General features: G+C 45.9%; 6 protein-coding genes and 2 non-coding genes across 25 annotated transcripts; 4 read left to right on the top strand and 4 right to left on the bottom strand.

Annotated features, from left to right (window-relative positions):
• Nucleotides 1–11,995: 11,995 nt before the first annotated feature.
• On the top strand, nucleotides 11,996–38,434 carry RGMA (repulsive guidance molecule BMP co-receptor a). The gene is made up of 3 exons (XM_035131374.2): nucleotides 11,996–12,404; nucleotides 31,414–31,925; nucleotides 33,347–38,434. The coding sequence occupies exons 1-3, from the start codon at nucleotides 12,323–12,325 to the stop codon at nucleotides 34,055–34,057; spliced, it is 1,305 nt and encodes a 434-aa protein (XP_034987265.2). The 5' UTR covers nucleotides 11,996–12,322; the 3' UTR covers nucleotides 34,058–38,434.
• Nucleotides 38,435–43,148: 4,714 nt separating this feature from the next.
• Nucleotides 43,149–130,619, bottom strand: CHD2 (chromodomain helicase DNA binding protein 2). 18 transcript variants are annotated; one of them, XM_035132028.2, is made up of 44 exons: nucleotides 129,777–130,216; nucleotides 126,950–127,019; nucleotides 126,223–126,291; nucleotides 122,308–122,358; nucleotides 116,034–116,104; nucleotides 110,535–113,538; nucleotides 110,055–110,193; nucleotides 94,703–94,910; nucleotides 93,502–93,588; nucleotides 86,980–87,041; nucleotides 84,456–84,581; nucleotides 83,437–83,586; nucleotides 81,391–81,524; nucleotides 80,462–80,687; nucleotides 79,290–79,390; nucleotides 78,980–79,024; nucleotides 78,668–78,843; nucleotides 77,684–77,808; nucleotides 74,547–74,763; nucleotides 73,461–73,550; nucleotides 71,703–71,893; nucleotides 70,631–70,819; nucleotides 69,339–69,501; nucleotides 67,835–67,987; nucleotides 66,142–66,213; nucleotides 65,255–65,404; nucleotides 63,886–64,034; nucleotides 63,641–63,737; nucleotides 60,488–60,580; nucleotides 58,794–58,967; nucleotides 57,128–57,303; nucleotides 56,701–56,742; nucleotides 55,500–55,639; nucleotides 55,204–55,342; nucleotides 53,848–53,998; nucleotides 52,376–52,498; nucleotides 51,768–51,896; nucleotides 50,731–50,871; nucleotides 50,395–50,529; nucleotides 49,341–49,519; nucleotides 47,426–47,525; nucleotides 46,365–46,578; nucleotides 45,110–45,359; nucleotides 43,150–43,871 (listed from the first exon to the last, which is right to left on the bottom strand). In XM_035132028.2, the coding sequence occupies exons 7-44, from the start codon at nucleotides 110,114–110,116 to the stop codon at nucleotides 43,538–43,540; spliced, it is 5,493 nt and encodes a 1,830-aa protein (XP_034987919.1). In that variant the 5' UTR covers nucleotides 110,117–110,193; nucleotides 110,535–113,538; nucleotides 116,034–116,104; nucleotides 122,308–122,358; nucleotides 126,223–126,291; nucleotides 126,950–127,019; nucleotides 129,777–130,216; the 3' UTR covers nucleotides 43,150–43,537. The 18 variants fall into 18 exon arrangements, with proteins under 18 accessions (XP_034987923.1, XP_060138569.1, XP_034987922.1 ...); XM_035132027.2 differs by lacking the exons at nucleotides 116,034–116,104; nucleotides 129,777–130,216 and adding an exon at nucleotides 130,541–130,619; XM_035132023.2 differs by lacking the exon at nucleotides 116,034–116,104.
• TRNAK-UUU (transfer RNA lysine (anticodon UUU)) lies at nucleotides 96,964–97,037 on the bottom strand. Its single transcript has one exon. It is a non-coding gene; the product is annotated as a tRNA-Lys (tRNA).
• A 20,604-nt stretch (nucleotides 130,620–151,223) lies between the features above and the next one.
• On the bottom strand, nucleotides 151,224–152,961 carry LOC132593169 (uncharacterized protein K02A2.6-like). Its single transcript, XM_060282535.1, has one exon. The coding sequence runs from the start codon at nucleotides 152,825–152,827 to the stop codon at nucleotides 151,568–151,570; it is 1,260 nt and encodes a 419-aa protein (XP_060138518.1). The 5' UTR covers nucleotides 152,828–152,961; the 3' UTR covers nucleotides 151,224–151,567.
• A 16,963-nt stretch (nucleotides 152,962–169,924) lies between these two features.
• Nucleotides 169,925–185,128, top strand: FAM174B (family with sequence similarity 174 member B). Its single transcript, XM_035131744.2, has 3 exons — nucleotides 169,925–170,489; nucleotides 180,566–180,697; nucleotides 184,070–185,128. Exons 1-3 carry the CDS (start codon nucleotides 170,167–170,169, stop codon nucleotides 184,071–184,073), a joined length of 459 nt encoding a protein of 152 aa, XP_034987635.1. The 5' UTR covers nucleotides 169,925–170,166; the 3' UTR covers nucleotides 184,074–185,128.
• Nucleotides 185,129–202,051: 16,923 nt separating this feature from the next.
• LOC118092999 (F-actin-capping protein subunit alpha-1-like) lies at nucleotides 202,052–202,927 on the top strand. Its single transcript, XM_035131704.2, has one exon. The coding sequence runs from the start codon at nucleotides 202,052–202,054 to the stop codon at nucleotides 202,925–202,927; it is 876 nt and encodes a 291-aa protein (XP_034987595.2).
• A 5,862-nt stretch (nucleotides 202,928–208,789) lies between these two features.
• On the bottom strand, nucleotides 208,790–233,626 carry ST8SIA2 (ST8 alpha-N-acetyl-neuraminide alpha-2,8-sialyltransferase 2). The gene is made up of 6 exons (XM_060282500.1): nucleotides 233,250–233,626; nucleotides 219,053–219,115; nucleotides 218,303–218,425; nucleotides 215,998–216,255; nucleotides 214,198–214,491; nucleotides 208,790–209,075 (listed from the first exon to the last, which is right to left on the bottom strand). Exons 1-6 carry the CDS (start codon nucleotides 233,357–233,359, stop codon nucleotides 208,790–208,792), a joined length of 1,134 nt encoding a protein of 377 aa, XP_060138483.1. The 5' UTR covers nucleotides 233,360–233,626.
• Nucleotides 233,627–235,695: 2,069 nt separating this feature from the next.
• On the top strand, nucleotides 235,696–235,769 carry TRNAK-CUU (transfer RNA lysine (anticodon CUU)). The gene has a single exon. It is a non-coding gene; the product is annotated as a tRNA-Lys (tRNA).
• The last annotated feature ends 33,992 nt before the right edge of the window (nucleotides 235,770–269,761 follow it).

The raw sequence follows: 269,761 nt of genomic DNA on the forward strand, positions 1-269,761 counted from the left end.
CAGTTTTGTTTGTCTCAGTCCACAGGAAGTATCATCAGGGGAAATCTTTAATGATCGTATACCAGCCATACATGATCCCGCTTTCAATACCCTTTGTGCCTGCAAAGATTTCAGGGTGGACATTGTGTTTCATTTCCAATCAGTTCCTGTAACTTCCTGCCGAAACATTTTATACCACAAATGTGTTGCTTTATTATTATTTTTATCCCACTTTTGTTGCACTATAAAGGTAAACAGAGTGAGCTCCCGTTGCTCTGTCCCAGCTCCTGCCAACCTAGCAGTTCGAAAGCATGCCAGTGTTGCACTATAGCACAAGAGTGCCCCTCCATATCATGTTGATATGCAATCATGTTGGGGAAAGCACTACTAATCAAGTGGAATGATGGTTGGGAATAAACCCACAACTAATGTACAATGACACGTGAGAGGCTGCATAGATGCAGCAGTTTATTCCATTTCCTGTTAATTTCTGCATTCTATTTGAGCTTTCACGTGACGTAAAAGCCAGTTTGGCATTCTAGCAGAGTATCGGAGAAATTTAGTGCTCGTATCCATGTGAATCAGTTCCATAAATAATCCGCTTGCAATCCCATTAACCCAGAAAATCACGGGAGTAAAGTAATGAAATCTGGGGTGGCATACCAGAACACGGTGCTTCCCGTGCCTTTTTGATGCCTGACTCATGAGGAAACAAAAGCATGCATTTGCAGAAAAGGTGGGGGAAGAGGGGTGTTTGTTGTTGAGTCACACCTTGCCCCACTGGTGTGAATGAAATTTAGCATAACATGATGGTATCTCAGTCAAAAAGCTGTTCAGAACAGGTACCGCAGTGTGAAAAGAACATTGGAAAATGTGACAAAAGCGCTAGCATTATAATCAGAAAAACTAATCAAGATTTGCCAAATCTGAATACACCCAGAGAAAACACCCACAATAGAAACACCAGTCTGAAGAGACCAGAAAGCTCTCTCTCTTTTCTCTTTTAAGGATCGAATCAACTAGGAAAAAAATCTTATGTGAGAAAACAGGCACTCCCAGTATCTTCTCCCTCCCACCCCGCCTCCCCCAAAATAATTCAGTTGTGTGGCTTGGCTTGCTTAAGGTTTTAGTTTCCTGCACTGAGAAAGACAGAAAGACTGCGTGTCTGAACATGCTCAATCTATGTGCTTTAACTAGTGAGCTGTTTGCAGTACAGTATGTGCATACCTAATCACAATGAGAGCATGCGGGATCATTCATAGCGCTTGCCAAAAAGAACCCTGTTGGGTGTCTATAGATAAGGGTGTGTACTGACTGCCTTTATGTGGCCCTGCCAGGGGGAAAGGCAAGATATAAATAAATATAGCAATAGTACTAATGCGTGTTTGCCTCCACGCATTCAGAATATTAGCACAGGTTAAGTAAACTATCTGTTGTTAGAAACAGATTGGCTTTTATTGATTTGAAAGTGAAGCAAAACCCTTGCAATCTTGGTCTCTCTCTCTCTCTGGGCATGTCCCAGTGGCGTCTTACAATTGTGAATGGGTTGTTAAGATATCAAAAATGGGTCGCTGGACTTTTGTTTTCCTTCGTCTAATTCCTGCCCCACCCCACCCCCAAAAAACCCAGTAAATTAAGATTAAATTTGGGGAGGGTGGTTGATGCCAAGAATGCTAAATGGCTTGGGTCCAAGTTATCTGAAAGATCGTATCTCCCTAGATGAATCTGTCCAGGTGCTAGAATCCTCTGGTGAACCAATTCTCTCATTCCCATCAACATCAGAAGCAAGGCAAGAAGGAGCCTCTTCTGTGGTTGGTCCCATGTGGTTGAATTCCCTCCCCAAAAAAGGTCAGACTGCCTCCCTCTCTGGTATCCTTCTGCTGGCAGGTTAAGACCTTCCTCTTCAGAAAGGCCTTTGAAAACTAAGATGCGGATGATGCCGGTCACTGGATTACTGTCAGGGCCAGGACCAGCCCACCCATGCAGCAAGGTGAGGGGACTGCCTCAGACAGCAGAATCCACAGGTCCCAATGCAGATCTTCATAAGGGCTGGCCCACGCATGAGGCAATGTGAGGCAGCAGATCTCAGTGGTGATCTTTCTCTCCCCCCCCCCTTGTTCCTGATGTAGATCTTCCCTCACCTCACCCCTTCTACTCTGGCAGGGAGGGGGATATTATTTTGGGGTCCAGCTCAGGTGCCAAAATGTTTTGGGCAGAGCAGACTATATTTTAATTGCTGGCGCTAAATGTGTTCTAAATGTTTTTAAGATTATTGTTGCTAACCAGTTTGTTGGCATTACTTTGTAATGCTGTTTTTCAATGTTGTAAATTGCCAAGGTAAGAGAAAAGTGGGATATAAATAAGCAGGCCAATAGGGCAGAGTCCTCCATGGCACCCTAAGGGAGGTATGGTAGCTTGGGGGAGGGGGCATAGTGGGCCAGCCATGTGGCACTTTGAGCTCTGTCCTCCTACGTCTTGCTGCTACTCCCTGCCTGGCAAGAGTGCTTAGATCCAGAGCTAGAAAGCATAGACAAACAGAAAACTGCTTGGACCTGAGCTTTCTAGATGCGGGACAAGTGGAATTGTGCACGAGACTTAAGTGGGGAGAGCTTGCAGTCAAAGGAGCTAACTCCTAGGGGCCGAGGTCCCTTCAGCCCCCTCCTAAATGGGCATTGCCATTCAAATGGTGTGCATGCACTTGCATCCTGTGATTGATTATGCAGGGTGGGGCTTACCTGCCCCCGCCCCAATATTCCTGTTGGCACCTCAGCTTGCAGGCTTCCTAGCAGGGCATTTGGTCAGCCGTTGAAAAGGGATGCTCATCTAAATGGACCATTGGCCAGATCTTTCCTACGTTCTTATGCGCGCAGGGGTGAGAGGGACCTCCATTTTCAGCCTGTGAAATGTGGAGGTTGGACGTTCTCTCCTAAGAGCGCAATAAAGGCCCCCTGCATCTGGGTCAGGCCAGGGGGGTGACAAGTTCAACCAACCAGGCACCCCAACCAGAAACAGGACCTGAGCACAACAACAGCACTCTGCCCGCCTGCGATTCCCAGAATACTGATCCTACATCCATTCGTGGATGTGGAACACAGCCGCGGTGGCTAGTACCGTAAGAGCCTTATCCCCCAATGGAGTCGCCACATCTTCTTTTAAAGCCATCTAAGTTGGTGGGTGGCCGTGACCCCCTCCCTCTCTGCCTTTCTCTCCCTTGCCTGCCTGCAGCCCCCCCCCCTGCCCTCCCCAACCTCCCCTCTGCTGCCTGTTCTGCCAATAGCTCACCCTAACCCACGGAACGCCACAAGAGAGACGCATCTTCCTCGCTTGCCTGCCTGCCTAATCTGGGCTCCCAGCCTCAGCGAGTGATCTGCATTGAGAATCGCTCTGCGATTCCCTCTCTCCTCTCCTCGGCTCTCTCTTTTTTTTTTTTTTTTGCAGAGAGATGCAGCTGGTGCAACAACAGAAGATGCCAGACCTCCTTGCTCGCTCCTGCGGTTGCTAAAGGGGTGGGGTGGGGTGAAGAGGGGCATCGCGTAGCAATCCCTACAGGGAAGAGAGGGGCGCACTAGGTTCTGCAGAGGAGGAGGGGCTCGCTCTCTTGTGGACCATCCTGCACATCTGCCCCCTCCCTCTCCAGGTCTCGTGCATCCGAGGGGCGTTTGCAGCTGGCTCCAGCCCTCTCCTCCCTTCCAGGTGCAAGGCTCATGCAGCGGCTAAGGTAAGCGGCGGCGGGTGGGTGATAGTGATGGACGTGCGGGACTGGGGAATCTCCGGCATGCAAGGTCTAATGGGGGGTATGAAGGGAAAACCAAAAAAAGAGGGGGGAGAAGTAAGGTCCTCTTTGCACCTTTTCTAATTGCATCTCTCTCCACCCCCCAAGGAAAATTCCCTTTTTCATTGCTTCCTGCTTCTCATGCTGAATTGCATACTTTCCGTTTTTCCAACTCCCTTTTCGACACTTGATCTCTCCGATGCAAAGCCTCCTCCTTCTCCCCTAATCCGATTTGCACGCGGAACCTGTTGAGGATCACTCTGGTGTTTGCATTCCTCTGGAATCGAGTTTCACATATAGTCAGTTTCTGCAGTGATACGAACAGATGTGTCTGGGAATAGGTCCCGTTGAATGCAATAGGACCTGACTTCTTAGTAGACATAGGATTGCGCAGTTAGCTGGACATCTTCCTTGTTGGAGCTGATCCACACTTACCTTTTGCCCCGCTCTCTCCAGGCACAGATCCGAGCTTTAAAACTCCGTATCCCAACCCCAACCCCCACTTTTTTTCTTTCTTTTTTTTGCTCCCATTGATTTCTGCGGAGCTTGCTCCTAAGCAAATGTCAGCACAGTAATTCTTGTTGAAACGTTATTCTTGTTGAAAATATCTTTTCCCCTATTTCCGCCTGCCCTCTGCCATTTCCAAATTTAGTCATGCTGGAGCCTGCATGCAAACTGCAAACTATACAACTCTCTTTTCCTAAGAAAAGAGAAGAAAAAGACATGTATTCCTCCCTCTCCCCCACCCCCACCCGCTCAGATATCTTCCTTGATCTTCCACTCTCTATTCCCCCCACCTAAATTGACGCTGCCTGTGTTCCTATACTAAATGCATCTCTCTCACCCACACCTCTCAAATCTTCCATCCTTCTCCTATTTCCAAGCAAACCTGCCCCATTGACATTGATGACATTTTACTGCAGGCATGTCTTTTAGGAAACGCTAGGCATGCATTGCTCCACTGCCGTTTTCCATGCGCCGGGTTCCAAATGAGTCCTGAGTGACTGTGCAATCACCGATTTGGAATTTAAAACAGATTCCCCTCTGGATTTGCCCTTTGGGGGCGGGAAGGGGGATCTCACAAGTGGTATTTTAAAACAACATGTTGCCATTGATTCATCTGCAATAACATAATACCTATTTGTACAATATTAAGTCAGGAGGAAGTATTATTCCCCATTCCCTCTTTAATACTTGCTTGCTATGCTGAAAGTGTGAGGTTTAGCAGCATTAGGGGAGAATTGCTCTCAGCTTCCAAACCGGAAGTATTCCAGAGGTTGTTGAAGTCCCGCTCCAGCCAGCATGGCCATGGTCAGGGCTGATGGGAGTTGTAGTCCAACCACATCTGGAGGGCCCCAAATTGGGGGTGGTGGACATCCTAAAACTTGCTGGTCTGTGCAACTTACTCATCAAACTCAATAGTATAGGGCAGTATATGGTATAATTCAATAAATAATAATACAGTAATAGGATTGACTTGCAATTCAACATGCCCATGGCTGCAGTTGCAAAGGTTGGTCCATAGGAGTCAACTCCGAGGGGTCTTCAGCCCCTCAAATAAAATATTTGAGGGGGCCTACCCGCCCACCCCACCCCAAATTGATGGCCATTGTCATTGAAATGGTGTCTGTGCACCACATCATGTTACTGATTATGTGGGACTGGGCTTACCTGCCCCCCCCCCCCACTTTTTCAGGTTGGCACCCCTTGAGTGGAACAGCTACTCCAGCAGGAAAGATTCCCCCCCCCAACAAATCCACAGTGGGCGGCCCTTAGCAGCGGTGGGGTATCTTCTGGCCCTCCAGGTGTGGTAGGACTCCAACTCCCATCAGCCCCACCAAGCATAGCCACTGGTCAAGGATGATGGGAGTTGTAGTCCAGCGAGATCTGGTGAGCCACTCCTGCTCCATTGGGACAAACCACAATGTCACAGCAGTGGGGCAAGCATTTGAATTCTCTGGGCGTCTAAACCAGACAAGATGTTGCACAAAGCAGGGGGAGATTGGAATGAAAATGAGGGGGGCAAATCCAGAAATTAGGTTGGTGTTGTAGCCTTGAGGTTAGCTTGGATACTTGAGGGAGGGGGGGGAGTGCAGGCTGGAAAAGGCATTCCCAGGTGCAACAGAATTGTAGATTTGGAAGGGACCCCAAGGGTCATCTAATCCAGCCCCCTGCAATGCAGGAATCTCAGCTGAAGTATCCATGACAGGTGGCCATCTAATGCCTGCTTTAAAATTTCCAAGGAAGGACCGTCCACAACCTCACAAGGAAGACCTTACCACTGTTGAACGGTTCTTACTGTCAGAAAGTTTTTCTGTATGCTTACTCAGAATCTCCTTTCTTGTAACTTGAAGCCATTGGTCAGGGCCAGTGGTCAGGGATGATGGGAGTTGTAGTCCAAAACAGCTAGCAACCCAAGTTTTGGAAATCCCGACTACAGTCTTAACAACATTTGGAGAGCCACAGGTTAGCTGCCCCTGCAGGAAAGACTTTTAATGTGAAAGCACAAATGGTTGTGCTTTCACATTAAAAGAAGCAGCAACATATAAAAATATATAGAAATATATCCATTTACAAAAGGCACTGGGCAGGAGGCAGAATACAGTTACTGTCAGGTACTGTACATTGTTCCTGATTTATATGACTAATTGTAAGGGGGGGGTGCAAAGTTAAATAGCATGATAGACAGTCCCAGGTGGTGGAAGGGTGGAAGTCAGATGAGTAAAGCTCAATTTTCCAGACAGCTATTAACTGATAAATGCATGCTAGCTGCCTGCTGGCTGCAGGAAATCCAGATGTTAAATAGGGTTGCCAACTTTTGCAGAACAGGCAGGCAGCCTGACATGCTTTTCTGCCATTAATGGCAACCTGATGTGCAGAAGCTAGCAGCTCTTTACAAATATGTGCAGATCAAGAGGCTTGTAAGAGCAAAGCATTAAAGATAGTATAGGATGGATAGCTCAGTTGATTAGAGCATGGTGCTGATAATGCCAAGGTTGCAGGTTTTATCCCTGTATGGGACAACTGCATATTCCTGCATTGCAAGGGGGTTGGACTTGAATAGATGATCGTCAGGCTCCCTTCCAACTCTTCAATTCTATGGGCCACTTGAAAAAGTTCCAAGTTCTTGGCCAAAGATCCACCTCGAGCAGCTTTCCAATCTGTTGTCCTCCATTCAAAACATTTGTAGGGCACAGGTTGGTGAACATTATGGTTCCAGCGATGATCTGCTGAATCTCACAAACAGCACATGGAGGTGAAGAATGGACACATTAACTACCTCCTGCACCTGCTACTTAAAGATATATTGCACCTATCTATGGAGGTTCAGTGGAGCTGCCACACATAATTGGAGCTGATACAACCATCACACGTCAGATGTTAGTGGCATTTAATAAGAATTCACAGGGAGACATTTAATAAGGAGTCACAGTGGCAGTGATCTCCCCCCCCTCCTTTTATAGCAGATGGCAATATTTATTAGTTTCTTAAATAAATCTGCATTGTTTTGTGCTTGCAAAGGCATGTGTCTGGGAGAGTATGATGTTCTTGCTTGTGTTACTCAGGCAAGGGATGAAAGTTTGGTGTTGTTTAGATGTGATTCTTGATTGCTGCCTGTAGGAGTAATTGCATTGCAATTGCTTCGAGGTGGAATCAATTTCCCCAAATTGAGATTTTAATGGGAAGCTCACAAACGGCTGTTATGTCATGTGGTTTAAGGAGGCTTAGGGTTGCATTTATTCAAGGCACAGGTCTTTTTCTTGCCCCCAACCCCCACCCCCACAAGCAGACCAGGGAGAGCAGTGCCATCTACTGGGAACCGATGAACCTCAAACTGTATTTAAGCATAGGAAGAAAGCAACCACTTGTAATTTTAAAACAGCGCACAAGCCACATAATTGATTTGACTTCTCTTCAAATGTAGTCAACATGCTGGTGCTTTTTTTGTGGGGTGATGACTGTGTTTGACCAGAAGTCACATCAACTCTTTGTTCGGAAAAAAATACAAACCAGACAAAATCTAACCATTAGAGCAGTGTTTCCCAACCAGTGTGCCTCCAGATGTTTTGGGACTACAACTCCCATCATTCCTGACCACTGGTCTTGCTAGCTAGGGATGATGGGAGTTGTAGTCCCAAAACATCTGGAGGCACACTGGTTGGGAAACACTGCATTAGAGTGTCTGATGGGGACCTGGGAAGCACGGGTTCAAATCCCCAGCCAGCCATGAAACTCACTGGGTGACCTTTGGCCAATCGCTGCTTCTTAGCCTAACCTACCTCACAGCATAGCTGCCAAGTCTCCTGTTTTTCGCGGGAAACCCCCTGATTTTATTCCATTTCCCGCTGGTCTCCCGAATTGAAAAAAATCCCGGAAATCCCCTGGATTTCCTACCTACCAGGGAGGCTCCATTTTGGGTGCTGGCGCTGCCCGATTTCCAGTGCCCAGACATGGGTAGTGTGGCACCAGAAGTCGCTTCTATGCATGTCCAGAAATGCATAGAAGCGACTTCTGGTGCCACTTTGCCCGGTTTTCGGTGCCCAGGCATGGGTGGAGCAGCATTGGAAGTCACTTCTACGCATGTCCGGTGCTGCGCCGCTGCTGATCCCACATTTTTCAGCGGGAGACTTGGCAGGTATGCCTCACAGGGGTGTTGTAAGGATAAAATTGAAGACCCTGTATGTTTCCTTAAGCTCCTTGGAAGGAACATGGGGTATCAATGTACTGTAATGATGAATGCGACTAGCTTTTTGTTAGACCGTGGCTAACTCAATAATCTTTGGCATTCATTTAAAGAAGGGATGGTGAACTGTGGCCTTCCAGATGTTGTTCTGCTCTAAATTTCCTCAGCCCCAACCAGCATGGCAAATGGTGAGGGATGGGGGCAGCTGGAGTCCAAGAGCTTAGGGAATGAAGCAGGTTCCCCACCTCTGAGTTAAAGCAGCTTTGCATTAGATTGCCAGCTTCTTACTGGACCCGGGTTCCTGTGTTGTTACCAGCAGCTAAGCATGAATGAATTAGCCAGTGGCAATGCTTATCTCTATGCCATGAAAAGGTTTGCTGGTAGATTTCAGCAAATCAAAGCTGATGCTAAAGGCACGGGAGCAGGCCAGGCTGCATTTTTTCTAGTCAGTTGAGAACCATAAATTTTATCTTGTGAACCTCCCTGAGATTTTTTGATGAAGATTGAATAAGTAAATAAGAATTTTGAACGAGAGTTCCTACTTCCAGACCTTGTTGCCTCAACACCCAGAGATCCTAAATAAAGTTTGGTTTTAGTGTCAAGCTCTGCGTGTCTTAATGGAGCATGCAGATCTTTGAGTTGCCATTTTAAAATCCTTGGAGAATGTTTGTCCCATGAAATTATCCTGCCTTTCCTCTTTGTGAGAGAGCCTTTGCCATTTTACTTTTCTGGGAGAGTTTTGGGAAACCATTTGGCCCTTTGGCCCTGGAGAGCAGCGTTCATTTCTCATCATTCCACCCATATGATCAATTCTGTAAGAAGAGGCTTTTTCAACTGCCACCTTTTAAACCTTTGGGTTTTCTGCGTTGTTTTACAGCTCAAAAATCCTCCAGGTTTGTAACACAGTGGGGTACATTTTCTTCATAGCCTCCCCTTCCGGTTCCACGCATCAATGATGCCCAGTTGTTTATTAGAGGTTTGCTGAGATGTGAAATGTGTGCAAATGGGAGGGTATTGTTTAGGACTGGCTCTGAGGGGAGAATGGTAGAGTGGGGGGGGTGCATGGCAGACTGCTCCCTACAGAGAACAAAATATACAGAGGGAGAATCCCAGCCAACCCTCTGATGAACAGTTTAGAATAAAGCCTGCGATGTGTGAAGTTTATATCTCGTTTTGCAACGGCGGGTCTCCCGCAGGAGGCAAGTGCAGTGCCCTCCGCCAAGCTGCGTTGACAACGAGGGCTTTGTTCTGTTGCAAATATCTCTCTGCCCTGTCAGGGAGGAGGTTGGTGAAGGGGCCACTGTCCTTCTGCTACTGGCCAGGACGGCATGCTCAGCATAACATTTGCCTGGGAGTAGCAGGAGGGGAGAGTCGCTGTTGCTGTCTGCTTGCTGTTGACCTGCTTGCTGGCTTCCCAAAGGCATTGCTGGACTAAATAGGCCTTTGGGCTGATCCAGCAGGCTCTCCTCGTGCCCTTTTATGTGTGGTTGGGTCTTGCTGAGGAGGTGTGGGCAAGGAAAGGCATAAGATCCTAAAATGAGCCCTAATGGACCAGGTACAATGGTCCATCTAACCCAGGCATCCCCAAACTGCGGCCCAGCCCTCCAGATGTTTTGGCCTACAACTCCCATGATCCCTAGCTAACAGGACCAGTGGTCAGGGAATATGGGAATTGTAGTCCAAAACATCTGGAGGGCCGAAGTTTGGGGATGCCTGATCTAACCCAAAGTTGGGTTTCCAGCTGATTTTGGACTACAGTTCCCTTCATCCCTGACCACTAGTCCTGCTAGCTAGGGATGATGGGAGTTGTAGTCCAACAACAGCTGGAGACCCAAGTTTCATGTAGCAAAACATGGTGTCCTTGCAATGGCCAGTCAGATAGATGCCTATGGGAAGCCTCCAAGCAGAACCTGAGAGCAGCAACAAGTCTCCCCCCCCCAGTGGACTGATATTCAGAGGCATACTGCCTTCAACCACAGGGATAGGGCCTAGCCATCGTGGCTAGTAGCCACTGGCAGCCTTATCGTCCATGAGTTTGTCTCATGGCATTGTTGCCCCAAGGGTTGCCAGTCTGTATCTTGTGCCACATTAATACCACTCAATTACTGTGATTTTAAAAAGCATGGCAACACACCACAGTAGGGAAGGCTATGGTTGGGTGACCTGGATCCGCCAGCTTGGCTTGCTATCCAGACACAGGCTGTTGATGGACAACTGCACAGCCCCTGTTTGCTCCCCCTTCATTCTTCATTATTCCTTATCTATAAACTGGATTTGGACAGACAATGCCTTCAGATAGAGGACTGTCCTCTGACGGCCTTTCAAATGGAGGATTTCCCTCTGTAAAACAGGCCACACGGCCCCCCTGGCTGTTGATGACACCTTGACCCTTGCATTTGTTTTCCAACCCAAGGATGATAAAAAGTAAGGCGTCGGTGTCAAAACTTTCTTCTGCCCCATTTTTAATGCCATTAGGCTGTTAGGCAATGCACCCTCCTGAATATCCAATGCTGAGAATAAACTCCCGGAGATGACTGACACTTCTGTGGCCTGCCTCAGAGGCACACAGCTGTCCTCTGTTGGAAGCAGAGGGCTGGATGGACATTTAGTCTGATCCCCCAATATCTCTTTTCCCCTTGTTGACATGTCCCTTCTCAGCAACTAGTTTGACTGAAGCAGACTTCTAGGGAAAGCAGACTTCTGGCAAATCTTGCAGCCATCTCTTCCCTCTCGGCCCTGGGTGTGTGTGCTGGCGATGCTGATTAAACCAAACAGTCAGAGCCAGATTTGGCTCGGAGGCCTCTGCATAGGAACCTAGGACGCTGCCTTCTACTCAGCCCAACTCTGGGGGAAACCTTTGACCCTCCAGATGTCATCGAACTACAACCCCCCATCACCCCTGACCATTAGCCCTGCTTGCTAGAGCTGATGGGAGTTGTAGTTTAGCAATATATGTAGGGCCAAAGGTTTCCCCACTGGTGACTTAGTCCAGCTAGGTCAATGCCATCTATTCTACACTGACTGGTAGCTGCTGTCGAGGGCTTCAGGCTGGGGGCATTCCTAGGTCTACCTGGAGATGCCAAGGATGGAATCTGGGACCTTCTGCATGCAAAGCAGATGCTCTCCCTATCTGCTGCAACTCCTTGCCAATTAATCTGCCTCGGACTGAATCAGACCATTGGTCTATCTAGCTCAGTACTGTCTGCACCGACTGGCAGCAGATCTCGCAGCCCTACCCAGAGAGACGCTGGGGATCCAACCTGAGACTTTCTGCATGCAAAGCAGATGCTCTACCCCTGCTGCGCCACAGCCCTTCCCCAGAGCTGACCTCCTTCTCCTCTTGCTTCCTTTGGAAGGGGTGTTGGAGAGGGGGGGGAGCTTTCTCTGTCTCTAGATGGAGTGCTGGAATCCAGCTGTAACACATCTCTCCTCTCTCCCAACCCCCCTTCTTCACGCTGGCTCTGTAACCGGATACGTGCCTTGACTACGCGGGCGGGACCAGGCCTCTGAGTGGCCAGGCCCTGCCAGCAAGGAGCAAGGCTTTACGCATTGGAAGGGAGCGCGCGGTGATTGATGGTTGGGGCTGTTTTCCAGAGAGAACGAGGCGGGTGGAATTCGGTGCGCGCTGCTCACTTCTTGCCCGGGCGCTTGGAGTTCCCCGCTCAGAGCCAGGCTCCGGTTTCCCCCTCCCCTCTGTGTCCTGCTGGTGCTGGTGCTTGCGTTTTATTTTTTATTTCCCCCCTCCATGCCTCCTCTCCTGTTCAGTTGAGTTCTTTCCCCGCTCCTCCCCCCCTTCTTACCTTTCTCTTTCTTTTTCCCTCTCTCCTTTTGCAAACCAAAACTCTTCTTCTAGGGAGAGGCTAGTGGTTAGAGCTGAAGCTGGATGGATGGGTATGGGGAAAGGGGCAAGCGGCCAAGCCCTTGGACTGATCCAGACCCTCTTTCTCTCTCTCTGCGTCTTCCCAACAGGTAAGGAGCACCAGCTCCCCCGATTTTTTCTTTTTTTGCTTAAAAAAATATTTTTGGGGTGGGGGGGGGACCAGCCTTCCAAGAACTGCCTTTTCGGTTTCTCTCCCACCCTCTCTCAAGCCCCCGATCTGTGGGCCTCCCATTTGCTCTCATTTCACAGCACTTAGCCACATGTTGGAAAACCTGGCGGTGTTCAGGCACCCAGCCTGAATCGATCAGAGTCACACCAGACCCACCTCTTTGCAAATTTCTCTTGCTTCGCATCGGTTAGCCTAGAGACTTTTGTCCGCCACACCAAGATGCCTTTTTTGCTCAGCGTAACTGAGAGGACAGATGGATCAGGGTGGTTTGCAGCTGGGCTTCAGAGCTAACAAAAGGCACCAAGAAAGTTTCCCCGTCCCGTAGGTTCTCCGTCCCCAGAACATTTTGCTTGTGTGCCCATGTGAGAATTGCGCGTCTCTGCGACAGGGAAACAGGAGGGGATCTCTGTCTTCTACCTTATTCGTCCGTTAAAGGCTTTAGAGATGGCAGTGAGATCGAGAGAAAGTATTTGTACTACTCCTCATTAGTGAAAGATTTAAAAAAACACAATTTGACACCTTGTTTCTTGGCTAGGAAGGGAAATAGTTTTATTTCGTTGCTTTTTGTTGTTGTTGCAAATGTTGCCTTCTAGACTTTTAAGAGCCAGGGGGATGGTGAGAAGGCTATTTTCAGGTGATTTTTGTTGGGAAAGTTATTGAACCAAATGTTTACGTGTGCATGCCATGTCTGGAATATATGCGTGTACCTAAATTTGGGTTTGATTGTGTTGCTCAGCTGTGTTATACCTGTGATGTAGAATAAACCAGATCCAAGACTGGGGTCCCAGATAGGCAAGGAATGAACCTCTTGACACATTTTTCTTCCTTTCTTACTGGGACATGTTGGCAGATGCATTTATCTTGCTCAAACCTGCCACTTGTTGCTAAGTTGGAAACCTTAGCTGAATGCAAATATCTACTCAATATTTCAAAGCAAGAAAAAAGAGGGGGGTGCCTGCTGTGAGGGGGATACACTGGCAAGTTTTTTTATCGCCTCTTCAATATTATTATTGACCTGTAGCCTGCCTTATTTATTTGCTGTTGCAAATTTGCTTGTTTTCTCTAGTAGCCAGAGTTAAGCTTTTCTCTGCTAACATTTGGGTGTACCTCCTTCGCTCCCCTCCTCTCCATCGTCCCCCCCTTTAATCCCATGGTTTGTTTTTACGGTGTCAGAAAAAGGAGCGGGTTTTCAGAATCACAGCTGAAAACGCCATCTGTTTCCAATGAATCCCCCCATTGGCTTTTCCACCGTGTTTCTGCCGGATTCTTGCTTGCAAATTCCTTCAAGCTATGAGGGCTTGTTTTTGTTGGGTGAGGGGAAAGTAACTTCACACAGGGAGAGTTGTTCCCTTCCAAAAAACTCTCCAGTTTCTTTACCTCGAAGGTTTCCCCCCCCCCTTTCTGCAGAGAGCAGAAGGAATTATTAATTGCTCTAGGGCTTGGAACTGCTGATATAACTACCATTGGTGCGTTTATTGATTTATTGCAAAACTCTTCTTTGCAAAGTGTGAAATGGTTGGATTTTGGGGAGGGGGGGGAAGTATCCTTTAAAACACACACACAAGCAACATCCTGACTATTTTGTGTTTGTCTTGGTTGATCGTGTAGCAAAAAAAACCTCTCCTCTCTCTGCCCCCACCCCACTTCAAATCCATTCCAAGCCTTCACACATTGAAGCAATTCCGATGAAATGCTTTGGAAAAACTCGATCCCGCAGCCTTGGAATTGCCTTTCCAAGTGTGTGCACAAGCCAACCCCCCACCCCACCCCACCCTTCATGCAGATTTGCTGGGAAGGTGCTATCTGATCTGAGATATTATTGAATTCTTTTCCTGAGAAACGTGCTGGAGCCGGAGATCGCCTTGCAAGAAGGAACTTGATCTTCGATCTGGGATGTGCAGCAGATTGTGTGTGATTCGTTATTATTCACCCCTGCGGCAATTAAGCTATATTAATCACGATTGGCTCTGGGGCCTCCCTTTGTCGGTAGTCTGTGTTGGGTTGGGAGTTGGGGTGGGAATGACGACTCTTGTGTTACCCTACAAGAGTGGGGTAGGATTTAGTTGTTTTGCTCCTAGTGACTGACACAAACACACAGCTTCTTAATAGTTCTGAGATAATACACTGCAAAATTGCACTGCATTTCGGTTGCGGCAGGCTTCCAAAGAGAATTGGCCAAATTCATGGAGGAAAAGGCTTCTAGCCATCATGGCTATGTTCTAACCATGGAATTGTAAGTGGGGAGTGTTGCTGTTGCACACGTAGTCTTGCTTGCTGTCTCCCCTTTGGGGTGTTTGGCTGGCCACTGTAAGAACAGGATGCTGGACTAGATGGGCTGCCCATCTGATCCAATAGCCAGACTCTCCTTATATTCCTAGCTGACAGAGTCTTGGGCTCGGCAGTGGCTGGTCTGGGTTCAAATCCTGCTCAGTTAGAAGCTCACTTAAGTGGCTAGGCTCCATTCCCAGCATGGGCACGGCTGTTTAGTGGGGAGGGGGAGTTTTATGCAGGCCTTTTGGTAAAAAAAACGGCCTCTGCTGTGCCTCTCTTCTCAGGAGATATAAAAGGAGAAAGGAAAGTGGGGAGTGTTGTTGGCCCAGTTCTGTCACATCTCTAAATGGATGACAGTGGAGTCCTGCTTTGAGAGCACATCAGAAAGAAGAAAGCTTTTAAACACACAAACAGAGAGAGATTTTCTTGGTGACCCTAAAATCATTTCTCAAAGGAGTCTGTTGGGCACAACAAAAAACTGTAAAGCACTGTTGTGGGCCATTCATGCCATATATTTAAAGAGCTATGATAACACTTCATGGCTTCCACCCCACCCCCAAGAATTATGGGAGTTGTAGTTTGCTAAGGGTGCTGAGAATTGTTAGAAAGTCGCTATTCCTCTCTCAGAGCTACAATTCCTAGAGCAGTTTTAACAGTTAGTCCCTTTTCACAGGGAACTCTAGGAATGGAAGTTCTGTGAGGGGGAATGGGGACCTCCTGACAACTCTCGGCACTCTTAAGCTACAGCTCCCAGAATTCTTTGGGGGAAGCCACGGTTGTTTAAAGTAGCACCACAATGTTTATAATGTATGTTGTGAACGTGGGCATACTTTTCTTTTAAAAAATTGTAAATTATAGCAAAAAGGGGAAACCTTTATATAAAAGAAATAACAAAAAGCACCAAAATCATATGTAATAGAAGATCCGGCAGAAGACAAGACAATTACAATGTTTTCCGTGCAAGTTGGCACTTCTTTAAACTAAGGAGTTCACATACAGACTTGCCAAATAGAAAAAAAGAAGGAACCAAGAGTTAACATTAACATATAAGCAGGAGAGGCCATATGGTTACGGACTGCTTTATTGGTAGATAAAATAAAAAGTCATGTCCTATGACCAAAAAAACCCCACCAGTCTCTTACAGCATATCCTCTGGCTACTCTCAACTTTTGGGTAGAAGTTTTCTAGAAGAGCAGTTTGCCAGACTTTTGAATACAGTACTGGTAATTGTAAGTTATCCGAATCAAATGTCTTCCAGGATTTTGCCACAGTTCCTCTTGCTGATGTTAACAAGTGTGAAATGGGATCTTCATTCTTTAGGTTCCTGTCCACGTCTACCGGTATATGTGTGGTGCATAGCTGCCAAGTTTTCCCTTTTCTCGCGAGGAAGCCTATTCAGCATAAGGGAAAAATCCCTTTTAAAAAGGGATAACTTGGCAGCTATGGTGTGGTGTGAATGTGGCCATACTGAGCTCTTCTGCCACCACATACTCTCATGATTTGACATCATTTGAGGCTGGTCCATAGCGTGTCTGTGGTGGCCTTGGTGGATCTGCAATCTGACTTGGCCAGCGCATGACGCTTATTTGTTGATTGATTTTTTGTTAATTTATTTAAACATTTACAAATCATGCTTTCCTGTACAATACCACAAGGTATTTCAATAAAAACGTCAGACGCTTCTGTGAGACCTGGTTGGCGCAGACTCTCCAATTTGAAAGGCCTGTTTGAATAATACAAATGACTCGCATGGGGGTTATATTCCGGGTACTGTGCATAAAAGCCGAAATCACGTATAGCCAGAACAACACCAGAACTGTTATCCCCCCTGCCGCCCCGCCCCCATCCCTAACTTTCCCATGCAAAGTGAAGAGCTTTTAAGCTCTCCGCTGTGTGTGTGTTTAATTTGTGTGATTTCAGCTCACCGCCCACCAAATGCGTAAACCTGAAATTGTGCTTGTTAAATGCATGTAAGTTGCGAGTTACCTGTCTTTAGAAGATGTCTAAAAGCAAGCAGGGATGGCTCCTTCCAAACTTGTATTGATAAGGAGTTCCACTAGGCAGTACTTGCCACACTATAAACTGCAGGTAAACTATTGGGCCCAGTTCAATGTGTTAGTGGTGTCATAGAAAGTCCTGTATAGTTTGGGATCCAAGTACCCAAAAGAGCACCTTCTTCTATATCAACCCTGTGATTGGCAGGTTATGTTGGTGATGCTACCACTAGGGGCTGTTAAGTTGGCGCGCTGACCTGTGGCAGGGCCTTTTTGGTGGTGGTTCCCTGGTTGCGGAATGCCCTCCCTTCTGAGTTGCACCTGTCTCCATCATTAGTAACTTTCAGAAGGAATTTGAAAACATTCCTGTTTACCCAGGTGGCTGAAGAATACCGTTCTTGGCAACCCTAAGATTGGACGAAATAATGTATTTAACTGGCTATGGAATGTTTTGAATCGGAACTGCTCTTAGATTTTTTTTTTTAGTGGTCATTGTTCTTGGAAGGTTTCAGCTGTTATTGATGGGTTTTGTTTGTAAATCGTGTAGCCATTTGCCATCCAGGGCTCCTTTGGGAGGAAGGGCAAGATATAAATCCAATGAATTAAGAAATAAAGATTTTACCACTGGAAGTGCCCCATCAGAAAACCTTAGTGATGGAGGTGAAGGATAAGAAACCAGGCAATCATTAGGGTACTTTGAGCCTGTGCTGCTTAGAGCTTTGTGAATTAACAAAAGAATATTGAGCCTGGCCTGGCAGCAAAACTGCAACCCATGCAGTGTAAAGCTTTTCGCCGTGACATGATCCTGGGGAGACCTTCATCCTTGAGTATGAGGGTGTGTGTGTGTGTGTGTGTGCATAAATATGTCACTGAGACTGGAATTACTGGCCTGGAGGACGGACAGGTTGTGGAGGAGAGGTGGCAGGGGCCGGGAGAGCATCTGTTGCTTTGGATGAGCTGCGTGGGCAGGGTTTTGGGAGGGGAGACGTAGGAGCCAAAAGCCACAGGAGGGTGCTGCAAAATTGGGGTTGTGGTACATGAAGGTGAGAGGCTGGAAGTGGGACCAAGGCCCTGGCGCAGTTTGCTTGGCTCGGAGGAGCTGGATTTGCTCTCACTCGTCAGCTTAATGAGCAGGGACTCAGATTTGCTTGTAAAATAGTTTTAAAGGCTCTGCAACCTGCAATTGTCAAATATCGTAATTAAGAATGGAAATCCCGTAACAGTGCCATATTTTTTTATTTAAAAAATGATAATAAAAAAGAACAACCCAGCCTAGAGTAAATGTTAGCACTGCTTTGCATCCATTTCGAACAGAAAAGGACAGATGAGAACTATAGATGGTCCTTGGCATCTCCGGGTAGGACTGGAAGAGATCCCCTGCATGAATCCTTGGCATGCTGCTGCCAGTCAGTGTAGACAGTACTGAGCTAGATGGACCGATGATCTGACTTGGTAGAAGCCAGCTTCCTATGATCGCATCCAGGAAGGTACTGTCTGTTTAACCAGCGCTTCCACAGGGCATGTTGGTGTCATTGCGCTGAAATAGAATTCCAAGGCAGATGTGTTTTCTTGGGTGACGTCACAGGGTTGTTAGCACAGAAAATGCTAGATGGCTATTCTTCTAGAGCGGGGGCAACCGACCTTTATGTCCCTGAGGGCCACATGCAGCAATGGTTGGGAAGTCAGGGGCCGCATGCCAGAGGGCTACATAACTACACAGGCTCAATCGCATGTATACATCCACATATACACGCGTGTGTGATTGCAATGGGGAGGAAGTTGTGTGTGGGACTGACTCTCTCATCACAACCACAAGCATGGGAGCTATACAGTGGTGCCTCGCTTAACGAATGCCCCGCTTAACAAAATTTCCGCTTAACGAAAGGATTTTTCGAGCAGAGGTTGCCTCGCTAGACGAATTCGTTTTATGAAAAATTCATCTAGCGAATCGCCGTTTTCCAAAGGAATGCATTGAAATTTAATTAATGCGTTCCTATGGGCAAAAAATAAAATAAAAAAAATTCAATGCATTCCTATGGGATCCACTAGACGAATTTTTCATTATAAGAAAAGACCCGTGGAATGAATTAAATTCGTCCAGCAAGGCAGCACTGTATGATGTAGGGAGTCAAACAATTGGTCCTTCTAGCTCAGCAGCTCTGCAGGGTTTCAAACTGGGTTGTCTCCCAGCCCTCCCTGGGGATTAAACTGGGGACCTTCCACTGAGCTAAATGGTCCTTCCATACAGCCAGGCAGTAAAATTTGATGGGGGTGATTTGGCAGTGGGGAGTGAACCTCAGGATTGCATCGGTGGAATATGCCAAAGGACCTCCCTACCTGTTCTGTCTCCTAGCCTTTTTGAAAGCTTGCAAGCCAGAGCAGGTAGCCAAGGGCTAGTGCCTTGAGTAACTGAGCTTCCATTTAACAATCGCTGCTAGTAATAGTAGCGATAAGGGCTGCCATGCTGAATGAGATCAAAGGAAAAGGGACAGCTTTATATTCCTGCCTTGCAGGGGGGTTGGACTGGATGATCCTCAGGGTCCCTTCCAACTCTACAATTCTATGATCCTATCATACCTGACGCCCACTGTGGCTTCCAACAAAAAAACCTGGCAGATGACGGCGACAAAGTTGTGCATAAAGACAGCCACAATAGCCTCCCTTGTCCCTTGTTAACCTCTAGTTCACACACTTATTTTATGTGTTTACTTGAATAATTTATACCCCAACCTTCAAGCTACAGTTATGCTCCCAGAGCACCTAACAGAGCAGTAAGAAATAATAATAATAATTTATTGTTATTTAACAACAGCAACAAATAAATAAATAACATACTATGGTGATGGTGATTTATTCACTTTGTTATCCACCCTTTGTCGTAAGGTCCCAATGTGGGTTACAGCAATTTAAGGTGCAATACTGAAGCAGTCTAAAACAAAGGTCTAAAACCAGTTGTGGTTCACAATTAGTTCTTTATTCTTGTGGTCCACGGTGTGTGTGTGTGTGTGTGTGTGTGTGTGTGTGTGTGTAACAAACAATTAAAAAGTGTACAGTATCTAACGCAGCACATAACAATTGCTGCAACAGGCAGGCAAATTATAAAGTGGTGCACCAAGACCCTCAGTGATTTTCGAGTGGTCCGTAGCTTGAGAGCCACTGAGCTAAAACCAACCATCGAAATGAACACTGCAATACAGCAATGCTGATACAGTTGGATGCATTCAGACTTAACACAATGAAGAAAACTAAACTAAAGCAACAACAGCCCATTCAAATAGATGGCAAAATCAAATTGCTCTTAAGAGTTAAAAAACAAATAAATGCTTGCGTTAGCTGTTCTTATAAGCCTGGGAAAACGGAAGTGTTTTTTGCCTGGCTCCTCAGTTAGGTGTGGAGGAACTTTCATTTCTCAGCCTGAGGGCTGTATTGTCCTCTGGAGCAATTTTTGTGGGGGGGGGCGCCAAGGGCAGAAGTGGGTGGAGCCACAAACACGAATCTTACCTTCGTACAGTAGGGCTATTTTCCACACATGCTCACACACCCCTCGTCCGGGCAAGTGAGGGGCATTATCAGAGTTCAAGGGCGTATTCCAGTTCCTCACCACTGACCTAATGTGATAGCAAGGAAGTCTCCTTGGGGAGAGCACTTCCAAGGCATGGGAGTCACCACGAAAAAGGTTCTGCTTCCGTCCCAGAGAAATGGCTCCTTCTGGGCAGTGTGCTGTCTGATGTGGCATAAGGGTGCAAGGATATAGTGTAAGAAACCCAGGGCTGCCAGCAAAATGGGGGTCCTGGGTCAGGGTCCTCCACCCCAACAGATTATGTGTGGTGAGGGCAGAGGGAAGTGTATAAATAAATGGAGAAAAGGAAGGATTTCATTACACTACTTATGGAAGTCACTGCCAGAGGTTTTGATTATGGCCACTGGCTGAGATGGCTTTGGTAGGGGATTCTCAAATGCAGGGAGAAGTGACTATTAGTCAAACCTCCAGTTTCAGACGCAGTATACCCCTGGAAACCAGACAGAAGAGGATCTTTGCCTTCATCTGTTTTTAAGCTTCATAGACGCACCCAAGCCCTCTTCAAGGCATGCTGCTGGTGTGTGTTTATATTTATAATCCACATTTTCATAAAGGCGCAGCAAGGTGGTAAACAACATGCAGGATTATAATAAAATCAGTAGAACATCAATAGAACACCAGTAAACACCAGTTAGTTGAAAAGAAAAGAAAAGCACTGTGAAGGCCTATCTAAACAAGACAGTTTTCAGAAGACATCTAAAAGAAGGCAGGGAGAAGCTGCTGAGGGCCTGTTGGCAGGGAGTTCCACAGGGCAGAACTTGCCACAATAAAAACTCACTCCCAAGGTCAACCAAACCTCAGGGGCCTCATGGGGATCTCCAGAAGTTATCATAGATAGCCTACAATCATAGAGTCCAAAGTGGCCCCGAGGATCAAGTCCAATGCCCTGCAATGCAGGAATATGCAGTTGTCCCATATGGGGATCAAACCTGCAACCGTGGCGTTATCAGCACCATGCTCTGTCCAAGTGAGCTATCCAGTGCCCCGTTGAAGAGTCTCGGTGATCAAGGTGGAGCTTTAGGGATCAGGTGGTCTTTAAGGTACTTTGGGCCCAAGTTGTTCAGGGCTTTGCGAATGAACGCAAGAACCGGCCTGGTAGCAAATACGCAAGCAATGCAGCAGAGGAGTTACGTGACTGCCAGTAACCGGCTCCTGTGAGCAGCCTGGCCGCTGCATTCTGCCCTAGCTGCAGCTTCCTGGCCAGATACAAGATCATCTGGATGGAGAAGCTCCCTTGCTGTGCCTCGGCAACCCCAGTTGCCATTCTCATTGTTCTCTGCCAATTGGAGAGCGGCAGTCTGAAGGATGGAGCCTTCTCTGCCAGGGGAACTTGAACCTCCACAGGTACAGGAGGCAAGCAGGCAGAGCTAGGGCGCTTGTTCCCAGAACTACTACCCATGGGTTTACTTTGCGCACCAACGGCATGCCTGAGGAGTGAGGATGGCCCTGGGTGGCTGGGTAGATAGGTTGGCATTCAACTGCCAAATCAAAACCCGAGTCAACATAAAACTGAAACGCAGCTATCCTTGGAAATTTCTGCCTCTCTAAATGTTGCAATGGCACTTTCAAGCGAAAAGGGGGGTGCGAAAAAAGCACATGTTATGTGCACGGGACAATATGCATGTTTGTGAAAATAGCGTGCATTATATTAGAGAATCGTAGAGTCTTAAAATCGTAGGATTGTAGAGTTGGAAGGGATCGCGTCTAGTCCAATTCCCTGCGATGCAGGAATCTTTTGCCCAATGAATGCACTATAAAGTGCATGATATTAGGGGTGAAAAAAAATGTGTGCATTGGGAATGCAGAGGGAAACATATGCCTTTTCATTTTTTAAAAAAAGTTACAAACTGATGGAGAAGAGGTGAACAGGAAAGATGAGAAAGTGAGAGAAACCAACATGGACAGATTTCCCCCTCCCTACTAAGGAGGGCTTTGTGTGAGAACAGGGCGCTGGGCGATGCTGGGTGATCTGATCTGATGTAGTAACAGCTGCCTGCTGGCTGTCATCCTACTCATGGTTCCCTGTCATGTTCCCTTATCTTATCCACAGATAAGAACACGAGACAAGCCTTGCAGGATTAGGCCAATGACCCATCTAGCTCAGCATCCTGTTCTCCTGGTGGCTGACTTGATGCCTGTGGTTAAACCCACGGGCATCCGCCCTCTGCCCAGCAACTAGAACAGTGGAGGTAGAACATAGCGACCTTGACTAAGGAGGAGAGGAGGAGAAGGGGAGGGCTATGAGAGGAACAGGGGGACAGAGGGGGAACCCAGGCATGGTCCTAGCCGCAAGCTTTGGATGTGCACTTGAAAAGAAAACCATCTTTAAATCAAGGTTGTAAATCGCCAATTGCTGTGGCTATTTAAGAATCAGCTTTGAAGGGGTACAGGTCTCCTCCTTTCTCAGTCGCAGCATCTGGGCAGGTGTGATGAACTGTGACCTAGTAACTTGCGTAGGTTATTGGCGAGGATATTTGGCTGATGAATGCTGCTGACAAACCCATGAAGCCCTCCTTAAAACTGCACTTTTTCCCACCCCAACCTCTCTGCTTCCAGATGAGCTCCTGCTTAGACAGCTAGATCTCGCAATAATACTTCAGCACTTCTGAAAGATGTTCCAGTGAGTTTCTAAAGGAGCGGGGACAGGAAGGGAGTTTTGCAGAGCGGGGACATCAGCCGAAACCATTTCCCGCAAACAATTTGCCTCTTGATTTTGCTGAGAAGCCCAAGTTGTTGGGCTCTGCCAGACACTCATTTTTATTCCTCTTTTTGTAATCTTCGGCTGTTGATCCTCTATACCCCACCCTTCGCTGGAATCAACACCTCCGCCTGAGAATGCTGCAATGTTTTGGCAGGGATCTGTTGAATGCATTTGTTTTTGTTGAGAGTTATGTGCCCGGGGCTCTTTTCCTGTATTCCTTTGGGATTGCATGTGTGCAAGACAGAACAAACGTGTGTGTGTGTGTGCGCGCGTGCACACACACACATTGAGTTAAGCTGAACAATCCAAAAGCATGAGTTCCCACAATGAAGCATCTTCCTGCCAATAATTTCATGGTGGAGGCAAGCTGAAGCCTCTTGAAGTCCTTGGAGCTGGAGTGAAATATGCAGGTGTTATTTACTGTATATGCAAAATCCCTGCTATACTGCAAGATTGTTTACTGCAAGAATCCAATAGAATCTGCACATGGAGGCGCCCAGAGTGTTTTTTTTCATAAAAAATTGTTTTATTTTAACTTGCATCCCACCTGATTTTCAGAAGAAACTCAAGGCATCTAACAAATCCAGACATCATAACAATATTAAAATATATATTGTAATCCCTGCTTCCAAACCCTGTCATAACATCAAAGAATCAACTTTAAAAAAAAAACAAAGGCAAAACGACAGTAGCAATTCCAAAAAGGGCAATCAGGATTAAAACACAGGAACAGGAAAATGAAAAACCCTTGCCTTTACTAGTTGCCTACAATACTGTATTGGTGGGTCCTCCTGGTATACCTGGGTTGGCACAGGGTGGGCATCGCTGTGAGAAAAAGGGGGCCTTACTGTGAAAGGTTTTGCCATCACAGCAGCTATTTCCTCAGGTTTTGCCAACCTGGTGCCCTCTAGATGTTTTGGACTAGAGCTCCGATCAGCCCCAGGCATAAACATAAACCAATCTTTGCCAGGCCTGGGGCATTTCTAGGTGACCTTTTTATCTGCTCTGATTTGTTTTCAGGGAGAATAGAAAACAATGGCTATTTAGCAAGCACGCCTCCTGATTTGTTTGCGCAGAGGTTAGATGGCATTGCATCAATGAAGGTGTTGCCCCACACTTTCCGGTAACTTTCAGTCTTTGGAGGGAAGCAAATTCATTGTGCAAGACCTCCCATTCAGCTGTAATTGTGCAACCTGAAGTTGCTGGTATGTGATTGAATCTTGCCTGAAAATTGGGACTGTCTTGAAGTGGCCCTTGTTGCTTTCTAGCTGCTAAGGGAAGATTTTGTGTGTGAGAGAGGGAGGGAGGGACCCTCTCTTAAAATGTTTTACTATATCAGCCATGGGTATGGTGGTGCCATTCAGGTCTGTAATGTAAAAAAGGGAAATATCGTTTTTCAAGCCCAGGTTTATGATTTCACTTCCTATAAACACTCCTTTTCCAATGGCTTTGAAGTTTACCTTTTGCAGTTTTTTGGGGGGAGGGGTATTCCTCCTTGCCTACGAGGGTGCCTGGCTTTGATTGTTGGCTCTCTGTTTGTTTGCCAAGGTTTCACAAACTTGGATCTTCAGACTTAGGACTGCAACTCCCATCATCCCTAGCAAGCAGGGCCAGTGGTCAGGGATGATAGGAATTGTAGTCCAAAAACAGAGTGAGGAAAAGGCAGGCCTCCTCAATCAAAGACCAGGAACATAGGAAGCTGCCTTACACCGAGTTGGGCCAATCGTCCATCTAGCTCAGTATTGTCTACACCAGTGTTTCCCAACCAGTGTGCCTCCAGATGTTTTGGGACTACAACTCCCATCATTCCTGACCACTGGTCTTGCTAGCTAGGGATGATGGGAGTTGTAGTCCCAAAACATCTGGAGGCACACTGGTTGGGAAACACTGGTCTACACTGACTGGCAGCAGCTCTTCAGGGTTTCAGGCAAGGGACATTCCCAGCCCTAGCCAGAGATGCCAGAGATGAACTTCTGCATGCAGTGCAAATGCTCTGGCACTGGAACATAGCAAACTGCCTTACACTGAACCAGGCCATTGGTCCATCTGACTGCACTGCACTGACTGCACTGGCCAGCAGTAGCTTTCCAGGGGTTTTCTGGGAAGTCTCCCCTAGGCTTACCATGATGGACCCACGCCCTGATTCAGTGTGAGGCAACTTCCTGTGTAGGTTCAGGATTTTTTCACCCTTTAAAGCACATTCCCTGGCGCCTTAAAGAATTCCAGACACTGCAGTTTACCCCTCACGGAGTTGCAGGTCTCAGCAACCCTTTATAAACTGCAGTGCCCAGAATTCTTTGAGGCAAAGAATGTGCATGCACTGACTGGATTCACTGCTGAGGGTCTATATCTTAAGGGGATTGGGCCAGTTATATGGCAGAGAATTCTGTTCATTGGCTTAAAGACAATCCTCCAGCTCCAGAGGCAGTGTACCTCTGCATGCCAAGATTCTTGGGATAAAGTTGAAGCGACTCCTATTTTCCTCCTGGTCTTCCCAGATGCACCAACCTAGCCTAAGTTGGAAATGAGATGCTATGTTCTAGAGGAACCATGTTCTGGTCCTTAGGAGCCCAACTCCTAGAAGAGAAGAAGAAGAGTTTGGATTTGATATCCCGCTTTATCACTACCCGAAGGAGTCTCAAAGCGGCTAACACTCTCCTTTCCCTTCCTCCCCCACAACAAACACTCTGTGAGGAGAGTGGGGCTGAGAGACTTCAGAGAAGTGTGACTAGCCCAAGGTCACCCAGCAGCTGCATGTGGAGGAGCAGAGACTCGAACCCGGTTCCCCAGATTACGAGTCTACCGCTCTTAACCACTACACCACACTGGCTTTGGCACCCACAATAAAGTGGGGGCTAGGCCTTTGGGGGCAAAGTCAGACTGTTCGAAGTTTACAGCGCCTGCTGTGGCTGTGGGGGCCGATGCAGGAGAGGCATGTTTTGTTGCAGCTGGGCAGACAAAGGCATCTGGTTGTGCTGCTACAGATGCACCCACAGCATTTCTTCTCTCTGCGCTTCACCCAACCGTCATTCCTTCTCTGGTCACTGCTATGGATGCGCAACTTGACTGTCTGTCTCGTCTGCAACCACAGAGCGAGGTTGATGTTGCCAACCTTTCTGTCACATTTGTAGACTGTGGGTCTGTTAACGGGCCTGGTCCCCGAAGCTTGCTCCCTGTAGAAAACATCCTTGTGGAACATCTCTTTAGTTTTTAAATGATTTTTTTTATTAAAAAAAATCGATAACTTGGGTTAAAGTGGAGAATTGAGCCCCTGGAGGAGGGATATTCAGCTCCTTAGAGCACAGGTGAGGCACTGCAGGCCCAGGCCTCTCTGTATCCAGGTCTTGGATACAGACCATATTCCTTACCAGCCCTCTGCCCACTTTTGCTTCTGGTCCATGATGCTCAGTTGTCCACATGGGAATGTGCCACTCGGGCTCGGAAAACCAGCCCAGCAGGAAGGATGCAAATGTCAAGCACGTTCTGTATCTAAAGAAGTGTGCATGCACGCGAAAGCTCACACCAATGACAAACTTAGTTGGTCTCTAAGGTGCTACTGGAAGTAATTTTTTATTTTGTTTTGCAAATGTCGAAGAACATCGTGGAATCCCAGCCGTAAAATCTTCCAGGTGCGCCCCCCCCCCCCCCGCCTCTGAAAAAGATTCTTTCCTCTCTGCACCCTGCAACCTCTGCTCCATTACACAATAAAAATCGCCATGTAAGGAATGTTGGCTCTGTTTTCACCCCCTCCTCTCCTTTCACGCCTCTCCCTCTGCTCATGAAATCTGACTCGATTCCTTTGCACTGGTGGTAAATTTATTGGCCTGTATTGGAGTCCTCCTTTTCTTTTTCACCCAAAAGATTTCACAGATTTCATTGTCTCTCTTCCTTCTGCCAACCCCTTAGCTGGGGTCTCTGGGGGTCTTCCCACCCTTCCCCCAGTCCCTCCCCCCCCCTCAAATCGGTTTTATGGGACCCTTTTACCCTGCTCCCTGATTTTTTTTGTCATGCAAACAAGCCTGTGATAATCACCCTATTCTTTGGCAAAGGTCTTCAGCTCAATGATTAGCAGTTCAAAGGCTCAGAAGTTTAATGGCCTGTCAGGGCCCTGCCCACAAACCCCTTTCATTGCTGCTCTGGTCATTGGCAGGACCGTCCTCCCTCCTGTGGGTCCCTTTCAGCCCTGCCAGGCCTATGGAGGGGCACTGTTGAAAGCAGGCATCAATCACGCCTCCACCAGGGCAGGAGGGCTGGGGCAAGGGAGGCTCCGGGCAACAGTGGATAAAGTGCTTAGAGAAGAGGTTGTCTCCCTCTCTCATAATGTGCAGCGGTTGGAACAGCTCAGTCAGTAGAGCATGAGGCTCTTAACCGCAGGGTTGTGAGTTTGAGCCCCATCCTGGGCAAAAGGTTCCTGCATTGCAGGGGGTTGGACTAGATCAGGCATCCCCAACCGTCGGCCCTCCAGATGTTTTGGACTACAATTCCCATCATCCCTGACCACTGGTCCTGTTGGCTAGGGATCATGGGAGTTGTAGGCCAAAACATCTGGAGGGCCACAGTTTGGAGGTGCCTGGACTAGATGATTCTTGAGCTCCCTTCCTATTAATTCTTTAGGGGAAGCCAGGCTGCTTAAAAGTGGTCGTGTTTTAAATGTATGGTGTGGATGGCCTTATGTTCTCTGCCTTTTGTATGCCTTGCATCCTGTTCTCACAGCCTCTGGGATGACCTGGGTGCAACAGCCCCTCTCCCCACTTGTGATTCTCAGCAACTGGTATGCACACCCCCAAACTTGGAAAAAAATATATGCCAACCTTGGAGCTGATGTATTTATTTTGGACCAACTAATGCATTATGGCAGATACTGTCATAGACTAAAGTGCACTTTATTGACAGATTAGCACATGGGTTTATTTTATGCAGGGCAAGCAGTGGGGTTAGAGCAGTGTTGGCCAAACTTGGCCCTCCAGCTGTTTTGGGACTACAACTCCCATCATCCCTGACCGCTGGTCCTGTTAGCTAGGGATGGTGGGAGTTGTAGTCCCAAAACAGCTGGAGGGCCAAGTTTGGCCATCACTGGGTTAGAAGGAAATGAAAAGCAAGAAAAATGTGCAGGCTACCATGCTAAAGCTTAGAGCTGCCTTCCCCAACCTGCTGCATGTCAGATGTTTTGTTCTACAACTCCCCCAAGCATCAGGTAGCATCGGCAGAGCATGAGACCCTTAATCTCAGGGTCATGGGTTCAAGCCCCGCGGGTGAAAGATTCCTGCATTGCAGGGGGTTGGAGTAGATGATCCTTATGGTCCCCTCCAACTCTACAATTATATGATTCTATCTGTGGGGCACCAGATTGGGGAAGCCTATCTTCGATGTATTGTAATGGTTACGTGACCATTTGAAAAGCAAACACAAACATCCCGGGATTAAAGCCTGCAGCAACATCCTGCATTTATTTATCCTCTGTGCCCATGCGGACTCAAACCGTACACACAGCCAGATAATACTGGATTTGCTTTTGCGCAGACTGTGGCACAGGGCAGCCTCTCGTTTTGCTCACCCGCCGCCCTCCCCTGCCCCCACGGCACCCCCAGGTCCTGTGGTTCAGTTTTTCCTTCTCTCTGAGCATTTGGAGCCAGCGAGGCCCGCTCCTGTGCTAAGTCATCTGCGGCCGAAACGCAGATGTATTGTGAGTCGATGGAAAATGGATTATGTGAAATTGAACAAACAGGGGTTTCTTGGCTTCAGATCAAATCCGTTTGTCCAGATCTGCACCAAAGCTGCTGGCTGTACAGAACGTGTTGCCCTGAGGGTGGGTGGGGAGGAGGGGAGGAGATGGAGTTACGGCAAGCAGGCATTGTCTCTGCCCAGATTCCAGATGGGAGACTGGGGGAGCGGTGGGAAGACAAGGAAGACAGGATCCCCACAATCTAGGCTACACCGATTCACTAGCCATGATGGCTAGGCTCTGCCTCCACAGCCAGAGACAGTAAATGCTTCTGAATACCAGTTGCTGGAAGCCACAGGCAGGGAGGGTGCTCTGGTCCTGCTTGTGTGGTTCCCATAGACAACTGGTTGGCCACAGTGAGAACAGGATGCTACACTAGATAGGCTATTGGCCTGATCCAGCAGGGTTCTTGACTCAGAGCAATTGGGGGCAGCTGCAGTGGCCAGTGTTAGAAACTCAGATATTTAAGCCAGGCGCCAAATACGGTAGCTCCTTCAACCAAGGTTACAATTGCCCAAACTGAATGTCTAGTTGCCATTTGGGGGCAAGGCTGGCCGAAAGTCTTGTTTTTCAAACAATGGACTGACTTTGATTCATTCTGTTCAGATGACAGCATTGAGCTAGGTTAAGAACGTAAAAGAAGAAAAGTCACTTGATCCAAGGACAGTCCACATCTATATAGCCCTATTCCTACCTCTTTCTTAATGGTGACATGGACCATTCATAAAATCTAATAATATTTTTCACAACTATGAGCAGGGCAAGTGGGTTAGCGAAGACATTTGACAACAATTCACTATAACATTGTTCACTGCTCCTGCTCAGGCTGCACAGAAAAAGCATTTGGGTTCCTGAAATTCATTATGATTGTGGAGATAAAATAAACTGATAGAATTCTACAGGATGTGGTATTTATGATCTCCAGGCATTCACCGCTCGATGGTGGAGATGTCAGGCATTGAGAGGATAAGGGAATGGTTTGTGGAGACTCCCAAGGGTTGGCCTGGGAGGAGGTAGTTACATCATAAGGCTGAGGTTCCTCACTCCAATCCTTACAACAATCCCTGGACTGTAAGCTGGTTGGGGCAGGGACCTCCCCTCTTATACTATGTATGTCCTACACAGGTCCTTAAATTCTGCTGCAAGGATGATTGAGATAATGTGAGCTGTGTGCTTTGTACACCTACAATCCTGCCCAGCTGGGGATTTCAGAGCAGAGATTTCTGGATTTGCACCTCAGGCTCTCGGCTAAGATAAATATCACCACCACCTCTCACACCACTATCCAGCCTGGATTTCCCTTGTGGTCTTGTGGGATGTCAGCATAGTTGCTGTAATAGATTTCTCCTCTGCTGTTTTGTGCTACTCGTACCACATGTCTCCCTCCCTCTGCACGCACGCTCACACACACAGAGCAAACTGGGAGATCTTGGCTCCTCTGCACCAGTGGGCCAAGGGGGTTGAGTCACGCTGGTGTTTTGCAATCTGAAGGCATTGGCACTGAGCAGAGGTGCTGAAGGCTGCCCTTTGTCAACCAATTAGGGTGGCCAACCAGCTGCAGCAGAGCTTAAATGGCCCAGCAATGCTCAGCTCTCGGTAAAAGCCTTTATCTCCTTCAAGCAGGAGGGAGGAGATGAGTGAAGAGGGGCTGGTTCCGGCTCTCAGATCAGGTGCATTAATGAGGGTTTGTTCAGATTTGTGGGGGCGGGGGCGGGTTTGATGACACAGACCCGTCCAATATCCTGGAGAGCCACTGCTGATCAGTGGAGCCACTGCTGGTCAATGTAGACACAGAACTGAACTAGCTGGACCAATGACCTGATTCAGTATTTTAGAGAGCTCCTGATGCTCCAGGGAGAAGGTTCTCTGGACAAGGAAAGAGCACACGGGACTGACTCCTGGAATTTATACCAGGCTTGGCCAATCAGGCAGCTTCATGCTGCCTGTCAGTCACAGGAGAAGATGCCGCTATTCCCTTCTACAGCTGAAGGGGGTGCTTCTAAGATGACCTGCTTATTGAGTCTTCATCCTGGTTCGTAGGGAGATTAGATGACAGTGGCTGTTCAGTGAGCACACATTCTAATCTGCTTGTGGAGAGGTTAGACAACTTTGCATCAAAGCAAGGGTCACCCGCACTTTCCCAATGCATTGTCCCGTTGCTTTTTCTTATTCCACACTTTTCGGAGCATTCCCCTGTCACTGTCCAATTTGCAAAAAGTATGTGTGTGTGCATCTGCGTGTGTTTAAAGTGGATTTGTTGTGTTAGGTTGACACAAGTGCTTCAGTTCACTTTAAAAGCACAAACCCAAAGTTCTAGTCTGTGTTTGAATCTGTCCTGCAGAATAGTGATGGTCTGAGAGGTTGGGGGGAAAGTATGGCTTTTGCATTTGTTCTTTTTCCTCTCTCTCTCTCTGTCTGCCTCTCTCTCAAACACACACACACATCTTATCGAAAGTTTATGTATGACACCTGGCTTTGGAAATTTAGCCTTATATGGAGACGTGTGTTGTAAGCTGTTTCCCCCAGAACTTAAAACTGCATAAAACCTTTAGGAAAACATCTCCCCCTACCGGCCTTGAACAGTTTCTCTTTCCCCCACATAATACTTCTCAAAATCTCTCCGTGTTTTAAGGTGTCTGCTTTGTTTCCTTTCCCCCACAGTGACGTCTCAGTGCAAAATCATGAAGTGCAATTCTGAGTTCTTGGCCGCCACTTCGGGGCCCCACCACGTGGGGGCAGAGGACACCCCCGAGTTCTGCACGGCCCTCCGGGCCTATGCTCACTGCACTCACCGCACGGCCCGCACCTGCCGCGGAGACCTGGCTTACCACTCCGCCGTCCACGGCATCGACGACCTGATGGCCCAGCACAACTGCTCCAAAGACGGCCCCACTTCCCAACCGCGGGTCCGCCCTCTGCCCCGAGGCGACAGCCAGGAGCGCTCAGACAGCCCGGAAATCTGCCATTATGAGAAGAGCTTCCACAAGCACTCTCCTCCTCCCAACTATACGCACTGTGGGCTGTTTGGAGACCCCCACCTGAGGACTTTTTCTGACAGTTTCCAGACTTGCATAGTCCAAGGGGCATGGCCGCTCATAAACAACAACTACCTGAATGTGCAGGTCACCAACACACCTGTCTTACCCAGTTCCACGGCAACAGCTACTAGCAAGGTAAAGGCATGACCTATTCAGTGCCTGTTATTTCAAGAGGACGGTGCCTCGCGGCAGCTTTGCTGACAATTCCCACTTCTGTGTCTCACATAGCTGAATAAAGTAGGCACATCTCTAGGTCCACATTCACACCCTGTGTTTGAAATTTCCCCAGGTGCATTTTGCAACTGGCATGGGTCCAATTGCGACCTCATGGAAATCTCTGGATACCAGGCTGGCGACTGACATCTCCGTCTGGTTGGCCTCTCCAGCTCTCTTAAGCAGAAGAGCTTATTTCTTGGCATTGATGCCCCACCTTTTTCTCAGAGGAGTACATGGTTCACACACCCCTCCCCAGTTAATCCCTACAACAGCCCTATGAGGTAGGTTAAGAGGCTGTGACTGGCCCAAAGTCACCCAGTAACCTTCCTTACTGAGTGGGGATTTGAACCTTGGTCTCCCAGGTCCTAGTCTAGCACACTAACCACTACACCACACTGGCTTCCTAGAGTACTTCTGCTATGCGGCAGCTATATAAATTAAGTAGGTAAAAAAATACAGAGAAAGCAAAATGTCACTTAGAGACGGATCTAAAATATTTCCCTTGAATTTGATTTATTCTGGATTGTTGTATTCAGTGTTTTAATATATTGTAAACCACTTGGAGATATTTTTTTCTTTAAAACATAAAGCCGTTTAGAAATGAAATGAATGAATAATAGTACTTTTAAAAAATTCCACAGGGCAAAAAATGATGCCTAGGCATTCCATTGTGCCACTGCAACCTAGATTTAAGGTGCCATTTGGCGATTAGTTTATGTATCTGAGTTTCTAATGCTGGTCACACCATGTATTTAAAGCTAGGGTTGCCAGACTCAATAGAGGACAGGACTTCTGTGTCTTTAATTGCCCTGCTCTCCTTTGAGTCTGGAAACCTTAAAGAGAAACCAGCAGACCCATTGTTTAATTTCCAAGCAAAGGGTCTGCTGGTTTCTCTTTAAGGTTTCCAGACTCAAAAGAGAGCAGGGCAATTACAGGCACAGAAGTCCTGTCCTCTATTGAGTCTGGCAACCCTATTTAAAGCACTAAGATATCACTTTATCCCTGCAAGCGATTCTGGGAGCTGTGGTTTGTTAAGAGTGCTGAGAGCTGTTCTCTCCCGTCCCCCGCCGAGCTACAATTCCTAGAGTGGATTTCAATCCCCTTTCCCCAGGGAGCTCTGAGACTACAGGTCCCGTCATCCCCAGCCATTGGCCATGCTGGCTGGGACTGGGAGGCAAATTAGCCACCCCTCCACTGAAGGGGCAGAAGTGAGAAGGCAAGGTATCACAGGTGTATGAGTGGCTATGGTTGGATCAATGAGCTCTTACCAATCTCAGTAACTCTCCCTTTTCATACCATCTCTCCCCCTCCCCACCCCCCAACCTCTCTTCCCTATTTAGCTCACCATAATTTTCAAGAGCTTCCAAGAATGCGTAGAGCAGAAAGTCTACCAGGCTGAAACAGATGAACTCCCAGCAGCCTTTGCCGATGGCTCCAAGAACGGTGGCGACAAGCATGGCGCCAACAGCCTGAAGATCACCGAGAAGGTGTCCGGCCAACACATTGAGATCCAGGCCAAGTACATTGGCACCACCATTGTGGTGAGGCAAGTCGGCCGCTACCTCACCTTTGCTGTGAGGATGCCCGAAGAGGTGGTGAAAGCGGTGGAAGACGGAGACAACCAGGGCCTCTACCTCTGTCTCTGGGGTTGCCCGCTCAACCAGCAGATAGACTTCCAGGCCTTCCGTTCGACCACGCAGACCACAGAGAACCGGGCTCGCCAGAAAGGTGCCAGCTCTCCGTCTTCGCCAGAGCATTTCACCTATGAAACAGCCACAGCAAAGTGCCGGGAGAAGCTTCCGGTGGAGGACTTATACTTCCAGTCCTGTGTCTTTGACCTCTTGACGACGGGCGACGTCAACTTTACACTTGCTGCTTACTATGCCTTTGAAGACGTCAAAATGCTGCACTCCAACAAAGACAAATTGCACCTCTACGAACGGACACGAGACTTGGAGACAGGCAATACGGCCCCCTTGGAGCCTCCCACACTTCTCCTTTTTCTGGGGGTGTTGGCATGCTTGAGCCAGTGGACAGCTGTTTTCCTATAGGCCGTCATCTGTGGCAGACCTCCTGAGTCGGTAAAAACAAGAGAACAATTGTACTGGGTAACTAAGAGGCTGAGCCAGCTGAGAGTGAACAGTTTTAGTGACTGCTTTTTCTCCAGGGGGAAAAACCCCAGAAAAAGCAATTGATCGAATAGGTTGAACCTTCTTTCCAAGTGAAGGCCTCCTTTTATGTTAAAGAGTTCTGAACTCGTGGTTGACCCCTGCTCTTGTTCCCTTCCTCCTCTGACTGGAAGGGATAACGGGAGGCTTCTCACTCTCCCCCCACCCCGGTCCCTCCATGTTTGATGTACTACAAATGGTTGTGGTGATTGTGACATTGGCGTTTGTGTAAAAGTCAAAATAGGCTTCTTCTTTTTTTTAGACAGGCAGTGGCAAGTTGCCAGTTCCAGAAATGAACTGCAGGATCATGACTGAACGGAGGTGAAAGAAAGAAAGAAAGAAAGAAAGAAAGAAAGAAAGAAAGAAAGAAAGAAAGAAAGAAAGAAAGATCCGCTCAAAGGGTTATGTGCGAGCAGAGCTTAGTCAGACATGGGCAGCAGAAGAGTCATGTTCTCTCCTCCACAACTGGCTTCTGGTTCATTGCACCTGCTTTTCCCGGGGTGTGCCGAACGCTCTTGGCAAACAGGCTCTTGTGTGCTCACACCCTCACACATGTGAGACTTGCCATTGCACGTGCAAACAGCTGTGGGTGCACACCCAGTTTCTGTGATCTTGTTTGTGTGCAGCTGCTGGCAGCTGCCTTTGCACAGGTGGGTGGGGGAAAGGATGAGCATCAGGCCTTCGCCTCCTCTGGCCCCAAAGGGACGGTGTACAGGAGACCCAGTCTCTAAGAATGTGCTTCTTCCCACCTTCTCAGTATCCAGCAGTGGGGAACCCTAAGGGGATGGTAGTCCCTTTTAACGGAAAGAACAGAATTCCAATAGGGAAGGCATTGTGGGACAATGCTGTGCTTTTTGACGTGGGTCCAGCGTTATCTTTGTAGAAGGCCTTCCCTACAGCTCGGATCTTTGTTTTTCTTCAAGGATTGCTGTCTCTTTGCAAATTCCTCTTTCCTCCTATCCTCCTCTGGTGTCTTCAGAGGGTTAAAACAAGGCCAGTATTTCGGTGGCCCAAAGTGCCACTTCTTCTTCTTTTTTGTACAACCAAGGCTACCGTGGTGTCCAAGAAATGGGCATCAAGAACTTGCTTCCTTTCAAAGTCCTTTGCTTAGGTGACCCAAAATCCTCCTTGGGGTTTTTTGTGCTGTAGAGAACAAATCACACCAAGCCATTGGGAGCCCCAGGGCAGAAGCTTCAGAGTTCCAAAAAGGATTGCTTGTTTTTCCTACACTCCAGTTTGATTCCCAAGCCTTTCTTTGCAAAGTTGCCCCCTGAAATCAGATGACTCATTCTTCCTGCTGAAGAGAAGCCCTCTGAGGAGGCTACCTGCTGAATCTCTGCATTCCTGCTCTGGGTTTGCAGAAATTCAGGAAGTAGATTCCTTAGAAAATGGGCAAAGTCTTACCGTTGCTCACTTTAAACCAGTGCTGTGCTGATATCAGTCCTCCAGTTTGCTTTCTTTGTTTTCTTCCCCTGCTAAAGATGCTTCAGTTTTTATACCTCATTCTCAGGGTGCTTCAGTAATGCCTGTGTGCAAGGTTTGGGGCTTATGGTTGCAAAGTGGCCAAGAGTAGTCTTTATGTTTTATTTCCAGTAATAATCTCCAGCCTTTCTGCAGTCTCCCCAGCTGCCTGGGCTTCCTGATCTGAAAAAAAGCCCAAGGGAGGATTTGCCTTGTGATGTCTTCCCCTGGGCTTTGATTGGCATGCAGGCACCCAGGAAGGCTGCAGAGCACAGAGCAGCGGTGAGATGATTTGTGGAATGAAAGAAAGGTCACTTACAAGCATAACCACCTCCAAAATAAGGGAAGCCCAACAAAACCCCCTGCACCCAACTCATGAGAATTTAATCAGAAGTATTTCTTCCCCGTGATAATTTTTGATTTTTTCCCCTTTCTCATTAATTGGTAGAAAAAGATCAAATAAAATGCAGGAATGTGGTTTTTTCCCCTGCACAGCACTATTCAAAATATTGACCTTTTCAGGTCTGAGAGCAAACCATACCTCTATTTTAATTTGGGAGGAGGGGCAGGGGAAGTAAGCCTCAGTATTTTGGGAAAGTCTTAAACAGTTTGGCATGCCTGTTCTGCTTTGCGTCTCATCACCTTGTCTTCCTCCATAGAAGCTTCCAAGCCAGGGAGTGTTTAGGAGAACTCTTACTGTCCCTGGATAGAGCTTCAGCTTGGATCCCCGGCCCCTCACTCTCTTTGGCCAACTCACGGTGTGACATTTCAAGCCTCCTCCACTTTTCCCATCCTCACTTAGGGCCAGCCACATTGTACGTGTCAAATGCAATCTGTGCACCAGCCGTGCCAGTTTTGTGGTGGAAGTTCCCAGATGTGCCCAGGCAGCAGGTCAACCATGGAGGACAAGCTTGAGGTGCTCCTTGGACCATCCCAAAGCCCAGAAGATGCACACCCCATAAAACACAGCCATCGACATTGCTCCACAGTGACTGCACACCTGTATACTTCATTATTTGTACACGCAGTGACTTGCATATATATGCAAAATGTCACATGTGGCAACCTTCGTGTGGGTGTTGTGCTGTTTCCTATACAGAAGCTCTCTCTGTGTGGGAAAGAGATGGAGCTCATATCCCCAAGTTCTTTCATCTGTTTGCTGCTGTATATTCCATCATCTCCTCTGCCCCAAGGAGACCCCTGTAGTGGACCAGAGGACTAAGCTATCAAAGAGCAGCATCTTTGAGGAACCAGCTCACATGGAAGGTGCTACCCCCATAATGCTCTGCGATCGATTGAAATTTGCCCGGTAGCCAAACTTCCACCCACCAGCATCTCTGCCACCCACACTGAAAAAGCAGCAGAGGAACACGATTTTGTAGTCACTTGATGTATAGGATTGTGTCTTATATACTTAATATATAGAGTGCCCTCACATTGGTGACTGTACAGGGGTGTAATTTTCTTTTCCTTCCTGAACAGTTTAAAGAAAAATACGTGTTGACTGTTTCATTCTATGCTTTGTTCACCAATGGCCCTTTCCTCCTCCTCTCATCATTGATCTTGAAATAGGGCGCTCTCAACTTGAGCTGTGAAGTGTGCGAACTCGGGAGGAACGAGGAGATTGGGAGATTCTTAGGCTGAAAACTGGGACTTGGCCTTCATGTTCTCTAGAAGCGCTCACAGTAGCCAGGGGGGCTACAAAGTATTGCCCCTCCAGATGTTGCTGGACTTCAAGTCCCATCAGCCTCCAAGCCAGTATGGTCAACTGTCAGGGCTGATGGGAGTTGGAGTCCCAACAATCTCTGGAGGGCCACAGCGTCTCTGTTTTCGATGTCCAAGTTGAGCTCACCACCTTGGTGGTTCATTCTAATCCACCGGCAACTTGCAACAGCTAATGCTGCTTGTGTTTCAAAATTGTGGATGCTACTCAGAGTAGACTGAATGAAATTCATAGACCAAAGTTAGCCATGTCCATTAATTTCAACAGGCATGCTCTGAGTAGGAGCAATATTGGAGACGAGGCTCATAAGCTTCATTTCACCATATTTAGTTCAATATTGTCTTCCTTGGAAAAATGTGGACCATGTTCACGCCATACATTTAAAGCACTGTGGCGACCGTGTTAAAACAATTGTGGCTTCCCCCAAAGAATCCGGGAAGCCATATTTTGTTAAGGGTTCTCAGAGTTGTTAGGAGACCTCAACACACATTCCCTTACAGAGCTACAATTCCCAGAGTTCCCTGGGAAGAGGGATTGATTGGTTTAAGAATCTGAGAATGGTAGCTCTGGTAGGGAATTAGGGTGTCTCTGCAGACCTCTCACCCCTCTTAACAGACCACAGCTCCCCAAATTCTTAGGGTTAAGCCATGACTGAGCAAAGTGGTACCATAGTGCTTTAAATGTATATGTCCTTTGTAAGGTCTTCAAATTGGGTAGTGATGGCCTTTCTTCATAGCCGCTCCTCCTCCTCCTCTCCAGCTGACCTCACAGTCCAAAAAGTCCGTCAAGGTTTTCCAACTATAGGAATATCTTTAATGTTAAAAAATATTTTTTAAAGCACTTTATTTTGGTTTACATTATAGGGCTCATTCTGGCTTGCAGGTGAAGTGAAGCCAATAAAAACCCAATGGATTTTTAAAAAACGAAACAAAACACAAAGGGCGGGGACGCAATTCCAGCCTCACTGACCCTTTTCCTTCCCAGCTTCTTTTGTGTTTGTGTGTAGAATTTTGTCTGTAAATACTGTAAATTATTTATTGATGAAAAGTGCAAGTAAAACATTTTCTTCCCAACCATGTGGACAGCGAATTTCTTGTGAATTTCTTCTTTAGTAGGAGTGAGAAATGTCACAAACCACGTTCCTTCCCTTCCATTTCGTTAACTGCCTAGCCTGCCTTCCCCCAGCCCAACAGTCTCTGGATGTTTTGGGCTACTGCTCCCATCAGCCCCAAGCAGTGTAGATGTGTGAGGTCTCTCAAAGAACTGAAACCTCTTCCCAATCTATCCTAACCCTAGGAATGCTCATATGTGTACTGTTTGTGTACCTGTGAACTTACTAGCTGGTCTGTGCAGATCAGCAAACCTACACCCTTTCCCACAAGCGTATATGTGTAGAGGCGGTTTGTACCTGTGTTTTGTGTTCTGTGTGAATCTGCTTACTGAAACTTCCAGCTAAATTATTAAGGAACTAACATTGATTCCTCCCCGCCCCCCTCGTACAAAACAAAATCACCCCATAGCCGTTCCTTTTGAGTAAAGTAAGTCAAATTTCTAGAACTTTTGCCCAAGTATGTTTCAGCTGAAGTGTGATCTTGGAACTGTAAGAATACAAGCGCCCCTGTTGGCCCAATCCAGCAACCTCTTCAGTCCATCATCTTCTCACAGTGACCAGCCCCAGATGTCTCTGGGAATCCCTGAAGGAAGACATGAATCCAACAGCACTCTGCCCACTTACAATTCCCGGCAACTGGTGTGCAGAGGCCTGACACCTCCGATAAACATCCACAAACTTCAGAATTCCAGAAAACTTAACGGGCCTTTACTTATGTATATGCTGGGTTTCTAGAGAAATGTGTCCATTGTATACCTTTGGAGATTCATCACAAGAATAAGATGACCAAACTTCTAGATAGAGCATTTATGGAACTAAAAGGGTGCGATCCAGACTAATAATAACTCCTGGGATGACAGGAGAACACGCAGGGGTTTAATGCCTCCCACAGACCCAACAGGTTTCAGATGAACTCTCCCTCCTTGAATAATACCCCCCCCCCTTCTCTTACAGTTCTGGGCCTCCTTGCGAAACCAGACTGCTCGCCCTTGCCAAGACTCTTGGAATAAATGGCTGAGTCAGTGCTTCCATTATAAAATCTGTCTCTATGGGGAACACGTCTCAGCTGTGAAATTTCACTCCTGGTTCCAGTGCTTACAGGTGTGGAAAATCCTTTGTTCGGCTCTCTCCTCCTGTCCTCTCGCCATGAAGGACCTGCTGCATGAAAATGCTTTTGTTTCTGCTCTTACTCAACTCTGAGGAATCCCAGGGTGTAAGGCAGAGCCCCAGCAGAGGAAGCTTCACGCAAGACGGGAAGCAGCCAGGCAAGTTAAGCACCTGTGTGAGTTGAGCAACAGGGCAAGGCCAGTAAATCCCTTTTGGTCTCAACAAAGCCAGGTTTCCAAGAAAACAAGCCCAACCAACAACCAAACAAAACTGTTTCTGAAGGCAGAAAGCCAGTTAGTTGGAGGTGGAGTTCCCCCATCTGTTGCGCAGAGTGCCCTATGTACAGCTGCCCAAGGGACAGAAGTCAGAGGTGTGTGTTCCGTAAAATGCACTGGCCTGGAGAGGCTAAGTAAGGCAGAAGATTAAAGACCAGGGCTGCCAGGATGTAATCGAGGCATCCTGCACCCCTGCTGAGCGCTGCTCCACTGTCACTTAAGAATGCGTCCTGTTGGATCAGGCCAAAGACCCATCTGGTCCAACATCCTGCCACTAAACCTTAAAGTCTCTGTTACCAAAAGTGATGGGGAAAGACAGTTCTAGCCAGAAAGAACCAACTCCTAAAGCATTCCCTTCCCCTCCAGGCCGTTAATGGCTGCCCCTCTCTAAACCTACATATACTTGTCAATGCAGGGTGACGTTCCATGTTATCTGAAGTAATGATTGATGCAGGAAAGCTAATGCCATAGAGTCACAGAATTGTAGAGTTGGAAAGGACCTCGAGGGTCATCGAGTTCAACCCCCTGCAATGCAGGAATCACAACTCTAGGATCCTTGACAGAAGGCTATCCAACCTCTGCTTGAAAACCTCCAGCGAAAGAGTGTCCACTAAATTCCAGCTTAATGGAAGCCTGGTAGCCAAAGCCCACAAATCTAAATCTAAAACTCTGGAATCTAAAACTCTGAACTGGGACAAGCCAAACAAGTTAAGATTCTAAAATATTGCCATAAGTAGACATACAACATGCCATCATATCATAACTGTCGTCTTCTATATCAACGGATTCATTTATCACATTTTTGGCTGACCCCATGCAGTCATCCAAGCTGTTTTTCAGCCTGAGGGCCGCAATTCTCTAGCCTCAATCCCGGCAGGCAAAAAGCAATGTTAGAATTCAAGCACACAGGCCAGCCAGGCAAAAAAAAAAAAAAAACCAGGAAAGCGCAAGGCAGGGCAATTTTGTGTGTGTGTGTGTGCTCACGCACGCACGCTTCAGAGTCCCGAGGGCCATATAGAGATGGACTTGGAGGCCACACTTGGGGCCTAAAGTCGCCCATTCTGACAAGGTTCTCCATCCTGATCTATTGAATTGCAGTGTACCGGTATTTATTTACAGGCCTCTTCAGCATCTGGGAATTGAGCCAGTTTGCTCAGATACTAGCCAGGAGACAACACCCATGCAAGGTCATTTGTCAGGCAAGCTTTATACAGATGTAGCGCTTGCAACACAGACAGTGAGTTGGTGCAGGATCTGATGAAAAGGTCAGATTCAAGAATATTCCGCAGCTTGGAGCTTGAGCACATACAAACAATTTAAGGACCACTTTTAAAGATTCTGGCAGGCAGAATACCCCTTGCTCATCACCCCGCTGTTACATGTGCACATAAAATGAGGGTTTTTAATGAAGTGGTGAGCCTCATTTTGGAAAACGTGTGCCTACATGGTGGGTTCATCCAGAAAAATGTTGTCCTGCGTTTTCTGCACAGGAAGTAGCAGGGAAGACCAAGATTTATATCCTGCCTTTCACGCAAGGAAACAGAGCATTCTCTCCCTCGCTGAGTGCTTCATGGGTGAGAGAATGTATGTGTGTGAGAACATGTGCGCGCGCATGCAGAACTGAATGTGAGAGTGAGTGTGTTTGGACATGTCTGCTGTAGCCTGGAATCAGTCCAGATAAGCCAAACCTCAAAACCGTCCAACAAACCGACACAAGGAACTCATCGCGCAGCAGTAGAATCCCTCTCTTCTTTTTCAAGGGCAGCAAACAGAAAACAAGTAGTCGGTCAGATTTCTGAAAATGTCCATGTCACATTTTAATATACAAGAATCCAAAGTACAGCCTACAATGTAGGAAAATTTTTTAATACATACTCTATAAACAAACATATTTACATCAGAAATCACTAGGACAGTGGCGATTCTTTTCCCCCACAAATATAAATTAATAATAACTGGTTGCTGTTGTTGTTGTTTTTCTTTTAGCCGGTGGGGTAATGTTCTGTTTCTCGCTCCCCCCTCAGAAATCCATAGCTTAGTCCTTCCAGCCTGTAGATATTGGAGAAAATGTGTGGGGGACAATACTGCCATGCAGATGTTGGGAATGGACCCCAGAAATAATATTCCTCCCCCATTCCCAAATCCATCAATAATTCATCCAAACTGGGATCCAAACCCAGCGCTACTTCCTTAATCCTGGCACACACCAGACAATACAGATTCTAACGTGTGCAGTTAATATTCTTTCCTGGGGAAACTAGAAATGAGAAGCGACCTGCAGTGGGGGTGTGTGTGTGAGGGAGTGCATTCCCCCCTGGGGTTTCAGTAACAGGACCTGAACATATGCAAGTCTCGGGCACCTACAGTTGGGGATGTTAAAGTCCTGCAAGTCTCGGGCACCTATGGGTTTGCCCCTGTTGAACGGTGGAGGTTTGATGGCTGCCTGAGGCACAGACAGAGGAAAAAGACTGTATGGCCTCACTGAGGAGATCAAAGTCGTTGGCTGGGATGGAGAATGGGAATGGAGGTGCTGGCCTGAGCGGGTTTGCCCCTGTTGAACGGTGGAGGTTTAGCATAGGGGTGAGGGAGGGGTGGGGGTGGGGAACAAGGGGTGGGGGTGGGGAACGTATGCATCAGTTGGTGATGCCAAAAAATAAACATTTGTCCTTGGGGAGATGCCCTTTGAATGGGCTCAGCGGAGGCTTAGTGAAATGAGGAAGAAACACGGAATTCAACACGCACACAGCCTCACAGCACAGTCACGCAGCCCAAACCCTTTCGAAAAACTGGGACACAATACTTGGAAGTTTCAGTTTCTCAAGATGGCTTTGCTGAGGGATGGTATTTCCAGGTGAGAAATCCTCAGCACTTCACGGCAGAGGAATGGAGAAGAAGCAGAGCAGAAACTATCCCTCAGCAAAGCTATCTTGAGAAACTGAAACTTCCAAGTATTGTGTCCCCGTTTTTGAAAGGGTTTGGGCTGCGTGTCTGTGTGTGAGGCTGTGTGTGTGTTGAATTCCATGTTTCCTCCTCATTTCACTAAGCTTCCCCTGAGTCCACTCAAAGGGCATCCCCCAAAGTACAAATGTTTATTTTTTGGCATCACTAACTGATGCATATGTTCCCCACCCCCCACCCCTTGTTACCCACCCCCACCCCTCCCTCACCCCTATGCTAAACCTCCACCGTTCAACAGGGGCAAACCCACTCAGGCCAGCGCTTCCATTCCCATTCTCCATCCCAGCCAACGACTTGGATCTCGACAGTGAGGCCATACAGGTCTCTTTCCTCCGTCTGTGCCTAACTGGACTCCCACGGACATTTCATGGAAATAGAATCGATTCAAGGTCCATGAAATGTCTGTGGGAGTCCAGTTAGGCCTTGAGACACAGAAAACAAAACAAAAACCCAGGGTGAGTGTGGCCTTTCCCCCGCAACAGGTCACTCAGGTGAAGGGAAGTCAACTCCCCAAACATTTGGCCAGCAGGATTATGGGGGGGGGGAGATTGGGGCAGAAATCCAGGCAACCCCCCCACGATTGGTCCAGCTCCTATGATCCTTCTGCAAATGTAGGACCCAACAGCAGCAGGTTCAGAGTCTCTGGTTATGAACCACAGCGGCTGCCATTTTAGCACAGGCCAAATTACCTCAGATGAGGTTCTCTCCTGACCTTCCAACCATGAATTCTAAGTTTTCCGGCTGCTCCAGTTATAATCTGGATTGTTCTTCTGTTCTAATGACCTGTCTAGGGGTGACCGGTGATCTAGAGGGGACTTGGTGTCGTGTGGGGATTTCTGTGAGGGTGGGGAGCGAGGGTCCGAGACTTGGGAGTGAGGAGGGGGGAGAAGCTGTTTGTAATCCGGCGATTTGTCCAGGTGGAAAGGCCGGTAATGGTCTGAGGGGCCCTGGCCATGGTAGCCCATGGAAGGCCTGTGGTCAGGCATCCTCCTGAAGTCCTGCTGGTGGTAATTCTGAGACCGGAACTCATCTGATCTCCGTCGCTTCGAATCGTGGTGATGCCTAGGCAGAAGCAAGCACAGAGAGCAGTCAGCTCAGAAGTGGGGACTGAGGAAACATCCCATTCCCAGGTGGCTGGGGCTGGTGGGAGCCATAGGCCAAGATACCTGCAGGGCACCAGGTTGGTTTCTCAACATGGTTTGTTTGGAGAGAAGCAAATCACAGGCCCACGTCCGCATGCAATGACCCACCTGCAGACCATAGGGACCTGGGGCAGTTTGTATGGGAGAAAGCAGTCCCCCTAGTCTCCAACTAGCTCTGCCCTCGCCTCTTTTGGGAAGTGTAGGGAGAAAAGGGGACACAGTCCAAAGGAGGGCTCCATGTCTCCCAAAACACGACTATGTCCAACCCATTCAAATAATCAAGAAAACATTTCGAGTTCCAGCCAATGTTAAGAGACAGTTGCCTTCCCCTGATCTTAGTTGGCCTCACTCTGTAATGGTGTTCAGACTGCCCCCCCCCCAGTTCCTCAAGACACAGTAATCGAAAGGAGAAAGCTGAGAGCAGGAGATAATCCTATTGCTGGTCTACACGCAGCACTGCTTCCAGTCCACTGCAGGTCGTCTTCTGCCCAGAACCATGTTATTTGTCTGATTGTGGTGAAATTACACGACTGACGTTATTCCACCCTTCTTGTTTCAATGCAAAGTAAATTCAGTGCATAAAGGGGGGGAAAGTAATCTAATGTTTGTCTTTAGTGACCGGGGGGGGGGAGGGATTGTTCCACCAAGTGAGTGCATGTGCTTTTTGCAGTCAGACAAAGAAAACGATGTTACCTTGTACGTTTCTCTACTGCACTGACTGACAGGAAATTAAGAGCCAAGCTTGTGTCTCAAGTCTGTCTTTTTTTCTCTGTTTTGGCTTACAGCTAAACAAAACTGTTCCTACTACTACTACTAATCAACTGCGTATGGTTTGTGAACTGAAAACCAAAACAACAGTGAATACAGATTGTATTTACTGGATTGATTTCTGTCCTGAACGTGGGATGAATAAGCAAACACTGGCCATCTCCACTCCCGTTTCTCCCATTTTTGTTGGAATAATGTGATGTCGCTGCTCAATGCTGGGGCCTGGCTAGAAATTAAGTTGTCACCTCATTCAACCAAGCCAGGCCTCCACCTAGTGGCGAGTCATGGGGGCGAGGAGGACATGAAACAGTTCAGGGCAGAGCTGAAGAGGCCTGGTTGCTGAGTGCAGGGAACTGGCTACCCGAGCAACTTCTGCTGCTGGTGGCTCACCTGTCGTAATAGTCTCTGTGGCCCCGGTGATCTCGGTCGCTGTTGTACTGCTCATAAGGCCGCTTGCGGCTTGGGTTGTTCAGCCTGTAGTTGCGAGGTTCGCCACGAGGCTCGCCACGCGGCCGGCGGTCTCCGTAGTGGTGCTCTTTGTACCAATGCGGTTCATATTGATGATGCCGTTCTCCGCCCCACACTTGGTTGCTGTTGCCGCCGTAGCTGAATTTGCGGTCTCTCTGCCAGTCGCCTCGATCTGCGCAAACGGAAGGGAGGGAAAGGCTCGACTCGGTTTCACGAAACGCCCTTGAATGGTTAGGACAGGATCCCTAGGGGTCCCTGGAAGCTGATGCGTGGTGAGGGTTCTCCACGATCATATCAGTCCTGGGGGGGAATGTCACAATGGACTGTACAAAGCCTGCCTGTCCCTCTGTACAATCCCTTAAGCCAAAATGTTTTATACTTCGTGAAGCACTTATAAGGCTTGTTTTGCATTTAGCGGTATAAGGTTACAGGTAAAGGACCCCTGGACAGTTAAGTCCAGTCAAAGGGGACTATGGGGTTGCGGCGCTCATCTTGCTTTTAGGCTAGCTGGCATTTGTCCACAGACACCTTTCCAGGTCATGTGGCCAACATGACTAAACCGCTTCTGGCACAACAGGACACAGTGACGGAAACCAGAGCGCATGGAAACGCTGTTTACCTTCCCTCCACAATGGTACCTACGGTATTTATCTACTTGTACTGGTGTGCTTTTGAACTGCTAGGTTGGCAGGAGCTGGGACAGAACAATGGGAGCTCAGCCTGTTGCGAGGATTTGAACCGCTGACCTTCTGATCAGCAAGCCCAAGAGGCTCAGTGGTTTAGACCACAGCGCCACCCACTCCCTTAAGCGGTAGACAGCTAAATAAACACAATTTCTGAACTTGAAGGCATCTTTAAAAAATTTAAGGACAATAATAAGCTCAGAGCCTCCTGCCCCTAACAGCATTCTTGCCACGCTATTTCACACTAGTTGCAATTTCCAGACTGCCTTCAAGGGCTGACCTACATAGATTGCATTATAGTAGTCCAGCCTGGAGGCTGATGGTTCCTCCCTGTTAAGTGGCCATACTGGCTGGGGCTGACAGGACTTAAGCAATATCTGGAAGAAGCCAGGTTGGGGAGCAATGGCCGTCCACTCAATCTGGAGGGAGGGAGAAGTTCTACCCAGAGGAGTAAGGAGAAGAGGCTCTTAGTGGGCTCCTGCTTGGCCTCTGACCTGCACTGCTGAAATGCCTCTTGTTTGGGTGGTTGTAGTTCTCCCGCTGGTGCCCGTGCATTTGGGAAGGATGCGGCGATGGAGGCTGGTGGAGCTTCTGAGCATGAGGTCCATGAGGTATCTGAGACATCACGGAATCTCGGCTGGACCCGGATGCCTCCGACCGGAACGGTTTCTTGCCTCCCAGGGCTTCCTCCCTTTTCCTCTGTTCTTGCTGAGGATGACAAAGGGAGCAGTTAATTCACAATAAAAGGCTCCTGGCATTGACTGAGTCACCTGAGGACAGCACAAATGGGCCTTTCCCACACAAATCTCGTCACGAGAACATAGGAAGAACCTGAACTGGATCAGGCCACGGGCCCTTCTAGTACAGGATCCAGTTCTCACAGCAGCCAACCAGAGGCCTCCACGGGAAGCCTCAAAGCTGGACTTCAGTGCCACAGTAGATCTCCCCTCCTGTGAGCCCCAGAGACTAGTATCCAGAGGCATACGGCCTGACTGCGGAGGCAGAGCATAACCATCATTGCTAGTAGCCATTGTCAACCCACAAATTTGCCCAATCCATCCAAGTTGGTGGCCAATCTGCCTCCTGTGGAAGTGAGTTCCACAGTTTAACTATGCTGTTGAAATTTAGCAGGGCAAATTTAGCAGGGGATCAAATACCCCCCCCCGTCACTGTACATCTGCAGACCAAATCAAGAAAGCTTTGTCCAGGCTCCTTCTGGTTTCTAAGGGTGTATCACAGATTCACAGAACTACAGAGGTGGAAGGGACCCCAAGGGCACTGCCTATTTTCTACAGCAGCATTCACCAACCTGGTGCCCCCTCCAGATGTTTTAGACCACAACTCCCATCAGCCCCAGCATCACAGAGCTAGCTGTCCGGAGTTGTACTCCAAAACATCTTGAAAACGCCAGGTTGGCGAAGCCTGTTCTACAGGACAAATATTCTATGCTTATTTTTTTTAATTAGATTTGTATTCTGCCTTTCAGTGACAAGAGCCAAGCGTGCACTCTCTCTCCCAACCACCAACCACCCCTCTCTCAGTTTTTCAGACTCACCTCCTCATCCTGCGACCGCTTCTTGTGAGCCATCTTGTACAACTTATGCAACTTTCTTGCGTCAAATTCTGTGAACTTGGACACAAATATCCACAGGTTCCTGGAAGGAGGCAAATGGAGTTCATTTTTTCATTTCTCCCCTTTAGTGAACTGACAGAACAGCAATTTGCTTACCCCTTTCCTCTATCAGTCTAGCCCGGATGAGGCCCTATCCCTTGATTCCACGTGAATGCAGTCTATTTGGAGATCACCAAGCTGAGACTGGAGAGGCACACTCTGCATATGCTCAGGAGGCATCTCTTCTCTTTGGGATTACTTTGCACATTCAAGGCCTGAACCATGCAGAACCTCAAAACAAATATAACCCAAGAAATCCAGCCTGCTGTGCTGTGCTGTGCGTGGCAGTAATGTTATAGTTTTTATTCTTATAAAACTAAATCTAAATCACCCCCATCATTTTTATTAAACCTCCAAAATATTCCAGAATGTTATACATTTTTAAAGCTGTTTCTTCTTGACTTCCTACCCTGCCCTTCCCTGATGTTTGTTTGTTTTTTACTCCATTTTATTAGCTGTTTACAACACATGTTTTTACTAACTAAACTCCGGTATCGTTACCACTTTCATTAAAAAAAAACCTAAATCTAAATTCTAAGCCAAAGCAACCGATATTTTGCAACATATTTTGCAATGTAAAAGCTCAGCGGGAGAGCATTTGTTTTGCATGCAGACGGTCCCAGATTCAATGCCCAGCATCTCTACGTAGGGGCATGATGCCCCCTGCCTGAAACCCTGGAGAGCTGCTGCCAATCAGAGAAGATGATGCTTAGCTAGATGGACCAATGGTCTTACTCAGTATAAGGCAACTTCCTACATTTTGCACTACCTATATTCATACCTGCCAAGTCTCTTGCTGAAAAATGCGGGATCAGCAGCGGTGTAGCAGCGGAAGTTGCGTGGAAGCAACTTCCGGGGCCGCTCTGACCATGTGTGGGCACCGGAAATAGGGCAGAGCGGCACCGGAAGTCACTTCTACGCATGCCTGGCGGCCATCTTGGTGGTTGCCGCATGGTGGCGGCCATGTTGGTGACGGCTGCCGCCATGCAGCCACCACCAAGATGGCCGTCGGGCATGCGTAGAAGCGACTTCTGGTCCTGCTCTGCCCTATTTCCGGTTCCCACACATGGTCAGAGCAGCCCCCAAAATGGAGGCTCCGTGGCAGGTAGGAAATCCGGGGGATTTCCGGGATTTTTCTCCATTTGGGAGAACAGCGGGAAACGGATTAAAATCTGGGGGTTTCCCGCGAAAAACGGGATATTTGGCAGCTAAGCCCATATTACGTTTCTGCCAGGGTAGCTTACAGCACAGGGTGCACTGTATATCTTTTCCTTGCTGTAAGTTGCTTGAAGACCTTCAGGTGACGAGCAACTAATAGGTCTAATAAATGAAATGAATAGGAAGATTCTTTATAAAAGCAGCAGACCACTGATCCTTCTACCTGAATATTGCCCACACTGACCGGCAGCAGCTCTCCAGGGCTTTAGAGAGGCAGTCTTTCCAAGCCCTACCAGGAATAGCTGGGGGTTGTACCTGGGGATTTCTGCACACAAATTGGATGCTCTTTCCCCCAAAGGTATAGGGACCGAAGAAACAACCTCATACCAAGTCAGATCTATGCTCCACCAAGGTCCATACGAACCGGCAGATCTCCTAGGGATCAAACCTGGGACCTTCTGCATGAGGGGAGCAGGTGTTCCTTGCAGTGCCGCTGCCAGTCAGGGTAGACAATACACAGCTAGGTGGGTCAAGGCTGTAAGCCAGCTTCCTTAAACCTGACCTCAGTAGCTTATTAGCGTGAGAGCGCAGTGGAATGCCTGACAGGCAGGAAGGCAGGCGGGTAGGCGGAGTTGGTTACCTTCTCCAGAGCTTGATGAGCTCCTGGTCTGAGTAGGCTTTCAGGCACTCCGAGATGCGGTCGCCGATCTTCAGCAGGCAGCTCCGCGTGTGCTCCAGCTGTTCCTGCACCGTCAGTCCCTTGTCTGGCTTGTCCAGCTGCTTCAAAGCCTTTTTGACAGGCCTCATCCGCTCTTTGCACTTAGAGGGGAGCAGCAGAGAGAGCAAAGCGACACGTTATTGAGGATTTTTTTACTTCCTTCCTACAGCCAGCCCGGGGGGGGGGGGTGCCCCAGCCATCTTTGGAAAATTGTGAATTCGGGATTATTCGTGCTCATGCCACCACATATGGGACGGAACTTCCAGCATTCATTCTGCCTTTTCAACATTTCCCACAGCTGGTGCTCTCCAGATGTTTCGAACTACAGCTCCCATCAGCCCTGGCCAATGCATGCTGGGAGTTGTAGTCCAAACCACCCGCCATAAACCCAACCTGCTCATACCATTGCCTACTGTGCCCGGCTTAAGGGTTTCTTGAAATACAAAGCAGTATATACAGGTGAAACTCAGAAAATTTGAATATCGTCGAAAAGCGCATTTATTTCAGTAATACAACTTAAACGGTAAAACCAATATATGAGATAGATGCATGACATGCAAAGCAAGATATGTCAAGCCTTTATTTGATGTAATTGTAATTATTTGTCGGTAGGCGGGTCAATTATAAATGCAATGTAATTAATGAAATGTAATAGCGATGTTTATTTTTGTATTTTTGTAACTATTTGTTTTATTACTGTGGAATTTCCAAAAGAAAGCATTTGTAAAAATAAAAATAAAAAATAAGTTGCATTACTGAAATAAATGCACTTTTTGACGATATTCTAATTTTCCGAGTTTCACCTGTAAAATGCTTCTAAATGAATGAATGAAAAGGTACATACTGCTGACTTGAATAAAGTAGCTTGCAAAAATTCTGAAGCCCAAAGATGCAAGAGATCAACTAGTCTAAACCACACGGGGCTGGAATGACGAATGGGACCCCTTCCTCTCTGACCCCATGAGGCAATACTTACTATGCTGAAGGTTTCCTGGTCCAAGTCATCCTCTTCCTCTTCTCCAATGGGGATGGGCTCACTCCCAGCTGTGATGTGGACGGGGCCCTGAGATCTCTTCCCTTTGCCTGCAGTTTTGGCATCGCTGCCTTTGGCCTGCAAAAAGACAAAAGGAGGCATGGCAAACATAAAAACAAAGCACGGCATTTGCAGCAATTTCACACAGGAGAGAGATGAGGCCAGGCTGAAGTTCCTGATACAGTTCTGCGTGCGAAATTATTACTCAGTATTTCACCCAGGGTTGCTAAACTGATTCCTATGTGACTTTTCCTTGTGCGGCAAGACAATCTCCGGTACCTTTTCTCTTTTGCCCTTTGTTTTCCTCCTATCTTTCTCCTCTTCCTTTTCTTTCCGGCTTGCCGTCTGCTTTATCTTGTTTTCTTTGTCCTCTTTCTTCTTCTGCTTCTTTCTCACAGGGCTGCTATCTAAGCCATCCTCCTGCAAGGAAAGGGGGGGGAAATCAAACCCATTTCATTTATTTCAGTGCTGAGGGCCCTCTGCGCCTCTGTATCAGGCCCTAGTGACTCAACCCAGGCCCCTCTTCTACTCCAACCCTCTCTTCCTCACCAGCCCTTAAGTGCAGGCATCCCCAAACTGCGGCCCTCCAGATGTTTTGGCCTACAACTCCCATGATCCCTTGCTAACAGGACCAGTGGTCAGGGATGATGGGAATTGTAGTCCAAAACTTCTGGAGGGCCGAAGTTTGGGGATGCCTGCCTTAAGTGCTTCTACCTAGCTGGAATGAATCCTTCAACTGTTATAACGCCTCTGGCTGTGGATGATGGAAGTTGTAGTCCAAAATATCTGAAGGGCCAATTTATAGTCTATACAAGCCATAATCTGAATGGAACAGCAATGGCATGGATCATCTACATGAGGCTAATGTGCACAGCTATTACGGGTTGGTTTGTTTGTTTTTAAAAAACAAACCTGATTTTCAAAGCTATCTATCATTGTGGGGAGCGGAGAAAGACTACAGAAGGGGCCCTGCTGGCTGTGCTTGAGGTGAGGCATCTGGGAAACATAATCTTAGCCACCGGCTCCTGATGGAATTTTTTTTGGGGGGGAGGGGATACATTTTTAAAGGAATACAAAAATTAGTATCAAATACCTTTTTATCAAAGCTAAATAGCTGATCTAAATAAAAACACAGACCAGAAAAGGAGAGAGAGAGGAAGAGAGAATTGGGGGGGGGGGGACAGAAAAAAGAGAACTTCTGATTCTTCATCTACCAGCTGTATATAAAAAAATTATTCAACACAACAGAATCTTCACATCAGATATTGCACAGGTGGGCATGTGGAATCACAGGAGACCTGCCAAACCGGGCTTACCTTGACCTCTCCTTCTTCTGAGGGGTTGTCTGAGTGTCGAGGAGAGGAGACCTCATTCCCATGCTCATCTCTCCCTTTGAGAGACTTGTTTTCTTTCTTTGCGCGGGGCTTCCTCTTTTTCGCCTTGGTCTAAGGCGAGAGGAGAAGAAGTCCGTCAAGAGCAGGAGAACTGCAACTTTTCAAGGAAAGCTTCACCCCCAGATGACACACAGACAGATATGTAGCGCACGGTGCGTTCTGCTAACCTGGTGCCCCCTTTGTGAGTGCTGGACCAGCTATTACTCACATCAGCCCTAGGCTGCATGATGCTGATGTTAACAGAAGCACAGTTGTGCTGGCTGGGGCTGATGACCTGTGGTCCAAACTAGAAGGCACCTGGTTGGCATATGCTGCCTTAAAACACCTGGGGGTCCTATTCAGCCCTCACTCTGGTTTGGGAGGTTTTGCAAAGCCCCCTCCATGTGTTTCCAAAGCATGCATTTGCCTCCACAGGGACTGGAAAGCTGACCTGTGCACTACTGCAGTGCCAAGTCAGATGTGTGAAATGCACACAGCCTGGTCTAGTGACTCTGCCTTTCCTGCTGCAATTCATCCATGGTGGAACTGACCTCTTCCACCTCTTTCGTTCCGTCCTTTTTCTCCATGTCCTTCTTGAGTAGTTTCAGCAAGTAGTCGGCTCGTGCCTGGAGCTGCTTCCCCTGAGGCTTCTTGTCTGTCTCAACAGGAAGGATCTTTGGGGGTGTGGGGTGGGGGACAGAAATGTTTTTAAGGACATGGGCATAAACGGAAGCAAAGGTCTAACACCAAGAGCCCACACGCATGTACTGCTTTCCAAATATAAGATACAGAAAGCTACAACTAAGAAAATGGGGAAGTGGACTAAGAATTCAAAGTGGGGGGAAATGGGACACCCATCAGTAATCCAAACACTAGAGCAGTGTTTTCTGCTCTAGGAGGCAGCATTCTTTAAGAGGATAAATAAATGGCCAGGTCTGGTGCAATATCTGCCTGCACAAAAGCTCACCCCATGTCATCATCAAAGCAATCAGAAACCCTCCCTCCGCTTCCTATTTCCTTGTTTCTTTTTCTTCTGCCCAGCTTTTCCATGAGCCTTGCAGGGTGTAAAAAAGGTAAAGGGACCCCTGACCATTAGGTCCAGTCGTGACCGACTCTGGGGTTGCGCGCTCATCTCGCATTATTGGCCGAGGGAGCCGGCGTATAGCTTCCAGGTCATGTGGCCAGCATGACAAAGCCACTTCTGGCAAACCAGAGCAGCACATGGAAACGCTGTTTACCTTCCCGCTGTAGCGGTTCCTATTTATCTACTTGCATTTTGATGTGCTTTCGAACTGCTAGGTTGGCAGGAGCTGGGACTGAGCAACGGGAGCTCACCCCGTCACAGGGATTCGAACCGCCGACCTTCTGATCAGCAAGCCCTAGGTTTAACCCACAGTGCCACCTGGGTTGCAGGGTGTAGTCAACAGCAAAATACATTGCCAGTTGAACCACAGAACTTATACCCAGTTTCCCTGAGTACAACAGACTTCCAGAGATGTTGTTTTGCACCATGATTGCCATTGCTTGTTTTGATTTAAGGCTGGTTGCTCAGTGGAGGGTTGGAATTGACTTTGGAGGAAGCCAAACACTTGGCTGCAGACACACACACACTGCCTGCGTTCACACATGGTGGTATGCCATGGTTTGTTCTAGCTGTGGCTCGTTCAACAAACCATGTTCACAGATCTGCAAACAAGGTGCATCTTGTTTCTCCAAAGCTTTCGTTTTCCAGCTAGCTTTGCCTTCACAGCTTAGTGAGCATCTAGTGCGGAGTGGCCTAACAAACCATGGTTAAGCAAGGCTATGGTTTCAAACATAACACTAAACCATAGCCATAACATGTCACAGTTTGTAAGCCAACAGCAAATTGTGGCGTCACGTTGTGGTTTGGCTGGGAGAAAACAAACCTCAGTTAGTCTGTTGGCTGAGTTTACACAGCCAAACGAACCACTCTTTGGCTAAACTAACTGTGGCTTAGTGCTATACATGCAAACCAGGCCTCTGCCTGTGAGGTTTCTTGTACCTTGTCGGTTAATTTCAGTTCTGGGTCCGATTTGATGAGCTCCCAGTTCCCGTAGCCATGTTCATATACTCCCACCAGCAAGCGAGAGTCATCTTCCACACTCCAGTCCACATCAAAATGGGCAGCTTTCACACGGCAAGTCAGGCAGAACCTGCAATTTCATGGGAGAACAGAAAAACAAATAAGAGATTTTGTTGTTTGTTTGTTGCATTTATATCCCACCTTCCTTCCCAAGGAGCTTAAGGTGGTATATATGGTTTTACTCCTTCCCCATTTTATCTTCATAACAACCCTGTGAGGTAGGCTAGGCTGAGGGTGGCTGGCCTATGGTCACTCATGGCTGAGCAGGGATTTGAACACTGGCCTGTCAGGTCTAAATCCAACACTATAACCACTAAACTGCACTGTCTCTCTTCACTTTTTACATCAGAGTTCTTTTTCTATGCCCCTAAAGACAGCAGAAGGGGGACAGGGAAAGAGAGAAAAGGCACAAATGTGTGTCTTTCTCATCTAAACTTTCCAGTGTTTTATGCTTCTTCACCCATCACATTGAGCTGCAAGCTTTCTCCACACATGTACAAGTGCTGGTGTGTGAAAGAGTGTACACTTGTTGAGTGCAGCTCCAATATGGTGCACACAGCTACATGCATTGAATGTTACATGCAAATAACCACGAGTCTACAGCTCAACTATTGTGCACTCCTACTAGCTTGTGTCCAGGGACGCGGGTGGCGCTGTGGGTTAAACCAATCAGAAGGTCAGTGGTTCGAATCCCCGTGACAGGGTGAGCTCATGTTGCTTGGTCCCTGCTCCTGCCAACCTAACAGTTCAAAAACACATCAAAAAGTGCAAGTAGATAAATAGGTACCGCTCCGGCGGGAAGGTAAAGAGTGTTTCCGTGTGCTGCTCTGGTTCGCCAGAAGGGGCTTTGTCATGCTGGCCACATGACCCGGAAGCTGTACGCCGGCTCCCTCGGCCAATAACACGAGATGAGCACCGCAACCCCAGAGTCGGTCACGACTGGACCTAATGGTCAGGGGTCCCTTTACCTTTACTAGCTGTTTCCAGAGATGGTACACTGGTTTGAATGTAACATGCAATGAACACCCCTTCTGAGAGGCAGGGCCTCATTCTGAACCCACCAAGGGCTCCCTTGTGAATATTCTCTTCTGCCTATCTCATTCAAGAAAGGAAAATGGGCTGGGAGCCTGAAGATGAAGGGTGAGCCAGAAGCTCAATGAGTCCCATTAATTTACAGGTAAACCGAAGCTGCAATCTGGAAAGCAGCTGAAAGTCACGCCACTCTCACCTCCTTGTGCTCTTCTTCCCTGTGTCCCCAGGAACCTTCAAACTCACCTTGCCCTCTCCTCCAGGTCCGTTGGGATGGTCTGGTGCAGCACTGCAAAATCCTCTTCGTGCTGAATGATGGCTTTCACGTTCACCTGGACGCCAGAAATCTTAATGGTGGGGCCTCTTCTCTTCCCTGGCCCTTTGTCTGGGGGGGGGGGGGAAGAACCACAGAGGCTTCAGCTACAAGCAATGGGGGGGAAGGGGTGAGTTGCTTATCTGAAAAGTATGAGAATCCAAGTGCTTTAACCAATCCTTTTTTCCTGGGTGGCATGGCCAAGGAGGCAAGGCTCTTCTCCACTTACTTTCTGCAGGGTTCTCTTTCAGGTGCTCTTCGTACTCCTGCATGGCCGAAACGCAGCTGTTGTGAAGAAGCTCCCCGAGGCGTTTCAAGTCGGCCACCGATTTGTCGACCAGCTCTGCATCTCGGGCAATGCACTCCAGCCTGGAGGAGGGAGAAGAGGACAATGAAATGAATGGAAACGCAGCTCCCTCGTAGCGGCAGATTGTTTTCATAACCCAGGGCCACACTGGAAATCATCAGAAGTTCCTCTGCCAGAGGCATCGTTTATCAATGTATGGGATGTGGCTTTAACTGAACATCTGGTCAGGCATAGACGTGTAGTCTGGGGCAAAGCCAAATCAGACAGTTTTGATGCAGACAGGTCTCCACTTTTTTAAAAAAATTATATAAATAGGGAGAGCCATAGCTGTACTCCTCCTATGACTCACTCCTGGGCTATCTTGACGCGTCTTAAAAAACTGGCTATATTTAACTGCATCTCTTTAATTTGACTTATATACTGAATATGCTCCATGTATCATTCTGTTATGGTTTGTATCATGTGTTAGTCTGTACCACATGTCTATTGATAAATCAATAAAAATAAAATAATGAAATGAAATGCCACATCCTACAGCTTTCCCCCAAAGAATCCTGGGAGCTGTAGTTTGTTAAGGGTGCGGAGAGTTGTGGGGAAACCCCCATTCTCATCACAGTGTGACAATTCCCAGAGGGGTTTAAATAATCAATCCTTATTCCCAGGGAACTTTGGGAATTACCCTCCTTAGTGTGGTATGTCTGCCTCCATCATTATCAACTCTCAGGCAGATTGGGAAAACATTCCAGTCTACCCAGAAATTTGGTGGCCCACAAATGTTGTGGCAACCTCAAGATCATTGGATGGAAGAATGTTTTTAAATTGCAATTGCTGTTGTTTATAATTTATAAAAAATATTTATATACTGCTATATCGTAAAAAAAATAGTAATCAAGGTGGCTTATAAAAAATAAAAAAGAATGTTTCTAATTGTTTTAACTTGTTTTTTAATTGTTTTTAGAATATTTTAATCTGTTTTGTAATGTTTTTGTTTTAAAAATGTATTGTTTGCTGCCCTGGGCTTCTTGGGGAGGAAAGCCATGATGAGAAATCCAATAAAATAAAAAATAATAACAGTACCCTCAGCGTAATCCCTTGCACCCCAACTAAATAGATCAGCACTTACCGTTCCAGGGGAACTCCAAACTTTTTGTAGGCCTTGATAAACCTGCAGGATTCGAAGAAAAAAATGGGGCAACAGCTGTCAAAAGAGTTCCAGCGAGTGCATTCCTACTTGAATAAACTTGTTCTGTGGAGCTGGTCACATAACTATGGCAAAAGGCAGTCAGGGATCCTGCTAACTCCAGCTCCCAAATCATGATTGTGCCACCATCCCAAGAGTACCACAGTCTCCCTGGAACTCCAAGGGTTATCACAAAACTTTGCTGGGCTGCCAAGTAAATAAGGTAATTCTGGATTGTAAAACAAAAAACAATGGGCTTTTTCGCTTAAATGAAAATGAGTATCGGAACCTGCTCAAGACTCCTGGGCAGGGGGAGGAATAAATGCCGATGAAACCCCACCAGGCAGCTGGAGCGGGGCTCAGTGCTGACCTCCTGATTTCTGTGTCTGTGAAGCCTTCCACCATGTCCTTCCGGACGCTGCGGGGTCGCCCTCTTCGTTTGGGCCTCTTATCATCATCCGAGTCCTCTGTCTCGCTCTCCGAGCCGGACGACCCCTGCAGCTTTTTCTTCATCTCAACATCCGAATCGCTGTCATTGGCCTGAGCCTATGGGGGCAGAAAGGACAACAGATCAGCCAGGCTGCTTGCTTGCAGCAGGAGGTATCTTAGTCCCTGAGCTCTCTTCACTTCAGGGTGCCCCATATATTTTGGCAGATGAGGAGGGTGAAAGGCTTCCAGTGTCCTGCTGGATCTTTGATATGCCAGCTATTGCCTATAAAAGCAGACCCACTTGTTCAGGAAGGGCCATTGTTTGGTGGTAAGCATCTGCTTGCATGCAGAAGGTCCCAGGTTTGAGACCAGCTAGGGCTGGGACTGCCCCCTGCCTGAAACCAGTGCTACCAATGGTCTGACTCAGTTTAAGGCAGCTTCCTTTGCTGCTATTCAAATCAGCCCTTTATTCCGAACCACGAGGAGCGGCACAGCTGCCAAGTCTCCCGTACTCCCCGGGAAACCCCCGTTTTTCCAGCTGTCCCCAGCCAAAAAAACAGATTTTTTTGTTTTTCCCCGGTTTGTTCTGGCGCGGCGGCCATCTTGAAACTGGGCGGAGCATGCTTAGAAGCGACTTTTGATGCTGCTTTGCCCAGTTCCAAAATGGCTGCAGCGTGACTTCTGGTGTGGCGGCCATTTTGGAACAGGGCAGAGCAGCATCAAAAGTAGCTTCTGAGCATGCTCTGCCCAGTTCCAAAATGGCTACAGCGTGACTTTTGGTGTGGTGGCCATTTTGGAACAAGGCAGAGCAACATCAAAAGTAGCTTCTGAGCATGCTCCGCCCAGTTCCAAAATGGCGGCAGCGCTACTTCCGGTCTGCTACTTCCAGTCCAGTCCCTTATTTCTCAGGCCGGAACTTGGCAGCTATGAGGAGCGGAAACTTAATCCTTAAAGGGACGGGACCACAGCTCAGTGGTAAAGCATCTGCTTTGCAGGCAGAAAGTCCCAGGTTCAATCCCAAGGCTCGGAGAGATCAGTCTGAATCCCTGGAGAGCAGCTACCAGCCAGGGTAAGTGATACTGAGCTCGATGGTCTGGCTCAATATGTCAGCCTCCTATGTTCCTTCCCAACGAGGGGCCCTGCTTTGCATTTCAAAAAGCAAGAGTTTGCAAGAGGGAAACTGAAATCTGCAAGGGAACCTATTTAACCCACTCTGCAGTCTCCAATCCTGCATCGCCCTCTCTCACACCTCGTAGTCCAGCCTCCGATGTACCCAACTTCCTAAATTTAGAATGTAAACCCTTTGGGGGAAAGCACCTGCCTTTGCTTATGACCCTCCATCAAGCACCCCACACTGCAAAGAGAGCACAAAGGAAATAATAAATGCCATATGTCCCTCACTGAAGCAGCAGGCTCTGTGTGAATGCCTTAAATGAAGAAAGGATGAGCATTGCTGCACTCAGCTCCAGCATGCAGGCTTCTCCCAAAGGTACCCGAGTGGCTGCAGGGGGACTAGAGGGACTTTTGGCCTGAATGAGTTGGCTCTTCTTACGGCAGTGGTTGGTCTGGGTTCAAATCAAGGAGGACACACCCTGCCCTTGCCATACCTTTTTAGCCGAGCTGCGGATTCTGGGAAGCATGTAGATCTCCTCTAGTTCCTTCTGCCGCTCCTCCTCCTCCGCCTTCTTTCTCTGCTCCTCCGGGATGATATCGTCCCAGTCCTTCTGAGACTTCTCCTCGAGCGGGGCTTCCTCCTCCTCCATCGTTGTAAAGTTGGCTACCTACAAAGGATAAAACACCCACCAGGTTTCATTCCTCATTAGCAGGTTAAAAAATATTTCGAGCCAATCCCATGGACTGTGTGTTTGTGTGTCCTCACAATGACACCGTGTGAGTAGAACCCGCTAAGACAAAGGGAAACTGAGGCTGCGAGTGCATGCCTTCTCCAAGGCCACCGGGACCGTGCAGGAATTTGAACCCGGGTCACAATCATGAGTGTCTGCATAAATTTTTCCGGAGTGAGGTGGGGACGAAGTAAAACACTGAAGTGGGGGAAGGCTAATTTCACATGCACAAAATGGGAAGACTACTGCCTGCATGCTTTGCCCCATATCTCAGGTTCTACAAATGCTAAATTGTTTCTGGGGCCAATCAGCCAATCAGAAACCGTGCCTTGGTTTGCAAATGTTTTGGAAGTCGAACGGACTTCCGGAACGGCTTCCATTCGACAACCAAGGTACAGCTGTAGTGTGCAAATTCTGTTATGTACAATGGACCTTTAAGGAAAACGCAACTCAAGTCCATCCAAAATAAGATGCTGGAGCACTCCAAATAATTTGCTCATGTACATATATGCACATAAGTAAATTAATCTAGCTAAAAGGTGACACATGGAGATATACACCGGTACCTTGGTTTAAGAACAGCTTAGTTTATGAACAACTTGGATTAAGAATGTTGCAAACCCAGAAGTAGGTGTTTTGGTTTGTGAACTTTGCCTTGGAAGCAGAACATGTTCCGCTTCCTATTGGGTGTGTTCCATTTGTAAACTGAGTCCCCTGCTGCTATGGGAAAGCACACCTTGGTTTAAGAACGCTTTGGTTTAAGAACAGACTTCCGGAACGGATCAAGTTCATAAACCAAGGTAACACTGTACACTGGTCCTTTCAATGCACCCCTAATTATTATCACTGCATAACTGTACAATTCTTATTTAAACTAAGGTTGTATAATCTCAGAAAAGGTGTAAAGTGTGACTGTCACAAAGGGACTTCTGAATCTGCCACCACACTAGTGCTTGTTTAATGGATTTGAATGCCAAGGGGCGTGTTTTTTCTGGGGGTGGGGAGAGCATTCTTACAAGGTGGGTGAAGGAGGACTCCAAACCAGCTGAAGTCATTTGGAAATCAAGCCTGAAAACCTGGAGAGACGCTTCCAGTTGATGTGTAGACTGGGGACGGGGACCCTGCAGGAGATGCTCAACTGCAGCTCCCACCTTCCCTGACTATTGCCTATGCTAGCTGGGACAGATGGAAGCTGGAGCCCAACCATTCCAGGTGGGGATGGGGCACAGGTTCCCCACCCATTGGGTAGGCAGCCTTCAGCTAGGTGGACCAATGCTCTCATTCTGCACAAGGTTGTTCCCTACACTGCTAGCCTCTGGCAATAATGCAAACCTCTATAGCCACTGTTTTATCCTCTGCCCCTGGGTTCCTTGGGGAGGAAGGCTGCGATAGAAATTCAATAAATAACTGAAAACATGCTAACTTTTGCTTTCTGCTCCACCCGCACAGGTCCATACCTTGAACTGAGACAGAAGTTCATCTGTGGCGCTCGTGGACGCTTCGTTCTCTCGGGTTTCGGCCAAGCGCAAAATTTCCTCGATGTCCATTTCCTGGAAGGGGTGGGGGAGACAGGAGGGAATCACAGCCCATAAGAAACGAGAGAGAGTCTGCAATAACCGAATGCTGAGTAAGAATGAACTCAGTGGGGTGGGATGTGGGAGAAGTGTGCTCAGTGCTTTAGAGAGATGGAAGGAGATGGGATAGCGTCCAGCATTTCCCAAACTTTCTAAAACCAAAGACACCCAGTTTTTTGCTTCTTTCAAAAAGTACAGTCGTACCTTGGTTCTCGAACAGAATGTGTTCGAGACTCCCGTAACTGTTCAAAAACCAAGGCACAGCTTCCGATTGGCTGCAGGAACGTCCTGCAGCCAATTGGAAGCCACACCGGACGTTCCGTTTCTGAAAATTGTTCAAAAACCAGAACACTCGCTTCCGGTTTTCGGTCGTTCGGGAGCCAAAACGTACAAGTTCCAAGGCGTTTGGCAAGCAAGGTACGACTGTACAGGAATGTGCCCCTTTCAACACCGCATGAGATTCACAACAAATAATTTTTTGCATTGCTCACAGAGCAACTACTACTAAGGCCCCAAATATCTGAAAGATTGTCTCCATCCCTGCCTACAGGCCGTCTCAGGCTACCGGCAGAGGAGTACCTCAGTGTCGCTGCCTCATCTTCAGAAGTGTTGGCAGTTGTAGCCCGGGAGAGGGATTTCTCTGTGATGGCCCCTCAGTTCTAGAACACCCTCCACCCACAGTGCCTGACATCATCGTTCCACAGCCTCCACCCAATGCTGAAGACACACCTCTTTTACCCTGCCCCTTGGGAGTTAAGGTATTTTGTTTTGGGGGATACACTTCTTTTTGTTGAATTTAAAGTCCCCTGTTCCATTTAGAATGGTCTTGGTAGTTTTAAGATCATAAAATGATTCATTTGATTTTATAACTGTATTATTATATCGTCGTAACCTGTCCTGGGACCTTGCGGTGAAAGGGGTAGGTAAGGTAAAGGTAAAGGGACCCCTGACCATTAGGTCCAGTCGTGACCGACTCTGGGGTTGCGCGCTCATCTCGCATTATTGGCCGAGGGAGCCGGTATACAGCTTCCAGGTCATGTGGTCAGCATGACAAAGCTGCTTCTGGAGAACCAGAGCAGCACACGGAAACGCCATTTACCTTCCCGCTGTAGCGGTACCTATTTATCTACTTGCACTTTGACGTGCTTTCAAACTGCTAGGTTAGCAGGAGCTGGGACTGAGCAACGGGAGCTCACCCCGTCGCAGGAATTCGAACTGCCGACCTTCTCATCGGCAAGCTCTAGGCTCTGTGGTTTAACCCACAGCGCCACCTGTGGAATAGAGTAAAGGAATAAAGAATGAAATCAATTTATTCCTTGTGGGACACCAGCTTGGGAACTGGTATGGGGAAGTATGGGGTTGTTCACCTCTGTTGATATCACAGGAACATACAAGCTTGTATCAAAAATTAATCCTGCTCAAAGTAAACCCACTGAAATTAATGAACACAACTATCTTAGTTCTAATAATTTGAGTACTGGTCATTGACTGTAACAATAAAGATTTGATTTGGGTGCAGTGGGAAATGAAGAACCAGTTCCTGCGGATAAAGTAAAAGAATCCAAAGAAGAGGAAGAAGAAAGAGCCCAACAAGGAGAGAAGACCCACCAAGAAGTACCATGGAACTTTATTATTTTAGAGATGGAAGAACAAGAACTACCTTTGGGATTGATCTTAAGGGAAACCAGGGAAAATGTAATGATTTGGGTCTGGCAAGGGAGAGAACTTTTGCAGTTTGGGGGGGCAGGGGAAGTAGAGGACAAAAATTTGGGTTGCAAAACATGAGAGATTGGGAGTGGGATGAAAAAGGAAATTGTGGTTCTTATAGGGCTGGATAAAAATGGGATTTGAATTCGGGCTACATTATGGAATTTGTTGTATCGACTGGGGGAAAGAAACCGGGGGGGGGGGGGGAGGCAGAGAATAAATGGTAAAAATTAAAAAGGTAAAAGTTATATGTGATTTAAGGAATGAGTAATTGTATGAAGTTTTTCTTGGAGGAAATATTAGGCTAGGGAAGGAAAAGTATGATATATGTGGGGGAAAATAGGTAGAAATATGAGGAATTGAGAAATATGTTTAGGATAGCTATATAGAAATTGTATGTTTAGGTAGATGGTTGGGCGGCCCGCTGCCTTTGTCCCCCCTCTTCATCTTGGAGCCTCTTGGTGGCAGGGGGAGGTTCTGGGGGGGAGGTGGGGGGGAGAAGCCTAATCATAAAATGGACCACCTTTGACTGTCTGTTCACCCTGGGGCCTTCTAGTAGCAGGAGGCGGCCTGGGGAGGGGGGATAGGAGGAGGAGGATAGTAAGATAAAGAGAGAGAGAGAGAGAGAGAGAGAGAGAGAGAGAGAGAGAGAGAGAGAGAGAGAGAGAGAGAGAGAGAGAGATGAATGTTTTGGCAATATGAATGGCTGAGAAAATATTGGTTGATTTCGATGATAATGGAATTTAGATACAGTATATGAAAATTGCTAAGGAGCAAAATGATCTCAAAAAATGAAAATCAGAAGGGAGGGATCTGAGGAAGTCCGTAAGACAATGTTAAGCAAAGTATGATAAGTGTTTATTTTTTGTTATTTTTATTTTTGTTTAGTGATGTATATGTTTTGTTGTGTTTTTGTTGTATGATGTCTTATTATAAAATGAATAAAAACTATTGGGGGGGAACAATAAAGATTTGATTTGAATTGATTTATGGGCCTGGTCTGGGTAGGAATACAGTGGCACCTCGGTTTTCGAACGTAATCCGTTCCGGAAGACCATTCGAGTTCCAAAACGTTCAAAAACCGAAAACTCAGTATGGAAGCCTCAAAACAGAAAACTCAATATGGAAGCAGCATTTCCAGTTCAAATTCTGAGGCATGTTTGAAAACCGAAGCATTTACTTCTAGGTTTACGGTGTTCGAAAACCGAAATGTTCGTCAACGGAGATGTTTGAAAACCAAGGTACCACTGTAGCTTTGAATACAACTTTCAGAGGGGGAACCATCTCTAACCAAGTGTGCCAACCAAAAACCCTTCCGGTTGGGCTCACCTGTGGCTCAGATTCTTCCCCTTCCTGCTCTTTGAACAGGTCTTCCGCACCGAACTTCAAGATGGCCGTCAGCTCCTCTTTGTTGAAAGGGTTTGTGCTGCAAGGGAACAAGAAGGAAGTAGACGTTGGACCTACTGGAGGGCAGCATCTCACGGAAGGCTGATATACACCCAAGAGATACTAGTTGGTTTGGACCAAGTTAGTCCTCAAGAGAACCTGTCCCCATCCTCCCTCATCCCCCTTACTTGGATCTGCCAGAGTTGTTGTCCAGAACAGTTCGGCCTGTGGTGTCCATGCGCTGTATCACTAGATGGTCTAAAACCATCTTCTTCTTGGCTCTTTCGATAATCTCTTCTTCCACCGTCCCCTTGGTAACCAATCGATAAATATTCACCTGCCGGTGGGGTGGAGGGGAAGGGTACAGATAAAAGCTCCATTTTCCAGAGATTCAGATCACGGTTCCTCTCTTACCCCAGAGCATCTAAGCCAGAAGCTTTTCTTTCTCCCTTAAATGCAACATCTTTTTAATTGGAGAGAGGTCCTTCTGCCTGATAAGCTACTACTTTGCCCAACTCCTGCCCTGCAAGCCAGAGGAGCTCGAAGGAGGTGCCACATGTAAAAAAAGGTTAGAGGTTTTGTTTCCCCTTAATGCCTTAAGAGCTCTATACGACTGTGGCTGCTTCTAAAGTAGAGGTCCGAGCCAACTGTGGAATTACCTCTCTACAAAGGCTCCCGTCTGCACCATACATTTAAACCACTATGATACCATTTTAAATGGTCATGGCTTCCCTCAAAGTATCCTGGGAAGTGTAGTTTGGTAAGGGTGCTGAGAGTAGATGGGAGACCCCCCCCTATTCCAGGCATGGCCAAACTTGGCCCTCCAGCTGTTTTGGGACTACAACTCCCATCATCCCTAGCCAACAGGACCAGTGGTCAGGGGTGATGGGAACTGTAGTCCTCAAACAGCTAGAGGGCAAAGTTTGGCCATGCCTGCCCTATTCCCTTTACAGAGCTACATTCCAGGGAGCTTTAACAATCAATCATCCCTCTTCCCAGAAAACTCTGGGAATATAGCTCTGGGAGAGAAATAGGGGGTCTCCTAGCAAACTGCAGCTCCCAGAATTCTTTTGGGAGAGCCACGACTGTTATTAGATGATTTTCAAATGGTTTTTTTTAAATTGGTCTTCATATTGTTTTTAAAAACCAATTAAAAACTTCTCCTCCATGAATCTGTCCGATCCTCTTTTAAACTTTTAGGTGTTTGCCACCCTGTGCACCCTTGGGAGAAAGGACGGGATAGAAATTAAATAATAACAATGAATAACAGCATCTTATTAAACCTCTAAGAAAAATAGTGAATAGGATTCCATGATTGAAATAGGGCAGAAAAATATCCCTTCTCCCTGGTGTTACCTCAAGTGCTATCTTTCCATCTCCCTCTCCACCTACGGAATGAAGAAAGCAACCGGCATAGAACTAAGAGGTAACTGTCATGTCTGAAGAAAAACAACACAGGAAAACGGCCTGCAGGAACTCTGTGGGCATTCCAGAATCTTAGGGGCTGCTGCCCCCCATCCATGGCTGCAACATGAGAGCTTCGGCTCTTTCTCTGACCTGCTTCTTCTGCCCTATCCGGTGAGCCCGGGCCTGAGCCTGCAAGTCATTCTGAGGGTTCCAGTCCGAGTCGAAAATGACCACCGTGTCGGCAGAGGCCAAGTTAATCCCAAGGCCACCAGCTCGTGTGGACAGGAGGAAACAGAAGTCCTAAGGAGGAGACAAAAGGGCTTCAGTGCTAAGCACAGGAATTGCTTCCCTGAGGCATTCCAATGTGATTTGCAATAAATAACCACACACATAGACACACATATTTTTTTGGAGGGAAGCCCTTTGGGGAACTAGAGGGCAGATTTCTGCACAGTGATGTTTCTGATAAGAGGCTGGAAAAAAGATCTGGCCGGCTTGGATAGAAAGGAAAAGTTTCAATCCCCCCCCAAAAAAACGCTTTGCAAAATGTTGGCAATGATATCCCCTTTCTTTTTTTCTTCCTATTAAATTTTTTTCTTCAGCTTTACAATATGCATTTGAATTTAAACATTAATCATAATCATAAACATATAGGATTCCCTGAACCTTTACAAGTTCCCTCCATGGTTTCCATTGTCAAACTTTTTTTACTGCATCTTACAGTTTCTCCCTTTATCTTAAAAATCCATTTTTGTTACTATAATCCCACCAAAGTTTTTAGTTGTTTACAGTGTTCTCTTAGATAACTTCTAAATTGTCCTCATTCCTTGTTTAAAGTTTCTGTCTTCCTGGTTTCTGATATTCCCGGTCATTTTCGCTGTTTTGGCCTAACCCATCATCTTTTATCAGAGACGAATGGCTGATAAAGATGAGGAATATGACACCCCCTTTCTTGTAGTACTCGCTGCGTCTCCTCAGAAGACCCCGCCAGCTGCTGCTGCCCTCCCTCTGAATGGGCAGGTCACAATGATCATTACCTCCGAGCCTTCGGCATTGAAGTGATCCAGCGCCTGCTTTCGGATCTCGCCTTTGATCGAGCCGTCCAGGCGCTGCAAAAAACAACAGTGATTAAATCAAAGGACACTGGTGGAATCAAAACACACACACACACACACACACACACACACACACACACTGGGTACTGCTGCAGCGGATGGTTCAGAAACTCAAATCCCTGTCCAGCTTCTACCAGCCTGGAGCAAGGCAACACTTTAAAAATAACAGTGATTAAAAATAACCTTGTTGCCACAGGGGACAGTGGCCGGGAAGCATTAACAGGCACCAGGTGACTCCGCAGCTCCCATTACAAGCCCTGAGCCAGGAACGGCTTGTAGAAGTGCTTACGGTATTTTAAAAAATACATGAGGGGGCATAAGACAGGATGCCACGTGGAAAGGGCAAAGCTCAGTGGCAGATTTCAGTGCAGAGCATGTAAGAAGAGCCTGCTGGATCAGGTCCGTGGCCCATCTAGTCCAGCATCCTGTTCACACAGAGGCCAACCAGAGGGCTGTGGGAAGCAGGACCCAAAGCCAAGAGCACTCTCCACCCTGTGGCTTCCAGCGACTGGCTGCTTCTGACCATGGAAGCAGAGCATAGCCCTTGCGGTTCGTAGTCATTGATAGCCTCATCCTCCATGCATTTGTCCAATCCTCTTTTAAGGCCATCTGATCACTGCCTCCAGCGGGTGGCGATCAATGCCTCCAGTGGGAGTGAGTTCCATAGTTTAATGATGTGCTGCATGAAGAACGACTTTCTTCTATCCACCCTGAATATTCCGACATTCAGCATCAGTGGGTGAAGTCCCAGGCCAAACCAGCAAATGTCTCCAGTTAAAAAGTACTTTTGCCAGGCTGAGATGTACCCCCTGAACAACGTAAGGACTAGAAACTTGCTTGCTTTGAAATAAATCCTCAGGAAACCAAACTACACTTTCTCCGTATGCCCGCAGTATCTTAACATGAGAGGGAAGTCCTCTGCAGACCTATGCTTGATGCATAAGGAGTACATGGGTTCTTCGGGGAGGAAGGGTGGGGTATAAATTCAACAACAAAAATACAAAATGCATCATCCCCTCCTTTTCTTTTCATGCACCTTTGATGTCAGGGGATTGTTGCGGCTACTCTTGAGTAAAGACGCTCCAGTCCGCTCTGTCTTTAAGAGCTTTATTGTGCATATTATTTACAGTGCAGAGATATCAGAAAACATGGCTGCCTAGTCCGATTCAGAACCCGGCAATGGCTTCCGTCACGTCTTGGACCAGCATAAAAGCCTGGGCACCCCAAAGCGCCGCCCCCTAGCCCTGCGTGTGGGCGCGCGCCTCAATTCGGGCGCAGGAAGGGGCTGCATTCCTTCTCCCGTCCTTTGGCTGGAGCGTTGCAGAGGCTCCGACACCTCGCTGCACTGTCCTTCCACCTCTGGCCAGCTGGGTCGGTGTCGAGGCTCTGACCCGTCTGAGAGCCCCCTCTCCACTCCGCTCCATTCCTCATTCCCTCCTCCTGACCCGCTGCTAGCACTATCACCGGGCGAACTGCTGGTCAGGATGACTGGGGGAGGGTCCCTGTAAGGAGTCCCCCCGACATCCGGTTTCCACATCTGAAGCTTATCTCAGACCGTCCCCTTTGAACCAACCACGCCAGCAGCTCGTGCCTGTTTCACCCCTGGCAGCCTCACCTGGAAAGGGTAGTGCTTGATGGCCAGATACTCTGCCAAGATGTCCAGCATTCTCACCATCTGGGAGAAGATGAGGACTCGGTTCCCCCTCTCACGCAGCCTGCTTAGCAGTTTGTCCAAGAGGATGAGCTTCCCGCTGCTCCTGATTAAAGACTGAAGGAGACATGGTGGTCATTCGCAAATGGCGCTTCCAACCTGGACTGAGCCCTACAAATCAGGAATATCCCTCGTTTGAATCTCGCTGAGTCAGCCGTGAACTGATATTGGGGGGGCGGATTCAGGCAAGCCGATCTGTCTTCACCTCAGTGTCTCCATCTCTAATATGGGTGACAATGCTGCTGGCTTAACTTACAGCAGGGGTGGAGAACTTAAGAGCCAGGAGCCAAGTATGACCCTCTAAGAAAATCTATCTGGCCCTTAGGACTCCTCCAGGCCACAGACCTCACATGGCTGGATATGTACGTCTGTATGGCTAGAAAGCATTCTTGCATTGTGATTCTGCTTGCTTGGATGAAGAAATCAGGTGTGCGGAAAACTCTGGGGTCATGTGGGGCTACTGGATTGTTGCCTAACAGAGCTCTCCTGTGGATTACAGCTAGACAATGCACGTGAAGGATTTCAAACACTTAAAACTGCTATACAAATGTTACACATCTTGCCTGTGGGAAACCATCAACCAGGATTCAAGCACAAGAGCACTCTCCCCGCCCCCTGTGGTAAGAAGCATGACTGCCGAGCATAGCCGCTAGTACCACTCATAAGTCTAAAGGTAAAGGTAAAGGGACCCCTGACCATCAGGCCCAGTCATGACCGACTCTGGGGTTGCGTGCTCATCTCGCATTATTGGCCGAGGGAGCCGGCGTATAGCTTCCAGGTCATGTGGCCAGCATGACAAAGCCGCTTCTGGCAAACCAGAGCAGCACATGGAAACACCGTTTACCTTCCCGCTGTAGCGGTTCCTATTTATCTACTTGAATTTTGACGTGCTTTCGAACTGCTAGGTTGGCAGGAGCTGGGACCAAGCAACGGGAGCTCACTCCGTCACAAGGATTCAAACCGCCGACCTTCTGATCAGCAAGCCCTAGGCTCAGTGGTTTAACCACAGCACCACCTGGGTCCCTCATAAGTCTACTCCTCCATGAATTTGCCCAGTCCTCTTTTAAAGCCATCCAAGTTGGTGACCATCAGTGCCTCCTGTGGGAAGGAGTTCCACAGTTTAACTATATTGTATAAACGTCTATCATGTTGCCTCTTACTTGTCTTTAAGCTTAAAAAAACATCCCAAATGCGGCAATCTTTCCTCATAGTGGAGTTGCTCCATGCCCTTGACTGTGTGGGTTTGCCCTTTTCTGACCCTTCTCCAACTCTGCAAGACCTTGCAGAAGTGAAGCGGCTGTGCAGCAAGCTTTCTGAATGCAGCCACACCACAGGCTTATGTAACCAGCACATGGGCCAAGGTGCTCCCTCCTTCCGCCCCCCCCCCCACTCCCTCTATGTTACCCACCAGCAGCAGCTCCTGCCTGTTCTCTCTCTCGTTCTCCTCGGGGGCCTTGATCAGATAGCAGTGGTTGCAACACTTCTTCAGCTCCATCACGATGTTCAGGAAGCCGGACGTGCTCCCGCGAGTGCCTTTAGAGAGCGCTCTGTAGTTGCGCGTTAAAATCCACCTGCAGAGCAAGCGGGGAACGGGGCGTCAGGCAGCCTGAACTCCCAACTGCGCTATTTCCAAGGGTGGATAGCAAGGGGACTTGGGGAGACGATCCTAACCAAGTGGGCATGCTGCGAGTTCAGAGACTGAGCACAAGGGAAGTAAGGAATTCATATGTGAGCACGAGTCCCAAATTCAGCCACAATTGTAGCAATCATGCTCAAAGCAAAGGTATCATCAGGAGGTTTACAAAAGTAAAAAAGATTATACTTAGGAGGAAAACCCTCAAGGTATTTGAGGTGGTGGGGGGAGGACCCTCCAAATGAGAACTATGAAAACAGAACAAGTGCCACAAGCGCAGAAATTTGATGAGCTGTTGGGACGATACAAAGGGGGCAGGGGAGAATGGAATGGAGTATCCTGGAAGAGGGTGTGGCTGACTGGGCACACTCCATGCTGCAACATTTTGCTGCAGATTTCACTTATAACTATGAAAGCCATTCCCTGCTTCCTAATGGTCCTGGAATTTAAAGACACCCACAATGCAGCTTTTTGCCACTTGCAATTTAAACACCCTGACGTTACACAAACCCAGTGTCTTCTAGAAAGCGGAGGGCCTCATTGGTTCTGAATTAAAACTCAAGAGGCCACTCGTAAAGCTGAAAGGGTGTTTGTGCTTCTGTCAACCTGCTGCTCTTCAGACAGTTTGGACCACAGGTGGCTGAAGCTGGTGGAACTTGTGGCCCAAACATCTGGAGGGTGACCAGGCTGGCAAAGAAGGATGCCAGGAGCAAAAACTACTACTATTGGAGGAAGCGGCCTCCTGTGCTCTTACACGAGTCACTGGCCTGGATAGGACTCTGGCAGTGACTCATGCAGAGATGCAACAGGGAACCTCCTGTGGGTAGCTAATGCTACTCTATCTTTGCATCAGGAGGGATACAAATGCTCCAAATCACAGGCAGAGATGGGGAAAGGATAAATCACACAGAGATACATCAGGCAAACTCTTCGGGCTGTGGGGTGATCTTGGGGCTCACAGGGGCCTTTATCTAATAACCATATTCCCCATGGTGCATTGAGGCGTACTGAGAATCTTTCTTGCAGCACAGCCTCTGAGAAGTCCTGCCGTGACACCAGGTACCTACTTGTAATACTGTTTCTGCAAGGCAGACATCTCCACCCGCAGGATCTGTTCCACTTTGGCAGGGAGGGACTTCTCCACATCCTTCTTCACCCTGCGCAGGAGAAATGGCTCCAAGACTTTGTGGAGGCTCTGGTAGCCGTTCTCGCGCCCTTTCCCATGGTCGTCTTCAAAATCTTCCCACAACTCAAACCTGGCAGCGAGAACAGGGCACAAAAAAAGGGGCGGTGGAAAGGAGCTGGCAGGAATCCCTCCTCTTCCTCCTCTTTCCGACCCACACACCCTCAAAAAAAGGCTACCCAAATTCTGCACTAGTTTGCAGGTTCAGAACAGAATTGCTTTCAAAACCATCTGCAGCAGATTCTCACTTTGTATTGGCAAGGAAGTGAAGAGGCTGCAGGGTGGAGATGAATGGGGAAGGTGCTGGGTATCCTCCCCAAGTCTGCACACTCACATATATGCACGCTCGTACTCACAGGCACACACACTTGGGTTCACACTCACTTGGGGACATGCTCTCTCTCACACACACCCATGTCCATGCATGCACTCACACTCAGCTACAAACCCCTATGCCATTTTCTGTGCTTGGAAGAACTGGAGTTCTGTTGAGTACATTTGCATCTTTAAAAAAAAAATCTTATTCTCTATTTTTCTTCTGCTGCTAATCATGGGGGTCAGGGGGCAAGGAGCTCTGTACAGAGCCCCCCTGGCTGGTACGGAGCTCCCTGCCCAGCCACGTTAAAGGCTGCACTGGCAATGTCCTTTCAAGCCAACCCTCGCTGCTTTAAGGACTAGAAGCATGGAAGTTCACTTTTGAAGTTAGGTTCTAGAAACCCTTTCCAAAAAAAGAATGAAGGAAGGCAGGCTTAAGAGACTGCTCAGAACACCCATGCCTGCACTTTTGGTGGCTCCCTCTGCAGGTGGGCGTAAGGCACCCCCACCCCCACAGCTTCTTCCAAACCCTCATGCTCCTACTGCTCTGCGCCCTTTGTGTATCTTGCCACTGGTCTAAAAGAGACAACATTTGCCCTGGAGGCAGGCATAACTTTCGATGCACAGTGAGGAGGGCTTACTTCTCTGGCATGATAAAATGCAGCAGGGACCAGAGCTCTTTGAGAGAATTCTGAAGGGGCGTCCCAGTGATGAGCAACCGGTGGTTCGACTTGAAGTCGATCAACGTCTTGTACAGCAAGGAGTCGTCGTTCTTCAAGCGATGAGCTTCGTCCACACCGAGGAAGGCCCAGTTAATGCTCCCCAGAACAGTCTAGAGCAACACATCAACAAGGACTTTTTCAAACCTGCTAGCTCTTCCGGCAAGCTCCTTTCTACCATCTGCCAAAGGAACTCTGTACACTGGCCCCATGGAAAATTGCAGGCCCCATCTCCATTTAAAGCACTATGATACCACTTTAAACAGTCTTCCCCAAAGAATCAGGGGAGCCGTAGTTTGTTATGGGTGCTGAGAATTGTGAGGCAACCCCTACTATCCTCACGGAGCTACAATTCCCAGAACGGTTTAACCATCAGTCACTCTTCCCAGGGAACTCTTGAGAACTGTAGCTCTGTGAGGGGACCAGGGGTCTCCTAACAACTCTCAGCACCCTTAAGAGACTGCAGTTCCCAGGGTGCTTTAGGGGGAAGTCCTGACTGTTTAAAGCAGGCATCCCCAAACTGCGGCCCTCCAGATGTTTTGGCCTCCAGCTCCCATGATCCCTAGCTAACAGGACCAGTGGTCAGGGATGATGGGGATTGTAGTCCAAAACATCTGGAGGGCTGAAGTTTGGGGGTGCCTGGTTTAAAGGGATAGGATACTGCTTTATAATGCAGGTGAGGCCACAGTGTGTTGCAGAGGATTCTGGGGGAAGTTCTAGGCTACACACTCTGACCACATACCAACAGCAGTTCTATCCTGCTCTGAATTTTCTACTCTGACTGGTAGCAGCTCCTTGTAGTCTTGGGCAGAAGGAGAACTTTCCCATCCCCTGCAACCAGCTTGTATTTTTAACTGCAAATACCAGGAAATTGAACTGGGGATTTTCTGTACGCAACTCATCTGCTCTGCCGCTGAGACCTGCTGGTCCCCTTCCCATTTCAAGAAAGCTGGAGACCCTCAAGCACATGAGCACTCTCTCCCCTTCCAGCATATTCAGAACTGACCTGCCTCTGACGGCAGCAGCAGAGTAGCCCTTGAGGCTAGTTGCCTTATCCTCCATGTCTGAATGGCAACTTCAGAGCAGGGCAAAACTTAAGTGCTGTGTCTTTGGGAGCAAGGAGGAGATCTATGGCTATCTCAAGGTGTCTTGAGGGACACAAAGCAAGCAAGCCGCTTTTTACGGAGGGTACTTGGGCCCCCAAGTATTGCAACCCAGGAAGGAGCTGCATGGAGAGAAGGAAGCTACGTTAACAAATCAGAGTCCCTTGAGGCCCAGAGGGCCGGAAGACCCAGGTTAAAATCCTTGCTCCACAATTCATTTAACATGCCCTGTTTTTAAGCTGAAGATGTACCATTGAACACAGACGTTTTGCAAGAGGAGAGCCAATAATAATAATAATAATTTATTATTTATACCCCGCCCATCTGGCCGGGTCCCCCCGCCACTCTGGGCGGCTTCCAACACACATTAAAATACATTAAAATGTCACAGATTAAAAACTTCCCTAAACAAGGCTGCCTTTAGGTATTTTCTAAATGTCAGGTCGTTGTTTATCTCTCTGACTGGTAGCAGCTCCAGCCCCAGAAAACAAGGAGGAGGTTCTTGTCACCAGTGGTACGAAGGAGTGCCCATTTCCAACGAGAAAGACAAGAGTCCTGCCCTCGCCTATGCAATCACCTTGTCCTTCAGGAGAATCTCGTATGTTGTGATGAGCACGTTGAACTTCAACCGCTTGGTCTGCGCGTGGATCCACTCATACTCACGGATCTGAGGAGGAAGCAAAAGTTCAGGCATGAGCTTCATCTGCAAGGCACGTTCTCAGGTGGGGGTCTTTCCTAGCTCTACCCAGAGAGGCCAAGGACTGGAACTGGGATTTTCTGCATGCAAAGCAGCTGTTCCATCAGTGCGAAAGGAAAGCAGTGCTAGCACGATACCGAATTGGCCTGAATATAAGCCACACTTTTCCCCCCGAAATTCCGACCATGGAAAGTTAAACTGCAGCTTAAACTTGCAACCTTACAAAAATGGGCTTTTATGATATAGCTGCTGAAACAGACATACAGTAAAATGGAATGTTTTATTGCCGGTTTGACAGCTTGAAACTGTTGTGTAATTAACCCATGATATTTTCTTCCACATTTGCCATTTATGGGTGCGAGTGCCTGCAGAATTGTAGCAATTGAATAGCGATTTGCGATTTTAGCGATCGTACGGTAACTTTTGCAGGCTTGCAAGATCAAAGGCTTAAATTGGCTTGGAGTTACAATTCTACCAACCACAGCAATTTTCAACCTGTAACCCAATTTTAAGGGAGTGGCTTATATTCAGGTTATTGCCCCCCCCCCTTGAATTATAAAGGTGCAGCTTATTTGCGGGTCCGGCTTATATTCGGGCCAATACAGTAATTAGGAAAACTAATGCAATATTCCCCACATTTGAATGCATGCCAAGATTTCTAGTGGGGCTTCAACACTTTCTTACAACTAAGGAGAAAAGAGAAATAATGATTGCACATCCAATATAGGCTTGCCTTGGGGGGAAGATTCAACATTCACTTTGCATTACTACTTCTTTAGAAAAGCCAAATACATGGACATGAAACAGTTTGTAGTTATTACAAATTTAATTATCTGTTCAATGCACTGGCAGCCCAGTCCTTCAGGAATGCTGAGGATTTTTTACCCTGTGTTTGCAAAACCCACCCCGAGATACGCTCCCATTTGCATGTTCTCTGTTAACCCAGCTTCTTGGGCTGTAGCTTACAGCGTTCCTGCTCATCTGATCTCCGATATAGACGACCACGTTGATCTCCGGCGCCCAGATCTCAAACTCCCTCTGCCACGAGGTCAGCGTCGACAAGGGCACCACGATCACAAAGGGGCCGTACAGCTGGTGCTGATGGAAAAGGTAGGAGAGGAAAGAGATGGTCTGGATTGTCTTCCCTAAGCCCATCTCATCTGCCAGGATGACGCTGTTGCTCCTGAAAGGACACAGCAGAGAGGAGGAAACGATCAATGCCCATTACTCACTGGTCAGCTCACACTTCCAACGCATTTCTGGGATAAGCCAGAAGGTTTATGCTGCTTCTTCATGCATGTCATCCTAATCAAAACATTGTCCTACTTGAGTCCATGAATAACCATAGTTTAGAGGGCCCTAAGGAAGTCACGACTATCCTCCACCAGGGCCAGGGCCTTTTCAGTGATGGCTCCGACTTGGTGGAATGCTCTGTCCCATGAGACTAGGGCCCTACAGGATTTAACCTCCTTCCACGGGGCCTGTAAGACAGAGCTATTCCACTTGGCCTTTAATTTGAACTCAGCCTGATCTTTTATTTCCCTTCTCTTCCCCTCCCCTCCCCTTTTTATGAAGATTACCTGCTCTGGGACCCCACAGCTAATTCTCCCCTGGCCTCCTTGCTGGCCCAAGTAGGACTAATTTAGCCCTGGTGACTACCTAATGTTTATTGGATGGATTTCCCCCAAATTGATTTTTGAACTTTGAATTTCATTGTTATTTATGCTTTTATACTGTATTTTATTGTGCTTTTATGCTGTATTACAATTAAGTGTTTTAAATTTGTTGTTAGTCACCCTGAGCCCGGGTTTCTGAACCGGGAAGGGCGGGGTATAAATAAAAAATTATTATTATTATTATTATTATTATTATTATTATTATTATTATTATTACTTATTTTCCTCTTTTAATTCAGATTTGCCGTTTTTGTGGAAAATACAGAACGGGTTTTTTGTTTCGTTTTAACACAACTCTGCAGAAACATTTTGATGAGGACAACATTGTGTGGATGCCACAAGAATCTTGCACACGTGAGTAGCAGCGTAAAAGAATCTGCAATAAATCCACCAACTGATTCCTATGGACCAAGCCAATAGCCCGAGGAGCCATTTCTTGCTTTCCAGGAAAGGGAAAGTGGGAGGGAAGAGATTTTAGCAGGGTCCTGGTGAGGCTTCAAGACCTCCGCAAAGTTATATTAAAGATTGCATTGCAAAAATGCAAAGTATGTTAAGAACATTCTTTTGGAGGATGGATGGCGGCTAACAGATTGAGGTTGAATCCTGACAAGACAGAACTACTGTTTTGGGGGGACAGGAGGCGGGCAGATGTGGAGGGCTCCCTGGTCCTGAATGGGGTAACTGTACCCCTGAAGGACCAGGTGTGCAGCCTTAGAGTCATTTTGGACTCACAGCTGTCCATGAAGGTGCAGGTCAATTCTGTGTCCAAGGCAGCTGTTCATCAGCTCCATCTGGTATGCAGGCTGAGACCCTACCTGCCCGCAGACTGTCTCGCCAGAGTGGTGCATGCTCTCGCTTGGACTACTGCAATGCACTCTATGTGGGGCTACCTTTGAAGGTGACCTGGAAACTACAACTTATCCAGAATGCGGCAGCTAGCCTGGTGACTGGGAGCGGCTGCCGAGACCACATAAAACTGGTCTTGAAAGACCTACATTGGCTCCCAGTAAGTTTCCGGGCACAATTCAAAGTGTTGGTGCTGACCTTTAAAGCCCTAAACGACCTCGGTTCAGCATACCTGAAGAAGCGTCTCCACCCCCATCGTTCTGTCCAGACACTGAGGTCCAGTGCCGAGGGCCTTCTGGCAGTTCCCTTGCTGCGAGAATCCAAGTTACAGGGAACCAGGCAGAGGGCCTTCTTGGTAGTGGCACTCACCCTGTGGAACGCCCTCCCACTAGATGTCAAAGAGAAAAACAACTACCAGAGTTTTAGAAGACATCTGAAGGCAGCCCTGTTTAGGGAAGCTTTTAATGTTTAATAGACTATTGTATTTTAATATTCTATTGGAAGCTGCCCAGAGTGGCTGGGGAAACCCAGCCAGATGGGTGGGGTATAATAATAAATTATTATTATTATTATTATTATTATTATTATTATTATTATTATTATTATTATTCGTTGCTGCTGCTGCTGCTGTTGTTATTTTAGAATAGCCTGAGTTTCTCATAAAATAGTAGAAACAGTACATTAGTATTACAGATTTGGGGGAAGAGGGTATCTTCCTTTAAGAGCATGTCTCATGCGTACTGTTAAAAAACCTTTTAACAACTATATAATGTTCTGAGCACAGGTCAAAGTCTCCTTTTCTTTTTTAAGAAAACAGATCTGCAGATTTAGTTCATTCATTAATTGCTTTTTTATCCAAACCATCCTGCAAAGAGCTCAGGAAATGGCAGACACTTCCCATCCACCTCCAACGATTATATCCAAAAAACAATTCTGTTCAGTAAGCAACTATTTAAAAAAATTAAATGGGCCCCAGTCACTGAAAATACAGAAGCAGTGGATTTTTCAGAAATGTAAGTGCTTCAGAAGGGTAATCACAAAGGAAGCTGACTCTACCTAGCTCAGCATTTGTCTACACCAGGGATGGGGGATCTTTTTTCAGCTGGAGGCCCACATTCCTTCATAGCTAACCTCCCAGAGGCTGCATGCCAGGGGCACAACAAAAGGTGAAGTTACAGTAAGTGGACCATAGGCATAGATAGGAACACATCCCAAATCTGGGCTTTGGGCTGTAGCTCCGTGACAAAGCATCTGCTCTGCATGCAGAAGGTCCCAAGTTCAATCCATGGCATTTTCAGATATGACTGGGAAAGACATACACACACTGTTCTGAAACCCCAGAGAGATACTGCCAGTCAGTGTAGACAACTCTGAGGTCTGACTTGGAATAAGGCAGCCCCCCTCTGTTCTGATGACAACAGAGGATGCCTGTGATTTGCAGGTGAACCACCTCCACCAGCCCAGGTTGAACAACACTGGGAAAAGCCAAGGAAAAGGGTCCCGAAAAGTTGGCTTCACTCTCAAGTTCAAACCCGATCACCCCTCCAGCCATCCTGGGCAGGCCGACCTCCTTTCACCTACTTGCACCATGAGTGAGCCAGCCAGTTGAGGCCTTCCAGCTGATAGTCTCGGAGCTCCAGGTTCTCATCACCAATGTAAGGTGGCTGTTTCTTCAAGGCAACAAATCGAGGCCTCTGCTTCAGCACCTAGGAAGGCAAGATCTTGGTCAACTGAATAAAACTGGAGGGTTTGAAAGTTGGAAAGGGCAATCAGGTTCTCCAAGTCTTGATGCTGACCTTTAAAGCCCTAAACGGCCTCGGTCCAGTATACCTGAAGGATCGTCTCCACCCCCATTGTTCTGCCTGGACAGTGAGGTCCAACGCCAAGGGCCTTCTGGCGGTTCCCTCACTGTGAGAAGCCTTCTGTGAGTGGCCTTCTCAGTAGTGGCACACGCCCTGTTGAACGCCCTCCCATACGATGTCAAAGAAATTAACAACTATATGACTTTTAGAAGACATCTGAAGGCCGCCCTGTTTAGGGAAGCTTTTAATATTCAATGAATTATTGTATTTTAATATTTTGTTGGAAGCCACCCAGAGTGGCTGGGGAAACCCAGCCAGATGGGCGGGGTATAAATAATAAAATTAGTAGTAGTAGTAAAATTTACGAAAGAAACCATGTGGTTTTTCCAGCTGGCGACTGTCCACTGGAGAGAAATCAAATCTATTTTGTGTGTGTGTGTGTGTGTGTATACACAGTGGTACCTCTACTTACGAATTTAATGCATTCTGAACACACATTTGTAAGTCGAAAAAAATGTAAGTCGAATCCCATAGGAATGCATTGAGAGAAAAAATTCGTAAGTAGAAGCAAGCCTATCTAAAAATTCGTAAGTAGAAAAAATCCTATCTGAACCACATCCAAGATGGCGGACGGAGCTCCATTCATAAGTAGAAACATTTGTAAGTAGAGTTATTCATAAGTAGAGGTACCACTGTATATATATATACACAGAGAGAGAGAGACAAAACAAAGACCAGAGAGGCAAAGGAAAAGCAGACGAACCTTGCAATCCCGGGTGGGCATCGTTTTGGAGTTGTTCCTACTGTTGAAGCTGTCAATGCAGTGCTGGAATTTTTTGCTTATCAAGGCCTCATCCTCCCAGCTACAATCTGCGTACGAAAGCCCCATCCACTTGCAAAGGTATTCAGGATCGGTGGAGGAGGATTTGCGGTTGTGAGCTACAGGTGTTGAAACAAAACAACAAACCAGGAAAGGCCTGGTGTCATCTTTGAGAGGTGCTACCCTACACGAGGCCCCTTCTGAAAAAACTGGCGTTGTTTTTTCAGTGAAGCCATTAAAAGCGTTAAAAGTTACCTGGAAATTCAGACCCAGGGATTGCCGATTTGCTCGTCTTCACAGCTGCGTATCAAGAACAGAACAGCACCAATAAATACAGCGATGTAGAACCGTGAAGACCATCAAAAGAATGTAATAAGAGCCCTGAAGAGGGATCAGGCCAAAGAGGGACCATCTAGTCCAGCATCCTGTCCTCACAGTGGCTAAAGGCATCCACTGGATGCTCAGAAGCAGGACTCTAGTGCAAGAGGACTCTCTCCCCACCTGCAACTCCTGGTAACTAGCATTCAGTGGCATACCTGGGGCAAACACAGAGCTCTGGACTCACCAATCACTCTCTCCACTATCTGGTACTGTTTGTTCAACTCGGAAGCCAGCTCTTGCTGGCAGTTATAGTATTCCACATCTTCGGGAGTCACCTTTGCCAGCCTGTGCAGGAAAGAGACAGATAAAGGCCCTTTGCAGAGTGCGTGCAGATAAAAGCTAGAACAGGGGGGTGCCAATGTGCTGCCATGAGGTGCCCACATAACTCCTCAGAAATTCACAATGTGAAAGACATTGTTTGCTCTTCCTGCTCAGTTCCTGTTTGCACTGGCTTAAGTCTCTCTTACACTGAACACACCACTCTTAAACATGACCATTTTCTACTGGGTGCCAGTACTGAACGCCCACCCTCTCTTCTATTCTAAACAGAGAAGAGGAGCTCCTTTCTGTAAGAGAAGTGGCTGGCAATAGGTGCCTTTCACCCTCACCAGTGAGTGTGTTTGATTTGGTGGGGGGGGTGTGTCTTGCACCATTTTGTATCCTTCTCTCCCTTTCTGCTCTTTCAGATGTGGCAGCCATCTTGTGTTATGCCACGATCCCAGAGAAGACATGTTGCGCTATGCCACACCCCTACGGAAGCCATCCTGCATTGTGCCATGCCCCCAACGACAGCCGTCTTGTGTTACGCCACGCACGCTGTGGCTGTCATCTTGTGACTGGCACCCATGGCACTTCAAAACTCCAAATGTGGACATTGGCCCCAAAAGGTTGGCGACCCTTGAGAGCCAGAGAATCCGAGCACTATCCTGCCCATACTATTCCATGAAGATTCTAAAGCCACTTTAAGAGCTGAAGCAGGTTTCAGAGCCTGAATTTCATATCTGGAAGCGGGGGGCAGTGTTACACCCACTTCAGGCATGATACTGATAGCTGATCCCACAATTCCTCCAAAGGGAGCTCACATTGACACACAGGCTCCCCGCCCAATCTCCATTTGATCCTCATTTAACACCCGTGTGAAGCTAAACTAAACTAAGGGTGCGTGACTGGGCCAAGGTCACTCAGAGAGCTCACAGACAAGTGGGGATTTGAACCCTGGTCTCCCAGGTCGTAGTCTAACCACTACACCAACATGGAAGTGGTGTGGGAGCTAGCTCCGTGTGGCTAGACCTGCATCCTGCTTCGTGCAGGTGTCCTTCCTAGGGAAGAGGACCCCTTTATACAGAGGAGACGTACCACTGCTTGATCTCATCCTCTTTCTTCTTGAAGTTCTCCAACTTCTTCAGCCCTTTGACCTTCTGCTGCTGCAGGGAATCTTCGCTCTCCCACGTGCTGTGGATGTACGACCAGCCTTTCCACTTAATCAGGTACTGGGGCTCCCCTTCCTCCTTCTCAGGATCAAAGTCGGCACAAGGGTCCCCGTTCACTTCTGTCGCATAGACAGTGGTGGAAGCACCAGTGGCTGTCAAAGAGACAGCAGAAGTTAATCAACGTAGAAGAGCCCGCCGGGTCAGGGCAATGGCCCATCTTTGTCTTGCATCCTATTTTCTCAGGAGTCAATTCAGATCCCTGTGGGAAACCAGCAAGCAGGATGCAGCACAAGACCACTCTTTCCCCACCAACCCCTTTGGTTTGCAGTATCTGGTATTCAGAAGCATTACTGGCTCCAACCACAGCATAGCCGTTGGCTAGTAGCCATAGACACCCTCGTCCTCCGTGCATTTTGCCCAATCCACTTTCAAGGCCATCCAAGTTGGTGGCCATCACTGCCTCCTGTGGAAGTGAGTTTTGCAGTGAGAAAACTTAAAACCTGCAAAAAATGCTTGGGAACTCCCTCCCGTTAAATACCAGACGGGCGCCTTCTCTGTTGTCTGTTTGGCCCCTTCTAAAATCTTTATCCCAGTTTGGTATCTGTGTTTTTTTGGCCAGACACCCCAGCACATTGAACAGTGGTTTTAAGTTCTTGTTTTATAATTCAGTTGCTTAAATAGCTGTGGCACTGTTTTTTGCGTTTATGTTGTTTTATTTCTGAACGCTATTGCATGGGGGGCTTTTTTTGCTATCTGTACCCGTGCATCACCCTGTCGGGAGTTGACCAAGCTTAGCTAAATATACCAAGTGAGACCACTGGCACAAGGCAGGTGCCCCTGCTTATAGACACTCACCTCCTTTCTTGCCCACCCTGCTGTCTATCACTTTCTCGATGGTCTCGCTGTTATCCTGCTGTTCCTCAATCCCTTCTCCTGTCATTTCAATCAGGTCGTCCGAGTCCGTCTCAAAGTCATCGTCTTCCTTGTAACTTCGGGCAGGACCAAAAAGGCAACAGCATAAGTCTCTTTCTTTCTTTATATATATATAAATAAATGTGTTTATATTCTGCTGTGCTGTGGGGCTCCAATCTGTCTTGGAGGGGCGAGGTCACAAGGCAGTGCTGGGTTCAACCCCCATGGCTGCTGACATGTTGGGTCCCCCATCTGACTTAGCATGAGAGCATGGCACCCCAAAATGTGCAAGATCGTGGCTGGACACACGGCCCAAGTGAGACTGTGGTAGCCAAAAACACTCATTTTGGGGGTGTCACGCTCTCGCATGGGAGTACGGCCCAGGTTTGCGCTGAGATGTGTTGGAGGTTATGGAGGCACCATTCACATAACAAAAACTACCAAAATTGTATAAACATCTTCAAAAGCAGGGGGCCCATGGCTTGGCTTTTGAAAAACGGGCTCTGCAGTACTTAGCTAATTGGGAACCACTGATGTAGACAGTACTGAGCTACATGGACTAGTGATTTGACACAGTGTAAGGCACCTTCCGACTTGATACACAAAATGTTCCTGCAAGAGGCCACTCATTTTTTCTTTCTTTTTTTGAAATTTCATTATGCTTTATTATACAACTGTACAACATAAACTTGAGTTCATTGTTACCAATAAACTGATACAAAAAGGAGGGGGAACCTAACATTTTAACATAATTTTTCTTCCAAAGCGTCAGACTTCCCGTCTTTTCCATGTTTTGTTTTGTTGAAACCTATTGCATAGATTTGTCCATTTGTTTAGTAATAAAGTACAGTGGTACCTCGACTTAACGAACAACTCAACAACCGAATTTTTCGACTTACGAATGGGGGTACTGGCCGCACGCTTACGAATGTCTTGACATCCGGAAAAAACCTGCAGTGGTTTTAGATAGGGATTTTTCGACTTATGAATTTTTAGATAGGATTGCTTTGACTTACGAATTTTTCCGTTCCAATACATTCCTATGGGAAATCGTGTTTCCAATGGTGTTTTTTGACTTACAAATTTTTCGACTTACCTTCGGTGACTTCGGAACGGATTAAATTTGTAAGTCGAGGCACCACTGTACAAATAATTATATCATTCTATTTTTGTAAGAATTTATTACAGAGGTTATTCAAAGGCTATTACAGAATTTAAGTCACAGCATCTGTTCTCAAGCTATTTCTTGAGAACTTCCCAATTTGAGATGAATTCCTGCTTTGGCTTATCTTTGATCCTTCCTGAAAGGTTATCTAAGCTCACCATATTCTACAAGTTTCAATAGCCACTCTGATTTGGAGGGGAATTTGTCGCTCTTCCAGTGTGTAGCAATAAGTATCCTTGCAGCTACTGAAGCATACAGTGGTACCTCCAATTGCGGACAGGATCCGTCCCGGAGCACCGGTTGGATCCCGAGGTTTCCGCAACTGGAGGGACCGCTTCTGCACATGCACGCACGGTGAAACACTTCCAGGTTTTCCGCTTTCACAACCCAAATTTTACTTTACCCTCCGAGGTATAGGAAAACCTTTCTTGCGTTCCGAAGAATGTCAGGGCCTGTTATACTGAGTAGAAATGATTCTGGGTTTTTTAAAGAAGGGGTAGCTTTAACATTTTTTTTTAGTTCCAAATAAATATCATTCCAAAATGTTTTAATCTTTTTACACACCCACCACATATGGGACATACTGGAACCTAGTTCCCCACATCTCCAACCATTATTTGGGACACTGTTGTACATTTTTTATAATTTCCAAGGTGTCAAATGCCATCAATATAACATTTTTTGGGAATTTTCTCAAGAGGCCACCCTTAGTAGAGGACTGAAGACAACACAGGGATTCACATGCAGAAACTGGTCTGCTTCTGCCCGTATACAAATCTAGAAATGGTCGCTCTCCGTGCACCAGGGCTCCTGCCCGCCGTTACCTGACGTTTTTGGCTGCTCTGCGCCGGGTCTGCCTTTTGGGTGCCTCGTCATCTTCGTCATCATCTTCGTCCTCAGATGACTCCGTTTTCCTCCGCCTCTTCCCACGCTGGGGCTTGTGGACCTTTTTCGCAACGGCTCTGCTCGGTGCTCTAAAAAACGAGCATGAAAACAGACCACGGTGTGTATTATACAGACCCTGGGATACAAAGGGAGCAGCCGAGCCAGGACAGCCTTTCCCAACCTTGGTGCCCTCTAGATCAGGGGTAGGCAAACTCTGGCCCTCCAGATGTTTGGGACTACAACTCCCATCATCCCTAGCTAAGAGGACCAGTGGTCAGGGATGATGGGAATTGTAGTCCTAAAACATCTGGAGGGCCGGAGTTTGCCTATGCCTGCTCTAGATGTTATTGGCACTATAACACTCATCACCCCTGGCTATTAACTGTGCTGTCTGGGGCTAATGGGAGTCCAACAATTGTTTCAACCATTTTAAATTTGTGTGGGGTTGTTGTTGTCGGTGGTGGTTTCTATTGAGGGGAGGTGTGTCGGGGAGGAGAGGAGCTGGGGAGAGGAAGGGGGCCCAACTGCGGTGGTTCAGGATAGGGGGAGGTAAGCCCAGTCTTCCCTGGGAGCCTCAAGCCCAGCCATGGAAGGACAGGAAAACTTTCATTTCCTGAAGATATGTAGCTCAGGCTGCTTGTTAAAAAGGGTGTGGACTTGATATCCCACCTTTCACTCCCCTTAAGGAGTCTCAAAGCGGCTAACAATCTCCTTTCCCTTCCTCCCCCACAACGAACACTCTGTGAAGTGAGTGAGGCTGAGAGACTTCAGAGAAGTGTGACTAGCCCAACGTCACCCAGCAGCTGCATGTGGAGGAGCAGGGAAGCGAACCCAGTTCACCAGATTACGAGTCCACCGCTCTTAACCACTACACCATGACCAGAAGCAAAGTCTAAGGGTAGGTGAGGGAAGCATGGCAAACCCAAGGAAGGCAGCACCCCCACGAATCCCTTCTTACCTCCTCAGGACAGGTCTCCGAGCTCTTATTTTCTTCTGCTCTGGTTCACTTTCTGCGCTGGTGCCTTGTTCCTGTCCGTCTTCCTCCTCGCCATCGTCCTCAGAGCCCTCCCCCTTCCATCGTTGCCTAGATTTATAAGCAAAACGCCAACAAAGGTTATCGTTATAATGTCCGGTTCTGGAGGGAACACACTTTTAAAACAACATACCAGGAGCACAAGCAGCTCTGGAGAGGCTCCTTTCTACTGTGATGCACAACAAAACATCCTCTTTCTCAAACCTGCCAGGATGATCAGATGCATTTCATGTCCTTTTGCTCCTCTCACATAAAAAGGCATCTATCACTCTCAGTGTGGCCAAGTACTAAGCTGCAGCAAGGAAAAACCCACCAGGAACTGACCCCAGACATTTTGCCATTTTGCCTCTTTGGAGTTTGTGATGTGAACAGAGCAAAATGTTGACACTCATTTCATTTCATTCTATGGGCGGGTGGGGGGCGGGGGGTGGTTAAACCACAGAGCCTAGGGCTTGCCGATCAGACAGTCGGCGGTTCGAATCCCCGCGACGGGGTGAGCTCCCGTTTCTCGGTCCCTGCTCCTGCCAACCTAGCAGTTCGAAAGCACGTCAAAGTGCAAGTAGATAAATAGGTACCGTGTTTCCGTGCGCTGCTCTGGTTCGCCAGAAGCGGCTTTGTCATGCTGGCCACATGACCTGGAAGCTGTACGCTGGCTCCCTCAGCCAATAACGCGAGATGAGCGCCGCAACCCCAGAGTCGGTCACGACTGGACCTAATGGTCAGGGGTCCCTTTACCTTTATGCTGTCTTTATCTACTTAATTTTACTCTTTACATGTGCTCTATGTACCTCTTGATATGATATCCTTACACTAAAAAAATATCACTGATACAGAGCTTCTGGTCTTCAGCCAGAGGCTCAGCACTCCAAAGCAGGTCACAGCTTGGCGTGGGTGGAAGACTGCACTGAAGAACATTACCTCCATTCCTTTGGCTAGAACCCCCCTGCCCTTCCCTCCTTTTAAAACAACAACAACAATGGCCCTTTGCTTTTAACAGTTGTGCAGAAGAGGGGGGTTAAGCAGATACAGCTTGCTCCAAAGGAGTGAGGAAAAGTTGCATCATCCAAAATTCTCTCTTCTGTGCAACTGTTACACAGATGTCCCCAGCATGAATGGCCTTCCAGATATTGTTAGACTCCAGCATGGCCAACGGTTGAAGGGATAGTGGGAACTGTAGCCTGAAAACATCTGGAGGGCTATTTTGACCCCCCCCCCTGCCCTAGAGAAGGAGAGAAAGGCATATAAGGCCGAAACATTAAAAACATTATAGCCCATGTTATAGGCTATCACACCTAAAAATGCTTGACTGGCTTCCCTGCAGAACAGGGGTGACTAATCTGTAGTTCCCCAGATGTTTCTGAATTCTAATTCCCATCAGCCACAGTCAGCACATCCAATGGCCACGGATGGTGGAAGCTGAACTCTAACATCTGGAACAGGGTTTCCCAAACTGGGGTTTCCAGCTGTTTTTGGACGACGATTCCCATCACCCCTGACCACTGGTCCTGCTAGCTAGGGATGATGGGATTTGTAGTCCCACAACAGCTGGAGAGGAGACCTAAGTTTGGGAAACACAGGCTAGCCACCTTTGCTCTAGAGCAGGAATAGCCAAAGTGGTGCCCTTCAGTTGTTGATGGGGTGCAACTCCCGCCAGCCTCAGCCTGCATGGCTATTGGTCAGGGATGATGGTAGCTGTAGTCTTACAACATCTGGAGGACCTGGCATTGGCTACCTCTGCTCTAGAATGCCCCAAATGTTGCTCTGAGTAGACACACAATTCATATGTGGGCTGCACAGAGGACACGAAGAATACGGCCATGTGCATTGCAATGCCCTCTGGATGTTGCTGGACTACAATGTCCATCATCCCTGACACTGGTCATGTTGGTTGGGAGTCCAGCAATATCTGGTGGGTAGCAGTTTGAGGGTGGCTGCATTAATCTCAGGGTTGTGGGTTTGAGCACCCTGTTGGGCAAAAGATCCCTGCATTGCAGGGGGCTGGACTAGATGATCCTTGTGGTCCCTCCCAACTCTACAATTCTATGATTCTACTATGTTCAAGAGGGATTCACATTTCAAGCATAAAAGGTTGGCAAGAGCCCTCCTAAAAAGGGAACTCAGCGAGCACAGTGTTTAGTGTGACCGCCCATGTTTTGTGGAACAGCATTCCTGTTGAGATATGACAGCCCACTCCCCGCCTAGCTGTATGGATGACATTTTTGTTCCAACAGGTTTTCTCAGCTGGACAAATGGGCCTTTGCAGTGAGGATCAATTTGTTAGGGTTTTAGCCTTGTTATAAATGCATTTGTTGTTTTTTGTGTTCTTAACTGTTTTTAATATTCTTATGCGTAAATAACCTTGAGGTGGTGGTTTAGAATGTGACTAATCAATCACTCAATCAGTCATAGTAATAAGGATGCAGAGTTTTACAGGGCCCTCAAAACTTACGTTCTCTTCATTTGCTTTTGGCCTCTTCTTTTGGGGCTTTCGCTCTCAGAGTCGCTATTTCCCTTAAACGAAAAAGGAGAGAGGAAGGGGAACCATGAACGAGGCCGGTCGCAGGAGGCCAACCTTGCTGCTGCTGAATGCTCACGGCCAGCTAACAGTGGTCGGACATGCAAGTCGTTCACACTCAAACTCCAAAAGCAGCAACACCAAACTACTTGGGACTAAATGCTAGTAAGATGGCTCTCCTTGCCTAAGCAAAAAAATAAAAAATCTGCCATTTGGGCAAGCACCTTAACGCCTGCAGCCCTGACCCAAAAAGAAGGTCCATTCTGCTACAGGTGCACAAATGGGTGAAAAAGGGAGTACATAACAAGGAATAAAAAACCCAAAAGGTAAGGAGACTAAAATGAGTAACAAAACAGAACCAAGTCCACAAGGCAATCTATCAATAACCTTCCTGAAATGCCTGCCGCTGCTATGGCAGTCAGAAAGGGATGGAGTGGGGACATACAAAGCTGTCTTGTACCAAGTCAGATCCCTTGGTCCATCTCATTCAGTATTGTCTGCAATGACTGGCAGCAGCTCTCCATGGTTTGAGGCAGCAAGCATTTCCAGACCTATCTGGAGATACCGGGGATTGAACTTGGGACCTTCTGCATACCAAGCAGATGATCCACCACTGAGCTATGGCCCTTCTCCATGCGTGACTCTGAAAACCTCTCTAAGGCGCATGGGTTTCCATGTCTAAAAAAGTTTGTGACAGGCTAGGCTCTAGATCAAAGCTGGCCCGATTCAGTCTCCCAATCTGTTTCCATTGCCTCTCTTCCCTTCTCCAGTAAGAACACACCAATTTTGTCAGTGGCAGAAAAAATAAAATTAAGTGCAAAAAGAGTACTACGGTAGGCAGAAATATCTCCACCCAGTGGAGCACCCTGATTATGCAACTTACCCCCTCCCCTGTCATGAGATGAATCATTTGATGAGCAAGTGTGAAAAGGAAAAACCCTCCTCAGTTGATCCACAAAGATGAGGAGGGCAGCTGTGTTTCTTGTGTGCTTGTGTGTGAGGTCACATCCATCACTAGCATGTAGCCCCCAAAGGCTTTTCCAAGGCTGAATTTTGTCCCTTGGGAAGAAGAGGGTTAGCCACCCCTCTCCAGAAAGTTCCAACCGTTGTTCTGCAGGACCCCAAAGAAGGGGGCATGTGTTACATACAAGTGCGAATTGCAATTAAAAGACAAAGAGAAGTAGCTTTTCAACAATGGGCAAACACACAGCACCATGGCAAGAAAACATCCCTAGTTGCCCCAGTACTGGCAAGATCCTTGAGAAAGCAATCAACAACTGGGGGGGGGATTGAAGAGGGGCAGAAGCAAGAGTCATAGGACAGGGGACGGGGAGACGGGGGTTGAGAAGGGGGGTTGAGAGCTCAGTGTTGTCTCCACGGGTAGGCAGCAGCTCTCTGGAATTTGAGGCAGGCTTATTCGCCGTCACTTACATCCTCGATTTCGGCGTTGAGCTGCTGGACCCTTGAAATCCTTTCCAACCCTACAGTTCTACGGCTCTGCGATGTGAACCATTTGCCTACTTTAAGCAACCTTCACCTCCCAAGAACCCCCTAATGCTTGACATGTCAGCCAACCCTAAGCAAGCCCCTTTTTGCAAACACCAACATGCAAAAACATACAGGCCAAGGCTTGTCAACTTCCATGCTCCCTGCCCCAAAACACGAGGCAGTCCCACCTGCCAGCCACCGATCACCACAAAGCTTCTGTGCTGTGCTGGTGGGCATGTCTCACCCTTCGTTGGGACTCTCTGCTGCAGATAAGAGCCTCATCAACAAAAGCCAGTCTGAGGCGAAGGTTTGCTTCAGGTCCTGGCTGTCTAAGGCAACTCCTATCAGGGAGTTGTCCTCCAAAATACAGTTTCTGGAGGCCAGAGGCTGAACTCAGAGCTTTGTCATCAGGCAAGAAGCCTAGTAAGGGCATCTCGTGCCCGATCTGTCCTAAGATGGCACTCGCAGAATCCTGCCAACCGCCAACACCCACACAAAAGTGGAGGGTCACGTCACTATGGGTTGGGCAGAAGAGGAGAGGAGAGGAGAATAAAGTGGCAGTCATGTGGCCAGTGTGGACCTGAATACTTTAGAGGTCCTCAGGTCTAATCCAAAACATACCAGCAAAATGAAACCACTGCTAGTGGACATGGAAGAGCTTAGTTTCATTCTGTGGCTTATTTTGGAGAGGGGCCCTGCCCCATTTCCCCCAACATTCGCCTACACACCTGTTGTGTCTATTTCAGACTTTCTCACGCCAAAACAAGAGGCCTCCTTTCCACCCGTACGACTCCTCACCTGCTTGTACGTGTTGTCTCCTTCATTTTTATTTTGTGTATATTACAATGAAGAAAAGAGCACCTTTTTAAAATGAAAGACAAACTAGGTAAGACAGAAAGGGATCTTCTTTCTAGGATTACATGGGCAAAACAGCAGCGGGAAATGGACTGGGGGGCAATTTCACTTAGAAAGTTGCCCAAGGGGGGGGAGGTTTAAGTGCCCCTTTTTGTCCTGCTCCAATCAGATAAGAAGACCATCCTGATAGTGAACCTGGGGGTGGGAGACAGCTAAGAGAAGACTGAATATGTATTCCCCAGCATCTCATCTATGTCCCAGTTAGAAAGAGGTTTCATGACTTTGGGGTTGTGTGCAAATTGATGCAGGTGAAGGTGTTCCTTCGCTGAGTGGTGTTGGTTTAAAAAACATAAAGTGAGACCGAATTCCCAGAACAGCCTAAGAAGAAATGCCTCTTGTTTAGCAACCACAGTGTCCACAGGCGGAAATTTTTGCATCAGCTCGGTTTAACTGATTTGAACTCCATCCGTGGCTGAAGGAGGCTGGTGTAATGTACTGGCCTGGTTCCCACACAGTGCTGGGGCAAACTATGGCTTAATGTAGGCGAGCAAGCATGCTGGCGCACAGTGACAAAACTGCAGACACATCACTACTTGCACAGGTTGGGCTTAGCGCTATGTCCCAACCCGGCACTGGGCTTTGTGTTGCTCCAAACAAACCGCAAGCTGCAACCAAGATTTGTTCTCGGCTTACTGCTTGCGTTTCCTTTGAAGTGTGACCAATCACGAAAACCCAGGTTGGGACACAACAGCAAGCCAAACCATCGCTTAGGCAGGAGCGAGGGAGCAGTGAATCTCCCACAGCTTTCTAACTGTGCGCCAGCACAACTTCCCCATTCCTTGTTCCATGGAAGGAAGCCTCTGTTCCATGTGGTGAGCTATGGACTTACTCTGCGTTTCCACCTCCATTTCAGAAGGGAAGAGGGGCGTTCTTTTTTGGGTTTTACAATATTGTGTGGTATAAGCAAAAGTTTCCTATTGAATGACACATATGTGTGTATTTTTTGTTTGTTTTTTTGTTTTTAACTCTTTATCTTACAGCATGGCCAATGGCAATGGAGGAAATGGGCCCAATAGTTACGAGACCACATAATATTGTAAAACAAAAAAAGGACAGGACTTACCTGAGCCCCTAGAGGGCGCTGCTTTCGTCTGCAGCGGAGATCTGAGGTGAGTGTGACATCACCAGCACAGTGCATGCTGGGCCATCGTTACAGAGAGAACCTAGTATTTGCAGAACTTGGGAAAAGGGAAAACAAAAACTGGCATAAATGGCATGCTAACAGCCCGCTGGATCTGACCTTTCTTGGGGGACGGGAAGGGAGGATCTGTGGATTTTTGTCCATAATGGGGAACCTGGCACCCTCCAGACTTTCTTGGAATCTCTGCCTCCCAGTAGCCCCCACCAATGTGGGTGATGGTCAGGGTTGATTAGAGTTAAGAAGGTAAGAACCACCCTGGTGGATAGGCCAAAGGCCAATCTAGACCAGCATGCTGTTCTTACTATCAGATGCCTTTGAGAAGCCCACAAGCAGGACCTGGATGGAACAGCCCTCTCCACACTTGAAATTCTCAGTAACTGGTATTCAGAGGCATACTGTGGCATCCTGGCCAGTAGCCACTGGTAGCCATTTCCTCAATTAATCCGCTTTTGAAGCCATCCAGGTTGGTGGCCCTCACTATCTCTTGGGCTAGCAAATCTCATTGTTCACTTATGTCCTGTGTGCATGGCTGGAAGCCTCTGAAGGGCCACAGGCAACCTGATCACCCCTAAAGCAAACAACTCCAGTGGTCTGCAAAGTATCTCCTGTCTTTCTCATTTCCCATCTCATAATGGAAACTAGGAAGTTTGGGAGATGGAGGAGTTGAAGTTGGGGGGAGGACACCATCTATGATAGTGGGATCACTAAGTATCATGGGACAGGAAGGGAGCAACAATCTGGCCACAGAGTACTGCAGAAAAATGGGTGCCATGGGTGAGTAGTATGGAAACGGGGTGCATCTCTTTGCCAGCATCTTGAGAGCTGGCTCAGTATGATGGTTAGGAGACCGAGATTCAAATTCTGCCTCCACCAAGTCTGTTTTCCCTCATCTGTAATATGGGAGATGACAATGGGGGCTTACCATTATTGTGAAAGTTATAAAACAAAACACAGAGGCAGCACTAAGGCTTTGGCACTCGGCAGGCAGCACCCATTGTAAAGGACGCTTGGTTGCTTAATTACTGTTGTGAGTCAGTAAGAGGGAGGGATGTCGGACCACCCACATCTGGGACTTGGGAGCAGCAGAAAAAAGGAGGGGAAGTTGGGTGGACAATAGAGGGGAGCATTTGCTTAAGCACTTTCCTTGCGTCCACACACAAACACACCCCATGCATACTGCTTTTACAGAGTAAAACACAACTGGTATTTGTGGAAAGTGTTGGGTAGTCAAGCGGGAGAAACATTGCAGAATGTTCATTTAAACATATTCTCTGTCTTTTACATATGATAAAACTTTATGTTTAGAGATCTGAACGAACTTTTGTTATAAGGAGAATTATTTTAAGAGGCTAGTTTGTGTGCGTCCAATTGACGCGCAACCGCCAAAACGAACCATGACCTGGAACGCAACTCCCACGCAAACAGGGAATTGCCTGTACTGTACTCCAACACCCATCAGCCCCAATTTGCATGGCCATAGTCAGGGTTGCTGGGAGTTGTAGTCCAGGAGTATATGGAGAGCCACACGCTCCCTATCCCTAACCTGAATAGGCAGATGTGTGTTTGACCACCTTGCGTGTTAGTATGTGAGTTTGTCTTGATGGACAGATCTTAAATCCAGAAGTGCTTATTATAAGAATGTAAACCGCCTGAAGGGTTTTGGCAGGTAGACTGTATAAAAAGGTAGGAAACTAACAAGACAATCTCTGGCCAACTCTGCACCACCTTTTTTATGACTGTAAGAACAGCCTGGCAGCTGGATCAGACCAACAGTCTATCTAGTCCTGCAACATGCTCTCAGAGCGGTCAACCAGATGCATCTGAGAAGCCTGCAAGCAGGATATGGATGCCACAGCACTTTCCCTTGCTTGTGCACCCCAGCAACTGGTCCTCAGATGCCTACCAGCTTTGACCCTGGAGATGCAACACAAGTCAGTGTGCTATCAAGTTGCACACTGAGGAAAACCAAAATCTTATCAAAACTCAGCTGCGAGTTGGCCGCAAGTGGCCAAGAACGATATTACGCATTTTGAGACAAAATGCTCAACCGTGGGTGCCTGATGCTAGGCACCTAAATCCATATATAGGCACCCAAGCATAAATGGACCCATTTTCAGAGGACTCCCGAATGGGAGATGCGGGTGCCGCTTATATTTTCAGGTGCTTGAATATAAATTTAGGTGCCTACCTTTGGATTTCCAACTTGGACATTTTCAGTGTGACTCTGAACTTTCCTGAGCCTCATTTTCTCCATCTGTAAAAAACAGAAGGCGAAACCACTGCTTACCCTCCTTAAAAATTGGTAGGTTGTGGGGGGAATATTGAAGGGGGGCAAGGAAAAAGCAACTCACAAAATGGACAGCAAATAAAAGGTCGCAAGTTCCAGAACGACATTGTTCTTAGCAGAATTTGATGGAAGGCAGGGAAGGAGAGAAATGTCTCAGCCAACAGATGATAAAAACCCCAAACTGAGTTCATTTCATGCACTGAATTCAAGAGATGACTAATTATCTACAGATGCAAAAGGGAGGGAAATGGCTTAGTGAAATGAAACATCATGCAAACAAACACCCCTACATACACACAAAATGAATTCATCTCAATGGTGTTCCCCTGAGGTTCCAAGCACAGCAGTTCCTGCCATCATTTTTCCAGCATTTACATCACAACCACATCAGACTTCCAATTCGGATTGTGCAACTGGAACTTTTTAACCATAAAATTGCAAGTTCAGGGGCATTCCATGGGTGCTGCTTGCTCAGCTCAGACTGCAGGAATGGCGCACGGCACAACCAATGGAAAAATGCAGCTGCCGTGGCGCCACCTCTGTGTTTCAAAGGCAACACTGAACAGAATGGCTTGGCCATTCCCAAGAATGTCTTTCCCCTCCTCTTTATCCTCCCTCCCCTTACCTCTTCATTTATATTAAAGCGTGAGGGCTCCTGCCTGCTTCGGTTCGACCTCCTCACCCCATAAACATCTGGATATTCTTCCCACATCTGCAAAATAAATCATAATCACATTTGTACTGCATCCTTCATCCATGGATTCAGGGCAGTCGACAGATGTTCCCTCTTTCTTATCCTCCCAAGAACTCTGCAAGGCTAGAAGCGAGAATGGCAAGACACCAAAGGCTTCCTCTTGTCACTTACAACCAGTGATCAGTACTCAAAAGAACTTTTTTTTAATTATCTATTGATTTTATATACCACCCTCTACCCACAGGTCTCAGAATATAAAATCGCAAAGTACATAAAATAAAAACAACCACATGGAGGTTCAACTTCACTATCACGGCCAGTAATGACTAACAGACCAAGGCTTTGTGATTTTATCCAATTTGCTTTTAAAGCCATGCAAACCGGTCGCCTGTCATCACTCATATGCTAAATAAATAATGAATAAACAAAATTATCTTGTGGCAGTGAGTTCCACAGACTGATTACAAACTCCTTGCCTCTGCCCCCTATATAGGTATCGTCTGATTCAATGCCGGCACTCAAGGATGGCTTGTGGGCTTCCAAAAGTGGCAAATGCTTGGCTGCTGTCAGAAGAGGACGCTGGATTAGAAAGGCTTTTAGCCTGATCCAGCAGAGAAACCCTTAAATTCCTATCTAACAAAAGTAGGAATAGCATGGAGTGTGTGGATTTTGCAAGACCACCTCTCCTTCAAGATAGAATTTCCTACAGATTATTTCAAATTATGTCTTTTCCCTGCCACTTTTTTATTTTATTTTAACGCATCCATCATGACTAGCTCTTTGCAAACCTTCCAATCAAACTGTCCCTTCTTTTCAAAATTTCCTTCAGCAGTTCAAAGTACCGAAGAGGCAACTCAGCCAAATTCCAACGACACACAAAAGAATCCAGAGGGGTACACAATTCAGGCTTTGCCAAGCCATTGCAGTCCAGATCTTTTGGACTACAACTCCCATCAGCCACTGTCAGCAGGTTGGCAAAGGCAGATGCATATCAGGATATCAAACCATAACCTGAAACCCCGGAAACACAAGACCTTGTAGTAGATGGCAAGAGGCCAGGCTGTGCTTTGCCACCTCCGCCAAAGGCCACTCAGCTGAGTTAGGCATACCCACCAGCAAGGGAACAACATACTTTTTTGACATCGGCTAGCCTTTCCTTCTTGGATGTTGGTTTCTCCTTGGCTTCCAGAGGCGTCTGCTGAGATTTTGAGCCCGTCGAGCCACTTTCGGATTCAGACTGGCTTTCGGAAGTCTCCGAGCTGCTGTTGGATTCGCTGCCATGGTCGCTGTCAGACTGGCTGGCAGAGTCAGACCCCGAGGCCTCTTCTGATGCTGAGTGACTTGTGGAGGAAGAAGAGAGGGTTTCATCATTGTCAACCATCTTGCAAGTTCACACACTTAAGACCTGTTGAAGCTGCCCAGAGCGGTTGGGGCAACCCGGTCAGATGGGCAGGGTACAAATAATAGAGTTATTGTTGTTATTATTCTTAAGCAGGTGTGAGTCACCTAGTGCGCTTCAGATGCTGTTGGACTACCATAAAATATCAATGATTTCCCTTCTTCTCTTTCCATGGTTCATTTCGTGTAACATAAATCCCTGCATATTTTATATAAACTAAACCATTCAGTATTCCATTATTACATCCATCAAAACCTATTTACACTGTTGAATTTATCTTAATGCTGCCAACGTTTTCGGGTGTACACAATTTCCCCCCCATGTATTCATTTTCCAATCTTCTTTAAACGTTATGTTCTTCTTGTTCTCTTATTCTATGAGTTAGGTCCGCAAGCTGCGCATATTTCATCAGTTTAAGTTGCCATTCTTCTTTGGTTGGAACCTCGCTCGTTTTCCATGGGAAAGGCTGTTTTAGATTGTAATCCTGAACTGCTCTAGGTGGCCTTGATTTTTGTTTTGCTAAAGTGGGTATGTGATAGCATAGCATCAAAATATAGTTTTTATTTTGAGAGTACAGATAGATATCTTTTCAAAATCTAACACTGCTATGAGTTGTTTCTTTCCAATGTATTTCTCATCAATAAAAATTTGTTGTGGTACGGTACAAGCAACTTTTTTCTCCTGAAAGTGTGACCCAAAGAGAAAGAACCACTGCTTTGTGCCAACTGCGTTCTTTTGTGTTTTTTTCTTAAGAAAGGGGGAGGGGAGGTTATAAACTAAGAAATACTTCAAATCCAAAATTTGTGGCTAAAATACGAAATGGCTTTAAACTGATATCTGGCACAGAGGTTGGAATGTTATTCCAGGAAGGTTTAATTCAATATTTAAAAAATAAAATACAAGTTGAATTCTTTTCATACGAGAGGGAAAAGGTCAAAAACACAAAATGCATTTCTTTGGGAAGCTGGCAGAGGGCAATATAGAGGTACTCAGGCAGAGAGGTGGCGGGGAGAACAGACACTTAAACAGCTCCAGAGGCAGAGAGCCAGAAGCCATTTTATAAGATTCTCTGTTCCTCTCTCCACCATCTTACAGATCTCCCTGCATTGTTTTCTTCGCCAATAACCCAAAGGGAAGAAGTGTGTTGTGAAAAGCACAATTAAGCAGAAGGGTGTCTAAAAAACACTTGAGAGGATAGAAAGCAAATTTAAGAAGATGATGGTCTCCAGAAAATGTGCAGAGGATTCAGACAACTGCCTGCATCACACTAGTTGCTGAACTGGACAGCAGCTACATATTCACTGCCTGTTTGGGAGCATGGAACAAGGAAGCTGCCTCATACTTTGTCCATCTAGCTCAGGGTTCTCTACACTGACCAACAGAGGCTCTTCAGGGTGCCAGAAGTCCTGACTCCCAGCTGTTTAAACAGAGTGCGTGTGTGTGTGTGTGTTTCCTAGTCTACCTGGAGATGCTGAGAATTGGACCTGCAACTTTCTGCACTCAGAGCAGATGCCCCACCAGTGAACTGCAGCCCCTTCCTAGACAAGAGGAAGCTGCCTTATACCAAGTCAGATCATTGGTCCATCAACTCAATATTGCCCACACAGACTGGCAGCATCTCTCCAGGGTTTCAGACAAGAGGGTGTGCCAGGCACCGAGCCTGGGCTTCGGCATGCAGAGCAGCTGCTCCACCAATGAACTATGGCCCTTCCCTCTGTTATCTCTTTGGGGGACTAGAGAAGGGGATATTCAAACTGCAACAAATATATGTTAATGAGCCCTCCTCCCAAACGGTAAAAGGAATAAAATCCCATTTCCTGGCTATATTGTGATCATCAAGTGTTCTGAACTAACCAGGAGAGTCGCCCCCATGTTTAGTTGCTTAATCCTCAGCCTCTTGACTGATTCAGTTGAGACACAGAATCATAGAATTGTAGAGTTGGAAGGGACCACGGGGGTCATCTAGTCCAACCCTCTGTAATGCAGGAATCTTTTGCCCAAGATGGGGCTTGCACCCATGACCCTGAGATTAAAAGTCTCATGCTCTTTCCACTGAGCTACCCCAGGTCCCTCAAACTCTCCATATGTAAGACTGCTGAGTTTGACATGAAGTCTCGGGGTCTTCGGAGGGAAAGAGTAAAAGAAGCAATGCAGTTGAGCAGTTGAGTGTTGGAACAAGGAGCAAAGCGAGCCGTGTTCAAACTCTCCATAAAGATCCCTGGGTAACATGTACGCCTAACCTACTTCACAGGGTTGCTGTGAGGATGAAACAGGAGCGGGAGTCATGGATACAGGCAGCAAGGCTAAAGGAAGTTACATATCAAAACTGGCAGCAAATAAAACTAGGTCAGGGGCAGCCCATGCAGTGAGCTCCACAATGTTAGCACTGAAATAGAGAAGAAATCCTGATAACTGAGAGAAATGAACAAAACAGTCCGAGGAGATTTTCTTCCTTAGCTCAGGTCTTTTGCATAGAAGGAAGATACTCAACCAAATGTACAGAGGTAAAACTTCCTCAGGACAATACAACCAATCAGGGCACATGCTACCACAGTGAATATCATGCAACTCTACCTGGTTGCTAAGCAACACCTCCGCTGCCACCCCTTGGCTAGTTGACAAATTAACAGAAGTGAATGATCCCTGCCTGCTATTGGACTTCCATGTCCAGATACTATAGGATTCCATCTTCCACCAACCCTGGGCATCATGGCCAGTTGCCAGGGATTATGAACACCTAAGTCCTGCAGCATCTGAAGGTGACATTAGCTATGCCACACCTTAAAAGCCCATCAAAACACAACTGTTCAGTTTCACAAGGGAGAACAGGCTAGGCCTAAATTTTGAAAAGTAGCATGTGCCCAGGCATTGTTTGTTTACCTACAACAGGAGTGGAACAACTGTTTTGAGCCCAAGGGCCGTATTACCTTCTGGGCAACCTTTCAGGGGCCACACGCCAGTGGTGGGTTGGGCAGAGGCTGGTTTCTACACAAAGACATCCCTCTTTGTCTTCCATCCAGACAAGCAAGAGACATTATCAGAGTTCAAACACATTTTCCAACCAGACAGAAGCAGTCACCAAGAGCGTGAAAAAATGGGCCTGTGCTGGGTGCCGCCTGGTGAGAGTTCTGAGGGCCACATAGAGCACCCTGGGGCATGAATTTCACCCTCAGGCCTTTCTTCCTAATCCTAGCTGCAATGCAGGAAGCTATTGATTGCTCAAGTGCGAGGGAAATGCACTCTGCATGTGCCTAGAGGCACTTTTCTGGTGATTATTTTTCTTCAGCACATTGGTGACGTTCCAAATTGGGACAGGGGAGGGCGCGCCAGAATCCCAGTGCCTGAACCACATTCCGCAACAGTGCCCTGCAGGCCTGCATCGCTTTTTTGAGCAGCGTGGAGCCTGCAGGGAGGCGGCGACATAAGCCCCACGCCACCCGAGCCACCGCATCACTCCCAGGAGAAACGTGCGGCTCAGGCACACTGCAGACCCTGTGGTAAGTGCCACCCCCCGCGGTGTGGCGCCCAGTGCCCCCTGCCTCCCCTAGCTATGCCTCTGCTGAAGAGGGTCTGGGAATGCTAGCTCAGAGATCAGTTGGTGCTGCCAACAAACAGTAGAGTAACCAAAGTTTCAGCTGGCACCCTCCTATGCCTTTAGCTGTGAACTGATCTGTAAGAATTACCAGTTTTTCATGGCACAGAGATTAATATCCCCATTTCCCAATTTCTACAAATCAATCTGATACCAAAGGCATAAGAGCAGACCAGAGTATGTGCTTCCTGGGTCAGTGGCAACCCGTGTTAGGGAGAAGTAGGGTAAACGTAAGTAGACTATACATGGGCTATTTTGTGGTAGATCAGTATCTCAATGGGCTACCTAAAATAAATAATCTAGGTCTGCCTAGGTCTGTATTTTCCCGTACATTACCAGGATTTCAAAGGCGGAATTGATGTCCGGGCGGGGGGATTTCCAAAAGGTGGTGCTACAAAATTTGGGGGGGTTTCCAAATTTTGGGGGTTTTTCAACAACTTTCAGGGTGCCTCGGTTTTTACTTTTTGAAATAGGGCAACCCTAAATAAGCCAAAATAGTTATTAGGGCAATACCTTTATTAGACCAACAAGAAACATCACAAAAATAGTGTGCGAATATTTTGAGTATTTTGTGACCATTTGGTTGATCTAATAAAGATCTTGCACTAATAAATGTTTCAGAATTTTTCTTACGGACCAACACGTTTTAAAAGTAAATACAGGAAAACAGACAGCATTTGAAAAGGCTCAACCTCTGCCAAACACAAGAGCCACAGGCAATGAAGCTACTTCTCCTCCCCAGAGAACTCTAAAGGGTTTCCAGCTTCCTAACACAAACCACATACCGAGCAGCCAAAGGACCTGCAAAATTAGCCACACACCCAGTTCTGTGATGCTTCTTTTGGTAGAAAATGAGATTTCCCCTTCAACTGCAGAGAGCTGCTATTAACAAACTTAAAAGCACATGCCTGATCTTTTGAGTGCATTTCATAAACACGTCTCTCAAGCAATTTCATCCACAATAAAGTTGCTCTGTTTATGTATTATTTAACGCAGGTGGCCCTGTGGGTTAAAAAACCACAGAGCCTAGGGCTTGCTGATCAGAAGGTCGGCGGTTCGAATCCCTGCGATGGGGTGAGCTCCCATTGCTCGGTCCCAGCTCCTGCCAACCTAGCAGTTCGAAAGCATGTCAAAATGCAAGTAGACAAATAGGAACCGCTACAGCGGGAAGGTAAACAGCGTTTCCGTGTGCTGCTCTGGTTCGCCAGAAGCGGCTTTGTCATGCTGGCCACATGACCTGGAAGCTGTACGCCGGCTCCCTCGGCCAATAACGCGAGATGAGCGCGCAACCCCCAGAGTTGGTTGAAAATGTAGTACAGTACTAAACTCAAACTTTGGTTGGTAGGGGTAGCCAAAGTGACTCCAACACTCATTGGCCTCAGCCTGCTTGAATGAGGATTATTAATTATTATTATTATTACTACTACTACTATAAAGGAGGTCAGATCCATAACTGACAAAACAAAAATATAAAATGTACTAATGATAATTCCAAAGCAGATGTAGACTGGGATAGACATCTCCACTTAAAAGGTTCGTCTTCAGAGGGTGCAGAAAAGGTAACAGCTACAGCTTCTGTTTGATAATTAACCTGAGGGAATTTCCAAAGGTCAGGTGCCACAAAGCTCAAGGCCTGGTTCCTATATTGTGTGAACAGAACTCCTGCAAAGCTGTTATCTGCAGAGGACAGTGATGATGGCCCTTCTCTCCTCCAAGGACACCTGAAGGCTCTCTCAAAATGGCCATCTTATTCCACAGGTTATTATCCTTTCCAGTGAGATGTGCTTCCAAAGATTTGAAGCCTGGTTTCTTCAAAAGACCCTTCCGTTGCCATATTGCCCCCACCTAGTCCAGTCCTATCGGCAGAGCAAGGGCACATTCACTCCATACATTTAAGGCACCACGACGCGCAGGGCCGTCTTAAGCGCCCCTGGCGCCGTGGAGTGACGGATCCCTCCGGCGCCCCCCCGCCCCGTTTCCCAGCACGGTGGGCGAGCGGGCGCAGCGCACAGCTGCCACAGGTGCTGCTGCGCGGCGGGCAGGCAGGCAGAGCACGGTTGCCGTGGGCACAGCTGCGCGGCGGACCGGCTGGCCAGCGGGCGGATGCAGCTCGCGGCGCCCTCCTGGCGGGCCGGCACCATGGTGCCCTGCACCACCCAGCCTGGCCGTAGGGCCGGCCCTGACGATGCGCCATGGGTTCCCCAAGGAATTCTGGGAACTGTGTATCATGAAGGGAGAGATCAGAGAGCTAGGACTCCCAGAATAACCCAGGAAAAGCAACTGGCTGCTCAAAGCGGTATCACGGTGCTTTAAATGTATTAATGTGGCCTTAGCGTCATGTAGCAAAAACAAGATATTTCTTGCGGAACCTTGAAGACTAAAAAACTTACTATGGCATAACCTTTCAGGAAGTTCCCTTTCTTCCCCATGCGACACACTGTCACAGCACTCTTTTTCTCATTGTTTGCATTGCTTTTAGGAAACTTTCTCATAACTGTTTTCCTCTTTGTGCCTGCCCCCCTACCCCCCCCCAAAAACCCCCTCAAATTCACCCTATTTTTCAGTTTCCTAATACATCACAGAGGCCCGTTCCCAGACAGCCACTGAATGCAAACTGGAGGGGCCCGATTCCCGAGCATACGCCCCCACAGGCTGCTTTTGCTGCAAGGCCACAAGATTTCCGTTGTTCTGGGACATCTGGAGTTACAACATCCAGAGGGGGAGTTGCTTGGATTTAACCCTGTGAATGTGGCCTCCATCAGGGAATAATAGGTTGCCAGGGATACGGATGTTTTACTGAGTGAACAAAAAGTGCAGCGAAGAAAGAGATCAAGCATAATGCGCCATCACCACCACCTATGATTAAAGAGCACCTCCGAGGATAATAGGAAGCCTCTTCCCAGTTCACACTCCCGAAAGAGAGAGGAAAAACCAAAGGCTACTTTAGACTCAAAAGATAAAGTAATTATCCCAGCAATGTGATGGGGGGGGCATCCCAACAGATGAGAGCTTACTTTCAAGTTACACAATACTTTTTTCAGGCATAAGCATGGGGAGGGGGAGATACAGGGTTGCATCCAATTGAAATTAACCGACATTATTAACTTAGGCCCATTAATTTCAGTGGGCCTACTTTTGAGTATAACTTAACTGAATACAACCGAATTTCTGCGTGTGACATAAATTGGATACACTACACTTTTAAAACACTCTCTTTTCCTCAGAGAATTCTGGGCACCTTGGAGATTGAGTGTAATTCAGAAACTCACTGCCAGAATCTTGAGCAACTATAATCCTAATTAAAGAAGTCACTTCTTCAAGTTTTTGGTCTGTGGTATCACTGGCCTTGTTAAGACCTTGACCCACCCGCAAACCGCAACTCTTCACAAGAATCTTGCAAACTCTTGTCTTCTTGAACAGGAAGGGAAACCAAATTGAGTAGGGTTAAACATAATCTCTGAAACATGAGCCATCTCTACACACACAGACACACACACACAAAAACACACCTCTCACCCCCTTTAGGAAGCAACACTGGTGTGGGTCACAGCCTACAATCAAGCACTTCTACTGGAAACAGGGTCTGATAGTGTGGAATGGGGGATGGGAATCATTTCACAAGTTAATTAGTGACAAAAAAGGCAAATCAATCTCAAAGAAGCTGAAGGGTAACACGTTTTATTAATGTCTGCTAATAAAAAGCATTGCTATTCAGCATCCTTAAGACAGATCTGCCTTTTTTTGCCATTTTCACTGGATGCTTCCTGTTTTCATGCATGTGGGTGCAAGTATTTTTTAGGAACAATAAATGCACAGTGATTGCAAATACAATACTAGGCAAACTTGTAAGTTTTGCCAAACACTAATAAACTTGCTAAATTGGATCACTTTCTAAAGCATCAAAAGTGTTTCCAATAACAGCTGGAAAATTGCCAACGCAACGTAGCCTAATCAAATTAGACTAATCTGCACAGGACCATTTTCCAATTCATAATTTTCCATTAAACCCACAGGTTTGCTGTAGAATTAAGCCTAACCCTAAACCGTTGCCCATTAACCTGGGAAAGGGTTGTAGCTCAGCAGTGGAACACCTGCTCTGAATGCAGAAGGTCCCTGGTTCAATTCCCAGCATCGCCAGATAGGGCTGGGAGAAGCCGCAGCCTGGAATGCCAGAGAGCTGCTAACAATCATTCTACGCCCCATGATCAGAGTGAACAATACTAAACTAGAGAAACCAAAGTCAGCATAAAGCAGCTTCCTATGTTGCCAGGATGCCTGCTTTGCAAATGCCACAAGGGTCTCCCTGAAGTGAAAACAAGCTAGCTTGGTACTCATACCCAATGTATTGTTGCATGCCACCCCAATCTCAGTAGTGGGTGATTTCAGGTGCCTACCCAGAGTTCAGTTTCCTGTGGCGTATTTAGGACAGGCATAGGGCAAACTCGGCCCTCCAGATGTTTTGAGACTATCAATTCCCATCATCCCTGACCACTGGTCCTGTTAGCTAGGGATGATGGGAACTGTAGTCCCAAAACATCTGGAAGGCAGTTTGCCTATGCCTGATTTAGGATACAGTATATGGTTTATTTTACACACATAAACAACCTAAGCCTATGCTAAAGGTGCTCAGGGCATTAGCACCCCAAGGTGGTCTTGCTTCTCCCATAGCCACAGCGTTGGATTCAAGCAGAAATCAAGCATTTCTCTCAGGCTTCAGCCTGCCTCCTGCTTCCAGCTTCACCTCTGGCTTCTGTATTTCTAACTACCAGCCAGTTGAAGTGTGGGGGGGGGGGGACAACGACACCCATTTCGTATCTGGCACAGAGCCACTTCCTTTGTTACCTTAATGACTCATACTTAGGGAGTCATTACAAAGAAGCTGGCCTGGCTATTCCAACAAATTAATCCTTGCTTAGATTTTAACCCTTGCTGGATCCTGGGATTAGAAGGGACTCAGGCATACCTGTACAGCCTATCTTCCCTCCAAATTCACAATACCTTACCTGCATTCAGACTGAATTCTTCTGTGCTCCCCTGGAGTTCAGCAAGACCAGCACTGGAACTGGGAGTTTGGTTAGCTAGTCTTTTCTTTTCACTGCTGTTTTTGATCTTGCTTTTGCACTTCATTAAAACCTTAAAAGCGGCATCTTAAAGGCTTAACATATTTATTGTGGCACAAGCTTTCACGGACTAGAGTCCATCAGATGCAAATTCCCTTTGAAAATTGCATTTTCTCTCTATTCACTGTAGTGTTGAAGCTGGCTTTTAAACTCTGACCTACAGTATTTGAAACTGTCAGCATGCCTGGTGATTAATTGTTGATTCTTAAAAAAAATATTTATTGTGAGCCGCTGTGGGCATGGTCTGCTAAAGATAATTAAACCTCAAAAAGATGGAAACTACCCAGGTGCCTAGGAAAATATGCCTGGAAAGCAATGAATTATTTGTAGAGCAGCAGCCTACCGCATTTAAGGTGCACATGGACCAATACATCAAAATAGTCCTGATAAGAGTAGACAAACCTACTGAATATCACCAAACTGGCTATTACCATTTCATGTGTGAAGTGCCCACAAGACGGATGAAAATTCACAGAGCAATTAAAAACTCAGGTTTTGGGGTAGGGACAGTTTTGATGACCGAACAATTAAAAATTGAGGCAGGGCTACAGGGCACACAAGTTGAAAATCTGCCAGCCTGCAATCACGTTATTTGTGTACACACAGCAAGGGCTTTTTTGTATTCCTGTACTTGGGTTCATTGGCATAAGAGATAAGTTATGTAGAATGAGGCCATTCCTCTTCTCTTCATTAAACCAGATCCAGTTACTTGGGCTGCTTCTACATTAATTAGTAGCAATTGCTAGCTTGCAAACAGCAAGAATGAGGCCATCTGTGACTCACATCTCAAACAATGGGGAAGTCAGAGGAAGGTGGAAGACAAACACTAAGTCTTGTGACATTCCAGATCTCTTACATCTTTAACTGCATTAAATATCTGAAGAAGTGTGCATGCACACGAAAGCTCATGCCTATGACAAACTTAGCTGGTCTCCAAGATGCTACTGGAATGATTTTTTTATTTTTTGTTTCGACTACGTCAGACCAACACGGCTACCTACCTGAAACTTGCATTAAATATGTTCTTTACAGGCACTCTTCTGACCTATACTCTTCACAAGGTAAACGTCTGGTGTAGAGGAGAGATCGGGGTCAGTTTTGTAATGATTCAGAAAGTTCATTGGAGCACCAGACAGGATCCAAAACAAGAGAGTTTGGGATTAAGTAGAAGTAGTTCACAGAACAGGAAACACAAACTTTTCAGTTCAAAGGTTGCCAAAGCACTACCAGCAGGCTTGAATTGTTAAGGGAAGGACCTAAATCAGAGGTACCGTAGGTTTCAGCCCCATCACCTATTTTGAGGAAATCTGTGTAAAATATTTAGAGTGCATTTCCCTTAACACCTGAGGGAACATCTCCAAAGCTATGAGCTTCCCAGGATAGGCAATGTGGCTTTTCAGCAGCTGTGAATGCAGACACCTATGTCATCATTAAATCTCAATTTGAAACATTTCAGTAAATGTTTGTAAAAGTGATTCACCTGAATTACTGCACAACTGGCCAGGTGCCGGGGGTTATAGTGTATTAACATAACCTTCCTGCTGTGAAATCCCAGCTTAAATTTGATCTAATGTGTGAGGCTGCCCCAAATACAGTAGCAGTCTTCTCCAGTATAAAGGACTGGTGTTCTTTGTTAAATTGCAGCCCAATTAGACATAGTTAAACACACACACACACACACACTGTACCCATTAAAGCAAAATAGATTAGGGAGAAATGGTTGGGTTCTCCCCAGTATTTGAAATATGTTGCTTGAAAAGCCGTTCTCTTGCTATTCTTCCAAAAATGGTTTGAGCACAAGGGGAAGTAGATTACTCAAGGGAAAACCCAACATTTTTAGCAGAATACTCAGACTCGAGGGTTTATTGGTCATGTTGCCACTGCCTATGAAGACACACATCCTTTTTTTGCCATCAGTTTTTGTTTCGTTCTTTAAAAAAGCCTCATGCTTTTTAAGCGCTGCATTGCTCTCAGCCTCTTGCTTTCCAGCACCACCGATGAAGGAGCACGCTGCATGCAAAAGGCTTCTTTCTAATCCGCCCTGGTTGGCTGGAGCAGGCAGAAAGCTGTCTGGCTGTGAGAAATGAGAGTACTCAGTGATGTCACCAGGAAGGCAGAGCTCCTTGCTGACACAGAGCTCTGCCGTTGTTGACCCTCCTGTTTCCAAGTGAGTCGGGAGCCAACCAGAGCTCTCGTCCAGCCCAAGATGGCCTTTGAACTATCCACCAGCAACTTCCTGCTGTGCTTTTTTTTTAAAAAAAGTACACAGTGCAATGCAGTATGTCTGTTAGCTATGCGGCACAAAGGAACAGCCATTTTGTGACAAAGCAGACCTGCAGTAAAATGCTTAGCATTTTCTAATTTTGCTCCGACCCATCTAGCCCATTTATTCTCCCCCAAAATAAATGCTTCGTGCCTCACACCGCAAGAGATATTGATGCCTCCCCTCCCCCGCCAGTAATTCTCTCCCTCTTTCCCCTCCACCCTCATTGCTCATTGTCCCCAGCTAAAAATCCTCATTTTAAATACGAGTGGTGCTTCATAAAATGGCCGCCACTAGCTGAATGTGCTTCTTAACAGAAATCTGCATGATGCAGCTTACAGTTACTGCTTACAGCTTTAATGAGAAATTGCTCTGGAAATAAAGCCCCCAGCTTGCAGAGAGAGTGTTAGCGGGCATAACAAAAATGCTGTATTAACTCTTGTGTAGTCTAACTAGTTTATAGACTGTGGTGCATGAAGGCAAATACAAATGTTGCCATACCGAAGGATTTGCGATGTGAGCATGCATTTCGAATAGCACAAAAGACAAGTCTCAATTTGTAAGAAATCGTAACGTTATGCAGACTCCTCTCATGTGTTATTGAATACCCCAATCCTGTGAACTGTTTACCAGGACTCCATTGGGTACAGCGGAGCTTAATTCCAAGTAACAGCCCAATCCCAACTATGTTTACTTGGAAGCAAGTCTTGTTTAACTTATGCTTAGGGTCAGGTTGTGCAGCCTCATGGAACTTCTTGTGTACATAGGGGGTTCCCAAATGTATGTAGGATTTGTTGCAGGTGCTCCCATCTTAAATATGGTGTAGCTAAGGATCTTACAAGAGGTGCAATTCACCTGTGACCACCCAGAAACTGTTGGGACTCCCAACTCACCGCAGCCCCGGCAGCATGACCAAGGATCAAAGATGACAAAGTACAGAACAGCAACAGCTGGAGAGGCACTGGTGGCCCACCCCAATCAACAGCCTACTTGGGGGTGGCACCCTTGCCAGGAAGATTAATTTGCTATCTTCCTTCCCTAGCTTTCAGGCAGCAACAGGAAACATTTTCATTGCTGAAAAGTGCTTTTCATGAACACAAGACGCCCAACTGTGTCCAACAGAACTTCGTTCCGCATAACATGCATCAGACTGTGACTTAAAAACAGGTTTTAAGAGGGAGTGTGTTTCTCTATTCTTGTTAAAATATTGCATTGTGTTTTGATTTTCTGTTTTTACTGTAAACACTGCAGAACGTTTTTGACATGAAGTGGTATGGGAATTTAAAATGAATGGTTCATGAGCATAATGGGAATCATATGGTTCCATGACAAACCTTGTGCGAAGTTCTTAATAGTTTGGGCTTTGAATTAAATCTTTTTCCAAATGACTGGACGTGTTCCAAGCTGTTTATAACCTAAAACAAAGGTGGGCAACCTTTGGTCCTCCAGATGTTGGGACTAAAAATCCCTTTGGCCCAGTCAGTATGGCCCATTGTCAGGGATGATGGCAATTGTAGGCCAACAAGCATGTGTAAAACCACAGGTTCTCCACCCAACTTAAACCATAACAGGTTTTGTTGCAGAATAAGGTTCCACATACTTGCCCCAAACCACATGAGAATATTCACTGTTCACTCACAGCATTCACTTGTTAGGTTAAGAAGTGTGAAACATTATAATTATGAATAGGATTAAAGGTTATAAAACCAGAGAAACTATAGTAGGCAACCATTGTGCAATGACAAGCTGCATCAGAACATGGACTTGAAGCACACTTGAGTTGTATATTTTTTGGGAGTTTTATCCCATCCAATATAATGGCATATTGAAGAAGAAGAGAACAAGTGACCCTAAAGATCATGAGCCACATAGAATCCCTATTCCAAAACTGTGGAGCAAGTATTAAAAAGCAAAACTTCCTGCAAGAACAAAATGTGTTCTCAAAATATTTCCCAGTAGGAATTGTGTTCTCTGCACAATGTATTCTTGTAGACCAAAGCATAGGAAACACTTAGGGAAAAGAAATATTGAGCCAATTTTTGCAGGGTGTAAGGAGCATGGGACTAGTCCCACCTCTCTGTCTCATATACACATTTACCCACCCTTCAACCAGCACCCCAATCTTATCACCCAATCAAGAGAGGCCTTGATGTATACCATCTATGACACATTCCTTCACCCCAATCAGATACAGAAAGGAAGTTGTAAGTAGGATGTGTGTGTACAATTTCGAGGTGGCCTTCCTAAAAGTACTTTCCCCACAGATACACCTTCTAAATCCAGGAAATAAAAGTACTTTTCACAACATTGAGACAACCAACAGCTCAGAAAATGAACTCCAAGGAGGAATTGTTTACAGTAAATAGTGTTTTTCCATTGGTCCCTGTGAGAAAGTATTGCTAGTACCGGTAGTAAGTATCCTCCTTTGAAGAACTGCAAGGGGAGGGGGAAGAATAGGGATCTTTATTTCAATACAAAAGGTGTTAACATAATGCTTACCAGGAAAGCAAAAGTTCATGTGTGGAGGTTATGCAAATAATATACCCATGGGGAAGAAAAAGGGGGGGGATGTCAAAGGGGTGGTTAATCTAATTTTCTAATTCAATTCACATTTCACAGCTTTTTAAAGGTTTAGTTTGCTGCCTCTCATGATACTAAACCCCTTTGTTCAGTTTATCACATTTATTTATTACTAAAATGCAGTGGATTTCTATCAACGTGGTTTAACCGATTAACCAGCTAATTTCAAAAACAATGTTGTTACCAAGTCAGCAATTTGACTTTCACAACTGCATGTCTGAATTGTGAGTTTCATTGAGATGAAAATTATGCATTCCTAAAAAGAGATCCATGCTTTCTTGTACCTAGGTGTGGGAATCAAATGGCTTTTTCACCCCCATCAAAAATTGCAGCTGCCATCAGTTTTAATCTTCAATTAAATATATCCACATCCACTGCAATATTTTACATTGCTTAAACTTTGAATCTCTTAGTGCATAACATACTGTAGGAAAACACCCACAACCCCTAGGGTTTTTCTACCACATGGTATTAATTCAAATTCTAATAATCTATTGGATTAAAATCTAAACATCACAATATATCATTCATACACTTACAACAAGGCACAGGTTGGTACACAAATTATTTTCAGGATTATAAACACTCAAAAGCTGAAAATGGGATTTTAAGTAACAAAACAAGCTAGGGTCAGTAAATATGTCGCAGAAAATTATTATTAGAATTATCAGGGACACACAGCTAGAATTCCCCTGCTATAGTGTTAAGCAAAAAAGTGACATTCAAATCAAAAATATTTTTATTAGACTTGCCACCCCAACACCTGCAAAAATAAATACACAAAAATCCCAAACATTAAAATTTACTCAAAGTTAAAAAGAAAATAGACAAGATTCCAAGGTGTCCCACTTAGTTCATTTCTCTTTTAAATGGAAGAATCTACTGTACTATCAATGGGGAAATCTGGTTACAGTGTATCAAAATATATTAAAATACCTAAAACAGTATCAAAGTTCTGTAAAGCCAAATTGAATATGAAGCAAAGGGTGTCAACCACACACACACGTTCTGGTTTTTATTATAAAATGATTTCTTTCTCATTCATATAACTTTGTGTAGTTTCTTATTTACAATACTATCAGGCTTCTGTCTGGCCTTCAACTAAAGTTTAGACTTCACAAATTCTTCAAAGGAAAAAAAATCCCTTATATGTAAAATGGTGCAATGCAGCAGTGGCTATACAGGCAAGGTCATTTTTCACAGCACAAAACCCCTCAAAAACACGAAATTCAGAAGCTAAAACTTGCATAATATACAGGAAAAGGTTCCATCTGTAGAAAGGTGCTTTACCTTTTAACTATGGCATGGGGCCTTTCAATCACACCACAACTTCCAGAAATTGCAACCAAAAAAAAGAAAAAAAGAAAATCAGGGTGTGGCATATTAGCAAGCTCAAGGTCACTCCTTAAGAAAAAAAATCAAAAGCATTGAAATATATATTTTGTTTCTCTCCTGGTGGTAACCCAAGGGTGTCAAAAGGTAAACAATGAAATCAGGTTAATAAAAAATAATAAAGTTGAGAGATCATACCTCGAAGCATTGCTGTGGACTGAACCCTCCTCTCCTTGGCTTTTATCCGTATCTCTCATCATCTTTTTATTCTTAAATATTTAAGGGAAAGGTAGAGAGGTGGCTGTGTTTGCTTTGAAGTCCTGTGCCCAGGTATTTACTGTCAAAAGTTGAAAGAAAGGTAAGGTCCCAGTTTGTGCCTATGGCTTTCTATACCAAGAACAAAGTCCTGGCGCTGCAATGGTATTTGTTACAATAATGCAGAACGCTGATCAACACGGGAAAAACGGAGAATATTACACCTTTAAAAAAAAAATACGAGGGTACACAGCCCTGGGGAGCATCCTACAAACTTTCCTAAAGTAACCCTGGAAGCAAGTATTCTCGGTATTTTATTGCGTCATTCCAGGGTCGTTCAAACCGGTCGAGGGGGAAAAAAATCAAAAGTATTCAAAAAGGACAAAAAACCTTCAAAATGGTAATTAATAATCGCCCACCTACCTGATCCAGGCACCGGCGCCAGGTCCAACCCGATATTAGTTTCGGGTCGTGGGAAAACATTAGCTCCAAAATATTTCAGCGGCAACACGGAGAACGAGAGAAAAAAGCCGGATTTCTTTTGAAAAACAATAAAATAAGGCGTTTAATCCCAAACGATCTGCATTCGTTCAATCGCCAGAGGCGATAATTAGAGCCAAAAGATGGGGTAAAAAGGATCCGGAGAAAAAGCTCATTAAGAGAGCGCACCAAAATGGAGGTACGCCATGGCTTCCAAGCTAGGAAAAACAACGACCTGGGCTGCCTCCACGGCTGCTTCTTTCCAACAAGGCGAAGGGAGAGAGCCCCAAAAAGCTGCTTTTCTGCCCGAAAAACGCTCGATGCCCCCTAGGGCAGTCCCCGCGAGAGGCTAGGGGCCGTAGGAGCCCCCTGAGGTAGCCAAAAAGTTGGGCAAAGTTGCGCAAAAGTGGCGGAGGAGGGGGAAAAAAGCAGGGAGGCTCAATGCGCTCTCCAAGGCACAGCCGCCATCTAGAGCTTTCTTCCCAGCTCTGAGCTCTGCCTTTGATTGACACTCTCTACATTTACCCCACAACTCAGGTGATGTACCATAGACCCACCCCTTCATTTCCACCCAAAAAGAGAGGGGGAGCCTCCACCTCAAGGGTGCATACCCCCCACCACTGGCATCTTCATACCCAACTCCAATCTGTGGAGGGGGCAACTTAACCCCATCTGGTTCAGACACCCTTTCCAAGCCAAAAGAGATATTATTGGTTGCTTTTGTTGGAGAGGACTGCCTTAGATCACTGTCCTTGGGCTAAAATTACTTCCTCTTTGGACAGGAAGTTGTGGTGTAGCAAGCCATTTTGAAGGAATGGAAACAAGACTTGTATCCAGTGAGTTGGCACCAGTGGTTCACATGGGAAGGCTAATACCCCCAAAGGGTAATTTTTAAAGCAATTCTTCAAGTAGCTTATTTCTGATAGGCACTGAGACACAAATAGTCCGAAGCCATTAATCGTATAAAAGTAATTCCAATGGGCACAAAAAGAGTTATCTATTAGCCCTTTTGACTCAATAGCGCCACCCTAGTGGTTCTATTTGGAAAGGACAAAATTGTTGTGCTGGAATTCCAATTTGCTGGTTACCAAGACAATGTAAAATAATTCTAACATAGTCATGGTTTTATGACCCATTTCCTGAGCTCTTCATTTCAGCCACACTCCAATGACAAAAGCTTATGTTTCAATCACCAACTATTAACAAAACTATTTGGAACTCCTATGGAAAAGGTGACACAAGAGTTGCTTGTCCAGTGACCATCCCTTTCCTGATTGGGATATTGGGTATTTCTCATAACCCCAAACATTTGGAAAGCATGTTATACCATTGAAAAGTACCATGGATGGACAAATGTCTATCATCCAGTGACAGAGCAGAAGGTCCAAGCAAATGACAAGTTCCATCACTAGAACCAGTCTGTTGCCACTTTCCCACATTATTTCAGCCCAACAAAGATACACGAAATTTGAAGAATTTAGTTGAGAATTCTCTACAATGGAAGAAGGCTATTCTTGAAGGTAGGTTCCAAATCTTCAAACTGATGAACATCTTTGGGTCAAAGTTAGTGGCCACCTGAAATTCTGACTAGTACCTCAAGCAGAATTAAATATCCAAGGAATCACACTAGTCAGAATCTCAGTTGTCTTGCCTAAACCGAAACCACCACTAGGCAAGCCATAGAGAATACACATTAAGAATGGGTAATTGTGCAACTGCCATCTTTACAACATTAATATCAGAAACATGAACATCAAAGCCATCAATAAAAATCTTCAACAGCAATCTGGCAGTTTAGATCCAGTTTCCTCTTAATAATTATTCACAGCAGTATGTCAGAAAGAAAATGGACCTTCTAACCCCAAAATTATGTATCAAGTTACTAAGCTACCAGATCTGAGTTACTTGGTAGACATGAAGTGGCAATAGGTATTCAGTAATACAATAAAATGTATAAGGTTAACTTTAATGGTGTGCATAGGCAATTATTCAACCTGACTTCTTTATCTAGCTAGGGTTGGTTAACCAACATGGCAGAATCATAAACATTACAGATTTGTACAAACAGCAATTCATTTAAAATACTGCTAAGTATGATCAAGAAAATCAGACCCACATACCATACCATAAGGAAATAAAACTATAATTATTTAGAAAAAGAGTCAGTTTTTCAATATGTGTATATTATCCAACTCTAGAGCTGTCATAGGAGACTCTAGGTCATAGTGTGATGGTGAGATAACCACATATTTGTACAATTCTAAGATAGTTGCAACTGTTCTGAAAATGTATTGCTGACATCTACCATCATTTATCCTAGATTAGGCAGACATAAAACCCATAGGAGGATACAACCTTTTGCACCTAGCTAGAGAACACAGAATATAAAGCCCCAACTAAGAATAAGATCCTACTAAAAACAGACAGCAATCTGAAAAGTAACAAGTATTTGAAATATCATTTCACAAAATATTTAATTCTTTCGGTAATCAAACAGTTCTTGTCAACACAACCAGTGACAGGAAAGATCAATGCATTAAGAATCTTTAAGCCTGAAAGACGACAAACAAGATAAAAATGTAAAAAAAACCACTTTTATTTAAGCCATTTAAAAGTAGCACAGCACTTCTGCCAATAAGGGTGGGGGGGAATATGCATACATTCCTGGTTTGGAAATTCAGTCAGCCCATTCCATCCCCAGTGCCAAATAAGCTATATTGGAAGGGTCAGAAATCATTTGAATTTTAAAAAATCAATTTATCAGATGATCATTAGCCCAAATCTTCTCTGGTTTAGATTACACTGAAGTTCATCCTAAAGTGCCCCTCTTGGTTGGACATAATCCGCAATCATGCAATAGTTCATTCCTCAACCTCTCAATCTGTGGAACTGCCATCTTGATATGGAACTCGTTGTCTCCCTTTGAGATTCTTCCTTTGTCTGGACTCTTTATAAAAAAAATTAAAAGAAAAATTCTGTTGGAATACAGGTAATTTTATCCTTAAACTAAACACCAACATTGAATTATCATATCTGAACACATGTTAATGTATTTTCAAATAACAAAAAATGTGAAAATTAGTGGTGTCAGAGGAGCATTTAAAAGGTATTAAGAAAATTACCAAGCATTTTTCAGGATTGCTATAAGGACGTATGCAGAATTTTTTTACTTTAAACCACTAAAACAAGAAAGGAAATGTATTGGTTCTAGACAGTCTTTATGATCATGAGATTCACAACAAAAATACTATAGGGAATATACTTTTTTAAAAAAAATCTATGAAAGAAGAAACATTTTGTTTTGAATTCATAAAGTTTTGATCAATTTCATACAACTCTGTATGGGTACACATTTAATTCATAGGGTGTACAGCTGGTGAATACATCACTTCCCAAACTTTTAAGACTATGGGTTATGCCAGGCATCCCCAAACTGCGGCCCTCCAAATGTTTTGGCCTACAACTCCCATGATCCCTAGCTAACAGGACCAGTAGTCGGGGAAGATGGGAATTGTAGTCCAAAACATCTGGAGGGCCGAAGTTTGGGGATGCCTGGGTTATGCTATATGCCAGTCAGAAGAAAACTGAGTAGACCCATGGCTACCTTATTTTTATCCATTTCAATGTGCCTGCTCTGAGCTAGAACTAGCATGGGACACAGCCCTAAATATTATTTAATTTGTTGAATTTGTGTGCTACCCTTTATCTGAAGATCACAGAACAGTTCACAACATAAAAACACAAATTTAGAAAACAAAATACATAATATTCTCCCATGAACACATTTAAAAGGCCATAAAATGTTAATCAGCCAAAGGCCTGGTTATATGTAGTTCAGTTTAGTGAACTCCCACACCAATGGGCACTACACCTGGATGTTATATAGGCTGTAATAGATGCAACAAAATGAAGATTTCAAATAGCGTAAAACACAAGCAATACAGTACTACTAGGGGACCAAACAAGTTCTGCTGCCCTTACAGATTTAATAAGAACTGAAGAAGTCATGGGAAAGTGTGGGCAGAGAACATTACTAGAAAGTAGGACAGGCTAGATACTAATTTATCTCAGCTTGGTCTTTGGTTATATGACTGGCCCCAAGATCCAAATGTAAAATGGATTTGTTTCATTTTGATCCTTATAAACATAGAATAAACAGAACAGCAAAAATTTATAATCCTGCTACAAATTCCAAGGGGAGTAAGTTTTCTCTTCAAATTAATTCTCCTGATTTAAGCATGATTATTCACTAGGTTCAATTCTATATTGACACCCATGGGCAACCAGGTGTTCTGGCTGGTCTGGTTTTGTAGCCCTTCCACATTTGCCACCTCCTTATTGTGCAGTTCTTAACTGTACCCATCTGTTACACTGGGTGTGACTGTAGTCTCAAGGAACAGCATTTAATGAATGAGACAGCACCAATTATGCTGGAGAGCTCTTCAAGGTTTAAACTGCTTTGAAGTATGTGGGTTTTTTCACCATCAAGCAGTGTATAAATTTTATGAAATAAAATAAAAAAGGATAATTTTAAACTTGCAGCAGATTTGTCAATACAACAGAATGTTGTAATAACATTTTGGCTCTCGGGCAACACATTTTCTTGAAATTACAAATTCAATTTTGAAGAAAACCTCACATCTAAGCTAATTCATGAAATCATGTTGCCACTTCTCACAAAATCATTGTCCAAATATTATCAATGTACAAACAGTAAGATTCTCAATCTCAAGACCAGAGATTTCCTTACTTCAGGTTATAGCATAGAAACCCTACTGTAGCCAAATCTGAAACATGGAACTATTCAAAATTTAGTGAGCAAAAAGTCTAATAATAAAAGTGAGTAGTGAAGCTAGGACTCACGGAACACATGACTGGTTCTCCCAGATATAAAAAAAAACATTTCAAGTGTTTTTTCAGCCCCAGAAAAATTATATCTACCATTACCACATTGTTCTATAGATGCATCAGCATAGTAGAAGACCATAGCCAGACTTATGGTACATCAGTGCTGTCCAAACTTTTTTCAAAGAGGGCCAGATTTGATGAAGTGAAGGACTGTGGAGGCCAACCAAAGGGCCAACCAAAGTTGTTGAGCTTGTTTTAGGATGGAAGTTGTTGAGCTTTTTTTTAGGATTGAAGTTGTTGCCACGGGGGCCAGATTAGGCCACTGAAACGGACTTGGACATGCTTGGGGTACATCCACAAAAACTCAGGGCAGCACTTGTCTCAAAATAGGTTATAGGAAACCTATCTCCATTTCTAGACACTACTATCTGCTTTCTTCATTTAGTGATCCTATTCTCCAATATAGTCTACAATTGTGGCATACAGAGCAGCATACCAATCCTTTGTATCCATTTTTCATTGGGTCATTTCAACAAAAAACTGATCAAATATGAATTCAGCCAAGTCATAACCAAGTATTTAGTGATTACTGACCTGCAATAGGAGAGCAGAGATGAAGAACCTATGGCCTTCCAGATGTGGTGGACTACCATCTCCCATCAGCCCTGAAAAGCATGGCCAATGGTCAGGGATGATGTGAGCTGCAAGTCCCAACAAGAGCAAAGCCAGATGTCTTAAGAGAAAACTAAAAAAAAAGTGTTTTGCCTCAAGATACACTAATATTGCAGTATTGACCTTCTTCCACATTTTACTATTCAGTACTTTCAGAAGGATATACCTCTACAAAGGTTCTGTTAAAATCAGCAACATTGTAAACTGAAGTAAAGGATGCAAAATAAGCTCAGCAGTATTTTAAGTGTGTGCACAGATATTTTAGGAAGCTATGCAGCATATGCAATACTTTGCTTCCTATTAGAAGACTGACAGTTGAAAGTCACATGTAGGGGTCAAGAGAACTAATTAGCAGTGTTTAGCACACATTTAAATTTTTGTCTAACTATAATGTTAAGCTTCAGGTTTGACTCACATGTTGATACTTTGCAAAGTGCCAAGATAAACACACATTTGGGTTATTACTAATTGCTACTAGCAATCCATGTTAGATACAGAACATGGAAAAGTAGAAGAGTAAAGAGACTGATGGTGAACAGTAATCTCTAAGAAACACTTTTGAACTTGTTAGCAACAAAAAGACTTGTGGGGTGAATAATGTAAATAACAGTTAGCAGGAGATCACAAAATAAAGGCTGACTTAGAGCAATGTTCCAAGGAATCCTAGGTTTCCTCAGAAGCATAACAAGATCCAAAATGGTGGGCAAGCTAATTGAAAGGAGGACTGCTAGGTGAAGATAGATAGCAAATTGTGGATATCATATGGCAGAAAACTACCAATATTTTTAGGGGGGGGGGCGCTATGGATTTTCTAAGACACCAAAATGTCTTGCACTGCCTCACTCTGGATGCCAATACCAAACTCCCTCCAATGCAACAGGCATAGAGGAATGTTGGGCAGGTTCTAATACATAGATTTATCGGTGTCATTCAGTTAATGCGTGTAGCAGGCTTCATCATTGTCCGTGTTTGATGTTTGTCTACCCTAGAACATGCTCAGAGTCCCATGCAACTTATTGGTTGCTCAGCAGGCATGATGTGGAAAGCCTGCCCTGAAGACAGAAGGTTTGAAGGCACTGGCCTTGACAGAAGTTTACTGAAATTTTGGCACTCAATTCACAGCAACCAATTCTTAATAAATGTCATAGTTTTGGAGTTAAGAATAGCTTGAAAGCATAAAAAATGCTGAATAATAGCACTTTAGTACAGGAAACACTTTCACCCAATGACTTATAGTTTCCAATTATGAATCTAAAATCTACTGCTAAGCAAGGTTGCTGTGCTGAAGTGGAATTTCAAATATACCTGTTTGGAAAATATTGCAGTATGCTTAAGAATATGGCAATATGCTAAAAGAGTTATGCTTAGGAATTAGGAACCTAATAGATGCAAGAGTCAACACAAGGGAGTACCAAACAAACTTGAATGTCCTAAAAAGTGCCGAAGTGGCATGAGGTTGTTGAGCAAATGAAACTTAAGTTCTGGTTGGGTGGCTAATTTGCAGCCCTCCAAATACAGCTTCCATAGTTCCTGACCATTGGTGATAGTGACTGGGGCTGATAAGAGTTGAAGTCCAACAACATCTGGAGGGTCACAGGTTCCCAATCTCTGCTCTGGAGCAAAGCCACACAACACCTCACACCTTAACAGCTATTTTAAATCACACCACATAAGTGGCATCTGTGAAGCAACCCACTCCATGGGGGAGCTACCATATACTGATCTAACACTAGCCTTCTCTATATATAGTGGGTCACTTTAGAAGAATGGCTATCCATATGAAGGCAACGTCCACTGCGTGCTATTTAAAGTGGCTCTCCCACACAAGTGCTACTTGTGTTCAGTATGAGAGTATTTTTTTTTCTATAAGCAGAATCAATTTTTTCTTTTCCAAAGACTGAAAGGTTTCCCACCACTCACAAATTAATTTAAGAAGTTGGTACCCTGGGACAGTGGCATACATTTTTGATCGCCAACCTTTGTGACTAGAGGAACAATAAGGGAGATAAAGCCTGGACTTCCTAAACTTAAAAGAATGTCTAGCATACCCTTCTTTCTGCTTACTGCACAAAAATACGACTGAAAAATATCTTAGAAGTATACAAGCCAGTATGCACAATCAAAAGGTTCAATTTGACAGAAAGTATTCTAGAATTCTTACAGGACCGCAAATATCATAGCATACTTGAGAATTAAGAAATTTATGTCCTATATCTCTCACTAAGACTCACTTTCAGTCCCATAAGGTAGAGTGGCTAACTGATTTAACTACACAATCCAGAGTAGTCTAGAACAGGCAACAATTTTAGTACTCTATGTGCACAACGGATTGCAATTTGCATATCAACACATATGTTAATCATATAAACCAGCCCACAAATCTGAACATTGACAGAATTAAGAAGAGTAAAGCTTTTCCTGGAGCGAACTAATTTGGGCTGCAAGTAGGAAAATCTTGCATTTGAACATCTCCCATGTAAAAAACACCAGCACATATTACAGACTAGCCCAGAGTGCCAGGTTGTCCTTAGTAATTGTTATGTAAGTGTACAAATGTGTAGTTTCTCTCCTTGCAGCCAACAGTGGTTCATTCCAGAACAGGAATAGCCAATGTGGTACCCTTCAGATGTTGCTGGACTACAGAATCCATCAGTCCCAGCCAGCATAGTTAATGGGAAGGGATGATGGAAATTTTAGTTCAAGAACAGTTCAACGCATGGGAGGTGTGCTGTCTTCCAGGTACAAAGATTCACAATGTGACAGAGAAGTTGCTGAGTCTTATAAAGCCCACTGACCACAACCTTCTGATTCATATGGGTACAAACATTACTGCCAAACACAGCCTTTGATGTATAACAAGGGACTATGAGACTCTGGACAGTAACTTGAAAGGTAAGCACTGGTAGTTTTTTTCATCACTCCTTCTTGTTGGAGAGAGGAAAATACTGGAAGTAAACCAATGGCTGCATAGGTGGTGTCATCAGGAAAGGTTTGGCTTCTAAGACCATGGTCTCTGCTTCCTTAAGGAAGGACTTCTGGCAAGAGATAAATTGCACCTCAGTGGTGGGCAATACTGTGTTTGCTAAGAATCTCGCTAAGCTGATCAGGAGAGCTTTAAACTAAATCCTGAAGGTGTGGGAGACAATATTACAGATGTCAGGGGAACATCTGGTACTGGGGATAACAGTGTCATTGATGCACAGGAACCTGAGGTGGCATTACAGAAACCTGCTACTAAAGGGCAGGAAACAACAAGAAGGAAGCAGCTGGAGGCAACGGTTTCAGTTGTCTGTATACTAATACACAGAGGATGGGAAAAAAGCAGGACGAATTTGAGCTCTATACAGAATGGCAAATATGACCCAATAGGCATTACTGAAACCCAGTGGATGAGACTCATGACTGGAATGTAGAAATTGAGGGGTATAACTTGTTCAAAGGGAATAGACCAGGCACCCCCAAACTTCAGCCCTCCAGATGTTTTGAACTACAATTCCCATCTTCCCCAACCACTGGTCCTGTTAGCTAGGGATCATGGGAGTTGTAGGCCAAAACATCTGGAGGGCCGTAGTTTGGGGATGCCTGGAATATACTAAACAGGAAGGAAGGGTGAATAGCATTATATATAAATAATGTGTACACCAGCAAAGAAATCCATAACCTGGAGCATGGAAGGCAGATTGAGAGAAAATGGGCAAAAACTGTAGGAGAGGGAAACAATATTGACCCTACTGTGGGTGTCTGCCACCTCCAAGGTAGACTGAAGACTTGGATGTCTTTCTAGAGCAGATTACCAAACGTTCAAAAAGCAGAGCTATAGTAGTCATGGGAGACTTCAACTACCCCAATATCTGTTGGAACTCAAGCTCTACCAAGAATTTAAGGTCTCACTGACAAATTCCTTCCCCAGATGGTGGAAGAAGTAACAAGGGGATCATCTACCTTGGACCTGATCCTCAAGAACTGCTCAATGAGGTAGAAGTAGTGGAAACCTTGGGGGTAAGTGACCATGTCTTTGTGGGTATCATGATGAAGAGGCAAGGGAAAGTTGAGTGTAGTCCAACATGCACTGTGGGCTTTTAAGGCTGATTTCAAAAAGCTTAAGGAACTACTGGATGAGATACTATAGTCAACTACTCAATGAGAAGTCCAAGTGGATGAGAGTTTCTTAAAGGTGAAATACTGAGGGCACAAGTGCAGACAATTCCAAAAAGAAACAAAAATGGGAGGTATCAAAAGAAGCCAGTGTGGTTGCATAGGGAGCTAACAGATGAGCTGGGATTTAAGGAGGACATGTATAAGAAATGGAAGGATAAATATCAAAGGAAGAGTATAAATGAATACCCAACACTTGCAAGGAGAAGGTCAGGTGAACTAATGCTCAGGCTTGCAAGAGGTTAAAAAGAATAACTAAGTTTTCTTTGGCTATGTTTGAAGAGGAAGAACAGATGGTAGGTCCTTTGCGTGGAAAAGACAAGGAAATGCTATTAGGTGACAGAAAGAAGGCGGAACCACTCAGCAACTATTTTGCCTGAGTTTTCACCAAAAAGGAAAGCAGTGCCCAAGCTGGTGATAACAGAATAAACGATGCAAGAGGGAGTTGCAGCCCAAGATAGGAAGAGGTACTAAGGGAACATCTAGCTACTTTAATGAATTCAAATCTCCAGGGCCTGATAAACTGCATCCAAGGATACTAAAGGATCTTGTAGATGTAATCTCAGAGCCTCTGTCTAACATTTGAGAATCCTTGAAGAACAGGTAAGGTCCCTTCAGATTGGAGGCAGACAAATGTCCCCATCTTCAAAATGGGGGGAAAAGAAGACCCAGATAACTACTGACCAGTCAGCTTGACGTAGATACCAGGAAAGATCCTAGAACAGATAGTTCAACATTTGGTCTGCGAGCTCTTGGAAAAAGATGCTGTGATTACCAAGACCCAGCATGGGTATCTCAAAAACTAGTTATGCCAGATGAATCTTTTTTTGATAGGAGTTACAAGCTTGGTGGATCAGGAGAATGCTGTGGACGTAGTGAATCTTGATTTCAGTAAGGCTTTTGACAAAGTCCCCCATGATATTCTTGCGAGGAAGCTCGTAAAATGTGGGTTGAATGAGGAAACTTAAGCAGAATCGTAGCTGGTTGACCAACAAACCCAAAGAGTGCTAACTAATGACTCATCATCCTGGAAAAAAGTGACAAGTGGGGTGCCACAAAGTTCTGTCCTGGACCCGCTGTCCAACATCTTTATAAAAGACTTGGATGAATGAATTGAATGGATGCTCATCAAGTTTGCAGATAACATCAAATTAGGAAAGATATCTAGTGCCACAGAAGATAGAATTGGGAGAACTGAGCCAAAACTAGCAAAATAAATTTCAATAGAAACAAATTTGAGGTTCTACACTTAAGCAGTAATAACCAGCTACACAAATATAAGATGGGTAACACTTGGCTTACCATTAGCACATATGAAAAGGATCAAGGGGTCCTAGCTTAGCATGAAACCACAATGATATAATGAGTTAAAATGTGGTGCAGCAGCAAAAAAAAAAAAAAATAGCTAATGGTCTTCTAGGCTGCATTAACATAAGTATAGTGTCCAGGTCAAAGGAAGCAATAATACCACTCTATCCTGTCTCCAGTTCTGGGTGCCACTGTTTAAAATCGATGTTGGCAGGCTGCAACGTGTGCAGAGGAGGGCAACCAAGATTATCAAGATTTTCTCCTGCTTTGAAGGATAGGACCTGAACCAATGGATTCAAGTTACAAGAAAAAAGGAGATTCTGGCGAAACAACAGGAAGAAATTTCTGACATTAAGAGCTCTCCGACAGTGGAACTGACGCCCTCAGGTGGTGGACTCTCCTTCCTTGGAGGTTTTTAAGCAGAAGTTGGATGGACATGTCATGGATGCCTTAGTTGAGATTCCTGCATTGTAGGGGGTTGAACGAATGACCGTCTGGGTCCCTTCCAACTCTAGAATTCTATGATTCTGTGAACATCTGAAGAGCACCATGTTGGTTACTGTAGCTCTAGACGTTTTACCAGTTGATTCTACTAATTATCATTGTTGAATGGCTATTTTAATCCAGAGATTAAAATTATGGATCCAGAGAACAATAATTTAAGACATTTCCATAAAAATATCCAACATATATGATTAAAGAAACCTTTTTAAATCACAAGAAAGCAACTTACCAGTGCTTCAATCAGCATCAGATATTTCACACATCCAGATCTTCAACATACCTGGAAATACATATTTCAACATACTAGATTCAATGAATGGATTTTAAATACATCAGCAACATGATTCTGTCAACATCTACAAAGAAGTCAAGCTGTTTGTTTAGTGAGTGTTCTTTCCCTTTAAATTAAGTTCAAAACTGCACCCCAAGCTAAATCCTATCATCTGTTCCCCAAAATTGTACATCCCAATATGTATCAGGTTATAAATAGCAGCCCACAATTTTCACATCATAAGCTTCCTCTGTTAAAATTCATCATTGAATTGACACCACCACAATATAGGATTTATCCTACAAGCTTATTTCCCTGTCCTATTCTTCCATAGCCAAAACTGAAGCATAATACAGCAACAGAAAGAAGCTGAAGAATTTCTGGAAGCAAAACAGAGGAACCTTAACTGTATTATTATGACGTGCAGCAGCACTGGAGTTAGGGTGATGCGGACAGTTCCCCTGCACAAGACACTGAGCCAAAGGGCCAAATAAATAAATAAATAATACCACCACCTCCATTAAAAGCAGCTGTACCAAAAGGAATTATTGTAAAAGAAATATTTTTGGGGGCAGCAAATTCTGCCCTCACTCAGGGCACAACATTACAGTACCAGAATCCTGCCCTGTGTGCAGAACTGCTTAAGATACAAAGTGGCCTTGTGATTGCACTGCCTTTACAGCCTTTTTTCTTCTCTTTTTTTTTGAGGGGGGAGAGGTGAAGCAATTTCAAGTTGCAAATATGCCCTCTAGAAGCTGCTGGGACTCCATCACTCCTGTCCATTGGCCATGCTAGCTCGAGCTGATGGGATTTGGAAGCCAACAATATGTGGAGGGCCAAGAGGTTCCCTATCAACTCTTAAAACCTCATTTCAAAGGTGAAATATACTATAGTTTGTCATCTGTTTTCTAAACACTCAAAGTTGTTAGTAATTAAAATATTCAGCACTTGACTCCCGTTCCTCCTTCATGGGATCTCATTCCACAATCTATTCTGGCTATACTATCCCTCCTTCATGGGATCTCATTCCACAATCTATTCTGGCTATATTATACACGTACACTCTCACAAACACATGTAGCCAAGATTTGGGTCAGCTGAACTGTTTCATGTAAATCTAAAAATAGTATGGGAATTAGCACAGGTTTTGTAAGTATGTTGCCAATTTGTAGCTAAAATATAATACAGCAGAATCCATTTGTTTTGCTGTGTGCCAAAGAAAACACCAGGCTTCTTAGCGAGTTGAATTCAGTTAGAAATCAACCTCAAGTATGAGCGTCCTAGAGTACTTTTTCAAAGCAAATCCCACAAATTCACAGAACTCACTTTCAGACAGCTGTGCTTACAAAAACAGTTTTGGCATATACATTATTAAGTCACTTGACGATTTAGGTTTTTCTCTTATCTGCCATTGTTCAAAAGGCTCTAGTTTTAGAGACTGGAACAGGAATAAGAATGAACAAGAAGTTCCAGACATTATAAAAAATTAATAGTATGATCTCACCATGTAGCAGACCACAATGAGATCCCCTGGCAAACCTTAATTTCAATGTATAAAAGTAGAACATTTCCAAAAATACACATTTGAGGTTTGGCTGTACTGGGAATTTTTAATTTTCTGGAGAAGTTATTGTATTCAGACCAAACAAGCTACTAAGATTATTTCATTCACAAAGTCAGGAATAAAGTGTGGTATGGTATGAAACACATGACACTAAATACATTCAAAGGACAAGATAACTTACGGTAACATTAATTTAATTTTTAAAATTTCAGATGTTAAAAACTTGCTACTTCATTCAGAACTATTTAATAATTACCACAGTCAGGTAATTTCCAATAAGAAAAACTATAAAAGTTAGAAATTGGAGGGAGGGGGGCTGCTTTGGACCAGGTATTTAAATATCCAAATAGCTCCTCAACTGAATCTCTGAATTACATATACAAGCACTTATCTTCCAATTGAACCACAGCTAGACCCTCAAGAGAGCACAGGTGTTTTTCAATGTCCTGTCACATGCCATGGAAATTAATCTAGAATACTACAGTGATTTGAGATTCTATAGGGATTTATGTAAGGTTTTACAGTTGAATCCAGAGCACAGACTAAATCAAATAAACTTTGTGCATTTCCCTCTGAACTTTCAACACTAAAATATCATGGTCTGTGTTCTACGATATTCACCAGAGTGGCAAAGGAAGTGTAAATTTATCTTTTAATTAAAAGCAGATTTGTGAGTGAGTTTTACATCAAAGAATATGTTTTTAGATGTGCTGTAAGCCACCCAGAGTGGCTGAGGAAACCCAGCCAGATGGGCGGGGTATAAATAATAAAATTATTATTATTTTTAAAAATGTGGGTTCTTGTATTATTAAAACTACTATTTAGTTTACAGTATATCATTCCAGTCAGGTGTACTGGACATAGTACAGTACTGACATAACAACCTTGGAAACCTGGGTCACAAAGCTTACTAGGTCACCTTGGGGCACTTATCATTTTGCTTTACAGGGCAACTATGCGGATGAGAGGTGGACATTGACACCCAATTGAGCTCCGCGGGGGAAATAATAAGAAAAAATATGGGACTTCTCTAAAGTGAATAATGTTTATTCAAATAATGTTGAATAACATTCAAGCTGTTCAGTTGAATGTAAAGTCACATACCGGAAAGAACTCTTCTACGAAAGATGTGAGTTTTCAGTTAAGGATTCCCAATTTAAGTCCATTTTATTTAATTACGATTGCAATCCTGTGCACATTCAAGAGTCAAGTCACAACTGAACTCAGTAGAAATTACTTATCTGCAAACATGCATCGAATTCCATTGTTTTACATTAGCATTATATGTTTATTTAACCCAATCTGGTGCCCTTCAGATGTTTTGACCCTAATTCCCATCAGGCTCTGGCAGCACAGGCAATGGTAAGAAAGAGATGAGAACTACCGTATACTCCAGCAACATCTGTAAGGCACCACGTTGGGGAAGACTGCATTATGGGATTAAATTGTACTAAAGATGTTGGTGCATTTTAATAAGAATTTTTTTAATATTAAATAATTATTTCTAAACAAAGCAGCACTGCCTTTTGCTATTATTCAGTCAAAACACGAAAAGCCTTTAAACAAATAAATTTAGTTTGAAAATTGTGTCAACCATCAGACTTTAATTCCAAATTTTGTATTGCATTTGATTTATAGCTTTTTACTGTGCTCTTCAGTTGAAAAGGCTCCACAGCAGCTTACAAATATGTACATTTACTTAATATATTATGCACTGTAACTACCTTGAAACAGCACATTCAAAAATTAGTGATTGAGCAAGACAGAACATAGTTGAGATTACCAAAGTGCAGATATCCAAAAGTAAAGTAACAAGATGTACTTTACTGTGGTGGTCTTCAGTTTTGTATATGACGCAATGCATTAAGAAATGGAATCACTGGAAATCAACATCAGAAAATGGGATCATGGCATGGCTTGAAGTATAGGCTGGGGTGTCTGGTTAAAATCTCTGCTCAACTTTAACGTGTTACGGGTGGCATTAGGCCCCATAATCTGTCCCATGACTTGTTGCATGATTGTGTTAATATATGCAAGTCACTATGAGCACGAAAATGCTAAGCATTTATTCCAAGCTACTTTCATTTGTATTGCTAAAACAATATTTGTATTTTCTAGTACCTCAGTTGTTTAAAAAGACAAATGTATGGTTGATGCCTTCTTTAGAAGATGACATGGGCAATACTACCCAGGGCCTTTGAAGTTATAAGTATTTAATTTAAACAGAAAAACTCTGTAAAAAAAAACTTGCAAGCTGCAAACCGCAGAAGATACAAAATAGCTATTAGAAGTTGGGTTAACTGACATACCTGAAGGACATAACATGTTTTCTTCTGATGCCATCTGAATCTTCCCAGTTACCAGAACCCTGATGCGATCTTTAAAGAAACATAAAATTTGTGTTAAAATAGGAACACAGAACACAGCCAACTGTGCTGTTGAGCATGAGTATTTTATTCCGAAGAATCACAAAATTAAAAACACTTTTTAAACAGTTACAGATAGGTCCTACATTCCAATAACATTCTACTGAGGTGTTTATTGGAATATACTTTAAGTAAATATATGTTGTCTTCTCTAAAGTTACATTACGTATTCAAGGTTGCCCATCCTTTTCTTCTCAATGTATAGATTCATTTTCTTGCCCACTGCATATTCACTTCCTAAAGTTGCAATCTAATTCTAAATTTGTCTAAATTTAGAAGTAAATGCCACTTATTTATCACTGGCTTCCTGAAGCATATCCTATTGCTACCTTCGATGGCGACCATAAGCCACTTACTTAGAAAAAGTCCTGTTGATTTCCAATTGAAAATATTTCCAATTGGGTATTCTCACTATTCATTTTATTAGTCTGAAATCTTAGATTTATTCTTTATTCAATTAAAAATTAAGAAGATAAATAGAAACAACCACACTGTGTTCAATTTTAACAGAATTCATTATGCCATTCTTATTAAGGGAAATTATATACAACTAATCAGTATACTGAAAGCAGTGAACAGGACAAAAAATGAAGTTCAAAACCATCCTTACCTTAACAAACGGGTCTGTACAGGTCATCTGAAACACAGTTGTTACAGAAGTAGTAAACATTCACGAATACCTAAACAAGGAAAAGCATATTTAGGGTTATCTAAAAGTGTTTCATATTTGTTGTAGCGGCATTATTATGTCTGTGCTAGCTGCATTTCTAAAGTTAAGCAATTTTCTAACTTAGCTCATAATAAAGCCATAACAGGCTTTTTGTTCAATTTGCACTTTCATATACAAAATAGTAACAGTATCGTTATGGATGTTTACCCCTAAATGACTGTTCAAGCTAGTGTGAGTACTGTATAACGGAAGGTAAAAGTATTAGTCAAAAGTGCTTACCCTTTATACAGTATTTAATCTCAACATTCTGAGTAGTTACACCAAACAGCAAAACATACTTAATATTTTACTACCACTTTGAAACTCAAAAGTAGACAACCTAAACTGATAATCTTCTAAGCGTTATTTCTGAGTCTCTGTGAAGTCTTCATATTTATCAGTGCAGTGAAGTATCTATAGTCTACTACCTTCATGTTTACACTTGAATTCATCTGTTTTCTTGCATTGGTGTAGAAGTCTTTATGTGACTTGGTCACACTTAACTTTATTCATAACAGCACACTATCAATTTCCTCTTTTTTAGAAGATCACAATTTCAGAAGATACATTAAATTAACCACTGATATTGATTCTTTAAAAAATATATATCTAAAAATAAAACTGAGTTATCTGCATGGCAGATAGTAGTTCTATCATCTTTTAAACTAATCAGCCTCAAAAATATAAATTTGCTAACATGCTAAGATATAGCAACTACTCATTTCATTGATAGAACTGTATTCTCTGATAAATTTCTTATGTCACAGTGTCCAGGCTTACCATTACTAAATGGTAAGCCTGAACAGGAAGATTCTAGAACAAGGACAAAGTAGTTAACACAACACCTGAACAAAATATAATTGCAGTTATTCTACAAACAGAAACCCCAAATTTTAAGGCATAACATCCAAGTATTAGAAGACTCCAGGAAGCCAAGAAAAAGCAATTGCTCAATATTCAATTTTAAGCATTTACTATTAATTCAGGTACGTAAAAGGAAATGGATTTTTTAATTAACTCTGTTAAGAATAACAGAAAATTTGATGCTTCTGAGACATATTGAAACACTTAAAATAAAAAAATCCCCTCTGACTTTTAAACTCCTAATTTCTTATTTTTATCCTACATCCCATTTTATGAAGCTGCACTTTCCATTTATGTATTCCAGTTCTACTTTAGAAATTCACTCAACTGTACAATTGGCACATACCAAAAACCCTTATGTGTTTAAATAAGCTCACTAAATATTTCATCTTAAGCCCAAAGTATAAAAAGGCACCACTGGCACTTTCAGGTTAAAACACATGAACAAATAAACGGATTGTGTATATATATTTTCAACAAATCATTTCAAAGTAAAGTTTTTTCCACAGCCTGTTTTTCTACTGGTAGTTTGGAAAGAGTTAAAAGCCAACACCCTACATACAGAAAAACAAGTTTTATATTTGAGAGAAAGAACAGACATGGCGTCTTTTGTTCTTACCAAAATAGAAATGGATTGTTTCCCCTTTTCAGAAGCAATGGTGAACAACAGCTTCCTTTCAAAGTACTTAGGAGTTTGCAGAAGACATATAAGGCACCTTTGATTTCCCTCCTCCAAATACTGTAAAGGGGTGCCATCTACATTTGGTGCAGACCCCCACCCTATGATGCCCTACACAAATGCTGCATTGGGGTAACAACAAGCTGCATTACAAGATATCTGCCCTTCAGGATTAATTAAAGCAAGAACATAGTTTGCAAAAAAAAACCCACACAGACCTTTTTCAAAGAATATTAAGGGGAAAGTGCATCAAGTCCTTAATGTTGTGGATTGATTAGCCGCTGCCGCCACCCCCCCCCGCGCAAAATAGAAAAGAAATGGTGCATAAGATGGGGGGAGGCAACAGAGAAGAGAGAAGAAAAACTCTGGCTCAAATGGCGGCTCTGGTTTGACACAAACATCCTTGAAGATCAGGTTCTGCGCCTAGATCGGTAGTCTATAGAGACAGAACCCCTAATTCAATTTAGGAACTCCTTCAAAATGGAGAAGGGGTGCTTTAACACCCATTTAAATTACAAACAAGAACATGCCCAGGAAATAAGGCGAGTAAGAAGCCAGGGTGTTGGCTTCTTTCCACCCCAGCCCTGATTATCAGGTTTTGCCCTTGCCCCCAGAACCCCTCCTGGGCACCCCTTAATTCCGATTAAAAAACCACACATAAAAGTGTGCGTTTTAATACATACCCAAGACTTGACAGGTAAAGGGCGAGGAACCGGGTCTTTTCCCTCCTTCTGCTGCTCTTTTTACGTGGCACCCCCCTCGCCCAACTCCAGCTCCCAAGATGCCCCGAAATGGGGAAGATTAGGAAGGGGGGATCTGGTCTTGCCCTTTTCCTTCCCATAATCATAAAAAAGCCCGGGCGAAGGAGTGAATTGTGTCTTTCCTCCATCGGTTCTCATGTCTTGTCCCAGGAAGCCTTAACACTCAGCACCTTTTCCCCCGCCCCCACCGATTTTAATTGGGAGCTGGGGAGACAAGACCCCCCAACTGGAAGGAGAGCACCCTATATCCGCCTTTGCCCCCTGAGTGAAAAGAGGCGTCGAGGGATGGCTAAAAGTGATGACCGGCGGTTCTTTCCCGACAAACCACCACCTGCCTCTCCCAGGCGGTTCTCCTTTCTCAAGGACAAAGAGACAATGGCGGAGAAGGAGAGTATGGAGGGCTGAAAGGGCGGACGATACTTACCACCCAAAGCGGGAGACGAGGCGGACATACCGAAAGGGGCTCGCCGGCCTCAGCCGCCACCGCCGCTCTCGCCACCGCCGCCCCGAGGACGAGCCGAGCCAGCCCTGCCGCATAGGCGCCTCTCTCTGCGGTTGTTTTTCTGAGGGGTTGGGGGTCGGACAGGCCACCCCCATTTCAGGAGCCTGGGCCCAGCCGGAGAGCCCCCCCCCACTCCTCAAGCGAGCGGCCGCCTCGGGCCAGGGGGGTGGCCGGAGGAACAAGCGGCCGGAACAGGGAGGGAAACGGCAGCAGCAACCAGCGGAGGCTCTTGTCTCCCCGGCCATCTTGTGCCGTATGTGCGTGTGTGTGTGAGGGAGCGAGGGAAGTGAAGTCTGTGCCCGTCTTCATCGCCTCTCAGCGAAGCCTTCCTCTCCTCCCCCTCCCCCACCCGCGCCCCTACCCAGCTTCACAAAATGGCCGCCCTCCGCTCCCTCAGCAACGGCTCTGCGGCAGGGGGGAGGGGGGGAGAAGGGAGGGAGGCGGGGCCCGCGCGCGACGCAGCTCTCCACCCGCCTCCCCTCCATCCAGCTACGCATGCGGGCAAGCCGCTTTTCTATTGGTCTTCCTTCCTCCTCACGCCCATTGGTCGCTCTGCTTTGGCATTCGCCTGTCACAGGGCGGTAGGGTCCCTATTGCTTCGTTTTCTCGCCAACCGCCTTGTTGTCATCTGCTCTCCGACAGCTGCTGCTCCCGCCTCCTCCTCCCCACCCCCCACGAACAGCTACCTATAACTGGCTGAGACGCGAGTCTCTCAGCTGCCTCTTCTTCTTCATTGGCGGGTTTAGGGTTGCTCTCGCGTCGCCCGCCTGCCCCTCGCTCTCTCCCTGCTTCTATGCAACGGTTTTCTCTGTACCTTCCCGGCCCCTTCGATGGCGAAACGCCTCACCGTCCCGCCCCCGCCCCCCGCCCTCTCACGCTTCTTGCAGAGCTACAGAAAATACGCGAAGGGAGGGAAAGCTGCCGAAGCTACTGATGGGGTGGGGGAGGGGGTTGGCGCGGTTATTGCGCGTGCGCGCAGGGTCATCACTCGCCCTTCCCCCCCACGCTCCCTCCATCTGTCAAGTGCATAGCTGTCAAGTTTTCCCTTTTCTCGCGAGGAAGCTTATTCAGCATAAGGGAATTTCCCTTAAAAAAAAGGGAGAACCTGACAGCTATGCAAGTGCGGTGTGTGTCGCTCACACATAAGCCGCATCACAATGTAAATTCGACTAAATAAACAATGCATGCATTGCTTCACATGAATTTGTGTGTGTGTTTGGTGGGACAATACAATCCCTGTACAGTCAAAGTTAATATCAGAAAGTTGGAATCAATGGAAAGTATTCCGACGAGAGTTTTATTTATCTGTAGTATTTATATGCCGCTTTTCAGGTGGACCCCATAAAGCGGTTTACATGAGATTGTTACAATGAGCATAGATTTATACTTTTTAAAAGTGAGAAAAGAATGGAAAAGACAAGGGCAAGGTAGTCCTTCAGTCGCCCCAATAATGGCAGCTGAGGGGAAGCCCACTATGGGCACTGGATGGTAACAGTCCCTCAAGCTCCTTCCTTCAGACCCCTCAGGGCAAGATGGCCCTTAGATGTGGTGCCTGTGCTATTTCACTTGTTCACAAATAAGCTAGAGTTAGTTGGGAGCCAGTGACCAGGTGGCCAACTTTGCTTATGATACTTTGGTTGATTCGATCAACATCCTATGTGGGGTTTTGTCGGGGGGGGGGGTATTTTGATTATATATTTTGTGGTTTTATATTTTGATTCTTTTATGTGAACCGCCCTGTGACCTCCAGGTACAAGGCGGTATATAAATTCAATAAAGTAATTAAAAACAAAACGGGATCATGAAGAACTCCAAAAGAACCTCTCCAAACAGAGCAAATGGGCAGTAAAATGGCAAATGCAGTTCAGTGTAACTGTAAACAAGTGTAAAGTGATGCATCTTCACCCAAACCTCCCCCCCCCCACACAACTTAATTTCACATATATGATCATGGTTTCAGAAATGGTGGTGTCCAAATGCCTTGGGGATAAAGATGTCAAATTACAATAGTCAGACCTAGGCCAACTTGCCAGTGAGGGCATTGCACAATTGGGGAGGGGACAACAAAGGAGAACCAGAGACTGTGATTTTATAATAATTGCTATTCTTCACAAATAGTCGCTACTTAACCAAGGTTTCTTCAGCGCTTTAACTTAGCTGCTGCAAAACCACATGAGCTCCTGATGATCTTGCTTTAACCCTTTGCCACAAACATGGTGAACCAACATCAGACAGCAGCATGACGTTTCATGCCCAGCCAGCTGAAAAAGTTTATTCACTCTAATAGTGGGGCTGCCCTGTGACCCAAGGAGGACACTAAGAACAAACACCAGAGAATGATGAGGAAACCAAATGTGAAAGTTCAGCTTCTCTAATTCTAAATATTAGTTTGTCAGTAAAATTTTGATAAGTTTTGATAAGTTCATCCATTGAACCAATAGCTGACAGTAGATCACTTAGAAGCCCACAGACTGGGTGCTTTCTGAATTTGAACTTTGATAAATATGAACTTTTATCTTTTCAGGCTGATTGTAAGTTGCACCAAAGTTTAATGCCCTGAGAAGAAACTTGCTTCATAAATTGCACCATGACCAAAAGAGAGTGTCATTCATCTGCAGGTTTAGACACATAGAAAAAGCTTCAAGAAAATGACATGGTTTGTTATAACTGCCTCAACCAAAGAACCTAAGGCACTAACTACAGTACATCAGAATTATTGAATCCTCCTTCCATCGAGCACTGGTGGGTGGTAAGGAAATTTTACCATCAAGAAAGAATCATTAGTGGGCAGTAGGTATAAAAAGGTTGACTCCCCCTGCTTTAGACAAAGAAGGATGGTCATATAGGAATCCTCCAGATGACCTATTTATTCATATGACCTGATTTATTCATATGACCTGATTTGCATACACAAAGCTTACAACATAGTTAGGCTATGTCTGGTCTTTATTGAGCATTTATTTATGATGAAGTTATATGACAATGAGCATTCATTTGATTTTCTTGTGATGTGTTTACATGTTTACATTCCTCTTATTCATTCACCCCACACTTTTCAATGTATTTCGCATTCACTTTCCAAACTGTAAAAAGTCTGTTATTTTAAAAAGTGGATTTGTTTGTTGTGCTAGGATTACAGAGTACAATCCCAAAGTTTGAGTATGCACTTGAATCCCTCTCACAAGATGCTGATGGTCTGGAGGCACCCATAGTTAGTACTGTAGAGAACTGGTACTGTAGTTGGCTATTATACTTTCTCCTCAACGTTTTCTTTGTAATGCATTGGTACACAAATCTATGGAGTTTTTACATTTACATTGTTTCTCTGGAGTTCTTCCCTTGACATTCTAGTCCCCTGATCCTTTCAGGTGTAACTATTTTGCTTCAGTTTTCTCTGCAAGTTACAATTACCCAAAGTGTGATTATGCACGATTTACACAGATTCTCCTTTGTTATTCTGACTTGGCTCTGATACTCTTCTGACAACAACTCTGATAATAACCTCAAACCAGGATCATCTGCCCATGAGGTCTCACACTCATAGAATGTACTAAACAGAGAGCGTAATGGAAAAACCTATTAGGAAAGGCCATAGATCAGTGGTAGAGCATTTGCTTTGCATGCAGATGCTCCCAGCTTAAATCCCCAGCATTTATAGATGGGTCTGGGAAAGTTCCTTGCCTGAATCTCTGGAAACCCACTGCCAGTAGTTGTAGACATGTGGTGGGGAAATATCCTGTATCCTCTTTATCCTTCATCCAGGCAAGCAAGAGGCATTATCAGTGTTCAAGGGTGCAGTCCAGCCAGGCAAAAACAGTAAAGGAGAGTGCAAAGCAGGGCAGGGATGCAGTCTGGGAAGGGTGTGTGGTCTGAGGATAGTCCCAAGCCCTAGACAAAGAGACTTGAAGGAGCACATTTAGCACCCAGGCCTGAGCTTTCCCATCCCTGTTGTGGAAAATACTGAGCTAGATGGACCAATTCCTCATACCTCACCTCTCACATATAAATTTGCACATGCATTACCCATACTGCCTTTCAAAAACCTCTCCAGATCATTGTTCATTTGCATGGTCAATGTGGTGTTTCTGCAGCTTTCAGTCTTAAAAGCACAACAAAAGTAGTGTTCTTATTTGCACTGACTTCACTGTCCTTATTTTAATGTTGAAATTGAAACAGGAAGCCCCCAAACTACAGTGTGCTGAATAAAGAAGTGAAAAAATTATGTGCTGCTGAGTGCTGTCTACATTATTAGCCGCCTGGCCTTTCCCACATCACTCATACTGGGTGTCAGCTGTCAAAAGCAGACTTCCAAACCCAATAGTTTTTCACATAATTTAATCAAGAGCATGCATGGGACTGTTATGCAATTCACAGTGATGTTAAACAAAAATTCTTATCCTCTATTTCTGAGATATAAAAGGACCTGCATGTGTGCTAAATATTGTGCCATGGTGCTACTGAAATGTTCTAGCTGCACTGCACTGCGTCACAAAGTATTCAGTTTCTCAACAGAGGATATGTATTTGCAAGGGTGGGGGATGGGAAAGGAAGTGGCTCTTGTGTCAATAATCTGTCTCAGAAGACTGGAGCTCTGCAGAGACAAGTTAGTATTTGATTTAACTATTCAGCTTCTGGAAAGCTTGGATTTTGAACATGGAATTAAAGAAAACAGTAATAAAGAAAGGCACAATAAATACACTTAACGAGATCTGAAATAAGTGTATTGGAAAACCAAAGGAAGAGAACAACTTGATAAAGATGTAATGTATATCCTCATATAAAGTGAATGAACAAAGCATGGCTATCTCACAATAAAGAAGTAGGGTGCTACCAGCCAACCTCATTACTGAGCATTCATTTTGATTTGCTTGTATGGAGGTTACATTATGTTGCATCAAAGCACACGTTGATCTACACTTTCTAGTCCATTTCCCCTATTGCGAAAAGTCTGATATTTGGGGGGAAGCAGGTTCATTGTGCTAGATGTCCCAATCAACTAAATGTGAAAACTTAATTAGCAAGTATGTGACAGCAACAGCCTCCCTAGAATGCTTCCAGACAAGGGCTTAATATTGTAAAATAGGTCATTGAGGAATCATAAATAGGTTGTTGACAACAGGGTGTTGTTGTTTTTTTAACTTATTGGATTTCAGCCTTGTAAAGGATGAATCTGGATTAAACTTGGGGTGGACAAAGAGTAGAATCTATCACACAACTGTCAGAAAGCACCCCTAGTGTGGAAGCACCCCACATCATAAAGATGCCCTGTAAAAATCGAGTGAACAAAGCATGCTGATAATGTGGTATTATGAAAGCAAATACAGAAGCCAGTTTCTCTGCATTACTCCACTCTTACCCGATTGCCATAAACCAGTCAAACCGGGATGTCACACCCAGAATGGGGAAAAACCAAGTCATAACTGGCTCCTTTGGCAAAGCTTAGATTAGCAGCTAGACTAGCCTTCTGTAACAATCATCTTTAAGAGCATATTTGGTTGCTTCTTGAGCCCAGGATGTTTTGCTGCTTCATGCAGAAAATGCCACCCTGCCTCCTTCGCACCTGCTTCCTTGCCACTGCCACATCCGCCTCCTCTGTGGCCTCCTACACCACACCCATCTGTAGCCTCTCACTGTCACTGCCCCCAAACAAATGCCTTGATTGGGCCCAATTAATCACCTTGCCCTATTGCATCTGTGCACTCCATCTATGCCTATATATAGGATCACTGCTGGAGCATCTTTACAGCAAACATGTATCCTTACAAGTTTTTAGTCCCCTACAACAGGGATCACCAATGTGGTGTCTGTGGGCGTAATTGTGCCCTTGGGTTCTTCTCCCGGTGCCCACAAAGCTTCTGAGACCCCCCTTCACCTCACTGCCCCATTGGCCATGAAATGGTAGCTACTGTTTTCTTCCTTGAAAATTATATAGAGATGAAGCAGGAAGTTGGAAGTGTTGAACTCTTTCTCATCTCTTCATTATGGGCTTTTCAAGGCTCGGTTTAATTTTACTGGACCTGACTTGTACCCAGCGAAAATTGTAAAAAAGAAAGAAAGAAAGAAAGAAAGAAAGAGGAATTGTGGGTGCACATGCTTTCTCTCTTTCTGTCTCCAGAAGTTGCTGGGCTTCCATTGTCTTGGCTGTGGCTGCTGGAAGTTGAGAGTACAACAAGACTGGAGTGGCAGCCAAGACCATATAACACCGGTTCTGAAAGACCTACATTGGCTCCCAGCACATTTCCGATCACAATTCGAAGTGTTGGTGATGACCTTTAAAGCCCTAAACAGCCTCGGCCCAGTATACCTGAAGGAGCATATCCACCCCTATCTTTCAGCCCGGACACTGAGGTCCAGCTCCGATAGCCTTCTCGGTAGTGGCACCCGTCCTGTGGAACACCCTCCCATCAGTTGTCAAGGAAATAAACGACTATCTGACTTTTAGAAGACATCTGAAGGCAGCCCTGTTTAGGGAAGTTTTTAATGTTTGATGTTTGATGTTTTATCGTGTTTTAAATATTCTGTTGGGAGCCGCCCAACAAAATGTTGTTGTTTGTTTGTTTGTTGTCATCATCAATATCTGGAAGGTTCCCCATCTCTAGTCTAAAGAGAGTTGATGGGACAGAGTGACTGGTTAATACTCCTTAATGGAGAAGTGATCTCTCTATGGGATCTTTAAGAAAATGGTTTCTTGATCCAGAAATCATAGGAATCTGCCTTAAACCAAGTCAGAATATTTAGTTCAGTATTATCTGCATTGACTGGCAGCAGTTCTGCAAGGCTGGGGATGAAACTGGGACCTTCTCCATGAAAGAGAAAGAAGTCTGAGCTTTGAGGAAGAGGCATCCTGGGTTGCCAATACCTCTATAAATCTAATGTAGGACAGCGAATCTATCACATGCTAGGAATGCAACACTGTTTGCATTTTACTTGTATTTTTTGTATTTAAATAAAAAATTACCAGACCACCACAAATTTCAAGTGAACTCGCCTGGAATGCCTTGCTTAAGGAAGTGAGGACCTCCTAACAATAAATTTCTCAGATCCATAAGAAGTTCCACTAGTATCAAGCTGCAACTTTAAATTCAGCCACCACCACGCACCCAAAAAATGGGGGAGGGTGCGCTAGGGCAGACAACCTAGCATTACAGGAAGAAACTGAACCACTCCCATTTAGGAGCAATAGAAAGCTCTACAAACCAAATACAGTAACAAGCACCTTCTTGTTTCCACTGCTGCTGCTGCTACCTTCACTAAATATAGCCTGTGTAAAACAGCCACGGGTTTCTCTCTGCCCTTTCCCCTAGCCAATAAAGTCTTTGCAAACAGCGCCCTTCCTCCGCCCACTCTCTAAGGAGAGACTGCTACTGTGCCCTAGTTACAGACGCGAAAACGTATTCTGCATAGATTCCATGCACAGCGCAAGGGGGAAATGCCCCCCTGTGCCACACATTCAGCAGTAGCACAAATTGGGACATGGCAATTAATTGTTATTTATTGGATTTTTATTTTTATTTTATGAGAATTTTATCCATGCTTAATTACCACTGTCTCTAAGACTGGTACAAGTAGTGCAATACAATTTATTGAGCAGCTTCTACAAATTAATTGTTGAAATTTTACCCCGCCTTTCCTCCAGGAGGAACCCAGGATGGCAAGCAGATACACAATTTAAAAGCAAAAACAGTATAAAACAGATGACAGCATTCTAGAATCAATTACAATTTAAAACATTTAAAAGCAGCTACAGTTAAAAACATCCATGCACCCAACCATCTTGGGATGGCCAGACGTAGTCTTGGCTGAGACTACAAAGCAGTTTCAAGGCATTGTACAAGTGATATAAAACAAAGAATCTAAAAACATGACAAAAACAAACAACAATTTTAAGCATACAAAAAAGCACACCATCTCATTAAAATACCAAACAGCATAAGCCTAACCATGTCTACTCAGAAGGAAGCCCTATAGAATTCAATGGAGCTAGGTAAAAGGGGGCTAGGATTACAGCATAAATCAGTGGTTCCCAATCACAGGTCCGCGGTTCCCAGGGGGTTCATGGCCCCACCCCCTGCCTCCCCACCCCCACTATTTTTCTGTCATTTTTGCATGATAATACCTCGAATTTTCTATAGGGACGCGGGTGGCACTGTGGGTTAAGCCTAGGGCTTGCCAATCAGAATCCCCGTGACGGGGTGAGCTCCTGTTGTTCGGTCCCAGCTCCTGCCAACCTAGCAGTTCGAAAGCACGTCAAAGTGCAAGTAGATAAATAGGTACCACTACAGCGGGAAGGTAAACGGCGTTTCTATGTGCTGCTCTGGTTCGCCAGAAGCGGCTTTGTCATGCTGGCCACATGACCAGGAAGCTGTACACCGGCTCCCTCGGCCAGTAAAGCGAGGTCATCGCCGCAACCCCAGAGTTGGTCATGACTGGACCTAATGATTAGGGGTCCCTTTACCTTTACCTCAAATTTTATGGTCTCTTTTAGCACTGTGTTAAATATATTGGCCAAAATCAGTTTTGAAATCACACCGCGATGATGATTTTGTCATGACAATAAGCAGCAATATATTGCTCCTCACGCGAGGGAGAACAGAGCGGACGATTTAAAGGCACTGCCGATATCGCATGATGATCTCAGCCAATACCGCTACTTCACCCCACCCGTGCAATCTCCATGACTGTTCCTTCCCTCATCCCCACACCTGATCTCCAATTTCAGACATTGTGATATATCGGAATATCGCAATGTTTAGCTCCTGATATAGCATGAGGTTGAAAACCAGATATTGCTCAGCCCTTGTCTGTTTTCCTTTGCTTAGTTGGGGCTACCCCACATTTTGTTCAAAAAATTGTTTTGCAGAGGTAACCAACATAGAGTTATCAAAACTGTCAAAACTAGGAGGTACCAGTAAGTGGCTTACCTTTTGACAAATAGGGGGGGGGGTCCTCACTCATTACCGGTAGCTAATTGAGAACTCAATAATTACCGGTAGCTAATTGAGAACCACTGGCCTAAATTATTACCAGCACAGCTCATCAGATACAAAGGAATGCCTGAGCATAAAGAAACCCTTAAAGCTGGAGCTAAATAGATAGTATAGGTTGGTGGTGACAAGCAGGACTCATTGGGACTGACCCTCAAAAAAATTCTCCATTTGCCACCATCCAAATAGCCATGTTCAAATATATAAAAGGATGTCATATAGAGGAGGGAGAAAGGTTGTTTTCTGCTGCTCCAGAGAAGCGGACACGGAACAATTGACTACAAGAAAGAAGATTCCACCTAAACATTAGAATTTGCTGCCAAGGAGTGTGGTGGAGTCTCCTCCTTTGGAGGTCCTTAAGCAGAGGCTTGACAGCCTTATGTCAGGAATGCTTTGATGGTGTTTCCTGCTTGGCAGGGGGTTGGACTGGATGGCCCTTGTGGTCTCTTCCAACTCTATGATTCTATGATTCTATTCTATGATTCAAACATCTCTTGCAGGAGGGCCTTGGATTAAAACCTCCAAGCCTAGGTAGCTTCGTGTTAGAAGAAGCCTTCCGTCAAGTCTTGGGGTTCTGAGCCACATAAGGCTTTAAGAACACAAGACGAGCCTGCTGGGTTAGGCCAATGACCCATTTAGTCCAGCATCCTGTTCTCACAGGGGCCAACCAAATGCCTGTGGAAAACCTACAAGCAGGGCCTGAGCACAAGAGCCCTCTTCCCTCCTGTTGCTTCCAGCCACTGGTATTCAGAAGCATTACTGTCTCTAAGAGTGGAGGAAGAACATAGCCATCAGTGTTAGTAGCTACGGTATTGACAGCCTTCTCCATGAATCTGCCCTTGGAATCATATTTCAAAGACATCCAAGTTGGTGGCCATCGCTGCTTCTTGTGACACTGAGCTCCATAGTTTAACTACGCACTGTGTGAAGAAGTACTTGTTTTTATCTGACCTGAATCTTAATCTGAAAAGGTTCTCTTGATTCGAAGGATGTGATTTCAGTTGGTCTTCTGTTCCTCCTGAAAGCCTGAACAAAAGCTCTACTTGGATCTTGTCCTGTCTGCTTTGCTCAATGAACTGGTTTGGCTGCTGCATAGCAAAATGATCCTGGTTCTTCAAGACTACTATGTCCTGTGTTTGACTGCAGCTGTTACTGAACTAAATAAAGCGTGCTCATCTCTTCTACGCAGCCATATTCAATGCTTCCTTATCTGGAAGCATGGAAGTGCTATCATGAAACTTGGATGATCTGTAGAGGACAAATGTGCAGCAATGAATGGCTGACCTAGCTGGGCAGTAAAAGAGCTGCTTTTTTTCTTGTTGAAAAAATACTGCTAGCTGAGCACTAAGAAAATACAGCTTCCCAGCAATAAAGATTGATGAACTCAAGTGGAGAAGTGCCAAGCAAAGGCAGGCCACACAATTCTCATAACTGCTGGCCTGCATTGGACTTAGCAGGCCCCAGGGCCTTTTCAAACATTTCAGAAACTTTGTAACTAAGCAAACTTACATGTGGGCTCCTTGCCCTTCCTCATTCCCCCCCCCATGCCTAATTTTTTGATTTCTATTACAGTACCTTGGAGGGAGGGACCTTTCAAACTTGTTCTTTATAAAACACAATATACACTCAGGGACAGGCAGATCAGGACCTCTGGGAAATTTGCAGTAGATCAGGGATTTTGAAGAAAGCCTGGCTAAGGAATACTGTATCTGATTTCTTGAGCACCAATTTGATCACCAAGGTCCTTTGTTGGGGCACTTCTTGTGCTTCTCTCCAAACCCCTGAAGTTGAGTCTGCCTCTGCTAGGAGAGTGTGGCAGGCCCTGCCTTGTGCAACTCCTTGCCAGAAGATGCTCAGCATGAACTGTCTCCGCCGTCTTTTAGAAGTCTCCTAAAAATTGTGTTACTCAGACAAACCTTTGTGCCAGCTAGCATTTGTTTATTTATTATTACTGTTCTTACTGTATTTGTGTGTGATGCACACAGTACCTTTCTGTAGTGGGTTTTTGGTGTTTTTTAAATGGAAGTGTGATTTACAAATATTTAAATAAGCATTTTGTTGTTGTTGTTGTTTAGTCATCTTAGTCGTGTCCGACTCTCCGTGACCCCATGAACCAGAGCATGCCTTGGAAACTCTCACTTTATTCTCCTTTTTAAATGTCCATGGAGTTTTCTTGGCAAAAATACGGGAGTGGTTTGCCTGCTCTTTCTCCAGGTGGATCACATTTAGTCTAAACTCTCGGCTATCACCTGTCCGTCTTGGGTGGCTCTGCCCAGCATAGCTCATAGCTTCTTGGAGTTATTCAAGCCCCTCCACTGCGACAAGGCAGTGATCCATGAAGGGGAAGTAAGCATTAGGACCCATTAAAAAACCAAAGCAGATGAAATATACTCGGGAGTCGAGAGTGAATTTCATGCTCTTTATTCAGCTCATAGTCATCAAGGAGAAGAAGAGAAGAATGGCTCTTTTCCCAAAACCATCTGCTTATATACATTATTTACACAATGGGCCTTGTGTGATTGGCTACTTCAGGGCTACACCTGTGGGCCAATCAGGTTGTGGATTGACTTCTGCCTGCAGCCTGATTGGCTGCTCCTGCAGGCCAATCAGGTTGCAGATTCACTTCCACCTGGAGTTGGATTGGGTAGCTCCTGCGGACCAATCAGACTGCTGATTCTGAATCCTATTGTTCTAGGATTCAGCTCAGTACATAACAGTAGAGAACAAGCTTTTTGAGTTCTCCCAAAGTCTCCCCCATATTGAATGTTAAAACAAATCGGGGTGGGGAATAGTGTGAACTCCATTGTGGTTCAGTGGCTAGTTTGTCTTAATTCATGTTGCAAAACTACAGCGAATTGGGCAATCTTGCATAACAAATCTACTTCCCAAACCCCTAGGCAGTTTGCTGGAAGTAAAGTAAGTAGGAAGAGTGGGATAATTTCCTGGTTGCAATGTCCTACAACCTCCCTGTAAAGAAAGAATGGCCAATGAACAGTGGATGTTTCAATATACCTTGCAGGGGTGTTTTGGAGTTATAGCGGAAGGGGGAAAGTGTGTATACTTCTGCGGGCTTCTTTACAAGAAGGGGTGCAGGCACTTAATTAATAAATGCAATGCCTCAGCCCCCAAAGCCTAGAGTTTGCAAGAAGGTGTTAGGGAACTGTAGTTTGCCAAGGATGATGGGAACTGTAGCATTGTGGATGGTTAATTAGTTCCCAGAATCCTTTGGGGGGAAGTCATGTGCTTTAAATGTATGGTATGGACACAGCCATCATCTTTCTCCCTTTCTTTTTCTGTCTTTCCCAAGCATAGATTTGCTCAAGACTTTGTGACATTTTAGGGGGTCCTAATAAAGACACTCCGTTGCTGCAGCTAAAGAGTTCACACAGGTTTCCTGGCATGCTTCCCTTTTTCCAAGCTTAAGAATGTTATCTAGAAAGAGCTCTCTATCATAGATTTCTTTTTTGCTGTTTTCCTTGCCCACACCAGGCACCAGGAGCACCTCCCAGGAGGAACCTGGCACGCAGCCTGCATACCAAAAGGCGTTGCTAGGCAACTGGCGAAAGGGGATCTGGGCCTGGGCCCCTCCCATCATGCACTGCAGCATGCCTTGCAAATGATTCCTGCCACGTAGGCAAGAGAGTGGAAATTTACTACAGTCTTTTTCCTTAAAGGGCCAGCATCACGCACACCCAACTCGTTATTCAAGCACCCTTATTCAAGTTTCCTAACACAGAAAACATTTTGCAAATACTATTCTGCAAGAAAATCCATGCATCTTTTCCTTTCGGAGCATGGTAAACTGCGTAGCTGAACAGAGGCTTCCTTGATGATCCCCACAATACATTTGGGCTCTTTCTTTTGCTACAATAAACACGTGAAACACAACTGCAAGATCAGCAAAGGGCTTAATAAACAGGAGGCCCTCCAGATTGCTGCATTATTGCAGATGTGCAGGCAAGGGCGTACCCACCACGGGGCAAGTTAGGGCAGCTGCCCTACTCTAGAAGCCAGCTGCCCGCCCCCCCCCAAGCTAAAAAGAAAGAAATCTCAATGCAAAAAGTGGGGTGCGCGGCCCCAGCCAGAAAGAAACAGACCAGCCCTCCCCCCTTTCCATAACCCATCGCACTTTCTCCTCTCCCCCTCCCACTATCGAGCTGCAAAAGCGGTGGGGTGTAAACGTAAGAGACGGAGGGAAACAGCGCACCCGGGGGATGGGGCGAGCTGCCCAGAGGGGCGACCAGTGCCGTGGGCAGGGGGGCAGGAGGGGGCAATTGGCCCCCCCCAGAAGCAAAAGGCTAAGGGGCGCAGCGTGGCAGCCCCAGGCTCCGGCTCCCAGCGCAAAGCTCCAGAGGCGCGAGGGGAGCGTAAGCGGAGGAGCGCTAAGCGGGAGCGGGGAGTGTAAGTGGAGGAGGCAGCCACAGGCTCGCGTTCCCCGCGCACCTCTGGAGCTTCGCGCCGGGAACGGGAGCTTGGGGCCGCCTCCTCGGAAGACCTGGGAGGTGCGGAGGAGGCAGCCCCAGGCTTGCGTTCCCCGCGCGCCTCTGGAGCTTCGCGCCGGGAACAAGAGCCTGGGGCTGCCTCCTCAGAAGAGCTGGGAGGACACAGGCCACGTAGCCCCGCCCATATTCCCACTGTGGCCCCTCCCCTCCCGCCCCTTGCCCCCGCCCCTTCCCCCCCCCTAATTTTGATCCTGGGTACGCCCCTGTGTGCAGGTTCTTGATGCAATAATAGTGCAATAGTGGTGAATTTATTCTGCTTTCCTTTGTTCTGCCATGTTTAGGGTTGCCAGATTCAATAGTGGACAGGACTTCTGTGCCTTTAATTGCCCTGCTCTCTTTTGAGTCTGGAAACCTTAAAGAGAAACCAGCAGATCCTTTGTTTAATTTCCAAGCAAAGGGTCTGCTGGTTTCTCTTTAAGGTTTCCAGACACAAAAGACAGCAGGTCAATTAAATGCACAAAAGTCTTGTCCACTATTGAGTCTGGCAACCCTAGCCATGTTTGTCTCCCTACCCCCACATGCTACCATGTTACTGCTGCTAATGCAACAATCCACCCACCCACAAACATTTATAACCCCTCCAGATGGACCTTTATTGGGGTGGCGCTGTGGGTTGAACCCATAGCTGCCAAGTCTCCCACTGAAAAATGCGGGATCAGCAGCGGCGCGGCACCGGAAGTTGCTTCTATGCATGTCTGGACATGCGTAGAAGCAACTTCCGGTGCCTCCCAATTTCCGGTGCCCAGATATCAAAAGGTCGGCGGTTCAAATCCCTGTGACGGGGTGAGCTCCCGTTACTCGGTCCCAGCTCCTACCAACCTAGCAGTTCGGAAGCACGTCAAAGTGCAAGTAGATAAATAGGTACCAGTACAGTGGGAAGGTAAACGGCCTTTCCATGTGCTGCTCTGGTTCGCCAGAAGCGCCGTTGTCACGCTGGCCACATGACCTGGAAGCTGTACGCTGGCTCCCTTGGCCAATAATGCAAGATGAGCGCCGCAACCCCAGAGTCTGTCATGAATGGACCTAATGGTGAGGGGTCCCTTTACCTTTAAGAGCCTGCTGGATCACGCCAATGACTCATTTAGTCCAGCATCCTGTTCTAAAAGTGGCTAACCACATGCCTGGCAGAAACTTGCAAGCAGGACCTGAGCACAAGAGCATTCTCCAGAGATTATGTACTGCATGAAGCAAGCTCATTTGTGCGCCACGGGGGTCTGTAGGGAGGCACATGAGTCTTTTGTGCAGTATGGTGGCTGCTGAACATCGGGAGTTGGGATTCTGGGTGGCAGTGGAGTTTTTGGGCGGCACATCAGCTACTTGGTTTTTCGGCGTCTGCCCTAAACAACTTTGATTTCTCTAAAAAAGCTAATTGAAGTGGTCAAGCAGGACATCCATTTCATCACTATCCTCTTTTAAAGCCATTCAAGTTGGTGGTCATCAGCACCTCATGTGGGAGTGAGTTCCACAGTTTAACAATACTCTGCAGGAAGGTTCTTTTCCCTGTCCTGAATCTTCCAACAATCAGTTTCATTGGATGTCCCCAAATTCTAGCATTATGAGAGAGGGAGAAAAACATCTCTCTCCCCACTCTCTCCATGCCATGCATAATTTTACAAACTTCTGTCATGTCTCCTCTTACCCACATTTCCCCTAAATTAACCCCCCTCCCCAATGTTGCACCCTTTCCTCATTGGACGGTTGTCATAGGTTTCTACCCTCTCGTCTCTCCCCACCCCACCCCCGGCCGCCAATCTCTCCAACCTCCATCTTGGGCATGCAAGAAGCATCCCCACACTTCCAAGACACCTTCCACCCAGAGAAAAGCATTTGGGGAGGACGCAGAGCAAGGCTGGTCTGTGGACAGAGAGGCCTCTAGGTCCAAGGCTCTCAACCCCTGATCTTGAAGCGACTGGCAGTGGGTTTCCAGGCAGAATCCTGTCTCAAGTCTCTGGCATGGGGACTCCAACTCCCATCAGCTCCTCCAGCCAACATGGTCAGGAATGAGTCAGGAGTTCGAGTCCACAGCTTCCCTGCTCCTGTGCTTAAAAAAAAACCACCTTTTTACAAAATTTAAACCTGGGACTTTCTGCATGCAGGATGGAGGAATGATCTTGCACATGTTGCTTCCTGGGATTGCTTGCACAGAGTGCCAGATAAGACAGAGCGGGATCAGATCTGGCAAGACATTCCAAACATTCTTAAGCAATTGGGCACACCCAACTCCAGCTCCATATACTGCAGTAGCCTAGATTGATAGCAAGCAGTCAAACCTCTCCATGTTTCTAGCACCTGCCACAGACAGCAGCACTGCGCTTCTCAACTTCTGAGCATTTGAGCTTATAGGGAGGAATAACACAATATAAATAAAGCATCAATGCAGTGGCATGCCCAAGCGCTGTAGCTGAAATATTCACCCGTCTACACTTTGAAATCAATTAGGCCTATGTTTTCCCCTTTGTAGAAATGATTGCTGCTTGTTGCACAGCAATCACCAAAACATGCTCAAAACCAGTCAGTTGTGTCTTGTGCCTTTTTTTTGCTTTCTTGATGTTGCGCAATCGGGGCCAAGCTATGCTCTGTGTTATTCTAGCTTTCTCCCCTTCAAAGGATGCTCAAGCAGGGCGTTTTTCATTCTGAAGGAAAAGCAGCTGGCGGTCCCTGAACCAAAACATGCACTTGATCCAGATTGAAGGTTCATGTGCGGGGACTGCTTTCCCTTCAAATTAAAGGTCCATTTTAAGCATGATTAACTGGATTCTGCATGCTTTTTAAAAAAGCATGAGTAATGAAACATCCAACCTGGCCCTTGCCATTCCAGACTATAGCATTAGCATTTCTTTCCTTTTTGCTTCTGACACAGCTACTGTGCCTTTGGGCTCCTCCAAACTGTAGTAGTACCGGTGGTAGTAGTGGTAGTAGTAGTAGTAGTAGTAATAAGGCTAACACCAAATATAAATGAGGTTGCCAGACTCAATAGAGGACAGGACTTCTGTGCCTTTAATTGCCCTGCTCTCTTTTGAGTCTGGAAACCTTAAAGAGAAACCAGCAGACCCTTTGTTAAATTTCCAAGCAAAGGGTCTGCTGGTTTCTCTTTAAGGTTTCCAGACTCAAAAGAGAGCAGGGCAATTAAAGGCACAGAAGTCCTGTCCTCTACTGAGTCTGGCAACCCTAGTTAAAATACAATTCAACAACAAGACTAAATACATTAGAATTAAAATTAAAAAATTAAAAATGCAGCCTCACACAAAAGGGAAAAAGAAAGGGAGAATGGGGGAGGGGATCAGGTTGCCTCCAGGCCAAATGCCAGGCAGAACAACTCTGTCTTACATTCAACTGCATATTGAAAAACTCAGGTTGCACAACTGAAGCAGACCTGGTGCTCTTGCGGAACAAATCCACATACGCCCTTCCAAAAAATAAAATAAAACTTTTTGAGATTAGGAAATGGTTGGGGAAATGCACTGGGCCATGTGGGTGATTTTTGCTTGAAACAATGTTGTCTAATCTCCCTGCAAAAGGAATCAGGATGACCAGTCAACAAATAGACGACGTCCTGATTTCCCAGCATGGTGTTTGCTGTTGAGCAAGATCTCCCAGTCAACTAAAACTGGGCAACTTGAATTTGCTGCTATGCAAGGAATCCCATCCCCAAATAGTGACAGTCTAGAAGTTCCCCAAGACACAAACATTTTGAAAGGAAGAAAGCAAAACCTGTTTTTAGCTGGTTTTTGGATCAGTCTCAGCAAGCTCTGCTTTGAGAGTATGAGAATAGAATGTGGGGTGTTTCCTTCCTCAGAGGATGCCTGCCACGGGCTGCTTTTAAATAAGATGATGCCCAATTAATTGATGGGGTTTGGGTTATTGTTGGCATCCATCTGTCTCAAGAGACAATGGTGAAGTCAAACAGCTGCACTGGCAACACCAAAGTGTGCAAAGCACCTAGGCGGGGCGCAATCCTGGGCGGTGTGCTTGGAGGTCCAGGGCTGCCCAGACAAGACCTTCTTCTCGGCCTCACTGATGTGGTCCAAAGGAAAGCAGAGCAATACTTTTGGCACCAGTCTGGCTGTCGGAATTGCCAAAAGGAGGTGTACAAGGCGCCGCCCAAACATCTTAAGGACTCCGCTCTGGATTTGTGCAGGGTTTACTCCTTAGCCTTTTCTTCTTCCGAAGATATCCCACAAGGCAGCAGCGGTTTAAGATCAGAGTTTCCCTTCTCTTAGATGGGCTCTGTTCCCAGGAGCCCCATCTGCCCCAAGATGATGATGTCTGGGTAGCTGATTAAAAACCCATCTATTGAGGCAGGAGGGGGCAGACTTTGAGCTTCACAGATCTACTTCAAAGATCTCTCGCCCAGCTCTACCTAGAGATGCTGGAGATGGAAACTGGGACATTTTGCATGCAAAGCAGATGTCCCACCGCTGAAGCTACAGCCCTCCCTGCACCCCCAACAGCCTGCAACATTATTTTAACAAGGCGGCCTCATATTACAGAAAAATAAACAGGAGGCTCCTCCAAGGGACCCATTGGATTGAGTGCTCATCCTGATTTGCTTGCACAAAGCTTTATGTGGAGGTTAGTTTTATGTTGTAGCTTCACATCTTCCTGCTAATCATTCCTTCATCCCTCAGTGCATCCCCCCCCACCATTTTATTAACCGCAAAAAGTCCACAGTGTGTGTTTGCTTTTTTAAAGTGGAATTTGTTGTGTGGGTCAGGTCGGCAGATCTCTGTCATCTGCTTTAATTGCACAAACCTAAATGTTTGGTATGCGCTTGAGTTCCCCATCCCCCACTGCAAAAATTCTGACAGTCTGGAGCAGGGATGGGTCAGCAAACTTTTTCAGCAGGGGGCCAGTCCACTGTCCCTCAGACCTTGGGTGTGTGTGTGTGGCTGGACTATATTTGGGCGGGGGGAATGAACGAATTCCTATGCCCCACAAATAACCCAGAGATGCATTTTTAAATAAAAGGGCACATTCTACTCATGTAGAAACACACTGATTCCCGGACCATCTGGGGGCCGGATTTAGAAGGCGATTGGGTTGGATCCGGCCCCCGGGCCTTAGGTTGCCTACCCATAGTCTGGAGCGAGAAAGAAGGACGTAACCAGGAGATAAATTAAGAACCGTCTCTCATCAGTAGGGGCAACCTGGAGCACATGTACTCAATAGGCAGAATAATGTGCTTACAAAGTCCGATCCAGATAAATGACTGCTCCTTTTCTGCTCCAGCACCTCTTTTGTCGGAGAAAGCGGCCATGCGCTCCTTGCCTTTCCTGCCTTGGAGATGACGTAACCCCTCTGGCTTGTTGCTATAGCAACCATGGCACTGCGGCTTGGCAGGCAGGCAGGCAGGCATGCTGCTGCTGCAGCAGGGAACGCCCTTCAGGAGAAGGAGGTGCTTCCACCTAGTGGAAAGCAAGGGCAGAGAAATCTCCTCCACCCTCCCAGCAGCAGCTGGGCCACATTTTGCTTGGAGTCTCAGAGAGCAGCCATTTTCGAGAACCTCTCTCAAATGCACGCATTGTGTGTGCGTGTACTTTTAATCGTGCAACTGAATAACAGGTTGAATGACACCTGAAATGGTGGCAGTCTGGAGGCCTGCTAAGGAAGAAAACGATTATAAATTATACTTCATGCATTTATAATTTATGTACGATAAAAAAAAGCCACCTCCTGCTTATAAAGAACTTACTTACATTTCCCCGCCCCCCTGCACATTCCCCAACAGTTGATGGCGGTTCCAAATCGCCAACTGTAACTGCCTTGAGGGTGTTTGGCTGTATTTGTACATAATAATAATTTGTACATAAATAATATGGCTCTAGATTAAAAAAAAATAAAAATCAGTAGAACAAAAGCTAATCCGTATAAATATATAACGGAGCAGTTAGATTTGTAGGGGCTGCTCTAAAATCATGAGAGAGGTTTGCCGAGGTAGATTTCAAGAAGGAGAGAATGAATTGTGTATTGCAGTACTTTACATCTGTGTACATGCTATACAACCCATATCATTGGGAAGACAGGTGAACTAATGCCAGTGTCCTGGGAGAAGCAAAGATTACCAGTGTTGAGGCAATGATTCTTCAACATCAACTTTGTTGGACTGGTCATGTTGTGCGGATGCCTGATGAATTTCTCTTCCAAAGCAAATACTATATTCCCAACTTAAGAATGGAAAATGCAGGTGGACAACAAGAAAGGTTCAAAGACACTCTCAAGGCAAATCTTTAAAAATGTAGTATAAAGGGACCCCTGACTGTTATGTCCAGTTGCGGACGACTCTGGGGTTGCGGCGCTCATCTTACTTTATTGGCCAAGGGAGCTGGCGTAGCTACAGCTTCCGGGTCATGTGGCCAGCATGACTAAGCTGCTTCTGGCGAACCAGAGCAGCGCACGGAAACGCCGTTTACCTTCCCACCGGAGCGGTACCCATTTATCTACTTGCACTTTGAACGTGCTTTCGAACTGCTAGGTGGGCAGGAGCAGGGACCCAGCAACGGGAGCTCACCCTGTCGCAGGGATTTGAACCGCTGACCTTCCGATCGGCAAGCCCTAGGCTCTGTGGTTTAACCCACAGCGCCACCCGCACCCCCCAAAATGTAGTATAAACACCGACAACTGGGGAACACTGGCCTGCAAGCGCTCCAGTTGGAGAACAGCCTTTCCCAAAGGTGTCATGGGCTTTGAAATGCTTCAACTCAAGACGAAAGGGAGAAACATGCTAAGAGGAAGGCATGTTTGGCAAATCCTCCCCACGATTAATTCCCACCCAGAAACCTATGTCCTCAATGTGAAAGGACATGTGGATTCAGAATTGACCTCCACAGTTACTTACGGACCCACTGTTACGACCGTGTTAATGGAAGACAATCTTACTCGGCTACAAGTGATCGCCAAAGAAGAAGAAGATATAACCTTCAGGGCACGTTCAAAGCACATTTCCCCCCTCGAAGAATTCTGGGCACTGCAGTTCACTCCTCACAGAGCTACAATTCTCAGCAGCCTTTAAACTGCAGCGCCCCCAATTCTTTGAGAAGAAAAAATAAGCCTCAAGTGTTGCTTTAAAAGCATCTTTCTCACACAGCCTTTGTGCTCCTCTTTAAACGTGAGCACAGAGCATACCGCTGTCGGTCCTGGGATACTCCGTAGGTGCTGCTGGGATCATGTTCTTTACTGAAGGATTTCTGCATAATGGAACGACGACCATAAATGGCTGGAGCGATAGCAACAAAGCACTGGTGCAGAACAGCCTTGGGAGGAGGTAGAGAAAAAGGAATGGGTAAGCCCTCTGGTGGTTAAAATATGCCATTACAGTTTTGGGTTCCACCCACCCACCCTTTGTTGTGTGTGTTTTTGTGGGTATTGTGGTGGCAGTATAAAAGGATTGCGGATGCTCCGTAATGAGAGCAGGCAGCTCTAGGGCTGGGGAGGAGTGTGTAATTTTGCCCCACCTATTAATGTAATCTTAATTTGGGAAGAGAGCAGCAGGAATGAGAAGTTCCAGCTTTCCAAACTTTTCATGTTGGTGGCACACTTTTTAAACATGCATTGTTTTGCGACACAGTAATTCAGTTTTACTAGCAAACCGGCACATAACTAACCCCTTTCCAGCCCTGGGAGGAACACAGGGAGCGTTTGCGCGACACGCCTATCCACTGCAGTCCACACACAAATGCGCCACAACACAAACTTTGGAAAGCTCTGCTATCAATGTGTGCAACTGATGTTTAGACTGTGTGTGCGGCTTCTGCTGTATTTCTGTGTTTTGGATCTGCGAGTAGCACTGGTAGTTAAGGTTCCCATGTGCTAGTTGTTTTAGTTCACCCTGAAGTTTATGGTTAGCTTATCTAAAATTATTGTTGTTGCTGTTGTAACGTGGGGTTTGTGATTTCAGCTCTCTTGACAAAACATGCTGGAGACAGTTCTCTAGTAACAGCTCTTTATTAAAGTGAACAAGACTGACTGTGAGGGCAGGAAGGCTACATTTATAGGGACAGGGAACTAGCTAGAAGGGGATACATTTTGGAGGGAACAATATCAGGCAATCACCGTGCTGCCTTTTGGAGGGAACCAATAAGACAGAGGATCCAAATACAGCAGCTTAAATGAACCAATAGTAGCTGTACCCTCTGGAACCAAAAGGCAGTTACTTTATCCTAATGCAAATACAGACAATAATAATACAGAGATAAAATCCTTTGACTCAATACACAACACCCCTCCCCCCCTAGTGAGCACAGCAGACGTAATCCCTCAGGTACTGTGGGGTCCTACAACTTCTACTTGATCTCCTGACAACAGGTGTTGCAGGTTCTGGATTGGGTGTTACCTGTGGTGGAGGGGCTGCTATAGGGGTTTCGTCAGGAACAGATGGAGTCCCAGACATCTCAGGGTCCCCTACCTGTACCTCGTCATCCTGAGGACTAGCAGACCCTGGTTCATTTGCTGAAGCCCCTGGTGACTGCACCTCTGGGCCATCTTCACTCTGGTCTCGCAGCTGTGCGTCATTAGCCAGGGATGAATTATCTGACTCCTCCCTGCTGAGCGCCCGGCGCCTCAGCTGATCTATATGTCTCTTCCAAACTTGCCCATTTTCCAAGGTCACATAATAGGACACAGGTCCACTAGCCCGGGTGATCACACCGGCCACCCACCGTGGACCTCGTGAATAGTTCCTCACCCAGACCAGATCTTCAGGGGCGAGATACCTTGTTGTGTCAGTCTCAGCCTGGGGGGTTGCTCTTGAATTACGGTTTGGCATTTTATCTGGGTGGACATAATCCAGCACTGTTACCAGTCTTCTACCTAAGAGCAGCTCAGCTGGCGACTTGCCCGTCGCAGTACACGGCGTCACATGCTGCAAAAATAACATTCGCGCAATGCGAGCCGACCAGTTACCCTCCATTAAGCGTGCAATGGATTCTTTGGCTGTTCTTACCATGCGCTCAGCCTGCCCATTGGAAGATGGGTGAAAGGGCGCGGATGTGACCCCTCTTATGAAGTTATCAGCCAAGAATGCCCTGAATTCTTGGGATACAAAAGCTGCCCCATTATCTGATACAATGGTCTCAGGTAACCCATGGGTTGCAAACAGCTGCCTCAACACCTTGATTACGGCAGCTGATGCCATGCTAGGGACCATCGCCACTTCTAACCATTTGGAATATGCATCAACGATAACCAAAAAGACCTTCCCTTGGAATGGCCCAGCAAAATCTATGTGCAGCCGGCTCCAGGGAGTCCTGGACTGCTCCCACCAGTGGACTGGTGCTCTGGCCACTTCTGGCCGCACCTCTTGGCATGCCTTGCATGTTCGTACCCATTGTTCTATGTTCTGGTCCATTCCAGGCCACCACACATAACATCGGGCTAGCGACTTCATCCTGACCATTCCCGGGTGTCCCATGTGAAGCGTCTCAAGAACCCTGTTTCTCAGTGGTGCTGGGATGATCACCCTATCTCCCCATAGGAGACAACCCTTATGCATGGACAATTCGTGCTGCCTTGTCGCATAAGGCCTGAATTTTTCTTCATGCGGACCACCTGGCCACCCCCTCCCCACCCAAGTGAGCACACGGGAGAGAACAGCATCTTTCCTCGTTTTCTCAGCTATATCAGTAGCTGTTACAGGAGCCCCCGGAAGTGTTTCTAGCATCATAATGTGCTCCGCCGGAGCAGGATCCTCGTTGCTCCCGCCAGGAAGGGGCAATCGACTCAGCGCATCAGCGTGGCACAACTGTTTCCCCGGCACATGGGTCAAGGTGTACTGGAACCCATTCAGGAATATTGACCAACGCAACATTCTGGGGGAGAGAATTTGTGGTGTTTGTTTGTTTGGGTTGAACAACCCTAACAGTGGTTTGTGGTCCGTTTCAATGGAGAAATGGCGACCGTACAAATAATCATAGAACCTTTTGATTCCTGACACAATTGCTAGTGCCTCTTTATCAATTTGAGCATAGTTGCGCTCCGTGGGTGACAACGTACGGGAATAGAAAGAGATGGGCTTTTCCGACCCATCCGGTTCCCTATGACTCAGCACAGCCCCCAGGCCGTATTGAGAGGCATCACATGCCAAGACCAGCGGCTTCGACTCATCATAATGAGCAAGGACGCTCCTGCTACTCAGCATTTCTCGCAAGGAGTCAAAAGCCTTCTGCTGCTCCCGCCCCCATCGCCACACATTCTTTTTCTGCAAAAGTCTATGTAATGGTTCAGCTACCGAAGCTTTCTGGGGTAAGAATAAATGATAAAAGTTAATAAGTCCCAGGAATGACTGCAACTCCGTCTTGTTCTGTGGTCGTGGTGCCTCGATGATGGCCTTAATCTTAGCATCTGTGGGGTGGATGCCTGATGCATCAATTTTAAACCCCAAGAAATCCACAGTTGGCACCCCAAAACTGCATTTTTCTTTTTTCAGTTGCAACCCCACCTCCTTGAACTTGAGCAACACTGCACGGACACGCGCAACCAGTTCCTGTGGGTCTTTTCCAGCAATCAAAACGTCATCAAAAAATGGCAAGACCCCCGGCAGACCCCTTAATAGGCGTTCCATGAGCCCTTGAAAAATCCCTGGGGCCACACAAACTCCGAACTGTAATCTGTTAACTCTGAACGCCCCTTTATGTGTGACAATAGTCTGTGCTTCCGCTGATTGTGGGGTTACTGGCAGCTGTTGGTAAGCTTGTGCCAGGTCAATTTTGGCGAACACCTTGCCCCCAGCCAGTTTAGCCAACAGATGTGATACGACTGGAATGGGGTATGAGTTTCCCCTGAGTGCCTTATTGATAGTACATTTGTAATCTGCACATATCCTGACTTCCCCATTTGCTTTAAGGGGCGTGACGATTGGAGTCTCCCACTTAGCAGAGTCCACGGGTGAGAGAACTCCCTGCTTGACCAATTTATCCAGCTCTGCCTCAATCTTGGGTTGCAGTGCAAATGGCACTCGCCTTGGTTTGAGTCGGATTGGGGCCACCCCGGGGTCCAACTCGAAGTCAACTGGGGGCCCTTTATAACAACCCAGTTTTCCATTAAATAGACCAGCAAATTCCTTGCATAATGCCTCGCTCATCTCAGGGCAGGTTTGGATTGAATTAAGCCCTGAGATACTCAGTCCCAGGGCGGGGAACCAGTCAGTGCCCAGGAGACTGGGGCGACTGCCCTTCGCAATCACCAGTTTGAGTACAGCCTGTTTGTCCCGGAACTGTACTCTCACAGCACACATTCCCATAACATGGATGCGGCCTGCTGAGTACGACTGCAAGGTTGCCGGGAAGGGCTCCAGAGGGGGCAACTTACCCCTGGGGAAGAATGTCTTCGCGGTCTGGTCCGACACGATGGTGAATGCAGATCCAGAGTCCACCTCCATGTCGCACTGCTGACCCTCAATCTTCACCTTGACGTGTGCCTTGCCTTGCGCTGGAAACTGCACGGCCCTCCCGTTGATCTCCGTTATGTAGTGGCAGTCCTTTCGAAAATGAGTTGCTGTGGGCGGTCTGCGATGCTCCAGTCTAGGTGCTCCTGTTGCTCCTGACGCCGCCGATCTACAGACCCTGGCGATGTGACCTGTCTTCCCGCACATCCGGCACATAGCATCCCTGAAACGACAACTCTTCCGCCCATGGTTTCCGCCACAACCTGGGCAACTGCCTCGGTGATCTTTGTGCACTGTGCAGGCCTGACGCACCAACTCGACCCCACGGACTGGGCTCTGGCTCGGAGTAGCCTCTAGCTCGTCCATGGCATGCGCAACTTCTATCTGTGGCTTAGTGGCCTTGCGACTGGCATCAAGCTCCTCTCTTTCATAATTCTCCGTGGCGGTGGCCTCCTTCAAGGCTGAAGCAAGGGTAACTTCTTCTTTAGCCACGATGCGTCTTCTGGCTTTCTTGCTGCTCAGACCACCAATAAACCGATCCAAGAGAGTCTCTTCCAGATTTTGGAAGCCGCAGTGCTGAGCGAGCTTCCGGAGTTCAGCCAGAAATGCGGATACAGACTCCCCAGCATGCTGCTGCCTCTTATGGAACTCCATCCGCCGGGCCATCTTGGTCTCAGTAGGCGCCAAGTGGCTTGTTAGGCAGGCAAGAATATCTTGGAGAGATGTCTCACTCAGCTTCGCTGGAGCAAGTAATGCCTTGGCTAGCTTGAAGGTCTCGGGCCCACAGTAGCTCAGGAATGTGGCCCTTCTTTTGCTGGCATCAGTGATCCCTTGAGCCACTGCGAAGAACTCAAAGCGTTCGACGTAGTCTTCCCAGGTGTGGGGCTCTGATAGCTGGAAGGGCTCCAATACCCTAGGACTCTCCATTGTCCTAGCGGGCAGGGTCGTCTTCTCAGCTGGCCAGTGAGTCTTGTTCTCAGCTGCAATCCGGACTCTGAGGCAGGGTTGTGTTTAACCGCTCCTCAGCATTCCGGATCCCATCCTCGTCGCCAGTTGTTGTAACGTGGGGTTTGTGATTTCAGCTCTCTTGACAAAACATGCTGGAGACAGTTCTCTAGTAACAGCTCTTTATTAAAGTGAACAAGACTGACTGTGAGGGCAGGAAGGCTACATTTATAGGGACAGGGAACTAGCTAGAAGGGGATACATTTTGGAGGGAACAATATCAGGCAATCACCGTGCTGCCTTTTGGAGGGAACCAATAAGACAGAGGATCCAAATACAGCAGCTTAAATGAACCAATAGTAGCTGTACCCTCTGGAACCAAAAGGCAGTTACTTTATCCTAATGCAAATACAGACAATAATAATACAGAGATAAAATCCTTTGACTCAATACACAACAGTTGCTGTTATTAATTCAATGTCTATTCCACCCTTTATCAAAAGATCTCAGGGCAGTGTACATTATTAAAAACATATTTTACAGAGCATAATAAAAATAACATAAACAAAGCATAGTAACTGACAGCAAAATAATAAAAAAACAATCATAATCATTCTGTGCTGCTTTAAAATTTAATTAGTTATTTCATAAAACTTATAGACCGATTGATTGTGTGGAAAAACCTCGAAGTGGTTTACAAAAAAAAGATGAAACAATACAATTATCACTAAAAGTTTACAACCATAGCTTAAAACATACAGGTTAGAGCTGCAACAGAATAAACAGAAACAAATTAAAATTCCTACAAAATTGCAAAAAATCTGGGTACGCTTGTCTAAATGAGAATGTCCTCAGCAGGCACCAAAAAGAATACAGTGAAGGCACCTGCCTCATATCAAGAGGCGGGGAGTTCCAAAGTGCCAGTGAGGTCACACTATAACGACTGGTGCAGGTATTATGCGGCACTTGCAAAAGTGCCAATTCTGCCAATGGAAGCGCTTGGGGTAAGGTAATCTTGTAAGTAAACTGGTCCCAAGTTCTTAAGGGCTTTATATACTAATACTACCACCTTGAAGTTGGCCCGGTATGTGGAGTTCCCAGAGTGGTTTGACCATCCAATTCTCATCCCAGGGAACTCTGGGAATTGTAGCCCTGCAAAGTGAATAAGGGTCTCCTAACTACTCTCAGCACGCTTCACAAACTACAGTTCCCAGGATGTTTTGGGGGGAAGCAATGGCTGTTTAAATTGGCATGTCGCTGCTTTGCACAGTGCAGATATTGTCGCCATCCGTGTGTGTCAGAAATGATGGAAGAGTGCTCCTTCGTGGGTGAAGTCAAACCGTTGGAGAGTTGCAGCGCCTGCTGTGACTGCAGAGAACGATACAGGAGAGACATGTTTCATTGCAGCCGGGACATATGAGGGCGTCTGCTTGCTCTCTTGTTAAGGGCTTTGTGCACCAGTGATAATGCCTTAAATTTGGCCCAGTAGCAAACGGGGAACCAACGCAGATCTGTGATCAGGGGTGCAGTAATCTGGCAGGGTCTGATTTCTGTCAGCAACTGCGCTGCAGCATTCTGCACTAACTGCAGTCTCCAGATCAAGCGCAAGGGGAGCCCCTCACAGAGCGCATTGCAGTAATCCACCATTGAAGTGACCCAGGATTCTAGTCTTGCAAACAATACTTGCAGAAACCTCCTCTTCTATTAAAGCTGCAGGAGGCCCCTCCTCATTTGCATTGTGACACCCTAATTCAGTTGCTCGGGGTCAGCAAAGGCCCACCTCCTCGACCCCCTTGAGGTTACCACCTTGCTCATTGTAAGGGACTGGGACAAAAGTCTCAGATAATTTGATGTGGTTCCAATTCCACCCAGCAGAGGGCAGTGGCTGCTAGTCATTCTACCTTTTGCATCCCGTAACAAAAATAATAACATGGGTTAATAACATTCTCAAAGATCAATAATCTTTGAGAATTAAATGTGTTGAGTTAAATGTGCAGAAATTAAGGAACCGACAGCTGACTGATCAATTCCGTCATGTTAGGGAGCTGCTATTGTGAAGGGACAACTACTCCTCTAGGCTTTTGTCCATGCAGTTTCCTCCTAAAAGGCCTTGGCATTGTTCATGGCCAAATGATGGCCGTGGAAGTTACAGTTAACAGCCAGAGTTGTGGGGCTGCAGAACAAGTCGCTATGCAGCTGGGTTCTAGCACAAGAGAAAAGGAAAGAAGAGTTCGCAGGCGTTTAAAGCCCTGAGGCCGCAAGGGTTTTGATGTGGTTTTGATGTGAATAGGGTCCAAGTGCAAATAGCCTTTACCTTTACCTTTAAAACTGAGGTTTTTCTCTTCTCCCTGTACCCCCATTATTTATTATTATTATTTATTATTATTTATATACTGCCCTATACCCGGAGGTCTCAGGGCGCTTGTGAATAAACTATATTTTTCTTTTCTTTGCAAGCCTAACCCCCCCTAACCCCTCAGAAGCTGCAAGCAGACCCTCCAAGCATCCCTATTTTCCAGGGACAATCGCGGATTTACAGAAGCCGTCCCGGTTTCTGATTTGATCCCGGAATGTCCCACTTTCCCTTATTTTCATCAGAGAAAGGGGGGGGATGTGCAAAGCTTGTTGTCTCTTGGCAGAGTTACAGGACTTTGGGCGAAGCATACTAACTCACCTGATTCAAAGACAGCTTCATAAGGCGGGCAGGAGGGAATGTAACATTGATATGGGATAGTAGAATTAGCTAAAGAATGCAGCTTTGATTCAAAGTTCCCCGTTGCCATGGCATGGTTTAATGAAGATAGGAGCATGTTTCTGTAACCAATGGAATTCTACACATGTTCTGGTGATGCCTCAGGAAGTAATGCCTACTCATAACATGTAGTAGTGCACATGTGACACTCTAGAAAAACCTGTAACTATGCGCTTCATGCCTCAGCAAGGTGCGCAGACTTGGTGTTTTAACACACCTGTGCCTTCATGCTTATGTCTGAAAATAAACTTCTTCTGACTTTCCACCCCTGGCTGTGGTGGTGGTTTTTTGGCCTTTGACCTTACTACAGTTTGGGGAGAACTGATGCCACTTTAAAAGAAGTCAGTTATTATTATTTACAAGTACTTGTCCTTTACTTGATGATTATTGCCTTATTAATGTAAGCTGATTTTTCCCTTGTCTTTTTAATGCCCCCTTTCTTTGTCGCTGTTGTAGTTGAACTTTTGAAGTATGGCATAACAATGAGAAATACTTGGAGATTATTATTATTTTTGCATGCTGCGTTTTTGCTTGTGTGTGTTAATATTTTGTGGGGTGTTTTTTGCTTCTTCTGGTTTGTAAATCACACCCACACCCACACCCACACACCCCTCCTTTAATATTTTTAAGATTTTAAAATGGAAAGCTTCTGGTCTGTGCTCAGCCAGCCCCATCCACTGGCTTCCAACCAGCCCAGAGAATGGTGCTACCTGCCAGCTTCCTCCTGCTAAGCCTCAGTGTTGCCCCTTGTGCAACTCAGCTGGGAGGAAGAGGGTGCCGGCAAACCGAGAATGACTTGGTTCTGTCTCACGTTCGCTCTGGCGCCACCTACTGTTGGCCTCCTTGCCTTCTGCCCTACCAGTTGCAAAGGGCGCCACCCACCCACCACTGACATTCCTTCTCTTGGATTATTATTTATCCCCAAGTGAGTAACTGCATGTCCACATATTCCTACCTGGCTGTCTTCTTTCATTTGCACCTCCTTTGCTGCCTCCCCCCTCCCCCCTTGGGCTGGACTGAATTTAGAATGGAAGAGCTTGGGGGCAGGAATCCTCCTTCCTTTTTGTTTTTGCTGGTCACTCTGCAAAGCACTGCGCACTTTGATGTTGCTGTATCAATATACCTCAAACCCTACTTTCCTTGCTGCTTTGTGGCCTTTCAAATGAGATGCTATTAAGTTTCACTTGTGTGGGCTAAATCCTCGGCAAATGCAGCTTACAGGGAGATGTTCCTTGTCAGCAGCCGGGAGAGAGAGATATATATACAGTATACATGCCACCCAACAATAGCAGAGTCCTGTAGCACTTTTGCTAGTATTGGGCAATCCATTAGAAAAAGTACCGCCATCTAGCAATGAATCTTGCATTGTGAAATGCCAGGTGTCGCTTAGCCTTTCACTGCTATTGTCACTTTGGCGAAGGAGATAGCCTTTTAGCCTGCTAAGAGTGTATTAACCGCTCTCTGAAAGCCTTCTCGACAAGCCTTGTTGTCACAAAAGCAGATGATAAAAGAACGTGTGGCTCCCAAATATCTCTCTTTTTGCTCTTCAGATACCGCAGCGTCCCTCTCTGCGGTGAAAGCTCCTCTTGGGAAACGAAATAGTCCTCGTTCATGTTTGATGCGTCCAAAAAAAGGAACTAATTCCAGCTCATGTTCATCCCTTTGGAAAAGGAACTAGTTCATTTCTCAGTCCCAGTTTATCCAAATGATCCTAAAAGGGAGGGCGGGGTAGGGATTCCACATTTGGGATGTTGGAAGCTGTTGTGCTGAAATTATACTCAAGAAGACTAAGGAAACATCAGAACGCACAGACCCTGCAAGGTGAGTTGTTTATTACCCCCCCCCAACAATTAAGCTTATAGACCCAAAGAATCTGAAGAGTAAATAAAACACACATGTAATAAAATTAGAACTGAAAATTGTTCAAAGTTCTATCAGGATGAACTTAATTCAGTCCATTCATCCGGTAACTATGGGAACGACTTTGAGATGTACTTCAGAGATTTCTGAACTAAATCAGTTAACTTCATTAAACGAAACCCATTCATTCTCAGCACATCATTTAAAGGCAGCTGAATTCAGCCCCTCCATACTGTTGCTTATTTTGTAGGAATATCTGGCAACATTCTGCTCAGGATGCTTCCAGACTCTTGATATTTTCGGATGAGATTAAGTTGCATGCCAGGAAACCTAGTTGGTGATGAAGGAGTGTGAGGAGTAGAGGGGGAAAACTGCTCTACAATTTGCCAGACCCACTAACAGGACTAGATGAGCCTTTGTCTTGATCTCTTATGGCCCATCAAGATGCTATTTATTTAGCGTCCGTACAGACAAAAAGAAACATTGCTAGGTGCCTGTGTGTGTTTTGTCAGGTGTGTGATAGCTTTGGAACATGTACCTTTCTGGAAAGTTGCTCAGACTAGTCAAATGCCAATGTGGGAGGCACAAAGTGGGGCACTGAATCCATAAACGATCCCAAACTGAAGCACATTTCATCTCAAAGGCTGCAGCAACAATGCAATCTGTTATCAGTGCCATCACGTCGCAAACTCTTTCCCGCAGCTGGGCTCCAGATCTGGGTGGCAGCAGGTAGTTAAGGCCAGATAGCCTCTTCAGAGCAATCCTCCTCGTTTGAAGTGCTGTTCCGTCCTTCTTGGAAATTGCAGGCTGGATTAAATTTGACGCTGGAAATATCTTAACTGGCATCGCAGACCAGAAAGGAAGAAATAAGAGTGAAGAGTAAATTGCAGACAAACCAGAGCCTTCTTGAGTGACGGTTGTGCGTGCTAGGAAAAGGGTGGGGGTGAAGGATAAGAGCTTCTGTCCTGTATTTTTGGATTGAGAAAATCCATGCGAGAGACCCCTGGCCCAGGAATACTAGGGGGTGAAGGGTCAGGGAGAATAATTCAGTCTCACAAAAAACTGCATAAAGCAAGATGAACTGGTCCAAAGCTGCTCAGAAAATTTGTTAGGGTTGTCAGTGCCGGATTTATGTATAAGCTAAACAAGCTATAGTTTAGGGCCCCAATCTCTTGGGGGCCTGCCAAAAATTTAAAGGATGTACATTTCCAAAATATAAGGTAAGTTTAACAATTAACAAAGAATGGCGAAAGGTCTTATTGAAATTTATATGGCAAGGGAAAAAGCCAAGAATTAAATATAAGATACTTACTGATGATAAACAAAGAGGAGGCTTTTCCCTGCCGGATTTAAAGATTTATTATGAAGCAGCTACCTTTTGCTGGATGAAGGATTGGTTTCTGTTGGAAAACTCAGATATTCTGGATTTAGAAGGTTACGATAATGTTTATGGTTGGCATGCATATTTATGGTATGATAAAGTGAAGGCCCACAGAGGCTTCAAAACACATATAATTAGAAAATCTCTGTATAGTGTCTGGTCCAGGTATAAGGATTTGTTAGAAAGAAAAACACCTAAATGGATATCACCATTGGAGGCCAAGGTTCGTAAAAGAGTAAATATGGAACCCAGTTGGCTGAAGTATAGAGATTTGTTGATTCAAGAAGGAGACCAATTTAAGTTAAAGACTTACGAGGAGTTGAAATGTAAATTAGACGATTGGCTCCAATACCATCAGATAAATGAAGTTTTCAAAATGGATAGATTAATTGGTTTTCAATCAGAGAGGTCAAAGTTGGAAACAGAATTGCTAGAACCTAAGACGAAAATACTTTCCAGAATGTATAAATTGTTGCTTGAGTGGCATACGAAAGATGAACAAACAAAGAATGTTATGATTTTGTGGGCAAAGGATGTGGGTCATAATATTATGATTGAGGAATGGGAGAAATTGTGGAATGTGAACATAAAGTTTACTGCGTGTAGTTTATTACAAGAAAATTTAATGAAGATGATGTATAGATGGTATCTTACACCAGTAAAATTGGCAAAGATATACCACAATCATGATAATAAATGTTGGAGATGTAAGAAAGAAGTAGGATCCTTTTACCACATGTGGTGGACGTGTCCACTAGTAAGTGACTTCTGGAATAAGATTTATAATGAACTCAAGAAAGTGTTGAAAAACACATTTGTTAAAAAACCAGAAGCATTTCTAGTGGGCGTTGTAGGGAAAGAGATTCCAAAGAAAAATGTGTCTTTTTTTATGTATGCTACAACGGCAGCAAGACTTTTGATTGCTAAGAACTGGAAACTACAAACATTACCAACGATTGATGACTGGCAGATGAAGATGATGGAGTTTATGGAACTGGCTGAGATGACCGGAAGAATCCGCAACCAGGGAGAAGAAGCGATGGAAGAAGAATGGAAAGAATTTAAATTATATCTTAAAAAACATGCTAAAGTAACATATTAGAATAGAAATTAAGTTGTAAATAAACTGTGGAAATTAATAAGATGTGAGATGATAGTTAAAAAATAAGATACATAAGGTGATTAAAATGATATAGAATTTGCTAATTATAAACTTATCAAAGGACCACAGGGAGGGAAACCCGAGGGGGTCCCTATAGACAATGTGAAAGGATTAAGGAACAAGCAATTTGATTTTGTGTTTTTATTATTTTTTGTAGTGTCATTATTGTTGTGTTTTGTTTCTTCTTTTGTGCTTTTTTCTTTTTGTATTTTGGAAAACCTTAATAAAAATATTATTTAAAAAAACAATTTCTTTGATATTTTGTTATGTGCAAATGGCTTTAGATACATAATAGGTCCATAAATTACCATATAGCATATATTCAACACAAAAAACAGTGACAATTTGTTGTTGACAAAGTTTGACATACAAAGGGCCCCATTACCTTCAGTAGTTTGGGGCCTCATCAAACCTAAATCCGGCCCTGAGGATTGTCACTTGCTCCACACTCTCCTGACCAGCAATAAGTTCTAAGGTTTACAGAAGGTGTAGGAAACATCTGGCCTGCCAGTTGTTGCCAAACTGCAACTCCCATCAGCCCTAGCAAGCATGGCAAACGGACAGGGATGGCGGGAATTGTAGATCAGCAATATCTGGAGGGCTAAAGTTTCCACACATTTGATGGCGTTCTTCAGCTAGTCGTTGGAGGGAGGGACATCCAGGTCTTCCAAGGCAGGCAGAGTCTGGAGACTGTTGACTGCCATGTTTTCCCATGACTACAGTTCTTGATAGTGCCTGCCCCTTGCACTTTGCAGCGATAACAGGTTCCATGTCCTTAATGCTGGCCTTAGACCTGACTGGTTGGTTCAAAGGGAGACCACTGCAGTACACAACATCAAAAGCTTCAGTGCTGTTATTGTGAACTGGGTGGAGAGAAATAATTTTTAGCATGCCTTAATTGGCTTACCAATGTCAAGATCTCTGTGTCTCGACAACTGTTTTGTCAGTTGCTACTGTTAATTCCATTATTATTGCAGTCAGTTCTTTTCTACATTTGTTTCCCCCTGCCTCACTGCTTGAAAATCTCCCCTCCTCACAATCATTAATACAGTCATACCTCGGTTTAAGTAGGTACACCTCGGTTTGAGTATTTTCAGTTTAAGTACTCCGCATTAATCCACTTTCCATTATTTTCAATAGGAGAGTTCGCTTCAGGTTAAGTACGCTTCAGGTTAAGTACGGACTTCTGGAGCCAATTACACTCATACCTCGGGTTAAGTACGCTTCAGGTTGAGTACTCCTCGGACCCGTCTGGAACAGATTAATCCACTTTCCATTACTTTCAATGGGAAAGTTCGCTTCAGGTTAAGTACGCTTCCGGAACCAATTGTGTTTGTAAACCGAGGTACCACTGTACATGCACACTTCATACATCTGATGAAGCAGACTGCAGTCCATAATAAACTTGGCCTTCCAGATGCAACAGAAGAGCTTGTTACAGCCCCTTTAACTACCATTCACTTCAGTGGGACAGTTTAAAGCAGGTGCCTAATTCTCTTACTTAAATTAAGACTATTAAAAGTACTACTTGAGGACTGGATTTTGCCCATTTGCAATATCTGATTTGTTTACAGAAGCCCCAAACAGACTCTTATTAGCAGGCAGCAAAGAGACTGTTCTCACATTGTATATTATATTGATTTTACAACCTTCTTGTCTGAGAACCCATTTTGTACTCTCGTTTCTTCTTCACTTTTGTATATTTCTTTCCCACGTTTAAAGGTTGAGGGGAAGGCATTTCCCACTCTGCAAATTCTTAAGACGTCCTGCAAGAACTGGCCCTGGCGGTGCCCAGCCTCCCATTTCAATTGTGCAAACGACCTCAGCCGTGTGCGCTGCAAAAGCGGTTTTGCTTTGATGTAGCAAGGTCGGCTTTTAAATAATTTTCATTGCCTGTCAGATTGTTTTAACAAATGTCAACAAAGAGGAAACCGACTGGAACAAAGATGGGAGTCTCCATTAAGGGTTCTGAACGGGAGGGTGGAAGGAAGATGGCCGCAAGCCAGGGCTCTCCCAGCTGAACGGCCAAAGTGTGCAGACCCCGTTGAAACAGGGGGAAGGACCCCTTTTTCAGCCTAAGGGCCGCATTCCTTAGGGGCGGGGCCTGCATTCCAGTGGTGGGCAGGGCCAAATGAAAAATGGGCAGGGCAACATATGTGTGACTCACTCTTTCAGGCCACACCAAAGCATAGCTGCCAAGTTTTCCCTTTTCTCGCGAGGAAGCCTATTCAGCATAAGGGAAAATCCCTTAAAAAAAGGGATAACTTGGCAGCTATGCACCAAAGTCAGGGGTTTCTAAGCATACCTGTCTCCATTTAGGTGCAAGGAAAGAAGCATTACCCCAGTTGAAGGGCACATCCCAGCCCAGAAAAAGTACTCAAGGAAGGGATTGGGTAGGGCTAGTGTGGGGTGTGACCTGGGGACAGTCTCAGGGGCTGGCAGAGAGACCTTTAGGTCCCCCTGAGGGTTTCCACCGCTGAGCTAAAACGATAGCCAAATTATGATTAAAAATGTCAACTCCTGGCAGTAGGCGTGTATATTTAAAGCATGTGTGAATTACCCTCACCCCGGAACTGTAGTTTATCTGTCACGGAACTACCACTCCCAGCACCCTTAAAAACTACAGTTCCCGGGGGGGGGGAGATGGATGTGATCTTTGTTTTTTACCCATTGTTACCATACTGAAGGCTTTGGAAAAGAGTGGCCTGCAAATCAAATCAATGAATATTGTTTTCTTGCACTGAGGCCCAGGCAGGGACATAACAAATTATAGGGACAGAACTGCCTAAACTGTATAGAAATTTATCTACACTACTACAGCAGCAAGAATGTTACTTGCCCCAAAATGGAAAGAAGCAGAAGTCCCAGCAAAGGAAGAATAGATACAAAAACTTATGGAATATGCAGAAATGGCAAAAGTTACCGGAAGACTAAGAAACCAAGATAACAAACTTTTTATAAAAGCATGGAAATGGTTTATTGAATATTTACAGATAAATTGTAAACAGAAAAGAACATTGGCAGGATTTTAATAACCTGCAGTTTCATAATAGTATATATTTAAAGAAGATGAATAAATGAACAAGTTAAGTTAATTTGGATATGTGGAAGATATTAAAAATAAATTTCAGGAACTGCAGAAAGAGGGCGGAAGGAAGTTTTGAAATGTCAAGATGTTTGTAAAATCAGCGAAATGTATAAACCTGAAAAGTCTAAATATTGTTTTTTTTATATATATATAAAATGGACAGGGAGATAACAGCCCCTAACCCTTCCTGTGTGGTTTGCCTCCAGCAGCTGAGATTCAGATTCACAAGAATGAAATGCAAGCACGTAACACACCACAATAAAATATTCACTTTGGCCACATGTCCCAGTAAACCATGGCCAGTCTTTAAGGCCATAGCCACCTCATACATTTAAAGCACATTTAGAGTGCATGGTGTACTCCAAAGGATCTTGGGAACTGAGAGTTTACCCATAACAGAGTTAAAGTTCCAAGCGCCTTCAACAAGCTACAGTTCCCAAGATTCTTCTGTGTCATGTACTTAAACGTATTGTGTGTACACAGCCTATTTATTTGCCCAGAAATTAGCAGGAGCAGGGGCACTTGGCATGTTCTCGTTCTCTTGAAAGAGACAAGTAGAAGCAGTTGGGGCTTGAAAAGCAGAAGAACTGGTCTGAAGACTTGGCCTGCCAAACAATCCTATTTGAAAACAAGCAGGGGGGAGAGAGAGAGAGAGAATTTATCCACTACATTTAGGTAGCCTAATCGGCACGTCAAGCACAAACAGCCAGACAGACAAGCCAGACAGACAGCAGAAGGTGACTCAGTTTCAGTGGCCTTTGTTTCTTCCAGTCTCAGCTACAGCAAAGGGCTTGGCTCTGTTAGCCGGCCCACTTTCTTGCCCCCCATCCCCTCAAAACAGCTTTTCAAGATGGATTGTTAAATTGTTCTACTACGAAAACACGCTTTCAGCACCCAGAACGGATCCTTTCTGCTTGTTTTATCTTCACTTACCAATGCAGTTCCCCTCTTTCTATTTTCTATATATTTATTGCCCAGCCAGCCACCATCCCTCTTTTGGAATACTTAATTCCCCAGATGGTTCTCTTTTCCAATCGACACCATTCCATTGTCTTCACCAGTGGAGTGAGCATTGTCAGATGCAGTACTTAAAAGACTTGGGACAAAGTCAGGCCCACAACACAAATCTGCATAAAGTGTGCATATGCTAATTTGTATGTGTAGAGACAAATATAGGCCTCTGAGCAAGTCAAGATGTCCTGGGATCTCACTGGCACTGCACTTTGCAGTGTAAGGGTTGTCATGGCTCAGAGAGCATCTGCCTTGTTTGCAGGAAGTCTTAGGCTCAGTCCCTGCTGTCTAGGCTTAGAGACCTAGGTGAACAGCTGTGAATCACTGTGGATCAGAGGTAGCTAACCTGGCAGTTTCCAGATGCTTTAGGACTACAACTCCCATCAACCCTGTCTATTGGCCGTGGTGCCTAGGGCTCATGGGAACTGGAGTCCACCACTTTGGTGACCCCTGCTGCGCTAGATGCACCAAGGGTCTCCCTATAAGGCAGCTTCCAATTCCAGAAGACCCATTTCTTTGTAAATGCACAGCACCCTGTGTTTCTCAAACTTGGATCACCAACTGTTTTTGGACTCCAACTCCCATCATCCCTGACCACTGGTCCTGCTAGCTAGGGGTGATGGGAGTTGTAGCCCAAGCTTGAGAAGCATACTCAGTAGACCTCTACAGCAGATCAAACTGTTTCCTTTTACTGATCTTTTCTTTTCTTTTGCAAACAACTCTGAGGTTTTATGCATTGCAAGGAGATGGACTAGCTGACTAGGTCACCCTTTGGATCCATTCCAACTCTACAATTCTGTGATTGCAAGCAAGCGGTACAGAAATCTTGTGAAATAATTAAATAAAATAAAATCATAAACCACGAGCAGGATCGTATTGGAAGAAAGCACTGTGTTGTACATAAGTTTCTGTTCACCAGCTGAATGCTCTAATTATTTTTTGTTAAGGGCCCACTAGCAGCAGCATTTCAAAACATATGCTGCTCGTATCCCTTGAGACAGCGAACTGAGGTTAACCCACATGTGTGAACAAGCCCAGAAAGGGGGAAGAACTCTCAACATTCACCTTCTTTTCCCTGCTATCCTTCAGGAAGGACAGAGATGAATAAGGAAAGGGAAAACAGAGAGGGAAGTGGACAGTTTGCAAGTCTGAACATGGGTCTATAAAGGAGTGGACAGTTTGGGGGAGAGGAGAGGGGGGTTTTCTGCCCAGCCTGCAGACCCAAAAGCCCCTTCCCCAACTTGGAGGCCCATAATCTTGTGAAAGAATGGGACAGCCTGTTTTTTATTTTCCCCCAGTCATCTCTGGGCTGGAGAGGTGGAAAGAACAGTGTATATTTTTCAAGCTGAGAGTGGGTGGCCTCTGATGCAGTATCCTGATTGGCTGAGAAAGACCAGCGGAGCTTATTTCCTTTGTTGTATGCAATCAGAGACCATTCTCCCTGGGACTCTCTATAAAGGGTGCCATTTAGGGTTGCCAGACTCAATAGTGGACAGGACTTCTGTGCCTTTAATTGCCCTGTTGTCTTTTGAGTCTGGAAACCTTAAAGAGAAACCAGCAGACCCTTTGCTTGGAAATTAAACAAAGGGTCTACTGGTTTCTCTTTAAGGTTTCCAGATTCAAAAGAGAGCAGGGCAATTAAAGGCACAGAAGTCCTGTCCACTATCGAGTCTGGCAACCCTATCAGGGACAGAAATAGCTGTTGTGTTTATTACTTTTGGGGGTTTTTTTGCAGCAAAGGAGACAAAGCACCACCTGCCCCCCTCTTAATACAGTTTGGTATAGCAAACAAACCACCTGTGATTATTCCTCAGAAGCACCAAATAACTTCGATGAACTTCCTGCTTTTTTGTGTCAAGTATGATTAGGCTGTGAACACGCTAAGCACATTCAAAGTGCATTTCCCACCTCAAAGCATTCTGGGACTTGCTAAGTTACCCTTCCCAGCAGCCCTTAGCAAACTACAATGCACGGAATGCTTTGAGGGAAAGAATGTGCTTCAAACATGCTGAATGTCAATAGCCCATGAGGTCCCCTCGTGAGCTTGTGCCATTACAGCTCCTGCCTCTGGCTTTGTTGGCTGGAGCTGATGGGAGATTGAGTCCAGTAGCATTGGGGGCGGGGGGGGGGGGAGGGCGTGCACCAGGTTGAGGAAAGCTTGTCTGGAGGGACATACAATATTCCTTAGGACGTTTGCACTGTTGTACTAAAATGGTCTTCTGTGACCCACTCTGATCATAGCATATTTACAGAAAACACTTAAAAAAAAATTTTTATTAAAGATTTCTTGAATTACAAAGGTGTGTCCAGTGCCACTCATATTTTAACATGTATCATACCCAGAAAACACTGTTTATAAATAAACTTTGCTTTGGCACTGGCATGTATCCAAGATGTACACAAGAGTAGACTCCATGAAATTAATGGTGCCCAGATAGTCACATCTATCCATTTTGATGGGTCTACTCAAAGCAGGAACAGAACTGGATACATGATGACCCTATGACCAGAGAGCCAGTATTGTAGTGTTATCGAGTGTGTTGGACTAGGACCTGGGAGACTAAATCCCTGCACCCCTGCCCCAAGCTGCGAAGCTCACTGGGTTCCCTTGGACTACGCACTGCCTCTCAGCCTAGCCCACCTCACAGGGTCGTTGTGCGGATAATATGGAGAGGCAGCATGCTCCTTGCAGGAAAGGTGGGATATAAACGTGGTAGTAATAACAGTGACTCTGGGATTAGCCCATTTAATGAGCTCAGGCCTTGAAGGGAGGGCGATCCTGGCGATCCAATACTTGCTTGGGAGCGGATTGGGAACCGCATAGGATCGGGTTGCCATTAACCCCGTCTCCTCCCTCACCGCACCCTTAAATATTGCCCAGGGTGGTGGCGCTCACCTTTGGGTGCTCTACTTTTAAAAAAAGGGGGGGGGGAGAAACCATGACGGAGGGGGGGGAGGGGCAATTCTGGATCTGGCAGCCTTTGCCTCTCCGTGCCGTGAGGCTGGAAGGAGCGCGGCGGAAGCCCTCTGCACTTGCGCAGGGGCCCTCTTGGCGGCCAGGCCCATCTGCTGCCCTCTCCTTCCTGGCCGCGGCTCCTCCTCTGCCCGCCCCTTCGCGTGCCCTGATCCGGCTCATCGGGGAGGAGAAGCGGTGGGAGACCGGGCAGCAGGCGGAAGCGAGGAGGGAAGGACGCGCAGCGGAGCCGGCCAACAGCTGAGTCCGCCTCTGCCTGCTCCTCTCCCGGCCACGATGACGCGCACCTTCCCGGCGGCGGCGGCACCGGGCGCCGTGGCGGCCCTGCTCTGGCTCTCGCTCCTGCTCGTCCTGCCCGCCTTGGCCGCCGTGGCTCCTCCGCCCATTGTCGCCACTGCCGCTGCCTCCTCCTCGGGCTCCAGCTCCAACAGCAGCCGGCTGGGGCTATCGGAGCCGCCGGCCGGGAACCGCAGCGAGGGCGCCCAGCGGAGCCCCATGTGGGCTCTGCTGCGGGACTTGCCTGTGCTCAAGGCCGCCGTTATCGGGGCTTGCGCCGCCAGCGTCGGGCTCATCGCCTGCCTGCTCCTCCGCGTCCTCAGGTGCGTAGTTGGCGGGGTTGCCAGCTGCTTCCGCCGCCCGCGGCTCCTCTGCCTTTTGCAACGCAGAACTGGAGCGGCCGGCGAGCCTGCTGGGTTGGGAGGCTGCAGGGGGCGCAGGAGGAGCCCCGCACCCGCACCCAGCCCAGCTTGGTTCTTTGGCACCCTTCAGCAAGGGGGTGGTGATGGTGGGCCGGATTGGGAGGGTGGCATCTAAAGGCGGCAGGACAATTGGAGGCATTGTATGGCACTCCCAGAGTACTTCGTGCACATTAGAAATGTCTTTTATCAGATTGCACATTCTTTGGAATGGGCGAGATGTGCATGTTTCATGTTGCTCCTGTAAACTGCTTTTGTTTCCCTATGATCTTCTGGCAAAAGGCGGATATAAATCTCAAGTGAATAAATTACCTTGGTAATCTTTATGATGATTCAGAAAGGTAGGCTAGTATCAGTTGACCACTATATTACAAATCGGCTCAGAGATAAATGGTTGCTCCTTTAGTTGCTTGCCAATCGTACTTCCTAGTTAAATAATGCCCTGCCCTTTAAAAAAAAGTATTTACAGTACAATCCTCTACATGCTTACTCAGAAGCAAACCCCGCCACCTTCAGCGGGGCTTATTCTTAAACAAGTTTATGGTGGATTGCAGCCTTAATGTGCTTCATGTACATCAAATCGGTAATCTTCACAACAGCCCTGTAAGGTAGGTCAGTATTCATTATTCTCCTGTTGTAAGGGTTGGGGCTCATTCTGAAATAACTTTGTTTCTTAAAAGACTAGTCAGTATTGGCACAAGTGCTTTAGCATGTCCAAACTGCTTTGCTCTGATATTTACTTGTAGGGTTCTTCAACCTAGTGCCTGCAGATATTGGACTACAACTCCCATCAACCCCAGACAGCATGGCAAATGGTCAGGGATAATAGAGGTTGTAGTCCAACAACATCTGGAGGGCTGATTTATTGTACTATTCCCTTAGAGTTGGAAGTTGCTCATAGAAACCTGCATTTTCAGAAGTCTTATTCTTAACATTAAGGGGGGGAAACCCATTGCAGAATAGGCTGTCCTATACTGTACCAGGGGTCAGCAAACTTTTTCAGCAGGGGGGCTGGTCCACTGTCCCTCAGACCTTGTGCAGGGCCGTACTATATTTTGTGGGGGGAAATGAATGAATTCCTATGCCCCACAAATAACCCAGAGATGAATTTTAAATAAAAGGACACGTTCTACTCATGCAAAAACATGCTGATGCCTGGACCGTCTGCGCGCCGGATTTAGAAGGTGATTGGGCCGGATCCGGCCCCCAGGCCTTAGTTTGCCTACCCATGTCCTACCCATACTAACTCGGTAAACCTTGTTGCAACCCTTGTAAGAAAGCTGGGCTGTATTATTACCATGTTCCAGCTGAGAGTGACTTGCCTATTCCCCCATCTCTTTTCATATCTACCATGAAAACTGCATTTCTTTAAACGTGGGGTGGGGGTGGGGTGGAAGTAGGATTCCACTTTCAGGGGTCTTCTTTGCTCCCCATCTTTACTGGACCCTCCATGTTTTGGAGGGATGTTCTCTGCCTTTTGCAAGCTTTGCTGTACATGTGTGTGCATGTTTTGAAAAGACCTATCAGAGTTGTATCTTTCTCATAATTGAATCGTAGTTTCTTGAGCAGAGTTTACACAAGGTGCAAGCTGCCCCCGACCTTTTTCTGGCAGATTTTCCCTGGGGAATGGCAGTAAGGAAAAGTCACTTCCTTTTTTTTTTTAAAAAAAAAAACTTTATTCTTGTTATACATTAATTTACATTAAACTATACACATACCAACCACATATTGCATACATACAAACAAACAAACATTAAATACCCAACATACCTACAATCCAGCATTTACACCACAAAAAGTAGACCTTTTCTCATTCTCCTTGAGCTTTGTTACCAATCATATCTCTATACGCATGTCACGAGTGGTACTAAACCTTCTCTTTATTTACAAGATTTAATCTATGTCTGCCAGGAGACTTGCATTGTCCATATAATTTTTGAGATACGGTATTCTTTGAATATTGACCATTCTTCGTTGACTTTTTGAACAGTATAGGAAAAGTCACTTCCAATGCAGAGATAAGGAGCCCCGTGACAGCCTCACCTGAACCGCCTCCCACTGTTTGCACACTTGAAAACCTCGCACTTCCAGTAGTAAACTGGAGCAAGTGCAGCGCTAAGTGGGGCTTTGGCCTGATCCCGCAAGCCATTTCTTAGGTTCTCATGCTGAATCAGACCATTGGTCCATCTAGCTCAATACTGGCTACACTGACTGGCAGCAAGGACTTTCTAGGGCAGGGTTTCCCAAACTTGAGTCTGTTTTTGGACTACAATTCCCACCATCCCTGACTAGCTCAGGATGATGGGATTTGTAGTCCCAAAACAACTGGAGACCCAAGTTTGGGAAACCCTGTTCTAGGGTTTCAGACAAGGGTGTTTCTCAGGCCCTGCCAGAAGATGCTGGGGATTGAACCTGGGATGTTTTGCCACTGAGCTAAGGCCTTCCTTGCGGTCTCTCTTCTGATGGTACAGAGGACTAGGGGTATCAGAACCTGTGGTAAAAGGATCAGACTATTTGCCTTTGGCTCAGTGTTGGCGGTGACTCCCAAGAATCTCTAGCAGAGATCTTTCCCACTAACAGCTACCTGGTCCTTCTTCAACGGGAACGATTGGGAATTGTATGTATGACTGTCTGCGTTCAAAACATGTCCCCTATCGCACCGAACTGTGTTCCCCTGATGCCACATCAGGCTTGCTTGTCTTTGTGGATTTTCTCTCTCTCTGCAGGATGGAACTGTGACCAAAGGTTACACTGCTTGCAAATATTTCTGAAAGCTGGTCATGTGTCTTTCCTGAAAAGAGGATCCTGCCTCTCCCAACAGGAATTCCTCTTGGTGGAGGAAAACAATAGTTGGAACTGCCTTTAGTGCTTTGGAGGCAAAAATGAGGAGCAGTTTTTAAGTACACAGAGTTAAAACGTCCTGGTCTGCCAATGATCGGTGTGTTCCTGGGAACCTGTCTTTCTGGTATGAGTCATTTCCCTGTCATGTTGTCAAAAAGAAGAAGGTGCTGCAGGTGCAGTTGTCATGGAGGGGGTGAGGAAATGTTGAGGAAGGGACGAGGAAGCTGGCCTTTGAAGGTTACACTTCTGGTTCCCCACCCCCATTGCTAAATGTTGGAAGCTTGTATGATGTTGGTGGGAAAGGCCATAGCTCAGTGGCAGAATAATTAATTGCTTTGCCTGCATAAGATCCCAAGTTCAATCCTTGTTATCTCCAGGTGGGGTTGGGAAAGATCCTGTTCCTAAATCACTCAGAGTAAACACTACTAAGCTAAATGGGTGAATGGTCTGACGTTAAGTGTTTTCAGCTTTGTAAGTGATGGCAGAACCTTTAGGTTGACAATTATTTGTTTTATGAGCGCCTCTTTGCAGCATTTGGAATTTTCCAGGGACATTTTTGCACCTGGCTATTGTCCACTTGCAACCAAGTGAAGATCCCCGGGTGCAAGGATGGTGCCTGACATCTCCACCATCTGGAGGTGCATGCCCAGGTGTGTGTGTGCCATTAGATCTTGCCTGTTTTCGCACACTAACAACACATCTGGTAGAATTCTATCCATGATATTTTATCTGCACAATCAGGACAAATTTCAGGAACCAAAATGTTATACTGAAAAATACAACTTTTGAACTGTCTGGCCCTAAAATGGCAGCTAGACATTCTGTTTTGGTGACTGTAACCCTGGTTTAAAGAGCCATTTGGTGGCTAGCTTATATATACCGCTCTGGTCAGACCTCACCTGGAATACTGTGTCCAGTTCTGGGCACCACAGTTCAAGAAGGATACTGACAAGCTGGAACGTGTCCAGAAGAGGGCAACCAAAATGGTCAAAGGCCTGGAAACGATGCCTTATGAGGAACGGCTTAGGGAGCTGGGTATGTTTAGCCTGGAGAAGAGAAGGTTAAGGGGTGATATGATAGTCATGTTCAAATATATAAAAATATGTCATATAGAAGAGGGTGAAAGGTTGTTTTCTGCTGCTCCAGAGAAGCGGACACGGAGCAATGGATTCAAACTACAAGAAACTTCCTGAACATTAGGAAGAACTTCCTGACAGTAAGAGCTGTTCGGCAGTGGAATTTACTGCCAAGGAGTGTGGTGGAGTCTCCTCCTTTGGAGGTCTTTTAAGCGGAGGCTTGACAGCCATCTGTCAGGAATGCTTTGATGGTGTTTCCTGCTTGGCAGGGGGTTGGACTGGATGGCCCTTGTGGTCTCTTCCAACTCTGATTCTATACCATATATTCCGGCGTATAAGACGACCCCCAACTTTTCCAATTAAAATATAGAGTTTGGGATATACTCACCATATAAGAAATACGACCCAGTGTATAATACGACCCCCGACTTTTGAGAAGATTTTCCTGGGTTAAAAAGTAGTCATACGCAGGAATATACATTACCTGAGTTTCTAATCCTGTGTCTGTGTTAAGTTTTTAAACAGTGTATTTTACATTGGATTGTTAACATTTCTAAGTTACTGCAAGAGTTTTGTTGGAAGCAACTCATAAATTGAACTAAGAACAACAGTAACAATATAGGAAGCTGTCTTCTTCCAGGACAGATGTACCTCAGGGTTGTTTGCATGGACTGGCAGTGATTCTCCAGGGATTCAGCTTTCAAAATTCTACCTGGAGATATTTGGGGCCAAATTCTGCATGAAAAGCCAGTGCTGTATCATGGAGCTGTGGCCGAGAGATGACTAGTCTGTTAATTTGATTCCTCTAAAGGAAGCCTGCAAATAGCCACTTGCCTGCTCACCTGTGGCACAGACGAATTTCCTCCAGGTGATCAAGCAAGGAACCTTCACACACAACACACCCACACCCATCGTTACATTGATATACTGTATGTGTTTGGAACCAGCAGCCTAGTAGAAACTAGGCTAGTGCTCATTTTGTGAAACTGATTGGCAAGGCTACCTTAGGTTGATATACAGTGGAACCTCGGTTTATGAACACCTCGGTTTATGAACTTTCGGTTTACAAACACCGCGGACCCAACTGGAATGGATAAATTCACTTTCCATTACTTTCAATGGGAAAGTTCGCTTCAGTTTATGAACGCTTCAGTTTATGAACAGACTTCTGGAACTAATTGCACCCATGCTTCGGGTTAAGTACGCTTCAGGTTGAGTACTCCGCGGACCCATCTGGAATGGATTAATCCACTTCCCATTACTTTCAATGGGAAAGTTTGCTTCAGTTTATGAATGCTTCAGTTTATGAACAGACTTCCGGAACCAATTGTGTTCATAAACCGTGGTACCACTTTAGTATAATGCAGACTTAAACCAGTTTAGCAACCGTTCATTCACCAGGAAACCCTGGAAATAGTTGCTTCATGGAGGGTCCTGAAAGCATGAATGGTACCACTTGAGGACGTTAGGTGGACAGTCTTGTGACTTACGTCACTGAGACACTTGGAACTTGCACTTGAGTAAACTGAGCCAAAAAGTGTGTGTGTTTTTCTAGCCCTGCTCAGGGATATTCTGCATGCCTAACGGCTACATGTGATTATGGCCAAGGTGTAGCAAGAATATTGTGCACATGACCAGAACTGGATGCAGTATCAAAAGGCTGGATGTGTTGCCCAACCTGTAATGGCCCTGCAGAAATCTGCGTATTGGCCTCAGGTCCTTTGTGGCCTGTCAACAGGAATATACTGGGTATGTGGAATGTGGAAAGGTAAATTGTTCCCTCCATGATGGGATGGGATCTGTACACTAACTAGCCGGTGGCTTTCTAGCAGGGTTACACAAATTAACCCCACTTCAGCAGCGTGTAGGAGTGAAAAGGCGTAGCGATGTCACAGAAAGAGAACGGCTTTGTAAAAAGCAGTAAAATGTACTGGCAGGGTTCCTCCCCTCGACGTTGCACTCTCAAATTTTGCCCTGCTCAAAAAGTGCCTGGTGTGTTGCCTTTCCTTGGAGTTTGGGGTAGGCGAATCGTCCTTTCCCCCTATAAGGGACCCAGGTGGCGCTGTGGTTAAACCACAGAGCCTAGGGCTTGCTGATCAGAAGGTTGGCGGTTTGAATCCCTGTGATGGGGTGAGCTCCCGTTGCTTGGTCCCAGCTCCTGCCGACCTAGTAGTTCGAAAGCACGGCAAAATGCAAGTAGATAAATAGGAACCGCTACAGCGGGAAGGTAAACGGCGTTTCCATGTGCTGCTCTGGTTCTCCAGAAGCGGCTTTGTCATGCTGGCCACATGACCTGGAAGCTATACACCGGCTCCCTCGGCCTATAATGTGAGATGAGCGCGCAACCCCAGAGTCGGTCACGACTGGACCTAATGGTCAGGGGTCCCTTTACCTTTACCTTTATGTCGAAGGCCAGCAATGTGCAGCCTATTCTGAATTGGTGCCAGATTCATCAGGGGCCCTTCCATGATTAATTTGTTTGGGTTGGGGAACCTGCGGCCTTGCAGATTCTGTTGCACGCCAACTTCCACCAGCCCTGGGTGATAGGATCATTAAGAATATAAGAAGACCCTGCTGGATTAGGCCGGTGGCCCATCCAGTCCAGCATCCTGTTCTCACCGTGGCCTGCAGGAAACCTGCAAGCAGGACCTGAGCACAAGACCACTGTCCTCTCCTATGGTTTCCAGAAACTAGGAAACCAAGTTGGTAGCCATTACTGCCTCCTGTGGGAGAGAGTTCCATAGTTTACGTCTATGCTTAATGAGAAATGGCAACGCAATTCCCCACGATTATACTGGGTTGCGTGCATGCCGGAGGACAATTATTTTCAATATGGAGTAGGGCCGGCTCTCCCAGCCTGGTACCCTCCAGATGTGTTGGCATCCAGCATCCATTGGCCCCCAACCAGCACAGCTGTATTGGATGGGACTGATGGGAGTTACAGTCCAAAAGATCACGAGGGCATCAGGTAAGGGACAGTGTACATAGGGCCTCCTGCTCCCGCCCCTTTTCTTTCGCCTCATGAACGTATTGACCTGCAGCTGCAAGTATCTAGGACCGCATTTCTTCCTCCAATCTCACTTCTCAAGAGTGGCGGTGCTGCTGGCGCAGCGTGGGAGGGGGCCACGTTTTGGGATCACGGGGTCAGGAGCGGATCCTTTTAATCCTGACGGCTGCCTGGCTAAAAATAGATTAAAGGCTGAAGAGCAGTCTAAGCAGCGGGCGAGCTGACAGCGAGTGATTGCAGCCTCTTGCGTGATGGGGAGCAGCTGTTCTTCATGTGACTGAGTGCTTGGTCAGAATCACCGCTGGTGAATGGAAAGGGCTAAGTGAGAGTGGTCACAGACTCCACCTCTCTCCATCCATCCCTCCTTCTCCCACTCCTAGCTGTCTTCTTGCTGAGCTCTAAGATTAAGCATCCAGTTAAGGGGGGGGGGACACTTGAAGAGAGAAAGCCAAGGTCATTCAGGGAGGTGGTGAGAAAGATGGCTTTTAATAATCCCTTGCCAAACATTTGTACTAGAGGAGTACCCATGCTCTCTTACAGCCTTAGTACTGTATGGGCTTTTGTGTGCATGCACACTTCTTCAGATACGAAGGATATCTGAAGAAGGGTGAATGCACACGAAAGCTCATACCAAAATAAAAACTTAGTTGGTCTTTAAGGTGCTACTGAAGGAATTTTTTAAATTTGTTTCAACTCAGACCAACACGGCTACCTACCTGTAACTAGCCTTAGTACTGCTACAACTGTTCCTGCTGCTGCTACTACTATGATTTATATTGCGCCATCAGCATGTGTGATGCAGCAACAGGACACATAGCTGCCAAGTTTTCCCTTTTCTCGTTAGGAAGCCAATTCAGCATAATGGAATTTCCCTTAAAAAAAGGGATAACTTGGCAGCTATGACAGGACAGGCCGTTGCCCCATGCAGCTTACTGTTATAATACCATTACATGGCACTAGCAGTGTGCATGGCCCAGGAAGATGATAGGTCCCTGCCCCAAGTAGCTTGCAATTTAAAATTCAGTGCAGGGGCAATAGAAAAGGGAGGGAGGTGAAGCTAGGAATAAACAGAGGAATGCTTGTTTACACAGCATGTTATTTGGGTGCAGAGGCTGGCCTTCTGCTTGAAAGTCTGGATGAAGTCTTTTTTTTCCCCTTTTAAAAAAATATCACAAAACCCACCTTCACTGTACCTTGCAATAAAAAAGTTTTTATAAAATGCACAGAAGTAAAACCATGTCTGTTGGTTTTAGTTGTTGTTTTAATTGAGAGCCAGTGTGGTGTAGTGGTTAAGAGCGGTAGACTCCTAATCTGGGGAACCGGGTTTGTGTCTCCGCTCCTCCACATGCAGCTGCTGGGTGACCTTGGGCTAGTCACACTTCTCTGAAGTCTCTCAGCCCCACTCACCTCACAGGATGTCTGTTGTGGGGGAGGAGGGGAAAGGAGATTGTTAGCCGCTTTGAGACTCCTTTGGGTAGTGATAAAGCGGGATATCAAATCCAAACTCTTCTTCTTCTTCTTCATCATCATCCATATCCCAAGGCAGGGAGGAGTAATTCTGATCAGTGTTAGTGATGGAGCAATCATACCTAGCGGGTAGTGTTTGTTCTGGACTAATTAATCAGGAATAAATAGGGTGATCTTGTGGACACTTCCTAAATGGGCTTGTAAAAGCTATATTGGTTTTTAACGGCTCGTTATGTTTGTGGTTCATGGTAGTAATTTCAAAGAAGGTCTTTACAATGGCAGCTGAGCAGATTAAGCAGCAGATCTCAAGTTGTTTAATCACTGGCAATTACAGTCCTTAAGTCATGCAGCATAGCCAGCCCCAGATAGGGTGGGGTGCAGAGTGATGGTCCCTGCTATGGAAGGTGGGGCACGCTAATTTCTTAGCAGTACAGTATTCATGTCTTTACAACCCAGGCAAATGAAAGCCTGTTCAAGTGTGAACACCGGGCTCCAGATAATCAGAGTCTTAACCAGGGGTCCCCAAACTAAGGCCCGGGGGCCGGATGCAGCCCAATCGCCTTCTAAATCCGGCCCACGGACGGCCTGGGAATCAGCATGTTTTTACATGAGTAGAATGTGTCCTTTTATTTAAAATGCATCTCTGGGTTATTTGTGGGGCATAGGAATTCGTTCATATTTCCCCCCCAAAATATAGTCCGGCCCACCACAAGGTCTGAGGGACAGTGGACCCGGCCCCTTGCTGAAAAAGTTTGCTGACCTCTACTCTTAACCATACCGGATTGCAACTCTTGAATCAGACCAACAAAGAGGCAAAATATTCTCGACATGAGAAGCTTCATGGGATCTGGCCTGAAGGCATCTAGAGACAAGTTCCGGTTTGAGTTTCAACAAGGCCACACAGGTGGGAATGAAAGCAGCCTGGAGGCTGCACGCAATTGTTTTGAGGGATTTGCAACAGGGTTAGTAGTTGCGCTAACCTAATGCAAGAGGATCCCATCACTTCCCACTATGCTCTGTTCATGTATTTATAAATCAAACATAATTGCAAAAGGTGGTCGAATGAGTAGAGTGTGGTGATCTGGTGAGTAGAGAATTTGCCTTGACGCAAGCAGATCTGGGTTCAAATCCCCACGAGGATGTACTCTCTCTATTCCCACCCCCACCCCCCGCCTACAAGTGTTTTCTCATACATTCGTACCTTGGTTCTTGAACGGAATCCGTTCCTTTTGAAAACGTTTGAAAACCAAGCCGAAGCTTCTGATTGGCTGCAGGAGCTTCCTGCACTCAAGCGGAAGCTGCATCAGCCGCGTCGGATATTCGGCTTATAAAAAAAGTTCGCAATCTTCCGGGTTTGTGGCGTTCGGGAGCCAAAATGTTCGAATCACAAGGCATTCGGGAGCCAAGGTATGACTGTATTAGCTGGAGCAACAACGAGAAGCTGAGAGTGGCTGGGAAAGTGGCCTGGTAGCAGGGGTCTGTTGCGTCTTTCTCTCCACTCCCATTTGGATGGGTTTAAATAAATTGTCAGTGTTTTGTTTCCACAATATCTGTGTACACCTAACAATATAATTTCCTTGCTGTTTTAGGTCTGGCAGGAAGATGAAAAAAACCCGCAAGTATGACATCATCACAACTCCAGCAGAACGGGTGGAAATGGCCCCCTTAAATGAAGATGATGAGGATGATGAAGATTCCACAGTGTTTGATATAAAGTATAGGTAAGGAGAGGGGGAGGACGGTGTAAACATATGGGTGAGTGGGTGGAACTTTTTTAAAGGGGGTGTGTGATATCTATGTTGGTCCTTTTAGAAATGAATAAATTGGACAGTACTTCACTACGAGATCTCCAACTAAGAAGAGCAACCATTATTAGCACTTGTGGAATCTGATTAGTACAACTTTCCCCAAACTCCAGATGTTATCGAATACAATTCCCATCAGCCCCAACATCATATGGCTGTGCTGTCTGGGGGTTGATGAGGGTTGGAGTCATTAACATCTGGAGAGGGTACCAGCGTGGGAATTTAGGGAAAGGCTGCCTGAATTAGATCAGCCTCTACTGGGTACAAAGTCTGAGCCTCTGTTCATGCACCCCATCTTCTAGTTTAGTTACAAGCTGCAGACTTAGGTGCCTTTCAATATGATGCCCTCCTTTTTTGTTGTTTTTAAAATGCAGACCAAAGAAGAGTTCTGGAGAACTTGAAAAGTTGCTCACAACTTTGTGAGGGTTCGGTTGGTCCTAAGAAAGGTATTGGCCTACTGCAGGTTTTGGATTTGTTGTGGGCAGGGGTGGAAATCTGTGTGTGTTCCCTGCCACTCCCCTTTACAAACAAGGCCTGGAATGTATTTGGTGGAGTCATTTCCAACTTTCTCGTGTGATGAAGAGCAAAGTAAGAGTAACCCTCTCCAGCTCTGTGGGTCCTTGCGGGTCACCTAGGAAGCAGCTGTTACCGGTAAGTCTGGGTCAAGCACAAAGCATACAGGACCTTGGACAGCTCCGAGGAGCTCTGCTGTGGCAGCTTCTGGAGATGTTGTCCCTGCAGGGATCCTGAGCCAACTGAAGCCTTCTGGCTAGCAGGGGAAGCAGGCAGGATCGGCTCCAAGTGGAGAGTAGGCAAGAAAGAACAGGACCCTGGGGTACTATGCTAAAGCATCTCACGAGGCCAGCTACAAGTGAAGTGGTTTCTGCATGGAGCTGAACCTACGTGTAGGCTGACCAGACTTGATGGGTGGTAGGCTCTGTGTTTCTTGGAAGAGCTGCCTGGCTAGTTAAAGAACACTCACCTTATTTTGTAGCGAGGTTGGGGGTTACAGAGGTACTGCAAGGTACGCAACCTCTGAGTCAGAGGATCATGGCAAGGCTGTGTCCTTTGGCTGGAAGGGCTGTGAGGTTCTCTCCGCTGCTCTGCCGCCTCCCGTAGGAGGTAGCTTGAGCCTCATCACAGTCGTCTGATGTGCATTTCAATGTCCCTGACAAAGGTCCAAGAAGGACTGGTGCAGTTGACAATGGCCAGCGCTTTGCATCCACACAAGCCTGTTTCTCAACAAACCCTTGCCTTGCAAGACGGTAAAGGTAAAGGTAAAGGGACCCCTGACCATTAGGTCCAGTCGTGACCGACTCTGGGGTTGCGCGCTCATCTCGCATTATTGGCCGAGGGAGCCGGCGTATAGCTTCCAGGTCATGTGGCCAGCATGACAAAGCCGCTTCTGGCAAACCAGAGCAGCACATGGAAACGCCGTTTACCTTCCCGCTGTAGCGGTTCCTATTTATCTACTTGCATTTTGAGGTGCTTTCGAACTGCTAGGTTGGCAGGAGCTGGGACCAAGCAACGGGAGCTCACCCCGTCACAGGGATTCGAACCGCCAACCTTCTGATCAGCAAGCCCTAGGCTCAGTGGTTTAACCACAGCGCCACCTGGGTCCCTGCAAGACGGTAGATCAGTACAAAAGGAGATAGTTGAATTCATCAAAACTTGGGATGCTTTTCCATCGTAGCTGGATCTCCAGAGTGCCTTTGTTCCCTCTGATAATAAAGCCCCCCTTAGATCAATACCCGTCCATAGAATATCTCCCCTTTCCAATGCACATATGCCCTTTTGCATACAGACGCCGAGCATTATGCTGTTCGAGAGTGTGTGTGTGCTGTTCTCTGGAGGTTGCTTTTAATTGGGTGTCTTGCAAGTGAGAGCTGGAGGGTCTTTTCTGTACACTGCTAGGTGGATTGTGTTGGGTATGAAGCTTGTTTTTGAACACATTTATCTCTCAAGCAGGCTGACTTGCCTGCTTGGAAGGAATAATTGTCATTCCAAAATGGGGTGTGGGGGCAAGGAGAAGGAAAGAACGACAAGTTTGCTGAGATGCTTAAACTCCAAGCTGTAATAATAATAATAATAATAATAATAATAATAATAATAATAATAATAATATAATTTAACAATGACAACTACTCAAGACTGCAATGGCCAGCCTTGAATTTTCCACCATCATTGAACTGTTTCAGCCCAAGAGCAGAGGGGAGGAGGCTCTTTCTGAGGCAACCATCTTGCTTGGGTGATGTCCCTGGGTGCCATTAGGAGACAGATCCTGGGGCTGTTTCATGTAGTTCCCCAAAGTGTGTTGCGAGAGACCTGCTAGCACACTTTGGGAGAAAGAAATTGAAAGTATTAAAGCCTCTTACTGACCCTGAAGCCCCTCCCTCGGTTAGGAGGCACCAGCCACGCCTTTTGGTCAGCAGTCATCCCTCCTGAAAGAGAGAGAGAGATGGAACAGGTTCATTCAGTGCCCTGTCAGAGAGGTTGCCCACTGAGTCTCTCTGTGAGTTGCCATTCTGGATGTGCCTCCTTCCACTAATATATATGCTCAGTATTGTTTCTCTGGCATTGCCCCTTTTGCCTATTTGTGGATAGTGAATGTGTTGCAAAATACCTCTGTCTTTGGCAAATGTGTTGTGAAGTACTTCTGTCTTTCTCTGCCTTTAGTTTTTGAAGTGTTGTTGTTGTTGTTGTTGTTGTTGTTGTTGTTGTTGTTGTTATTATTATTATTAACTTACATCAAAGTACATAAAGTTTCTAAGCACTGTACATACATTAAGAGAGAAGACAGTCCTGGCATGCAGGCTCACCATTTAACAGATGCAGCATGTTAAGGAAATAAGGATGAGGATGGCAGAGGAAAGCAAACATTGGAGAAGCTGTTCCTCCTTTGCCTGATGGTTGGGACCACCTTGGGCTCCCCTTTGCTATGTTCTTCTTCCTGGGAGGCAAGGGGCACAGCATCCCAGTGGACACTTACTCCTTTGTCCAATGCCAGAATGTGCCTTCCTTTAACTTGGCTGTCTCAGGTAACTGGCAGTGGGAGCAAAGTACCCCCCCCCCATGCATGTTAGGGAGCAACTCCCTTCAGCTGATCCTTTTCTCATTGCTTGACAGAGCCAAGCTGGTTGCCCGCTGCCCAAAATGGGTTCAGAGCAAAGGCTAGGTTGGCACATGCCCGTCTTGTGAGGATGGCCTGCATCTTGTTACATTGCCGTATATGAGACACATTTCTCTGCTATTGCTAATTATTTCATTTCTCTTCCTCTCTTTCTTCAGGTGAGGCTGTTGCACAAGGCTCATCAGGATGGAGGTCTCCTGTCAAGAACCTTGCAAGAACCTTGGCAACAGAGGGGAGAAGGAAGACAGAATCATAGCGTCAACAAAACTTACAATTTTCCACTGTTCCAAATATATATACATGATTTATGATGGATTTTGGCAGGAGACAGCTGAGCATGCTACTATGTTCCTGGGTTACCAGGTTGGAAGAACTGGAGGTGGTTTTCCTTCTGGACTGCTTTTCAACTGGAAAAAAAAACCTCTCTCTTTTTGTTTTGTTACAGATTTGGTTACCTGCAACAAACTGCAGATTAGGTTTGTAGGCCAACCCAGAGTCCTAGTTATTAGGAGTGCCAGTTTTGTTCAAAGGCACCCAGGCTAACCAACAAACTCTCTGCTCAGAAACTTGGACGGATGGTTGTTCTCCACTGCACCTAAAAACGCCTGGCATCATGTGGTTCTGGGCTGGCAGCAACCTCTGCTCATCTCATGGAAGCTCAGGACTTGTGCAAACTCTGCTGAATTGACTGAACCTGTGTATTGATGTGTGAATGTGTGTGTGTTTTGCTTTTTGTGGGTGAGATGTGGGCCGCTGTGATGACGTGCTACTACTACTGATAACAATTGCACTAATCATCTGCTCTTGCAATAAGGCTCTCTGCCTTCTCTTTAAGGGGGTATCTCCACAATCCTCTGGGGGCGGCAAACTCTGAGAAGCAGGGGGAGGAAAACCCAGCCAGTTCAGGAGGAGAGGAAAGATATTTTTGGCAGCCCCTTGCTCCTCTTTCCCTATTCCAGAGGAAGTAAAACTTTACTGCGGGGTGTGTGTGTGTTCACCTGTGACCCTGTGGACATTGTTCTGACCGTTGGCTGTGCTGGCTGGAGCTAAAGGGAGGCCAGAAACCTCTGGAGAACTGCAGGTTCCCCATTCCTGCCTTACAAAGAGGGCTGTTTTGTGTCTGTGTCTCCCTCTGCCTGTGAGTCACCTCTCTCTCACCTCCTTTATTGTATTTCACGACAATCTGCAGTGAGGCTATTAAAGAGCAATTAGGGTAATTTTGCTTTATTTGCGTTGTCATGTGCTCCTGGTCAAATATTCTTGTTACCAACCAAAATGATTTTTAACATTGTTTTCAACTTTGGTCGATCAGGGTCCGGCTTTTGCCATACGTAACACAAAGCCAAATACAGTGGAAGCTTGGAAGTCGAATGTAAGCCGTTCCGGAAGGACGTCCGACATCCGAAACGTTTGAATTCCGAGGTGTGGCTTCCAATTGGCTGACAGCTAGGCTTTTTGCAGATCGGAAGCCACATCGGACGTTCGGGCTCCGAGGAACGTTCGAAAACTGGAACACTTCCGGGTTTTCAATGTTCGGGAGCCGGAACGTTCGGGAACGGAGTGGTTCGAGAACCGAGGTTCTACTGTAGCTGGTCTCTTTTCCAGCACAGGCCAAGTTACCCCCTTGCCATTGTTAACACGACTGCATGTTCTACCACGTGTCTCTTTGAAAGACTTCATCTTCTGTGCACAGCAGCCTGCAGAGAACAATTCCCCTTTGCAATGACCCTCCCTCTCTCGGCTACATTTCCCGCAGCCCAGGTTGCAGTCTTCTGTTCCAGCAGCCTCTCATTCACCCTATACTATGGTGCTACTATTATCTAAACCTCTGCATCCTCATTTTGAGGCATGGAGGGATGCTGACTTCTTTTGATGTTCTGTTCCCAGAACTGGACATTTAGTAGAGGTCAGCGTTAACAGACCTGCTGCTCTTTGAGAAAGGGATTGTTTTAATCCTCTCTGTGTTGCTGCCTTCTGTCCAGTGAACTTACCTGCCCTTTTCTTGGGACGTGGGTTGAGAAATATTCAGGGCTAGCCACAGGAGGCTCGCCTGCCTTTTGCTTCTTTGCTGTCACACAGAAACCAAAAACCTCTCATCAACTCTTAGGATTTCCTGATAGCTTGGAACTAGGTGGAGTTCTTGGCAGGTGGGAGTTGCAGAAATTGTAAGTGGTAGCAAGAGTTTTTTGGAAGATGCCTGGTGGTCCGGTTGGGCTGGCAGTGATTTTTTTTTGGGGGGGGCAAGCAGAGAGAGCAGCAGTGCACATACTTCAGCCTAGGGATGCCCTGCACGGGAGTAATATTGTTCTTACAGGGAGACTTTACACTTTTAGGATATTACCGTATGCTTCCTCATATAGAAAATTTGCCCCTTCCTGTTGCAGTATATAAAATCTAATTGAGCATGAAGCCCATTTCCAACTGGATCCACCTGTTTTTACTAAAGCACCCTTTTTCAGAGGGGAATGATGCAAGGTTTTAAGTATCGGCTCCTACCTTGGCTCCTTGCATCCAGTGTCCATGCACTGCTTGGCTTTATGGCTTCTTCCGATTGTCATCCTGCCCACCTAAGTGGCTGGATGTCATTTCCAGTTTGTGAAACCTCTGCTACATTTCCAATTTTCAAGAGATGGAATTGGTTTGGTTCAGCCATATCTCCCTAAGGGGCAGCCTTCCACCATCTGGCACCTTCCACATGTTTTGTACAAGAACGAAGCATTGATCCAGCCCAGTCCAAAATGGGATGCTCTTATGGGAGAAACAGCATTGCTCATTGTGGGATTTAAAGTTGCTGGACCTCAAGTTTTCTTGGAATCTTGCAAGTCCAAGAAAGTCTGTTAACTGACCAGGAAACTTGCCTGCTCTCTTTGTAGTATATAGAGTTTGCTGGCTACTATCGGGAATCTGCACCCAAGAGTTCTTGGTGCTGTTTTCTTTTAAGCCTGGAAGGTACATCTAAGATGAGCAAGTCATTTTTGCTAGAATGCTCATGATGTGGCATTTCTTCAAACTTTACCAGCCTGAAGGTTCAGTGACACCTGATTCGGTTTGGGTCACTTTCCCAAGATATAATGGACTTTAGGAGAATGCCAGGATGGTGGTGTCGTTTTTTTAAGGAAAGCACACTGCTTGAAAAGTGGCCTGCCTAAGAAGTTCACAAGGCAGCGTTCAAAGATGCTCAGCTGTGGATATTAAAGTTCAATTTATTTCACTGACAGAATCAAGCAGAACCATTTTTTCTTGGGCTGCTACCATCTGAGGCTATAGGTGGAGAGGGTTGGATGTTTGAGTGTTCCTGCCTCGGTGTGTGTGTGTGTAGGGAAATCCCTGCACAAAATGCTAGCACATCAGAGAGAAGGCTAGCCTTCCCTCAAATGCTAGTTCTCTGTGTGCAAGTAGCATTATTTGTATCTGAAATAATTACACATAAGTCTTTGTGTCTTTCTTCTCCATATCCCCCCCACCCCACAGCTAACTGCAGTAATTCAGACAAAGCTATTTATCTCTTGAGTCTCCTGAAAGTATAAACCAGCTATTGAAATTCCAGGTGTTTGGAGGGTGCAGCCGGCCACCTCCTTTAGGACAGGATGACAGCTGCCCCCCCAAGCCTTTGACAATGATGTCAGCCAAACCCTTTGATCTTCAGTTGCAGATGCAGGCAGGCAGGCAAGCTAAATTTCTCCCCAAAGCTATACATTTCTCACTCACACACATACATGCATCATGTCTGATGAAAATGTTCTCTTAAGTTTATTTCATTAAAGAGTTATGGAAGACTTCAGTTGACCCACATAAAACTGTACAGAAAATGTTTGATTTCTTTTGTAAAACTGGGAGAGGGTTAATACTGTGTCTTTAGTTATTTGGAATAGTGGGCATCAGCCTTAACCACATATTCTCCCCTTCCATCTCTGGAAATAATTAATAGCCACGTGTGAACCATTTCATTAACATGAAGTGACTTCTAAGCATCTTGCAATGTCTTTGGGGGAATTGCCCATTTTGCTTTCTGGCAGTCAGTTGTGACGAGTGATTTTATCTCCTGCTTTTCTTTCTTTTGTTATAAAAGAGATCCATGAAAAGTTATGGCCATCAAGGGTCTCTGATAAGTGTGGTTTTCTGCCGCCTTCTCAATGAAGTGGTAAACTATGATTTGAAATTGCATGCTCGTCTGTCTCAGAGACTGGGGAGCCCGTGGACCTCAGGGTGTCATTGAGTTTCAGCTCCCATTACCCCTGGGGCTGATGGGAGTTGTAGTCCCAAACGTCTCGGAGGACTTCAGGCTGGGGGAGTGTGCAATACAGACCTGATAGCTGTGCCTTTCTGTCCTTTATGTGACTGGATCCAGAGAACAAGACCATGTCTCCTCCAGCCCACGGGTGTATGTTATTCTTGGGGCAGATTTCAAATAAAATAGGACTGTTTTGAGAAAACCCGTGACGTCAGCTCCTTCTTGGAGGGAAGAAAGCTGATGATCATGTTCCCCTGTCCTTAAAAATGTTTATCTGGATGGCATAGTTGCTGCCAACTTTTGTCTTTTGAATATACAAACTGAGTGGGATTTAATCCTTGCTCACCAGTGACGGTTAAATGCTGCTGCATTGGCACTGACTGTGGGCCCCTCAACCCTACCCCAAGCATCAGCTAGGTGAGATTCTGGATTTGATGGTCTTGTAGTAAGCCAATCCTGCTGTGTTTGGGTCCCTATTCTGCTGTGTGAGTCCCTGAACATCTGCCCTCAAGTCTTCCCTTGCTCACACTAACAATTGTCATCTCAGACAAGATGCCCGGAAAGATCTTGGCCCTTGCCCTGAGACCTTGCCTTTTCTTCAAGATCACCCTTCCATATGCAGAAAATGGCAAATACCTACGTACAGTGGTACCCCGACTTACGAATTTAATCCGTTCTGAACGGACCTTCGTAAGTCGAAAAATTTGTAAGTCGAAGCCAATGGGGAATTTTTTTTTAAAAAAATCGTAAGTCGAAAAAATCATATCTAAACTGCATCCAAAATGGCGGACGGAACTCCATTCGTAACTCGAAACATTCGTTAGTCGAGTTATTCGTAAGTCGAGGTACCACTGTACTTGAGATGGTGCTTGTGAGGGCGAATGGGTTCAAGATTGTCAGGCTCATGATTTATCTATCTATGTTAGCCTACCTGGCTTTATTTATTCTCATTAGAAAAAAGTTACAGGCTGCTTAATCAAAAGGTGACCTAAGCAGTGGACCTAATAAAACACAGATAAAAGCAGTAAAACTTTTAAAAACAAATACACAGAGCTATGTATATGTCTGGGTAGGCTTGTTTGAAATTTGAGGAACGTAAGCTTAAAAAGAAAGCCGATTCCTGGTCCGAGGTACTTGACGACAATGATTTTATATGTACCACCCTTAAGCATAAGATCTGAGGGCGGTTCACTGAATAAAATACAGGATAAAAACGTATAAATGGTTAAAACAAAACAGCAAAATGCTAACCCTCCCTTCCCACTTAGAATCTAAACTAAGACACCAGAGGGAGATGAGCAAAACTGAAAGAGGAAGGAGATGGAAAGATCATGATGACCAAGGGATGAAAGCTGATGCGTTCAGGCTTTTGCTTTAATGGTTGATGACGACTTGAGAGGTTAAACCACAAGCTTCATGAAAAAGGTGGGTTTTGGAGGGCAACGGGGGTGGCACCATGCAAGCGTATGTTCTAAATATGACATCAGTGCTCAGTCATAACACTGGAATTCTCCCAACCAGGTTTCGGAGTTAAGTGCAAGGATTTGAGCCTGCACACTGATCCTTCCCATGACAAAACTGTTTTGACAGCTGGAATAAGCCTTATCTGCCTCAGGTTTCCCTGATTTGTTGCCCTTCCAATCTCTCTGGTTCAGCTCTTTGATCCCAGAGGTGTGTGGTTCTTTCTCCCCCTGCTGTCTCTCATTATTCAGAAAGAAAAAGCTTTTTGCTTTACGAATGCAGGTAATGGCCCTAAAAGAGCTCTGGTCTCTGGGTGAAAATCTACTTTCGCTTGCAAGTTCCCCTGCCTTCTCTTCTGGGCCAGGATTCAGACATCTTAAGAGCTGGAAACTGATGTTTAAGACCCAGTGCTGGTTTCAGGTTTTAGAGGGCCTTGAGTGGTTGGAGCTAACCACTCCCTCCCTTAGGCATGCAGAGTTTGGGGATGTATGGATATGTCCCTTACGGCTCTCTTAGTTTTTCACTGTAGCTATTTGCTCTTCTTTTAAAAAAAGAAAAAAAAATCCTCTTGAAAATTCACCAGCATTTTAGGGTATACATTTCTGATGAACATTTTTGCAAAGCCATTTCCCTTAATAACATGCCTTTGGTATGCTTTTTTTTTTTTTGCTAATATATGCATTTTTAGGCACACACTAGCGTAGGGCCGGCCCTGGTGGTACCTTGGGCTAAGAACTTAATTCGTTCTGGAAGTTCGTTCTTAACCTGAAACTGTTCTTAACCTGAGGTACCACTGTAGCCAATGGGGCCTCCCGCTGCTGCTGCACCACCACAGCCCAATTTCTCACAGCCCAATTTCTGTTCTCATCCTGAAGCCAAGTTCTGAATCTGAGGTACTATTTCTGGGTTAGCGGAGTCTGTAACCTGAAATGTCTGTAACCTGAAGCGTCTGTAACCGAAGGTACCACTGTAATAGGCTCTATTCTGCCTTGGTCAGATCACACCTGGAGTCCAGTGTCCAGTTGTGGGCACTACAGTTTAAGAAGGATATTGACAAGCTGGAAGGTGTTCAGAGGAGGGCAACCAAGGTTGATAAAGGGTCTAGAAACCAAGCCTTATGAGGAATAATTGAGGCAGCTGGATATATTTAATCTGGAAAATAGAAGACTTGAGATACGATAGCTGTCTTCAAATATCTGAAGGGCTGTCACATGGACAATGGAGGAGGCTCTTTTGTGTTGCTCCAGAGGGCAGGATCTGAACAAACAGATTCAAACGACAAGAAAGCATATTCCAGCTAAACAGTAGGAAGAACCTGACAGTAAGCTGTTTGACAATGGAACGGACCACTTTGAAAGGCAGTAGATCCTCACTGGAGGTTTATAAACGGAGATCGGATGGCGGTCTATCAGGGGTTCTTTAGCTGTGATTCCTGTATTGGACTAGATGACAATTGGTGTTCCTTCCTATTGGAAAATAATATATATAATACCGTGTTTCTCATATTTTAAGACATGTCTTATATTAATTTTAACTCAAGAAAATAAGCCTATGGCTTATTTTCGGGGGTGCCTTATTTTTTGCCGAGCCCCGACTGAGCGGGAACCAGCAAAGGCAGCAGCCCGCTGGGCTGGGGTTTGCCTTCCTTGTGAGTCTGTTCTTTTACCTCTTGGCGTCGCTATCACTCACTCACGTCAGTCTCTCTTTCTCCTCCTCTCTCTCCTCCCACTTTGCATTGGAGATCTAGGCTTCAGGGGCTTCTCCTCCAGCCGTGCTGCAGGCTATTGTTTCGCCCTGGTTCACCCCAGGGCTTTTAGGGGGTCGCTTAGCCTCGCGTTGCCCCTAGACCCCTTAGGCAGCAGCTTCGTGCACGGAGCTTTTCTCAGAGCTCCCGCAGAGCGCATCCGATGCGAGCGCGAGGAAAGCGGAAGTCGGCTCCCGCGCGCTTTGCCGAGCTCCAACGGAGCGGGAACCGGCGAAGGCAGCAGCCCGCCGCCGGCTTGGAGCTCGGCAAAGCGCGCGCTGCTGCCTTTGCCGGCTCGAGCTCCAAGCCGGCGGCGGGCTGTGCTTTTGCTGGTTCCCGCTAAGTCCTGCTCTGTCGGGGTTCAGCAAAGGCAGCAGCACACGCTTTGCTGAGCCCCGACTTAGCGGGAACCAGCAAAAGCACAGCCCGCCGCCGGCTTGTACTGGTCACGGAAAGCCAGAGGGAAAGACATTTCACAATATAGGGGCAGTAGCAGAAGCCTGCTTTAAAGGTTACCAGTCTATGGTATTTTCTAAGTAGAATTCCTAGGAAATGTATTTTGAACTATAAAATGCATGTTAGTAGTAGATATTAAAATAATGTTGGCCTGGTAAAGGATGGAGGTCTTGATGAGCAGCTGATTCCCCAAATTTTCACTGGAATTTATTTTTATTTGCCTCACTATCATATTGGAATTGATTCCTATTTGAATTCATCTTATCATTACATAAATAAAACCTTTTGAAGACTTACTTGAAATTCATCTTCCTCCTGGCCCGCGTTCTTGCAATTTACTGTTTGATTCCCCAAATGGAGCATGAACAAAGGTTCTTATCCAGGAGACAAAGGAATATGCACATAAGTAAGTAAACCTGGTTATCAATAGGGAGACCAAGCATAACTAGCTCTTCCTTTAACTCAGGTGCTTAACCTGGAGAGATGGGATGACAACAATGGGGTCTGAACTATGAAGGATGCAACGTTCACAATCACAACCCACTTTAACAAAACGTCCCGTTATAAATGTTATAATCCATTAGCCCAAATATATAATATGGTTCACAGAGGGTCGTGAATTGCAAAGCTCTCCCTGCCCTCCGATGAACCAGCGAGCGTTTCCCCCAGTCATTAGTCCGAATTAGCGAAGCTGAAATGAGAAGGAAGATTCAGCAGGCTCTCCTAACGGTTCTGATGCAAAGTTCAATCTGCCTCATTGTGTTGTTGGCAGAAAACAGCTTACTTTGTTCAGATTTTTGGAAGGCAGCAAGGGAACGGTTACACAATGGAGGCCTGGTCCCATTCTGTGGCCTTGGCCATCACAAATTTTGCCTAACACAAGCCCCTGAAACTTTTGTCACCAGGAGTCCTTTCCAGCTAAGGAGGCAAGCAACAACCTGAGTCTTTCAGAGACTCCCCAGCCCATTCTGATGGCACATTTGCCCCCTGGGCTGCATCTTGAAGGCTGGGATCCCTTCCACCTAGGAGCAAAATTGCACACACTTTCTTGCAAGGAGCTCAAGGCTATGCATGTGGTTCATTCCTTCCATTGTATCCCCACAACAACCTTGTGAGCCATAGGAGCTAACGCCAAGGTGTTGAGGTTACTTCACACACCCCAATAAAATATTTGAGTACCCCTCACAAGTTGATGAACATTGCCATTCCAATGGTGTCCGTGCACCATGTCATGTGATTTATTATGCAGGGCGGGGCTTACCTGCCCTCCCGAATATTTTATTCAAGTTGGCACCCCTGCCAATAATACTATATTGCAACAAATGTCATATAATAACCTGCAACAGGGGTTCCCAAACTGTGGTCCATGGATTCAGGTGGTTCATGGTGTGTTTGTAAAAATACAACATTGTACAGAATCTAACATGCTGCATTACGCTTGCTACAAATGGCAGGACAACCATTAAGGGGTTCACTAAGACCCTCAGAAATTTTCAAGTGGTCTGTGGGGGGGGGGAAAGGTTTGGGAACCATTGACCTATAAAATACTCCCCCAAAATAGCTGCGTAAATTTATCAATAGACAGGAAACAGATAGGGTTGTTTGCATCGGAAAATCCCCTTTCTTTATCGCTGCTTTGCTAATACCATTCTAATAGGTTTTTCTCTCCATCCCTTTCCCTTCCACATTCAAAGTGTTCAGGTAGCTTTCAAAGGCCAGCCCCTTGGGGACCTGTTAAAAAGGCCTTCATCAATGCCCATCTCCTCCTGCAGGAGTGACCTTTACCTCCTCTCAGCTGCTGCTGTGACCAGATTCATATCACCTTGGAAGGAAGGTTGCCATAGCGATCAGAGATGAAATTCAAAGCTGTTTCTGCTCCATCCCACCTGTGCAAACTGAAGTGCAGTCGCTTCTGTCGCTGCCTCTGCCTTCTGGGGGGTTGTGTCTTTCTACACTGTATATGCTGTATATATTTGCAGGTGCATGCCCAAATTATTATTTTTTAAGTATACACCTACAATTTGAAGGTATAGTGGTGCCTCGCTTAACGAATGCCCTGCTTAACGAAATTTCCGCTTAACGAAAGGTTTTTTTCTAGTGGAGGTTGCCTCGCTAGACGAATTCGTTTTACGAAAAATTCGTCTAGCAAATCGCCGTTTCCCATAGGAATGCATTGAAATTCAATTAATGCGTTCCTATGGGCAAAAAAAAAAATAATAATAAAAAATCAATGCATTCCTATGGGATTCGCTAGACGAATTTTTCGTTACAAGAAAAGACCCGTGGAATGAATTAAATTCGTCTAGCGAGGCACCACTGTACTCGCAAAGGTGAGCATGGGTTGAGATGCAGCCCCAATAAGTGCAGCCAGCGGCAAAGATGTGGGTGTGGGTGTGACGCCCAAAAAAGGACCGGATTGTGAAGATCTGCTTGAAGAAGTACTATCTGGATGAATATTCTGTGGTGTGAAACTTTCCCCACCCCCTACACACCTTTATTTAGTCATTGTTTCATCCTTGGGCCTGCCCAGCAAATCTCACTGAATATTAGCAACTAATTTCTTCCAAAACCAGCCGCTTGCTCTCTCTCATTTTACAGGAGCTGCTTGGAGGAATCTCTGGGATTTATGAAGTTGATTTTTGCTCCATGGCTGCTTCCAAAGAGAGCAGGGAGCATCATGGAATGTGGGGACAGCAGCGTCCCTTAAAGCAGCAGGGCTGAATTCCTTGTGGATATTAAGGGGAGAAGACTCACAGCATCCTTCCCCAACCCCATGCCCAAACATCCTTTCTTTTTGCTCTATAATAAATAATAATAATAATAATTTATTATTTATACCCTGTCCATCTGGCTGGGTTTCCCCAGCCACTCTGGGTGGCTTCCAACAAGACATTAAAATACAATGATCAATTAAACACTAAAAGCTACCCTGGAGCTTTCCTGGTGATAACCTGCTCTTTAACGCTGAACTGGAGCAAATGGAAATCCATTTGCTGAATTGCTGTTTGTTGTGCCTTAGCTTTAAAGAACAGGTTTTTGCTGGGAAAACTCCAGGGGAGGAAGAAAGAGTGCTCAATGAGCTTGAAAGCATGGCACTGCACTTGGGAAGAGCAGGGTAAAAGGTAAGAATGGATAAGCCCTCAGATACTTAGATACTTTTCTGTGAATGAATTTCAGTCTCCCTCTGAAATGAGCACCTTCAAACACCCAACACAAAGCATTCTGCATTGCTATCTTCACTTTAGTTAGTGAAGAAGAGGTCAATTGAGAAGCATTTTGATTATCGGGAGCCCCATTTCTAACTGTGTATTTGTTGGTGACCTCAAGAGAACTGCAAAAAAAGAACAAGAACAAAATCCATACTAGAGAAACCAATGTTACCACGATGTGTTTCACATTAAAAAACACATAAATGAAGGCACTGTCTTCCTTCCACCTCCCTGATTATCTCCTTTCCCTCACACAGATAAAAGATAATGAAGGATCCCATGGCGTTAATCTATTCTGTGGCCAAGGAATTCTCTCTCTCTTTCTCATTCTCTCTCTCCATTCCTAATTATGCTTCTTTTCAAATCTGCAATTAGCAAAATGACTTTGTTCAAAAAGAAATTGCAGAGGCTCCCATACCCAGAATTACGCTGAACGTCTTTGTCAATTCTTGAGAGTTATGACACTGTTGGCATTTTGCTGACATTCGATATGACAAATGTGTTAAGTATTGTAGGATTTAAACACGCCTCCCCCCCTGCCAATTCTTTTGGTTCAGAGAAGGGTTCAATTCACTCATGGGCCAAGGAGAAGGGAAAGTGTAAATTAAGGTGCAAATCTCTCTCTTGCTCTCCTTTCCAATGGGTTGGGGATTGTTAATGACACTGTGAGTGTGACCCTTTCCCAAAACATCTGGAGGGAACCAGGTTGAGGAAGATGGTTCTAAAGGAGCAGGTTGAGAGATGCACCAAGTGAGATTCATAGCTGTTAAAAGCTCTGGAGAATGCGTCCTTGAGTTATTTTAGTGGGGAACTGTCGTCTCCCTTCATGGGATGGGTAATGCTACTGTTCATATAGAACCCAGGTAGGTATCTCCTGGTTGCTATGGGAACATAGAATGCAACCACTTTGAAATCCCAACTTGAACAGTGCAGCAGAAACAGGTCAGGATAATTCCTCGAGTGTTTTTTTCAGGTGTCTACAGCCTAGCGTCCTATTTGATTATTTCACCTATTGTGTGGTCCAGGGTCAAGATTCATAGAAACAAAAGATAATTGTAGAGGAAATATGTGCCATATGACAGAGGTTTTCAAAATCATGAAGTTGGTGGAGACAGTGGCTAAGAAAACCTCTCTCATAATATTAGCACCCAGGTGCCTTAGAGGAGCTTGCAGGTGGGTACTTATTATGGGATGGATGCCCTTCACACAGGTAAGTTTATGATGTTGGTTGGGCTCTGCACACACTCTAATTTGGGGTCTGATCCGGTGCATCAGAATAGTCCTGATCTGACCTGAGATGGCTTTGAAGTCAGGAGATGGCAGCTTGTTTGTGGTCTCCCTTTCTCATGGGGAAAGATTCTGAGTTGTTCCCCTCAAACCTGCTGGCTTTCAAAACATCCTCTTGAATGCCAAAACACTCTACTCATTATAAAGATAAAAGATAAGAGAGGGGGAATGCGCTGAAATTGTGAAACATGTTAGTATATTTCCGTTCGTTCAGACTGGCTTCACAAAAGAACTGTTAGAAACCAAACACATTTCAGATGTTTTGCACTGAGCAGCAGATCAAAATATCATTATACTCTATTTGTAAATTCCAATCTAGGCATCTCCCATTTAGCAAATTAGGCAGAGGTGCTAATTAAGGTGCTCGTTAAATGTTCATTTTCCTGAACGCTTTGGTAAAATCAACATCAGAGCAACTAGATAGCTCAAAAGCACGGGGCGGGAGGAACCTGCAACCCCTCCAGATTTTATTGGACTCCACCAGTCCCAGCCAGCATGGCTGTTTGGTGAGGCATGATGGAAGTTGTAGTTCAATAGCCTCTGAAGGACTCTATGTTCCCTGGTCTAAAGTCTCAAGTTCACTTGGAATAACTTAGGTCTGCAGTATCCTATAGCTTTGGTATAATCATTATTTTAGGCCAGCTTTTGCTGACCTGGTGCCGTCCAAAGGTTTTGGGCTGCAACTCCCATCAACCTCAGCCAGTGTACATTGTCATAGACTTACAAATGATCTAGGGCAGGGGTCAACAAACTTTTTCAGCAGGGGGCCGGTCCACTGTCCCTCAGACCTTGTGGGGGGCTGGACTATATTTTGGATAAATATGAACGAATTACTATGCCCCACAAATAACCCAGAGATGCATTTTAAATAAAAGGACACATTCTACTCATGTAAAAAGACCAGGCAGGCCCCACAAATAACCCAGAGATGCATTTTAAATAAAAGCACACATTCTACTCATGTAAAAAGACCAGGCAGGCCCCACAAATAACCCAGAGATGCATTTTAAATAAAAGCACACATTCTACTCATGTAAAAACATGCTGATTCCCGGACCGACCACAGGCTGGATTGAATAGGCGATAGGGCCGGCCCCGGCCCCCGGGCCTTAGTTTGCCTACCCATGATCTAGAGAGACCATTGGTGGTAGAAACACCAGCTTCTGGGTTGCCTTCCCCTTCTTGTCTTCTTATTTTGACACATAGCAATAAGTCATGAACCCCCATTCATAGGTGTCTCTTCCAGGAAGAATAATCAATTGAAAAAGAGGGGATCGGAATAAAAGAACTCGCACCCACACCAGTTATCAAGCTACACTGGATGCCTAACACACCCAACAATTCCTGGGTTCTAAGAACTCTCCCCAGGGAGGCCTGCCTGGTGCCATCATTACATACATTCAGGCGAAAGGCAAAAGCATTCCTCTTTAGCCAGGCTTTGGGGCTTTTCCCTATCTATGGCCTTTTCACATGGATGGGATATTTTAACATAGGAAGGTTTTAACATATGTGTTTGTTTTTTGCTTAATATATTGTAAGTGACTTTGAGCTGCTGTAGCAAAAAAGGTAACTAACAAGGGACAACAACAACTACTACTATTTTCAAAAACTATCAATATTGGACCATGACTTTTCTACCAACTAAACAGAAAGATTCATGAAAAGACAACTATGCCTGTTGCATCTGGACATCTAAAGGTTCATATGCTCAAGTGGGGGTTGTTGTCTATGTCCCCTTTGGTTTGTATAACATTTCCCTAATTTTCCTCACATAAGTTGAAAACTATAAGGCATAGGAAATATTTATTTGCACCAGAGACTTTGTCATGTGAGGCAATCCAGTGCAGCAGTTTAAATGAAAATCTGAGGTGTAGATTAAAAAACATTGTGGTGCTCTGTCATGGAACAACCCCATCAAAGAAGATAACAGGGTTACCCAGACCTTGTTTCTGGTTGCGAAGGGGGCCCCATAACAGTTCAAGCTTCAGGACCCCCTAAAATGTTGATCTGCCCCTGCCCCAAGGGGTGGCACACCTTTATAGCCAGCCTCCCTGGTCAGCCAGCCAGTGTGGTGTAGTGGTTAAGAGTGGTAGACTCATAATCTGGGGAACTGGGATCGCGTCTCTGTTCCTCCACATGCAGCTGCTGAGTGACTTTGGGCTAGTCACACTCTCTGAAGTCTCTCAGCCCCACCCACCTCACAGAGTGTTTCTTGTGGGGGAGGAAGGGAAAGGAGAATGTTAGCTGCTTTGAGACTCCTTCAGGTAGTGATAAAGCGGGATATCAAATCCAAACTCCTCCTCCTCCTCCTCCTCCTCCTCCTCCTCCTCCTCCTCCTCCTCCTCCATGGGCAGAGAGGGACCAGGGGCAAAACTCTGCAGAATGCCTGCCCTCCTGCCAAGCCACCAAGAGGAGAGGCATTCTGCCACCCAGATTTGCTGCTTGGCAGTGTGATGGGGCTTTAAACTGTCTTCTTATGAAGGGAGGAGCTGCTGCAAAGCCCCACCTGCTTAGCAAGGGAAACTCTGCAATAGTTTCTTGGGGCAGCAGTGGGGCTTTTGGTCTCAGGTGCCGGAACATCTTAAGCCATCCCTGCATGCTACTATTCCTCTTCTTAAGAGTCTATTGAACCTCAGTGGCACTTGCCAGGCTGTCCCTGTGGGAGCCAGACTCAATCGCATTCTGGCAAACCCAGGTTGTGCAGCTATAGTTGATTGGGGGGGGGTGTCTTGTGGAACAACCCCACCTCCCCCAGAAAGCAGACTTTTGCAATAAGGAAAGTGACATATCAGTGCATTGGGAACTGTGGGAGAACAGTTGCTCGACTCAACATCACCCGGTCCCTAAGCACTCCATAAACAAATCAGAATTAATGGTCAATAAATAGCCACTGCAGGAAGCTTTCGGGCTGCCGTTTTTGGGTAGGATCCAGTCAAGGGCTGGAAAATTCAGCTTGCACAATTATGGTTGACTTGGAGCTCACGTGAAACAAATCTCCCCCTCCCAATCAGATTGTTGTGATAAGGAAAGTGATTGGAAAATCCGGTGGAAAACGTAGGATTACACTCACTTTGATGCAAGTTGTGTGACCTCCTGGGAAAACAAATGATGAACAGCTTGTCTGGATGCAACCTGAGTGTTTGGCAGAATGCTGTCCTTGAGGCTATCTATCATTTGCATCTGCAGGTTGGACAGAGCTGCCTTTTGGAAAAAAGATATGGCTTCTACTTCACTTCGTGCAGTGCTACTCAAAGTGGTTGTCCGTGGACAAGGGCCACAACCCATTAGTTGCTGGTCTGCAGGGACTCCACACAGCACAGGTTGTGTAGGCAGTTTCAGGGACCAAATAGGGTATCCACCGCTGAAGAGTCAGTGCGAAGACAGTGCCAGGTGGCCAAGCAATCCTGTAATGATTAAACTGCGATTCTCTCTCAGTTTAATGTCCTATACAGGTCTCCTCAGACCTGTAAGCCCCAGTAACTGCAATTAAACTGTGGGCTCACCCACACTTCTGTTTGTGCTGTGATTTATATGCACAGGCCAATGATTTATAAGCACAGGTCTGAGCAGGGTCTCCCCCCCCCTCCATCCTGTCATTTCCCCCCAGGAAAACCTGCTGTTTACTGCTTAATTGGAACAAATACCAATCAGGTTTTCTATAGGTTGGGAATTGTTCTAATTCAGTGATAAACGTAATTGTTGGACTCGTGACTGAAAATCATGGACCTGAGGCCCCCCCCACTCTGAATTAAGTGTACATAGGATTACAGACACAGACTTGCCTCCAACTAAGTTTTATTCAGAGTAGGCCTACTGAAATGGAGCTAAGATAACCATGCCATTGAGTTTAGTGAGCCTGCTCTAACTTAGTTTGAGAAAATTCTCAATTGCCTTGATTCCAGATGGTTCCTGGTGGTAAAAGGTAATAATTTATCATTACTGCTACTTCTACTTGTACTCAGTTGTTGTTCAGGGATTCTAAGAAACTAACAAAATCAGTACAGTTTTTTAATAAGTGGTTTAAAATAAGGGCAGTTTTGAAAGGTTCACTCCACCACCATGATTCAAAATGGCGTCCAATTGCATCCAAACATAGACAGAAACCCGATCCTTGATCTCAGGAGCCATCATTAAGAATTTGTTTGCAATATACTGTATTAAAATGTGTCCAAAAGCATAGTGAACAAATGCCGTAACTTTCCAAAATATATCTAGATTAAAGATCCTCCAGGTGTTCTTATTTTTCAGGGACAGTCCTGGATTTACAGAAGCTGTCCCAGTTTCTGAATTGATCCCAGAATGTCCTGCTTTTCCCTAGGATGTCCCTATTTTCATCGGAGAAATGCTGGAGGGTGTGGAGTTAGGCGACTCCCGAGCCAAGGAGATAACTAACTATACAACCTTTAGAAGACATCTGAAGGCAGCCCTGTATCACAAACTTTTTTAATGTTTAATTATGTTTTTATGTATGTTGGAAGCCACCCAGAGTATAAGATTATTATTATCCACCTGTCACCGGAAGGTCCCAGGGCAGGTTACAACAATGTAAAACACAACAATTAAAAACAGTATCTGAAGAAGTGTGCATGCACACGAAAGCTCATACCAAGGACAAACTTAGTTGGTCTCTAAGGTGCTACTGTTACTAGACAATTTTTAATTTTTTTTATCTATTTCTACTGCGCCAGACCAACACGGCTACCTTGTTGTTGTTTAGTCGTTTAGTCGTGTCCGACTCCTCATGACCCCATGGACCATAGCACGCCAGGCACTCCAGTCTTCCACTGCCTGCCGCAGCTTGGTCAAACTCATGTTCGTAGCTTCGAGAACACAGTCCAACCATCTCGTCCTCTGTCGTCCCCTTCTCCTTGTGCCTTCAATCTTTCCCAACATCAGGGTCTTTTCCAGGGAGTCTTCTCTTCTCATGAGGTGGCCAAAGTATTGGAGCCTCAGCTTCAGGGTCTGTCCTTCCAGTGAGCACTCGGGGCTGATTTCCTTCAGAACGGATAGGTTTGATCTTCTTGCAGTCCATGGGACTCTCAAGAGTCTCCTCCAGCACCATAATTCAAAAGCATCAATCCTTCGGCGATCAGCCTTCTTTATGGTCCAGCTCTCACTTCCATACATCACTACTGGGAAAACCATAGCTTTAACTATACGGACCTTCGTCGGCAAGGCGATGTCTCTGCTTTTTAAGACGCTGTCTAGGTTTGTCATTGCTTTTCTCCCAAGAAGCAGGTGTCTTTTAATTTCGTGACTGCTGTCACCATCTGCAGTGATCAAGGAGCTCAAGAAAGTAAAATCTCTCACTGCCTCCATTTCTTCCCCTTCTATTTGCCAGGAGGTGATGGGACCAGTGGCCATGATCTTAGTTTTTTTGATGTTGAGCTTCAGACTATATTTTGCGCTCTCCTCTTTCACCCTCATTAAAAGGTTCTTTAATTCCTCCTCACTTTCTGCCATCAAGGTTGTGTCATCAGCATATCTGAGGTTGTTGATATTCCTTCCGGTCTCTAAGGTGCTACTGCTACTAGACAATTTTTAAAAAAATCTTTTTATATATTTCTAGTGCGTCAGACCAACACGGCTACCTACCCTGAGTATAAAACAAAGTACTGTAGTAACTAGGGTGGGCCCTTATATATAAAGTGTCATAGGCCACAGTGCATCAAAATAAGTCAATCCATTTGGGCTTTTTGCAGGTCAGCTTCATCCAGAATCCTATGATTTGTCATTTGCAGACTAGGCAAGTATGTCAAAGGAACAAGAGTCTGGGGACCACACCCTAGCAAAGCCAGAGAAAGCCCAGGTGGTGAGCCGACTCTTGAAGCAGGCGCCGCCTGGAGAGTTCAACGAGGCCTTCAGTGACCTGCGCATGCTGGTGGATGACGACACCATGATGTGTGAGGAGGTGGCCAGCCTTTGCGCTGTGCACAACAAAGATAATTTCATTCCAGTCAAAAGCAAAAAGTGCGAGGTGTTGCTGACCCGTCACAATGAGCTGGAGGAGAACCGCTTCCTAGACCCTCAGAACAGAGTCTCCTTCAAGTACGACCACCTGACGAGAGTGCCGAGCAATTTCCAGGATCAACCCGAGGAGGATGAGAAAGGTGAAGTGTGGAGGAGAGCACTTCAAGAGGCTTTGAAGGTCTATGTCGGCAACCACTACCCTGAGGGGCTTTGCAGCGTTTTCATCAAGGACACAGCTGTCCGGAAGATCTTTGTGGCTTGCATCGGGAGCCACCGATACAAGCCCTCTTCTTTCTGGAATGGCCTGTGGAAGTCGGAATGGACTTTTGCATTGGCACCGGCCTCCACTTCTACCGAGGTGTCTGGCACCATCATGGTTCAAGCCCATTACTTTGAGGATGGCAACACACACCTGACGGTCGTCAAGGACGTCGAGGAGACCCTGCTGGTCACGGATGAGACCCAAACAGCACAAGACTTTGCGAAGCTGGTGGAGAAGGCGGAAAACGAGATCCAAGGCGGGCTGATGGAAGAATATAAGCAGATGAACGGCACATACCTGAAGTCCTTTCGGAGACAGCTGCCCATCACCCGCACCAGCCTTGACTGGGAGAAGGTTGTGACGACCAGGATTGTTGCGGCTCGTGCTAGTCAGTGAATGCGGCAGTAGGGATGAAGGAAAGGGGGAAATGCCTGTGGAAATGTGAGATGTTTGGAATAGTGTTTTAAAATAAAGTAAAGCGAAGGCACTTCCAGGCTGTTGCTTGTTTCATGTGGGATTCAATTAGGTAAAGGTAAAGGTAAAGGACTCCTGACAGTTAAGTCCAGTCGCAGACAACTCTGGGGTTGTGGTGCTCATCTTGCTTTACAGGCTGAGGGAGCCAGCGTTTGTCCACAGCCAGTTTTTCCAGGTCATGTGGCTGACCTTAGTCATGACTAAGCTGCTTCTAAGCAGCGCACAGAAATGCCATTTACCTTCCCACTGGAGCAGTACCTATTTATCTACTTGCACTTTTTTGGCATGCTTTCAAACTGCTAGGTTGGCAGGAGCTGGGACTGAGCAATTGGAGCTCACCCTGTCGCTGGGATTCGAACCGCTGACTTTTTGACTGGCAAGCCCAAGAAGCTCAGTGGTTTAGACCACAGCGCCACCCGCATCCCAGCAAAGTCAGGTTGTGGGATTGCCTTACCCTAGATAGGCCTGTTTGACTACTTCATTCTGTGAAACTGGCACTGTTACATGTGCCACAAAAGACCTGTTCTGCAGTTGTAAGAAAGCAGGGAATTCCTGAGTGTGGGTGCTGCCACACTGAAAGATCCAGTTCTTACAAATGTGGCATCTGTATTGTGTGGCACCAATTTCACAGAGGAGATGTTGGAACCTGAGCAGGCACACCGGGTTCTACCCAACACTGTGGGTGCCTGGTGTGTGTGTGAGACGTCTTGTGCAGCAGCCATGCGGAAATAGGGAGGTCATCCGGAGAGAATACACAGAAGCAGCCTGTCCTATTAGAGGGAAGCAAAAGGAAATGGGAGAAAATGAAAAGAGACAAGGCAGTCCAAAATAGACCTAGAGGCAGACATAAAGCGTGAGTGAGCTGGGGTATGTGTGTATGTGATAGGAGCTGGGGAGGGGCAGTCTGTATAGAAAGCTGCTGCTGTCATTTGGGATGTTAATATGGATGCTCACAGAGTGACGCACACATGCAGATTCCCATCTGAGGAGCATGAATCCCCTTCCCCTCCCATTCTCTTTGGAGGACGGGCGTTAATTAGCCACGGAGATATTCATCAAGCTGCTGCCTCTTGGAGCAGGTCAGTCCCAGAGACATCTGGCGAGCCCGCTTCCAAAAGAAGCAGAGAGTCTGGCTTATGAAGAGCTGCAGCTCTCCCTAGTCCCCCCTCTCTGTCTGCTGGAAAAAGGCAAACTGCAGGATGTAGCGCAGTGATGGGCAACCTTTTGAGCTTGGTGTGTGAAAATTCGCCAAAAAAACGAGCATAACTCGGGAGGTGTGTCATGATATTTATAGTTTAAATAACAAAAATGTATAATTGTTTCCCCCTTTTTTTTAAAAAAAGGCTGTCTGTCAGGTTCGTGGGGTGGGGGTGGGGTCCAGCAGCTCCCCGGTTGCTGCACTGGTGGCCCCCAGTGTCCGGGCGGTGGCAGTTCCGGTGGCTCAGGAGACCGTTCAGCAGCTCCTGCAGCACTGGTCACTTTCAGGAGCTCCGCTGCTCCATGTCGACCGCTATCTTGCCTCGCCGGAAGTCCTCAAGGCCCCCAGAGATGTGTCGTCTGCGGCATTTCACCGCCGGCTGGAAGTAAGGTCTTGACATGCAGCTGCGTGTCACCAAAAATGGCTACACGTGTCAGTGCTGACACACATGTCATAGGTTCGCCATCACCGATGTAGCGGATGCCGAACCGAAATGGCTTTAATAACACAAGCCGAAAATGTTTCTTTCTCCTCAACCCTGCCCCAGAAGATGGGTTCTGCAATGCTAAGTTCCCTGTGTACCTGTGATGGGGAACCTTAGGTTCAGGGAGGAGGACCTGTGACGTTGGCTGGTGGTGGCTGGCTGGAGGCGGCTACACCAAGGGATTGGGGCCATGACAGGCTGCTGCTTTGAATCCAAGCTTGCCATGAATGTGTCTAATTTTAAATCTACCAGTACATTGGTTGGCATCAACTGCGGGAGCAAGTTCCACAGTTTTAACTCTACATTGTGTGAAGAGGGACTTTCTCTTATCTGCCCCGAATCTTCCAACATTCAGCTTCATTGGAAGTCCACAAGTTCTAATATTAGGAGAAAGGGAGAAACACTTTTCTCTCTGTTGTGTATTAATTCAACACTCTCTACACTTTTTCCATACCAAGCATAACTGCATAAGTGCCAATCATGTCACCTTTTCTTCCTTGTTTTTGCTCTAAATGAAAATGTCCCAAATGCTGCGACTTAAAGGAGTTGTTCCTCTTTGCCGTGCAGGCTCCTGCATTGACAGAGCCAAACAATAAGGGTAGAGACAGAAAGAGCTGCGGAAGATTTAGCTCTTGTATTATCAGTAACCATGGGAAGCTCATGGTAGCCGGAAGCGTAAACCTGCCCAGCTTATACACTTTGCTTGACTTGGTCTCCCTTGAGCCTGAGTGGAGAAAGGGAATGTATTCGTGTTTCCAAAAACAACGAGACACCAGCTGTCCAAACCTTCCTAACCCAGCTCCCAACCAAGTTCTAACTTGGCTTGGCAAGACGCCACAAGTTGCTAGAAATGATAAGGGCATGCTTAGCAATAGGCAACGAAGCTTGGCTTCGATTCATACGACAGCCCAAAATGGTGAGGGATTTTGAACAAAATTCAAAAAGATGGAGCAAGCTTTTCTCTGCTCAACTTGGAAATGCCCCACTATTGACGAGCTTCCTTTGGCAAGTTGTCACGGAGCTTTGTAATGTGATGGCAATTGAAGGTGCTGTGCAGATTTTTCATTACAGAACACATTTTTATCCCCTCCCAAAGGCTTCCAGAATGGCTTACAAATACCCATGATAAGACAGCCCCTGCCTTCAAATTTACAATCTAATATACATCACACACACACACACACACAATGCCAGGTGGGAGGAGGAAAAAGAAAAGCCCGTGCTCTAATTCTTAGCTACAGAGTTGTACCAGGAAGAACTTTCTGAGGGCAAGAGCTGTTTGACAGTGGAGCAGACTCCCTTGGAAGGTGGTTGGGTGGCCATCTGTCATGGGTGCTTTAGTTGCAATTCTTGCATTGCAGGGTGTTGTACAAGATGACCCTTGGGGTCACTTCCAACTCTACAATTCTATGATTCTATGGGTTGTGCTCTTAAGCTCACCACTATCTGGCACCAAACAGAACTGATTGTGGGGCTGAGTCATGACAACCACTAAAACCTCTATTTAACCATTTTATTCTAGTATGCAACAATTGCCGCAACTGAGATTTTTCTTCCTAAGCTTCAGTCTGTGATGTATTTTTTAAAAACTGCTCACCAATGATTTTGTCATGTCATCAAAGTTGACATTATTTTTAAAGTCAGTAGCGAGTGCTCAGCCACGAAGATCACTGGGTGGCCTTAGGCCAGTCACTCGCTATCAGTCTTATCTACCTCATAGGGTTGTCCTAAGAAAGCCTTCTTTACTGGGTTCCCATTTCCCCCACCTTTGGTGGTTCTAAACCCATCCACCACATGCCATGTTTTTCAGCCTTGCACCTTTATGGAAAGAAAAACTTCAAAGAACAAGAGGAGATTATCAGCTTGGACCACCAACTTGCGGCTTAGCAAATAACAGAGATTTAAATAATATGTGCTTACATGCCAGGCGTGTGTTTTGTGGCTGTTGTGTTGACTTCCCCTCCTGTAGTCACACAAGAGTCCCCGAGAATGCTCGGCTTTGAAGGCCTGCTAATGAAGTCATTAATTGCACAGAGCCTTTGATAACCACAAAAAGGCTTTTTGTGTGTGTTCCGGCAGCACTTTCCCCCACTGATGTTTCTCAAAACATAATCCATCGTGTTCTTGTTGTGAAGACTCAAGGTGAATGCAATAAAGTGCCAGTTCAGACACACGCAGCAGACACCGGCAAGCGGCTTCACACTGTGGGTCGAAGCAAAAACAACCTGTAGCACCTTAAAGAAGACTGGAGACCCTTTCTAGTCTGCATAAAAAGGTTTTTTTTCCATATGCGAAGACCACAGCAGAGTTTGAAGTGTAAGGAAATAGCAGAACATATTAAGAAACATGTTAGAGAGGATGATATTAGATAAGACAGAACCTTAAAACACAGCTGCATGTCATTTGGGTTATGAACATCAGTGCTGGGTGAGCGGGAAGTCACTAGTTTTGTTCAATTGGAATATAATTGTTGAGTAACAAATGTAACTTTCCGCATGGAAAAAGGAACAGAATATTATTATATTAAAAAAGACTCCTGTAGCACCTTAGAGAGTCAGGGTGCACCCAGGCTGTTACTATTTTCATATGGGATTCAATCACAAACCTGAAAATTTAATGACAATTTAATTCAGATTTGTTTGTGGGGAGGTTTTATGACCTTGCATCGAAGCAAATGTCACCCCACACTTTCCAATGCATTTCCCTATCACGTAAAGGGACACCTGACCATTAGGTCCAGTCACGGACGACTCTGGGGTTGTGGCGCTCATCTTGCTCTATAGGCCGAGGGAGCCGGGGTTTGTCCGCAGACCGCTTCCGGGTCGCAGCTTCTGGAGAACCAGAGCAGCGGAGTGGTACCTTTTTTACTAAACAGAGGGAAGAAGTGATTGTTGTAAGTGAGGAGGGCATACCAACATTTTAATAAAGAACTACAAGAAGAAACAGAAGGCAACAGTGACTTAAAAATAACTGGTTTAATAACAAATCAGCTAGACCACAGCAAAGCAGTCACTTGGGTGATCTGGAAAATTCAGCTTGTTTTTTGAACTCTGCAGTTTGATTCAGCTAAAGAACTCGGCCATGAGTTCAAATCCACCTCAAGTCTTCTAAATTTTGGAACTCGTGACACCAACTACTTTCGGTAGGCACCTTCTACATACTACATCCCAACGACTTTTGTTAAGAAAGATAGAAAAGGAAAGAAAACCAAGCGGCCTTTCTAAGTCCACCTCAACTGTGTGTGTGTGTGTGTGTGTGTGTGTGTGTGTGTGTGTGTGTGAATTTCTTTTATTTTACATCAGCCACATTACATCTTCTTGAGGCCCTGGCATTTTCTCTTCCTGTAGAAATGTCAACAAACCCAGCCATCTAGTTTCCAAGGATCTTCGGTTTGCCTTTCTGCAGCAAGACGCTGGAGAACTTCTAGCGGTTTCCGGAAACCAAAGGGCACCCCCTTCATTTAAGAAATAGCCGCAGATTGAAGGGGGAGAAGCTCAGTCGACGTCTTTTGGATTGATGCCCTTGGAGAACCGGCCGTGGCTGCTACTCCTCACTCCCCTCCTGCCTTTGCTTTTTCAGGCAGATCTAAGGTTTAACCCCCCCACCCTATTCCCCCCTTGTTACCACTAAGCCAAGAACACAATACGAGCCAGAAGTCTGGCTTCTTGGCCAAACAGGCCCTACCTACCAACTCACGACACTTGGCCTAACATTTAGTTGTCACGCTAAAGTACCCACACAAACCACAGTGACTTCCCAAGCTTGGTGTGTTTTTTTTTTTGTGGGATGGGGGGTAGGCTGCCATTAAGTACCAACCCCCTTCTGCACCCAGCCACTCTCCCTTGCCTGGGGCCGCTTCTCTCACCAGTCCTGTTCCTCACGTTCCACCCGCGAACACCAAACAGCAACACCATCAGAGGTAGAGCACAGCCTGTGCCCCGGATACAGGTCTCATGCATCTCCCCATTCTGGACGTTAACAAAGAAAACCAATCCCACTACTGCCACCACCATCACCACTTGCTGCTCATCTGTGCCTCCCCCTCCCCCTTCCTCCCATGGGGCATAGCCTCTAGGAAAGTGGGTCCCCCCGAAACCCCGTCCTACGTGGCCCCCTCACACTCCCCCACAGTGAGTTTCAAGGCTCCTTGCTGGTGCAAGGCCTTCAGGGCTTTGAACTCCAAGGGCATGGTGTGAGGGCTGGCCTGCGATGTGTAGCCATATCTCAGAGTGTCGTAGTAGTGATACTTCACGGGCTTCTGGTCTTGGTCCCGAGGAAAGGGCCAGAAGCCGTAGAGATGGATCCGGTTGCAGAAGCGAGTGGCCAGGGTGTACATGAGCAGTCCGGTGGTTGGGCGTTTTATGTACACTTTGTTTGTCAGCCAATACCTAGGAGGGGAAAAAGAGAAAAGAAGGCTGGAACTCATCGCCCAAGGAAAGAGTTTGGATTTGATACCCCCGCTTTATCACTACCCGAAGGAATCTCAAAGCGGCTAACATTCTCCTTTCCCTTCCTCCCCCACAACAAACACTCTGTGAGGTGGGTGGGGCTGAGAGACTTCAGAGAAGTGTGACTAGCCCAAGGTCACCCAGCAGCTGCATGGGGAGGAGCGGAAATGTGAACCCGGTTCACCAGTTTACCAGATTACGAGTCCGCCGCTCTTAACCACTACACCACAAGGAACGTGAACTGCGGCGGGTCAAGGACAGGCAAAAGGAAAATGCTGGCCACATCCACTGCGTAAATTTAAAGCACTCTTAGACAACTTCAGCAGTCAAGAAGACTCCTGGGAACTGCAGTTTAAGGGTGCTGACCACACAGAGCTATAAATCTCAGTCCACCCTCTTCTTTCTTCTCTTCCCTCTGTATTTCCTGGGAATCTGTCTCTTTTAGGCAAGGATGGGGACTCCCAGGCAGGGAAGAAATTTGATTCAAATTGACCTCATTTGCACTTTCTGAAACTCTATGCGATCTGAAACACAGCCATTCTTCAAAATGTGCACACCTCCAAATTTTGCAGTTACAGTTCTTCAGCCAAATCATGTGTTCGACAATGCATATACTGGGGTAAATGCATCTCTGAGTGAAAATGACATACAAAAATGCATTATACAGGGTACCGTAACTACTGTGTGTGCGCATGCGTGCATATGAGAAACATTGCAAAAATGATTACATTAGGCAAAAGTGTGTACAAAACTGTGTGTGTTAGGAGGAATTTGCACTAAAATGCTGGAGAATGATCACAAGGATTTGCTTATTTTTAATCACAAACTGATGTGGACCTGTGGAAAATTGAACTCAAGTTTGGAAAAAATGAGAAATTGACAGATTTGCCCCTCCTTAGTTGCAGGATCCCTTGAGAGAGCACTGAGGGCAGAATGTTTGAATTGGGGAGGGAATATATCCTGGCTAGGCTTCTAAATGAGGAACAAATTGCTGCATTATCTCTTTCTCCACACTCAGGTCAGCTTTGAAACTGTCCATGTAGGCGCCAAGCACAGCTCTCTCTCCTGTTTTGCAAAACAGCTGAGGACTGTAACAAAAGCTAATTAATTTCGCAAACCCAAACGAAGGTGCCTCAAGTGCATGTGGGATGCCACATCAATGGCACACCTTTTGCTGCTGGAGACTCCAGGTTTTAATTAGGAAGGGAGGCTGTCTTGAGGAAGATTGTAATTATTTTTTCCCCGTTGCCGCCAAATTGGCCACACTAATCAGCCTTGCTATTAAAGTCGGTGCAAGGGCTCAGCAGCATCTTGGAGCCCTCCCTCCATACCGCTCCAGTCCTCATCTCTCCCTCCTGGGTGAAGTGCTGGTCAGGATGACTGGGGGAGGCTCCCTGTAGGGAATCCCCCTGACACAGAGTTTCCCAAACTTGGATCTCCATCTGTTTTTGGACTACAACTCACACCATCCCTAGCTAGCAGAGCGGTGGCCAGGGATGATGGAAACTGTAGTCCAAAAACAGCTGGAGACGCAGGTTTGGGAAACCCTGTTCTACCTTCACTGTCAGAGGCAAGATTGTCGGTTGCTCGGAAGCACAAATGGGGAGAGAGGTGCTGTTGTACTCAGGCCCTGCTTTCGTGAGCATCTAGTTGGCCACTGTGAGAACTGGATGCTGCATGAGATGGGCCTTTGGCCTGATCCAGCAGGCTCTTCTTATCTTCTTAGACCCTCACCTGGAGAGTGCACTGGTCAACTGGGCATAGAAGGGATAGGATGGGATGATCTCTCAGGGCCCTTTTTACCTGGGCAGGAGGATGTCATGGCATCTTGGGTGCAAAGGAGCAGCCTTGTGTAGTCATCAACCATCCATCTGCATCCTTCTTGCCTTCCCTCCCCATTGGAGCAGAGTGACATATTATACATGCACAAAAGACAGCTGGTCCTCTTGCTGCCTTTTTGGCTGCAAGCATGGACCTTGTCCGTGGCTTGGAGCTTCTAATTGAATTAGCTCTTCCCAGCCCCAGCTGTTGGCTCTCCTCACCCTGCCTTCCCATCTTATTCATTACAGCACGGACGTGTCTTTGCAACAGACAAGCCCTCTGCGCTTCTCTCGCCATCTGACCTGCTAGCCTGCGGCACCGTTTTATGGGTGGAAAACCAAACAAGCAGAGAAAAGCAACCCCTTGACGGACAATGTACACAGAAGATTTGTCAGCTGGACAGCTAGTTCCAAATTTAGATGCAAGAATTTTCCCCGCTGTCACCAATTCCTCCCCCTCCTTCTCCCTGTGGCATAGCCCATGTGGCTTTCGCGGCCCCCAAAATCCAACAGCTGTTGAATTTCTGCTAGGCAATGCCTAAAGGCACAGGTCCCCTCCCAGAGACAAAGAGTTGCCAATCCTGCTCAATCCCTACCATGATCTGCACAATTACACTTTGGCCCCCTGCCTTCCTGGCTCAGGATGAGTCAGAAAAGGAGATCCAATTCTGCTCATCCTCCACCTTGTCTGCCCTGGTGGCACCTCCAGGGATCCACTCCAAATTGCAGCAAACCTGGCTGATAGCTTATGGCATGAGGCGACAGATGCAAGCATAGGTTTAAGAACCAGTTGATATGCAAAGCTTCTTTCATGAAATCCACTTAATTACAGCTTGGAAAAGAGCAGATTTGAGTAAGAGACCCGTTTCCCCCTTCCGGTTCACCCACCCACCCACCTTCTTCTTGCTGTGGAGATGTAGGGTTAAGCCAGTGCCGAGTTTACGTATAAGCTAAACAAGCTAAACAAGCTATAGCTTAGGGCCCCTCTTGGGGCCCCCAAAATGTAAAGGGGATTTTTTTTTCCAAAATATAAGATAAAAAGCAAATAAAATAAAACCTACATACAGCAACAGTGTTTTGTGTTGTGTAGGCTCCTATGATGTAAATAATCAGCCCCGCCTGCTAGCCTGCTCCCTAAAATATCACTGGTTTGCTCATTGCTATATATAGGGTGCCTACATTCTGCATGTGCAAATGGCTTTAGATACCTATTAGGTCCATAAATTACCATATATTACTGTATATTCAACACAAAAAACAGCAACAAATTGTTGTTGACAAAGGACAGCTGGACATATAAAGGGTCCCATTACCTTCAGTATCTTAGAGCCTCATCAAACCTAAAACCGGCCCTGGGTTAAGCCTACTGCAAAATGGAATCTCTCTCTCTCTCTCTCTCTCTCTCTCACGTATGTTTAGCTTCTGTTGACAGTGTCATTCCTGTTGGCAGATAGAGCAAAAGTCCACCTGTTGTGGGCTAGTAGGTTCTGCTATGTGTGTTTCTGGAGCCATTCAGGCTTTGCAATGGGCTGTGATTCCTCTTCTGCTTTTCCTTGCATTGGCAACAAGGAGCAGAGCCACAGCCAAGGGTCAAAATCCCCACCTGTATCTCCTTCCATAGATGACACAGAGATTAATTCATGCATATATGTGTGCATCAATCTGGAGTGCCAATCCACACATTCAGAGTAAACATGCTATTTAGCTTGGTATAGGAGCCAGGGAACACCGTACATTTAAAGCACGTCCCTCCCTAATAGTTTGCTAAGGGTGCTGGGAATTGTAGTTCTTTCAGGGGTAAACTACAGCTCCCAGGGTTCTTTAAATGTACGGTGATTATGGAGCTATGTGTGCACATCCCTTTTCTAACCCAACCAACAAACCTCCCTGCACATAGCTCATGAAGAACTACCCTTGCACTAGTTTTTAGCTCTCTCTTTTTCATGTTTAAAATGAGCATGACATTTGAACATGAAACAAAAAACCCCAGAATATGCCGTTACGCTGAAGGCTCTGAACGGCGTACAGTTTTTAGAAGCCATCTCTCAAAACTGAATTTGTGAGCGTCGTCCCTGATGTTGTGAGATGTAAGGCAGGCTTTGTTTTAACTGGGATGCCTCTGCAGGGGACTTCGTCTTTGATCGGTGCCACCAGAGGATGGCCTGGGAAGAGGGGCATCACTTTTTCCTTGCAGGCTGTTTGTCTGCTGATCAAAAACAAGCAAGCATGCAAGCAAGGTACCCCTTCAAACTGCTTTATCTTCCAGCAGGGGGAAAAGATACGTGAAGCTAGTATGTATTCCCCTACACGTTAAAACGACGACGACACACAGCTGGTGCTGATGATTTTGTTCAGTAAAACAGCCCACAAGGAAACGTAAGCATCTCTTTCTCTCTGCATCTCTGCTCACATTCAGATAAATACAAGCTAATGCAGGAGTAAGGAACCTTTTATGGGCTGAGGTCTGCATTCCCTTCTCAACAACCTGTTGAGGGCCACGTGCTAGGAGTAGGCAGGGCCAGAGCAAAGGAGAGCAGAGCAATGAAGGGGAGTTTTATTTTTGTAAAGCAGAGCCTGTGAGGGGCGTGGCCTAGAGAGAAGAGGTGTGGCCTGGGGAATAGAGATGCTTGGATGGCCGGATTTGAACCCAGGGCCTGAGGTTCCCCACCCCCAGGGGTGTAGAAAGGTGTGTGTGTGTGTGTGTGTGTGTGTGGTCTGCCCCAGGTGCCACCATGACAGGGTGTGTGTGTCAAAATGGCCAGCGGCACTCACCGCGGAGCCTGCAGCACCACGAACCACACGTTTCAGCACCCACAGGCTCCGCACTGTCCGCCAGCTGCCTCCCCGCCTGCTGTAGGGCGGCTGAGGCCTCGCGGTGTGCCTCGTCCCTAAGGGTGCTGTGGGCCCCGTGATGTCCCTATGGGCGCTGTGCGCCCTGTGTGGCATGGTGTGTGCGGCACCCATAGGGATGGGAGGGGATGCGTGGTGCCCATAGGGACAGGATGGCACAGGACATGCAGTGCCCATAGGGAAGGCACGGGCCATCCCGTCCCTATGGGTGGTTTACCCCGCCCCTGGGCATGCTGCCACAGGTGCCAGAGAGACTTCCTCCATTGCTGCCCACCCCACCCCACATTCCTGCACTAAAGCATTAAAGACAAAGACCACCAGGAGCTGCTCTGCATGTCGCCCAAGTGCCAAATTCTGAATGCCTTTTTGGCCTGGGGCGCCGAGCTCCTTACCCTCGGACAGCGTGCAGCAGCCGCAAGGATGGGTAGGCGGTGCGGACGTTGATGCGGTGCTTGAGGATGAGCTCGTTGACCCACTCCACGCGCTCCTTGCCTCCTTTGGCCATGAAGGCTGGGATCCAGAGGATGCTGCCATTGAGGCTGTGCAGGCGCTGGAGCAGCTTCTCCCGCCAGGTGTCGTTCACCAGGTCCTCGAAAGCACGCTGGATGACCGATGGGTTCATGGTCACCAGATCTGTCTTGGTCCCCACGTCCCGGGTGTACTCTTGGACCGGGGCGAGGTTGCACCTGGAAGGGGAAATGTCAGGGCACACACCCAGGAAGGGGACATTAGAGCAGGCACCAAAAGAGGGTCTGAAACGATCAAGGAATGGGTCTGTTTTTTGGCAAGGAAAACCCCTTTCTGACCTGAACCCTTTCCTTTCTGGGAAAGTTCCTACGGGTTTCATGTCAGGAGTGGTGGTGGTGCATGAGGCCATGGGCAAAAGGAGGTTGCCCAGCCAAGAACGTGGCACTTGGACAAGGAATCCCACCTCAATGTGTAGCATGTCGGCAATGGTCACAGTCTTATCTTGAAGCACTGGTTAAATCCACAGGAGGGATGGAGCGCCCCAGCCCCCATTGCTTTCCCATTGTGTAAAAATCATACAGACAACCCACAGAAGTTAAGAACAAGGCAAGAAGAGTCCTGCTGGACCAGACCAAGGAACATCTAGTCCAGCATTCAATCCTCACAGCGGCCAACCACATGGCCCAAGTGGGAAGCCCACAAAAAAGACATGAGCACAATAGCATTCTTCTGCTCAAATTTCCAAGCAAGCAGCTGCTCTGTCTGATTGTGAAGGTGATACAGGCTTCATGTAGTGGTGTAGTGGTCTGGGGTCCTTGGAGGTTGAAGACCCTTTGCTATTTCTTTATCAGGGTACCTGCCCCCAGCATCCTAGAGCTGCCCAGTCAGTATGAAAGGAGAGCTTTGTAGCCACCATAGGCCCTGAAGTGAAGCATTTAGGAACAATGAAAACACAAGGGGCTTCTGTTTTGAGAGAATGGTGGCAAGTTCTGTTACGTACAATGGAACGTCAAGGAAAACACATATTAATTCACTCTGAAAGAAGATATTGGAGCACTGGAAATCATTTACTCATGTATCTGCATGGAAAGTTGCTGAAAGGCAACACATGGAGATCTGCACTGATGCACCTCTACACAATGCATCTCTTATTATTATTAATAGGATTATTGTATAATTACAATATTCCTTCCAGTAGCACCTTAGAGACCAACTAAGTTTGTTATTGGTATGAGCTTTCGTGTGCATGCACACTTCTTCAGAAAGCTCATACCAATAACAAACTTAGTTGGTCTCCAAGGTGCTACTGGAAGGAATTTTTTTATTTTGTTTCGACTATGGCAGACCAACACGGCTACCTACCTGTCATAAGATTACTGTGTATGACTTTGGCAGGCAGTATCAATTTAGAAAGGGTGTGGTTGTGAGGGGGGGAGTGGCTGTGACTGTCATGCACTTCTGAATTTCCCACTACACTACTGCCTTCAAAGCCTTATCCTCCATGAATTTGTCTAATCCCCTAATTGATTCTGCCTTTGACTAGATAACCCTTGGGGGGGGGGTCCTCTACTAACTCTACGATTCATTTAAATGCAAACAGAATTGGATTTCTCCTCCACCCCTAGTTGAGATGCAAAGTTTGGTTTGGGGTTATTTTAAAGAGAAGGGCCTTCTTCAAAGCTGAATTTCAAAGCCGAGTGCTGCTTCTTGAAAACCACCATTACCTTATCACAAAGTTGTGAGCGTCAATTTCCTCTCCACAGCTGCTGTTCAACAGGATGCCCGAGTTGCCCACAATGGCGCATGTCTGAAAGTGTTTGCCTTTCAGTGGTGATGTCCTGGGCAGGAGGGCGTAGAGGTTTTGGGAAACGTTCATTGTGCTGTCTCTGTCAAACACATAGTGGATAATATCCCCAGGCTTGAGAGTTCCCTTGAGCACTGAGATGTCTTTTTCAGCATCCAAAAACTTCAAGATGTGCTTTCTTTTTATAAGAAAAAAGGAGGGAGGGAGGCAATAAGTCTAGTTAGGAACACAGGAAGAAGTCTTCAACTTAGTCAGAATCATTATCCTTCTAGCTTGGCATTGTCTACACCAGGGTTGGTAAACCTTTGGTCCTCCAGCTGTTGCTGGACTACAGCTCTCGTCATCCCTGACTATAGCCTATGCGGGCTGGGGCTGATGGGAATTGTAGTCCAACAATATCGGAGGGTCAAAGGTTCCTCAGCCTTGACCGACACTGATTAGAAGCAGCTCTCCAAGATTTCAGACAAGGGACCTTCCCAGCTGTGTATGGAAATGTTTGGAATTGAACCAGGGACCTTCTGCAGCTATAGCCCTTTCAGAGTCATGCAGCTAGTTACGTAGCTTGTGGACACAACAAGGAAAGAAGATCAGGCGCAAGGACCATCACACTTGAGTAATGCCATTTCTTGCAGCGTTGCTGCACGGTTTATGTTATTATGTAATAGAGGGTAACCAATGTGATGTTCTCCAGATGTTCCTAGATTGCACCTTCCATAATTCTTGACCACTGGCCCTGCTGGGTGATGGGGGCTGCAGTTCACCTACATCTGGAGGGCACCACGTTGGCTACCTCCCATGGAAGCTGTGCCTTGATGCTATGGTTGTGCTGTCTTAATGGTATGGTTGTGGTGTTGAAGGTCCTCTGTCATGGAGCCATCAGTAGCCTGCATCTAGAAGGTTGCGGGTTCCCCATCCCATCCTGACATCTTTTGTATGCCACTCTCCAAGTCTTTGGGGCAAAAGGATAGTGTATAAACAAACAAACAAACAAACATTTTTATATTTAACTAAAAGGCTGTCACATAGGCAGCACAAAAGCATCGTTTTCTTGACGGATCTCTTTACACACACAAACCATGCGTGCACAAACCCCATTCATGATGACGACGGCAGGCATTTCACCGTAATAATAGTGAGGATGCTGTTTGGAATTTATAATGTGAGTGTTCCAAGCAGCTCACATCTAAATTAACTCCGTACTGCTTACATCAACCACCTTGGTGGCTGCATTACCTCCCGCTGGGGGGCTGAGATGAAGGGATTTGCTGAAGGCTGCCCACTGAGTTGATAGCAGAGACGACATTTGAACTGGCGGCTTCATGACTTAGATGCTGCACCGGCAATCCTCAGTCCTCATTTCCCATGGTACTCTTTCTACTTTGGCCCCCAGCTCCCTACTGCTGCTCTATCTGGAATTACTAGTAACGCTGCCCAAACTCAAAACAACCTGGCTTGTAGATCTAATGCTTTAGTTGAGATCCCAGCATTGCAAGGGGTTGGACTAGAATGATCAAGGGTCAGCAGACTTTTTCAGCAGGGGGCCGGTCCACTGTCCCTCAGACCTTGTGGGGGGGGGGCGGACTATGTTTTGGAAAAAATAATAATGAATGAATTCCAATGCCCCACAAATAACCCAGAGATGCATTTTAAATAAAAGGACACATTCTACTCATGTGAAAACATGCTGATTCCCAGACCGTCTGCGGGCTGGATTTAGAAGGCGATTGGGTCGGATCCGGCCCCCGGGCCTTAGTTTGTCTACCCATGGACTAGGTGATCCCTGGGGTTCATGCCAGCTCTACAATTCAATGATTCCAGAGAATCTGCCAAGTTTGTAAATTCCTAAATAGATACCGAGCTTTGCTACAACGGAGTTTAATATTTTTTGAATATTTTTTTGAATAACTGAGATCAATTATGGGTCAACTTATTCTTATCTGGGTGGAGCGGTTGTTTTATGTTGTTGGGTGATATTTGTGGATGAATGCTTTTATTGCTTTTCTGTTATGTTATTAGTGCTTGTCTTCTTTAGAAGTATTTTTGTATTTTCTCCGTAAATGGCCTCAAGCCTTCTGCTGACTGTGTGAAATGATGCACAAACTGAATAAACTAAACCAAATGAAAAAGTCTGTAGATACGGCAAAATCTCGAAACAAACGTCAAACTTTCATCCGATCTTGTAACACTGGATTTTGATGTGCCCATTCCTAGAAATTAGATAGTACCTGATCTTCAAAGAGAGAGTCTGGTTGTGTTCCCATTTGGATGGAGTTGGATGGTGCTTAATACTTTCATTGCTTCTGTCAACAACAGCTGGAGATAAGGAGCCATTTATTAGCACTTCGGCTCTGGAGAGGAGAAAAAGAGAGAAAGGGAGAGGTGGTGGCAGTGGAAGAAAAAGAGCAGGATCTATTAACACAGATTCCAGCAAGATTTCCCAAGATACCCAAAAGAATTATGGGCACTGTAGTTACAGTTTCCAGCAACCCTGAACAAACTGCATTGCCCATAATCCTTTGAGGGAAATCACGTGCTTTAAAGATATAGTGTGCACACAACCCTTCTGGAACTCAGCAAGGTGAGGGGCAAAGTTAGAATTGTTTGGTGCTGCCTGTCATTGGCTCTGGCGCCACCTACTGTTGGTCTCCCTGCTTTCTGCCCAATCAGGCTCAATGACTACAAGCTGGTGGTGGTAATGAGATGGGAGAGTATTGCGGGAGAGGTGGATGATTTTGGGTGAACAGAGGGATGATTAAGAAAATCTGCAGCAGAACAGGGCAGGAACAGGTATCAATGAGGTGAGTTGAAAGAGCATCATCCCACACAAAAGAGAAAAAAGATGGGGGGGGGAGAGAGAATATGCATGAGAATGTGTGAGCATGAGTATGTGTACAAGAGAGAGAGAGAGAGAATGAAGAAGATTAATAGCCCTCTTAAAGCAAAGCACAAATGAACACAACATCCAATTTACGAACCTATTTGGTTTGCCATGTAAGCTGCTCAGTGCCGATCTGATTGCACCCCTGCTTCCAGAATTCCTACAGGACAAAGGAAATGCATTATTCATCAAACTGGTGCCTTTTCGCAAAGCTTTTGCTCAACCGTCGATGTGATCTCCTCTTTGCTGTTGTCTAGAGGGCTCCAAAGTTAGAAGCTTTCATTTGTATATCATGTGTAGGTTCCAGGGCATAACATAAAGCCACACTTTGTGACGAGAGGCATTTTCTTGTAATTAAATATCTCCCACGAATTCTACAGAATTCTATTGGCCACAATAAAATATTTACCTTAGCAGGTAGACTCCAGAAGCGATGGATGGCTATCCTCCATCAGCCCAGCCAGCCCAGCTGTCACCTGGTCACCAGCTTCCTCATTAGGCAGAAATGGATTGTATTTCTATTTAAATTACAGGGTTGTCTCTAAGATAGCACAAAATGAAAGCCACTTATACCTGCCCAGCTGGCGAAATGTTTTGCACCAGCAGAACTTCATTGTGCAATTGAATTGAGAAGCAGGTTGCTGGTAACTCTGTTGCATAGTAGATTGTGTGATCTGTTGCACAAGAGGTTTCTGCCAGCACAACAGTTGCATTAGATTACTCTGCTGTGCAACATTAAAGTGCTTCCATTTTTTAGCCTGAGAGTCCTTGCTAGAAGACAGAGAACACTGGACACAGACCATAGTAATTCTTTCTAAGCCTGCATATAAATATATGCTTATTAATATGCACACACACTCCACACATGCAATTGCATAAATTAACATGTGCAATTATATAATATGTATAATTGGTGCTTTTTTTCAAGGGGTCCTCAAGGGTATGCAGTACCAGAGCCATTTGTTTCCTAGAAGAGAAGCACTGTAATACACACACACACACACACACACACACGTACATCTGTGTCCTTTTGGCGGCTTGATGCTTATGTGGACACCCTACTAAGGGCCACTTTACTCCAGTATCCACAGGAAGCAGGTGGCACAGTGGTCTAAACCACTGAGCCTCTTGGGCTTGCTGATCAGAAGGTCAGCGGTTCAAATCCCCGCAACAGGCTGAGCTCCCATTGCTCTGTCCCAGCTCCTGCCAACCTAGCAGTTTGAAAGCATGCCAGTGCAAGATAAATAGATCACAAAGCAAGCACTAGAAGTGCTTGAGTCCTGCTGGCCACATGACCTGGAAAGCTTCCTGTGGATAAACGCCGGCTCCCACAGCCTGAAAGCGAGATGAGCGCCGCAACCCCATAGTCACCTTTGACTGGACTTAACCATCCAGGGGTCCTTTACCTTTACCTTGTACCTTACTCCAGTATCCAACAGTGACTGGATTGGATGTTTCTGGGAAGCTGACTAGGGCGCTTGGAAGCCACAGCTATCCCTCCTATTGTTTGACCACCACCCTGAACACCTGATATTCAGAGGTCCACTGCCTCTAAGATCATATATCTAAAGCAGCAGCACACATCTTTAACAGGCATGGCTTCCCACAAATAATCCTTGGAAGGGGAGGCTGTAAAGGTTGTTACAGGAGAGGGAAACGACAGTGACCTTACTGCAGGGGTCTGCTATAGACCTCCAAGCCGGACTGAAAACTTGGATGATACCTTCCAAGATGACCAAACATTCAAAAAGGAGAGCTATAGCAGTCATGGGAAACTTCAGCTACCCCAATATCTGTTAGAAACAAAACTTTGCCAAGAATGTAAGGTCCAACATATTCCTCAGTTGCCTTGCTGGCAATTTCATTAGCCAGAAGGTGAAAGAAGCAACAAGGGGATCAACTACCTTGGACCTGATCCCTGAACTGCTCAGTGAGGTGGAAGTAGTGGGAAACTTGGGAGGAAGTGATTGTGTCCTCTTGGAATTCGGTATGCAGTGGAAAGGGAAAGCTGAGTGTAGTGTGATGTGCACTCTAGGACTTTAAGAATGCTGATTTCAAAAAGCTTAAAGAACTACTGGGTGAGATCCTGTGGTCAGAAATGCTCCAAGAGAAGGGAGTTCATGATGGATGGGAGTTTCTTAAAGGTGAAATACTGAAGGCACATTCGCGAGCAATTCCAGTGCAAAAGAAAAGTAGGAGCCATCTAAAGAAACCAGTGTGGTTGCATAAAGAATTTATGAATGAGCTGAGAGTTAAGAAGGGATGAATAAGAAAATTACAAATGAAGGGTATACACGACTAGCCAACACTTGCAGGGAGAAGGTCAGGTGGGCTAGAGCCCAGGATTGCAAGAGAGGTTAAAAATAATAATCATGAGATTTCTTTGGCTATGCTCAGAGCAAGAGGAAGAATAAGAATAAGAATAAGAAAGTACTATTTCCTCTGTGTGAGAAAAAAGGAGAAATGTTATTGAGCGAGTGAGATAAGGCAGAACTGCTCAACACCTACTTTCCCTCTGCCTTCTCCCAAAAGGAAAACAGTGCCCAACCTGGTGATAATATAATAAATGATGCAGAGAGGGAGCTGCAGCCCAAGATAGGGAAAGAGGCAGTAAGGAAACACCTAGCTGCTTTGAACTGCATCGAAGGGTATTCGCGGAATGTGCAGATGTAATCTCAGAGCCTGTCTATAATCTTTGAGAATCATTGGAGAACAGGTAATGTCCCTGCAGACTGGAGGCAGACAAATATTGTCCCCATCTTCAGAAATGGGGAAAAGAGAAGCCAGGTAACTACTGACAAGTCAGCTTGACATTCAAGCCAGGAAAAGTCCAAGAATAGATAATGAAACAGGTGGCCTGTGAGCCCTTAGAAAAGGATGAAAAGGATGTTATGGTTACTAAGAGCCAGGCTGGGTTTCTGAAAAACGAGTCATGCCAGACTAATCTTATTTCTCTCTCATATATATATATATATATATTCTCCCTGCTTATTTAACTTATATGCAGAATTCATCATGCGAAAGGCTGGACTAGATCTAGATGAATCCCAAGCCGGAATTAAGATTTCCGGAAGAAATATCAACAACCTCAGATATGCAGATGACACAACCTTGATGGCAGAAAGTGAGGAGGAATTAAAGAACCTTTTAATGAGGGTGAAAGAGGAGAGCGCAAAATATGGTCTGAAGCTCAACATCAAAAAACCCAAGATCATGGCCACTGGTCCCATCACCTCCTGGCAAATAGAAGGGGAAGAAATGGAGGCAGTGAGAGATTTTACTTTCTTGGGCTCCTTGATCACTGCAGATGGTGACAGCAGTCACGAAATTAAAAGACGTCTGCTTCTCGGGAGAAAAGCACTGACAAACCTAGACAGCATCTTAAAAAGCAGAGAATCACCTTGCCGACAAAGGTCCGTATAGTTAAAGCTATGGTTTTCCCAGTAGTGATGTATGGAAGTGAGAGCTGGACCATAAAGAAGGCTGATCACCGAAGAATTGACTGCAAGAAGATCAAACCTATCCGTTCTGAAGGAAATCAGCCCTGAGTGCTCACTGGAAGGACAGATCGTGAAGCTGTGGCTCCAATACTTTGGCCACCACATGAGAAGAGAAGACTCCCTGGAAAAGACCCTGATGTTGGGAAAGATTGAGGGCACAAGGAGAAGGGGACAACAGAGGACGAGATGGTTGGACAGTGTTCTCGAAGCTACGAACATGAGTTTGACCAAACTGCGGGAGGCAGTGGAAGACAGGAGTGCCTGGCGTGCTATGGTCCATGGGGTCACGAAGAGTCGGACACGACTAAACGACAACAATATATATATATGTGTGTGTGTAATATATATATATATATATATATATATATATATATATATATATATAAAGAGAGAGAGAGAGAGGAGAGAGGAAAGAGAGAGAGAGAGAGAGAGAGAGAGAGAGAGAGAGAGAGAGAGAGAGAGAGAGAGAGAGAGAGAGAATTACAAGTTTGATAGACCAGGGGAATGCTGTGAATGTAACATATTTATATTCAGTAAGGCTTTAGGCAAAGTCCTCTGTGATATTCTTGTGGAGAAGCTGCTAAAATGTGGGCTAGACAATGTTACTGTTAGATGGACTTGTGTTGGTGGTTGACTGAAGAGTGCTTACCAATGGTTCCTTGTCAGCCTGGGGAAAGTGGCAAGAGAACTTTCAATGTACATTGTAGCTGTAACCTAAATCTGGAGAGACCATTTAGGGCAGCCAAAGTTCAGGAAAGGGCAACCAAAATAATGAAGGGGATGAAGTGATTTCCTGATGAGGAACGGTTGCAGCATTCGAAATGGTGAGGAAGAAGTGACATGCTAGAAGCTTATTAAATTATGCATAGAGAAAGTGGATAGGGATAAGTTTCCTCCCTCTCTTATACCACTGGAAGCCATGAACATCCAAAAAAGCTAAAGGCCAGAAAATTCAGGACAGACGGAACAAAGTACATCTTCCTGCAGCTCGTAGTTAAACTCTGGAACTCCCTCCCGCAGGAGGCAGTGATGGCCTCTAACATAGATGGCTTTAAAAGAGGATTGGACAAATTCACGGAGGGGAAGGCTATTGGAGTTGAAGAACAGCTGGAGGGTCACAGGTCCTGGTGGACATGTACACTATACTCCATGTGTTGGCAACCTTGGGGCTGGACTACAGCAATGCACTCTCTGTGGGGCTTCCCTTGGGCCTGAAAGCTCCAGCTGGCGCAGAACCAGGCAGCCAGACTGCTGGTGGGGGCACCTGGCCGACAACATGTGACGCCGTTGTTAAAACATCTGCACTTGGCTGCCCATCTACTACTGAGCCCACAGCCAAGGTCCTTGCACCGATTTACAAAGCTCTGAACAAGTTAGGTCCAGGATACCTTAGGGAACCCCCTGAACCCTTATATCACTGATATAAGGCGTGTCATTCGCTGCTTCCCAAGTCTGCTTCCCCAAGAAATGGAGCCATTAGTGCTCTGTCAATACAGATCCAGCAGGTGACTTCGAGTTAAACCTTTGCTGGGAACTTTTATTTGTTCTCAGGCTTATGCAAACAAGTTAAACAGTTTCTGTGGTAGCTAGCTGATGATCTTAAACCTGTGGTTTTTATTGTGTATGTATAATTGTTGTGAACCATTTAGATTTTTTTTAAAATCAAATTTCAGGTCCCCAATATTTTTAAAAGACAAATGAATAAACTAAGTGCCCATGTGTAGCTCCTTTTCTACTGTACTTGACACCTCACATCATTTTCAATCTCTGCCATTCCTCCTTCAGGGAGCTAAGTGTTTGATAAGTACTCTGAGACACAGTCGGATGCCCATCTTCCCAAGGCTGCGGGCAGGAGCCGAATCCACCCTGCTGGTTCATGTGTATCATTTTCCTTGGCAGATTCTTCTTCCCCTTGCCCTCCCCCTGCATCTCCACCCAGACCTTTCATCTTTATGTGCACAGCCATTCAGTGGCCTTGGGAAGAGGGAGCTCACTTTCATATCTCTTTATTGTTTGCCAGTCCCAGGTTGAGGAAATCCGGGAGAAAGGGCCCTTTGTTTGCTAAAGAGCAAAGGGGGGGGGGTGAATCCACTTTGGCTTTACAGGTGGCCTAGGGCACCCTTCCCCAACCTGGTGCCCTCCAGATGTTTTGGAGTGAATCCCCAGCCAGTAACAACTGTTTGATCCATATGTGGTTTAAAGATTCGCAACCTTTATGAAGGGAGTGGAAACCTTTGCAGTTGCCCAGCAGTTAGCAGCACCTGGTCACATCCACAGCAAACATTTAAAACACAGGGCTTTCCCTCAAATAATCCTGTGAACTGTAGTTTGTCCCCTAGTGCTACAATTCCTAGCTCCCTTAACAAACTACAGTTCCCAGGATTCTTCACCGGGGTGGGGGGCACATGCTTCAAATATACACTTTAAATATACCAGGCAGAGGGCCTTCTTGGTAGTGGCACCCGCCCTGTAGAACGCCCTCCCACCAGCTGTCAAGGAAAGAAACAAGTACCTGACTTTTAGAAGACATCTGAAGGCAGCCCTGTTTAGGGAAGTTTTTAATGTTTGATTGTGTTTTTAATATTGTGTTGGAAGCCACCAAGAGTGGCTGGGGAGGCCCAGCCAGATGGGAGGGGTATAAGTAATAAATTATTACATTATTTTTTATTACAATGGATATGATCTGAACAGGTATAATTCACCTGCTCACGATCTGCAAGGTACAATGTGTTGTACTTCTGTCTAAATTATGTTAATTCTTTCCACGGATATGTATGCAAATTGGATGCAGACTGTACAAAGAATAACATGGGTATTTGTAGAGAGGATCACTCTCCCATAAGTCCTATCCTCACATAGCTCCTGGCTTTGAAGCTTCTCCATCCCATGGCTGTGGGACATTTTTAGCAACCCTGATCAGCTCTACTTCCTGGGCTGCCTCTTCCCGGAGCAGCAAAACCAGTTATGTCCTGTCACACATTTTGTGTTACTAGATGTCATGGGAGATGAGGGTGGAAGATAACTGAAGGGGGTGTAGAGTAGCTGTGTCTCCCATGAGTGAAGGGATCTCCCATTTGAGCACAGCCTCCCCAAACTTGATCTCCCCTGCCCAGGACAAGGGGAACCTCATATTCCTGTCTCGCCAAGACAACTTGAGATCTCACACATCAATGTTTAAAGGTCTCATCTGCTCACGTTGTCACAGCCTGGCAACGAGGTGTCTAAAAAAGCTCTCCTCCTAAACAGCAGGTACTCTCTGGGGAGCCAAACAGTTCTTCAAAGCCACGGCAGTGAATTCTAGAAACGTCTCTGCCAATAAAGTCAAGAATTGCTTTTCGCTGTAGCTATACAGAACTTCTCCTTCTTCCCTTGGAACCATGTGAGGAGGAGGAGGGTCAGGAGACAGACCCCCTGTAGTTCAAATTATGCCCTGAAAGGAAGGCAACATTACTCATAACTTTCAGGTTTAGACAACTGGGGTGGATGGCTTTATAGTGCAAAAATCCATACCCTACCACGGAGACTCAGAATATTATGCTTGTTTTCTGGTTTTCTTCATTCAGGGCTGTGTCCACCACATTCTGTCTGCTAGCACAAAGTCTCTTGCTCTATTGGACGGGCGAGTTTTTATGCTGAGTGACAGAGGAATTCAAAGCAACAGTTGTGGTAGAAGGAACTTGTTGCACAACAGATTGCGAAATTTACTGCACAGCAAAGTCACCAGAAAACCCGCTTATGCATTCTTGTGCGCAACCACGTTCTGCTGATGGCAAACCTTTCGCCAGCAGACAAGTATGCCGCTAAGTGACTTTAATTAGCACCACAGCCTTTAGGTTTTACATAACTGTATTCAGAATTGCAAGCATTCATTTTGTTTCATCTCATTTTAAAATTTTTTTCTTTCTTCTTAAAGGGAAATTTACCAGAGAGAATTGGCATTTTACATCTGTTTGTGTGGCAGTTTATTCAGCTCCGAGTTCACTTATTCTGTGATGACCAGATACAAATACACCAATCTAATACTACTGCTCAGAAGTAAGGATGGGGAGAAATTTGGTTCACAGGAATTCACATTTTAATGTGAAACTACCTAATTTTCATTCTCTGAAGCAATAAGATAACTGAAACACATTTACCCCCAGGTTCAACCCCTTGCATCTCCAAGTAAAGCTGAAAAGTCACAAGCCAATCATTGTAGATATTATTGAGTTAGATAGGCCAGTGGTCTGACTCAGTAAAGAACACTTTATTCCTGTACATGCGTTGTTGTACGCAAGAAATACAATTGCAAAATTCGGAGGTACGCGAAATTTGGAAAATGGCTGCGTTCTGGTTTGTGCAGTGCTTCAGAAAGTGCAAAGGAGATGGATTTGGATCGAATTTCTTCCCCATCCTTGCCTCTAAGGATCCCTCAGGAAAACATGGAGGGAAGAGAAGAAAGAAGACAGGAAAACAAAGAGGGAGTGTGTGGAAAGTGGGGCCTAAAAGGTCTGTTTGCTGAGAATGGCTGGTGGGGGGGGGCAGGGAGCAGAGGGGGCGGGGGGGGGAGGGAGACCAGCATCTTATACATAAATATAGCCTGACATGATAGTCATTACACTGGGACCGCCAGACCAGAACAGGCCACCGGCCCATTTCACATCTCATCCTTGTCTCTTCCAGTGGTTGCTCCTGGTTAATTCAAAAGCAGGTTATTATCCCTCTGATAGCCTCCCTCACCTGCACCTCATCATTCACATTGTATCCTGGTGTAGGAAGGAGATGGTGAATTAATTTTTGTTGCTGTTGGGGGGGGGATTAAAATAACCACAAGCTGTGTGCCAGGCAGAAACTGGGCACCCTTCCTAAGGCACTCTCTAGTGCCTAATTGATTTCATGATAAAGAGGAATGATTAGGACACAATGTGATTTTTCTCAGGGGGAGGGGCAGAAATTTGGATGGGGAAGTGATGCCTTGCTTCTCCTTAGATGACCCAAGTTTCCAGGCATAGAGAACTCCTGGGCCTCCAGATTTTTCAGTATGGTGCTGATAAGGGACAGCTGCATATTCTTGCATTGCAGAGGGCTGGACAAGATGATCCTCAAGGTTCCTTCTAACTCTATGGTTCTGTGATTCTATGATTCTCTACAACTCCTTTGGCTTCACTGACAGGCGCTGACGGGTGTCCAAAAACATCTGGAAAATCACAGTCTCCCCAGTCATTGTGACCAAAGCCTTCTATGGAGAACCCTCTGGAGGATTTAGGGTTAAAAACCTGAGCCATCTCCACAGTCTCGCAGCTTTGTGGGAGGGATTAAGTGCCTATAGTAGATGTAAAGGTAAGGGGACCCCTGACCATTAGGTCCAGTCGTGACCGACTCTGGGTTTGTGGCGCTCATCTTGCGTTATTGGCCAAGGGAGCTGGCGTACAGCTTCCAGGTCATGTGGCCAGCATGACAAAGCCGCTTCTGGCGAACCAGAGCAGCACAGAGAAACACCATTTACCTTCCCGCTGTAGCGGTACCTATTTATCTACTTGCACTTTGTTGTGCTTTCGAACTGCTAGGTTGGCAGGAGCAGGGACCGAACAACGGGAGCTCACCCCGTTGCGGGGATTCGAACCGGCGACCTTCTGATCGGCAAACCCTAGGCTCTGTGGTTTAACCCATAGCGCCACCCGTGTCCCTATAGTAGATGTAGGTTGGCACAATTAAAGTGCAACAAATGGTGCAACAAATCCATTAAAAATAATAATTAACTTCTGGCGGCTTGAAAAATGATAGGGAAATCTGCTGTAAAGTATAGTATGAGCAAATTATTAATGGGACTAATGACTAAACAGCCCTCAAGCAAATCAGGATGAATACCAGGTGAGTGTTCATTGTCTTATGACTGCCACAGAATCAAATCAGCACAAATGCTCAATAAAGTTCCAGTATAGCTTGTTTCCAGGCTGTCACTGTTTTCAAGTGGGATTCAACCACACATGGACAAATTTAGGTTGTGTGATTAAAGCTGATTGGGAGGTTTTTGTGCCACAAACTCACTTCCCTAAAAGATTGGACTTTTTGTGATAAGGAAAGTGATGGAAAAAATGCCCTGGGAAGCGTGGAGTGATGCTCGATGCAATGTCATCTAACCTTCCTGCAAACATATCAGGATGAATGCTCAATGAAGAAGTTATCTGGAATCAAGGGGGGGTGTGCCCCATTTTGCTGTTTGAGGGCTCTTCTGCTCGGGCAATACTTGCAGGTTTCCCATTGGGGCATCTGATTGGAACGGGGTGTTGAACTGAGCCCAGAGATGGAAGGAAGAATGGCAAATCAAATTGATGGACTATGCTGAAATGGCAAAACTAACTGGGAAGCTTAGGAATCAAGGAGACACGAAATTTAAAAAAAGAATGGGAAATGTTTATAATATACAAAATCATTGTAAACATTGTAAAACATTAACAGGATTTTAAACACACTTGTAATGTAATAGAATGTATAGATAACCTAGGGAGATGAAAAATTGGAGAAGTATTGATACGCAGTTGAAAATAGAATCAAAAGGACCTACGGAAGGGATGGGGGGAAGCCAGGAGATTCAGAGTAATCTCAATAATTAGATTGGGAATTGTTTTTGCTGTATGTTCATGTTTTGGAAAATCAAATAAAAATTGGCCTAATCCAAGAGGACTCTTCTACTGTTCTTCTGTCCTATCCCATTCCAGTTTGGCAAGTACCAAATCTCAGACCCTCCAAGTGTCCCTATTTTCCAGGGGCGGTCCCAAATTTACAGAAGCCATCCAGGTTTCTGATTTGATCCCAGAATACCCCGCTTTTCCTTAGGATGTCCCTATTTTCTTCGGAGACTCTTCCCTTCTGATTTATATCTAGAGGGACTTTTCACAATTGCACCTCTAAAGGTGTACCTTTTCGTTAGGGCAAGTAAGGAGCACTCACCTGCAATGTAGTCCACCTCCTGGATACCTGCACAAGAAACTGCTCTGGTTGTGCTTCCTAATTGGAAGAAAGAAGGTGGGCTCGGAGTGGTGTTTTGTGCAGAAATGCAGCAGACAGTCTGCTGCATCAATGGCTATTCTGGAGTCACAACAGTCTTTAATTACGTTATTGATTTCTCATGGCACAGTCTGAGAACTACATTTTTACACATTGCTCCACCTGTATTTAGACTAGCAGCTTCCCCTTCAACTTGATGGTGTGCTCCTCCCTCCTTGGTCTAATCAGGACCACACACTCCATCACAGAATAATGGGAAAGTGGAAGAGCTCTCTTCATTTTATCCTCTACTCAGCCTAAGGCAAGATTGACAGCAACATCTAATGCAGAGGTGGAGAGACTCTAACTTCTGTCCTCCCTCCCTGACTATTTGCCAAACCCATCCCTGACCTGGAAGTGCCCACAGCAGATATCCACCCAACCCTTTTCTCCAGAATGGCAGAACATAAGAAAAGTTCTGCTGTCTACTCCTGTCTACTGTCTACTCCCTTCACCTTTATACTCACAATGGCCAACCAGTTGCCCCAATTGGAAACCTACAAGCAGCATCTGAGCATTTATAGCACATTTGGAGCATGTGGCTTCCCCCAAGGAATGCTGGGAACTGTAATTGATGTGTTGCAGAGCTGCAATTCCCAGCATCCTTAGCAGTTCCCAGTGTTCTTTGGGGGAAGCAATGCTCTTTAAATGTATGGTGTGTGTGGTGGCACCGTAAAGGCACCATACATTTAATGCACACTTAAAGAACGTGGATCTGAAATTATTATTCAGTATTGAGAGAACTGCACTCAGTACCTGCCCTGGGGCACTGGTGTCTCCTCTTAAGACATTCCCTTCAAAACAAACACCAAGACTGGGTTCTGCAAGTGTGGGGTAGGTAGACAGAGAAGGGAAGAACCATTGCAAAGGGGGGCAGGTTTCTATCCACGTCACATGCACTAGAGCAGAAAAAAAGATAAGTGTAATGAATGGTTATTGCCTCCCTGCTAGATACACCTGAGGGATGTGGGTGGGGCTGTGGCCTAAACCACTGAGCCTTTTGGGCTTGCCGATCGGAAGGTTGGCAGTTCAAATCCATGCAATGGGATGAGCTCCTGTTGCTCCGTCCCAGCTCCTGCCAACCTAGCAGTTCGAAAGCACACCAGTGTGAGTAGATAAATAGGTACCGCTGTGGTGGAAGGTAAACGGCATTTCTGTGCACTCTGACACCCACCATGGTGTCCCATTGTGCCAGAAGCAGTTTAGTCCTGCTGGCCACATGACCTGGAAAGCCGTCTGTGGACAAATGGTGGCTCCCTTGGCCTGAAAAGCGAGGTGAGTGCTGCAACCCCATAGTCGCCTTTGACTGAACTTAACCATCCAGGGGTCCTTTACCTTTTACCTATACCTGAGCATGATGCCTAACACTTTCCAGCTTTGCCAACAATGCCACTGCCAAGGCCGCTGCCCCTGGTTGTCAATGGAGTGGGGTGGATCCATGTCTCCCACTTTAAACTTACAACATTTCTCAAGTGCTAAACCTGGAGCTTTTCAGTACTTCTTGCATGAAACCAGCCCTTCTACAAGTCCCTATCCCAAGATGCAGAGATGTAGCTCAGTGGCAGAGCATCTCCTTTGCACACAGAAGGTCTCAGGTTCAATCCCTGGGGTCTCCAGGTTGGCCTGGTGGGATAGACCCCTGCCTGAAACCCTGGAGAATGACTGCCAGTCAGCGTAGGCAATGCTGAACTAGAGGAGCAACTGTATCGTTCATAGAATCAGAAAACTGTGGAGCTGGAAGGGACCCCAGTCTTCATCTAGTCCAACCTCCTGCAATGCAGGAATCACAGCTAAGAAGACCCTAACAGATGGGCACCCAAGCTGTGTTTAAAAGCCTCCTGCAAAGGAGAGTCTACTCTACCACCTTCCCAGATCATCTGCTCTACTGTTCTTACCATCAGAAATTATTCCTCAAGTTTTGTTGGAATCTTTTTTCCTGTCACATGAATCCATTTGGATCCTCCCCTCTGGAGCAACACAAAACAAGCTTGCTCCATCTTTCACATGACAGCCCTTCAGATATTTAAAAGACGGCTATTGCATCATCTCTTAGTCTTCTCTTCTCCAGGCTAGACATACCCAACTCCCTCAACTGTTCCTCATAAGGCTTGGTTTCCAGACCCTTGATCATCTTGGTTGCCTTCCCCTGCATGAGTTCTAGTTTGCCAATATCCTTCTTAAATTGTGGTGCCCAGAACTGGGCACAGTACTCAGTGGGGTCTGATGAAGGCAATATAATGGTACTATTAATTCCCTTAAACTGGACTATTTCTTCAGTTGATGCAGCCCAGAATTGCATTAGCTTTTCTTGCTGCAGCATCACACTGTTGACTCTTGTTAAGCTTGTTGTCTACTAAGACCCCCTAGATCCTTTTCACATGTACTACAGGCAAACCAGGTGTCTTCCATCCTATATTTGGGCATCTGATTATTCCTGCCTAACTGTACAATCTTACACTTGTCCCTATTGAAATGTCATATGTTAGTTTTGGCCCAGTTCTCCAATTTGTTAAGGTCATCTTGAATCTTGATTCTGTCTTCTGAGGTATAGTATTGGCTACCCCTCTCAATTTGGTGTCCTATGCAAATCCTCTTCAATTCCTTAATCCAAGTCATTTATAAAACTGTTGAACAACCCCATGTCCAGGACAGAACCTTGCAGCATCCCACTTGTCAGGTCCCCCTCCCCCATGATGTGGAGTCCTTGGTGAGTACTCTTTGGGTTTGGTTAGTCAACTACCTACAAATCCACCTAACAATAAATTGTCCAGCTTCTCTGCAAGAATATCATGGGGGGATTTGTCAAAAGCCTTATTGAGATTAAGATATGCTACATCTACAGCATCCCCCTGATCCACTAAGCTTGTAACTACAGTATCAAAATAAGACATGAGATTCTCCTGTGTCCCAGAGGAGAGACCAGAGCTCAGTGGCGGAGGATCTGCTTTGCACGCAGAAGATCCTAGGAATTCCCCCTCCTGCCGGTTAGGGCAGACAGCACTGAGCTAGATGGTATCCAAGGCAGCTTTCTCATTTCCCGTTTCTCCCCCCCCCCAACTTCCAGCCGGTCCACGCCCCCCTCTCCTCTCCCGCTTTCCAGATCTCCCCAAGACCCTCATCGATTGACTCCTTAACCCCCCCCAAGCCCCCAACAACTGCAGCTGATAAGCCCGACCCCACCCTCGAACCTCACCCCGCGCTGGCCGGTACAGGGGTTGGGGGCTCGGTCGGCGAGAGGCTAGAGCGAAAGCGCTCCCCCCTCGCTACTGAGAGCTCTAGCAGCCCAGGCAGCGCGCGCGGAGACAAAGAAACTCCGGAGTCCCCCCCTCGCCCAGCCCACCCACTCCTTCTCTTGCAGCCCCCCTTCCACTCCATCGCGCCCCCCTTTTTCATCCTCCTTCCCCAGAGAAAAAACATCCTTTGTAACCGCAACGCCCCCCGCCCCGGCAGAGGTTTCCCTTCTCCTTGTAACCCCCCCCCCGCCAGCACCATTTCGCAACGATCCCTCTTTTTGGAAAGCCACCCCCGAGCTAAAAGTGTCCCCTACCTTAGAAGCCCCCCTCCGCCACGCCCCCTGCCCGAACCAAATCAGAGCTTGATCTCCCACCCCACTCCGCCACTCCAGCCCGGCTCCAAGCCCCCTGCTTCTCCCAAACTGTTTTTCGTTAGCCCCCCCTTCCAATCGCGCCCCCCACAACAAGAGCCACCTGGATCAGAGCGCAAGGACGCGCGGGGGAATCGAACCCGGCTCCATTGTTTCTTTTTTACCCGATTTCCAGCTCGATCTCGGAGATGTCCGCGAAGATGAGGATCCCCACCAGCAGCGTGAGCAGCGCCAGCGTCCAGCCCCGGCAGGGCAGCGGCGGCGGCGAAGGCATGGCTCCGGGGCGCAGGGAGAGAGGGAGACTCGGCTGGGCGGCTGCAGCCGCCGGGGCGCCTCGCCGCCTCCTCTGCCGGTCCAGAGGCGAAGAAGGTCCCGAGCGCAGGAGTTTGAAGATCTCCCTTAAAAGAAACGCCCCCACCCCTTACACACACCGCTGCCTACAAGTTGAGGGCTCCGTCTTCTCTCGGGGGCCACCGCCTACTGCATCCCCAGGCTGGGAAGCTGAGCTTTCATCCTCGCGAAAGGGACCAGCCAGGACAGACCCGCCTCCTCCTCCTCTCCAAGATTTCTTGACACTGAGAGGGGAGAGAATGAGTGAGAGAAAGAGAGAGAGAGAGATAAGCCTCCCCTCCTTCCCTCCCTCTCTCCTCCCCCTCTCCAATCCTCCCTCCTCATCTACAGCCTTTGCAAAGTTTCTCTCTCTCTCTCTCTCTCTCTCTCTCTCTCTCTCTCTCTCTCTCTCTCTCTCTCACACACACACACACACACACACAGGAATCCCCCTTCCAGTCCCAAGAAACAAAACACATCTGTAGATAGACATCTCACAATGCCAGCAGTAGTAAGAGCCATTTAGAGAGCACTTGTTAGCAATCCACGTTTGTTGTCACTCTTACAACCTGGTAAGGTAGGCCAGCATTTTCATCTCTGTCCCTCTCCTTTGAAGAGTGGAGTTTCCATGCCCGGGAGATTGAGGCTTCAAAGGTGTGGCTTCTCTAAGGACAGCTGTGTGGTTGGGGTGTTCCCTTTTGGGTTAACATTTAGAGCAGGCATCCCCAAACTTTGGCCCTCCAGATGTTTTGGACTACAATTCCCATCATCCCCAACCACTGGTCCTGCTAGCTAGGGCTCATGGGAGTTGTAGGCCAAAACATCTGGAGGGCTGCAGTTTGGGGATGTCTGATTTAGACCATAAGTAGCCAATGTGATGCACTTTAGATCAGTGTTTCCCAACCTTGTGCCTCCAGATGTTTTGGGACTACAACTCCCATCATCCCTAGCTAGCAAGACCAGTGGTCAGGAATGATGGGAATTGTAGTCTGAAAACATCTGGAGGCACAAGGTTGGGAAACACTGCTTTAGTTGACTCCCGTTATTCATGCTGGCTGGAGCTGATGGTAGTCTGGCAGTCAGGGCCCTTCCAATGGATGTGTTTATTGAGCGTTCATCCTGATTTGTTTGCAAGGCGAGTAGACAGCCTTGGTTACTTAATGAGCATTCATATAAGAACATAAGAAGAACCTTCTGAATCAGGCCAATGGCCCATCTAGTCCAGCATCCTGTTCTCACAGTGTCCACCCAGATGCCTGTAGGTAACCCGCAAGCACAAGAGCACTCTCCCCCACTGTGGTTCCTGCAACTGCGATTCAGAAGCATTGTTGCTGCCGATTGTGAAGGGAGTGTCATAGCCATCCTGGCCAGTAATCATTGATAGGCTTCTCATTCCATTAATTTGTTCAATCCCCCTTCGAGGCCATCCTAACTGATGGCCATCACCGCCTCTTGTGGCAATGAGTTCCATAGTTTAACAATGCACTGCATAAAGAAGGACTTCCTTTTATTTCATTGGCAGAGGGTGGGGTGTTGGTGCTTTGTTGATGCTGTGCCAAAGCAAGTGCTGTCCTTATACATTATGCAGTGCCCTTCCCCGTGTCACTTTCCTTATGGAATAAAGCTTAGTCTTTGGGGGAGGTCGGTTTGTTTCACCAGAGTTTCAGATCAGCTTTCATTGTGCAGCCTGTATTTGCTTGTCACGAAAACCATGACAGCCTGGAAGTGCTCTTAGATTAAATTGGTACAAAATAAGATAGTTTATAGCCTTGGATTTTGACTCTCGTAGCCATTATGTTACATCCGTTCTTGCTTATTTCATTTCTGTGTGTGGTTATTTCAACGGCATTATATCATATAGTAATATCTTTTATAACTATCCTTTTTTTTTTTAAAAAAAAAAACCCCAAAATAAGCACTATGTTAAAAGGGTGCCAACAGACAAGACAGGAAAGTCAAAGTGTTTTAAAATCCTCCGCAAATTGCACAAAACACCTGTTCATCCAAGTGCTGTTACGTTTAATAATGAGTTTAACAAGGCAGGTGAAATAGTGCAAATTAACAGATCATTTAAAAAGAAAAAAAGGCGTAGAGAGCTATAATGGCTCAGACTGGGACAGAAATAGTAAAGATGTGCTGAGATAGGGACTTGTGGGTGACAATAGGTTCAAGTACCTACTATTTTGTTGCACATGAAAACCATGCTTCTCCCGAAAGATGGAAAAGTAACACAATGGCCACCTGCACTGCCCATGGCTCAATTCTTTATGCATGCAAAAGTTCATTCTTAGCTCAGTTGGTAGAGCATGAGACCCTTAATCTCAAGGTCATGGGTTTGAGCCCCATGGGTGAAAAATTCCTGCGTTGTAGGAGCTTGGACTAGAAGATGATGCTTGGACTAGAAGATGGGTCTCTCCCAACTATACAGATCTATGATTCTGTGATTCTGCAAGTCTGAAAACATGAGGGCAAAAGTTTGATGCCAGTGTCATGTGGATGCCCCATAAAAAGTGAGTGGCAATGCCACAGGAAACACAGAAGCGCCCCATAACTTTGGTATAAACATTTTATTTAGTGTTGCAAACCTTTGGACCAGGCGTGTGCCCAATGTTTGTCCCACGTTTTTCACGGCCGTTCCCTATCAACGAATGAGAAAAAGAGATCACATTGAAAAATCATCAAAGGGGGAGAAATTGTTCGGTGAAATTCTCATGGGGAAAAGTGCAGGATTTTTGTTAAGAACATCAGAAGAGCCCAAATGGATTAGCCAGTCGCTTGCCTAGTCCAGAATCTGACAGAATCTGACAGTAATCATTGAGATGCCTATGCGAAGCTTACCCTACTTTTGAGGTGACCAAGGAGAGTTTGTGAGTGTCTTTCATTCTACAGATAATTGGCCAGTTGTGTGTCTCCTGCAACCTTCCCGGGTGCTCACACTTTGCAGAATCACAGAACTGTAGAGTTGGAAGGGACGACAAGGGTCACCTAGTCCATGTAGGAATCTTTTGCCTACTGTGGGGCTCGATCACAGCCCAGGAGGATGCATTGTGAATAGCTCATCCCATGATTTGTTTTTGTTTCTTTTTAGTTCAGGAAGTGTGGGTGGCCCGGGATGCTGCAGCACACTGCAGAAATGTTTATTGAAAAGAAAAGTGAACACCCATTCCCCAACTTTGACCAAGTCACAAAATAAGTTAATCTCAAATCTCCACACCCACTGATATTCTAAATGTATTCTAAAGTGCCCTGAGAAGAGAAGCAGAACAATGAAAGCTTCTTTTGCCAGGGTAGGAGAAAAATGTGACCATATTACATTTGCTCCTAATTCAGAAATGGTGTTATTTTATTGCTAAACCCTTTCAATTTGAATTGTTGGTGGACTGTGCGATTTTGAATTTAATGGGATGAAGAGCTTTTGATTGATTTGCTGATATGCTGATTGCAGGCTTAAGTTTGGAAATGAATTGTTAATGATTAGGTAGAAATAAGATCATACATTGGCTTTGTACCGTTGGCTTCTCTGTATTTCAGTTTGCGCTGACAGACCATTTACCGTAGCTTTTAACTTGGATTCTTAGGATTTTTATTGCGAAGCTTCCGTATGATCCAGTGCACAATCTCTTGAATGTATTGATGTTAGATGTTTGAATGGGCCGACTGAAATGTTGATTCAATCTTTATATATTTTGCTGATATGTTCAGAATTGTTCAGGAATCATCATTGAAGGCTGTGGCAAATTCAGGCTGTGCAGTTAAAACCGATTTGGCCATTTGCACAACAAAGCCACTTCCGAAAGTAGACTTCTTCCTGTAAAAAAAGTGATGAGGGAATGCTTGGTAAAGTGTAGATTTATGCTTGACGCAACATTTTCCACATCCACACCATACATTGAAAGCATTATGATACCCCCTCAGACAGTCATGCCATTCCTCAGAGAATCCTGGGAGCAGGCGTTCATTAAAGGTTGCTTCCAACTCTACAATTCCACGATTCTATGAAGGGCAATGAGAGTTGTTGTTGTTGTTTAGTCGTTTAGTCGTGTCCGACTCTTTGTGACCCCATGGACCAGAGCAGACATGTCCTTTATTCCAAGTAAAGCAAGTTGAGGGGAAGGCTGCAGCTCCAGTTTGTATATTAAACTCAACTCTTTGAATACCAAAACTCAAAATGGGTAAACAGATTTGCAAAACCACCACATATGTCTGTACCGGTAGGATCCAGTCTCTCCATATCCCCTCCAACAGGTTGATGTTGCCCCTGGTATCATGTGGGATATTCACAAGGGGGAAAGATGCCACCTGTGTAAGAGTTTCAAAGAAGATTCCCTTAATTGGGCCAAAACTGTTTTAAAATGTGTTTTCCCCTCAAAGCATGTTTCATTACTTGAAGGTCCGTTTCACAGGGAATTTTTACCTCCATGAATTCTACCTCCATTAATATTTTGTCTATAGTTGATACTACACCCTTTGACGTAGCAGGAACATTGACCATAATTTATTCTAAAGTGGTCAACTCTCTGTCTGCTTGAATGGTTTTAACAGAAATAAAAACAATGGATTAAAATTAAACCACAACCACATTACATTACATTGGGAATTTTAGCTCAAATCTGTTATTTACGTAGTGGGGAACCATGTGCATTAAATCCCTGAGTCTATACAGACCTGCTTGTTCCCCCTCTTCCCAGTCCATCATATTTCCAGCTTCACAAAACCTGGGATGGTATTTAAGTGGAATTAGGAGGAATGGCTTTCTTGTGTATTGTTTGCCAAACACTTAATGTACTGAGAACATTAAGGGAAATACCCTAAACTTCCGATCTTCCAAGTCTATATCAATCCGTGGTTTTCCTCGTGGATCTTGAATCAAAGAGAGACCAAGTTCCTGACTTGGAATGCCTTATAATGTATAAGCCAACGGGGCACTCTCAGACCTCCCTTGTTATAATAATTATAATTATACTAATTATAACAATAATTTATTATTTATACCTCGCCCATCTGGCTGAGTCTCCCCAGCCACTCTGGGCGGCTTCCAACAGAATATTAAAATACAATAGTCTATTAAACATTGTTGGCATTATTATACAATATACTGCTGCATAACTGGACTTTCTTTCCCCTATGAATGAATTTACTCAATGATCTCTGCTGAACTTTAAGATGTTTAGGCATGATAGTCATCGGCAGGACTTGAAACAGATAGAGAAACTTTCGGAGGATCAACATCTTTTAATAATAACAACAACAACAACAACAACAACAAAAATTTATACCCCGCCCATCTGGCTGGGTTTCCCCAGCCACTCTGGGAGGCTCCCAACAGAATATTAAAAACAGGTTAAAACATCAAACATTAAAAACTTCCCTAAAGAGGACTGCCTTCAGATGTCTTCTGGGAAGAGGGATTGATGGTTAGATCAGGCATCTCCAAACTGCAGCCCTCCAGATGTTTTGGGACTACAACTCCCATGATCCCTAGCTAACAGGACCAGTGGTCAGGGATGATGGGAATTGTAGTCCAAAACATCTTGAGGGCCAAAGTTTGTGGATGCCTGGGACTTGTAATTTTCTGCAAAGAATGAGGGGTCTCCTGACAACTCACAGCACCCTTAACAAACTACAGTTCCCATAATTTATTTTTTTGTCCGGGGGTGGGGGTGGGGGAGCCATGACTGTTTAAAGTGAGACCACAGCACTTTAAATGTATGGTGGAACCTCCTTGAAAACAAATCAGAACGAATGCTCAATAATCTGAAAGCAAACATAGATGCATCTTCTCCTTTATTCAGGGTGGGAGAGTGAAGTGAGGTGGTGCCAAAGAGGAGGAGAAAGAGGGAAGGATTTAGCTAGCTGGTCACACAAGAGGTTCATTTCTTCCAGTCCTCTCATCTGTGAGCTGATCATCAAACATTCAAGTGGGAGAGGTGAGCCGAGGCCAAGCTATCCTCCCTCCCACAAGCCCTGTCTCTGTCCAAATGAGCTAAAGGTTGCCAAAGGTAACAGTGAGCTACCTGGCAGCAGGACCCGCCCTCTCCACAAAGTGGAAGGCAGTGGTGGTGTCAGGGAGAGAGAGATTGTCACTGTATTGTCACTACTTGCCTATCTAAAAAGCACACACTTTAAACTTCAGCGGGAGGTACCAGTAAGCCATATATGTGTCTGTGTGTCCTGAATTTGCCTAAATTAGAGGATGCCAGCTTGCTGTTGGCCAGATTTCCTCCCCCCCCCCTTTTGCATTAGATCACAAGATTAAATGTGCTTGAAACAATTTCTTCTTTCCTGCCATGGGAGATGGATGTGTGATGTTCAGCATGGTTACAAGCAAAGGGAAAGTGCCAGAGAGGAGCTGGAGGGACAAAAGCAAACTTTTGGCCAGTTGGATGATTACCACTAAGTCCCCTACTCTCTTGTGTAGGGCAGCTTTTGTTAACTTCTTAAATTTCCTGCACAGTTCTCCAATTTTCAGAGCACACAATATCTGAATTCGGGACGAAACGGAGCAGTAACACCGTCCCCACAAGAAAGTGTATATTTGAAGCATCTGGTGGGGTGTAGCAGTAGCAGCTTTCCTGCCATTTCCTGATTTTGCAGCACAATTCCGGATGGGGAGATCAGTCCCTTTCTGTTTCTTTCAGTGTCTCATGTTCCCAATCCTGAGATCAGTTCTCATTTCCACATTGGTTTGCAGATTTATGTTTGTGAAAATCCAGAAATATTTTAGTGCATTTTTCCCTTGTATACATTTTTCTTTGGCGTGCAATTTTGCCCAACATGCACATTTTGGTAAAGCAATTGTATGTTATTTCACTAATATGTGATTTTTAAAAAAATGTACACTTTACTGTATGGATTTCTGTAAACCTTCCTTGCTTGGAGAACTGCAGTGTAAACTTTCGGGAAGTGTGAATCTCAAAGGATGGTTGTGTTTCAGTTCACATATTGCTTCAGGAAGTGTGAATTAGATGGGTTCACCTCTAAATGCAAACAAAGTCAAATATCTCTCCCATCCTTAGCTGTGTGACTCTGCAACAGTCTTGTCCTTCCTTACATTCCAGTGCAGCTGGGGACCCTTTGAGCAAACTGTGTCTAAAAAAGGTGTTCCTTTGTAAATGTCAGAGGCATTGGGAGCATTTGAGGCCCAGAGACTCCAGTTTGCATAAAAGTTGCAAATGCTAATCTATACGTGGAGATACACACCTATAGACTTCAAACCAAGTCTTATGAGGAATGGTTGGGGAAGTTGAGTATGTTAGCCTGGAAAAGAGGAGACTGAGAGGAGATATGATAACCATATTCAAATATCTAAAGAGCAAAAAAAAAAAAAATCACAAGGAAGATGGAGCAAGCTTGTTTTCTCCTTCTCTGGAAGATAGGACCCGAACAAATGGATTCTAATAACAACAAAGGAGATGCTGACAAAACATCAGAAAGACCTTTCCTAAGAGCTGTTCCACAGTGAAATGGACCGCCTTGGAAGGTGGTGGACTCTCATTGTAAACAAAATCTGCCCTTATTCCCTTATGGGGTACACAAGAGCCCTTATAGAGTCCTTTGTAGGTTCTCCATCGGTAGGAGAGAATAACAGAGGCCGACCAGAAAATATTGAGAAGCAAAGCAGCTAGTAAGCCTGACCTTTATTGAACTGTTGCAACAGGGTGCTCCCCTCACACGCAGGAGAAAGGAGGACCCAGAACAAAGGTGTGCCTGCCCTTATATAGACATTTTAAATTGCCCACCCTGGAGTCAAAGACCACCCCCAGAAACCTCATACATAGATCACAGAAGCTGTGTAGCCCAAGACCACCACCCTAGATACATCATACCTACATCACAGAAAAGGCGGTCTACAACAGAAATTTGAATGTTGTTGTTTTTCCTGTCTGCCAGGTTATCTGATATTGCCTTATCTGATTGCCTTTCCTGGTAGTCTGACCATTCATTTGAGATGGTAATCCCTTAATTCCTGAGACAATGGGAAGGTTCCCTTACCCCCTCCCTCCTTGCAGAGAAACATTTGGTCAGTCTGGGAGTCAAAATGGTTCCGAACTTCAAGAACTGTGCTGCTCTAGACATGTGGTTTATATTTTTATGTACGTGTTTGCTTGGTACATTTATGAATATATGTGTGTGTGTGTGTGACCTTAAATTTTTTATTACACCTTCATTGGAGGTTTTTAAGCAGAGCTTGGGTGGCCATCTGGCCATATGCTTTAGCTGTGATTCCTGCATTGTAGGGGGTTGGGGCTGGATGACCCTAGGGCAGGCACCCCCAAACTTAGCCCTCCAGATGTTTTGGGACTACAACTCCCATCATCCCTAGCTAACAGGACCAGTGGTCAGGGATGATGGGAGTTGTAGTCCCAAAACATCTGGAGGGCTGAGTTTGGGGGTGCCTGCCCTAGGGGGTCTCTTCCAATGCTACAATTCTGTTTCTATTAAATGTCACAGGAGGCAAGCCAACAAATTCCCTTCTCCAAAATCATTTGTGGTGCAAATGAATTAAATAACCCACATACCTGTAGGTTCTTTAATTCATTTGCACCCCAAGCTTGGTCACCCCAAATCACTCCTTCAATTCATTTACCTCTCATTTAATCGCTCAACAGATCTTGCTCAAGTTAATTCCATTCTCTCATTTCCCTCAAATCACCTCTGGTTGTAGTAATCTTAAATTAATTTATTTTCACAAATTAATATCCTCCCCAGGAACTCAGTTCATCCCTCAGTTCAATCTCCTCCTTCATCACCCACTCCAAAGTATCCAGGGTAATCAGAAAAAGGCCACCCACAAGTACTGGGGGCAATCCATTTCCCCACAGGACCACCCCTAGCAAGACCCCTTAGAAATGGCAATCTTTCTCTCCCTCTCACTGATCAAGCCTGTGAACAATCTTATCCTGGCTCCAGAAATCACATTCATTGGCTGTGGTCTCCTACTGCCCTGTACATGTAAGTAGGAGGAGAATTTGCCTTCCTCCGCACATCCTGTTAACCAAGAGTCCAATCCCATGCATGCTTTCTCTGAAGTAACCTCCAGCTAAATGCAATCTAGTCCCATGGGGTGCGGCACTCATCTCTCTTTCAGACTGAAGGAGCCGGCATTTGTCCACAGACAGCTTTCCGGGTCATGTGGCCATCATGACAAAACTGCTACTGGTGCTACTGAACACCGTGACAGAAGCCAGAGCGCATGGAAATGCCATTTACCTTCCCGCCACAGTGGTACCTATTTATCCACTTGCACTGGCATGCTTTTGAAGTGCTAGGTTGGCAGGAGCTGGGACAGAGCAACAGGAGCTCACTCCGTTGCGGGGATTTGAACTGCCAACCTTCCAATCAGCAAGCCAAGAGGCTCAGTGGTTTAGACCAGAGCGCCACCCGCGTCCCTACAAATGTGCAGTACTGTATGCTGGTAGGGTGGAATTCAGGGAGATGCACAGCCAGAGTCAATGAGAGGCAGAGCCAACTAGTTTGAGGTTTGCCTCCACCCACCTCCCTGCTGAGTTCTAGAAGGGCAACACTTGGGATTAAGAAAGGGAAGGACTTAATTATGCATCTTATAACTGCAGCTCCTCTTGCTAGGCACTGCAGGACACTGAATGCAAATTCATATGCAGTTTGGTATGCTCATGTTTGGGACTTAATCTTGATTGAAGAGTTGACAGAAAAGGTACAAGAAAGAAGATAAGACAGAATCTTAGAATGGTTGAGTTGGAAGGGACCCCAAGAGTCATCTAGTCCAACCTCCTGCAATGTAGGAATCACAGTTAAAAATCCCTGACAGATGCCCCTGTCCCCCAACAGATGACCCCCTATTTAAGTGAATCTACAAAATGTGGTCCACTTTGGTAAATTTTGGGGAGAAGGTGATAGAACCGATTAATGTGATTGTATGGAAAAATCTTAAATTTGCAGAGGAAAATATCCTTTTGAATTATATTCCCAATACATGGAATCTAACTAAGGGATAGTATGAATGGATTATCCGTGCCGTTACTAGGGCAAAAAAGACTGGTATTGATGAACTGGAAGAATAAAAATGTGGCTCCCTTCAATAGGTAGATAGAAGATATGCATATATTCGCAACACATGAACAAGTTGCGTATAAATGTAGACTTGCCATGGACAATTTCATTTGTATAAACACCGTATTAGGTAAAGTTTAGAATAAGTACAATAACAATCTTGCAAGTTTATAAGTTTGAAAAAGAGTCTAAAGAGGATGGGGCAGCCTGTCCTAGTTCAAAAGCATGTCAGAGCAAGTAGATAAATAGGTAGCACTGCGGTGGGAAGGTAAACGGCATTTCCGTGCACTCTGGTTTCCGTCACGGTGTTCTGTTGTGGCAGAAGTGTTTTAGTCATGCTGGCCACATGACCCGGAAAGCTGTCTGTGGACAAAGGCCGCCTCCCTCGGCCTGAAAGCGAGATGAGTGCCGCAATCCCATAGTCGCCTTTGACTGGACTTAACCATCCAGGGGTCCTTTACCTTTACCATCAGACCAGAGCTTTGGGGCAGATGTCAGGACCTTCAAATGCAGCAGGGTTGGCTGACCACACTTTGCAGTAATGCACATTGCCATTTAAAGATGGTGCATGTATCTCTGTGGGACGCGGGTGGCGCTGTGGGTGAAACCACAGAGCCTAGGGCTTGCCAATCAGAAGGTCGGCGGTTTGAATCCCCATGACGGGGTGAGCTCCCGTTGCTTGGTCCCAGCTCCTGCCAACCTAGCAGTTTGAAAGCACGTCAAAGTGCAAGTAGATAAATAGGTACCGCTACAGCGGGAAGGTAAATGGCATTTCCGTGTGCTGCTCTGGTTCGCCAGAAGCAGCTTTGTCATGCTGGCCACATGACCTGGAAGCTGTACTCCAGCTCCCTCGGCCAATAACGTGAGATGAGCATCGCAACCCCAGAGTCAGTCAAAACTGGACCTAATGGACCTTTACCTTTACCTATGTATCTCTGAGACCATTAAAGTACCAAGTTTAAAAATATCTAACTGCCCCATTGCCCTTCCAAATCCAATTAAGTCCAGAGCCGCCTAGTGACTAGACTGCAATGGCATTTTCCCTGCAGAAGGAAAATCCCCGCATTTAGAAGTCTCTACTTTGAAGCAGGCAATGATGCCATTAAGGACCAAAGTAGCAGTTCTCCAAAGAGACAGAGACAAGATGACCAAACAGAGACTTCCCTTGGCAGGGCACACAAGAAGCATTTGTGTAGCTAAGGGTCTTGTCAGGTTCCCTCCCACCTCTACTGGCCTTTGAATTTGTGAAGCCATAAAGCACACATCAGCTTTAATAAATCTGTCAACCTTGGTGAATGCAAACCCACTTTTGCAGTGTGGTTTGGGACAGTGGGTGTGTTGCTTTGGATGTGATGAACAGGCCTGGCTGATGATGGCAGCAGCTGTGCTGTGCTGCAAGACCCCACGGTGTTGCTTTCTGCAAACAACTTTCAGTCAAACCTTCAAGCCTTTTTTTTTTGCAAATCCCCCAAAATCTCTCTAGGGGCAGAAAAGAACTTCTCTTCTGGAGAAATTCGTTAGAAGGATTCAGTAATGCTAATCCGAGCAAAGCCTTCCATCATCTTTTGGGAATGCTCTTGACAATAAGATAGCCCCCGCCTAGGAATCTGACCAGTGCCGCAACTCTTGCAGGACGAACCTTCTTTCCCCTGCGTGCGCCATTGCATGAATGTGTCCTGAGCAATTCCACTCTCCTGCCAAAAAGAGCAAAAAGAGCAGGAAGCACAAGACTTTCGTCACTAATCTCTTTCCACAAAGGGCAGACATTTATCTAAAGATTGCATTTTTTAAAACACATCCTTAGCAAGGCTTGTGAGAAAACAGGCAAGCTTATACAGAAGACTGTTGAATTTAAACAGAATGCTAATCCTTAAATCTGGGGCACAGAATGTCTTGGGCCATTGCGTACTGAAGGGCAAACTATAAAAATAGTTAATTGTCGTAAGTCAGTGTAACCCAAAAACGGTGAATCAGTTTCTCATCTCTGAGCCCACACCCTCCTCCAAGGCTGACACCTGAGCTCCTTGTCATGTTCCCAACCCGTTTTTCTTCATGGATGTCACAAAGTGTTAATTGATCCTGTGAAAATTCCAGGACATGTGTTGCAATGAGCTAAAAAACCAGGATTCCATTATGTAACATAGGAGCGTAGGAAGCTGTCTTATACTCAGATCATGGGTCCATCTAGCACAGTGCCTTTTACATTGACTGGCAGCAGCCCTCCAGGGTTGCAGCAGGGGACAGTCCTGGCCCTACCTGGAGATGCCAAGGATTGGAGCTAGGACTTTCTGCCTGCAATGGAGTTGCTCTACTATGAAGCCACAATCTCCCCCTGTAAATGAGATGATGTTTCATGGTTATATATACACTGATGATGCAAAATCACTGACTGCGAGGAAGCAATTCTATGCCATCATTGTCTACAGAATGAAATATTGTAATGACATATGGTGCTCCAACTGCATGGCATGATTCAAATATTTAACTGAAGATGCACAAGATGGTGTGCCACCAGGATCTCTGAGCGGTTAGTGGTACCAGACATGCCTGCACTGTACCGCGGGTGCAGTTTCCTTGCAACGAGGGTCAGCATAGATACACCCTGAGCATAAAGGTAAAAGGTAAATGTCAGAGGTTGTTACGACTACTCCTGAGTAACAACCTTCCACATACTTGTCTTTTCAAAGTCTTTATTGGTGCACGTGATTTACAGTGTAGTGAGCTGTCGGTTTCATGTCTTCTCATTCTGTTTCAGAATCCGGCACTGCCCCTTTTCGTGACTTTGACCAACGTAAAAGCCTCGGGACAGTGAATCTCCTCCCCTTTCTCCTCCTCCTTAATTCCGGTGCTGGGGGAAAGGGTCTGCGATCCGTTTTTCCCCTGTCCCCCCTTCCCGCCTCTCTCTATTCCCACCTGAGGAGTAGGGGCTCTCCCATGCTGCCAGAGACCTGGCACTCCCTCTCCGTTTCCTGACTAGCCCCTTCAGACCCTGCACTTTCATGGCTGCTTGGGGATGGACTGCTCCTGATGAGAGGGGGAGGTTCTCTATACTCTCTCCCCCTTACATCCAAGGACCCCTGGATGGTTAAGTCCAGTCAAAGATGACTATGGGGGTTGTGGCGCTCATCTCACTTTCAGGCCGAGGGAGCTGGTGTTTGTCCACAGACAGCTTTCCAGCTCATGTGGCTACCATGACAAAACTGCATCTGGCCCAACAGGACACTGTGACAGAAGCCAGAGCACATGGAAACGCCTTTTACCTTCCCACTGCAGTGGTACCTATTTATCTACTTGCACTGGGGTGCTTTCAAACTGCTAGGTGGGCAGGAGCTGGGACAGAGCAATGGGAACTCACCCCATCATGGGGATTTGAACCGCTGACCTTCTGTTCGGCAAGCCCAAGAGGCTCAGTGGTTTAGACCACAGCACTACCCGCTGAGCATAGGGTGGAGGGGCTCACAGCATTGACACTCCTGTAGATCGTTCTTCTCCTTTAGGTTTCCAATTAAACTCCAAAGTCCAGCAGAGATCAGCATATAGAGCAAGACATGCCCCTGTCTCTCTGGCCTCCAACATCCAGCTCTCACACACAGTGATGCTGGCTATTCTTATTTTACCTAGGATCATGTGGCCACTAGCCAGTTGAGAGGCTTTGGGGAAGATGCCTACCCAATTTCCTGGAGAGCAGCATCACCCAGCTCATTCTCTGAGATGCAGGACGAGCAGTTAACTGGCCCTCTGAAACCATTACCTAGACAAAAGGATCAGTTTGGCATGGAGACTAGTTTCCCTGATGTTGGTGATTCTTCAACATCAACTTTGTTGGGCTGGTCATGTTGTGCGGATGCCTGATTATCGGCTTCCAAACGACTCTATTGTGAACTGAAAATGGAAAGCGTAATGCACCGTGGCGGTCAACAAAAGAGGTTTAAAGACTCTCTCAAGGCAAATCTAGAAAAATGTAGTATAAACACTGACAACTGGGAAACACTGGCCTGCGAGCGCTCCAATTGAGGAACAGCCTTTACCAAAAGTGCTGTGGGCTTTGAAGATGCTCAAACTCGGAATGAAAGGGAGAAATGTGCTAAGAGGAAGGCAAGTTTGGCAAACCCTCACCATGATCAACTCCCACCAATGTCCCCACTGTGGAAGGACTTGTGGATCTAGAACTGGTCTCCACAGTCACTTATGGAACCACTGTTAAAACTGTTTATGGAAGACATTCTTACTCAGCTATGAGTGGTCCGCAAAGAAGAAGCTTCCCTCTTATACATTATAGCCTCACAGATACAGGGTCACAAGAGCTGGAAGAAACCCAGGATATCATCCAGACTGATCACCCCGCCCCGCCAACACTATGTAAGGATGCTGAAGATGGGGAGCTTGATCATGCGGGAGTTTCAAGGAAAGGCAACACTTACTATTAGGTACAGAATAATAGAGTTGGGAGATTGAAAATCATCTGGAGCAACCCAAAAGCAGGGTCTGCAGTGCAGGAACTTGCAACAGTAACATCTCTGATAGGTGCCCACCCAACACCTGATTAAATGCCTCCATCAAAGGAGAAACAGCTATCTTCTGAGGCTGACTTCCCCACATCCGAATAGCTCTCACCATTAGGAGGTTTGTCTGAGGACTCCTCCTGATGACCTGTTGATTCAGCATCCATACTATTGGGGGTTAACCTGTGACAGGGCCTTCTCAGTGGTGGCTCCTCATTTTTGGAATGAGCAAAGAATTAACCCAGAGTGGAACTAGGGGTGAAATTTTCTGAAGATCTAAATGTCAAGTTAATCTGCACAGATTCCACACACCCGCACATCCCCATCTCGCAGTTGTATTAAAAATACGAACAATTCTAGCACATGATATGCATTATTCTATGTGTTATTATACACATAATATTCTATGCATTGTTATACATATACTACTGTGTGCATATACACTCTGGCTTACACTCAGCACACAGATACCTACAACAACGCTTATAACTCTATGAAAATAAATATGTGCCTCCCTCAGAATCAGCCATGTATGATTGGTAGGGAAGGTCCTGTTCTTCAGCCTGTAGCTAAAGGAAAAGAAAATAAGAAATTACAAGCTGCTGCCTGTCCGTGTGAACAATACTGAGTTACGTGGATACAAAATCTGACGCAGTCAAAGGCAGCCTCCAATTCTCCTAACATATCCACTGTCAAGAATTGGGAGCCAACAGCCATCACATCATCTAGGATGAACCTTGCACAAAAAGATAGAACAAAATTGAATTATACAAAAAAAAAGATAAGAATCAATCAGTAGGGAATAAGACTCCACTTCTCAGGCACTAGGAGAGAATTACAAATGAAAGTGGGGGGGGGGGAAACCCGCTTATTTTAGAAAATGCACCAATTTTCCTTTTGTTGGAGAAAAGGAGAAATTAAGCAGGCTGTATAAACAGCCAATTGACTGCCATTTGGGATGAATGCACAATGATGATAATCACCTGTTTTCCCTTCTTTCTCCCAGTGTGCCATGCTGCAAAATAGGATGCTCTGCTTTGGATAGCCAAATGTTTTTTGTTTTGTTTTGTTTTTAATGTGTGTCTATTCTGCATCGTGCCATTGATGCAATAGCAGTGCATTTAGTGGTGGGGTTATACTGGGGTGGCCACACATTTATTAGTTGTTTCACAATGGTTCTGTGATGTTGCCGCATTGCTGCCATCCAGAAAGGCACTCTTGCCCCATAGAGCACAGCAAAAGCAGGACATGGATCGTTCGGAATATGAAAAAGTACAGGAATTCAGCAGGGAGTTATGGGACATGCACTCACTGGAAACCAGGCAATACTTTCATCCCTAAACCTTTACCCCTAAAGCAGTATTCTGGTGCTGTGATGCAAAGATCCCTCCAACACCCCCTCCCTGTTTCCCAGAGTTGCCAACCTTTTTATGACGCTGCCGGCAGCTTTGCGGGGCAGGAGGAGGTGGGCAGCGGCTGGAGGGTGGCTCCTCCAGCGGGGAAGTGGTGGAGGCTCCGGGCACGGCGCTGCTTCAGCAAGGCGGGCGAGGGCAGCGAGCTGATGCCAGGAGGCGCCGCACCCAGCACCTGTGCAGCACTCTTCCCTGGCACCTGTGCCGCGGTGGCCACGGCAGGTGCAGGCTCCGGGCGTGGCACTGCTTTGGCGCAGCATGGCGGAGGCAGGCGAGGGCAGCGAGCTGGTGCTGGGAGGTGCCGTGTCCAGCTTCGGCCTCTTCCCATGTGCCCTCCAGAACTTGGTGCCCTGGCGCCCTGTGCCACTTGCCTCTATGGGCAAGGCGCCCCTGACAGTATTGGGATCATGATAACTGTCCCAATACCACAATGAGCACAAATCAACATGAATGCACAAATGGCCCTTGGTGGTATGAAGCTTGCCTTTTCTGGAGCACAATGTTTGCTCTAAAATGGCAACAGTCCTCCCCCCCCCTTGAAATTCTGTTTGTTTGTTTGGCTTTTTGCTCTGAGTTCCTGCCTTCATGAATGGAAACCTTTCCTTACACAAATATATTTGCATGTGAAAAGATACCAACTGGTTCATAATATGAAGCCTCCCCCATCTTTCTTGGCACTTCTTGTCCAGACCGATAAGGTGGATTTGCCTCTTGTTTCACAATTAGCCAAAACACAGTCAAAATTAGGAAAGTAGAGGGGAAAGGGGCTCCAACCACCTGTCATCCAGGATTAGATGCAAACGCATTGGCATTGCTGTTCATTTGTCTGGCACTAGACCAGGGTGATTATGGCATGGGCGCTATTACCAGGCACCTCCAGTTTAGGAAGGCGGAATTAATTTCACTGAGGTGAGGGTTGTGGCATTGCCTTCTGCTGCAAGTGGGAATGGATGGAGCTGCCTGTTCTGGTTCCGCGTTTCTCCAATCTTAAATTCAGTTTGCGACATTTCCAAATCAGGTTTTTCAGACCCTGCTGGGGGTTCAACCTTCTGCATGCCAAGCAGATGCTGCACCACTGAGACACAGCCCTTAACCGCCCCCCCCGTCTTGATCTCCAATATCAGGTGGGGGGGGGAATCAATTGCAGGGTCAAGTACAGGGTAGCTGCTCTGTAACCTTTCTGTGGACCACCTGAAAGCAGTTTGGGGGTCACAGTTTGAGAATATCAGTTTTGGAGATTTTCACCCATGGGAAAGACTTCAGGCATATAACCTAGCTAGCCCACGGTGGACCTACCACCTGCAAAAAAAGAAAAAGAGAAATCAATCAATCAATCAATCAATCAATGAATACCAGCAGAGTGCTTCCTCCCCCAGTCATTCTGATATAAGTGGCAGGTGTAAAGCCACACAAACTGCCCCATCTGCTGGTTTAATCCCAGGAAATGTGCCTTTCCTCTCTCAGATCACATCAGGACAAGGAAGGTGGGCATGCTCAGACAGTCTCACCCTGGAAGTCTGTTTCTAACCTCAGGCACTCCTGTGAAAAGACAGCAATGAATGTCTGCAGATGTCAGTTAATTGACACATTTTCCCAGGAGAAAACAAGGCTATTCTGATGCAATTTTGAAACACGATGTAGCTTATTATATTTGAATTCCCTGGCACTCTGTAAGGCAGCAAGCTGCCTGCAGAAGCAGAGGTCACTTTCAGGGTGGGTGTGTATGTGCAAGGATTCCCAGATCTAGAATCTGGCATTCACAACCTGAATTTGCACCTGCTAAATAATAACAGTCTGTAAAGTGGCCTTAGTATTATTGAGCCTGAAATCACTTATACCGGTAAAAAGGAAAAGTCTTGGAATGACTACAACTGCAACCTCATTTTACCTTCATCTCTCATATGGTGCATTGAATAAGTCTCTCTCTCTCACTTCTGCAGACTTCTGAGTATATGCAGAGGTTATTGCAGCTTACTAGTAAGTAACCAAAGCTGTCTCCCCCAGGCAACTGGGATCAGATTGCTGGACTCCAGGCCCTTTGAATCACAGCCCCTGTCTTAAAGCCCTGATCTGTTGGCCCCCATGTATATTTGGATTTTCTAAAACCATCACCACAATCATTTGCTACTTTCTGTTCAGGTGAAAGTCAAGAGAGTTATCTCTGTTTCTGGCAGGCCCAACAAATGATTTATTCTTCTTTCATGTACCAAAAAGTTCAATTGCCATGTAACGTAATAACTCTCGCTAGTCAATTAGCTCGCAATTAAGTTGCCTTTAACATACATGCTGAACATTTTTTGTGGCAATTAAGGACACCTAATGAACTCACGGCAGTGATGAGATTTACACAGATAAGTTGTAGGAAAATCCTTTTGTGCAACCCCAGAGCACATTAAAATCAGCACATGCTCTGATGAACATTTAGTTACCTTTCCGGAGCTGTTATTACTTCAGAAACTGCAGAGGTTTTCTCTGACATGCAATGCATGCACACAGTAAAATATGGAAGGCACAAAATGTGCATGTAGGATGAACAGACACCTGTTCAGATCTTCTCTTCCATGGAAACTTTTGGCATCTGATTGCCTGACCCATTCAGAGGTCCAGAATTTTCTTCCAGTCTCCAAACAACACCAGAAAACTGCCAGTCTAGGTCTCCCACTCTGCCCATTACAGTAGGGACAAACAGCATTCAATTGTGGGATTGCTAGAGGCATTTGGTTGGTTGCAACTGAAAATGGAATAATCCCAACAAGGCAATTCTTGTGCTTTTAGGCGTGCACTGTGTTTCTGAAGCTAACTTGACTAGATTTATTTATTTAGTTAGTTCATAAAATTTGTAAACAGCCTTTTATCCGAAGATTACAGGGTGGTTCACAACATTAAAATACAAAATGAGAACACAAAATACAAGATCCCAAAGAGAACAACTGGGTGCTGTCCTTTTCCACACTTGTCATAGCTGCCAAGTTATCCCTTTTTTTTACGGGATTTTCCCTTATGCTGAATAGGCTTCCTCGCGAGAAAAGGGAAAACTTGGCAGCTATGACACTTGTGCGAAAGTGAGAAAAGCTGCCAACTGCCAGAAGCTCCTGTTTGGTCTTGGTGCCTCAAATTACATTTAACAATTCAGAAAGAGAATAACTTCAGGACACTGCAATAAGAACTTAACATAATTCTATTGAATTAGACTGGACCAGAGGTGCCTCTAGTCTTCTTCCCTCCCATTCCTCCCAGTCTCTACTTTACTCCTAGCCAGTTTCACCTGGTCCTCCCCAATTCCTTCACTGTCCTTCCTGCCAGTCACCAGAAGACTCAAGGTAAAGGTAAAGGTACCCCTGACTGTAAGGTCCAATGGCAGATGACTCTGGGGTTGCACGCTCATCTCGCTCTATAGGCCAAGGGCATTTGTCCGCAGACAGCTTCTGGGTCATGTGGTCAGAACCAGAGCAGTGCATGGAAAGCCATTTACCTTCCTGACGGAGTGGAACCTATTTATCTACTTGCACTTTGACGTGCTTTGGAACTGCTAGGTTGGCAGGAGCTGGTACCGAACAATAGGAGCTCACCCCGTCACAGGGATTTGAACTACTGAAATTCCAATCGGCAAGCCCTAGGCTCTGTGGTTTATACCAGTGTTTCTCAACCTTTTTTGGGCCACGGCACACTTGTTCCGTCAAAAAAATCATGCGGCACACCACCATTAAAAGACGGGGCAAATCCTTGGGGTTGGGAATGGGTGGGGGACTGAGGAATAGGGAGGATGAGGTTGGTGTACTTGCTGAGAGAGCCCTCGAGCACCGCCTCTGTCGTCCTGCCTGCCGCCAGCCCCCCGCTCCCTCCTGGGCTGGCCGCGGCTGAGCTGGGGCTGCTGCTGCTGCCGCCGCCGCCACCGCCTCCCTCCGGCCTCCCCGCTGGTGTAGCCGCCGCCGCTGCTCCTTGGCGGCCCGAGAGCCCTCCCCGGCTGGCGGAGGAGGACGGCGAGGAGCCTGCTGAGGTGGGGCGGCTGCTGCTGCGGCTGCTGCTGTTACTGCCGCCGCTGGACGGGGCTGCTGCTGCTCCAGAGTCCTCGCCGCCCTGCTCCGCTGCCGCCGCTGCCTTCTCCATTGAGCGCACAGGGAGAGCGCGAGGAGGCAGCCTTGGCCATGAAGCGCTGCCTCGCTCAGGGAGCGAGCGCGAGGAGATGACGGGAAAACACCCTTCGCGCCCTCCAGACTGACCCGGCCGGCTTCCTTTCCGGCGGGTCAGCGCTGCCTATTGGCGGCCACAAATCGCCCTTCTCGTTGCCTCACATCGCGGCACAGCAGCCACCGTCTCGCGGCACAGTAGTGTGCCGCGGAACAGTGGTTGAGAAACGCTGGTTTAGACCACAGCGCCACCCGTGTCCCTATCATACTAACCAGCCCTTTCTCATTTACCTACCCTCACCACTACACTGTTTTGCCAGAGCAACCTCACTCCACCCCTGCTTTTAGAACCTTGGAAAACAGCAAAGGAAAATAGCGTGATGACACCCTTACAACTCTTTTATATGCTAAGATAGCTAAGAAATGCTTAAGCTGTTTTTTAAACTGATAATTTTTTTTAAAAAAAGCAATAGAAATGCAAAGAGGAAATCAAACAAGCATCTTTCTTGGTGATATGTGGAGAAAAGCATGTTTGAACTTGGGTTGTCAACAGATCAGAAAAATACCCCAGCACCTGGCCTGGTCTCCTTCTCTGTTTGTAACCGCTGTTTGATCTATGAAGCACACCCAATGGATACTTAAAGCATATGACTTCCCCCAAATAACCCTCCCCGGCTCTACAATCCCCAGCACTCTTAGCAAACTACAGTTCCCAGGATCCTTTGGGAGAAGTCATGTGCTTTACATGTGCATTGAATGTGCTTTGAATGTATAGTGTGGATGTGCCTAAAGCAGGTATCCCCAAACTTCGGCCCTCCAGATGTTTTGGACTACAGTTCCCATCTTCCCCGACCACTGGTCCTGTTAGCTAGGGATCATGGGTGTTGTAGGCCAAAACATCTGGATGCCTGGCCTAAAGACACCAGGAGGCAAACCTCGCCCAGCATGATGATCATCTAAAATCTGTGGGCAAAGCTGAAGCTAAAAACATAAGAGCACAGAGACTGGTAGAGAAGTAGGCAACCTTAGCTGTAATCAGCTGCAAAAGCAAAGGCAGCTTGAGGGAAGGCAAAAGATTAATCTGTATTTCAAAGATTTATTTAGCGTTTTGTCTGTCGATGGAAAGAAGGAGAAGCCCTCCCCTCACCGTTTCCTTGGTGGTATGAGTTTGCCTCTTGCTCCCATCAGTGATTAAAGATGCCACGCTGAGGTAGGGGAGGGGAGAATTGTGAGCTGATTTGCATTTTAATGAATTTTTAATTGAACCGAAATCTGTTGTTTCTCTTTAAAAGATGCGCTGTTGACTTGGCGCTCCGCACAGCCGAGAGACAAGGGAGGGGGGCGTAATGTGATAGAAACAGTGATAGCGTCAAGCCTAATTAGGTTTGGAAGCCTGTGTGGTGCAGCCGTCTTGAGGAATTCTGGGATGGATTGATGTGGGGTTGAAACACAAACTTTTCGGGGGCACCCTTTGATTTCTCCACACAATAGTTGTATGCTTCTTGACTGGCAGCTTAATGTCTGAACTGACTCCATTGGGCGGAGATGATATGAATGATATGTCAGCCTCATTCACACATCACAAAAGAGACAGTTTGTCCTAGTGGTTAGTTGGATTGCAACCCCAGAGGCCAGGGTTCAAATCCTTGCCTGGCCATGAAGTTCATTGGGTGACCTTAGCCTGACCCACCTACCTCACAGATTTGTTGTGAGGATAAGATGGGTAGGGGGAAGAAACATTTATACCGCCTGCTCCTTGGAGGGAAGGTGTGATATAAAGGCATTCATATATTCAGTAAAATAAATAAGCATGTCAGTCTGATCCTACTTTGCCATTTATGTATTGCCCTCAATGAATATCGAGCTTCCCCTGAATTTCACAGTCAAACCTAGGGTTGCCAGACTCAATAGAGGACAGGACTTCTGTGCCTTTAATTGCCCTGCTCTCTTTTGAGTCTGGAAACCTTAAAGAGAAAGCAGCAGACCCTTTGTTTAATTTCCAACCCTAGTCAAACCCAGAGAGATCTGCACACTGTTTAAAACAGACCTGGCATGGACAGGCCTGAGATAAAGGATACTTATTCTGACAGGCCTGCAAAATGGAGGATCGTCATCTGTAGAATGGGACTCAGGGCCACCCTCCTTCTCTATCTGCTTGTCAGGAGTGGGTCCCAGGTGGTCAACAATAAATCACACAGCATCTGTGAAGTTAACTCTTTAGTCAAGGAAATAAGGTTGACTCAGGAGGCCAGGCCTAGTGGAGCACAGCAACTCGTTCTGGTACCCATAGCTGCCAAGTTTTCGCTTTTCTCGCGAGGAAGCCTATTCAGCATAAGGGAAAATCCCTGTAAAAAAGGGATAACTTGGCAGCTATGCTGGTACCTCCTCCACTGGGTCCTTCCCAAGCAATCTGACACCCTCTCACCATGCCTGTTTTTGCTCCTCCCTCTTCATACCACTTTTGGTTCTGGGAGGCCAGGAGGGGGGAGGGCTGGTCGCAGCAGGAGGGGGAGACACCCTGGCATCTTCAGCAGCCTGCTTCATCTCTGCCCCTTCATCTCTACCTCCCCACTCCTCTCCAAGCTCTGCTTCTGCCTCTGATTCTGGACTGCACTCTGACTCAGCCTCTTCCTGTTCACTAAACCCTGTTACCTCTTCAGCTTCTGACACCTCCTCCTCCCAGCTTGCTCCCTCTTCTCCCTCTGTCCACTCATCATCGTCCCATCACCAACCCCCTGGCTCTGAGCCTTTTCCCCTTGGGGGCTCCCTTGGAGGTTCCCTGGTAACTGCCACCACTCCTCAGCATGTAGCCAAGTCCGCGACACTGCTGCACCACCCTAGTTCTAGGAACAGAGGAAACTGTCTTACATGGAGTCAGACCATCTTCTTCTTTGGTGATCCCTCATAGTAAGATTGTCTTTCATGAACACGGTCTTAAAAGTGAGTCCATTTTGTGGAGGCCAGTTCTAGATCCACAAGTCCTTCCACAGTGGGGACATAGGTTTCCGGGCAGGAGTTGATCATGGTGAGGGTTTGCCAAGTGTGCCTTCCTCATAGCACATTTCTCCCTTTCATCCTGAGTTTGAACGTCTTCAAGGTGGTAAAGGTTGTTCTCCAATTGGAGCGCTCACAGGCCAGTGTTTCTCAGTTGTCAGTATTCAGGTCCATCTAGCTCAGTATTGTCTACCTGGACTGATAGTGGCTCTCCAGGATCTCAGACAGGACTCTCTCTCTCTCTCAGCCCTACCTCTCTCATAGCTTGTAGCCATTAGAACCATAGAATTGCAGAGTTGGGAGGGTGTCCACACCCTGCAATGCAGGAATATGGGGAATCAAACCTGCAACCTTCACATTATCAGCATCACGTTCTAACCAGCTGAGCCATTGATAGCCTTGTCCTCCAGGAATTTGTCCAAGCCTCTTCTAAAGCCATTAGGTCTGTAATGCAAAGTACTTTGATACTTGAAGACTTGAAAGGTGCAATTTGAGTTGCCAAGCATGATTATTGTTAAGCTGACGGCGGCCTCTGTAGGGGCTCATGTCTGTCAAAATCCTGCAAATGGGATTGAGGAGGAGCGCTGCCTCGCTCAGCCCTCTTCACCTTCATGTCCTCCTCAAACACAACACCCTTTTGAAGGGCAGGAGTCAGTCTCTGTCTCTGTCTCTGTCTCTGTCTGTCTGTCTGTCTGTCTGTCTGTCTCTCTCTCTCTCTCTCTGTGTGTGTGTGTGTGTGTGTGTGGCAAGAGAGAGACTAAGACGAAGCAGCTCAGTCTTTTCAAGTAACATTCTTCTTTGCCCCCAAAGGTGCCTGGTTGTTCAAACAGTGAAGTGGGCAAGCAAGCTGGTCGCGCTGCCCGCCCTCAGAAACCTTTAATTCAAATGTGTCACAGCCGAGACAGGGCATGTTATGCTTGTGGAGAGATCAGCTCAATAAGGGGGGGTGGGGGTGGGGAAACAAGACCAAATTACCCTTCAGAGGCACGTCGGCTCTTTCCGTTCAAGAGGGACGGCTTCCATTTGCAAAACATTTATTCCAGGCTTAATTGCACATAAATCTGTGCATTGGAGACTCTCTTTGTGGAGAGATCACTCAATGCAGAGGAATAAGGACAAGGGTGTGTGTGTGTGTGTGTGTGTGTGTGTGTGTGTTCTGAAGCAACAGCTTCCCTGGCAAATTAATCAGCAGGTAATATAAAGGTTGGGGCAACTGGTGGGTGTTGCAAACACCCACTGCTGGTGGGTCAAGCTGTTCCACTGTCCCTGCCTTCCTCTTTGCCATGAATTAGATGCTCAGATCTAATGTACTATCGGTAGCAGTTGCCCAGAGAGAGAGATACTTACCCAGGCCCTGTTTGCACTGCCCATTTAAAGCACTATCATACCACTTTAAAGGGCTATGGGGTGCATTCCGAGGAGGGGGGGGAACTGTGTCAGTTTCCCTGATTAAAATGCTAGCTCTTCAGTCCCATTTTCTAACATTCCTTTCACACTTTTGTAGTACCTGTCATGTAATGGAATGGGGTCTTTTTGACTGATATACTGGAGCGTCTTGCTAAATTTCATTTGCACCAGTGGGCATGGTGTGGCCCAGCAAGGAATGCCATTGGACAATGGTGCAACTCCCCCAGCTGTTCTGCACATGTGTGTTTGATTCCTCAATGAAAATGGCAGGAAGGAACTGTATGCCAGTATAATGCACCAAAATCTGTCACATTACTCCCACAATTATCTGGGTCAAGGGAACTGCAAACAGCTTTCTTTTTCTTTCCCCCCTGCAATAAAAAATAACACAGAAATGAGCATTGGACATGTACTATAATTCCATTAGTTTTCCAGAAGTGGCTTTTATGTCATGTGAAAATTCATACAGAGTGGGGAACCAGCTAACTGTTAACAGGTAGGGAAACATCAGGGAACTGGAATAAACTGGCATATGAATGCAGTCCAAACTTACCTTTCTAGCCACTTCTAGGCACAGATTCAGGATTTCCAGACTGGCATTTGAGTGCTCCCCCCCCTTTTTTTTTGCCTTCCCACTTTCCCCACGAAAACCTGCTCTTTACTGCTGAATTGGAGCAAATGGCAACCTACAGAAAACCTGAATTGCTGTTTGCTCTGATTCAATGTTAAAGAGTGGGTTTTCCTGGGGAAAGCAGTGGGGCAAATTAAAAGTGTGCTCAGGCATGGACCGGGAAAGGACAGAACTGTGCCTAGAAAGCATGGGGATAAAAAAAAAAAAAGCATGGACAAGCCCTTGTTCAGGTCCCATCTGCACTATACATTTAAAGCACTATTATTGAACTTTAAGCAGTCGTGGCTCCCCTGAAACAAAAATGGGAGCTTTGGCTTGTTAAGGATGCTGGGAGTTGTGAGGATTTCTCCCATTCCACTCCCAGAGCTGCAATTCAGAATTCCCCAGGAAAAGGGATTGAATATTAGAGTTGCTAGATGTTCTCTTTTTCCAGGACACGCCCTCTTTTTCATGAGTAGAGTCAGGGCTGGTGCTAGGGTTTTTTGCGCTTTAGGCGAGATCACCTTATGGTGCCCCCCCGGGCGTCTGCCTCCTCCTTGCAAGCCTGGCCCAGCCTTCACCCCCTTTCCTTCCCAGCGCCCCTCCCGCTTACCTGTGACGTCAACGGCTGGGTTGTTCTGGCCGCCCTCGGGCTTCAGCCACAGACTCCCAGGCACAACAGCAGCTGCTCCCGCCTGCCCGAGAAGTAGAGCGCAGCGACGGTGCCTGGAGCCGAAGGTCCGCCTCTGGCGCGCGCGCGCCGCAGTAAGGGGCTGCTCTCACCCCACGTGTCCTCCATACGCTGCTGCCCTCGGTGCTCTGGGCACGCCTGGGCTGCACCGGCGTCGGGGCGCAGCGGCCACGTGGCAGAGCGAGTCCGGTGAAGCCAGCAGCTTTCCCCGTCGTGCCAGCGCCCCCTCCATTTTGGCGCCCTAGGCAACTGCCTAGTTTGCCTTAATGGAAGCACCGGCCCTCAGTAGAGTCATCATAGTGATCCATCATTAAAAGTAGAAGTTGGCAAATGTGTCCTCATTTTTTGCTCTTCAAAATATGACAACCCTATCACTGAGTATTGTCTGTGGCTTTTGTACATGCAATGGTGGCGAGAGGCATCTTATATGTCACCTCAGCGGGGCCTTTTTTTCAGTCAGAGCTCAGTTCCGGCCCCTCTCAGGTGGGCACCATTGCCATTATAAGAGAATGAGGGAGGTGTTCGTGGTAAGTACCAGCACTTCTTTTTCTAGAAAAATAGCACTGCATGTCAGGCAGAAAAATGTCTGTACCATCAATGAACAGATCTTTCCTTTATGATCCTCTAGTTTGGGGTTTGTTTGTTTTGTTTTTCAAACGGAAGGGAGATGCATGAGCATCTCAGGACACATCTTCTCCTGAGCTGGGCCTCATCAGAAGTCATGCGCAACCCCCTTTTTTTTGCAGCCACAACAGGGAGGAAGGCGGTACAGACACTCCTCTTCTGTCTGTTTCTCTAGTCTAGTGTGAAGCAAAGCCAGGATAGCATGTGACAGAACAAAGCTGCTGTAGAAGCCTTGGAATGGAGCACTCCAAAACGGGCCAACTGGAGCTGGCAAGGCCTCTAAATGCCTTGGATGACTTAATTAGAGAAGACATTTGTCAGAAGGAAAAGGCTGCCTTTTGCATAGATGTCAGAGAGTGCTTCTGTTTTAGTGTGTGGGCCCACCTGCATATGTGGGTAGGGTCATAGCCTGGTGGTTTTGCTGGGATTCAATCCATAGGTTCCTTGCCAGGTTCAACCCCCTTAATTCCAGGTTTTGTTCCCAGCATCTCCACGTAATGTTGGGAATATCCCCTGTCCGAAACCCTGGAGAGATGCTGCTAGTCAGTATAGACGAGACTGAGCTAAATGGACTCACAAACTGATTCAATAAAAGGCTGCTTCCTGTGTTCAAAGAACTAGTGTGGTGTGGCAGATAGATAAACTGGTCAAAGGGAACTACATTGCCTCTTTTCCTCCTTTCCTCCCTTTGTCCATATGTGAAAAATCACCCCACCTCACTACAGATACTATCTTATCAGATAGTCCATTCTGCACAGTGTGACGACCCTTTGGAACTCCCTCCCACTGCACAGCAGACAGCCACCATCCTGGTTCTCTTTTTGGTGCCTGCTGAATTCACTTTCCAATGAACTTTTTAAGTAATGCTCTTTCCCAGCCTGCATTTGAATTGTTTTAAAGATGTTTGAAAGATGCTTCATTGTTTTATCCCTTGTTGATTGCTGCCCTGGGCTCCTTTGGGAGGAAGGATGGGGTATACAATTAACAATAAAATAAAATAACACATGGAATTTTGCTCCATCAGAGCCAGATCAGTGTTTCTGTCCTCCATCTGCTTCAGACTGCAACTCCCACCTGACCCAGCATCATACAATCATGCTTGCTTGTTCAGTACTCTTTTGAGGCCATTCTGTGGCAGTGAGTTCCATAGTTCAACAATGTGCCGCATGAAGAATGACTTCCTTTTATTTCATTTGCAGAGGGTGTGGTGTTGCATGAATACATTCTTTTGTCTGTCCTAAATCTTCCAGCTTCACTGGGTGTACATGAGTTCTAGTGTAATGTGAGGGGTGAGAAAACTTTTTCCTCTGTCCATTTTCTCCATGCTGTGCATAATTTCATACATTTCTATCATGCCACCTCTTACTTGCCTTTTCTCTAACCAAATGCTGCAGCTTTTCCTCATCAGGGATTCGCTCCACCCCCTCCATCAGTTTGCTCCTGCTCTTCTAAACCCTTTCTAACTAAGCCAGCTCCAGAGAAAGGGCTTCTGGAGCAAAGGAGCCAGTGTGGTGTAGTGGTTAAGAGCAGTAGACCTGTAATTTGGTGAACCGGGTTCGTGTCTCCGCTCCTCCACATGCAGCTGCTGGGTGACCTTGGGCTAGTCACACTTCTTTGAAGTCTCTCAGCCCCACTCACCTCACAGAGTGTTTGTTGTGGAGGAGGAAGGGAAAGGAGAATGTTATCCGCTTTGAGACTCCTTCAGGTAGTGATAAAGTGGGATATCAAATCCAAACTCTTCTTCTTCTTCTTCTTCTTCTTCTTCTTCTTCTTCTTCTTCTTCTTCTTCTTCTTCTTCTTCTTCTTCTTCTTCCTCTTCCCAGACAAAATTTCTACCTTAACAGGTGTATAGAATTTATCCTTGCAGGTGACATCTAACAAAAGATCCTTTTTGCTAGTGTGGATGGGCAAGAGATATCTCATGCCTGTACGTAGCAAGAGAGCATTTAGCAGTGGGGATTGGCGGCAGTTGGCTCCTCCGCAGCCTTCAGGTCTCATCGAATGTTCAACCACGGATGGTAGCAGCTATGTCACTATCCACGAAGCAGCTCCATTTGCCCCACAGCAAGGTAGTCAGTCACTGCTTGGGTGGAGGGGGCATCAGCATGGCGCCTCCATCAACACACAGCCTCCAACCAATTTGCTTATTAAGCAGAATGATTCATGATGGCAGCCCCTGGTATGACACAGCACGGCTTCCGGCCCAGAATGATCACTGCTGGCTGCGAGCAGCGAAATCTGGAAGTGATGCCATATGCTCCGTAATAAGGGCTGAGCTGGATTCTTCCTCGTGGTTAGCACAATGGCACAATTCTTGATGCCTTTCATGGCATGACTTTGGTGCAAAAAAGCAAAACCGGGAAAGAAAAGTGAGAGAAACTTCCTATTTAATCTAGGGGGTAGGGGGGTGTACTCAAACTCTTTAATGGTTATAGAAGTATATGAAACTGCCTTATACCATTGGTGCATCTTGCTCAGTATTGCCTACACTGACTGGCAGTGGCCCTCCATGGTTTCAGGCAGGAATCTCTCCTAGCTCCAACCGGAGATGCTGGGGATTGAACTTGGGACCTTCTGCAAGCAGGGCGAATGCTTTACCATTGAGCTATGGCCCTCCCCTGCTGCAATAGTTGGATAAAATATGCTGATGTGAGCCATCATAGATTCCCATATATTTGTATTTCAGAAGTATTTCTGGAAAAGGGACTTCTACTGTCGGAGGCAGTATACTGGGAATTGCAGATGGGGAGAGTTGCTGTTGTACTCAGGTCCTGCTTGCAGGCTTCTCAAAAGCACCTGGCCTTTGACTCGATCCAGCTGTGTTCTTCTTATGTTCTTTGGATGAGTGCTTTTCAAAGTTTCTCTTTTTTTGGGTGGACTGTTTCTGCATGGACTTCTCTGAAAAGGAATCCCAGCGGACTGCAAAGGTTTCTTTGCAGCAAGTTCAAGGGTGCACAGCCAGTTTACGTGGCATGCTAACCAGAGGTCACCATTGTCCACCATGAACATTATGTATGCCCAACAATACACTCCCAATGTGAAGGAAAACCTTGGAGAAATATTTCAGAGCAAACTTCTGTGAAATTGTCATGTGCTGTATCTTCTATAGCCTGATCTGCAAAGTGCAACCCCCTCAAAAGAAAAGCTATTACACATTAGTGCCTTAAATTCAGTAAAGTTACCCCCCCCACTGTATTTCAAGTCGCATCATGCCCCCAGTCTCAGTCTGCCCATAGCCAGCCACTTGTTGGTCTTTTTTTACTTGCAGTTCAGGGTTTGGTGACACTGGTTGCCAGCTTCCTCCTCTAGTCTCAGAAGAACTCAGCAAGGAGGGTTTTATAGGAGACATTTGTCTGCATGGCCAAGCTTCTCTTGGAAAAGCTCTCATCCGCTTCTGAGGAACCAGTTGGCCTTAATTAGCCCTCTGTTTTTCCCTGCTAGCCTGCGACTTTATGAACAGGTGAAGGCAGGCACTATACCTCAATGCTAGAGCACGTGTTTTGCATGTAAAAACAAAGTCCCTGGTTGAATCCCAGCATCTCTAGGTAGAGTTTCTGAAACCCTATACAGTTGTACCTTGGATCTCGAATGCCTTGGCCCCCGAACAAATTGGCTCCTGAACAATCAAAACCCGGAAGTGAGTGCTCCAGTTTTCGAATGTTTTTTTTTTGAAGCCAAACATCTGATGGGGCTTCTGCAGCTTCCGATTGGCTGCAGGAGCTTCCTGCAGCCAATCTGAAGCCGTGCTTTGGTTTCAGAACATTTAGGAGGTCGAAAGGAGTTTCAGAATGGATTCTGTTTGACTTCCAAGGTACAACTGTATTGCCAGTGCCAGTTGGTGTGGTCCAGGGTGTAGCCAACATGATGCTCTCTAGATAAACCGCTACTCCAATCAGTTCTGTGTCCACCGGCACAATGGCAGGGGCTGATGGGAGATGGAGTTCAACCACATCTGGAGGGCACTGTGTCAATTGCTGGTGACACAGGCAATGCTGAACTAGATCTGGAGGCCCTCAAATTGGCTTCCAGGTTGGGGAATAGGTCATTACATTAAAATGATGGTCAAGACATTGACTTTGCCTGAAGGTGATGTGATCCTACCTTGAAGGATTATACAGTGTTTCATTCACTTGCTTTCATTCAAAGTAGGAATATAAGCAATAACCAAGTGGGGTTTTTTTGTGGGGGGGGGGAGGGTAGAGCAGGCCGAAATTGTGTGTAACTGTAGGGAATGCATTATATTGTCTGTTTCCTGAGATCCAGCATAGATAGGTAAGAATCTTTTGGTTTTTAGTGAAGGCTGCAACAAGGTAGACAATAAGCTGCTTTGTTAAATACAGGTTTTTGTAAACGATCAAACTCTTCTTTCTCTAGGGGAAATAAAGCTTTTCTTTTTGGAAACAAATAATTGTTTAAAACTCTCTGGGGAGATGGTTCCCTTTGCTTCAAAGCAGAAATGTTGCAGTGAAGCTGGCAACTGCGTTGCGATTTCCCTTTCCCCGTCTTCAACTACAGAGGGCAGAGAGAACAATAATTAGATAAGATTGTTCTGCTGCCTCCCTTTGGAGGTGACAGAATGTGCTGTGCTGCCATCTCCCAATTTTGTTTGCTCCTAGGTGAATTCAAGGTGGTGGGAAACTGAGCACCATGTTACACAGACACATGGAACCAAACTTCAATATGTCTTCCAGAATCCTTGGCTGCTGGATGATGTTCCGTCTTATTTCAGCACTGGCAAAGGGACAGCAACCTCTACACCTGAAGACAACAGACTAGCTCGGCTGGAATATTATACATATATTATACAGTACATCACTGACATTTGGATGAAACACAGAAGCTGATGCTGTTGTTGTTGTTTTGGCTGTGCTTCCCTGCCCAACCCTATACATGTCTATTCAAAAGTCCCCTTGAATTCAGTGGAACTTACTTCCAAGTAAGTGGGAACAGGATTGCAACCCTTTCAGCAATTAGTGATCCTCTCCTTAGGGTAAGGATAGCCCATGTGATGCTCTCTAGGTATTTTGGACTACAATTCCTATCAGCCCCAGCCAACACAGTCAGCGCTCAGGGATGGTGGGTGTTGGAGCCCAACAATGTCTGGAAGGCACAACAATGTCTGGAAGGAAATTTTTCTTCAACTATCTCACACAACAAGTAGGATTGGTTTGATCAATTCCTCTTTCTCTATTCCAGGCATCCCCAAACTGCGGCCCTCCAGATGTTTTGGCCTACAATTCCCATGATCCCTAGCTAACAGGGCCAGTGGTCAGAGATGATGGGAATTGTAGTCCAAAAAATCTGGAGGGCCGAAGTTTGGGGGTGCCTGCTCTATTTTCTAATATGGTTCTATTGTTAATGTCCTTCCATGTTACTGACTTTCAGCTGTACTTCAGAATACAATTTCATGTTAGATACAAAACCAACTTTTGCCATATAATCCACCGAGAGCAAAAATTCACTTAAATGATCGTGAGGGTAGATATGTGCAGTTGTCGTTTGATGTTGTAAATATCCAGTGACCAGTGTACAGATATGGCCACTTGCTCATCCAACTTTCTTGTCTGCCAGCTTATTTCATGGCTTCACTTTTCTTTCTATGTTTCCTAAAGACATGAATCAGGTCACCCATAAAAAACTTGGTCTTGTTTCTTTTAGCAATGGCCAAAATAGAAATTGTGCATTGTGAGTGGTGTAAAATTTGGAAATCTGCAAGAGCAGGGGTGCCAACTTGAATAAAATATTGGGGGTGATGGTAAGTCCCACCCCACATAATCAATCACAAGCACACACACCCCACTTGAATGGCAATGCCCATCAAATATTTTTTTTGGGGGGGGATGAAGACCCCTCAGCCCCTAGGAGTTGGCTCCTATGTGCAAGAGAAATTGACACCCACCCCTCGCATGCAAAAAAAAAAAAAAAAAGCTCAGCAAAGGAACAATAAAAAAGGATTAATCTGAGGAATCTTGAGGGCTTTTTCTAAAATTTCAAACCCAACCTGAATGTACAAGGCATTCACCAAATGATCATCTTTCTTTTTGGTAAAACCATATATATTTAGTTTTTACATCTTCACAAATCCTGTCCTACCACTTTCTTCTTTTGCCCAGAAGGTTTTGCTTTCCATTTTGTTTTGGCTCTCAAAAGTAATCCTTGTGTTTTTGCACGCTTGTAATTTCTATTGTCTTTTCCCTTGTTTATTTGTTTTGATTATAACTGTTATGCTAATGTTGAAAATTAATTAAAAATGCAAATAAAGAATAGCTCACCCGAGGACACCAGTGATGAATGAAAATAGTGCTTTTAATATCATTTACAGCAAACTTACAGTACGTTATTTCACATCATCACATATTTCTAAACTCATCTGGAAAATATAAGCTTGCAAAAATACAGAATGCGGTACTCAAAATATACTGAGCACAACGCTTCTCTTTCCCGTTTTTCTCCCTTTCGATCAGACGTACAGCGAGATCTTTCTCGTTTTTTTAAATAAATCTCTTTCCCCTCAGAAAAAAAAGAATTAACATATTAAATTTCTGAAGTCCTGCTACAACTCCCCCCCCACCCAAATGATAAACCAGCCAAGGCAACAACAACAAAAGAAACCTCACAAAAGATTATCATTAGTATCTTTGGAACAAACCCTCCTTTGGGGGCATGATCGATCCAAAAGCATCAGCATGCTGTCCAACTGAAATGGGGGACAGGGGCAACTAAGCGTCAAAGGAATCAGTTTTAGGCCCCAGAAAGGAAACGCTGAGGAAGGCGGCTGGGTGTTAATGCTTAGCTAGTCTTGGGCGGGTGGGAGGAATCACTGCATTTGGAAGTGTGTTTACATGTGATTTATAGGTCAGTTGGTTAGAGCGTGGTGCTGATAAATGCCAAGTTTGCAAGTTCGATCCCCGAACGGGACAGCTGCATTTTCCTGCATTGCAGGGAGTTGGACTGGATAATCCTCAGGGTCCTTTCCAACTCTACAATTCTATGTGGACTCTGGATAAAAATGGACTATGCCATCCAATACCCACCATTCCATTGCCAAAGGAATTGCCACTGCAGATTTCACAACTTGCCCTGACTCATCACCTTATCCATATTAAGACTGTGAAGGAGGAGCCCCGTTGGATCAGGTCAAAGGCCCACCTAGTCCAGCATCCTGATCTCACTGTGGATAGCCAGGTGCTCATGGGAAGCCCTCTCCTCACTTGTGATTCCCAGAAAACAGGACTCAAATCCTGAGCTTGGATGGACCAATGGTCTGGCTCAGTATAAGGCAGTTTTCTATGTACTAAATCTGCTTCTCCCCCCCCCACCCCCGGGAGTCTTTGTAGTCCATAAGAAGACCCCTCTTGCTGGATCAGGCCAATGGTCCATCTAGTTCAGCATCCTGTTCTCACAGTGCACAACTTGCAGGGTGACGGGTGACGGACGGACGACCCACAAGGAGGCAACAGACAAAACAGCCTTCTCCTCACTTGTGATCTCCTGAAACTTGGTATTAACTGCAACGAGCATGTCACGCTTCTGGAAGCAATATCTTTGTTTTCCTGCTTTGATTCAGGATGGATCAGATGGTTTTCAGACACATGTCCGTCCCCCTCCCAAAAAACCTGGGATTTACAAGGATTCTGCCTGCCTTTGCTTTTTGAGAGAGGCTCCAATGCCAGGAATTGAGAGTCTTGAAGCTCCAAATTCCAAATGGCTCACCCCTTAAGTGCCCCTCAAGAATTAGACGGGGTATAATCGTGGCTGCATGGACCCTGCTGCAGATTCTTTTAAAAGTTGAAAATGTGCACCAAGGAAATGCAGATTCTGTGCTGACCAAACCCCCAATTCTGCAAACTGCATAAATTATGCAAATTTGCACAACACCTAGTATTTATTCTGTCATCTTCTGCCATTCCCCCTATTTTTCATAATTTGGGCTGACTTGGGAGTGGGGAAGGCAAGGAGCTCTGTTGGCTCTTGAGCTGGGCAGCCACTTATGCAAACCCCCCTCCCAAAGAATAAAGAGGAAACGGATTGCATCGACTTTGCATGGGCTAATTCTTATGCATAGATGCTAATTTACAATTATTCACTATCATTTGAAGTACAATACATTTCATCCTGGAGGGGAACAAAACTGTGATAGGTGACCCATATGTACCTGTTTGGTCTGCTGTCTAGGTGCTCCTAATTACCGATGGGCAACGTCAAGGCCTCCCTCCCTCCTTCTTATGCTTGTTTGTCTATAAACCACACTTAGACTGGACAGCCCTTCAAATGGAAGACACCTTCAAACAGAGGGTTGTCCTCTGACAACACAAAACTACCCTACTATCCCTGAAGCTAGGAACTTTGGGTCAGTCACCTTGTCCACTTCAGAGATTGCTGTCAGCATTCCCCACACATTTCCCACGTGGACTAGAAACTTGCTCTTCTTCTGATGAAAGCTGGATTCTGGGCCCATAACCACATGTTGTGTGTTTCCTCTGCTGCATGCACCAAGGAGCCAGTGACTGCCCCCAAGACTGGCTCCTACATTTTTTCCAACACGCTAGTCCTCATGAAATATCTGCATGGCACCGAACAATGTGATGAGAAATTTTGAGGAAACTCTTTGCAAATGATTATTTTCTCTCTTTCAGATGGGAAAAAAATTGTTACAATCAAACCTGTTCTTAGTAAATTATTTGCTCTAGTTTTGCTGGCTATACCTGATACTTTTCTTATTGCTTACGGCCGTTTCGTAACGGCACTCAAGATGCATGGAATTTTCTTTTTCCTGCACAAGACATGGCTGGAAATGGGTATACAGTATATGCTTTTCGTCTTTCCATTATAAACAACATCACAACAAACAACAACAAAAATAATTGGTATACATTGCATGGTGCTATGGACAATCTCGGTCCATAAAGCAGCCTGAACATTTTCCATAGAATTTTGAAAGAGATGCTGGATAGGAATGAGAGCAGATAAGATCTTTCCTATTGCGGTGAGACTCCAACAGATGTATCATTTTGTATAGGATATCCCTGCTTTACCTGGCAGCTCATAAAATGCTAAAACAAAGTATGTACAGACTCTTGCTAATTTTCATTCTGGGAATCCTTTTATCGCTTACTTCTGTCTTGTTTTGGAAATAGGGTGGGCTCTGAAAAGACGCATCTCAAGTGGCAAAGACCAGGTTGAAGAGGTGTGTTTTTAGCATTCCCCCAAAGCTGTATAGTGAAGAAGACAGATTCATTATCTTTGCAATAACCTTTGATCTTCAACTAATAAAACTGTCTGACTGCCACCATGCAGAGAGAGAGAACTTGCCAATATTGTCCCTAAGTTAGGCTGCGGTCCTAAGTAAATAGTGCTGGGCTGGGAGTGGGGAGAGCTGGGTTCGAATTCTAGTGCAAGTCCCTGGATCTCACCCTGCCTTGGCTCGTGGTGATATTTGGGTGGGTAAAACTGGAGTACTCCATGAATGTTGCCTTGAGCAACTTGGAGGAACACACAAAAGGGATGAATAAGAATACATTTTAAACAGAGGACCAGCCAAGAGGAGGTCCAAGTGGAAGAATTGCTCACAAATATCTCAGGAAGACACAGGATCACGTTTGTAGCCCTCTTGGGGGAAGCAGCAGCTCAGATTTCAGGGCTCGGCTTGTTTCACTTTTCTGGGAAGGGGACTTTCCAACCTCATTTGTGTTCTCCAGATTTCTCCATGGTCCAAAACCCAGCTGTCTGGAAATTCCAACAACCAAACCCAGGATCCCAGAGATGGGGTGGTGGCACTATTCACGAAGGCAGCTTTCTCCAACCTTGTGCCCCTCCCCTGATTTTTTGGACTAGAACTTCAAGCCAGCACAGCCATGCAGTAGTCCAACACATATGGAGGGCACCAGGGACTATGCTAAGGAAAGCCACATTCTGCATTTCAAGCAATATTATGACACTGGAACAGGCCA

Source organism: Zootoca vivipara, chromosome 14, assembly GCF_963506605.1.
Source record: "Zootoca vivipara chromosome 14, rZooViv1.1, whole genome shotgun sequence".
Taxonomy (NCBI): Eukaryota; Metazoa; Chordata; class Lepidosauria; order Squamata; family Lacertidae; genus Zootoca; species Zootoca vivipara.

Excerpts from the sequence above, each read along its gene's own strand:
- RGMA (XM_035131374.2), top strand. The coding sequence starts at position 12,323 with ATGGGTATGGGGAAAGGGGCAAGCGGCCAAGCCCTTGGACTGATCCAG. Across the intron at positions 12,405-31,413 it reads TCTCTGCGTCTTCCCAACAG|TGACGTCTCAGTGCAAAATC; the intron begins GTAAGGAGCACC and ends TTTCCCCCACAG. Across the intron at positions 31,926-33,346 it reads CGGCAACAGCTACTAGCAAG|CTCACCATAATTTTCAAGAG; the intron begins GTAAAGGCATGA and ends TTCCCTATTTAG.
- CHD2 (XM_035132027.2), bottom strand. The coding sequence starts at position 110,116 with ATGATGAGAGATACGGATAAAAGCCAAGGAGAGGAGGGTTCAGTCCAC. Across the intron at positions 71,894-73,460 it reads AGATTCTCCTGAAGGACAAG|ACTGTTCTGGGGAGCATTAA; the intron begins GTGATTGCATAG and ends GTGTTGCTCTAG. Across the intron at positions 69,502-70,630 it reads TTGCAGAAACAGTATTACAA|GTGGATTTTAACGCGCAACT; the intron begins GTAGGTACCTGG and ends CTTGCTCTGCAG.
- LOC132593169 (XM_060282535.1), bottom strand. The coding sequence starts at position 152,827 with ATGCATAAGGGTTGTCTCCTATGGGGAGATAGGGTGATCATCCCAGCA.
- FAM174B (XM_035131744.2), top strand. The coding sequence starts at position 170,167 with ATGACGCGCACCTTCCCGGCGGCGGCGGCACCGGGCGCCGTGGCGGCC. Across the intron at positions 170,490-180,565 it reads CTGCTCCTCCGCGTCCTCAG|GTCTGGCAGGAAGATGAAAA; the intron begins GTGCGTAGTTGG and ends TTGCTGTTTTAG.
- LOC118092999 (XM_035131704.2), top strand. The coding sequence starts at position 202,052 with ATGTCAAAGGAACAAGAGTCTGGGGACCACACCCTAGCAAAGCCAGAG.
- ST8SIA2 (XM_060282500.1), bottom strand. The coding sequence starts at position 233,359 with ATGCCTTCGCCGCCGCCGCTGCCCTGCCGGGGCTGGACGCTGGCGCTG. Across the intron at positions 214,492-215,997 it reads GCTCACAACTTTGTGATAAG|GTGCAACCTCGCCCCGGTCC; the intron begins GTAATGGTGGTT and ends TTCCCCTTCCAG. Across the intron at positions 209,076-214,197 it reads CTGCTGCACGCTGTCCGAGG|GTATTGGCTGACAAACAAAG; the intron begins GTAAGGAGCTCG and ends TTCCCCTCCTAG.